The following is a 243,793-nucleotide window of genomic DNA, read 5'->3' as shown; positions in this document are numbered from 1 at the left end:
TACAAGGACGAGGCTCACATCTAATTTCGCACATTTTGACCCTACGAGGTGTTGGAATGACTAGATTCTACAAATGAGGCCAAAAGTGTGGGTTTTGGTTTTAAACTCACTCAGTTTAAGCAGTTCTCTCGGTCTCATCAGGCAAGATGAGGCCGAAGATAAAAAGGGACATGGCTGGGGCGAGAGGCACCGTGTAGGAAGTTATAGAGGAACCCCAAACCTGCCCAAGCGTTCCCCAACGGGCTACCGCTCACACAGCCCGCAAATGCCACAAACACAGCAGCCACGAGCTGCCGCTTTCCGCCGCAGCAACACCGGACGCCGGTCGCCCCGCCCCTTTGCGTTCATTGGACGTTCAGCCCCAGCACCCGACTGGCCGCTTCCCTCCTATTGGGCGCCGCGGGGAGTCGGGGCGGGGTGCGGAAGTGGGGGCCCGGAGACCGCCCTCCCCCGCGCCCCCCACCTCGAGAGCCGCCTCCGGGCCAGCGGGGCGGAGCTGGGGGCGGGTTTCCCGAGCAGGGGGCGGCCATGGCGGCTGCGCGGCGGCAAAGGCGGCTGCGAAGGGGGCGCGCGCCTGGCTTTGAATGAACGGGGCTGGGACTGAGCCGGCGGGGCGCGAGCTCGAGGAAGCGACCGGCGGCGGCGCGCGTGCGCGCGCCTTCCGTGCGCGCGCGGCTCGCGGCAGCTCGGAGCCTCCGCCGGGCGGGCGGGGAGGGGGAGGGGCAGGTGAGTGTGTGCGGCTCGCGCGTGCCCGCGAGGGGCTTCCTCCCCCCCACCCCCTTCCCCACCCCACCCCGGACCGTGCGGGAATGGTGGTGGGGGGTGGGGGTGTCGGCTACCCTCCCCCGGTCGGCCCCGGTCCCCGCCGCGTACTGCCCGCTCGCCTACCTTCCCGTCTGTCCCCCTCCGCCGGCTTCCCCCCCACCTCCCCGCGGCCGGCTGCCACTCCGGGGTACTGCTTCCGGGTCAGGGTGACTTCTGGGCCGAGGGAAGCCGCGCCGGCCGCGGGCCCGGGACGAGCAGCCCCAGCCACGCCGCGTTCACGCGTGGACCACCCGGCACGCAGACCCCACCCCCACCCCCCATCACCACCAGTGCCCTCGCGCGCGCCGCTGACCCCGGGAAGTTAGCCCGTCCTTCCTGCCCGCCTTCCCCAGGCCTCGCTCCTGCCCGGGCAGGATTTTGCAAGAAATCTCCCAAATGCCAGCCCACCTGGCACCCTTGGCCAGCAATTTCTAGCGTCTGGACCAAACGCTGTGCGCATGGCGTTGAATTGTGTAACCGGAAAACGCTCTTGGGGGTCCGGGGTGGGGAGTTGCTCATCTGTATAGTGGGTATGATTTATTTATTTATTTATTTTTTATTATGTCCCCCTCCCAACCGTTTCAGGGAGATTAGAGCACTCATTTTTATTTTTGTAGTTATGAAGCTCCTTGCTTTTGACTCAGACTCAACTCTAAGCGTCAGCGGTGCCTCGTTTTTGACGGCCAGACTCTTGAGTGGCCAGGGATGGTCTGGAATGTTCCGCTTTGCGAGTGACCCTCCCCAGGTTCCGCTTCTGTCTTCGCCTCCCCCTTCCCCATCACAGCCCCCCTTTTCCCTAAGGAGCTTTTGCTTTTGCAAATTCTAGTGAGTTCGGGTAAAATTGCCATTATTTTGGCGCCTTGTATTCCTTATTGTAATTTCCAGTTACGCACAGTCGGTGGATACCTATACTCGATCATACTTTTTTTTTTTTTTACCTATCTTGGTATTAAAAATTCTCAAAAATGACTGCGAAGTACAACCCTTGATACCTGGTCATTGTCGTTTGTATATCGACATAGATCTTTGTCTTGACTTGCTGGAGAAACTGTGATCTAATAACTGCTGAAAGGATCTCGCCAGCAATGTACATGGAAGGGTAAGGTGGAAAGATAATCTTACCTTAGCTGAACGGTTCTTTTTAGAAATTATACTTAAATTCCTTTCATGTGAATCTGTATAGCAACTGTCTTTCCTATTGGCTTCCTAAAACTATCCTCCCTAAAAGGTTAGGGTTCTTCATGGTTTTGAACCTTATTTTGTATCTCAGGTTACCTGCTTTATTTAATTCCTGTTAGAGATTAGATTATACTCGCATTTCTCCATTCGGAAAGCACTTTGGGGCAACCATGGTGCAAATTAGCCGAAAACGCATATTTATCAATAAGAGAGGTGATTTGGAAGGCTAAAAAAATCCCCGTTAACGAGGCCGAGTATAAGATTAAAGGATTTTTTCATTGGTGTATGGAGGCTCTGGCCTTTGGTCCAAAATGAGTGAATAGTCCACTGTGTGACATGGGAATAGTGAAATTCACTGTGTCCTTCGGATAGAACTTACGTTGTCTAGAACTGTGTTATGAACATATTGAGTATTCAGAAATGCTCATTTTCCTTCACTCAACAAATATTTGACTGCCTACCCTGTACTTGTGTTGACTCAAACCTAGAAACTGTGAAAGGAAACTGATGGTGGGATGTGTGGCTCCTTGGTTACTCTTACATTTTCCATAGCTTGTGTACCAGATGGTGACAGCTGACAGCGAAGGGCATTCTCTAGACTTGGTGAGAGTTACTCCTCAGGGTAACATTGCTACAAATCAGGTGTTAAAAACATAGCATATGTAGGTGATATAAATAGAATACATGTAACTCTTGAATTGGAACTTTAAGATAGATCAAAAAAATATATTCCTGCCTGCAAATCACTGTAACTGATGAAATCAAAGGTGTTGCATGATAGCTAATTGGATTGTCTTTATTTCAGTGCTACAGGTGAGAAGTTTTCTTTTGGTCATTAGAATGTCATCCAGAGTTACAAGGAGTGTTTAAGCCTGAAGAGAAAGTATAGTGCATTAGGCCTTTTTTCTTGCTTGCATCTAAGCCGGATTCCATCCTCGGTACCCCATATGGTTCCCAAGCCCTCCAAGGAGTATTCCCAGAGAGCAGAGTCAGAAGTAAGCTGGAGCACTGTCTTTGTGTGGCCCCCAAACAAACAGTCACTAGGAATGTTTATTGTTAGTGAGATAGTCTAAGCTCGTGAATTCATTAGACCGAGTTTTGAATCCAAGTCATTGGATGTGGTAATTGGGAAACATTTGCCTCAGGACTGTGAAATAATTGCATTTTCATAAGATGTTTTGTGGGATAGCAGATAATATTGATATCATGCTTCACATATCAGGCTATACCATGTGCAAATATGATCACTTATTCATCCCTCCATTTCACTTATCGCAAGAGCAAGTGCCTCATAAAATGAGCATATTCATAATTGCTAGGGAAAAATTTAATTCTACAAATCAGTAACAGCTCTACCTTCTATTTTTCTGTTAGGAAAAATCTTTGCTCTTGATTTCTGGTTGAAACCATTAGAGTTGACAAACTATGGAACAGGGACACACAATGATCTATGATAATATGTGTGGCAAGTGATGACCATGGAACTTATTCTCAATTATCTGTGCATGCATATTCTAAAGTGTACTGTGAGTTCGCAGAGTGTGGGGGTGCTGCGTGATGCATGCCTTCCGCCTTGCCTCCAGGCCTCCCCGGGGCTCCCCAGAAGAGCGACGGACGGGGAACCATAGCCTGATGGTGAAAACGGCCCGTTTAATGCAGAGCTGCTAGCATACTTATAGAACATCCAGGGGGGTTGAAGTATAGGACATAGATGTGATTGATCATTTACAGAGATTAAAACATTTGGCAGAGGCAGTTCTCTTGAGATTAATGCAAAACATTTGGCAGAGGTAAATCTCTTGGGGAGATTAACTGAGGAGAAGCTCTGTCTCCCAGGGACATCTACATTGCTTTTGTCTTTCCTTCTAGTTGTATCGTCGATTGCCTCGAGCAGGCCCCAGTAACTTCTCTTTCATCCTAGCCCTGAGATTATATTCACGGCTCTTTAGGAGAATGAGACCCATCATTGTTACTGGTATTTGGCATATTTGGTAGGCCACGGGGAGTTTGCCAGACTCTGCCCTGTGGGCAGGCTACATTCGATAGCCTGCAAGTTTGTCCAAAGTAGGAATGAGATAATAAGATGTCGCGCGGCCGCAAATGCGGCCGCGCGGTTCCGGGATCTGGATTTTATAGTCTCTGAGTCTTGGCCGCTGATGGGATTACACGGCGCCAGGGGGCCAGGTGGTGGGTGTGACCCCCGCCTACTGGAATTTGGAGGATCTGGGTGGAAGATGCTCCACTCCAATTCGAGTAGGCTTGGAGGTCTCGGCCCCGGAACCCGCGTGGCTTTGTCCCTCTGCCAGTACCTTCAGGTGTGCGGAGAGTGGTCTCAGCATGGTGGTGGCTGGTCCTGGAGGTCTCCGGCTGCCGTAGCCCTGGCCAGGGCGGGGAGGAAAGCTCAACCCGCTCCCCTCCAAGGGACTCCGGGAAGGAACACCGAAGCGCGGGGGCAGAGACTGCACTGCTCTCTTCCGGGATCTGGATTTTATAGTCTCTGAGTCTTGGCCGCTGATGGGATTACACGGCGCCAGGGGGCCAGGTGGTGGGTGTGACCCCCGCCTACTGGAATTTGGAGGATCTGGGTGGAAGATGCTCCACTCCAATTCGAGTAGGCTTGGAGGTCTCGGCCCCGGAACCCGCGTGGCTTTGTCCCTCTGCCAGTACCTTCAGGTGTGCGGAGAGTGGTCTCAGCATGGTGGTGGCTGGTCCTGGAGGTCTCCGGCTGCCGTAGCCCTGGCCAGGGCGGGGAGGAAAGCTCAACCCGCTCCCCTCCAAGGGACTCCGGGAAGGAACACCGAAGCGCGGGGGCAGAGACTGCACTGCTCTCTTCCGGGATCTGGATTTTATAGTCTCTGAGTCTTGGCCGCTGATGGGATTACACGGCGCCAGGGGGCCAGGTGGTGGGTGTGACCCCCGCCTACTGGAATTTGGAGGATCTGGGTGGAAGATGCTCGACTCCAATTCGAGTAGGCTTGGAGGTCTCGGCCCCGGAACCCGCGTGGCTTTGTCCCTCTGCCAGTACCTTCATGTGTGCGGAGAGTGGTCTCAGCATGGTGGTGGCTGGTCCTGGAGGTCTTTGGCTGCCGTAGTCCTGGTCGGGGCGGGGAGGAAAGCTCAACCCGCTCCCCTCCAAGGGACTCCGGGAAGGAACACCGAGGCGTGGGGGCAGAGACTGCACTCTTCTCGTCCGGGATCTGGATTTTATAGTCTCTAAAATGTGTAATCCCATCAGCGGCCAAGACTCAGAGACTATAAAATCCAGATCCCGGACGAGAAGAGTGCAGTCTCTGCCCCCGCGCCTCGGTGTTCCTTCCCGGAGTCCCTTGGAGGGGAGCGGGTTGAGCTTTCCTCCCCGCCCCGACCAGGACTACGGCAGCCGAAGACCTCCAGGACCAGCCACCACCATGCTGAGACCACTCTCCGCACACATGAAGGTACTGGCAGAGGGACAAAGCCACGCGGGTTCCGGGGCCGAGACCTCCAAGCCTACTCGAATTGGAGTCGAGCATCTTCCACCCAGATCCTCCAAATTCCAGTAGGCGGGGGTCACACCCACCACCTGGCCCCCTGGCGCCGTGTAATCCCATCAGCGGCCAAGACTCTAGTTGTATATGTTAAACAATTAAGTTTACTTCTTATCAATACTTGCAGTTGTTTGGATAAACACAGGAAGAGACAAAGATCCCCAAACTTAGTTCTTTGGGCTCTGAGAAAGCAATCAGGCTTTTACATAAATCCCAGACTAAGTTTCCTCAGGCCATGTCAGTTTGTCCTTCTCCTTGGGGGTCCTGTCTCTTAAGTCATAACAGCTTGCATCAAGACCATGGATTTATGCTTTCTAGACTGACCCATTTCAATGCCGGGTTAGTTTCGTCATTCGCCCCGAGGTCCCTCCCAGTCCCACGGCGGGACCTCCCTTTTGGCACTATAGCAATCAAAGCCTGAGTCAAGTAATTAGGGCCAGTGCCCAGGATTAGATTTATTTCATACTCAGTCAGCTCCCAGATATTAGGAGCATAGCATTAACAGTCTTTCTGCGTTTAACCAAAGAACATTGCTCTGTAGTCAAATGTAAAAAGGCCATCAGGGAAAATAGAAAAGTAGGTATAAGTACGTAGCACTTCAAATACAAAGCACTACAAATACAAGGTAATCAAGACTGACTTGGGGAACTAAGACAATAAGAGGTAAAACACAAAGGAAAGGCTAAAGATAAACTTTAAATTAGAGATGCTAACAAGAGCAACTCTCTGGGAGGAAGATAAGGGGCAATTCACTGATGAAGCCTAAAACACTTATGGTTAATATCCAACTGTGTACCTTGCCCTTTGTCAACTTCAGTCTTCAGTGTCTCCCCTTTAAAACATCCTCATCATGTATCTTCACAGTTCTGTCTTCTTTCCACCCAACTATTACCATGTCTCAAGTTCTAGTTTTCTCTTTTTGCATATAATGAAGATGTAGGCTAAATCATCACTTGTGAAAGTTTGCTTTCTCATGACTTTCCCATGCTTTAAAATGACGGATTTTTTTTTTTCGCCCCTATCTTAATTGTTCTGGTCTTTCTTCTCCCTAGACCTTACTATTGGGTCTTATTTTGCAATTGATAACTGGAGATGTCAGATAAGTTATATCTTGGGGGACAAGATATAATAAAAGCTTGTTCTAGGGAGATTGAAGTGGAAGCAGGGATGAATATGGGCAGTATTAGATGAAGAGGGCGTGGAGATAGCTCAAAGGGGTGGAGCTCATGCCTGATTTGTGAGAGGCCCTGGTCTGACACAGTTTAGATAAGCTGGGCTAGGCTGGGCTGGTGACCTCCTACAAATAACAGAAGAAGGAAATAAATGGGAAAGCCCTTTTTTGATCACTTGAATCTCGGCAAATAAGAGAAAAAGAGTCAAATCATATTGTTTGAAGCCTGGAAAAAAATCACTAACAGGTGATTTTGTTGTCAGAAATATTTGTTGTTTGTTTGAACAGTGGAATTCTCCGGGTTTTCTTGGTTCACTCCGCTTTGAGTTTCAAATCCTCATTGTAGGCCACTTCCGGGCATATGCAGAGGCATTCAGTAGCCACTCAGCGCAAGAGGCCATCTTGCCTCCACGTGGACAGAAGTACTGGGCATTGCTCACGCAACCTTTTGGATTCTGGCCGTATCTTAAGAGTCCACTTGCCCTTTGTACTCAGAGAAAGAGAAATGCTGTTTTACCTTCGGAAAAGAGACTGCTAGTAGTGGTTTGACAGAGCATCTAGGTATTACAGTGCTAGTTGTATTTCCTTTCTTAGGGGGTATTTATTATTATATTTGTTTTGTTATTATTTTGTTACTGGGGGAGCACACCTAGCAGTGCTCCCATTCCTCCTACCTTAGTGTTCAGGGAACCATCTGATGCTAGGAATCAAAACCTAGCCCTCCCTCAAGCAAAACTTGCTCTCAGCAGTTCAGTTATCTCTCCAGCCCTTTGATTTTGTTTTAAACTTCTGTAGCCCGATGCAAGATGCATCAAATATACTGCATAGTAGTCAAGTATACTAGCATTCCTACCTCTCTGAGGAGATAGAGATTTGAGTTTTCTTCTCTGATTCCATACCTACCTCCTTCCTCACAGCTGGCCACTATTTTTTTAACTATGTGATTTTCATCCCAATGTAATGTTTCATTAATTGAGGAAACTATCTTATTTTCTAGATTTCAGGAGGTCATTGCTCATACCGAGTCATTAAAAAACAGCATACTTCTCTGCCTTAATTCACATAAAATATGATTTTAAAGTAGCATGTTGTTGATACAAGAATGCCATGTATATCCAGGGAGATCTTAATCTTTCTAATAATTTTTGAATAATATTGCTAATGTAGGGGCACAGGGGAAAATATTCCCCCGTCCTTCTGGCCTTCTGGGTTCTTGGGCTAGTAGAGCAAACAAATAAACATGAGACAGTGGGAGAAAGGACCAAACTTAACTACATGTTTGTGGAGAATTCCCATGGCTGGAAATTTTAGAACTAATAGGACAAACTGAGGTTTCATATTTTGGATGGGATAGGATGGGGTCGGGCCCTGGGGTGACATGGGGAGGGCTCGCCTCTGTGGAACAAACCCTGCTTTCAGATGTTTGCTCCTACGGTATGATTTTTAAAATTAAGAAAAAAATAAGTTTTTCTGGAAATAACTCTCAACCCAAGTCATATGTGTGTGTGTCTACATATATATATATGTATGTATATATATATATATATATTTATTCATACTAATGATTTCTCTGAGACCAGGAGAGCCTCAAACCCAGATCATATTTTTTCTTTAAATAGTAATAGTTTCTCTGAGACCTGGAGGGCCTCATAAGCCCTTATCTCCAGAAGCCAAGGTGATGGGTGTTGGAACAAGCCTATATATTTTGGGGAAGGCTTATAATTCACTAATCTATGCCACTACAGAAAATTAACAACAAATCTGTATTTTATTATAAAATAGAATGGACATTTGTTTTCCTTTAGATTTGATTATGTGTTAATTATTAAATTTTGTCTCCTTTTGGGGTGGGGGTGAGTTCTAAGCAATGCTCAGGGCGCCATCCCTGGAGACAGCCTATGGCTTGGACCCTAGTGATAGGGTGCCATTTGGGTCTAGGGGTCTTGATGGATTCCAGGGCTTCACCTAGCAGTGCTGGGGACAGTGGTCATGGGATGCTGGACCTTGGGCCCCTGCATTTGCAATACTTTGTTAACCTCACCATTAAATTATCTCCCAGTTCTTCTTTTAAGAAGGCACACATGGAAAATCAACATAGTTTATAATTTTTGTTAAATATAATACAGATATAATATGTATTATATATAATATATATAGAGTACAGTGAGCAGGGCACTTTCCTAGTGTTATATCACCTGGATCGAATATCCGGCACCTTATGGGTCCCCCAAGCCCACTAGGGTGATCCCGGAGCCCAGAGCCAGGAGTAAGCCCTGAGCATAGCCCACTCCCTGTACCCCATTCCTTCCCCAAGGCAGGTGGGTTTCAATAGTAAGCTGGTTATTAATTGTGACTCTTCTTAGCTCATTGTCTCTCTGTGAGCAGAAAAGTTAGTGTAACTTTGTTGGTTGAAGAAGTAAAAGAGTTGGGTGAAATACTGGCATATTCATTAATCCTGACAAAGGAAACATGATTTTATTTATTTTTCAATTTATTTTTGGGGGGGTCAAAAATGGGGCATAGGGGTGGAGTATGGGGTCCACTTCTGGCTCTGCACTCAGGAATTACTCCTGTCTGTGCTCGGGGGGACCACATGGGATGCTGGGAATCGAACCTGGGTCGGTCGCATGCAAGGCTAAATGCCCTACCCGCTATACTATCACTCCAGCGGAAACATGATTTTAATAGCACTGTAGCACTGTTTTCTCGTTTTTCATCGATTTGCTCAAGTGGGCCCAGTAACATTTCCATTGATAATTCACTAGTAAAACCTTCTGGACCTGGAGGGTTACAACTGTAAATTCAATTTTTAAGAAGAGACTGAAATTTTCAGAGATATTTCCTTTGTTGTGCTTCAATCTTTTATTCTTTTTTTTTTTTTTTTTTGCTGGAGCCATAGCACAGCAGTAGGGTGTTTGCCTTGCACATAGTCAACATGGCCCACCCGAGTTCGATTCCTTCACCCCTTTCGGAGAGCCTGGCAAGCTACTGCGAGTATCTTGCCTGCACGGCAGAGCCTGGCAAGCCGCCCATGATGTATTCAATATGCCAAACACAGTTTTTTCTTTTAGTTCAAGAAATTTGTCTATTTCATCTCACTTGTGAAATATAGGAGTAAAGAAATGTTTTTTTCAATATAAATATCTGTAGTTTTGATATCACTCATGATATTACCATAATTCTGTTATTAGGTACATACATTATTTGGGTTATGTACTTTCCAAGGAAAATGAATGTGCGATAGAGGTAATAATGGTACTTTTTTAGACTATTTCAAAGAGTTGGGTATGGATATACGTTTGGTATAATACATCTATATTTTTTTTGTACATTTTTTGTAGGTTTTGATTCTTACCATGGCTATCACACAGTTTCGGCTATTTAAAGTTTGTACCTGCCTCGCAACAGTGTTCTCATTCCTAAGGAGGTTAATATGCAGGTAAAGAAATTTTCTGTTCAGATTGACCTTTTTATCTTCTTGCTGGTTTTGAATAACTTTCAGAGTCGGTGGGGGTTGGGGAGCGTGACAGAGTATCTGGTTGTAGTACTCATTCATTAATCTGTAATATTTTTAGGTAGTTTTTCTTATCACATGTAGAAAGCGGAGGCTCAGTTTTTTCAATGTTTATATCTTCTGTTAAAGTTGACACTATTTCAGTTTTAAGTAAACCAACTTTAATTACTGTGATCACAGGCCTTTTATATATGTTAATTGTATCATTGTGAGATTTTTAAGATAGCTAAGTAGCATACCCGGCAGTGCTAGGGGCTAATTCCTTGCTCTGTTCTGGGATCACTCGTGGTCGGCTCAAGGAATCATATGGGGTGCTGATAATCAAACCTGGGTAGGTCACCTACAAGGCAGGTGCTCTCCTTACCCGCTGTACTATCACCCCAGCCTCATGAATGTTATTTTGAATAAAGGCTTAGAGTTCCCAAGCTAGTAAGTGTTTTTCACACTCAAGTACTGTTGCAAGAAGCGCAGGTAGCCCAGGGCAGGTCAGTCATTCTCCCTTACCTGGAGACTTGAATCCTCTTGTCCTGTGCCTTGCCCTGGAGCTAGAGTTCCTGAACTTGGCTTTGGTTAGGCTTCTCCGGCTGGGCAAAACTTACGAGGCTGCCCTGGAACATTTCAAATTTTCACAATGCCTGTGATAGTCATCTATTGAATAAAATATTGCACAAACTCCATGCCCAGAATAGTTACCAGTTTTCGGTATCCAATCCTGCAGGATCACTTTCTGAGGATGTTCCTCACTATGGAAGGTCAGTTTAGCTACAGTTTTGGTAATCTCAGGAAAGCTAGGATTTGGGTTGTAGTTGACAGCAAGGACTGGACCACATTAATGTGGAACAGAAAAATAAGAGTGGCGGTATCCAGGCTCATTCCAAGGTTTGAGCAGCCCACACAATCTTATCAGGCACGCACATTTCCATTAGGAAGTCATCATGCTCCTTTAATACTGAACATGATATTTATTTATTTATTTATTGCCATTTTGGAAAAACAGGAGTGCTAGTGCTCAGAAACCACCAGGGCCACCCCTAGGAGTGCACAGGGGCCCAGGGCAGGCGGCACCAGGGACTGAATGCGGGGTTTTGCACACCCACCTCCACTTGAGCTCTTCCCTGCCCCAGATAGCTACTAAGTAGTGCAAACAGTGGAAGCTTTAAATTGTTTGGGTCTAACTCCATAGTGAATAGAACCATTAGGCCTTTCTTCCGGCCTAATGCTGCAGTGAAGGGGACTGCTGCCCCAGTGGAAGGTGGGTGAAGCAGGAAGTGCAGCAGCCAGCTCTCTCGTAACGGTTCTGCTCACAGTCTGCTGGCCAGAGTTTTCTCATACAGCCACGGAACTGCAAGTGGGTAGAGGGTAGAGTCTTTCTGGCCATTTTCTGAAAACCACATGGGTGAGGATTAAATGGAATTGAACATTTATAGTCTTTAAATTGACTGGGCTGGGGAGATAGTTCAAAGGTGTGTAGCTCATGCTCTGTGTACGTGGTGCCCAAGTTTGTTCCCCCCACATGAATCAAGCACCCGAGCAACCCCGAGTTTAGCCCTGGTGGCCCCGGAGCACTCTGGAGAGTCAGAGCCTTCCCCCGCAAAGGACCAGGGTAGTGCCATGATGGTGAGGAGATGAAATAGAGAGCCGGAGAAAGCGAGGTACATGTGGTCTGATAGCCTTGTACCCAGAAAACAGTAAACATTTACATTCTCGTAAACCAATTTTGCCTCAGCTGTGAACTTTTTATTTTTTTAAATGGGAAAACAATGGGAAATTTAAGTTATTGCTGGAACGTCCAGGAACAGGAAAGGATTTGGGAAGTCGGAAAAATAGTGAAGGGATACTTCAAGCTTCAGAGCTGAGGAAGGGTGGCCAGAAATTCCCTAGGTAAAGCTGGATCAAAATGGATACTGTTGTCTGTAAAAGAGAAAAAGGGTTGATGCCAGCATAAATTATAGGTTTACTCTTGACATCTGTACTTTTTGAAAATTCCTATGAAACATAGATTGCTTTAAGAATCAGAAATTCCATTTGATATATAAAAGTTGTGGTGATTTCTCCAGAGTGCTTTGAGGGTCCAGGGCCACCTCCGCCTGGCAGTTTGGTGATCCTGGGCCATCACTTCCCTAGTGGTGACTTGGGTCTGTTTTTGTTTTAGAAATAAATGGTTTGTTTTTTTGCTCTAGGTCTGGGAGAGGACGAAAATTAAGTGGCGATCAAATAACTTTACCAACGACAGTTGATTATTCATCAGTTCCTAAACAGGTAATTTGGGGCTTGTGTGGTGGAGAGGTGTTTGGGCCACACCTGGTGGTGCCCAGGGCTCACTCCTGGCTGTGCCCGGCTCACACCTGCTGGTACTCAGGAAATCATACACAGTACTGGCTATCAAATCGCTGTCAGCCACATCCGTGCAAGGTTCTTATCTGTGTAAACTCAAAAAGAGACCGCAGCAGCGGTCTGTCTCTCCCGCTGCCCGCGTTCGGTAGTCTCACGCAGCTTCTTCCACCCCGGGGAGGTTGATGGTGATGGGCAGGTGAAGGAAGGAAATGAGGGCCAGGCTGCTTGGTCTTAGTTGCAGTTTATTCCATTCCCATCTCCATTCTTCTCTGATTCTCCTCCTGATGTCGGTGGGCCCCACGGGTGACTTATGTGAAGCGGGGAGGAGAAAGACAGTCACTTTCTCCCCATCCACCTCTGCCACTTGGGACCCAGGGTTGCTGGGTTCTTGTCTCGCCTCGCAGAAAGGAATTTCAGGAGTAGACAAGCAGTGAAGTAAATAGATTTTATTTGGAGGATTTTTAGGTATGGAGGGAGGGAGAGAGAGTGAGAGAGTAAAGTTAGACACGAAAGCATGAAAGTACACATCTCAAGAGGGGAGATGCGGGCGACACATGTGCTCGGGCACCACATGTGCTCGGCCACGTGGGCACAAGCAGCACATGGGCTCGGGCAGCAAATGCGCGGGCTTCCTTTGTTCAAGGTGGCCTTTATAGGGTTCCTCCAACCTGCCCCCAGGTAAATGTCCCGTTGCTAAGGAGGTTGCCAGGGAGGATGGGAGTGGTGATGGTCTTCTTTGAAATTCCTTTCCTGGCCTTTTGTTCCTAGAGGAGCTTCTTTGGGTCTGTTGCTGGAGCCAGGTGAGGGTCTTATCAAGCCTTAGTTCCTGTTTTCCTATTTTTTGCAGGGCTGGCTTTTGTCATTGCCTCGGGAGGGGGCCCTCCCTGTCTACCTGCCTACATCACTCCTGCTACTTCATTCTCCTCCTCGATCCCCCCTCATTCTCCTTCTGGCTCTGGAATCTGGAACCCCTTTCTCCTTCTCCTTCTGGAGTCTGGATCCTGATCTCCCAGCCCACTCTTCCAGTCTAGTTGAATCCCAAAGCATGAGGCATTGGGGTAACAATTACACATAGGTGTGGTCACAGTCAATAGGGATAGAGTTCTTTCTCTTGGGGAAAGCTGCTTCTTGGACAGATTCTCATTTAGCAGATCAACCCACCCTAGAAAGGAATCCCCTGGGTGTGCTTCTCCTCTCCTTGTCCAACAAACATATAAGCATTCATAATATAAATCATTTTGTATGGATACAGTAAGAAATACCTTAAACTTATAGAATTGCTCTCCTAGGGCCATCTCAATCTCAGACTACAGTGCTCAGGCCAGATAGTCTTTCGTATCTCTAGCAGGGTCCTAGTCTCGTCGTTACTTTTGGATTATGACAGCGTTTGTCTATGATCAAGCTCTTATAGTTAAAAATTGTGGCACTTTGGCCTGGCCCATTTTGTTGCCAGGGTAGCTCACTGCTTGCCCTGGGTCCATTCAGTCCCTCTTCGGGACCCTGCTTTTGGGGTGCGAGGCACCAAGGGCAACTGAGGCTTAAGTCCAGAAAGCAGATGCCCAGGAGTGAATAATATTCAAAGCCAATTAAATTCTAAATTATAAAGCATAATATTAACGGTCTTCCTGTTTCTATACAAAAAGGACATTGCATTAAAGTAAACTATTCAAAAGACATAAGGAGAGGAGAAAGGCAATATTAACTTACAATACAATTTCAGTGTCCTAGAAGGATCTGACTTTACAAATGAACAGATACTGATTAGGGGAAAAGCTGATTAACTGGGTGGGGAGGAGAGGATAGGGAAGAGTTTACAGATAAACACAATGGAATGGAAGTGCCTCAGGAGCGCTGTGATAAACCTGAGTTCCTGTGGCAAGGGAGAAAGGACAAAGCAATGTCATCCTACATTATCTTGACCCCTACACTCATTCTCCAGCTCCATTAAACAAGTATTTTTCAAAGATTGAGGAAGTGTTCTAGAACCTTATTAAACTAAGTCACAGGCCATTAGCAGGCTACTGTGTAGCGAAATTATTTTGCTAGTGTTAGAAATTCTGTTACCCTGTATATTTTGGTTCTCATTTCTTTAATTCCTCATTTTTGTTTTCTGCTACTTAGCTAAGATACCTTGTTTTCCCCCCCCCACTGATTTCAAGGGTATATAGTACTTTTTTATTAGAACATTTAATAATTATTTTAAGCTCTTTCACAATTCCAGCATCTCTATCATCTTGCAGTTATCTACTTATTTTTTTCATGAGTTGAAAATTCTTTATTCTCTCCCTTTTTTTTTACTGTTCTTTTTTATTTGTTTGGTAGTCACTGCTAGAAGTGCTCAGGGCTTACTCTTTGGCTCTGTGCTCAGGGGTCAGTCCTGGTGGGGCTCAGGAGACCATTTGGGGTGCCTGAGATAGCTGTGTGCAAGGAGGTGCCCTCCCTGCTGTTCTATCTTTGATGAGATTGAATTCTTTGTTCTTTAATGAAAAATTTTGGGTCATTTCATGAGAATTATCTTTTGAAACTCTTACGATTTAAATCTTATTAATTGTGTGGATATTTGTTTTATTAGGCAGGCACCCTGGTTTATGTTAGAGATCACAAGTTTCAGTCCTTTTATGGACTACTCTGGCATCAGTTCAATCTTCAATAGATTTTCCCAGTTTTTGGTTTCTATTTTTTGGTGGATAGAACAGAATATCAGTCTCAGTATAAAGGTAATTTTTTCAGTTGGATTTAGTTTTAGTATGGGATAAAAGATATGTTTGTATTGATCAAAAAATGAAAACCACTATTTTAAAAAGCTACTATGTAAAGCTATTAAAATAAGTGGTTAATAAGATGTTAGTTAGGTTGCCCCTCCGTAGCTGACGGTCTTGGCTCATTATTAGACAGATGTTGAAGAATGGACTTCCTGGGATGAAGAAGCGCCTACAAGCGTGAAGATTGAAGGAGGGAATGGGAATGTGGCAGCCCAGCAGAATGCTTTGGAACAATTGGAACCTGACTATTTTAAGGACATGACCCCGACGATACGGAAAACTCAGAAAGTATGTTAATGATCTGTGTTTGGGGGTTTAGGAGGGAGTGGTTGGGGAGGGGCACCTGAGATGGGGGTGAAGGTAGGTGGAAGGTCTGGGGGAGGGTGTGGTGGTAGAGTGTCTTATACATGTAACCTGTCAGTGACAGTGTTGTCACTCAGAGAGCTTTAAGTGTGAAAAAACAAAGATTTGTGCTCTTGAATGGCTTTTCACAATCTGGCAGGATAGTTAATGCTTGTGAGAAAACTTACTTCAGTTTCAGCTTTCAAATTGAATATTGAAGATCACTTAAAAATGTAGGAGATTACTGGAAAAAAAAGAAGATAATAGCTTCTTTACCTTCCAGATTGTGCATGTATATTATATTATAAAATTCTTTTCTTTTCAAATCAGTGAATACAGAAGAGCTTAAAAAGATAAGCAGCCTGCTGGCAGACTTCTGCCCTCACCATCTGTAGAGTCAGTTCTACTCCCCCAAATCTCAGAACTTTTGCTATTTGGGCTTCCTCTAATGTTTTTCATCATATTTATATATAATATGCTTATATTGCTGTATTTACCAGTCATAGACATTGTCCATTCACTTCATACAAGATAAATGACGACTTAGTTTTAATTCATTCTGTCCCTCTTCCTACTCCTTCAGATGTTATATGTTACTGTTCTGTTTCAAGGAAAAAAAAAAACTGAAAGTTCCATTTCAATCAAGCATATAGTTTATAAGATGGGGACATTAGTTCACATTCCTCTAATAGCATTCTCTCTTCCATCTCCCAGTCAATTTCTGTGCTATAATATCTATGTATGTTTACATATTATTTTATTATTGCTAAAGTGATGTGTTTATAATGGTGTTGACATTTATATGTTTGTACTTCAAAGGTTAATAACATTTATATCTTGTAATCAGTTGTTTGGGTTAAGTTATGTAGATATCTCTGTTGAAGTGATTTGAGTCTTACGTTGTTCAAAGAGCTTACAAATAAATTTTATACTAGTTTTTAGTTCTTTCATAATTCTTTCTATTCTTAAAGTATATTGCTTCTCTCAGTAGGACCCAGCATCTTATAATAGCATCTTAATCAATTAATTAGAATGAAGCTATAAAACAGAGGATGTGGCTTAGTGGTAGAGTAAAATGCCTTATGAGTCCCAGGATTTGATCCCCAACACAGGGTAAGGCCAGGGCCCTTAGCCTAAAAGAGCTGCTAGCCTGAAATGTCATGCGTTTATAGCAGTTCACCATCTATATGTTTGAGAACTGGTCATAATTTTGTCCCGCTATGGTACATCTTACTTAGTATGATGACTAAAAGTGCCTAATAAATTTAAAGAAGAAATAAGAGGATTATATATACAAATGCTATTTTTCTTAGTATGTAAGTGATTTATGTGGCAGTTGCCTGAAAGTTTTGGTCTTTAACAGGTTATTGTAGCTTTTATATTATACATTTCACAGAATAGAGGTAGTGTATTGTTATTTCATAATACTTTGATTAGATAATTATATTGTCTGTTTATATAGTGATAGGTAAAATAGTCCCCCAATTCTGTTTCATCTTTCAGATCATTATTAAGAAGAGAGAACCATTAAATTTTGGCATCCCAGATGGTAGCACAGGTTTCTCCAGTAGATTAGCTGCTACACAAGATATGCCTTTTCTTCATCAATCTGTAAGTATGCCGATGGTACCTAGGGAAGGGCTTGTTTCTTTTCTGAAGAATAAAAAAAATGAACTTGTGTTTCTGTTGCCATTCAAAACATATTTGAGAGCATTTAATTGGTAGTTTGCCGAGTCCTCAAAGTATATCAGATCCTAAGATCAGATTGCCGTAGCAGAAATAAAATCTAGAGGTAAGAATGTTACTTTAAAATTTAATGACCTTAAGAGGCTGGAGAAATAGTATAGTGGGTAGGACGCTTGCCTTACACACAGCTGAACATACGTTTGATTTCTGGCCCTCCATTTGGTTTACCCAGCTCAGGAGTGATCCCTGAGTGCAGATAGAAGTAAGCCCGGAGCACAGCTGGGCGTGGCCCCAAAACAAACAAAAGTATAACCTTTGAAATACTGTATGACTGAAATCCAGTCATGAACAACTTTGCAATGGTCTGTCTCACAGTGATTCAATAAAAAAGTTAGAAAAGAAAAGTGACCTTTGAATATATATTCAATAAAATAGTAGGTTTAACTTTAAAGGAGTTTTTTTTTTAAGTGCATTCTGTAACTTGTTTCCCTAGTAGAGTGCATTAAAGTGTATTAGAGTATATTAAAGTGTGCTTTGAACTCTCCTTGGAGTTAGTATTGGGGTTAGGGCACAACTCTTGTGCCTGACCGAATTCAATCTCCAGGCCAGATGGTCCACTGAACATTACTGTGTGTAGCCCTGGAACACTTTAGCACCACCAGACTCCACAGGCCCCAGCAGCGGGCACTTATATCAAACTACTGTTCAAACTGTTCAGGTTAACCAGCAATTGCTAGGAGAAGTCCCAGAGCTATCTGAGCACTGCTTTGGGAGAGCCTCCCTCCAGAAAGTAGAATAAAGCAAATTTGACTTAAAATTGATTTGATTTTGACTTAAAATTGATTTGATTTAAATGTAATATTTTCAAAGACAAAAATAGTGTTTAATGACATAATGATGTATTATTACATAATGCTATATTAGTGATACATTTTGGGGTCAAAACAATAGTACAGGGTATTTGCATTGCATACAGCCAACCCAGGTTCGGTCCCTAACACCCCGTGTAGTACCACAAGCACTGCCAGGAGTACTTCTTGAATGCAGAGCTAGGAGTAATTCTTGAGCACCTCTAGATGTGACCTCAAAACACAGCTTATGTTTGAATCAAATCATATTACCAATATGGTGATATACTTTGGAATTTTACATCTACCTAGATCCTTTCTCAGACCTGAACTTAAGGATGTTTTGATTGATTATAATAGTGATTTTTTACTGTATAACAGCCCCACTCTTGAGTTCTTTATAACATTACTGCTATCTTTCCCAAAATAACTATTCCTTGATAGAGAGTTAGGGAGATAGAGGGAAGACATGTACAATTGAAACCACCATTACTAGTCTTAGTAATGACAGTCTAAATCAGCCCACATGCAAAGCAAATGGAATTAAACATTGCTTAATTTCGTTGGAAGGAAGAAGTGTTAAAGAACTTAAGACTTTAAACCACCACATCTGTTTATCTTGTTAAAAATTAAAGTTGTTTCTGAGGCCTCTTTCTGTTCTGTACTTAACATACGTTTTTAATTCACTGATCCATGGCTCTGCCTGTGAAACTCTGTTTGGTGCTAACAGTATAGTGAAAAGCAAAATAGGCAGTGTACGTATCTCAGAAGAATGCATTCTAATGAGAGAGGTACAGAGTTATAGCTTCATTCACAGGAAGGAGGCAGATTATCAATTCCAGCGTAGCCCTGAGTGGACTTTGTGTGGACCCCCAAAGCCTTTTTGTTTGTTTGTTTTGTTATTCCATTTTAAAAAATTTATGTTGAACAGATATAAATACTTTAGGATTTTTAGTTTTATTTTTAAAAGAATTTCAGAAGAAGATGAGCAGTGAAGTATAACAGGTTTTATTTGGAAGTTTTGAGGAATGGAGAAAGAGAGAGAGTAATGTACCCAAGACAGAACATAGGCTTCTCCAGAGTGCAGAAAGAGCCCCAGTACACATGCCAGTGTTAAAATATGGAAGCGAACATCTCAAGAGGGGAGATGCAGGTAGCACAAGCCTCAGGCAGCACATGGGCTTGGACAGCAGATACATGTAGAAATATTTTAGAATTTTTTTTTTAACAGTGTAGTTATTCATGTAAATGCTCAAGAGAAACTATACTCTGTTCACAGATTGGCCAGTTATTTTATGTTCATCATCATTTTTATACCCAATTAGACTTTCCATAATGAACTTTTTTTTTTTTTTAAGAAAACAAGAAAAATCTCCTCTGGTCTGGGGAGTGTGGAAGATAGTAGCCAGCCTGGTGATCATGTTCTCATAAGCTTTTTATTTCTCTCTCTCTGTTTTGTATTGCCTGATTTGTCACTTTTTGCCTGGAATCCAGATAATAAGTCTTCACTTAATCACTTAATCCCCGTTATTCATCGATTTATTCGAGCGGGTGCCAGTAACGTCTCCATTCATCACGGTTGCGTGCTAGCGTAGCCCAATGGTATCTGTTCGTTTTAGGAACATGTAGAGCCTCAAACCGATCATTTAGGGTCTTGACGAAGAAGTCTGACCATCTTATAGGTGGGCGTCCACGTGATCTTTTGATGTCTCGTGGAATCCAATCAGTAATGGCTCTAGTCCAGCGGTTGTCTGTAAACCTCATTACATGTCCAGCCCATCTGATTTTTGATGTCTTGGCAAATGAGACAGCGTCTCTGATTCTTGAGCGTTGACGAAGATCAGAACTCCGGATTCTATCTCTCATTTGAGTGAATCGTGATATTCCAAGCATAGTTCTTTCGATTCCTCTTTGAGAGACCCGAATAGTGTTCTCATCCTGTTTTCGTAGGGTCCAGGTCTCTGAGGCATATGTTAATGCAGGAAGAATAGTGGAATCAAAGAGATGTGCTCGTAGTTGGAGGTTCTTTGTCCTTTTAGTTATTTCTTCAATGCTCTTGAAGGCATTCCAAGCCGCTCTCTTCCTCCTGCGTAACTCAGGTGCCAGGTCATTCATCATGTTGATTTCTCGACCTAAGTATATATAACTGTTGCATTCGGAGATGGTGGTTCCGTTGAGAGCGAATGGAGCGTCAGGAACAAGGCTGTTTCTCATAAACATTGTCTTCGTAAGATTCAGCTGTAGTCCAACCTTTCCACACTCACGGTCAAAGTCCGCCAGCATTTGTGCTGCTTGGCTGATGTTTGGTGTTATTAGAACGATGTCATCAGCAAAGCGGAGGTGGTGTAGTTGCCGACCATCTATCTTCACTCCCATGTTTTCCCATTCTAGTCGTCGCATGATGTTCTCGAGGGTGGCACTGAAGAGTTTTGGTGAAATGGTATCACCCTGCCGAACCCCTCTCTTGATATGGATGATTACTTCTTTGTAGAATGGTGAGATCTTGGTAGTGAATCCGCAATAGAGCTCACGAAGGATCCTGATGTATTGAGTTTGTACGCCCTGATTGGCTAGGGCTTCCATGACCGCTTCCGTCTCAACAGAATCAAAGGCCTTCTTTAAATCAATGAACGTTAGACAGAGCGGCATCTTGAACTCCCGAGATACCTCAATGAGCTTGGTTATTGTGTGGATATGGTCGATGGTACTGAATCCTTTTCGGAATCCAGCTTGTTCACATGGTTGTCCTTCATCTAGTGTTCTGCTAATCCTATTCAGGATGACTCGAGTGAATAGTTTGTAGATGACAGACAATAGGCAGATTGGGCGATAGTTGCCAATGTCGTGGATGTCTCCTTTCTTGTATAGTAGTACAGTCTTGCTGGTTTTCCATTGGGATGGAACCTTGCATTCAGACAGGTAGCGTGTGAAGAGTCGAGCTAATGTATTGATGAGTACTGATGGTAAGTTCTTCAGGTGTTCAGGTCTGATCTTGTCTGGGCCAGGTGCTTTTTGTTTCTTTACCGACGAGATGGCATGTTGGATTTCGGAAGGGAGAACATTGGGAACGACATATCCATCATGTGGTATGTGGTATGTGGGCAAGTGGATGTGGCTATTAAAGAGATCTGAGTAGAATTCATGAATAATCTTCTCCATTGCCCTTCTGGAAGATGTGATAGATCCATCATGATGTCGGAGGGCAGTCATCTTGGTTTTGTAGTTGGTGAAGGACAGGCGGGCATTACGAATGTTTTTCCCAGCTTCTGCTGCATCTACCAGTACTGCTGCTCTCCTGTTTTTGAGGTCATCCTTGATGGCTTTTCTGCACTGTTTTGCCAGTTCGGACGTTTGCTTGTGGTTGCCTGAGGCACGTGCCACGCCACGTTGGCGAATAAGTTCAAGAGTGTTCGAAGAAAGACGGTTTTTTGTGGTTATCTCTCTCTTGGCATTCCTTGCACAATCATGGAGGTGCTGAATCATTCGATCGTATTCCTCATCAATGTTGTCAATGACGGCATCTTCCCATGTTGCTGCAACAGAGCCAAAGAGTTCCCAGTTGGTGGTTGTTCTGGGAGTCTTCTTCTTAAACCTTGCATTCTTTTCTCCTCGTTCTGTGAGGTAGAATTTTGCACGAAGAAGACGGTGGTCTGATCCCGTTTGGAATTTTGGGACAACAGCAACATCGGTTAGGCAAAACCGCCGATTGAATATGATGTGGTCTATTTCATTGTGGAACCGTCCATCGGGAGACTCCCATGTCCAACGTTTAGATTCAGCCTTTTGGAATTGTGAGTTACCATGGAAGGTTTTGGTTGACATGATGAACTCAGACAGTCTGTCACCTTGTTCGTTCCATTCCAGGCCATGGGTTCCGATGAGGAGTTCATCGACTGATCTTCTTGGTCCTATCTTGGCATTAAAATCACCAACAATGATCTTGTAGAAGGTGTGATCTTCTTTATAGAATTTCTCCAGCTCCATGTAGAATTTCTCAGTTTCTTTTTCACCATAACTGGATGTTGGTGCGTAGACAACAAAGATAGAAACTGCCGGTAGTGAGCCACATTTATTCAAGTGTAATCGTCCGATTCGGGTTGTTAGGCATTCAAATGAATCAATGCTTGTGACTAAGTTTGTGTTGACAAGGATACCGACACCACCGACGCCTCTTTTATCACATGTTCCAAGGAACAGTTCTTCTCCAGTGTCGAAAACAGCATGATGGGATTGATGTCTTCTCGTTTCGGTCAGACCAATGATGTCGTACTTGATCTTTCGTGCTTGTACCATAAGGTCTTCAATGGATGCAGCAGATGCCAGCGTACGAGCATTAAAAGTACAGACAATCATTTTTGTTTTTCTGCGTTTTGGCAGCCCATGTCTGCCTTGGTGTTTTATCAGCTTCTCCTTCCATATCCTTCTCGACTCTGCATAATCAGGGCTAGGGGAATGAGATCCATTTATTACTGGATTTGGCATATCAATTTGGTCTATTTGGCATAGATCACGGATAGCTTGCCAGGCTCTGCCGTGTGGGTTGGATATTTAAGGATATTTAAGGTATCCGGAAAATTATTAAATAAATAGTCACGCGGCCGCAAATGCGGCCGCGCGCTCCCGGGAGCTTGTTGTGATAATCTTTGGATCCTGGCCTTTGTTGGGGTTACACGGCAGTTGGAGGGTGTAACTGTTTAGCTACTGACAGGTCCAGTCCCAAACCGTGCAGGCTTAGAGATCTCAGTCCCGGGTCCCACACACCTGGGTTCCTCTGCCAGTTCGGTTATGTCTGAGGCTTATCCAAGTGTGTGGAGAGTGGCTCCAGTAAGGCCTTGGTTGGGGCCTGGAAGTCTTCAGCTGTTGGGCCCTGGCGAGGATAGTCAGACACAGGGTAGGAGATTCTGCCTTGTGCTCTCCCGGGAGCTTGTTGTGATAATCTTTGGATCCTGGCCTTTGTTGGGGTTACACGGCAGTTGGAGGGTGTAACTGTTTAGCTACTGAATAATAATAATAATAATAAGTCTTACTGAAGAAAATCCCTAAGTTACTCCTCTGCAGATTTTGCACTGTTCTAGAAAGTTCTGTTCTTCTAGTTCATCTTCTCAGCAAAGGGATCTACCATCAAACACCTGTTGGTCATTCTAGGATCATCTTTTCTCCCTTTCCTCCAGCCCTGCTCCTTATTTGCACTGAAGAAGAGAGAAACAGAAAGGAGAAATGGTCTGTCTGTTTCCATTCCAAATGAAAATAGATAAAAGTAAACAAATGTCCTATAAAACGAGTGTCCTTTACAGCGTGAAGTCGAATGAAAGCTGGACTTGCCCATGGCCTCCTGTGGCTAGAAAGGAAACCAGCCCCTTACGTGTAGACAGGCCAGGTGCCAATTCATCTGGGCCTAGTCTAGGCTGAGGGAAGGCAAGAAGACATGCTACATTTTTAAAGAGATTCTTCTTGATCATCAGGTGAATGAAGGATAGTACCGTACTTGCATAATTTTGCTTTCTGTCGTTGTAGCCTGAATTAGGTGACTTAGACACCTGGCAGGAAAATACCAATGCATGGGAAGAAGAAGAAGATGCGGCCTGGCAAGCAGAGGAAGTTTTGAGGTATTGGCATGCTCTTTACATTGCAATTGGAGTAGCAGAATTAGGCTGACTCACTTTGCCTTTAAGTCAGTGAAGCTTGTTCTGCCAAATGTTTTTTTTTCTTTTTTTTTTTTAACTCATTTGAGCTTTAGATTATATGAAATCTTGTACTATTATGCATGATAATAGTCTAAAACCTTGCAGAATTTTTTTTCTAGGTTGGAGAAGTTAATTTTTTAATTTGTGATATTATGATCTGCATACAAACAGACATCAACCCTTCTGTACCTAGGAAGGTCCAAAGAGTTTTTGTATAAAATATAACTATAAAATGTAACTGAATTGCTGATGCCATAAAAATAATGGAATCTGATTTTGTTGAGAGCTTGCTATAGACCTGTTCATTGGCCAGTAATTCTAGTTCTGAGTACTTTAAAAAAATATTTATTGAAGTCAGAATGATTTATAACATTGTAATTTCATAATTTCATATTCCTTTCATTCCATTCTAATGGAATATCTATACTGTGACATCATGATCACCACAAATGTCTAATTTCTATCCACTACGACATAATTGCCTCCCTTTACCTGTCTCACCTAATCCCTAATTCATACTGTCTGGTGCCCACCAGGATATTTTCTGATTTTCAGTCTTCTTTTGTTTTATTTGCTTATTTGGCTTACTTCTTTGTCCTGCCTGTATAAATGATACGTGTTCATATACAAGTGAAATCATATGATATTTGGCTTTCTCTGATTTATCTTTCTGTTTGACTTATTTCTTAGCATGATGCCCTCTATATAATCCATATTGTTGGAAATGTTAAGATTGCATCGTATTCCCATAGCTGAGTAGTGTTACATTGCATCGTTATCCATTGTGCACTGAGGTTGTTTCCACAGCTTCTCCTTTCTGTATCTTTATTCTGATGGTACCATTGAGAATGCAGCTATAATGAACCTGGGGCGCACTTATCCCTTTGAGATACTATTTCATATTACTCAACAAAATACCCTGAAATAGAGTAACTGGATAATATGGAATTTCTACTTTAAGTCATTTGAGGAATATCCTTACTGTTTTCCATAATGGCTGTGCCAATTTGTGTTTCTGCTCTCAGTGTGTGAGGGTTTTTTCCTTTCCTCCGTATCCTCACTAACGTGTATTCTTGTCCTTTGGTTAGGGGTGAGGGTGGTGAAATCAAACCCTGGAGACCTCATATTTACAAAATGTGTAGCTTCTGCCTCCCAGGCCTGTTTCTTATTTTTAATAATGTTATTGTGTAGTGTAAAAATTCTCACAGAAGGACCAGAGTGCTAGTACACGGGTTAGTCACTTTCCTTGCACACAGTAGATTGGCTTCGATCTTTGACACCGCATATGGCCCCCAAGTCCACCAGGAGTGACCCCTGAATCTAGAGCCAGGAGTAAGCCCTGAGCATTGTGGGTGTGGCCCCAAAACAAAAATCTCACAGAATATTGACTCAAGAAGTTAAAGCATTACTGAATCAAAAGAATTAATAGTTTTATTAATAACAAAGGAGTTACACCATGTTGCATTATATGCTTTATGCTACATTCCTTGTAAATCATCTACTATTAAAGGAGTAACGTCTCCATTGGAGACTTTGTTGTTACTGTGTCTGGCATATCGAATACTCTCGGTAGCTTGCCGGGCTCTCCGAGAGGGGCGGAGGAATCGAACTCGGGTCGGCCATGTTGGCCGCTTGTAAGGCGAACGCCCTACCCGCTGTGCTATCGCTCCAGCCCAGAACCGTCACTGCACATTCCTCTAGGTTAGAAATTATACCTTTGAGCAGGAGAGATAGTACAGGCATTAAGGTGCTTACATTTCGGGGCTGGGGTAATAGTACAGTGGTAGGGCGTTTGCCTTGCACGCGACCGACCTGGGTTCAATCTCCGGCATCCCATATGGTCCCCCAAGCACCGCCAGGAGTAATTCCTGAGTGCAAAGCCAGGAATAAGTCCTGAGCATTGCTGGGTGTGACCCAAAAAGCAAAAAAAGGGGGGGGGGGGGGGCTTACATTTCACCCAGCCAAACCATCAACTCTCGTTTGATTCTCAGCACCAGATATGATCCCCCAACCACCACCAGGAGTGACCCCTGAGTATCAATCCAGGAGTATGCCCTGAGCACCATCAGCCATGTGTGTCCCCAAAACAAAACAAAAAAAAAAGAAAAAGAAAAACACATACCTTAATTTTGTTTCCTCATGATCTAACGTTGTGCCCAGTACTGCACATTTGAATGAAAATAACATATATGGCTCTCTGTCTCAGTCTGTCTGTCTGTCTGCCTGCCAGTCTGTCTGTCTGTCTCTCCCCCCCCCCCCCCCCCAATGCTCATTCTACAGCAAAGAAAGCGCCATTCTGGAGCTTTTCAAGTTAATTTTCATTAGTTATTACATTCTAATGCACTTTATTCCTGCTACAGCTGCATGAAAAAAATAGTGGCTTGTAACTCATTAGTGATTTAAAACACATTTATTGATTTTATTTACATTACTTTTTTATTTAAATATGATACATTAAAACAAAACATTATGATACAGTAAAACAAAATTTGGTTGGAAGAGGTTGACCTTATGCTTGATTTTTTGAGCCAACTCGGTGCTCAGGGGTTGCTTCCGGATATTCTTGGAGAGCCAGCCCAGGGTTCTTCATTCAGACCATGTGCTCTAGCCCCTGAGCTACCCCGGGCCACAGCCACTTAAGTTCTTTATACTTTCAAAGATTGTTTCTGTTATCGGAATAGAAAGTGAATTCCCTTTCCTACCTCCATTAAAAAACAAAACAAAACAAAAAAAAACCTTAGTGTGTGTGTATGTGTGTGTGTGTGTGTGTTCCTTTCTCTTATCAATAAATAATAATTCCCTAAGCAGCCAGCAGAGGGTGCAGTTAAATAACTGCCAGTAACAGCTGACTTTCTGGTCTTACCTTCGTTTTTTTCAGCTTTTTTTTAAATTTTCTTTCAAGGGAGGGATCACAAATTTCAAAATGTGTGAGTGAAGTTGTCTGTTGTAAAATCTTTTACAGCTATTCCTATTTACCATTTGTCAGTTGAAAGGAATTTTATTTTTGGTAATATGGAGATCTCGACCCCGGAACCCGCATTCGCGGCCACGCGGTTCCGGGAGCTGGTTTTTATAGTCTCTGAGTCTTGGCCGCTAATGGGATTACACGGCGCCAGGGGGCCAGTTGGTGGGTGTGACCCCCGCCTACTGGAATTTGGAGGATCTGGGTGGAGGATGCTCGGCCCCAATCCGAGTAGGCTTGGAGATCTCGGCCCCGGAACCCGAGTGGATTTGTCCCTCTGCCAGTACCTTCATGTGTGCGGAGAGTGGTCTCAGCATGGTGGTGGCTGGTCCTGGAGGTCTTCGGCTGCCGGAGCCCTGATCGGGGCGGGGAGGAAAGCTCAACTCGCTCCCCTCCAAGGGGTCCCGGCGAGGACAGCCAGGCGCGGGGGCAGGAGACTGCACTGTTCTCTTCCGGGAGCTGGTTTTTATAGTCTCTGAGTCTTGGCCGCTGATGGGATTACATGGCGCCAGGGGGCCAGTTGGTGGGTGTGACCCCCGCCTACTGGAATTTGGAGGATCTGGGTGGAGGATGCTCAGCCCCAATCCGAGTAGGCTTGGAGATCTTGGACATCTTATTATGACATCTTATTCCTACTTTGGACAAACTTGCAGGCTATCGAATGTAGCCTGCCCACAGGGCAGAGTCTGGCAAACTCCCCATGGCATACCAAATATGCCAAATACCAGTAACAATGATGGGTCTCATTCTCCTAAAGAGCCTTGAATATAATCTCAGGGCTAGGATGAAGGAGGCGTTACTGGGCCTGCTCGAGGCAATCGACGAATAACAGGATGATTTGTTTGTGATTGTGAGTATGAGATCAGATCCAGAACTTGACATAAGTGAAGTATTCACTCTACCTCCAGGCCATATCCTTGGCCTGTAAGTATTTTAAAATTAGTAAATGGAAACTGTTCTATGGTATAGATCATCAGAAAAGTTAAGTCAGCCATTTTTTACTCTATTTTAAATAAAATTTAGATATAGAAGTCTGATTGTTTTAGAACTTTTGGGGGATTCTCATGTTTCTTAGTGTCATTAACCATAGGCATAAAAAGGTCAGACTATTCATTGGGGATCTTACAAGGAAGCTGGCAAGCCTCTGGACACTGGATGAGCTCAAAAGTTTTTAACATTAGTTGTGCAAAAACATCGCTGTGGCTTTTTCCATTCTGGTGAACTGGTGAAACCTGCATCTCTCTCTCTCTCTCTCTCTCTCTTTCTTTCTCTCTCTCTCTCTCTCTCTCTCTCTCTCCCCCTCCCCTCTCTCCCTCCCTTTGTCTCTCTCTGTCTCTGTTTCTTTCTCTCTTCCCCCCCCCCCCCGTCTCCCTTTTCCTCCATTCTTTCCTCCCCTCCCTCCCTCCCTCTATCTCTCTGTCTCTCTGTCTCTGTCTCTCTCTCTGTCTCTTGCTCCTCAAATCTCTTTAAATTTTTCAATAAAATTATTTTGGCTTAAAAATAAACAACCCTTTTTTACTCATTGTCCTGTTATCCTGAAAACAAACTAGCCCCCCCACCCCTCAAAAAATACCCCAAACTAAGCATTTTGCATGCCAGCGCATGCATGCCTATTAATTGATAATAAATGTGTTTTGCGCTGCGAGTTGCACAGAAAGAGAACTTTTGGGGAATCTTCCATTGGTTAGCTGTGTGACCAGAAGAACCCTTGAGAGCATTTCAGTCACGTTTTGTATCCGCTACTCCCACGTGGTTCCCAGTGCCTCTTTAAGGACTGGTCAGCGAGCGTTATTAAGGAAGAAGGTTCCGGTTCGTTAGTGATTTCAGGAAGGTATCTGGACAGGAAAAATAAATTTCTGTCTGCAGAAATGTCTCCGTTGCCTTTAGTAACAGGAACATTTGAAGTGCCTCCTTCAGTTCTTCAAAAGTTCTTTTCCTTTCTCCCCTTTGCTTCTGGCATTTAGACTCCATTATTCTTTATGCAGTATAGCTGTTTTACTTAAAAGTGAGCAAAGGTACTAAAAAAAGAAAAGGTCAATTTTCTTAACTTTCCATTGGAAACTTGTTAATGGCCAAAATACTGCCTAAAATATTTCCCTTTTTTTAAAAAAAAAAAAAGTTGAATGTTCATAATTTTGCCTACTCCCATGGATCAGTATGATTGAGAAGAGAACTATGTGTAAAAAATTTAAAAAGAGAATTATGTGTGCATCTTTGTGTACATGTGCAAGTCATCCCCACGGGGTCATCCTGTGTAACTGGCATGACTTAGTGTTGCCACCCTAGCCCAGCTGTGCCCTCCTGCCCGCTTCCTCTGCCCTGCATGCTGCCCACTCCCCTCCACAGCTGAAACCTTCCCATCTCAGACCAGCGGCTCTTCGCTTTACTGTCTCCCATTGCAGCCCCCTCACTCCTCACACAATTAGTCAATAAAGGCAGAAGCATTTACTGCTTCCAGGTCAGAAGTCAAGGACTAGTTGGGAGATGGCCTAAGTTTCCTTTTTATTTATTTATTTTAGTTTTGGCATTGTATTCTGTACAGCTCTAACTCTTCACATCCCCTAACTGGCTGCTTTTAGATGCTATAGTAACAGGAGAGTGCACCCTCACTATCAGGCTTTTGAGAATAGTACGGAAAGGTATGGTCCAAGAGAAATAGTGTTCTAGTGAAGAATCATGTGAAAAAGAGGAACCAAGAGATTTGGATTCATTCTTGTAGTTACCGATCTTGCGAATTTGGCAGGTTGCTTAGCCTTTGTACTTCGTTTTACTTACATTTAAAAGAGAGGTAATAGTAATAGCTTGTTTTGTAAGTGCCATATTGGAAAGCTGCTTTTGAATGTTCTTTCAAAGCATTGAGATGAACAAAGACTTTTAAGGCGATAGTAAAAAGGCACAGCTATTTCTGGAATTTATTTATTGTTTTTCCTGGGGGCATTTTCTAATACTAAATATATGAATGTGTTTCATTTTTAGGCAGCAGAAGATAGCAGACAGAGAAAAGAGAGCAGCAGAACAGCAAAGGAAGAAAATGGAAAAGGAAGCACAGAGGCTAATGAAGAAGGAACAAAACAAAATTGGTGTGAAACTTTCATAACAGATGCTCTTCCAACGTCATAGTGCCAGTAGGAGAAATCAGAGCTCCAACCCCAAGAAACATTTGTATGGATTTCAAAGTATTTTCAGAATCCAAGCACGCTGCTTGATTTTAATGCTGTTCATCGGGCCACCAGACCCTGTTTCTCTCAAAATACCTGGAACTCTTAGTGATAGAGACTCAAAAGAACAGACAAGACAGTGAGACTACAAGACAATATTTTCTTTAATGTATTCCAACATTAAGACAATTGTTAGCTCTAGAAAAATTATTACAAGTGTAATATGCCAGTACCTCTTCAAGCTAGTGTTTCTAGCCAAATCGGTGTAAATAATTTATGCTGGGAAGGAACTCCGCTGTCTATAATGCTTTTCTTCAGTGTGCATTATGATAAAATAAACAATTTTAAATATTTCTTTGTTTCCATGATTAACTGACCTAAGCCAAATCAACTTACAGGGCTTCCATTTCTGGAGTTTGTTGTCAGAAACCAGTGTTGGCATACATCCTCAGAATTGAAATGGTATTTCTGTTTGTTGTAGCATGAAGGAACTTGATGATTTGGGTTTTGAAGAAAATGACATTAAATGCAATAATTTTATTTATCAAACATTTTATATGTTGCTATTTTCTTTCAGCTGTTGTAATACATATTTATTTGTAATTTATATCGCATGTATAAACATTGAAAATCAACTGAATTGAAAAATTTGTTTTACATTATAACTTGTATTTTAAAAGCTAGTATTATTTTCTTTTGTTTGAGTTTAAATGTCATTTGATTTTTAAATGTCATGATATCAATAAGTACCTTCATTCTCCCCACCACTGAAATTGCCATTAATTTATACAGAATGGCTTCAGGTCTACTCTCTCAAAGCTTATACATAATTTTTGTATGATATATTTATATATATCTGGCATAATTCAGGTTTCCTATGTTGGCTAAGATAACATTATTGGCTTATTATAAAGCAAGATATTAGTGATAATTTTATTTTTGTGTGTTGGCTAGCTCCAAGATAGTTTTCAGGAAATAGAGATATACTGTGTTCTTAGGGGGAAATGTAGACTTAAACTCCCACTCATTTTTTCCATATTTAAAATACATAGAATCTGATTTTCTATGACTTTAGAACGTTAAGAGATTTTTACTTTCTTAAAAAGTTGTTGCCCAAAATGAGCATTTTCTGGGTTTTTTAAATGTTATTCTCTACAGATGAATTATTGCTAATACAGTTGAATTAGTGATATTTCATACCAAAATCACTAAGTAGTAAGAGTTTCTAAGTCCTGAGCCTAAGTTTCCTAGCAAAATGTGACTGTGGAATCAGTTGAAATTTAACTTTGATTAAAAAAAAAAAAGTCTTTCTTTATCCTTAAATCATACTTTCAGATATCATATTTTAGAAAGTGTTATCAGTAAACTTTCAGTTGACTGCCATTCTTAATGATCAGTGTACTATTTATTTTTAATTGTTATTTATTTTTAGTACTGTTTAGTTATGGAAATGCTACCTGATCTCTAAATTTTGGGTTCATAAATGGTACTCTCTGCTTAGTACAATAAATTTTATTGCCTTTCCCCAATAATTAACAAGTCCTAATGTCTACTTTGGTCATAATATATGTGTGTGAGATATTGGGTTTTGTTTGCTTTTTGCATTTTATTTACTTAGCAATAAAGACTGGCTAGAAACTGCAGTTTGTATGATGAATTAGGAAGAAAGATTTTCCTTGTGAGAATATACATGATAATGTGTTTTGTTTTTTAAAAATTCAGTAGATTGGGCTCAGAACAATATTATAGCAGGTAAGCCATTTGCCTTGAAGGACCCAGGTTCGATTCCTGGCACCCCATATGGTCCCCTAAGCATGCCATAAGTGATCCCTGATGCCAAGGCAGGAGTAAGTAAGTTGTCCCCCAAACAATAACAGCAAATTCAGTATGTATTAAACTGAGTACATTACGCCCCCCAAATCATGTAGTTAAATACTTCCTGCTAAAGGAAAGGGTCCTTTACTAAATAAATAATTTCTTAATTTTAACTAAGAATATCTTCTTAGTTAAAAACTGATACTTTAAAGTTAAACTGATACTTACTAGTCAGTATCAGTTCTAGTAAGTTAACTCATGGACCGGAGTACATGCATGCTTGCTTTCCACATCGGATCCCTAAGCACCCAGCTGGAATTAGTTCTTGATCATTCAGGTGTGAAAACCAATAAATGAATGAATAAGAGATAATAATTAAAAGGATACAGATTACAGAGGAGAACGTGGGGGGAGAGATTCACCGGGTTGCAGGGAATTGCATTGTGGTAGAGAAAGAGTCCTACTAGAGTGGTAGGTATGATGTCGTATTACACTACGCATTTCATTGCAGTCCTGAGAACTGCATACATACATACAGTCTTGAGAAGCAACTGCAAAAGACAATAAATATTTCCACATAAAATACTAAATACAGTAAGTCCACCTATACCATCATCAATACGTTCTTAGAAATTCACTTTAAGCAAAAGAACTATTTTATCAAAGGTTAACTGATACAAACGAGGTTGGTGTTTGTTTCCATGACATATTTCTGGTCATAAAAACATCAGACTTGTAGACCCCAACACTTGCAATATGTTACCATCATCTGTTCATTCATTTCCCAGTCATATCACAGTCTGTGTCTGAAACAGTGACCCAAGCAGAGCCAGGGTTTGCTTCCACAGCAGGGCCCCTTGCACACTCCCCACTTCACTCTGAATAGAACAAGTGAGACAAGTCAATGAACCTGACGCGTGCTTTCTGGGGTGGAGGAAATGGGAATGTTTGGAGAAAACCACACAGGCATAGAGAGAACAGGCCAGTTCCACAACCATGGGACAATGACCCCAGTCTGGAATCTATTTTTCTTTCTCACTAGTGTCATAATGGAATGACATTGAATGAAAAGATGTTATTTGATGAGCTGTTCTACATATGAGACACAAAATTGAAGTTTTTATAGAGTGCGGGGTGGAACAGGGTTAGGCCCACATCCCATTCATCTGGGTCCCTGCTTGATTCCAGCATCAGTTCTGAATATAGTTTAAAAATAATTTTACCGGGGCTGGAGCCATAGTACAGTGGGTAGGGTGTTTGCCTTGCACGTGGCCAACCCGGATTCGATTCCCAGCATCCCATATGGTCCCCTGAGCACTGGCAGGAGTAATTCCTGAGTGCAAAGCCAGGAGAACTCCTGTGCATCACCGGGTGTGACCCAAAAAGCAATAAATAAATAAAAATGATTTTACCCTACCCTATTAGTGAAAACAGCCCCTTCATATAATATCTGCTTGTGTTAACTTCTAGCTCATAGGACTAGTATGTTGGAAAAAACAAACAAAAAAATCAAGTCTCTACCATCCTAAACAAACGGAAGTTTGTTGGGATGGGTTTCCACCTTTCCTCGTCTACCTCTGCTGTGCTATTGCTTAAACTGCAGGGAATAACTAATGCCAGGGCAGCATCAAGAACTCAGGAGAGGTAAAGGATATAAAAGCCCCCACTGGGCTCCCCTGTGAATGCAACTGAAGGCAGGAATCGGAGCTTTGCTCTTAAAGGTGCCACACTTATCTGACACATCCCTCGCCCCCCATACCCAGGAATAATTTCACAATTTCACTTTCATTTTATCTCTGAAAATGTCATTTCTGGTCAAAGTAAATTTGAATGGCTTTGAAAAAAATTAAATTTTTGCTAGACTAGACCTATAATGGCCTGGAAGATGAAAGCTATTATCAACTGCAGTATAGCTCTGATTTACTGTGCAGTAAGGCCCTTCCTCCTCTTTCTTGTAATCAAAATAGCTCACAGTGTTCCCAATGGTTTGCCAGGCTCTTTGTACAGTAAACAATAGGTGCTGGCATTTTAAACTGACCTTTCCTTTCTCTGAACCAGCACATTTGTTCTGGCTTGTTGGTTGCAGAGAGAAAATGAAAATCTTTGCCAGACTTAATTTTTGCATCTCCCATGGAAGGCAGTGCCTGTAAGAATTAAAAAAAAAAAATGGCTAGTCATATGCTACCTTCCAGCACCAAGGAACAGCAAACATTGCACTTGAAACTGAAATAAAGCAAATAAAATTACTTATCTTTTTATCACATGAGATAGCCACAAAAAGACGCCTGTCATTGAAAACTCTCGAGCTCATTTGCCAATGTGGCTTGGCGCAAGCCTCAGGCAACCTCAAGTGAACATCCGAGCTTGCAAAGCAGTGCAAAGAAGCGATAAAGAAAGACCTCAAAGAGAGAAGAGCAGCAGTGCTGCCAGATGTGGCAGAAGCCGGGAAAAGCATTCGCAACCCCCACCTGTCCTTCATCTACTACAAGATCAAGATGACTGCCCTCCGATGTCCTGATGGATCTATCACATCTTCCAGAGGGGCAATGGAGATTATCTATAACTTCTATTCAGATCTCTTTGATAGCCACATCCACCTGCCCATATACCGAATTCCGCAGGATGGATATGTCGTTCCCAATGTTCTCCCTTCCGAAATCTGACTCGCCATTTCGTTGGTAAAGAAGCAAACAGCACCCAGCCCAGACAAGGTCAGACCCAAACACCTGAAGAACCTGCTGTCAGTACTCATCAATACACTGGCTCGGCTCTTTACATGCTACCTGTATGAATGCAAGGTGGAAAACCAGCAGTACTGTACTACTGTACAAGAAGGGAGACATTTACGACATTGGCAACTATCGCCTGATCTGCCTGTTGTCTGTTGTCAAAAAGCTGTTCACTTGAGTCATCCTAAATAGGATTGGCAGAACACTAGATGAAGGACAACCATGCGAGCAAGCCGGGTTCTGCAAAGGATTCAGCACGGTGGACCACATCCACACGATAACCAAGCTCATTGAGGTTTCTCGGGAGTTCAAGATGCCACTCTGTCTAACGTTCATTGACTTAAAGAAGGCCTTTGATTCTGTTGAGACTGAGGCAGTCATCGAAGCCCTAGCCAAACAGGATATTCAAACTCAATACATCAGGATCCTCCGTGAGCTCTATTATAGATTCACTACCAGTATCTCACCGTTCTACAAGGAAGTGATCATCCATGTCAAGAGAGGGGTTCGTCAGGGTGATAACATTTCACCAAAACTCTTCAGTACCACCCTCAAGAACATCATGTGATGACTGGAATGGGAAGGAATAGGAATGAAGATAGACGGTAGGCAACTACACCACCTCTGCTTCACTGATGACATTGTTCTAATAACGCCAAACATTAGCCAAGTGGTACAAATGCTGGCCGACTTCGACCGTGAGTGTGGATAGGTTAGACTACAGCTGAATCTTACAAAGACAATGTTTATGAGAAACGGTCTCATTCGTGATATTTCATTCACTCCTGATGGAATGAACATCTCTGAATGCAACAGTTATGTGTACCTAGGTCAAGAAGTCAACATGACAAATGATCTGGCACTTGAGTTGCACAAGAGGAAGAGAGTGGTTTGAATCACTTTCAAGAGTATCGAAGAAACAGCTAAGAGCACGAAGATCCTTCAGCTCCGGGCACACCTCTTCGATTCAACTGTTCTTCCTGCATTAACATATGCCTCAGAGATCTCGGCCCTACGAAAACAGGATGAGTCTCCCAAAGAGGAATCGAAAGAGCTGTGCTTGGAGTATGACGCTTCACTCAAGTGAGAGAAAGAATCCAGAGTTCCAACCTCCTTCGATGATCAAGAATCAGGAATATGGTCTCATTTGCCAAGGCATCAAAAATAAGATGGGCCGGACACGTAATGCAATTTGGAGATGACTGCTGGACTAGAGCCGTTACCGACTGGATTCCACAGGACTTCAAAAGATTGCATGGCTGCCCACCTACGAGTTGGTCAGACTTCTTTGTCAAGACCCTGAACGATCAGTTTGAGGCTCTTTGTGTTCCTGGAGCGAGCAGACACCATTGGGCTATACTAGCACGTGACAGGGACAAATGGAGATGTTACTGGTGCCCACTCAAGCAAATGGATGAGCAACAGGATGTCAAGTGATCAAGTAATCTTTTTGTCATCTGGAGGGATGGCAGTGTTTACAGATGTTGGTTCTCAGAGATCACCCCAGGATGTCATGAGGTACCATGTGGTGCTGGGGATCAACACTTGCCCTCCCACAGGCAGAGTGTGTGCTCCCGCCCTTCATTTTATTTGAGAGAATTATTATAACATTAGATTTGTGAGAGTAAATATCTATTCTTTTTTTTATTGAATCACCATGAGATACAGTAACAAAACTTTCATGTTTGAGTTTCAGTCATACAATGATCAAACACACATCCCTTCAGTGTCATTTTCCACCACAAATATTCAACCGCTCTAGCCCTTCCCACCCCTCCCCCACTTCTATGGCAGACAATTGCCCTCTTAATCTCTTTCTACTTATGGGCATTATGGCTTGCAATACGGATAATGAGAGGCCATCATGTTTGGTCCTTTATCTACTTTCAGTACACATTTCCTATCCTGAGTGATCCCTCCAACCTTCATTGACTTACTGATCCCTTCTCTATTCCAGCTGCCTTCTCCCCCAGCTCATAAGACAGGCTTTCAACATGGAGCTATCTTACTGGCCCTTGCCTCTACTGTCATTGGGTGTTAGTCTCATATTATGATTAAATATCTATTCTTAAGCACATTTTACTTCACCAACCACTATTAAAGTTTTTTTTTCAATCTTAGAAGCTTGAGTTTCATCTATTGTAAGCAGGTAAAGTACTTCCCTAGCATGTGGCCAACTAAGGTTTGGTCCCCAGCACCCCATATGGCCCCCAAAGCTCTGCCAGGGGTCAGCCCTGAGTGCAGTGCCATGAAAAAGCTCTGAGCATTTCTGGGTGTGGCTGAAAACATTTTTTCAGATGCCAATATATTAATATTATGTCTTTTTTTTTTTTTCACAAAAGAGGTTAGACCTGGTTTTATTTAGGAAGTCAATGGATTTGGCCATTGCTTTATTATATTAGTTAAGAATTGAAAATAAGGCTGTGATGTTTAAGCTGATAGTGGGCTAATTATTTATCCTGATCATGGTAATATCATCTAATGGGCCAAAATGGACCCCAAAATAAGGACTAAGATGATTTTGGCCAACATGCCACCAACTCCAGTACAGTTTTTTAATTTTCTATGCTTGGGTGTTTTCTTTTTTTTCTTTCTTTTTTTGTGCTTTATTCTCTCCATTGGATCCTGAAGACACTTAATGAGATGATGACAGTAACTAGACATGGGCACAATTTACAGGAAGGTTTCTGGGTACTGTCTGCTCAGCACAGGCATGAAAGCTGTGACCTTCGACCTCATCTGATTAAGAGGCACTTTAGTGAGGAAACTGGCTCTTTTTGCAAATGTGTAATGTGTTAATATAAATAAAAACTACATTTCATTATGCCTAGATTTTAGTATCTGATCTAAATAAACTGAAAATGTATAACTACAGCATTACATTCAAATACTTCTGTTTCTTGGGGGAAAAATGTCAAGCTAATTCTCATTTATTAAAGAAATTATTAGAAACTACCCCACCAAAGGTATTAACTTTGAAACATAATCTTCAATGAGTTCTTTACAAACTAGAGAAGAAGTTCTAAGAACTAAGTTCTTGTCTTGCCGTCTCCCTGCGCCCCCTGCCCCCCATACACACACATCCTTTGGTTTTTGGCCTGAATTTTGTAGCACTCTGGGCTTACTGCTGCCTCTGTGCTCAGGGATCCCTCCAGGTGGGGCTCAGAGAAAATATGAGGTTGAACCTATGTCAGCCACATGCAAGTCAAGCTCCCTACTTGCTATATTATCTCTCTGGCCCTCTAAAGGATAGGTTTTTAGTAGTGCATATCATACTCAAGTGAAATCATCGGATATGTCATTCGTCTTACTCATTGGCATGATCTCCTCCATTTGGTTGCATCCATGCCATTCTCAAAGGCAAGATTTTATCTTTATACAGTATTCCATTGTGTATGTGCAAAAATCCTCATTCTCCATTATCTGTGGTTCAACAGTTGGATGGTTTCCAGATCTCCACTATTGTAAATACTAATGCAGTAAGCATAAGCTTTCTCTTCTCTTCTCTCTCTCTCTCTCTCTCTCTCTGTCTTTCTGTCTCAGTCTCTCTGGTTTGGTACTGGGCATGGAATCCAGGGTCTTGTGTATTTTTTTTTGTCTTTTAAAAATCTCTTTATTAAGGGAGGGAGAATTGGTGAACTAGCTGCTTACATGAGAAGTACACCCACCCCTCAACCCCACCAAACCCACTTAGGGTGGGGGGTTGGGGGTTGGGGCACTTCCCAGTGAGTTGCTCAAGGCTCATTCCTGCTGTTGGGAGACAGAGCCTAAGCATTAGTCCTTGGAGCCATCTCCCCACCCTCAAAGGTCACTGGTGACATCTGCTAAGCAATTTTTTAAAATTTTTTTAATTTTATAAGTTAATTCACAATATTCGATTACATTTAATATTTGAACACCAATCCCACCACCATTATACCTTCTCACCACCAAATTTGGGATATTTCCATCCCAAACCCCAATCCCTGTCCCAAAGCAAACCTTAAGAATATATTTTGTATTGTCTGTTATGAAGAATTGCTGAACATGCTTACAAAAAAGTGTTCGTATAGAAAACAGAATGAAGATTGTTCTATTTTGGCAGGAGCCATTAAGACATTCTGTAGGATATCACTAACAAGTGCGAAGTGATCTCTTTGTCATGGAAACATTTTCTGCAACAGATAAACTTTTTATAAAACTTAAATGCTAAAGACTCCAATTCCTTGATATACTCTGCTAAGTAGAATTAAGACATTGTCTGAATTTTAAAATTATTTAGATGCACTTTATAACCATTTGTTATCATGGTGATCACTAGTAGGGGAAAAATGAAGATTTCTCACTCATCACACAAAATGCCAATCACTGACAAGGAGGAACTATCTACAGAGAAAAAGTTCATGTGGGAAGAAGTCTCCAACTGCACAGACAGCAGAGGCTGTAGCTCAACGAAACAAAGAGATAAGCAAGCAAAATACCCCAAAGCCTTGCTGAACATCGGGGTTTTGAAGAGGCATGAAGGTCTTGGCACCAGAAATCTAGAAGTTCCCCATGAAACCTTTTCCAGGTCAACTTGATAGATAAATTTATTGTGGGTGGCTGATATCCTTGCATTGGTCTGGGTCCTTGTTGGTATCAGCTTTGAATTCTTAGAACAAAGCGTAAACAGATTATACATCAGACCCATTGACTGCAGCGAGGGGACTCTGAGCTCAGTAAAGGTTGTTCAGGATAGGAAGAAAGTGTAGCTTTCATTAGGTTCAGGCAAAAGTTGTACTGGCAATGTCAAGTCCTAGGGGTTCCAAAAATTAATAAAATTTTGTTTGTTTGGGGGACACACCCAGTATAGTCAGGACTTACTCCTGGCTTGTGCTCGGGGATCAGTTATGGTGGGCTTGGTGGACCATATAGGGAGCAGGGAATTGAACCCAGTTCGACTGTGTGCAAGGCAATTCAGTGTACTATCGCTTTGGGCCCTGTCCCCCAGTAATTTTTTAACATTGTGATTGTGGAGAGTTAGTTATAGCAGAGATGTCTTCCAGTGGTTTAAAATAAATTCCTGCTATAAGATTTCTAGTCGTGTAAAAATGAGCTATTATTGTTGTCTAAAAAGAATCTTAAATAGCTGGAGCTTTAAATTTAATAGCTTTCAAGTTATGTGTCATAAAACATGAACTTCCACAATAGCAGTAAGATCGTTCTTGTTTTTAAGTTTATTTTTAGTAAGATGGTTCTTTGATATGACATTTAATCGTCTGAATTGACTGATATAAGTACTCAATTTTGAAGCAACTTGAAATTTAGACCATCCTCCATTAGAATCAATGTTCTACAAGTGAATATTCCAATGATTCTCAACATTCTCAACAGCTTAGCATTTCCTTTCTTCTCTCCTCTCTCCCCTTTCCCTCCCCTCTCTTCTTTCCTTCCTTCCTTCCTTCCTTCCTTCCTTCCTTCCTTCCTTCCTTCCTCCCTTCTCTCCTCTCTCACTCTCCTTCCTTCCTTCCCCCCTTCCTTCATTCCTCCCTTCTTTCTCCCTCTTCTTCCTTCTTCCTTCCTTCCTTCCTTCCTTCCTTCCTTCCTTCCTTCCTTTCTTTCTTTCTTTCTTTCTTTCTTTCTTTCTTTCTTTCTTTCTGTCTTCCTTCCTTTCTCTCTTTCTTTCCCTTCTTTTCCTTCCTTCCTCCCTCCCTCCCTCCCTTCCTTCCTTTCTTTCTTTCTTTCTTTCTTTCTTTCTTTCTTTCTTTCTTTCTTTCTTTTTCTCAGATTCAAAATTTTTTAACATTAAATAGTGGATTGCTCTAAATTATTATTTAAATTTTTTCCCCAGCACACTACTGCATTGTAAACATTCTGCCTGATAAGACAGGGAACTATGGAATTTTGTAAAAGTGCTCACTGAGCCAAATTGGAAGTCAGAAACTTCCTCCAAGTCCCAAAGTAAAACATCTTGAAAAGAAAAACATCCAACCCACCCAACCACTACTTGAAGCAGAATCATGAAAAATCCAAATCACAGACTTCCTTTTTCTCCTGCCACAAATGTCAGAAAGACTTGGCATCTGAGAGCGAAGCATTTTCCTCCCTTCTGAACAGCTCAACTTGGAAAGGTCAGTATATCCCTTTGGGAATAATCTTTTCTCATGAATTGGAATGTCTGCATACATAACTGTAGGACATGTTTAACATTTACTCTTTTGGGAGTGCAATTGATTCAATAGAGTGGAATGGTTGTTATTTTTCCATTTTAAAGCCTGTTTATACATCCCAGGCACTCAGGGTACTGAGAGCTACTTCGAGCATTTCTGTCTGGAATCAGATCATCCTGTCCACAAAACTAGCCAACGCCTTAAGCTTCCGAAAGGCAAACTATGTTTCATCTTTTATTTATTCCAAGGGACTCATTTGTGAGACTTTGTTGTGAGTAAAGGCACTAATTTTCCATGGGCTATACATACTCAAACCCTGGACAAGGAGGGAACTGAAATAGGAAGGGAAGCCAAGGGGTTGTTGGGGGTGAGGTGTTGTTATGTGTGCTCCAAGATCTCCTGGAGATCTCCTTTTTCCAACAGTGGTTCCAAGATCTCATGTTTGTTTTTGTGTGGATGATATATTTGCCCAGTGACAAATCAATTCAAGTTCCTAGAATCTTTTCGTATATGAAGAAAAAAAGAACACAGAGTTTTAATAAAGTCATGCTATTCATGATTAGCTGTCTCCAATTTGATAACAACACAAATAATTGTGGTTCATGAAGCTCTTCTTCACCAGAGCCCAAGCTTCCACTCCTCTTGAGCTGATGAAAAATAGCATGTGGTTATATTTGTTTCTGTAGCAACAAGTGGATCCCCCAAATGCCAAATGTTTTTTAAAGTGAAAATGGTGTAGTTTAGTGGCAACTAAAAATAAACACAAAGAGGGACTGCAAGAAAAGAAAAAGCATCTACATATTATTCTGGTTTAGACTACAGGAAGGGACTCGAGTCACCACGGCTCATTATTTTTGGGACACTTCCGATTATTCACCTCCAGAAATAGTTTGCCTTCCATTTCAGCCAAATCCCTCTTGGGGTCTTGTGTGCTGTGTCAGAGTTGGTATGTGTGGAAAAATGATCTCTCCGAGACAAACCACCTAACTCTACACAAACATACCCTCACGTTTCACATCCAATTCCAGTTCTCTTGGCTAGGGCTTTCCTCCTCCAATTAATCCTGTCTCTTAGACCTCAATGTTCTTTTCATGTACAAAAATATTCTCTATCTACTCTCAATATCGGTAATTAAAACACTTTTGTACTTCAAATCCCATTGTAAATACTACTTCAATACTACTTTATTGCTGTTTGCAATAAAATAAAAAAAATCACTCACATTAATTTTTCTTTTCTCTCTTCTACTCACTCATCACCCCACTATCCACTCCAATTTGGTTTCAATCTTATTTCTCTAAAGAAAATGATCTTGACGGTAATAAGACTTATGATTAAAGCTGGTACACTTGAATTTGTTCTCATATTATTTAGCCTCTTGGTAGGATTTCAACACAGTAAGATTCTCTATTCTTGAATTGCTCTCCTCTGGAGCTTTCTAATACTAAAGTAATTGACCTTCTTCTTTATTTTATTCCTGTATAATCTCATCTACCTCATCCGTTCAACACTTAGGTAATCACTGAAGAGCCCTAATTTGTGGTATAATTCTGACAGTTCTCAATAGTTCCACATTCCTCTTTGCAAAGACCCACTTGACCTTTCCACATAGATATTTTGTGAGTTCAAAAAGTGTGGGTGCATGCTACATGCGTTTGGTGTTCAGGGGCCACTTCCCCACCCTGGCTGGCTGCAATGGGTGCACGAAGGAGGAAACAGGGGTCTTTTGGGGTGTTAGAAACTAAGGGCAACAAAGGCTTAAGTCAAGTAAATGTGACAGATGCCCAGGAGTAAATATATTCAGAGTCAATCAACTCCCAAGTTACAAAAATCATAGCATCAACTGTCTTCCTGTGTCTATACAAAAAGGACATTGCTCTAAAGTAAGCTATGCAGGATATAAAGGAAAGAGAAACGCAATATTTCACTTGCATATACAAAATGCAATGTCCTTAGAAGAATTGGACTTTACAAGTCACAGGGTCTGATTTGGGAGTATAAGTGATTAACAGCTAGGGGAAGCAGAAAACAGAGGTTAAAGATAAACACAGAAGAATGGAAGTGGCTTGGAAGAACTGTGATGACTGTAATTCAATAAATCTAAGCTCCCTGCTGCAAGGGAGAAAGGACAAACCAATGTTATATATTGATTTTATATTAATTTTATTATATATTGGGCTGGAGCGATAGTACAGCTGGTAGGGCATTTGCCTTGCATGCGGCCAACCCAGCTGACCTGGGTTAAATTCCTCCATCCCTCTTGGAGAGGCTGGCAAGCTACCAAGAGTATCTCACTCCGCATGACAAAGCCTGGCAAGCTCCCCTGACATATTCTATATGCCAGAAAAAAAAAAAAACAGTAACACAAGTCTCACAATGGAGACGTTACTGGGCCCGCTCGAGCAAATCGATGAACAACAGGAGGACAGTGCTACAGTGCTATTACTATATATTAATTAATACATAAATATACAAAACATTCTACATATAATTAACATATTATCTTTTTATATAATTACTATATTAAAGCAATATATTAATATTGTTTAAATATTCAATGATATTTAATAACTCTAATTTATTTTCCCAGACTTTGTTCTCTTTAACTCATTCCATTCTCAGTAGGAAGCACAACAACATGGGCTGGAGTGACAGTGAAGTGGGTCAGGCACTTCCCTTGCATTGCTCACACCTCGGTTTGTGCTGTGACCCCTGAGAATAGAGCCAGGAGTGATCTGTGCACCTCAGTCCTGAGCACCTCCGGGGGTGAACCACCAAAAAACAGCAACAGCAACAACAACAACAAAACATCACAAACCTGGGTGCTTTAGCCATATAACCAGAAATTCATCCTTAATTTTAATTTTTTTTTTGCTTTTGTGTTTTGGGGGTCACATCTGATCATGCTCAGGAAAGACTCCTGGCTCTATGCTCAGGAATTACTACCAGCAGTGCTTGGGGGACCATATGAGATCCCAGGGACTGATCTTGATTTGGTTTAGTGTAAGGCAAACCAACACCCTACTTGCTGTGCTATCTCTCCAACCCCTTTATTTCTCCTACCTCCACACCTCCAATCTTCTGAAAAATAATATCATCTCTACCTTTAAAATCTATTTTTAATTATCTAACACAATAGCTGTATCCACTTCCACCTCCAAATTGTCAAAATCACACAAACTATTATGAATTATCCCTAAGTGACCTCACTTCTTCCATTTGTGCCTGCTGACAACTCATGCACTTAGAAGTCACAGTTTTCAAAAAAAGAAAACCAGATTTTTTTCAGTCCTTTAAAATTAAAAGTTCAAGCCAATTCTATGTAACCCCATTTATATGACTCATTGTAAACAGCATTTTGTTCACTTCACCTGCTTCCCCACTTGTCTTCCCTACCCACAGTCTACTCAATCCTGCTGCTAGAACTTGCTGACATCTTAAGTGCCACAGGACTTTCTCATATTTTTTTTTTGAGCTGTAAGGGGGAGACCCTCCAAAGTAGTACACAGAGGCCACAGGGGCCACTTCCAGTGATACTTATTTAACCATGTGATGGCGCAATGCTACAGCCAGTGAAGGTAGTGCTGCTCAGTCCTCGCAGTGCTCAGGAACCATGGAAACTCCCCTAAAGTGCCCAGGTATCTCCAGGGCTACCTCTGGAAGTGCTCTGGAAACCATGTGCTGGGAACTGAATAGGGGTCCACCCCTGTGCTAGCTTCCCAGCTTCTGGATTGTTCTTTTTTGCAATCTTTTTACCTCTTTTCCTACATCTTCATACAACTGGTTTTCTTTTTTTGTCCATTAGCACTGGTATTTCTTCAGAGATGTGATCATTAGTTTCACTCATGTCTCAATTAAAAGATCTTTTATCATAAAAAATGACTTGTTTGTTTCTTGGCATGTTGGGTGTCTTTCAAAGGCAGCCGAGTTCCTCGTTAGGGTAGAAACCTGTGTGTCCCCATCATGATTGATGCCAACTGTGTAAAACCCCTAGCTTAGCATAAATTCGGTTGTAAAAACCCAAATGCAGGATAAATGAATTCATTTAACATTGACTTTTATAAGTGCTCTTAGAAGACTTTTAGAAGTCCTCTGCTCTTCCAAGCTCTTGATTTACATCTGTGAACAAAATAGAACAAATTGAACAAAATAGAACAAACAAAATTTAAAATCCTTAACCTCAGAGAACTGATATTTTGTGGAGGAGATGGACAGTATCCAAGGCACATACATGGAAATAAAGTTTATTTCAGGGTGACAAGCGCTTTCTTTGGAAGGGGCCTCTAGTTGAGAATGAACTTGGGATATTCTCCAGGTTTTTATGTAAAGTGGAAAAGGCATTTATTTTGTACACACTTGATCATGGCTTAGCAGATGAACTATGAGATCTGGGGTAATCAACCTCTTTGAAGCTCAACTTCCTCGTCTGTAAAATAGAGATGTAACTAATTCACAAAGCTGGGAGGAGCAGACAATGAAGGAAACAGATAAAATATTATCTCATCCTTTCAAACCCACTCATCCTAGTATGCCAATGTAAGGAAGGCATCTGATACTGCATATTCTGCCTCTCTGCACCCCTAGAATGCTCGAAAATAAAGCCAATCTAACTTACATAAAACACTTAATGAACCCTTACTGTGTAAATATCCACACAGTGGATAATGAAGCCTTACTGTGTAAATATCCATAGAAAATTACATAAACAAGTATGTGAAATTTCAAAGCAAATAATCAATCTACCTTGATCCAATACGTTTTTAATAATTAGAGGAGGAAATCTTCACTTTCACTAAAATTAGTTTTTCTTTTTTTATATTCAAGCCAGTATCATTTTTTTTGACAGATCATGCTTGATAAAGGTGAAAAGATCTACTATCCATTTAAATTATATATCTCATGATATATCAAAGCAAAACCACAGAGACCATTATATAGGAGGATAAAACATTTATTTAAGTGGAAACACTAATCTTTCTTCTCATCATGCTGAAGTTGTGGTTACGAACAGTCTCCAATAAAACACTCTATAGCACTCTCTATAATAAGCAAAAAATAAGTTAATACATTGTAAACTTACGATTTCACCAAGGAACTGGTTTAAGAACAAACAAGCCATTGAAGACTTTGGAGCTACATTAAGTAAAAAACTTCAAACACTCAACCCTTATCAAATCCATGAAGAGACTAAAAGTGCTATTCAAAGATTTTTTTTTTTCAAACCCATTTCACAAGTACATCTGAATTTTTGGTTACAGTCCCCTGCTATGCGCAAGACCATCGGAATGCTGGAACCATCACACACGGGGAAACGGCACGAAGCAGAAGCAAGGACAAAGCATGCCAGCCTTACAGAAGCTGTCCCGAGAGTGCAAACTTGGCATTTTCTCTTCCTGTACCACGGAGGAGGAGAACAGGAACTTCGGACGACGCGGCAGGGTCCTATGCATGCTTTCTTTACACACGGGCAGGACGCCTGGAAGATTCCTCTGGTTCTAAACAGCAAACAGGCTTCAACTAAACATAGTGCAAATCCAACACGGGGGGAGCAAATCGACAGAACAGACACTGCCGCTGGGGGTGGGGGTGGGGGGGCTGGAGGTAGGGTGGGGGAGGGGTGAATGGGGTGCTGTTTCTCCACCTGGCACCACGCCACACGGGGACTGATTGGCACAGGGAAGCGACTGCTACCCTTCAGCTTTTGACGTGGCAGGCGGTGCGGCGGAGCGAGTGCAGGGCCAGCACGCAGCAGCCCCGGAGCAAGGCCCCGATGTTGTAGATGGGATCGACCCCTCCCCTCTGAGTACTGAAGGCCCACAGGACCGTGGGGACCGCGGGGGCAGCCACGGCCAGCAGATCCACCAAGAAGCTGCTGCTCCAGTACTGCCTGGCCACGTCCCCGGGACGCGACAGGGCGGGTGGGCTGGCGCCGTCCAACCTCTCCTTGGCGGGGCCTGCAAAATCCAGCTCCAAGCTCATGAGATGGTTCTCGGGAGCTTCCAGAGCTGCCTCGAGGAGGCCCGGGGTCTCCACGGGAGACAAGAGCCGGGCTGAGTCTGGGGTGTTCGTTGTCAGATCCAGCAGAAGTGCAGAGATGGGGTGTGGGGTGTCTGCGGGGCAGTCAGGCCCAAGCTCTCCCAGGGTGGCCGGGCGGGAGGGACCTGGGTTCTGGAATCGGAGCATGTGCTGGATAAAGTCTGAGATGGCCAGGCCGTAGGGCACCACGTCTGTCTGCACGGCTCGTTCCACCCCTGTGCGGACCTCCTGCGGCTCTCCCTCCCCAGGGAGGCCCTCCCGGCCCTTGGCCTCTGGGGTGGAGTGAAGTAAGTCCCCCTCGTGGGTCTCTCTCATCTCCTCAAACAAATCTGTGCCATCAGCCAAGCTGTCTCCCAGCAGCAGCTCGCTGTCGGCCGCTTCCTCGGCCACCGTCTCCTCCAGCGTCACCCCATCTGCCCTCTTGTCAAAAGGGGTGTTCAGGGCTAAGCTGGTCTCTGGGGAGTCACAGGGAAAGTCGAGACACAGTTCGTCCCTCAGGGAGCCGCTGTGCGCCATCTCCATGCTCTGAAGGAGAGACTCCAGCTTCTTGTTCTGGATGTTGATGTCCAGGAAGTACTTCTGAATGCCCTTGTCGTTGTCTGCCAGGCTGCTCCTCATGGACTCGATGACCTGCTTGAGCTGCTTGATCTCTTTCCTGGCTTCCTTGAGGGCCAGCTGGGCCTCCACCCGGTGGCACTCTTCCTCGATCCAGTCTTCCCTCATCCTGGCCAGCTGCGACTTCAGCTCCACAATCTCAGATTCCCTAGTAGGAAAGACACAGATTAGCACTGAGCCCGGCAACAAGCAACGTGAGTGCTCCAGAGTCCGCCTGGCACCTCTCTCCACCCCACAGAGTGAAACAGTCACAAGAGTATGAGAATCAGCATCATGGGGGGAGGTAGGGGACTCCCTGGGCAGTGCTGGCAGGGTTCTATAGCATTGTAGCATGGTCCTCCCTTTGTTCATCGATTTGCTGGAGTGGGCACCGGTAGAGTCTCCATTGTGAGACTTGTTGTTACTGCTTTTGGCATATCGAATACACCACAGGGAGCTTGCCAGGTTCTGCCATGCGGGCGGGATACTCTCGGTAGCTTGCCAGACTCTCTGAGAGGGACGGAGGAATCAAAACTGGGTCGGCCACATGCAAGACAAACCCCCTACCCACTGTGCAATCGCTCCAGCCCCTGGCAGAGTTCAGGGAATCATATATATGTGGCACTAGAAACTAATTCCAGTTAGCTGTGTGCAAGGTTGCAAGGTAAGTGCCTGAACCCCTGTGGTATCTCGCTGGACCCCGATGTTTTGCTTTTTTTTCTTTTGGGGTCACACCCGGTGATGCACAGGAGTTACTCCTGGTTCATGCACTCAGGAATTACTCCTGGAGGTGCTCAGGGGACCATATGGGATGCTGGGAATCAAACCTAGGTCGGCTACGTGCAAGGCAAACGCCCTACCCGCTGTGCTATTGCTCCAGCCCCTGTTTTCCTTTTTTTTTTTTTTTTTTAAGGCATCGTATAAGAACTTCATGAACCTTTTCTCAATCCAACAGTGTTTTTTTTTTTCAAGGTTTGCTGTCTTCCCCTATTGCCCTCTCTGGATTGGACAAATCATCCCAGGGATTCCTAAATACATAAACCAAAAGTTTTCAGAAAATAGGGTCTAACTGCACCCTGGCTTGGCAGGGCAGCTACCCTGGTTGGAATTCTGCTTTTTGTCCATCCCAAAACCTTCCTGTGGAAAACCATCCGGCAGAAAATCTGGCCTGCTCCAAGAAATCAAAGGTCTTTCCTCTCTGAGATAAGATCTCTCAAACAAGGGACTTTTCCCCGCCCTTCCCACCTTAACACTCAGCCAAGAATAATGAAGTGCTTCCTCTGGAACAGAAATAGCTGCAGGAATCACAATGCAGCCGCCGTCCTCTCAGACCCAGGGCTGGAGAGGCATGTACTGAACGACTCTGTGGGCCCTATGGGACTGTGCCTGCCACATACAAATAGACATACACCCAGCTCTTTAGATCTGAGTGGACACGCCCAGAAAATAAGCTGAGGTCCCGCCAACAGAGGGAGGTGGGCAGGACTGTTTCAGACCCCCAAGAACAGCCACAGAGGATTATAAAATGACTCTTTTGAGAAGTGGATTTAAGACACCTGACAAAATTAAATGAAATCTTTTTCTACTCTTCCATGGTTTGAGTGTGCGTTCCCCTTTCTGGACAAAGCAACTGCAGTTAAGCCTGGCTATGGAAGAAAGGGGCAGCGGTCACCTCTCATGAAGACGGCGCTCGGATTCCTTCAGCTTGGTCTTGAGGTGTCTCACCGTCACCTCCTTCTGCTGCAGAGGAGTCAAATACTGCTCAGGACTCGGGGGCTTGACCCCATGATTTTCACCACAGGACAGGTACCTTCCGGGCCGCCTGAAATAATCCAAGTAATGAAATAACTTTCTTTATATTCCAAAAAGTGAAGGCCCAGCTCACCCTTGAGGGTGAAGGTAGACAGAGAGAGGAAGAGGGAGGGAGAGAGAGAGAAAGAGAGAGAGAGAGAGAGAGAGAGAGAGAGAGAGAGAGAGTCAGAGACAGAGACAGAGACAGAGACAGAGTGAGAGAGAGGAGAGAGGCAGAGAGTGAGAGACAGAGTGAGAAAGAGGGAGAGGAGGGAGGGGTGAGAACTGTGGTGAAGAAAGATTCCATCTTAAAGTATATGTGTGTGTGTGTGTGTGTGCGCGCGCGCGTGTGCGCACGCGTGCGTGCGTGTGCAGGGGTGTGCAGACCAAAGGGATTTTCTATGGCTTAGAAATGATCTCATATAAAATAATGCCTAATTGTCTGCCGGGTGGCCCGATGGTCCCGAGGAACGCTGTTCTTCTCACACTATGGAGGACAATGGGGGCAGGAGGGAGGGACGGAAGGGAGCGAGATGACCTAACTTTTCACACAATGCGCCCCTGCTCTGAGAAAGCCCAATTGTCATGGGTTGAATTCCAATTGTTTCCAGAGCAGTCCCCAGCAGAAGCACACCATGACCAAATGGGCCTCTCTGGAAGGGAACAGGACCACTCTCCTCTCTCTCCAGCTTGCTTTGGAAAAGAGATACTGAGAGTTCCCCCAAAACTTCCCCAGCAGGCTCCCGGCTACAAGTAGTCCAGAGGGCACTGCTACCCAGAAGGAAGGGGGCTGAAGGAGGAGCTGGCAGCTGCTTCCCTGACTGGACCCGCCAAGCTGGACACTGTTTCTGCTCCCCACACCCCACCCCTCCAAGTTGGCCAGGGTTCATGAGGATGCACATTTCTTCCTCTGGACACCCTCCCTACCCCAGGGACCAATGCATTCCTTGCTTGATCTTCTGCTCTCATTGCAATGTCATCTCCTCAGAGAGACCCTCTGAGTCCTCAGTACTCACTTGCCTGCCCACCACCTCCCAGCTCTTTTCTACGAACATAAAAACAGGCACTTGCTGAATCATCTTACTGCGATTTTTGTCTTGAGATGCGCCACTGGGCTCTGGACACTAAACACTCAGGCCCTTTCTGCTTGCTGGTCAGTGTCCGGCCCTCTAAGATGGGTACCTGGAACAGCAAGACACTCAGTGATCACCTAGTGTCTGAAAGTGCGAGGAAGTATAAGGCAGTGACCCTCTTTTCCTACAGACTCAAGCCAATTGGCTTCCCTCTTGGGTTACTTTCTGCCCTGCGGAATCTTAGTAGAGACGACAACGTAGGGGCCTTCTTGAGCAGTCCCGGAAGTTGATCATCTGAGTGTGAGATAAGGAAAACCAAGTGTTCTCTAGCCAAGTAAGGTATGAGGTGTAAAGCTGCTGTATTGTTCTTTGTTTTTAGTATTTATTTTTATGCAGTACCGGATTTGAACCCGAGATCTCTACCAGTGAGCCAATCCTCTCCTTTCCGTATATGTTTGCTTTCATTCAGGATTTCTTTTGTGTGTGTGTGTATTGGTGTGTGTGTGTGTGTGTGTGTGTGTGTGTGTGTGTGTGGGAGGGTGGAGGTGATGAGGGTGATATGTCGGATCTTGAACCCAGGATCTTTCAGCAAATGCTCTACCACTCAGCTGTGTCACCTGTCCTGTTTGTTAGCTTTGAAAGAAAATTCTGCCAAGACAAGGCGTAAGGGTGTTTGGTAACGGGTGCTCACCGCATCACGGGGCTACAGTCACTTCCTTTGTAGGAACCGGAGTTACTGCTACTTGGAGAAGAAGGTGCGTAACTGGGATGCAGGTGGAGAGGATTCAGCTGGTTCCTGCAGAGCACGGAGAGAGGGTCCTTCTCCCGGGGGGATGGGGGGCTGTTCCCAGACTTGTGCGATGACACTCCATTACTCCGCCCATGGGGACCTCGGCTAGGAGAAAATGCAGGAAAAAATGTTCAAATTCCTTAGGATGACTGGGGCCCCGATGCTAATGTTTTACTCCTCTTCGGAGCTAGTTGCCATTAAGGAAATCTAATTTATAGAGCCTGAAGGCACTGAATCGTTTTTAGGACAAAACTGTCCTGATGAGCCGTCCTTGTGAGCACTTGGGACTTTGCCTCTTGTGTCATTAGCACAGGTAACCTCTCTCTCTTTGCCCTTCTCCCAGATAGTTTGCCATCACCAAGCTTGTTTTGAATGAAGTATCATTGACTGCTTAAGCCCCAGTCACATAAAAATACTGATTTGGTTTAGGTTCACGTTGAGGCTCTTTTGAAGATGTGGTTTTATTCCAGTGATACCTGTTTCAGCTTGAAAACGATTTGGTTTGGTTCCCACTGGGACAAGTAAAATGAGGTCAGTTTATTTGATGGAAATAGAAGAGAATGACAAAATGGCATGAACTGAGCCCACATCCATCTCTCATTTTAACTACCCAATTCCCGCACCTACCCTTGCTTTCTTTCCATTCCCAATGACTTAGCACAACATGCACCATTTAATTGCTAGGTTCTTATTATCACTCATCTCATTGCTCTCTCCTCTTGCTTTGTCACCCCCATCCCACCAAGAAGAGTCACCCATGCATGTCATTGTCTTTAAAACTACTCAATTCTGGTCCCCGCCTCCAGAATAAAGGCCAGGCTTTTTTTTTTTTTTAATTTGTCTTTTTGGTTTTGGTGTCACTCCCAGGGGTGATCAGAGCTTATTCCTGGATCTGTGCTCAGGGATCACTAATGGCAGGCCGGGGTTCCAGGGGTTGAACCTGGCTGACCATGTGCAAGACAAGCATACTATCATTGTACTATCACTCTGGGTCGGAAGCCAGACTCCAATACAGTTCCAGCATGCCTCTAATGGACTGCCCGTCCCTCCTCCTCCTTCCCTCTATCCCAGCTTCCAAACAACTTAGTTTCGAGATGATCCTTTCTCTCTCCGACATCATTTATGTTTGAACTTTTTTCTCTGCCTAGAATGCTCTGTTCTTATTCCCTATCCTCAGCCTCCAGATTGTGTTCTCCACGGAGAAGACATCTTTCTTCCTTAGTCTGGTGCAACTGTTGCTCCTTGCTGCTCTCTAATGCTCCGTGCAAAATTCCCTCCTGGAATATGTTGCTGCATTGCAGCTACTTATTTCTTTGCCTTCCCCATGGACCTTGGGCATCCTGGAGTTGTTGCTGTGCCTCAGGAACATCCTTAATCTTTCCTTCATGGTATACGCTCAGTACTCCTTAAATGAGTGCTAATGAATCAACTCAGTGAGAGTCCTGGAATGGCCATTTATGAGGAACTTAAGCAAATAATATATTTAACAGAGATAAAATATATATATATAATATAATATAACAGAAAGATATAATAATCTTTCCTGCCTTCCTCACAAAGTCAGTACGAAAAAAATCAAATCAAAGAATGCATGTAAGTACATTCAGTAAAGGGTGTGTGTGTGAGTGTGTTTGTGTGTGTGTGTGTGTGTTTACTGCCAGGAATCAAACCCATGTCTTCAGCTTGTTTGGAAGCACTTTACCACTTAGTCATATCCTTCACCCTATTCAGTAAGCTATAGGGGCAATTCAAATGTAGGGTATTATTACAGGGTAAAACTTGCTTGAATTTCCCTGTTAATCTAGTCCAGACATTTGACACTCGCTAAGTAAAATAAGCAAGCAGCTTGAGACTGTTAAATTACTTAAACAGGATAACAGGTATGTGTCAGGAATATGTCCTGTTGACATTACAAGAAAACAAAGGAGTACAAGGTACCTTTCATAGAGCAGAGCTGCATTTTGCCAGTTTTAATAATAGCTGTATCCAGCCCTGTGTACATGTGGATGTGTTCACATACTTGACTCCAAAACCATAGAGCTTTGCTTGACATCAAATACAGTATCAACAAGCTGTCAACTCAATAAGCCAGACATAAGGGAACATCACCAAATTCTTCAGTAAAGCAGTTCTTTCCTTTTGAAGCAATCCAAATGGACTATTTTCTCTTCGTGAGGGACACTTTATAGGGAACAGATGGGCTGATGGCTCTCTGACAAACCAGTGTTGGCAGCCCCGGGGTGGGGAGGAGCTCGGACCATCGGAAAGTTACGCACTCTGGTTAGGATTGGCTTCTCCATGCTTCACTTCTAAGTTTGGCACCAATGGGCCTATTTCTTCATGCAATTGGGAGATATAAGGAGGATTAACCACCCCACAAGTTAGGAGAGAAAGCAAAGTGCTAATTCCTGCTTTTGACCTGGAATTTCTAGTTGAATTAACCTCCTTGAGGTCTTCTCACAACCCTTGATGACTCCAGAAACTCCTGAATATAGCACACTTGTTCCTGCCATGCTATTAAGCAGATACAGTGATTCTCCCCCACCCAACTCTACTTCCATCATTCTATCTACTCTATTATGTGAAAGCAACTGAGTCAATCAGGTCACTGAAAGTCAAGTCCAAAGGGAACACAGGTTTCCTCAACTATTTGAAAATGAATCACTTCTAGGAGACTTTTTATAAGCAGATGTGGCCTAAGATTTATGTGTGATAATTGGAGTTTTGCCAGCGCTCCAAAATAACCTATCAAATCAAATGAGGCAACATAAAATAGAAAGGAATACATACACAGTCATCAGTGGTGGAAAATGTACACTGGTGAAGGGATACATATTGAAACACTATATGACTAAAACCCTATCGTGGACAACTTTCTGTTTATCTTCATTAAATTAAATGAAAAAAAAAACACACAAAAAACAGGCATACAGTCAAAGCAGGAATGACAGGAGAAAGACATAGGTTCTAGAGATGAGTGGTTGCGGAGAAACTGGAAAATTCCTCTCACTGTTTGGGGGTCAGGGCTTCATGAAGGCTGACATAAAATGAAGGCCCATGAGGCTGGAGCTATAGTACAGCAGGAAGGGCATCTGCCTTGCATGTAGCTGACCTGGGTTTGGTCCCTGGAATCCCATATGGTCCCCTGAGCACTGACAGGAGTAATTCCTGAGTGCAGAGCCAGGAATAACCCCTGAGCATCACCGGGTCTGACCCAAAAAGTCAGAAAAAAAAAACAACCCAAACAAACAAAACCAGCTAAGGCCCAAAGCACTTCCACTTTTGCCTTTTAATTTCTTTTAAGAGTAAAAAAAAGAAAGAAAAAAAGAACACTGTTGGAGTTTTCTTTCAGTGAGCAAAAACAGGTACAGCAGAGCTTCAAATAACATTAGTTTGTTCAACAATGTTTCATTATCATCTTGATGAGAAAAAAACAACCCCAGCAGGTACTGAAGGAAATTCCATTATTTGGGAACTTGCTTTCATGATATGTTGTTTCTATTAAGCTTCCAAGAATCTCTCCATGACAGTAGGTGAAGAGGCCAATTAAGCAAAGTGGATAACTCAAACTTTCAAGAAAAAATTTGGGAGTCCTTTACCTTTAATGGAAATAGAAAATGGTTTTCCTTCTATGGAAAATGGTGTGGATATTTCTCAAAAAAAATTGCAAATAGAACTTTCATATCATCCTCCACTTCCAGTGCTAAGCAACTATTTAGAGAATACAAAAAAAAAAGCACCAATTCACGGAGCTGGAGCAATAGCACAGCGGGTAGGGCATTTGCCTTGCATGTGGCTGACCCAGGTTTGATTCCCAGCATCCCATATGGTTTCCTGAGCACCGCCACGGGTAATTCCTGAGTGCAGAGCCAGGAGTAACCCCTGTGCATCACCGGTGTGACCCAAAAAGGAAAAAAAAAGCATCAGTTCAGGAAGGAAAACACACATTCATCGAGGCAATATATAGAAGAGCCAAGATACATAGGTTCTAGAGATGAGTTGTTGCAGAGAAAATGGAGAATTCCTCTCACTGTTTGGGGGTCAGGGCTTCATGAAGGTTGACATAAAACGAAGGCCCATGAGGCTGGAGCAATAGTACAGAGGGAAGAGCCCGACAACAGGTGTGTGAGTAAAGAAGATGCGGACAATACACACAGCAAAGTACTGCTCAGCAATAAGAAAAAATGAAATCTCACCCTTTGCTAAAACATGAATGAAGTTGAGAGTGTCAGGCTAAGCAAAGTAAATCAGAAAGGGAAAGACAAATACTGGATGAGCTCACTCATACATGGTTAATAAAGAAACAAAGCAAGGGAACAGTCAACCCCCAATGAAAACAGAACTTTAGCTCCAACAACAGAATGGAAGTCACAAAGTGGGTGGGGAGGACAGATGTGAATATGTTGGTGGTAGATGTGGCATGGTAACATTGTATTCTTGAAACATAAATATTTGTACTCTCATAAACCATCAATAAAATTTAAAAAGAGAGGGTAGGAGAGATATCTCAAAGGGCTGAGCACAGGCTTTGCATATGGAAGGCCTGGGTTTGAGCCTGGTATCACATTCTCCCTCTTTTGCCCGAGAATTGCCATGAACAACTCCCCAGTAAGGGTCTAGAGGAGCACATGAGCATCTCTGAGGGGGCAGGAGTGACACCCTCCACGAAGAAAAATAAAGCAAAGGATATCTGTATATTATTTTGAGTTAGAACACAGGTATTTAGGTACTGCCTATATTACATTTAAAAAACCACCACTGATTTCCTTTGTGTGATATATGCACAAAAATGCATGGTGACACACAACTTCAATTAGAAGAGGTTCTTACAAGAATTTGTCCTTTATAAAGAAGAAAGCAAGAACGTGTTATATTATCAAACAATTTTAAAGTGAAATCAAGATATCGCATATCCTTCAGACAGTATCAGATCATTTGTGATAGCCAACTTTTAAAACAGAAGTTGCTAGTGCTATAAAGAAAAATCTCACCTTAGTTCTTTGCATTTAGCTTAGTTCAAATGCTAACACAGAGGGGGCTGGAGCTATAGTACAGCGGGTAGAGCGTTTGCCTTGCACACGGCCGACCCGGGTTCAATTCCCAGCATCCCATATGGTCCCCTGAGCACCGCCAGGAGTAATTCCTGAGTGCATGAACCAGGAGTAACCCCTGTGCATCGCCAGGTGTGACCCAAAAAGCAAAAAATTAAAAATAAAATAAAACAAATGCTAACACAGATTATGAATGATGATGAATAAAGCATTTTGAGAGGAAAAGCCACAATTCCACATTGGTCATGGTTCTGAACTGGCAAACTCAATGCTACTCTGGTGGACTAAAGGAGTGTAGGCCAAAACAGGAGAATTTTGCTGGGCCCTTCTGCATCCCTGAACCCAGGAAACCGTTATGTGAGAGTGAAAGAGATACAAAGGAGGAACCCTCAAAGGGAATCCACAGGAATTTCTGTTTCTCAGATCCTGCCCTCTACTTCAGATAACAGTGCTGTGATACCTCCCCCCTTCATCACCACCATCATCATCATCATCATCATCATCATCATCATGGGTAACTCTATAGGCTGACCTGAGTCTTCCCCAAATTTATATGTTTATAGAAGCCCTAACTCCCAGCACCCAAGCAGGATTTGGAAAGGAAAGTTATAATAAGTGGCATTCCAATTAAAAGGAGGCCCTGGGTTTAGGCACTACTCTAATTTGACTAGTGGCTAAAGATGAAGACAATGGAGATGTTACTGGGCCCGTTCGAGCAAATCGATGATCAACGGGAGGGCCTTTACCTTACCTTACCTTAAAGATGAAGAAGGAAATGTGGACACAATTGGGCAGAGATAAAAATGATAAAGAAAAAAGGAACAAGATGGCTACTTCCAAATCAAGGAACCAGCCCTCAGGAAGAAGCCAATCACGCCCACACCTTGATGCTGGACTTCTCCAAAATTTGAGACTCCACAATTGTTGGAGCCAACTAGACTATAACATTTTATTACGGCAGTCCGCACAAGGCCTGTCAACACCATCATTACCCTCATGATAATCACAGCCATCCTTCCCACTACATCCACTCCCGCCCTCCACATCTATTATACTTTTACCTTTAGTGACTTCATCGGCTGTTTATTGACCTTCCTAAGTTCTGGGCCATGTACTCAACACATAATTCCTTGAACTCAGCAGGTAGAGATCTCCAGAATCGGAAATTGGGACAGATGATGAGGCTAACAAACAACGGAGGCTTGAGAAGGGACAGCGAAAGCTTAATACAGGATTAAGGTGTTTGTCTTGCATGCAGTCAACCTCCACCACAGGTGTAGGAGTGACTGCTGAGCACAAAGTCAGGACTAAGCCAGGAGAAGCTGGGTTCAAGACACCAATTATGAATAAGCCTAAGAAATCAAGGATTCAAGACTAGAACATTTTCTGCTACTCAATATCATTTACATTACTTTGGGATTTAATCATAAACACAAGTTTTATAAAAAAATGATATGTAATACATTTTGCTGCTTCTATAGGTCAGACCTTTTTCCTTTCTGCTTTTTTTTTTTTACCTGGAATCACAGGTAAGTGCTAGTTTCTTTAGCAGATTAGAGAAACCATTTACTCTCAGAGCGAGTCACCTCTGATTTATATTGAGAATGTTTATATTCATGGCCTTGATCTTAGTAGAGGTACTTTGTTGCCAAAATAGGTGACATTTGGGGATAAAGCAAAGGTGTTTTTTCACTGTGGACATCATTCCTGTTATGGTATGCTTTAAACTTTGTTTTGAACAATAAAACTGTGTCTCATTTCCTTGTATTAGCAAAGCCTCAGTTTCACCTTCTCCCAAGAAAAATGAAAAATACTTGCTCACTGACTCTTGAACACATAAGCTTTTAGAATTCTACTTAGTAGCTTTTTCTCTAGAAAAAAAAAAACCTTTGAATTCATGTTATTCAATTTCCTTCACAAATGTGGACACTGCCCATAGCCAAATGACTCTCCCAAAGCCAAAATGAAAAATCCTTGTCTCTTGGCCCTTGGCTCACACCATCCCCTTATTTGGGTCCCCACTAGAAGTGGGGCCTCACAGAGACCTCTTGGGACCAACAACCTGCCTGAAATATACTATCCAGTTCATCATCAAAGATATCCTTTCCCCGTGTATTCAAAAAAAAATCCTATAATTTGTATATATATGGTCTTCTCTTCTATGCCAAATCCAATTTCCTTGGAGTGGACTGCTCACCTGTCCAGCTGAATCAAGAAACGTTTATTGGGTGAGTAAATAAAGTCACTGGCAGAAGCAAAGAATCCCAAGGCTTGCAATCCACCCCATCCGGTTGCCCTTCTTTAACTTTTATGGTGCTGGAGATGAAAGCCATGGGCCTGGCCACAGAGCCACGCCCCCAGCTCTCATCCCAAAACTAACATCATCAGTGGTAAATACTGATGGATGCTTACAAGGCTCCAAGAACAAATGAAAAAATTCAATCCTTACACTAAGCCCAGGAGATGAGTTGGAGGCGAGCCCTATTTTATAGACAGGAAAATCTGAGGCACAGAGAAGTGATGTGCTCAGTGCCACACGGTGTGGCTCCAGAGTCCAGTGCTCAGGTGTGCTGCTCTGATGTCCCCACAGTGGGTGCCAACCACGTCTCTGGGCTTCCTCCTTTCACAGGAGGATATTGGGAGTGATGGGGGTTCACTAAGTCTCTCCTTTTTTTTTTTTTTTTTTTGTTTTGATTGTTTGTTTTGGGAACGCACTGGGCTGTGCTCTGGGGGATGAAACCTGGCAGTTGGTTGGGACTTAATGCAGTGCTGGGGATTGAACCCAGGTCACCGCATACCAGGCATGTGAGTTTCAAAACCTAAAAATGCATGCAGCTAGCTGAACGCAAGCGAAACCTGCTGAAACCGATTGAAGCTGAATAGAGACCAAGCTCGTGGCTCTGCAGAAACACCAAGCGCAGGCGAGGCCCCGGGGAAGGTGCATTGCTGTGCAGACTCGAGGGGAACCTACTTGCGTGGGAAGGATGCCCGCTTGCTCCCCGCCGCCGACATATGGACCTCCGGAGCAGAAATGCTGCCAGTGCTGCTGGAGGAGCTGAAATCCGCTTCACTACCTGGAAAACAGCAAGGGCGGAGAGAGAAGTGTGAGGAAACGGGCCAGTGCCCTGCCCCCAGCCCCGGGGCTCCCTCGAATACTGGCGCCCGGGCAAGGGGCAAGATGCCAATGTTTGCTGAGCTCCCTGCTCCCCGCCCCCCTCCCCCAGCAGATGCGAGAAAGGCAGCACAGCGAGACCGTTTCCTCAAGAACGCTTGGGGGGTTCCTGAAGGTGGGCTCTTCCCGCAGACCACCGACAGGGAACCCGGAGTCTAGGATAAGTGGGGGGAGACACGCACCGTCCTACCCCAGGGGTCAGCCACTACATCACCGGCGTCCTTGTATTTTGCTCCCCAAAACTCCCAGCAGCTTGAAATGCATGCTGGTCAGCCCAAGGAGTTTTTCCAAGAAAGTTTATCTTTGGGCTTTCAGAGTGAGCCACAGCCCAAACTGCCACTTTAGTGTGGGGATAATGACCCCGTTTAGGAGGGAGCCTGGATGGGGGAAAGGCTGGGCTGGGGGAAGGGCTGCAGCCTCTGCCCTCTGATTACTGTATGCCCTCTGATTATTTACTTCTCAGAGGCTAGCTACAGTGCTCCCACAGAAAACAGAACTTTAACCAAAGAGCTGGGGAATTGAGCCTTTCTAAACAGAAGACTAGGGATGGGGGATGGAAGGAGAGAAACCCAGGACATTGTTGATGGGAAACGTACTTTAGTGAAGGGATGGGTGTTGGAACACCCTATGACAGAAACCGGATCATGAACAATTTTGTAAGTGTGTGCCTAATAGTGATTTAATAGAGAGAGAGAGAGAGAGAGAGAGAGAGAGAGAGAGAGAGAGAGGAAGGAAGGAAGGAAGGAAGGAAGGAAGGAAGGAAGGAAGGAAGGAAGGAAGGAAGGAAGGAAGGAAGGAAAAAGGTTGACAGAAACACGGTGAATGACATAAAGTTAGAAAGCTATGTTTTGGAAGCAAGGTTTTCTGTGCCCCTCCCCCACTTAGATTCAAAGATCATAGTGCACTGAGAGTATAGACTGGAACTGGGTGTAGTTTTGGAACCACGCCCAAATTCATGTATAACATCAACAAAACCACGTAACTCTGGAATAGTCCTAATGGAAATATCTCATGGACTGCGGGGGAAATGAAAGCGGAACAGACCAAAGGAAAAAGATTAAAAATAATCCCAATGAGAAAAAACAAGTGAGAAGGAAAAAAGAGAGGATTAAGAAGCAAAGGTGAAATTCCACATGCTTTTGGAAACTCAGTTCTCAGAGACTATTTTATGTGCCTTCTCAACTCCTCCGATACAGTTTGTGACACTTTGGCTCTAGATCCCAGTTCACATTTCTGACTTGAAGATGTATCGCTCCTACCCAGCAATTTCCTAATAAGTTGTGAACAACAATGATCATAACAACTATTTATTGGGTGCCAATTCAGTTTGGGGCCGTAGAGGAATGCTTCCTATTTTTCAACTTGAAAAGGCTGTTAAGACAGACATTCATCTCATCACGCTGTTGAGGAAACCCAAACCAATGTGCCTAAATGCTGCATTTAGAACCAAACTGTCACTCTCTCTGTGACGCAGAGCTGTGTCATCAGAAAGGAGTGGGAGAGTCGGGTGCGAGGGGGCTCCGAATACATGATATATACAACCCTCCCCGAAATAGTCAAGATAAGTAATAGGCACAAGATGGCATCAGACTGACCCACTGGTGAACAGGTTTCGCTCACTGAAAGATTTCATTATTTTTACTGGGAGGAGCGTGAGGCAGTTACCGCAGGACAGAGAGAAAACTCCTGCCCCAGCTTCCAGGACTTCTCACAAAGTTCAGCCTCTTCTGGAAAAGAGATCAAGAATGACTTCTCAGCACTGAGCACATCAGGGAATCCCAATTCCCTACAGAACTCTGGCACCAGGAAGATGGAAGTTGATCAGAACCAAGATTAGCTACTCCTTCTGGTTTGGGGAGACTTTGTCTAACAATATAACAAGTTCTGAGAAGCTCTGTGAACTTAATGAGCGACCTCTGTAATATGCAGGCTGAACTGTAGTATTTTGAAATCTCAAGGATTGAAAATAGGTAGCATTATCCAGCTGCATTCTAGTCCTGATAGCCTAATTCAACCAGCCATGATCTGCTGATAAGCTATCACGATGGCCATTACATGATAAATGCAGATGATTAAAAAAATTGATCTGTTCTAGAGAGACAGTCTAGGGGTTAAGGTATTTGCCTTACATGTGGCTGACCTAGCATCACATATGGTGTGCTGAGCACACTGGGGGTTTACTCCTGAGCACTGAGATAGGAATAGTCTCTGAGCAATGTAGGGTGTGGCCCAAAAAGGGAATGAGAGGAAATGTGGGGACATCGGTAGAGAGAAGTAGTCACAGGGGATGGGATGAGGTGGAAACATGAAACCCCGTTGTCAACAACTTTGTAAATCATGGTGTGGAAGGTAAAGGTAAAGATAAAGGCCCTCCCGTTGATCATCGATTTGCTCGAGCGGGCCCAGTAACGTCTCTATTGGAGATTTTGTTGTTACTGTGTTTGGCATATCGAACACATCACGGGTGGCTTGCCAGGCTCTGCCGTGCGGGCGAGATACTAGCATGGTGTGGAAATAATAATTTATTATTATATTCTATATAAATAATAAATAATTCTGTGGTTGGTAAACTTCAGGTCTAAGGTGGGATTTTCTAATGTGAAATTATTACTCTAAAACACCTATTCGCCTTCCCCCCGACAGTGCCAGGCATTGTACCCAGGAACTCACACAAGCAAGGAAAATGCTCTGATGCTCAGTCATTTCCCTGGTTCCCCAAAATAATGATTTTCATGCCTTAAAAGATACCCCAAACCCACCAAGATCCCATCATTGTAATTTAACTGTCTGCTTAAAAAGTGAAATTCTAGAACAACTACAGAATCACTGTCACCTTGCAGGTGAATCCATGGTAGTTAGGAACTCTGCACTCAGGGGCAGTGTTGTTCTATACTTTATTACTACTAGAATTTAATACACCAACTCTGTCCCTGAGCAGGGCGGAGGGCCACTTTGTTCTGGACTTTTTTAACTCATCTTTTGCATATTAGCCCAGACACCCAGCAGTGGCCAGAGTTTGACTATTGCAAGGTAAAAAAAAAATTACATTTATTATTTAGGAGTGTGAGTTTGGGCCAAAGGGCTCAAAAAGACTCAGGTGTGCTCAGGGATGACTCCTGGGTCTGTGCTCAGGAATCATGTCTGTCAGGGTCAGAGGACAACATGCAGTGCAGGGGATCAAACGTAGATCAGCCGGATATAAGACAAGCTTTTATGTGCTGTACCAGATCTCTAACCCTTATTGTATTCCTTTTAAGGAAAACATGGAAAAGTCAATATTACTAACTCATCTGATAACCTCTCTGCTTTTCCTAAGCAGGAGAGTCAAGAAGAAATCTAGAGACGTGAATTCGCTCCCGGTATTACATATAGACACAGAAAGAAGAAAAAATCTTTATTTGTTTCCTTTAAGTGGTGTGTGCAACTGTGGTGTTATGATATTGTTATGTTCTGTGCTCTTTTAATGACTAAAATAATACTAAGAGAATACCTAAAACTCTTAATAGGAGGTAAGTTGGTGCAACTTCTATGGAAAATGGTATGGAGAATCCTTTCAAAAAGAAAAGGAAAGGAAACGTCCTATTACTCATGTCCCAAAAACTGATACCAGTTCTAAGCTTTTATCTGAAGTACGTAAAGACACAAATTTGGAAGGTGATTTGCACCCAATGTTTATAACAGCATTATTCCCAGTAGTAAAAACATGGACTCAATCTAAATGCCCAACAAAATAGGAACATATAAGGTAGCTGTGTTATAAAATCACAGTGGAGTATTAGTTTCCACTACAAAGGATGAAACTGTATCATTTGGAACAAAATGGATGGAGATTGAGGTGAAAATGCTGTGAAATAAAGACATGAGAGACAGTTACTAGATGGTTTCAATTCGTGTGTGAAATACAAACAACTAAAGCAAACAACTTTTTTTTTTTTAAAAAAAAGCCAAAACCAACTCTTGGACTTGGCAAAAGTCCCAGGGTCAGTATGAGAGAAAGGAGAGGAGAGGGCATGAAGGAATGACTAGGGGGTTGTTTTGGTGGTAAAACAGAGCTGAGATTTTGCAGTGGGAACAACTGCATCCACACAGAGGCCCAGCCCCTGAAACTCCATAATATTATGAGGCACTTAAAAAAGCGGGAATCAGATTCCTATTCAGAAAAAAAATAAAACTGATTTTGCTGATTTAAAAAAAAAGTCAAAAAATCTGGAGAGGGAGAGCACAGGTGTTTAGCCTCTGCACACAGCTGACCCTAGTTTGTTGCCTGAGTATCACCAGAAGTGATCCCTGAGCAAGGTGAGGAGTTAAGCCCCAAGAATTGCCACATGTTGTTCCAAACCTAAAAACTTCCTGCAAAAATAGGGAACAAAAGGGCGGGGGAAGCACCTAGACTAAAAACATCTGAAAGCAAATTCAAATCCCACCTCTGCTGCTTGCTAACTAGGCTTAATGAAGGATCGTAGGACATTTATTTCAGCAGTTATATTTTTAATCTGTTGAATGGATATGATAAAATAAGTGAATGTATTTGATAGATATAGGTATATTTGATAGATATTTGTAAGCCAGTGTAATAATATAGCAGATAGGGTGTCTGCCATAGAGGCAGGGGAAGGGGATTGATTGGAAGGAAACTGGGAACGTTGGTGCTAGGAAACATACACTGGCAGAGGGATAGGTGTTAGAACACTGTATGATTGACACCTAATCATGAACAGCTTTGTAACGGTCTATCTCACTATGATTCAATAAAAAGATCTTTAAAAAAAATAAACCACCAAATGTAAAACCAAACAATAAAAGAAGTAGTAGAATCAATCAATATTAGAAACCCAGAAGGTCTGACTGACGGGGGGGGGGGGGGGGGGGTACTTGGCCTTAATCATGTTTAACAGTCAATAGGTGTACTTGGGCATTCAAATTTATATCCTGGCCTGCTTATTTCCTTAGAATTCATTTCTAAAGCTAGAATTCAAAGCCCACGGATATGGCCAATTTGAAGACTTTTAACAAATTCCCACAGACATGTTTTTGGGCGCCATTAGCTAAAAGTCATGTTTTTGGTCAAAATTGTGGTTCCCCCATTTGCCTGTGTGTGAAATTCCAGCTGGGAAATCATGGCCTTGAGGGAACACTGTGACAGAGCATGGGGAACAATAGTTGGCTTGGGAACAGTGGGGGTTGAGGGAATTTTACAACATGCGCGTCACAGTATTCTCATCAATAGTGTTTTCATTTCTTACTAATATTGTCTTTGTCCAGATGCTGGGCATGGCGGAGGAGGATTCCAGGACTGAATGAAGAGGATGATCTTGGTGGCCTCTATGAAACCAAGCTATAGTAAATTGTGGTGATGGGGCATCCTACAGCAGAAAAGATTTTCCAACTCAGCAGCAGAGCTAGCTCTGTTCTCTGGTTTTCAGAATCTTGGATGATTTTGTGGGATGGAAATTGCTGTGTTCTCTTGAGAGGGGTTACCATGATTCATCACTTTAGGCTAATAAGAATTCTGTGCATGGAAAGCTAAGGCAAAGACTTGGAGAAGGAAAGAAAAATGGGAAGAAAAGAGTATGTGTAAATACTAGTAATGACTTCTTTTTTTTTAATAAAAAAATTCTGCTTGCAATCTGGTCTCTGAGGACATTATTATTTTTTTGCTTTGAAGATACCAAAAAGTCCTCGTGCATCAGAACATCACAGATGTCCGAGAACAGAGGGGTCCTGCAATCTACTAAGCTGTCTTAAGTCATTCTAAACCACCTCTTGATCCTTTGTCACCACAAAGCTATCAAATTAATTCAGGCTGGCCACCTAGATTGCCCCCTCAAATAGAAGCAGGAAATTAAAAGAGAAAAAAAAAAGAAACAAAAAATAGTCCTTCATCCCTGTAATCTCCTCAGCCTGCGCATGCCCTGGTCCCCAGTCCATCCCTCATACACAGATCTTTTATTTCGATGTCTCAAGGGAGAAGAAAATGACCATTTTCATTGAAGCCAGGCAGAGGGACTGAGATGCAGCTGGAGCTGTGGAAATGTTCATTAGAGAAGATTCTGGGTAAAGGAGCCCTGACTCAAGTCAATTCTACAGGACTGACTTAGCCACAGAACTTTGGAGGATCCAGCCAATGATTCAAGAAATGCTTTACAGCCTGAAGAGGTTTTTTGTCCATTTCAAAGCTATATTCCCCGTGCCCCTTACAAATAAATGATGTTGATTTCAGAGAGGGAATCTTTAATCAGGAGATCAATAAGTTGATTCTATAGAGAGCTCTGTATAAAGTGCATGTGTTTTTTTTTCTTATTTGCATTTCAGAACAGAAGAAGAAGTCTTCCTTGAATTTACAAACAACACCTGCATTTAGGTATTCCAGAAAAGTTATATCTTCATCCTGACTGTTGATCTATGAATCAAGAGTTGGTAAACAACCGTTTAAAAATAAAGACTAGTTCTGTAAAGGGTTTGGGGCAACAGACATGCCACCAGGATTTTGGAGAAAGTATGAATTAATGCAACAAGTACACACAAATAAACTATCCTGCTAGGAATTTCTCCTTCAGAGAAACCTCTGAAAAGAGGATGTGTCGGCCCATCAATAACGCCTACTGAAAGCATGTGCTACAGCAATCCGGAAGAACATTCTGAAAACAAAAAGCTGGTGACATGAACTTTTGTGAATAGAAGCGAAAGGTCTGGAAGTTCTGTTTCTAGATAAGAAAAAGCTAGATGGGGACCATGGAGCAAGTTCTGCTTTGCATGCAGGAGCACCAGATTTGATCCCTGGTAATGCATGGACTCCTGAGTACTAAGCTGGAAGTAACACCCCATCATTGCGGGGTATAGCTTAAAAATTAATGCCACTTACGCCACAAAATAGCAAACAACAGACGAAGACTAGTAGGTGTGGCTTGTCTGCGATTGTGTAAATTCGAATAAATCTTTAAAAGATCTGTAACCTATTAAATGGATGAAACATTTAAAGGCATCAAAGATCTATCCTTTAAGTGGTTCGTTTTAGGACTGGGAGAGAGAGGTTAGACTTTTCATTTTCTATCCTCCTGAGCCATCTGGATTTTCTAACCATGTGTATATTACTCTTACTATGAAAATATGAATCAGAAAACAGTGAGATTAGATGTGATTTTTTCCATTTTCTTTGGAAAAATCTAGTTTTGAAAAGAAATCATTTTATAATAAAAGTAATCATGCCCTAGACTGAGAGAAGAGGGTGGTTCTCATCCCTTGCCTTTTATCCCTACTTCTGTCCTAAGCTTCTCAGAGCTTTGAAACCCATTATTAACCCTCTTGCTGCCAATTGCCCAATTATTGCTTCTCAGGGATAAAAGTCAGCACTGAAAAGAGATGTCAGTGGGAAGGAGGCAAAACACGCATCTTTATTTCAGGTCCTTTTGAACTAATTCTTCTGTTACCTTATATCATTTCTGACTACAATGAGGGTATACTGACTTGAAAGCAATATGAGAGTTTCCTTCAGTCACTCCACAGAGGGAAACGCCTTAAACCACTGAGACCACACATTTCTATAATCATGATGTGCAAAAGGCTTCCCTGGCCACTTTTTAGGGGAGAGCATACTTCTATTTTAGCAGTGTGTGTGTGTGTGTGTGTGTGTGTGTGTGTGTGTGTGTGTGTGTTTGCGCACGCGCGTGCATGTATGTGAGAGAGAGTGAGACAGACAGTCAGACAGACATATGACACACACATACAATTACAGGATTAAAGATCCATACTCCCTATGAGTTCCTCCAAGTATCTCTGGAGTTGCTGCAGAGGTTAGGTAAAAGCCCACCTTCAGGGTGTTTGGAGGATCCTCCCAGGAGGGGAGATGCATGTTGAAAGTAGACTATGGACTGAACATGTTTGCCACTCAATGCCTCTTTTGCAGACCACAACACCCAAAAGGAGAGAAAGAACAAAAGGGAATGCCCTGCCACAGAGGCAGGGTGGGATGGGGGGATGGGGGTGGGAGGGATATTATCCATGGTGGTGGAAAATGGGCACTGGTGGAGGGTTGGGTATTTGATCATTGTATAATCGAAACCCAAGCACAAAAAATTGCAAATCTACAACTGTATCTCATGGTGTTTCACTAATAAAATTTTTTTTAAAAAGGCAATAAAAAGAAAAGAAAAAGAAGCCCGCCTTCAGAAACTCCAAGGGAAATGGCACCTAGGGTTACAACAGCTGAAGTCTTAGCAGAGACCAGTCCTCTGAGGCAGGTAGTTTGGAAATTCTAAGAATAAAAGGGAGGGAAAGAGCATGGGAAAGAGATCCCAGAGCACCTACAGAGTCAAGGACCCCTCCAGTCCACAGGCCATGCAACTGTGCTCAAGAAGAGTGGATGAGAGAAATGGTAGAATATGAAGTAGGAGGTGGCGGAGAATAAGTAGGAGAATAATTCTCACCAGGGCAAATGAAATGCTTTATTAATTTTCTGCAGGGTATGTCTCCTTCCTCTCTGATTCACCACCAGTGAAAATGAAAATAATGTATTGGCTGACCTTCGCAGAATATGGGAAAGGAGTAAAGGTGGAGCTTGGCTTCTGGAATGAGCACCCACTCTTCCTGGGACCCTTTTCTTCATTCATCATCAATAGGAACGGCCCTGCTAATTAGCAGAACAGCCAAGAGGAGAAGTCTGAGAAGAGACTGATCATTACAACCAGAGGTCAACCAGATAGGCATCTCAGGGTTCCTCCAAGCAGAGCCGCTGTCATATGCTACTTAGCATCAGCAGAGGGAGGCATCAGCCTGCAAATTTACACACCAACACACTTTCCGTTTTGAAGGTGCTATGCATAACACTTAGCTCCACTTCTCTCTGTTAGGTGCTCCTCACCACCAGTTATTAACCTAGCCTCATCTGAATTTCCTTAGGTGTTTACATCTACACACACATACATATGTACACATGGTGACTTACTCTTTACCTTATTATTTACCTAGCAACAATTTACTCAGCACCTGCCATGAGATTCAGACCTCACAACACTGCTGTCAGTAGGATCCAAATCATGGAAAGTGTGGGGCACGCTCATTAATATTGAGCTGACACTTAGAACTGGAAAGCATGAAGTTGGAATCTTATGATGCTTAAATAGCCACTGCAAGTGGCAGAATTCTGTGGTTGCACAGCAACAGAATGTGTTGCAATGAGGCGAGCTGCAAAAGACAAGAGAACCTGGCTCTTGCCCCAGGAACTGTGAGAGTCAGAACTTTCTTAGTAGGGAGTAGAAGGGAGAGAACAGAAGCAAAGAAAGAGAGGCCAGCAAGAGTTCATTCACTGGCACGCAGGGGAGAAGCCGGGGGAGTCTCTCAAAGCTCTCTCCTGACCTGCCAATATTTGCAGGGAAGGTACAGGTTGTTCAGAACTGAGCCCTTCCAGGGAGTTCATATGCACAAAGCTTGGCTTGGAAAGAAGTTTGACCTGCAATCTGAAGGGCCCTCAACCTGGGTATATTTATTTTTCTCGGGGTCACACCTAGTGGCATGTGGGGGCCAGATGGCTTGATTCAAAGCCTCCCACTCGCTGAGCATTTGTGCGCTCTCTCAAGTGAGCTGTTTCCCAGACTTAATCCCCTTGGAGAAAGGGTGAGCAGGGACCAGAATGATCGGAGTGGAGGTCGGGCGCCTGCCTGGCAAGTGCCCATCTGAATTCACTCCTTGGCAGCCTATGTGGTTCCCTGGTCCCTACCAGGAATATCCCTAAACCCAGAGCCAGGAGGGGCCTGAGTAATAGTACAGTGGGTAGCGCACTTGCCTGACACGGGTCTGACCCGGGTTAGATCTCCTGTACGCCACCCATATGGTCCCCCAAGTACTGCTGGGAGTAATCCCAAAGCACAGAGCCAGGAGTAAGCCCTGAGCAACCCCTTCCCTCTCACCCCCCCTCAGAAAAACAACAAAGCAACCAACCAAGCTTGGAGTGATAGTGCAGCGGGTAGGGTGTTTGTCTTGCACACGGCTGACCTGGGTTCGATTCCCAGCATACCATATGGTCCCCTGAGCACCTCCAGGAGTAATTTCTGAGTGCAAAGCCATGCAAAGCCAGGAGTAACCCCTGCGCATAGCTGGGTGTGATCCAAAAAAAAAAAAAAAGAACGAAAACCAACAACAACAACAACAACAACTATAGAGCCAGGAGTAAGCCCTGGCTTATTTATTTTGCCAGATGTGGCCACCCATATCCCAAATACATGAATAAATAAATATAAAAACTATCTTTCTGGAGGTGCCAGAAAGATAGTTCAAAGAGTTTTACTGTGCTTGCTCCACTGAGCACCCCCAAAGGCGCCCCCTGAAGACATGTCAGGAGTAGCCCGTAAGCAATGCCAAAATCAATCAACAAAAAAAGGAGAGCTCACCGTTCTGGAGTGAGGTATCAAATGCTCTTGGGCCGAAACGCTCCCTAAACTAGCAGACTCCCTTTTAAGCTGTCCCCTCAGCCGAGACCAGGCTCTGAGGTGGATCGTGTCCATGGCTGACTGACCCAGCGCTGGGCCCCTCTGCAGGGGGGTTCCGCCAACTGTCCTCCTGGTACCTGGCCTTCACAGAACAGCTTGCAAGGTCACTGCTGTGCTTTATCCTACAGGCATGGGAATCCCAAGAGCAAATGTGCCGTGCAGAATTTTCCAGACATGCACATGCCCCTATCTTTACTTGACAAATGTACTGAGCTGAGTTCTTACCCCCTTTTAAAAAAGAAGAACAACAACTAGTTGGAGAACTGTGGCTGCTTCTATTTCAGGAGAAGCATTTATCCAACGATTACCAAAATGGGGTGTCTGCTTTCCGTGTCTAGCGGGAAAACTTCTATCAGGGAGAAGCAGAAGCAGGAGTGTCATTGTGAGGATGAAGAACTTAAAAGGGAGGGGCTGGAGTGATAACACAATGGGTAGGGCGTTTGCCTTACACACGGGTTTGATCTTGGGCTGGGTTTTTTGTTTGTTTGTTTGCCTTTCACAAGGGTTCGACCCAGGTTTGATCCCCAGCATCCCATATGAACCCCTGAGCACTGCCAGGAGAAACCCCTGTGCATCGCTGGATGTAACCCAAAAAACAACAAAAAAAAGAATTTAAAGGAGAGGAAGGAGGGAGAAAGAAACAAGAAACAGGGGAGCAAGAAGATGGGGCCAACACTAAAGGTACCAGGGGAGGATGAGGACTGATTTCTAGGACCCAACCAAAAAGGGAGAAAGTGTTTGCAAAGGCAGCACTTGTGAGACCGGAATGCAGTATGGAAAATCAGCACTCACCTGCCACGTGGTGTTTCTGCATTTTCTCTGCAACCTAGACAGCTATTTTCTCAATGGCCCTTTGATTCATGATTATTTCATTTGTGGTGAGACTGAACTCAGGGATGCACGCACGCAAGGCATGAGTTTTGCGGCTGACACTTTGAAATGTGAGTGTCAGATACACAGAACTGGATTCTCCAAAAGCTTGGCTTCTGGGCCCACATCCATACGGGGCCTAGACAAGACTCTTTTATTTCTGAGTAGTTTGTCTGTGTGTGCAAATGCTGTTTACCTATTTTTAAAATGGTGCTAAACAAACCATAATGCCTAATATGGTAGAGAGAGAGAGAGAGAGAGAGAGAGAGAGAGAGAGAGAGAGAGAGAGAGAGAGAGGGAGAGAGAGAGGAGGTGGCTATCACAGAATCAGGTTGGGGTGGGAGGATGGGGGTGGGAGGAAACTGGGCGCACTAGTGCTGGGAAATGACACTGGTGGAGGGATGGGTGTTGGAACATTGTATGACTGAAACCTAATCATGAACAGCTTTGTAATGCTCTATCTCATGGTGATTCAATTAAACATAACATAAAATAAAATGATGATGAACGAAGACACCCTGAGCCATCTCAAAACTCAGACCACCAACTCTTCTTCCTATTAGCATCCTTCATCCTCTCCCCTTTTCCTTTCACCTTAGGTTTTACGAAGAATAATCACATTGACATGTATTCCTAAAAAGACATATCTTGTTTTCTATGTTGATTGTTTCAAATTCTCTTTTGTTTTTCATTTGGCAGGGGGACAACACCGGAGCCACTCAGGGATTACTCCTGGCTTTGCACTCAGGAATTACTCCTGGTGGTACACAGGGGACCAGAGGGGATACTGGGGATCAAACCCAGGTTGGCTGTGTGCAAAGTAAGTGACCAAAGTAAGTGCCCTACCTGCTGTACTATTGCTCCAGCTCTTTGTTTAACATCCTTAAAATATGTAAACAAGTAAGCATAATATATATTATTTATATTATATATAAATATATAAGTTAGTATAATGGGACCACTGTGATGGGGTAAGGTAAAGTAAGGGCCCTCCCGTTGATCATCGATTTGCTCGAGCGGGCCCAGTAATGTCTCCATTGGAGACTTTGTTGTTACTGTATCTGGCATATCGAATACATCACGGGGAGCTTGCCAGGTTCTGCCGTGCGGGCGAGATACTCTCGGTAGCTTGCCGGGCTCTCCGAGAGGGGCGGAGGAATCGAACTTGGGTCGGCCATGTTGGCTGCGTGTAAGGCAAATGCTCTACCGCTGTGCTAAGTTAGTATAATATATATATATATATACATATATATATATATCAGTTTGGAGTCATTTCTACTCAAAATGGTGTGGCCAAGTATTTCCAAAGAGATGCTGGCATTCATTTGATTTTTACATAATATTCCACTGTGTACTTTACAGCATTGTATATTTCTTAATTCTCCTAATGATAAGAAAATGGCTTGGATTTATCCCGGCTCTCATATAGCCATATTTTCTGTTCTGAGAAACATCTATTTGCATTTCCAGAGGCACATGTTTCCCCAAGGGAAAAATTCAGAGGGTCTCCACTTCGAGGTAATGATTCCAGACAGGGAGAAGTGCTGTGTATATAAGCTGTGTTCACAGTGACCCGGGCACACCTGTACCTCGCGCTAATAAGAAGAATCAAGACTTAAAAGTAAGTTGAGAATCACTTCTCTCCATCTCCCAATTTAAGGGTCCAACAAGCATGAGGTGACACTCTGAGAAGTAGATTGACCCTCAGTAGCTGGAGAGGATGAGGAATTCCCTGATGTGCTCATGGCCGAGGCTTAGAGCATTTCAGCACATCCTCACCTCTCCCTTGGTACTGAGACCATCCCCTGAACAAGAGAAGCTGACCTGATGGGACTGGATTCCACAGACCCAGGGGGCAAGACAGGAGAGAGATAACAGTCTCCTCATAGTTTCCTTGTGAGCATGGAGCCGATGCAGCCTAGCCTTTGGTTGAGTTCCGACTTCTAAGGCAGAACGTTGGGCTGGAGTCACTGAGCAGAAACAGGCCTGCTTTTCAGGCTGACTCTCTGCTTTTTGTGGGTCACGCCTGACAGTGTTCAGAGGCTGCTCACTCCCAGCTCCAGGCTTGGAAGTCACCTCCCAGTGGTGTTCAGGGGACCATGTGGTGCTGGGGATCAAACCTAAACCTACTGCAGACAAAGCATGCACATAGCCCCTACCGAGGCCCCTTCTCTGACTAAAGTCCAATGTTTTTGTGAAGGGCAAATATTTCTGCCCGAGTCTCTCTCAGAAACCAATGCCCTGCCTTAGGGAGGTTACATCCAAAGTAAAGAGTTCAGTCTTTATATTTCCATCTAAACGTTTACAGTTACAGCTGAAAAGGTGTTACTTCAAACATCTTTGTAGGCCAAATAGCTGAGTCCATGTTGCATGCCAGGAGATTAGGGAGTAGATTTTTAAGCCATCACTTTCTCATTTTTTGATAACTGGTTTCCAGAGGGTGGTCCCTCATCACCAACATCACTGTTTCCTGGGAAGGTGGGAGATATACATCCTCGTCCAAACCTTCTGTGGCTTGGATGGGGCCCATGAGTCCTTTTTAGGTTTGCTTTTTGGCTTTTCGGATCACACCTAGTGATGCTCAGGGGTTACTCCTGGCTCTGCACTCAGGAATAATCCTGGCAGTGCTCGGGAAACCATATGAAATGCCAGGGAATTGAACCCAGTTTGGCCATGTGCAATTGCTCCAGTTGCAGGACCCAGGAATCTTGGTGTTAAAACTCTTGAGGAACGTGAACATCCATGTTTGAGAGCCATGTTTCCAAGCCCCCCCACGACTCAGACCCCTCACAGAGCAGACTCTTGAAGATCTGTCTGAGGAGGAGCAGCTGTGTGATTCATAGCAGCTTAAAATAGAATTACACACATAATATACATTGAGTAAATCATTCTGACACTAAAAATGAGTCAGTTTCTTCATGTACTTGGCCTCATCCCTAGAGTTACTACCCAGCCTTCTTATAAGCAAAGATTCCGATTAAACAACTGTGGTTAAAAATCAGGTCTAGGGGGCCAGAGCAATAGCACAGCAAGTAGGGCATTTGCTTTGCATGTGGCCGACATGGGTTCGATTCCCTGTACCCTATATGGTCCGCAAGCACTGCCAGGAGTAATTCCTGAGTGCAGAGCCAGGAGTAACCTCTGAGCATTGCCAGGTGTGACAACCCTCCCCAAAAAAATCAGGTCTAGATTTAGAGTTCCAAAATCTAACCTTCCCTTTGATGACATGTGATTTCAAGTGATCACCTTACTTGTCTGCCTCAGTTTCTCCCCCACTAAAAGAATCAGAACACCGAGCATAGAGCACTGTTGAGTGGATCAAATGAGAAACTTGGGTTGACTCGAAATGTCTTAGTGGATGCTGATTACTCACCTGAAGTGACAGCCCCACCTGCCCAGGCCTGAGGGCAGGCCTGAGTTCCATCAAGGACTTTGTTCTGAGAATAGATGCAGATGGACATTGTAAATGCAGTGAGCTATCAATAGGTGGTTGCAGGGCACTAATGCGCTTTAGGAGGCATTGCCTCTCAATCTTCACATCAAGTGTGTGTGTCCACTTAATTCCCAGTTTACAGGTAAGAGGGAGAACAGGCAATCTGCTCAAAGCCCCGCTGAGCAGCGCTGAAAGCTGAGCCTTGAGGCCAGGCATTTTGTCTTAAGAAACACAATACTAAATGCATTGAAATATGCCTTCAAGACTAGGTGTATTAAATGTACAGATGCAAGGAATTTCAAACTTGGTGAAATTTTATTGTTCCCCCTCTGAGTGTTTTCTTCCTTACTTTCTTATTCTTTTTGTTTTTGAGAAGTGTTCATGCCCATTGGAGCTAGGGGCTATTCAAAGGTCTGTGCTTAGGAGTGACCTAGGCACTGTTCGAGGTACCATGTGTGGCACTGTAGCATTGAACTGGGGTAGGTGGGATTCAAGGCACGCCCTTAACCCCTGTGCTATCTTTCAGCTCTTGCTTGCTTGTTCTTGCAAAAGGCATGCTGAAATCTTAGAACATTTATCAAGTCTGCGGAAGGGGTCATAACAAGATTATACCACTTGGCACCTCTTATAGTGAGTAAACTATTAGTGAAAAATGATCAGACTAACAAGGAAACTGCTTAGCTAGCAAACTAACAATTGGGGCTAAGTCACTCACCCATCTTTAACAAAGAAAAACAGTATCAAATCTTCATTATTTGGGCTGGAGAGATGGTACAGCTGTAGGTCCTTTGCCTTGCACACAGCCAATCTGTGTTGGATCCCCTGTACCCCTTGGAGTCCCCTGGCAGGTCCAGGAGTGATCTCTGAGCACAGCAAAAATGTGACTGAAAATAACATCAGCAACAAAAGCTTCATTGCTAAATGAGAAGTTTACTTGAAAATTTACTTAAAACACTTCAAAGAAGCTTCATCATTTAAAATCGCCTCATAAGGGCGGGGGGAGGGGGCTGGAGTGGTAGCACAGTGGGTAGGGCGGTTGCTTTACAAGTGGCCAACATGGCCGATCCGAGTTCGATTCCTCCACCCCTCTCGGAGAGCCCGGCAAGCTACCGAGAGTATCTCGCCGGCACGGCAGAGCCTGGCAAGCTCCCCGTGACGTATTCAATATGCCAAACACAGTAACAACAAAGTTCCCAATGGAGACGTTACTGGGCCCGCTCGAGCAAATCAATGAACAATGGGAGGACAGTGACAGTGACATAAGTGGGGTAGGTGTCATAGCAGGGTCTAAGGACCATATGCCATAATGGGTTCCTGACACATTAGGTGTGTTGAGATTAGTTTTCTTTTTGGGAGGTGGGGAGAGTTGGGTCAACCCAGTTATGTTCAGGGCTTATTCTCAGCTCTCTGCTTAGGGACTCATCACTCTTGGTGGTGCTAAGGCATCATATGTGGTGCCAAGAATGAAATCTATGTTAGCCGTGTGCAAGGCAAACACCTTAATCCCTGTACTATCTCTCTGGCCCCTTAGTGAGATACTTCAAGTCTTTCCCCTTCAGTATTATATGTAGCTCAGAAGATTTTCAGTACACTGGCTTCTGTGGACCTCTACAAGAAACAGCCCATGCTTTAAAAATCTAGCTATATATTGCAGCCCTGCTCCAATCTGCTTAGTTCCTCTGTGATCAGTGAAGGCACCACCCTTGGTGATCATTACAGTCTCCTGCCCCCGCGCCTGGCTGTTCCTCGCCAGGGCCCCTTGGAGGGGAGCGGGTTGAGCTTTCCTCCCCGCCCTGATCAGGGCTGCGCCAGCCGAAGACCTCCAGGAATCAGCCACCATCATGCTGAGACCACTCTCCGCACACATGAAGGTACTGGCAGAGGGACAAAGCCACACGGGTTCTGGGCCGAGATCTCCAAGCCTACTCGGATTGGAGTCGAGCATCCTCCACCCAGATCCTCCAAATTCCAGTAGGCGGGGGTCTCACCCACCACCTGGCCCCCTGGCACCGTGTAATCCCATCAGCGGCCAAGACTCAGAGACTATAAAATTCAGCTCCCGGAAGAGAACAGTGCAGTCTCCTGCCCCCGCGCCTGGCTGTTCCTCGCCGGGACCCCTTGGAGGGGAGCAGGTTGAGCTTTCCTCCCTGCCCCGACCAGGGCTGCGCCAGCCGAAGACCTCCAGGACCAGCCACCACCATGCTGAGACCACTCTCCGCACACATGAAGGTACTGGCAGAGGGACAAAGCCACGCGGGTTCCGGGGCCGAGATCTCCAAGCCTACTCGGATTGGAGTCGAGCATCCTCCACCCAGATCCTCCAAATTCCAGTAGGCGGGGGTCACACCCACCACCTGGCCCCCTGGTGCTGTGTAATCCCATCAGCGGCCAAGACTCAGAGACTATAAAATCCAGCTCCGGGACGAGAACAGTGCAGTCTCCTGCCCCCCGCGCCTGGCTGTTCGCGGCCACGCAACATCTTATCAGGACATCTTTTTATGACATCTTATTATCTTATTCCTACTTTGGACAAACTTGCAGGCTATCGAATGTAGCCTGCCCACAGGGCAGAGTCTGGCAAACTCCCCGTGGTGTACCAAATATGCCAAATACCAGTAACAATGATGGGTCTCATTCTCCTAAAGAGCCTTGAATATAATCTCAGGGCTAGGATGAAAGAGACGTTACTGGGGCCTGCTCGAGGCAATCGACGAATAACAGGATGAATGAATGAATGAATGAATGAATGAAAAATATATTGCAGCCCTGCTCCAATCTGCTTAGTTCCTCTGTGATCAGTGAAGGCACCACCCTTGGTGATCATTACTACCACATCCACCTGGTTTTGCTGACACGGTCACATATTCCCACATGGCTCCAGAGCATCCATCTCATTAGATTACTCTCCTGGTGAACCCCTGAATGACATTCCTTGGTCTGCTCAATCAAGTTCAAACTCTGGAGCATAACTTACAAGCCCTTCAAACATCTCTTGAGCCAGAGCTGCAGAACACAGCCATCAGCACCGAGTAGGGCTGCTGCCTAGAGAGATTTCTCAGCCTTAAATATTCCCCCACTCTTGACTCCTCAGCAACGGCTCCGGGAAAGGGTCTCGACCACGGTAACCTTCTTCTTTTGGCTTTGGATCACCGACTGGGATCACCAACTAGAATAAAAAAGTCTCTCCCCTCACTTAACCAACTCTCCTTATAACTTCGGTTTTTCCATTTCATGCTAGGGAAAATAAACGAGAAGGAGAAGCACAAATACTGGACAACCTCACTCCTATGTGGTGAATAAAGACACAAAGCAAGAGAAGTGGGAGGAAGGCCTTAGATCCTGATGATAGATCTGAGACTACCAAGTGATGGTGAGGGAGCTGGGAGGGTTCAAAGGACGGCAGTGTGGGAAGAGCGATGAAAGGGGCATGGTATGATGACGAGCTATCCCTATATATATAAACACACTCTCATAAGCCAATGTCACCTGAAATAAACAAACAGCCACAACAACAAAAACCAAATTCTGGTTGTTTAGTCCAAATTTCATGTGCAAAAACTATGCAGCCTCGGGCTGAAGAGATAGTGTAGGGTGCAGAGAGCGTACGGGGCTTTCTTTGCACAAGGCTTTTTTCAGGTTCAATCCCCAGCAACTCATAAGTCCCCCAAGCCTGCCAGGAGTGATGCCTGAACACAGAGCCAGGGAAGCCCTGGGCACCGCTGGCCCCCAAACAGAAACAAGACAAAACTGTGCAGGCAGGAAGACTTTTGTCTTGTTTGTCATTACATCTCTATTGGCAGCACCTGTCTGGTACAGAGCACGGTCAAAAAAGTATTTAGTGGATGAGGAAAGAAAGGCCTGGGAAAAATAACTACAAAAACCCCTCTACTCAGGGAGTCATCACTCTTGGCAGTGCTCAAGCTCGTATGTGATGCCAAGAATGAAACCTAGGTTAGCTGTGTGCAAGGCAAGCACCTTAACCACTGTCCCATCTCTCTGGCTCCTTAGTTAGATGCCTCAAGTCTTTCCCCTTCATCTTCATTTTTATGTATAGCTCAGAAGATTTTCAGCACACTAGCATTCAAGGGTCTCTTGGATGAATTTTTGGAGGTAGAAGCAGTACCTCTAACTTGTGAGAAATCACAAAGGTGATGGGTTGGAGTAGAAAAAAACCGATATAGCAACTCCCATCCAAGAAAAATAACTTGTTCTGAATAACTTCCAATGGCTAAGTTTGGGGCAAAATTCCAGTAAAACTGCAGAAAACAAGAGAAGTCAGAGTCAGCGAGTCAGAAAGTTTTGCAGACTCTCACAGACATCACCTGACTGAAACTCAGGGCACACTGGATGAAAACTCAGGTTCATGTCATGAACAAGACTGCACGTGCCACTGGGTGGGAGCCAAGGAATGTTGACTAATAAATAAACTTGTTATTGACCTCAAGGGAAACCTCTGGTCAGGTGTCACCTGGTTGTGTCCTTGCTACTTAACATGCTTTATTAATGACACGAAGGAAACATGGAAGGAATGATGTTGCTGGCTGACTGGACACGTGAGGATGCAGTACCCAAAGAGATAACTTCAACCGGGATGGCAGAGCCAGAGACTAAAGTTGTTAGCTGCTGTGTATGACAAGGCTGCTGTGCATGACAAGGCCGCTGTCAAGAAGTCTCTGTCTAGTCCCATCTTTCTCTCTTTCGAAGGCATCCAGAGCATACATGAGGAAAATAGACTTTGAGGAGGTGGTGCTGAGGTTTCCTCTGAGTCACAAGGCTAGCCAATAGTGAAGCAAGCTGGTCTGACTCAAGGGATTTAGTCATTGCTTAACCTACTTAGTATCCCAAGACAAGAATTCACAAAAATATTAGACTTAGAACACAAGAGATCAGCATTCACTTCATCCTTAGCTACTGAAGTGGGGTGGGGTAGGGAGGGGGCCTGGACAACTATGGCCACAGTTCAAGGCTCCTATCAGGAGGATCTGAGCCATCCAGACAGACAACTAGAACAGGAGGCAGAAAAGGGGGAGGCAATGCAGTGAGGATACTCAGGGAAGACAGAGGAAGAAGGAATCCTTTCAGCTGGGTTGAGGAAAAGACTGCTCTAGAAGAGAAGGGAGTCGTTTGAGAACTTAGGAGAAATAGAAAGATTGCATTCATCTGGGGGATATAAAGTAACAAAGTATGAGATTAATACCCAAGAATAGCTGAGATCAGCACCAGGAGGATTACTCCATAACTTAGAGGCCAGCCGGGTATCCTAGAGGAAAGGGCTGTTCAGATAAAGAAGGGAGCACCAAATAAAGGATGTTTGGAGGATCCTCCCAGGAGGGGAGATGCATGTCGAAAGTAGACTATGGACTGAACATGTTTGCCACTCAATGCCTCTTTTGCAGACCACAATACCCAAACGGAGAGAGAGAACACAGGGGATTGCCCTGCCACAGAGGCAGGGGGGGATGGAGGGATGGGGGTGGGAGGGATATTATCCATGGTGGTGAAAAACGGGCACTGGTGGAGGGATGGGTATCTGATCATTGTATAATTGAAACCCAAGCACAAAAAAATTGTAAATCTACAACTGTAAAAAAATAAATAAATAAAAATTAAAAAAAAAAAGAAATTGAGCAAGTGTTGGAGACATAGAAAAGACCATGAAACATGAGGGAAGGAAAAGAAAAATTACTTTGATGTATTACACCACCAATACATTACTTTGAAGGAAAAGAATATTCCAGGCATATCTAGAATATTCCAATCCCAGTGTGGCTGGAGCACAGAGCTAGGATGAGTAAAGGCAGCTAAGAAAGATGGCTGTAGCCAGAATCTTGAAGAATGTACAAGATATAGTGAGGGCATTAACTCTGAGGCCGGAGGGCGGGAACATGAAGTGGTGCTATAGGAATATCATGGTTGTGACATTTGGGGGAAGGCCTGGAAGCTGGAAGGCAAGACAGGACTCCAGAGGGCCCAGGAAAGTTCTCTCACTGTGGAGATGCTTCCACCTCACTCTTAGGTTCATCAACTGAACAACAGGGTTCAAAATCTTTTAAAACTCCAGGTGACCAAAAGGATTTGAGACAGGTAAAGCATAAAGTATGTTACATATGAAGACACACTGTCCTGGGCCAGGGAGAGATCTCAGGGATGGAGCATGCATATTGCCTGCATGAGTTCAATCCCCAACATTACATGGTCTTCTGAGCACTGAGTCAAGAGTAACTTCTGAGAAGTGTTTTTGATGGTTCAGAAACAAGAAACAATAACAATAAAGAGAAAAGACTAATGTCATCATGTTATGTTGCACGCCTGTCAAATTATTTATTTTTTTGGGGGGTCACACCCAGCAATGCACAGGAATTACTCCTGGTGGTGCTTGGGGGACCATATGGGAGGCTGGGAATCGAACCTGTGTCGGCCACGTGCAAGGCAAATGCCCTACTCACTGTACTATGGCTCCAGCCCCCTGAATAAATAAAAAAAAAAAGACAACAACAACAACAAAAAAAAATTTGAATGGAAATGTGCACGGTTCTCATACACCCAAAGAGCAGAAAAAACAGCAACATCCAAACGAACAAAAGGAGTTAACCTCAGCCAAACAAAGGGAAATGCCTTTTATATTGCCCGAGGACAGAAAATTGAATAACCTAATCACAATGGATTGAGATGCTCCCAGATCAAGGCTAGATTTGCAGGGTGCAGTCAATCTCTAATGCAAATATTTTTTATTTGCAAGCACAAATGTCAATAAGAGGAAACATATTAGCTGGACAAGTTTTGGCTGAGCCTGGCTTCTGTACAAAGTGTTAGGACAAAATCAAAGGAGACATGAAAGGCCATGGAGGGTTAATGAGAATACAGAAACGTGTCCGTGTCCACTACAGTGGGAACCAGGAGGGCAGTGATGTCAGGTGCAAATGTTTGCAGGAAAAGGCCTGGATCAGGGGCTGGGCTCGGAGGACAGCAGATGGGAGACAGGTGCAGCTTCTCTGACACTCCCAGCCCAGAGTCACCTTTCCAAGGGCTACAGAGCCTGATTACAGCTCAGGGAGAAGGCCTCCCTTGTGGCCAGCACACCTGCAGGGGACATGAAGTGTTCTGTACTCCAGCAGGGCCTTTAGCAGCCAGCTTCTGCGTTTAACAGGAGTAAATGCACATTGAAAAAACCTGCCTCCAGACCTCGGAGAGGGGCAGGCGAGGACCCTCCCCACCCAAGGGACACAGCCCTGGCAGCTGAAAACCTCCAGAACCCCATGCTCATGGCCACTCCCCACACACAGGCCTCACCCACGGGTGAACCTATTCCTGGACGTCTCAGACTTTACACCACCAATACATCAAGAGCATATAGCATATAGCAACGTATAGCACACCATATTTGACGGGGTTTAAAGTAGAAGGCAACCAATCTTAGGAGGAAATACATTTATACAGATACACACATATATATGCATATATATGTAGATAGATAGATAGATAGATAGATAGATAGATAGATAGATAGATAGATAGCATAGCGGGTAGGGTGTTTCCCTTGCATGCAGCTGATGTGGGTTTGATTTCTCTGCCCCTCTCAGAGAGCCCAGCAAGCTACCGAGAGTATCCCGCCCACACGGCAGAGCCTGGTAAGCTCCCCGTGGTATATTTGATATGCCAAAAACAGTAACAACAAGTCTCACAATAGAGACGTTACTGGTGCCCACTAGAGCAAATGATGAACAATGGGAGGACAGTGCTACAGTATATATGCACACAAGGCTCAACCTTTAACAACATGTTACTAATCTCCTATAGAAGGGCTTAATGGCTCCTGGGTGAAATACAACAATCTCCACATACTTTCTTCTAAGTAACATTTTTTTGGATCATTTTTAGTGGACTATTAATAACAAGGAAATCAAAATAAATTATTTCTGTTCTGCTTTAGAGGCAGGGTTTGGGGTTCAGGTGAAAACATATGAAATATGGTGGTGGGAAAGTGTAAGGTGGTGGGATTGGTGTTCGATATTAAATGTAATCAAATATTGTGAACAACTTTATAAACATTTTTAAAAATTTGAAAACTGTGAAAAAAGCACATTGATGATCAGGCTGTGCTCTGCGCATAAATTGAGCTTTAACTCTCCACGGATTTATTTAATGGAACTTTCCCCAGGATTGCAACTCTATGAAATATCTGGCCAGATGTGCCCAGGCCAAGCCTCTGCTTGCCCAGTTATTCTGTACCTCCACCCTGAACCCACCTACGTTAACCCTGAAATTTTGGGGGACTCAATGTTCTCTAACCTTTCCTCTAAGCTCCATAGAGATCCCTGAAAAGCCAGAGGGGTTGAAAAGCAAAGCAGACCGCTGCAGAGCTATTAAGGCTACTCTCCACTGAAAAGCTGGAGAGGGCAGGGAACTAAAACAAAGAGGTTCACTTTGGAAACAGCCCAAACAGTGAAAGAGTAAGATGTTTGTGTCTACTTTCTATAGCCCACCTCCTCAAGCACCAGAGAGAAACAGAACAGGGCTCAAAGGAACATGCAGGGCCCAAAAGTACAGGGTTTATGGTTCTGCTCCTGCATGGTTCTTGCATACAACTGATCTCTCCTATGCACCTCAACCTGCTTAATCCCCATTGCCACATATGATCCCCAAGCCCCTTCAAAAGTGACCTGAGCAGAAGCTGGAGCAATAGAACAGCAGGTGGGGGGTTTGCCTTGCACGTGGCTGACAAGGGTTCGATTCCCAGCATCCCAGATAGTCTCCCCCGCACCACCAGGAGTAATTCCTGAGTGCAGAGCCAGGAGTAATCCCTGAGCACTGCTGGGTGTGACCCAAAAAGAAAAAAAAAATAGAGTGACCTGAGCCGAGAGCTGAGAGTAGGCCCTGAGTTCTGCCAGGTGTGTGCCCCAATCTCACCCCGTCCTCCCCAAGTTGAATCCACAGTATCTCTTTATATAGAGCATGCCCGAATATTTTCCAGGCTCCAGAACATATCCTCATTCACAAACATCTCTTGAGGACCTACTGACGTCTTTCTAAGAACTCTGCTAATTGTGGAAGGCAGGGAAGAAGCAAAAAAAAAGCTGACTCCAGAATTCCATTCTGCTTATGCTCTAACATAGCTTTAGGTTGGAAAATCATACTGAATTGGAAAAAAAAACCAATAAACCTTATATTCAATGTATAAATGGGGGAAGACAGGGAAAAGAAGCTGGGACAGCACATAAGGTAGTGGTTATTCTTCAATTGGAAGTAGAGTTATATGTGTTTGCTTTATTAATACACCATATAGTTCATATATACACAGTATTTATTTTTGCAATGTGTCATATTTTATATACCATATGTAAAAAGAAATAAGGGAAGCACCAACAATTAATATTGGAGTGGAAGGTTGGGCCCAACTCGATGCTGCTCAGAACTTACTTCTAGCTCTGTGCTCAGGGATCACTCCAGATGATGTTCAGAGGATCATATACATTTACATATATATACACCACAGATCATTTCATCCGTGCCTAGGATCAAACTGGGGTCCACTGCATGCAAGACAAATGTCTTATGCCCTATACTATCTCTCTGACCCTAGTAACAATTGATTTAAAATAAATGATCGTAAAATGATTAAGAGAGTTAGGGTAAACAGCTCAGTTGTAAAGTACATGTCTCACATGAATGAGGTTCATCCCCAACACCACAAGAAAACGACAGAGAGAAAAAGATAAAAGAAGGGAGACTGGAGCAACAGCAGAAGTATTACCATTATACTACCTTGCACATGGCTGACCAAAGTTTGATCCCTGACACCAAGCCCTGCCAGGGGTTATCCCTGAGCACAGAGCCAGGAGCAATGCCGCATGTGACCCCCTTCAAATAAAACAAAAACAAAGAGATAAAAGAAGACAGGAAAGAGGGAAGAGGCTATAACATGTGTCTTAGAGAGACTTATATATCTTAACAGAAGAAAGAGCCATCTAACAATGATAAAGCATAACAATATCACCAAAAATTAAAATATAAACTTTAAGGGAATATATTTTTGATAGCAATGGTTATAAAGTTAACCTCAGTGTTTCTGACCTTAAAAATCTGTTTTTAAATCTTTTCTAAGTGCTAATCCAGTACTTCCCCCGTGCAAGCCTTTTTCAAGCTCACCTCTGTGCACACATGTGACTCTCCTTTCCCAGAACGCATCCCACACACTTAGGCAGTTGCTGGTTGACTGTCACTCCAGTGTCTGGCTTATAATTAAAAAAATGAAAAGAACTGATGGAAACACCAGGAAGTATCTTTACTGGATTCCACTGTAAGATTACAGCTGAGATGGAAGAGAATGCTGAGTTCAAAAATTTATTCCAAATCAAGAATGACCTTTTTTTTTTTGCATGCGTGCATGCTTCTTTTTAAAATTTATTTATTTATCTTATTTTTAATTTATTTTTTTTAAATGGATCACCATGAGATAGAGTTACAGTCTTATAAGTCATCAGGGTTACGTTTCAGTCATACAGTGATCGAGTACCCATCTCTCTCCCAGTGCCCATTCTCCACCACCAATGTTCCCAGTAACCCTCCCACCACCCCTAGCTCTTCCCACCCCCTGCCTCTGTGGCAGGCACATTCCCTCTTACTCTCACTCTCCTTTTGGGTGTTATGGTTTGCAATTCAGGTACTAAGTGGCCATCATGTTTGGTTCGTAGTCTACTTTCAGCACACATCTCCCGAGAGAGACCTCCAATTAGCATTTACTTAGTGGTCCCTTCTCTATCCCAGCTGCCTTTTCCCCCAGCACATGAGACCAGCTTCCAAGCCATGGAGCAATCCTCATGGCTCTATCTCTACTATCCCTAGGTATTAGTTTCCTATTATGTTACTTTATATTCCACAAATGAGTGCAGTCATCTTATGCCTGTCCCTCTCTTTCTGACTCATTTCACTTAGCATGATACTCTTCATGTCCATACATTTATATGCAAATTTAACGATTCGTCTTTCCTAACAGCTGTATAGCATTCCATTGCATAGATATACCAAAGCTTCTTTAACCACTTGTCTGTTCTCGGGCACTGATGTTGTATCCAAATTCTGGCTATTGTAAATAGTGCTACAATAAACATATAAGTGCAGATGTCATTTCTACTGTACTTTTTTTTCTTGGCAGGGATCCTTTACTTCTTCCCCAACTAGGAGGGAAAAGAAACTGCCCACTCTTAGGTTCAGGTGCGACCTCTAACACTCAACAGCAGTTGAGACCACCCACAGTCACCACAAAAATCAAATTTCCTTGGCGAGGCTGGTATATCTTACCTATCTCAACCGCTGGGATAAGTACAAGAAGCTAAAAACTCAGAAAGATCCATTTTTCCCTTAGTAATGTTGCCGTCACACATGACTAGGAGCATCTTTCCCTCCAAAACACTCACAAATGAGAGAGGACATAGCAGAGTAATGCTGAGACTTCAAAGTCCTTCTTGGAAGTCAACAAAAGACTTTGACTCATCCAACTAATGACACAGCACCCAGTACCTAGCATACTGCAAACTGTGCCTTATCATAACCTTTGAGTGCCTGGAGGATGGAGGACAAGTCACAGTGGAAAGACAAGTGGGGCATTATTTTGGTCACAGACCAACAGAGGACATGTTAAAAAAATGCCTGAGTGTGAGTAAAGATTACTTAAAATTTAATTTTTTCCCTAAAACATTATATGGAAGACACTTCAAGACACTGCATCTGAAATCATATTGAGCAAAATATACCAAGCACATTCATTAACATACATTAGTCCCCACTTCCCAACATCAAAGACCTCATTTTAAACTACATCCAACTAACAATGTTCTCCTCTTTTTCCATCCTTGGGAATTGATACTGTTCTTGTGGCACACTTAACATTCTTTCCAAGGCAGACATATGAAAGGAAGACAATATACCAGCAAGAAGGAGAGGAAGAGAAAAAGGACATGAAAAAGAAGAGAGAGCTTCAAGATGTAATCTGGGTCAATTCTTCATGTGCCTGAAAATCAGCACCAGCAGGATCTGCACATATGGCACTGGTTTTTCTTTTTCTTGGCTCAGATGTCACAGAGGATTAGTGCAAATGGAAAAAGTCCCAGCATGCTGCCTATTTTTATACGGATTAATCAATCATAACCCATCTCATCCTCTTCGTATTATTCCCCAAACTTTCAACTTAATGAAATACTCTCTCTTCAAAACATGTCATTTACTGCACTCTGAATAAAATCCTTTTAGAAAGGAAAAACGAGCTTAAAATATAATCCATATATATTTTTTAAAAAGCACTGGTTGGATTTTGAACCCAGGATCTCATACCTACAAGTTAAGTGCTCTACCACTGAGTTACATCTCTAGGTCAGTTGTTATTCTTATTAGATTTTTCTGTAGTCTAGTGCCTACTACCATATAGGTAAAAGGTAAAGGTAAAGGCCCTCCCGTTGATCATCGATTTGCGCGAGTGGGCCCAGTAACGTCTCCATTGGAGACTTTGTTGTTACTGTGTTTGGCATATCGAATACATCACGGGGAGCTTGCCAGGCTCTGCTATGCGGGCGAGATACTCTCGGTAGCTTACCGGGCTCTCTGAGAGGGGTGGAAGAATCGAACTCGGGTCAGTCATGTTGGCTGCTTGCAAGGCAAACTCCCTACCGCTGTGCTATCGCTCCAGCCCCGGCAAGCTAACTACCATATGTATATGTATATATTATAGATCACATGTATCCATTGTGCCAGTGGCTATAAAATGAATTGGTGCACATCTTATGATCTATATTTAGATAGTCCAATTACCAAAACAAAAAGCCACACAATTTGAAGTGAAAAAATTATAACATCTTACATTTCGTTAGCTACAATTTTTTGGTCTATACACAACAATTCCTATGTAATTATGATTCCACAATTCCCATAAAAATTCCATAGCATAGATAGATTCTCAGTTAAGTACTGAATAGGAAGTTTGATAGGCGGTAATAGAACCAAACCTAAGCTTTACTCAGCCTCATCGTAAAATGATAGTGATGATGCCTATAATATTCATAACACAATAATAGATAATATTTGTGCAAGCCTTCTTCCTCTGGTTATAATTAGTGACTTTTCACAGTAACCTTGCATGCTTTTGGTACTAGTATCATTTCCACTTTACAGATAAGGAAGAGGGAGAGTTTCAGAAAAGATTCAGATATCTTGATGTTAAAGTGAAATCCTGTTAAGCTGGTTTTCACATGTGGACAGAATTCATCACATACACATTGAGAAAAAATTATTTAGGTTACTATTCTTCCTAAAAAACATTGGGGAGGAAGTCATTTGACATTATTTCTGGGTGTCCAAAATCATAATTTCTACATAATCACTACAAAGCTTAGGTATACCCTTAGATATCAGCTGCTCCACCCATGGATAAAAATTAAATTTATAAAGTAATTAAGCAATGATTTAAATGATCTAAAGTATCATGGCAATTGACCCCAGTGGCATTCAAAGCAAGAGGGGTCAACAGTTCATTCACATTCTTAAGGAGGATGTTTTTTTTTCACCCTTTGGGGGTAATTAAAATTCAGCCAAGACTAACAATTGGAAAAGAGCTTGCACCTTGCCTGAGTGGTCCTAAGTACAGAAAATAAAAGAAATATATAATCTGGCATTACTCATTCTTTGGCATGATTAAAAAGAAATCTCTCCTATGTCTATGTAGCCCATTCTTTGCCTTTTGTTAAGCCATTTCTCTACTGTGGAGAGTCTAAAATTCTTAATTGTATCTAATTTTAAAGTTATTCAACTAGAGCTTAGGTCACCATATGTGGAGTCTTTGTTTTGTTTCTACTAATTAATTTTAACACCACAGGCATTAATCATTTGCCCAGCAGATGAAAATCGCTTTAAGATGACTCATGTGTTTTACAACATTGCACACTACCCAGCCCTTATGCTGTTGGAATGTACAGCAAAGAGTAAGTTTAGATCAACTCAATTATCAAGAATTTTTTAAAAAGGCTTTCACATCTAAGTTCCATAGAATGAAGAATTCCTGGCTTTTAATTGGATGCCACGTTAGGAGAAGTTCTGGGGGTTCAGAGAGAAAGTGCTCCAGATCGTTTCAATGATGAACCGGCAGACAGGACCACAGAAGCGGGCTCTCTCTTGAGAATATATACAGCACGTCTGGGCCTACACAGAGGCCCACTGCAAACTATGCGCAGGGCCAATTAGCATTAATTGTGCTCTTCTAATCCCATTGCACACCACCAGTACAGCCAGCTTTGCATTTACAAAAGCAGCATGTCCTACTCAACGCCTAGAGCGTTAATAATGCTCAGAGTTATTCTAAAACACGAGCATCTGTGGTTCCTCTTTTTCTGTTCTGGCTTCGAGTGGCACAAACAGACTCGCAAATGGCAAGTTTGTGTGTGTGCCTGCGAGTATGTGTGTTTAAGTTCCGTTGTCGACTCGGCATTCAGACCGTCTGAAAGGCATAGTTGAGGATTTATTTTTAGACTGCATTTTTAGCCATCCACAACCAACTTTCCACACACATCCACATAGAGCACCCCCTCTGTGATCCAATATAATTATTTACTTAATGGGACTAATATTACTTACTTAGAAGGTAAGCTCCGTTGACTTTCATGGCAAACACCGCTCTGCAAACAGCCTCCCACCACAAGCTGGGGTGTGCCGTGTGCAGAAAAACGAGGTGTAGCACTCGGCTCTGGGTGGAGAACAGTCTCACAGTGGGGTATCCATGGAGACGGAGCCTGCTACATGTGCAGGGCAAGGAAGTTACTCTGCTGGGCACCATAGCAACAGGAGGCAGAAGGATGGCCAGCCTATCAGGGGAAAGCACAGAAGCTTCTCCCTGGCGACTGCAGCAATTCAAATCAAACCATCGCCCTCATGAATGGACACAAAGCGTTAAAGACACACCAAATCATCCAAGAGAAACAAATGCCTCCACAACAGCCCCGGCTAAGCTTGGGACAATATTGGAGCAAAAATGTGTTTGTCTTTCTAAATGACTCTATCCTACTGGGTAAAAAAGAAATGGCATCCAAACCTCATACATTCCCCAGGGCAATGCTTTGCCTGGCATGCTTTGAGGAAAGTGCTTGGTGGACTCCCTGAATCCCAGCTATTTAAATATGCAAGGCACTTCACAGTGGGGCCAGGAGAGAGAAGAGGAGAGAGCCATTGTTCCAAAGGAGTAAATGCAATCAAGGGCTCTGGGAGACAACTCTGGGGATATTCTGCCTAAACAGGAGTCTGCTGAGAGTAACCGCATTTATTATGCTTCCACAATGTCCTCCATTATATGAGAATAATCCTAACTGAAGAGGCATCTGTACTACAATAGCACCCGTGTGGAGAAGTTGGTGCATGGTGATTCAAATGCCTCAAAGTTGTACTATTTGTAAACACTCCTAGCTTCCCATTTTATAACAATGACGTAAATGAACATCAACAACAGCCATCACTAATTGAGTACATATTGCGTTCCAGGCAGACACCCTGTCAGTACAAACACAGCTTCTTAAAAATGCCAGCACTGATGTTTGCAAAGATACGGGTTGCACAGTATTTGCTATGATGCATGTACTCTGCAATAGCACTGTAGCACTGTCCTCCCGTTGTTCATCAATTTGCTCTAGCGGGCACCAGTAACGTCTCACAACAAATTGTGAGACTTGTTGTTACTGTTTTTGGCATATTGAATACCTCACGGGGAGCTTGCCAGGCTATGCCATGCAAGCGAGATACTCTCAGTAATTTTCTGGGCTCTCCAAGAGGGGCGGAAGAATCAAACTTGGGTTGACCGTATGCAAGGCAAACACCCTACCCACTGTGCTATCCCTCCAGCCCGTACTCTGCAATAGCCTAACCAAATTTATTACCCACACAGCAACCTGAAAAAGCCAAGCAGCAATTATGCCTTCTATACAGACAAAGATGAAAAAAAAGATTTTCTTCCATTATAAATGGTTCCACATTCTCTCTTTTTCCTACTCTCCTACATCACAGATGACCTGGGCCACCCTATTCAATGTCTATATAGAAGGTGACAGAGACCTTCCCCCCACAATTACCTCTAGGAAAATAAGGAATAACCTCCATTAGGGTCTTTACAAAGCCTAATAGCCTAGTTGCTTATTATGGAACACTCTCTCTCTTTCATAATTATCTTCTTTGAGCCCAAAATGCTATTTGAAAGAGACACGTGAATCTCAACTGACCTCAATCAGTATTAGAGGGGCTGCTTCCAGGGGTCAGCAGACCGATTCTTTCAAATGAAGGGGTGAAGAAACCCAGAAGCAGATTTTATGATTATTCCTGGGTCTGACTTCTCCAAGTCACCTCCCTCCCATCATTTTAAATAGGGACCAGACCTGCCCGCCTAAGGCCTCACGCACTCACGCATTCTATCGCTTGAGCTATCTTCCTGGCCCAACTTCTCCAGCCTTCGAAACTTTGTTTTATTATTGTGGAGGGTGACAAACCCAGGGCCTCATGGGTACATAGCTTTAAAACTAACTCAATAAACCAGGCCCTACAACAGTGAGCACCTTACCCAGTTGTTTTTCTTTTTTCCAGTTCTGTGACCTGAAACAATGCCATCAACACAGAGTAAATGCTTCATAAATATTTGTTTAAATGAATGAATTAGGGTGTGTGGCCTCCAGAGTGCAGCCCGGAACCTGAAAGACGCAAGGCAGGAGATTTTCAAGGTGGCAGGAGCCCCAAACTGACATCAGATCCAAATTACTGGGACACTCTGCAAGGTGCTAATATTCGAACATTGCAGGTTGGAAGGCCCTGGGGTGTGGCTTTCTGAGCAGGTATCAAATCTGCCTTCAGTTAATCTCTCCTATTATATCCCATAAGAACCACGAATTAACCTCTTATTTGGAACTCACTAACCAACCAAATTAGGCCAATAGTCCACTGGCCTAGTACTCCAATGAACATTCCCCGAAAACACAAAAGCAACCATGAGTGCAAGAAGCCAAACTTCAAAGGTCACAATGACAAAGCAATGCAGAAACTCACCAGGCTTACTGAGTGAAGACGTTAATTCAGATGACCCAACCAGTAAAAATGAGCTATATAACCTCTGATAAGGAATTTAGAATGTAGTTAAGGATGAATAAGGAGCTCAAAGAAACAATGGAACACTCTGCCAATAAAATAAAGGAGGATATGAGAACAGAGATGAAAATATAAACAAAAATACAAACAGAAATGACAGATCTGAAAAACCTGGCCTCAGCAGCAGAGTAACAGCTGCTGAGGAAAGAATCAGTGAGCTCCAAGATGAGGTGCAGAGAATCTCCGGAAGACAGAAAAATATGGAAAAGACCTTCAGAATAAACCAACAGAACAAGAGAACATTTGGATGAATTAATGAAGAACAACGTAAGACTGATTGGGGTACCAGGGGGGCAAGAAGAAAACCCTATGAAGAAGCACCTGTCAAAACCATCATTGCTGAAAGGTTCCCAGAGTTGAAGAGTGCATGCACTCAGATCTAGGAGACCTGAAAGGTACCAGCTAAGAAAAATTCAAATAAAAGTACTCCAAGATACATCCTAATCAGAACAATGAAAACCATAATAGAGACAGAATACAGAAAGCAGTTAAGATCAAAAAAAGAAATTCCTTACAAAGAAACACCCTTAAGACTTACATACTTATCAGATGAAACCCTCCAGGCCCGAAGACAGTGGTGGGATATGGTGAATAAATTCAATGAAATGAATGTGTCACAAGAATACTTTACCGAGCTAAACTCTCCATCATATTTGAAGGAACAAGAAACAGCTTCACAGATAAACAACTCAGGAACTTCATAGACTTAAAATTATTGTTACAAGAAGGACTAAACAGGCTACTTTAAGACAAGGCAAGCCCCTCAAAAATAATGAACTCCTGCAGAAAGATGGGACAAAACCCCATCACAATAATCTCTCTCAATGACAATGGGCTAAATGCACCAATGAAGAGATACAGAGTGACAGAATGGATTAGAAAATTGGACCCAAAATCCTGTTTTCTTGAAGAAACACATCTGACCAATCAGATTAAACACACATGCAAAGTGAAAGTCTTGAAAACAACTCTACAAGCAAACAACACCCTCAAAAAAGCCGAGGTGACCATACTATGATCAGACCACAAAGACTTCAGGTTAAAGAAGATTTTAAGAGACAGTGACGGTCATTTCTTAATGGTCAAGGGATCTGCACATCAGGAAGAACTCACAGTCCTAAGTGTATATGCATCTAATGAGGAGCAAGCAAAATACCTAAAACAACTGCTAATAGACTTGAAGAAAAACATTGATAGCAACACAATAATTGTAGCTGGAAATTTCAACACTGCTTTTTAACCTCTCAATTGATCAACCAGACTAAAGAACCTCATGGAAATACTTTATTTGAGGGAAGAAAGAGAAAGAAAGGGAAGAGAGAGGTTATATATGACTATATATATATATATATATATATATATATGTATGTGTGTGTGTGTGTGTGTGTGGTGTGTGTGTGTATAGCACTGTAGCACTGTCCTCCCATTGTTTATCAATTTGCTCAAGTGGGCTCAGTAACGTCTCCATTGTGAGACTTGCTGTTACTGTGTTTGGCATATCAAATACATCACAGTTAGCCTGCCGGGCTTTGCTGTGCGGGTGAGATACTCTCCATAGCTTGCCAGGCTCTCCGAGAGGGATGAAGCAATAGAACCTGGGTCAGCCAGGTCTGCCATGTGCAAGGAAAATGCCAAACTTTTTGTCCCCCAAAAGCTGAATACACATTCTTCTCCAGTGTAAGGTAAAGGTAAAGGTAAAGGCCCTCCCGTTGATCGTCGATTTGCTCGAGCGGGCCCAGTAACGTCTCCATTGGAGACTTTGTTGTTACTGTGTCTGGCATATCGAATACTCTCGGTAGCTTGCCGGGCTCTCCGAGAGGGGCAGAGGAATCGAACTCGGGTCGGCCATGTTGGCCGCTTGTAAGGCGGACGCCCTACCCGCTGTGCTATCGCTCCAGCCCAGTGTATATGGGACATTTTCCAAGATAGACCACATGCTGGGCCACAAAACATACCTCTCAAAATTAAGAGGATAGAAATTGTGTCAACTATATTTTCAGACTGTGATGCACTGAAAATATAAGTTAATCACACACAGAAATGGAAAATCAAATAAAACACTTGGAAATTAAACAGCTTAGTGATGAAAAATTAGTGGACTAGAGAGGAAATCTAGTAAATCAGAAGATTCCTGGAAACAAATGAGAATGAGGACATAAGCTACCAGAACTCATGGGACACAGCTAAAGCAGTGTTAAGAGGAAAGTTTATAGCCCCGTAAGTATTCAACAGGAAAGAATAAAGAGCCCACATAAATAACTTCACAGCTTAACTAGCATCTTCGAAAATGACCAACAAAAGGAGTCCAAACCAGGCAGGGGGTAGGAAATAATAAAACTTAGAGCAAAAGCCAACAAGCTGGGATCCCCCTCCCCCTTCCAAATCCCAAAGATTAATGATATCGAGAGCTGGTTTTCTGACAAAATAAAAATAAACAAGATTGAAATCACTAGTGAGACTCACAAGAAAGAGAATCCTAATAAACTGAATCAGAAACGAAAAGGGGGACATCACAACAGAAACCACAGAAATTCAAAAGATCACCTGAAAGTAGGTAAAGGAACAAATATGATAACCTCTCAGTATCTGTATTGCAAACCATAAGACTCGAAAGGAGCAAGCGAGCAAGAGAGAGAGGGTGGTTGAGGGAGGGAGAGAGATGGAAAGTCCGTGCCACAGAGAAGAGACAGGCTGGGGGGAGTGGCAGGAGAAAAACCGGAGACAGTGGTGGTGGGAAATGTACACTGGTGGAGCCAAGGGTGTAGGAACATACTATGACTGAAACCAGATCAAGAACAGCTTTATAAATGTGCTGCATAGTAATTCAATAAAAAGAAAGAAAAAGGGAAGGAAGGAAGGAAGGAAGGAAGGAAGGAAGGAAGGAAGGAAGGAAGGAAGGAAGGGAGGGAGGGAGGAAGGGAGGAAGGAAGGAAGGACAAGTCAATACGTGGCTAAGATTCAAATCTAGAATTAATAAAAAAAACTCTTGTACGTGTAAGTAGGGGTTCCATTCTCTATTCACCTTTTCTTGTGAGGGCTTCCCCCAGGATTCTGGGTGTACCAGAACCCTATCTGTCGCTATGGGACATGCAAGGCTTATTTTCAGCCACATGAACCAGAGTCCTGGCCTTCCTTTTCTCTTCTACACTGACACAGCCATCATCTTCCTGCCATGCTATCACCATTCCTGTCGATGCATCTTGGGACATAAGTCCACTACAACCAACTTCCTCAAGTCTTAACTCACCTAATCATGACCTTTATTCCATAACTTCCTGCTATGTTTGAGTTACAACCAGTGGCTGGTCTAAGTGGTGCAAGACTAACTCAGCGAATTACTCAACCGAGCATACCTTGCTGTCAATACCTAAGTATGTCAATAACCCAACAGCAGAGCATCATACCAATTACCCAAGGATGCTGCTGAAGGAGACACAGAGGTCAGGGCATTAGCCCTCTGGCTCCTGTGTTGCTGGCGAGCTGGGCTGTCTTCGAGTGCACAGTGCTTCCACACCAAGCCTGGGGGATCCCTCCCTTTGTATTCTGAAGAACTTGACCCTCCTCTTGCCCCTCCAGGATGGGAAATAGCTACAAGCCGTGCCATGTACTGTTTGCCGGAATGACACCACCCAGCAGTGTTGGGGAGACTGTGAGCAAGTCTGAGTTCATTTTGGGGGCCTAAGAATACAATGTGACCACTTGGGGTCACACCTCATGATGCTGGGGGGAGGGGGGCTCTAGAGTTATACCCACTGGCACTCAGACTTCTATGTTACAATGGAAATGGTTCTGGGGTCCTGTGTAGAGTAACTATATGCTCCTGATCATCCCTTTGCTGTCTCCCCACTCTTGTGCCAAGGTTTTTGCCAGACCTGATTAGATTCTCCCCTCCAAACCTTGCAAGCAAAGTCTCTTCAATTTGGGGGAGAGGATTTCTACTCAGAGCTGCTATCTGTATGATTTACAACTCTCGGCCCAGAAGATCATGCGCAAAAGAATTTTCCATTTTTTTTTAAATGCTGGCAGTCAAGACATGTATTTCACAGTGTGTGGTCTGTGGGAGGGACTGCACATTAAAGCACTTAGTATGCAATTGGCAGGCCTCCAAATTGGTGGCTAGAATATTGTCCCTGCAATAAACCGCAGTACATCTGGGATGTGGAAGGCAGTTACCTTCGGGAAGATGAGGATTAGAATTCACTAATTCTTGGAGAAAATCATTACAGGACCATTTGGCACCATTCCATTGACAGGGTCGGGCATCAAAAGCACAGATGGGAGAAAATCACAAGAGTAAATTCTGGTATAAAGATAAACACTCAAGTGCACGCTTCACACAGAAGCTCGACTTCACCTTTCTGGGCTCTGCTGGGGAGACTGAGAAAATACACAATAGCCCAGCCTAAATCCTTCCGTGCAGTCCCCTGGCAAGGTTACCGTGCAGTACTCTCCTGAGAATGCATGTTTCTTTCTAGTTTCTAAGCAAACTCTCTAGTTTAAGTTGAGAAAGTCTAATGGTCTTTGTTTGCCAGAGGGAGTCACAATATGCAGGGCATTCTATAAAACATCTTGACAAGCAGAGGAAGGACTAGCTTTATGATTAAGTGGAAAATGCTGAAGGCCTTAACATTCCTTGGACGTTCACATGCTCATGGTTTATTTCACTGCAGTGCAGCCAAACATCCTTATGTTTTCAACTCGGTCTTTCATTGAAGTTACACTAAGGTTGCTTGGTTTTATTATCTCCAACGACTGGAATAATCTCCATATGTATTTCATCAGCTAAATTATTAATGTTAGGAAGAAGTTCCAGGGGTTCTATAGACATAAAAGACAAATGATTCCTGTCTTTATTAACATATCTTTCTCCAATGTCGACATTCTCCAACTGCAATTTAAGTAGCTCCTTTCAAGGCAGACCTCATAACCAATGATGCTCAGAGTTAGGGGCAAGGCTAGAGAGATTGTTCTAAGGGTTTGAGAACATGACTGGGATACAGGAGAATCTGAGTTCAATTCCTGCCACTGCAAATCTCTCCCTCCCAGCACTTCTCAGTCAACCTTAGACCTGACTACGGAGCCTGACCAGTACTCACACAAGTCTCTGGTCTGCACAAGCAGCGTGTTTCACTGAGAGTAGCCTCACACTCCCTGAGCAGTGCTTGAGAACTCCTTTTCTCCCCAAAGTAAGGAGATTATCCTGCTTAAAATCCATTTACAGACCGTGTGACCTTGGATGTGTTACTTAACCGACCTGTGCTTTAGCTTCCCATCTGACACATGGGATAATGATATCCTTTGCTTGCCCTGATTTTGGGATAAAACAAGTAATATGTTCTAGGATAATAAATGTGTCCTGCTGGAGAGCTGGAGCGATAGCACAGTGGTAGGGCGTTTGCCTTGCACGCTGCCAACATGGCCGACCCGAGTTCGATTCCTCCGCCCCTCTCGGAGAGCCTGGCAAGGTGCCGAGAGTATCTCGCCCGCACGGCAGAGCCTGGCAAGTTCCCCGTGATGTATTCGATATGCCAAACACAGTAACAACAAAGTCTCCAATGGAGACGTTACTGGGGCCGCTCGAGCAAATCGATGATCAACGGGAGGGCTGGAGAGCTCGCTCACAGAGCTAGAGTTTATGCTTTGCATGCAAGAGGCTCAAGTTCAGTCCCTGGCCCCTCATTTGTCCCCTAATTACAGTAGGAGTGATGTCTGAGCAACAATCTTGAAGTAACTCAGAGCCAGACTGAGTGTGACGCAAGACAAGCAATAAATAATAGCTTGAAATTAAAAAAAAAAATTTAAACTCAGAGTGTCAGCCACAGCCCAGTCCCATCGCACATCCTTCCAGATGTTTTCAGAAGAATTTCAGTTCCTGAAATAGATGACAAGCAAAATAGATGACAAACTAAGTGAGGCTGTTCATGGCTGTTGGAAGACCTTTGACTGAAACAGTAAGTTATTAGAAAAATACTGCCTTGCAGGAATGCAGAAAGTTTCCGTATAACAAAAATCTTGTTCAGCATTAGAATGTTAAACTTTTCCATTCCACAAAACTATTTCTAAAATGCTTGTAACATTTCCCTGCCCTCAGACACGTCATCTTCTGCCAACTCTACCGGCACAATGACTCGATGTGTTCTGCAAACCTTCATACTGCACGAAGACCTCCCAAGCCTGGAGCATCTGAAGTGCATCAAAGATCACTCTGCTTCTGAGTGCTCCTTGTTCTTCACTCTGTCCCAGCTCCATTCCTGTCCAACTGTCCATCCCCACCCCACCAGTGTCTGCTTACAGCAAATACTCCTCCCATATCAAGTGAAGTGACAACTGGACATGCAAGAAGATATAACGTTAAATGAACTAAGGCAGAAGAACACAGGATAATTGCATTTAAAAGTGGTATTTAAAGTAAATGGATGAGGAAATGCAATGTTTAAAAGAGGTGGGGGGCCGCCTAACTCACCCTTGGCCCCAGAGTATAGGGAGGAGAAGGAAAGAAATTGATTGGAGAAATGAGGGGTGATGTGGGAGAAGAGACAGAGGAGAAGCAAGGGGTGGGGCTGGGGGCAAGGAGCAAGAGGATTCAGGTACATTACTGCTGTTGAAGAATGCTAAATAACCAAACCACAGAGCCACAGAGTCAACAATGTTGAAATCAGGGGCCGGAGCCTTAGTACAGGGGGTAGAGCGTTTGCCTTGCATGAGTCCAACCCGGGTTCAATCCCTGGCATCCCATATGGTCCCCCAAGCACCACCAGGAGTAACTCCTGAGAGCAGAGCTGGAGGAACCCTGAGCCTCTCCAGATGTAACTCAAAATAGCAAAATAATAATAATAATAATAAACAATACTGAAATCATGAAACCCAATCTTTAACAACCAAACTTAAAAATGAGCCTGTCAAGCTAGTCGACTGGGGTGGGGCGTAGGGTGTGAGGAGAGAGAACCTGGGAACACTGGTGGAGGGAAGTTGGTGGGGGGAGGTTGGTGTTAGGACATTGTATGTCCAAAACCCAATGATGAATAGCTTTGTAAATCACTGTGCTTTAACAAAGCAATATGCAAACAATATTATAAAATAGGTATTGTCACTGTTACTGTCCTTCTGTTTTTCATCGATTTGCTCGAGCGGGCCCAGTAACGTTTTCATTGTGAGACTTGTTGTTACTGTGTTTGTCATATCAGATATGTCATGGGGAGCTTGCCAGGCATTGCTGTGCGGGCGAGATACTCTCAGTAGCTTGCCGGGCTCTCTGAGAGGGTTGGAAGAATCGATCACGGCTCAACTGGGCCGGCCTCATGCAAGGCAAACGCCCTACCACTGTGCCATCACTCCAGCCCTAAAATAAGTAAAAATTTTAAAAAGGAATTGTTTCAAATAAAATTCGATATAGAACTTTGAAAGATGTATCCTATAAAGAAAGCGCATGACATTCACCATATCTACCTTAAGAGCTATAGAGAACCCACCATTAATATTCACTAGGAATTAGTTTTGCAACATGATGGGGAAATGTACAGATTCTGTTTACTCTTCACAAAGTCCCCTTTCACAGATGGTGAGTACAATATTTTACGAACTTCACAAGTAACTGAGAAGCACATAGTTATCAAATAGAAGTATGAAGATCTGAACCAAGTAAGATTCTGGAATCTGTACAGTGTCAGCTACAGCAGCCCCACCTCTCTCTTCCTACCATCACGGAATAGGAAAATTTGGGAACCCTAAATATCTGTAACATCTTCACATTCCTCTAGCACAGGAAGCTCAAGTCCTTTAGAAAGTCAGCTGCTACTAGGGAAGCTGTTTCTCGGTGCTTCCATGTCACCAAACTAACTTGCAAGTGAAAGTGATGTTTGTGATAAGCACAGGACACCTGTAGGTTAGAGGTTGCGCAAAACGAGGCCTTTGAGGATTGAGGGAGCCACTGCTGATTCATCACTAACCTAGTTGGTGCCTTCAGAGTTTTCTAGCAAATGCCTCTGGAGATGGGAAATAGCCTTTTTCCAGGAGCTGGCCTCTGTTATTGTTGTGAGGTTATTATAGTTCATCTAGCCGGCTCTCGATTTCAATCGCCTGGCAGGTGTCTGATGACAAGGGAATACCAACTTAGTAAACTTAGTAGAAGAGATCCGGTGACATCTTTCAAATGCAGATTTCAACATTTCACTTTCTGACTGTGCATTTCTTTTAAACTCTGGTGGCCTTGAGCATTTGTTCCTTCCCCACCTCTTTTAATCACAGGTTAGGGAGAAAGTTTGGTTTCCTTCCACATTTTTAATTGTTTAAATTGTGGTGCTGTTTCCCAGCTCCCCGAGAGAAAGGAATTTTTACATCTGTTTATAAAACAATGACACTAGGTTTTTTATTTTGATTTCTTTCTTTCAAATCAAGCCTTGCAGGAGGCCCAGGATTGTCACTTAAAGTCCTCAAGCTGTAATTCGATTAGGCTTTTCCGTCAGGATGAAAAAAAATCTCATTAGGAAAACTAACTGAACACAAAACAAGCTTCTAGAATGAAAGATCAAAAAAAAAATTTATTAACATTTCTATTAAATATTGTATTTCATTAAATTTTAATATTTTTTAAAAGGTTATTAATATTATAAACAGGCTGAGGGCATGACTGCAGGTAGAGGCCTGCATTAGATCCTGAGCAATGCTGGGGCGATCCCTGAGCATGGAGAAGATAGAGCTGAGTACAGAGCTGGGAGTAGCCCCTGAGCACTGCCAGAAGATGATGATGATAATGAAAATAGCAACAACACTAAACTCTGACGGAAATGTCTTCATTTTTAACATTTTTAACCTGCACTATTGGGTAGGTACATGGTACTGTATTCTGACAAGTCCTAAGCTCCTACAAGCAGGAATGACATTGATTTTGATGTGATCTTTTTGCCCTGTGCTAAACACAACTCCGTGTGTGTGTGTGTGTGTGTGTGTGTGTGTGTGTGTGTGTGTATTCTCAGTTCTCCTGTAAGTATCCTTGAACACCAGATTTGCAAAACTCTGGCTAGCAGGTTGTGGTGAACCAGTCCTGAATTGGCTGAACTGACTAGTGGCTAAAAGGAAAAGATGACATGGAAAGCATCCCTGCTCTACGGTTAGCAGAGTTCAGGGTTGAGGATGCAGTGAGAAGGGGCTATGAATTCTGGGCTGAGGATGCAGTGAGAAGGGGCTGTGGGATAGTACTAGAGGGCCACGGAGACACTGATGGGCAGGGTATGGCAGCACTGCAAGTACAAAATAACAAAGGGAACTGTCATTAACCATGCTAATGCAATACAAATAGCTGATTTGGGGCAGGGGGATGGCAAAAAAGAAAAGGTAAAAACACTAAGTCAAGGCTCAGGCAGACCTTGGGGTGTTCTCTGAATACAGGTGGGCAGATTCCCTACCCCTGAACCGCCCCCCACCCCTCTATGATGGGAAAACCCAGCAGCCCCCAGCTACACCCTCCATCCTGCTGGCAGAGAAAGAAGAAATGGCTCAGCTTCACAACTAATCTAGAGAAGAACATGGTGCCTCCAAATCTTCCCAGCTAAACCAGTCTGGGCTGACAATTCAGGAGTCCTCTCAGAATGGGATTGGGCAGATCCTTCTTTCTTCCCAGAGGAAGAGCAGCCGGAAGCCATACCTGACACCCCCTGACGTGGAAGTAGCCCAGCTTCACAACTGAACCTTCTCCAAGTGCCAAGTCACCAAATCCTTCCAGATTTATAGTTCCTGCACTGAGGCGGCTGTGAGACATCTCCAAATTTCCTAATACTATCAGTCCAGTAGGATGACAGCAAATCTGATGGGAAAATTGTGAAGACCTTCAGGCTCAATGAACAAAAACAACACAGAAGGCTCAACTAGCAGCAATCAGCCCAGTAAATTCTGACAATGACTTTATTGAGAGCACTGTGAGATGCAACAATGATCACAAATTCACTTTTATTGAGCTAAGTTTTGATAATTCCACTTGCCTTTGCAAACAATATGAAGCAAATTTGTGTGTGTCTGCAAGGGGGCAGGCTGGAGTGATGGGTGGGAAACTGGGGGCATTGGTGGAGGGAAAGTCACACTGGTGTTAGGGTTGGTGTTGGAGCATTAAATGTTTGAAATAACTGTATCCTGAACAACTTGGTAAATCACAGTATTACACTAATAAAAGAAAATTGGGGGAAAAAATAAAACATGATCCAACCAGACCATAGGGGTGGCTTTCCTTTGCTCTTTGATGGGTATTTGGAATTAAATGAGAAGAGTCAAAATGATAGAATGCTCACTGCCTCCAAGAAGTTCCAGAACACACCTGACCTGGAGGGAAGGAAGTCCTTTGTGCTCTGAGGGAATCGCTGTCCTGCAGGAGGGCAGCCTCACTCAGCAAACCTTCCATGCCCTTCGGGGCATCCTGTGACTTATCTGCCTTCTCCTTCTGCTTCTGACACTTCTGGGAGGAGCATTTCAATAACACCATTTAAAGGTGAATGGCATTTTTCAGAATCTGGAACAACAGACCTAAAATTAAATAGGCTCTGGTCTTTCAGCATTAGGGGTGGAGATTCTGAACATCTGCAGGGGCCCCTAATTGCTTGCTATTTTAATGCCTGGGCACTGGCAAATGAGTCGATTTGTTTGAAAGAAGTAGGGCAGGCATCAAGAGCCATCAAAGATCGGTCAGGGCTTAAGAGAGACTGTCACTTGGGGTTGGAGGAGGTGGAACCCATCAACAGTTTCTTCTTGGCTAACAAATGATGTCTCTCCAGTTTGCAGAAGCTCGGAGTCATCCGGGGGTCTCCCTTCCAGGATTTCCCCTCTTCATATTTATGAGGCTGACAAGGATACACTGCTGAGTGTGCAGAGGACTTGAGGTCACGCTGCAGAGTTTTCTAAGTACAAAGAGCTAAGTACACAGAACTGGGACCTATTTCACAGGAGAGAGACTTTTCAGTGATGGTGGAGGAATTTCAGGCAATCGAGAAACTAATTTTAGGGGGTCCCTTTCTTTTTTTTTTTGCTTTTTGGATCACACCCAGCAATGTACAGGGGTTACTCCTGGCTCTGCACTCAGAAATTACTATTGACAGTGTTCCAGGGACCATATGGGATGCTGGGAATCAAACCTGTGCTGGCCACATGCAAGGCAAATGCTCCATCCGCTGTGCTATCGCTCTAGTCTATGTGGGTTAAATACAAATAAATAAAAATATCACAAGATAAGACCTGATTTGGCCATATGAGTGCTCCTGAGCAATTACATAAGAAGCAACTGGAAAAAGTGGAATTTCAAGTGCTGCTTCTGGGTAAGGATCATGAAACTTGGGACCATAAATCCTAAAACATGAACTAGGAAACCTCAGAAACTGCTGTGGCTATGATGTGCATATGGGTTCATGGCTTTCATAACTCCCAAAGAAACTGTGCTTCAACCAACAGGAAATTCAACCATCTTTCTTTCCTTCTTTATTTTGGAAGGTATTTTTTTATTTTGAAGACCTAACATTTTTAGCTAGAAAAGTGACACCCATCTGCAAGATTAGCAACATGCTCAATGTGAGTTCTGCATATACACATTTTAAGTCTTAAGGCTAAGATATGATTATTCTTAGTATAATTACTTATTGGAAAAGAAATGAGAATCATGTGTGTGAATGAGTGCACTAGGAACGAAACCCAGGGTCTCCTATGTGCAAGCATGTGGTCTGCCCCTGAGCTGCATCCCCAGGCCAGTATTAGTAAATTAAACTCCCATTTCATTTTAGCTTATCTTTTCTGCATTACCCTGTCTTTTGTCATAGTATTTCCTGGAATTACTATCTCTGCAAAATGTATTTTTGAAAGAGGCAGGAGTGAGGATGTAACAAAGACAAAATAATTTCACCTTGCATTCGTATCTTTCAATGTCTTCACAATGAAATCTACATCTTCTTTGTAATCTAGGAAGCTGACACTCTTTCCTGTGCCATTTTTTTTTTTTTTGCTTTGATTAGATTCATTGTTTCAATAAAAGATTCCTGTGCCATTTAACCTCAATCCCAAAGCCAACCTCTGTGATGGTCACTTTATAGCAGCACTGTGTACTCTTATCACAAATCATTCTCTTTCTTCTTATAATATTTCCAAACAAAAAAACTATTAACAAACTCATCATGCCAAACACGTATCAGGAACTATTAGGAAGCAGGAGGATTTTATTTCCGTGGTTAATTTTGCTCCTACATTCTCTTTGGCTGACTAAAAGCAAGATGAAGTACAACAACCCATTAAGATATTCTGTTCACATCAATTATTCAGGAGGAAGAAAGTAGAGAGATGGGAGAGGAAACAGGACCAATTCTTAGCTCATTGGTTATAAGGCTGGCTAAGCTCTTTGTACAATGACATCATCGCCGAACAAAAATGAGAAGACAATATAAGCACTAAGGATTTATGAAAGCCTTTAATCTATTGTTTTAGGCTCAGGAAATTATATATTATAGCTATGAATATTAAGGAAAATTAAGTGATTTAGAGACTTTTCTCTATGCCAATGCTCAGGTCCTTTGCTTCACTATTACACTTGTAATTTTACCAAAACTCTGTTCAGGTACCATACGTATTTACCAACTCACAATATTTATTTATATATTAGAATTCTGAGAATTCATCCTTCTGATATTCATGATATTTGAGTCAATGTGACTCCAAATTATATTTTTTAAAAAATCTAAATATTTTTTATAATTATCGAGCACCTATGTACATGTAACATCATATTTGTACTTAAATGTTTTAAAGCAAATAAAAAACTAGGTTAACAAGCTCTCTATAAACTTAGATCAAGATCACCTGGTTGGTTTGTATTTCTTCATAATTTGCAGGTACTTCAATGGTACCATGTAATTTTTTAGTATAGGTTCTGATAGGATTATATAGTTTAAATGTCTGTTAGACTATCTAGTTTATATATCTCTTCATCTCTGTTTTTTAGAAAGGTCTGAATATTGGATACACAGAACACTGCACTTAATCATTAACAACAGAAAATGCTCTATGATCTGCTCCGACACCTTTAGAGAAAAAAGCTTGCTGGTTACTGGAAACAGTGTTCACTTTCCTGAGCCAGACTTCAGGTGCTTCGTTGCAAATCTGAAAAGTGTCCCATCACAAAGTTCTGATAAAGCCGTAAAGGGTGGTGCACTCACCTGGCTTTATAAGGCCTGACTTTGAGTCCTTCTTATGTCGAGTTGATTGAATACCTCCCTCACCAGCCATTGCAATGGTGCATTTCTTTCTGATAAAATCTTCATCATTTTCAGCGCAAAATCCAACAGCGATGCTTCCAGTATCAGGGGGCGTCTTCACAGGAGACACTGACTGGCTACTTGGACAGCCTGTGTCATCTGGAAGACAGAAAGCATGACATGTTGAAGAAGATGCACATGAGTTGGCTCTCAATGGTAAACAGTTTGACAATCTGTGTCAATCCACTCATAAGCTTCACATCTCACACTGAGTGATGTACGAAAATCATTTCTCAATGAAATGATATAATTCCAAGTTGCATGCATGGGCTCTCACACATGATCCTGCTTATTCCTCAAATTAACCCTGGAGCATACCCTCCTTTCATTTCCTGTTGCTTTTTCCCAAACATTTCCCATTGCTTTAGCTTATAGAAAATATCAGCTGTGAAAAGAACCCATTTTAATGTAAAGCCTTACAAAAAATTTGTATTAGAAATATTCTTGCAATGTTCAAGTTATCAAAGTCCATGCTCTAGGAATGAAGATTTTTTTTTTAGGAGTTAGTAATAAAAAGTTCACTACAGCAACACTGAATTAGTATGCATTGGTTAGTGTGTGTTGTTTATATCAGGGGAAAAAATAGCTGAGTATTATTAACTCCATCAGTTTTTTGTGAAGTGGACCATTGGTTGATAGCATTTGACAGAAATCTATCTGGTTTTAGGAGTTCAAGAAGCAGAATGAAGTGAACCTGTTTTATCATTCTATACATTCAACCCAAAATAAACCAACCAGATATTTTACTCTCTGGGCTACATTGATAAAAATTAAATGATGCCATACAAGAAACAACCACGACATTTTCAAACCACAGACTAATACCACAGTCATTATTACAAATTATATGCAGTAGTCACATACATATGAAGCATATATCTTAATATGTGCATATCAAAATAAGCACAAAATGAAAGGACCTGTGTAGATGTTTATTAAGTAAACAGGAAAGTCAAAATGCTCATGCTCACAAATTCTCTCCATATTTGTTAAGTCTTCATGATCATTGGTTAATTCATTTATATGCTAACTTAAAGATGTATGAAAAGAATTTTTTTGAGGGTTCACACCTGACAGTGTTCAGGGCTTATTCTTGGCTCTTTGGTTACAAATCACTCTGCACGGGCTCGGTGCTAGGGATTGAACCCAGGTTGGCCATGTGCAAGGGCAAAAACCCTACCCACTGTATTATTGCTTTTGCCCCTCATATGGCTTTATAGAAAATTTAAAATAAATTGATCACACTGTCACACTGTCCTCCTGTTGTTCATCGATTTGCTCGAGTGGGCCCAATAACATCTCCATTTTGAGACTTGTTGTTAATGTGTTTGGCATATTGAATATGTCACGGGTAGCTTGCCAGGCTTTGCCGTGCAGGTGAGATACTCTCAGTAGCTTGCCGGGCTCTCTGAGAGGGGTGGAGGAATCAAACCCAGCTCGGCCTGGCTGGCTGCATGCAAGGCAAATGCCCTACTGCTGTGCTATCACTTAAAAATAACTCCTCTGAATATCATGCCAAGTGAAATGAGTCAGAAAGAGAGGGATAGGCATAGAATAACTGCACTCATCTCTGGAATATAAAATGACATAATATGAGACTGACAACCAAGGACAGTAGACACAAGGGCCAGAAATGTTGCTCCATAGTTGGAAGCCTGCCTCATGAGCTGGGGAAGAAGGCAGCTGGAAAAAAGAAGGGATCACTAAGTCAATGGTGGTTGGAGGGATCGTTCAGGTTGGGAGATGTGTGCTGAAAGTAGATACAGGACCAAACGTGATAGCCTCTCAGTTTCTATATTGCAAACCATAATGCCCAAAACTAGAGAGAGAGTATCGGGGAAATTGTCTGCCATAGAGGCAGGGGCAATACTGGGAACATTGGTGGTGAAGAATGTGCACTCAGGGAGGGATGGGTGTTTGATCATTGTATGACTGAAACTGAAACATGAAAGTTTTATAACTGTATCTCACGGTGATTCAATTAAAAAAAAAGAAAAAAGAACTCCTCTATAAAATTCAGTTTTGGGGACTGGAGAGATAGCACAGCAGGCAGGGCATTTGCCTTGCATGCGGCCGACCTGGGTTTGATTCCCAGCATCCCATATGGTCCCCTGAGCACCGCTAGGAGTAACTCCTGAGTGCAGAGCCAGGAGTAACCCCTGTGGATCGCCAGGTGTGACCCAAAAAGCAAAAATAAATAAATAAATAAATAAAATAAATTCAGTTTTGTTTGATAGTCCTTTACCAGATATAAAGGATTTTTATCTCAATTACTTTAGTAACAAAAACAAAAACTTAAGTAACAAAAACAAAAACTGAGTGCATAACTTTATTATTATTATATTTTATGAATAGTAAAGGAAATAAAATAATTTGTTATTTTAAATTAAATTTTGAGAGGTTGAATAAAGAAAGTAAAACTATACCTAATAACTAGAATTCATCTAAAACAGAATTGTCATTGTTTCATTTTTGGCCTTTACTTATTTATTTTGAAATGTCATCGTTGAAGTAACAAAGTGAACTTGACAGAAGTAAATAACGTGTTCCTTTTGATGTGCCTTTAAAATCTGGGTGGTGGTGCAGGAGGGCAGTAAATTCATATGTGCAGAATCCCATTGGACCACTTAAGGAAGTTTTTAGTGACTATTCCTGCCTGGCATCTTCACTTCTTGCTTTATGCTTTGTTCTTCCTGACCTCCTAAAGAAACTTTGACCCCCAACTTACAGAGTGAAGAGAACCTTCACAGCTGACATTGTTCAAACCTTTCATCTTTCAGTTTCATCAACTTTCTCTTACGTTTGCATGTCTTAAGTTTCAACTCAGAGAAATACAAGCTCTTCTGTGGAGGTGCAAAGCTGATAATTACTCAGACAAGATTCCAAGGCTTTTACAAGGCTCAACAGGTCTGTGTTCTGCTCAGTTCGGCCTTGTTCTGATTTCAATCCCAGAGCAAATAAACCCAAATAAATGAAGGTCAAAATTATATACAGTCCTTACAACTATTTCTTTATGAGCCGATTCATAAATTACTCCTTCTGAAAGAGAGAGCATGAATAAATTAAAATCCATGCTTCATATTCTCTAGCCTGCATACTCTCTCCCCCCATTTATTTTCTGTGAAAACTCTCAGACTCAATAAGATCAGATAAAACCATTTCAGACTAGAGGTATAGCTCCGTGGTAGAGTTCTTGCATATACATGTATGAGGCCCAGGGTTAATCTCTAGCACTGCCAAGTTAAAGAATTTCCAATGTTGAGAAACTGTCAAAATTAAATTTTAAATAGAAATCAAAGGTCTTACTTGATTCTCTGATTAATTTGATGAAAATACATAAATAATATTTTTACACCCTAAGTTCAATACTAATAATGTCAAGATTGTGTTAACATTTAATCAGAAATCTGGTTAATAATTGAGAACCGTTTTTATTTATTTATTTATTTATTTTATTGCTGTGTTATTATTTTTTTGGGTGGGGGACTACACCTGGCTTTGCTCAGAACCTACTCATGGTAGGCTTCTGAGGTCATATATAAGGTGCTATCTGGGGTGCAAAGAAATTGAGCCCCTGGTACTACTGATCCACTTCCAGAAACAGAAAGTTCTTTAGGAGATTAGAGAGGGCAGTGGCATTTTTCAACTGGAGTATGTGCTTCTCTTGTCTTCAATATTTACAGCTAATATATTCAGGAGGCAGGGATTGAAAAGATTAATACCCAAATAAATCATTAGCTTTAGTTTCTTCGTGCAGCCTTTTAATTAATACAAAAACTAGTTTTCACTCTACATCTCCTGTCTAGTACTGTATGTACTTCATAGTGAGAGGGAAACAAGATGAATGTAAGTTGTAGTTGTTGGCTAAACAACATCAGGTCAGACAGAGAGTACAGTGGTAAAGGTACTTTCTTTGCATGCAGCCAACCCGGTTCTATGCCTGGAACTATAGGAGATCCCGCTCTCCCCAACCCCACCTCAAGCACCACCAGGATTGAACCCTGAACAAAGAGCCAGGAATAAGCCCTAAGCATCACTGAGTGTAATGCTCAACCATCTCCCCTCAAAAATACCCAAACCCTATAAAACTCAAACCAGTATGCATCAATCAAGTCTTGGCCATTAACTAAACTACTGATAGCTTTCATTAAAAAGCCAACAGAAGTTGGGTCAATGTGCAAGAAAAATGTACACTTCCTATAAATGGCAAGCCAGATCCATAGTCAACATCTGTGAACTTTCAGAAAAGCTTGAGAAATTTTCTTATTTTGCATATGGGACCAAAACTAATAGTTTGGTTGGTGAAAGTATGAAGCCTTTCATGCCCTCACTGCATTTCATTATGCACAGTAAGCCTCACACAATGGCAACAGAGTCTAGGTAGCAGAGGTTCTCTTGGGGATCCTAAGAGATTTTCCTCTGCGATAAACTCAAATGTTGGGAACCTCTCTTCCTCACCCTACGCCTCCCTTCTCTTCCTCCTTTTTTCTTTTCTTTACTTTTTTGCTTTTTGGATCATACCCGGTGATGCATAGGGATTACTCCTAACTCTGAACTCAAGAATTACTCCTGGCGGTGCTTGGGGGACCATATGGAATGTTGGGAATCGAACCCAGATCAGCCATGTGCAAGGCAAACACCCTACCCGCTGTGCTATCACTCTAACCTCTATTCTTCCTTTTTAAATTCATGGTCATAGCTGAAAGCTGACCACTGTTCAGAAGAAAATGATATTCCATTCTAAAGAATTATAACAATTGTTATCGTCTTCTTCTAGGGCCATAGGTCCACCCGAATGGTGACTAGGTTTCACCTGTGATTCTCAGTCATCTGGAACAATGGTTCAATGCAAGGATGTGATACCTCTTAGGCCCTGTTGTTCCGGGGATTATTTTGACCACACCCAATGATGCTGTGGGCCATTGATGGCAGTATGCAGCCAGGGATGCTTGGGGAACAATTTGGTGCCAGGAACTGAACCAGGTCAGGTGCATGCTACATATGCAACCTAATCGCATTACTCATAGTCCCCAAATATTCAAACAGTAAAGTCAAACTGAAGTTCTTTGTCTGTGCCTAATCTATGTGCCTCACTACGTATGGCTGAAACACTGACTGATGACAGTTATTTACAAAATGGATTCCAGTTAAATTCTTGGGAATGTACTTCCAGTTTCTTGCTTGTGTCTTGACAAAGAAAATTGTCCTATAGAGTTATACATACTATTTTTATAATTTTGCTTTTATTACTTATGTTAATATAAAGAAACTGTCAATGGTAAACATTTCTAAGGACACAGTGAGTTAACTCTGTGGGAAGTTAATATTATAAATTGTGACTGATCAAATAGCAAATTGGAGGGTGTTTTACATTGCTAGAATGTTTGAGGAAAGCAAGAACATTATGGGCTAGATTCGGTATATTAATAATTATGTCTTGGGATCAGGTAAACTTTGACTCACCTCCTTAGGAAAAGCATGGGGAAGACTAACAAGACTATTAACAGGGAGAACTTTTTCTCTTGAAACACACAGACATGCACACCCACGTTCACCCTCAACTCTTAATTGAGAACTTATTATTTATGATAAGTACAACTTCATTAAAAAAATTCATTTCCAACTGGACAATGGGCTAGAGAGATAACTCAAGGGGCTGAGAACATGCTTGTTAAACAGGAAGCCCACATTCAATCCTCAACACTGCATGGTCTCCTGAGTATTGCCAAGGGCAATTACCAAACCAGAAGTAATCCCCAAGTAATGCTGGGAGTGACCTCACCAAAAACAAAACAAAACAAAATCCCAAACATATAAACAAAAAATACTGGACAATAATGTTTCATCTTCCACTCACTGTTGGGAAAAAAAGGCAATTTCTCCATGGGATCAACAATTTTAAATTCCACCTACATGAGCCCAAAATGGCTCTTGGTGAAAAATAATACATCACCCTTGGGATTGGAGTATAGTATAGTGGGATGCTTATCTAGCGTGTGGTCAGCCTGGGTTTGATCCTAAGAACCCCAGATGGTTCCCTGTGCTCATCAGTAGTGATGCCTGAGTGCAGAAACAGGAGTAAACCCTGTCTACCACAGGGTGTGGCCCACAAACCCCAAATAAAATAAAAGTGATCCTTATCAAGGTGACATCTGATTGATTATGATCTACAAGAACAGAAGCAAACAGCACGTTTACCGTGATTTATATTAACATAGGTTCTTTGGTTGCTGCTTTGGTTCATTTGCTTGGAATCTGTTAACACACAGGATTAAAGAAAAGATACTCAGAGATTCTGGGACCTTCAGAACCTATCAAAAGGTTTATAAAACATAAACCCACTAATTACTTTCTAAATTGCGAACCATGAAAAAAATTAAGAGGCATAAAAAATTGGAGAAATGAAATATAGGTGTTAATACTATTGTTAACTAAACTACAATAAAATCAAAACTTTAAAAAATTACAAATAGACACAACCTTTAACCCAGAAGTTTGTCTCTGGAATTCCGGAGCATGTTTGGTTCTATTGATCAAAATGACAAATATAGGTACCCTTTCACACAACAGGTTTTTTTTCTTCCTGCTCACATATTTGCCAGTGAAAACAATTTTTATCCTAATTTTTATTAAACACTAATTTCCTTTTACTTTTCAATTTATCCTAAAGTTCTAACTTTAGGTTTCTTTTTAAAATTTTTTATTTTTTTTTTAACTTTTTGACTTTTCTTTTTAACTTCTAGGGTGGACAACATGTTGATTAAATTCAAAGCTAGAAGATATTTAGTCTATATCTTTTTGTACTGTGAATCACATCAATATACTACTCATAGAAAATAAGTCGATACAATTAAAGTGTGAAAAATGGGAGAAATTGGTATAAACTACAATGTGGATTTGAGATAAAGTAGTTAATCTCTGATCTAGCTTCTTTTTCTTTTTTGTTTTTGTTTTTTTGTTTTTTTGTTTTAGGGCCACACCTCGCTATACCCAGGGCTTGCTCCTGGCTCTGCACTCAGGGTTCACTCCTGCAGGGCTTGGGGGACCATATGGGGTGCCAGGGATTGAATCCAGGTCCACTCTGTCCAAGGCAAACACCCTAGCCACTGTACTATTGCTCTGCCTCCAATCTATCTTCTTTTTCTACTTACACTACAAGCTCTTTGAGAATATGGACTACGGTTAATAACTGTACAATGACTCTCTTTAGAGTTCTGGAAAGGGTGGGGGTATAAATGCCATTTAAAATAATTTGAATTTTATTTCTTTGAGGATCATACTCAGCAATGCTTGGGGACTCTGGAGCTTGTTCCTGATGGGGCTGGAGGAAACCACAGTGCTGGGGATTCACTGAGTCTCCTCCATGGAAAACATGTTCTTAGCCCTTTGAATTATCCTTCTGGCTTTGAATCTTATTTTAAATGCAAGTAACATGATAAATGAGTGGACATATTCTTTGGGGCTGGTAGCATTTTAACTTGATTTTCATTTGCAGTGCAGAAAAGTTCAAAGAAGAAAAAACTAAAAAAGATAAAACTTTCCTGGAATTCTACTAGCCAGAAAAAATAAAACCAACAGAATTTGACATATTTCTAAAGCATTTTTTATGAATATGGTTTGCTTTTGTTTCTTAAAAACAATTTTTCAAAATATTTTATAGGTAGTATTCATTACTATGGTACTAACAATTTGCACTGTAACTTGTTAGGCTAGAAAGAAAGAAATTTTAAAAGACTAAAATGAGTCAACTTAAAGGGTCTCTTAAAGTTGGGATAATCTGAGGATCAAAGGATAATTAATGCACTGACATAACTTTTAGATATGTTTTAAAAATAATATTTGGGCTGGGGGTGGTGGCTTAGGTGGTAAGTATATGCCTTGTATATGGCCCCCTGAGCACTACTTGGCCCAAGAACCACTGGATCTGGCCCCTATCGCAACACAAGGAAGTAATTTTGAAAGAGAATTCAAATAACTTGTTTAAAAAGAGAGTTCATAGTGACAACAGTCTCCCTCCATCTTGAAACAGCAGCCCAACCAACAACAACAAAAAAAGAAAAACCCTAAAGAAGATTTCCTGTCAACTCCAAAAGTTGTTACCTACTAAAAATCATTGGAAGGGACCCAGAAACAAATTCTTTATATTGAAATTAACAATGAAAGAAATTAGCATTATGTCCTCATTATAAAAACTGCTCCTATACAAATTAAATTTCAGTTTAACTCCATCATTCCCTCACTGATACTGAAAGCAGTCTGGTTATAAAAAGGACATAGAAGAACAGAAGTAGAAAATTGCTGTTTTGCAACCTCTGAAGGAACAATTGATTTATGCAATAAACAATGGATAAAATTCTTAGACAAAAGGCTGTTTTGAAATTTAGAAAGGAGAAATCAGGCCTCACCCATCTGTGCCCACTGCATATTCTTAGCATCACCAAGCATGAAACAACAGACATCATGTTCCTTCGGAAGGGATGTAAAATCACAACAATCCCATGAAATATTTGTCTCACACACACACACACACACACACACACACACACACACACACACACACACACACACAAATACACACGTCTTCGAGTCTAGTCTGACTTCAAAGCTCATTTCCACATTATGAAACAAATGGAGAAAGGATAGTAAGTTAAACCAAGGGCTGGCAAACGGCTGGCCAAATCCTAGTCACTGTCTGCTTTTGTAAATAAAATGTTACTGGAACACAGCCAGCCCCAATCCTTTGCATATTGCTACTATGGCTTTCAAGCTAGGAAGGCAGGGTTGAATCATCAGCATAGAGATCATTTGGTCAGCAAGGTTAAAAATATTCATGGATTCTTTATAGAAAAAATTCTTCGGCCTGTGGTTAAGTGATATCATGAGGAAGCAACCTAATGTTTTATTGATAATTGGGGCTATTTTAAAGAGCCAAGAAACTTTGTGAACTGCATTTGTAATGCAAATGGCACTGTGATGATGAAAGAAAATGCCAGCTTTTTTAAAAAATAAGAAATGCATGTGGGCATATGCAGGTACACATGAAATGACATGATGTCTGGAGATTTGCTTTAAACATTTTTCAGCACTGCACTGCGCTGTCCTCCTGTTGTTCATCAATTTGCTCGAGTGGGCCCAGTAATGTCTCCATGGTGAGACTTGTTGTTACTGTGTTTGGCATATCGAATACGCCACAGGGAGCTTGTCAGGCTTTGCCGAGTTAGAAAAATAAACAGAAAGGGAAGATAGAGCAAATCTGATAAAATCTTCCTACTTTTTAAGCTGGGTAAAGAGAACACACAGCAGCTTTTGCTGATTTTGAGTATGTTTGAAAAATTCAAAACTATTTTATTTCTCAAAAACTATTTTTTGAGAAAAAACTTAAATAATTTCTTTTGAGTTATTTGAAAGCAGAAACAATAACATGGTGTTAGAAAATGTTTATTCTTGGAGGTGGAGTTTAAAGTACTTGCCTTGCATGAAGATGTTCCTGGCTTGATCCCCAACATAGCACGGTCCCCAAACACCACCAGCACTGACTCTGAGTACTTCTGGGTATGGTCTAAACCACCCCCCCCCCCAACCCCAATCAGTTTTCTTAGTAAGGCAATAACAGCATGGTCAAAACCAGCAGAACCTGAGAAGTGGCCTACAGAATTGAGATATGCAAAGAGGAGGGACTGGTAGGCGGGGTCAATGGGTCACAGGTGGGGGGAAGCTAATACCCTGGGGGAGAGAGTGGTGTTAGCACACTGTGTGCAGAAAACCCTGTCATTACCAGTATTGTAAATCACAGTGCCTCAATAAAATTTGAAAGAAAAAAAAATCAGTTTCTTCTAAGGGGCTTTTAGTTTATTTCCAATTATTTCACTATCATCAATATTCCTTTAATAACATGCTGTACATATAGATCTTTAGTCTTTTTATCATATAACTTTAAAAGTGCGATTACTGAGCTTTCTAAAAACTTTAAGTCAATTTATATTTCTATTACTATTGTATGAGACAATCTTGCTTAATAACTTCCTTCCAGCAAGAAATACCATTGTGTCTGCATTTTTAACAAGTTAATAATGAAAAATATATATCCACTGTCATTTTTGCATGCATTTATTTATTAGTGGGGCTTAATGTTTTTCATATATTCACTGGATTTTTTTTATTCTACTTTGGGCTCTTCTTAAATTTTTCTATTGTGTTAAGAATTTCCTATTGAGCCATCAGAAATGCAGTTTTGTTTTCCTTCAATCTTGTAATAGTTTTTTGACATTCAGACCATTTTTTCCTATATTTAGCTGTTAACTCTCTTGATATTTTCTTTTGTGATTTCCCCTAAACATTTTATTCTTATTATTTTATTTTGGGGGATTTTGGACCACACCCAGCAATGTTCAGGGCATTCATTACTCGTGGCTTTGTACTCAGGGATCACACCTGACAGTGCTGTGGGGACTATACATGGTTTTGAGGGTCAAACCCAGGTTGACTACATAGAAAATGGAGTCTTAGCCACAATACTATTTCTCCATCTTCACTAAGACCCTGTGTTTAATGCTTGGAATGTCTTTCTTTCCTTAAAGAAAAGCTAAATATTTACCAATACTTTCCATGTTTTTGAACTTCCAATTTTCATTTTTCATTAAATCCTTTTGGATGCATTTTAAAATGTAGTGTAACATTAGATAAAATGTATCATTATTTCTTAAATGAGCAATCTATTATTATTTTGTGATGCAAATGAGTATGTATAAATTAAAGTGTGTATGTTAAGGTATATAGATACATGCACATTTTTAATGATAGAATTTTTCAAAGTGAGTGCATTTGCATATATTTCCATATTTTTTACTAACATGCCCAATAACCAGTGCCTTCAAATTCATTTGGTGGCAAATATGATGACCAAGACCCATTTTCAATCTTGCACCAATTACATTGAAGTTAAAAAAAAAAACCACTAAGTTGTAAAGATCACTGATGAAATTTTTTTTGGAAATCCAATAAACATCTCTTAAAACTTCTGGCTCACTTTTAAATTTGGATTTCAGAGCTCATTTGTAAAATGTTAAAACTAAGCAATTCCAGAAGACATCATTAAAAATAACATCAAGCAGAGAAAAAAGTGGTTTATGTGCCATAATGTCTGGAACCATTTGGCTATGGTTTGATGCTGTTCAATGTTCAGTTACATAATTTGAAGGAAAAAATATTGCTATTTTAAGCAACTATTACTTAAAGCAATGTGAAAATCAAATTGATTCGCATGAATGACGGGGAAATTTACAGATTACTAATTTATCCATTCAACAAATGTTTATTAAGAGAATCTACTAGGTACTAGATATGGTCACAGGTGGTGTTATCCTTAATGCCCTCCTTTCTCTTTCTCTCTTTCTCTACACATATGTCAGCAATTTTGATGACTTTGATAGAGACATAAAACATCACAGCTCAAAACTCATAGTCATCTGAACCCTGTGAACTTATCACAGACCAGTCAAATGATCAGAGAGAGAATTCAAGGATAAAGGTTAGAAAACAATACAGTGCTTAGTCATATGATTGGACATGTGTCAACCTGGGTTCCTTCCCTGACACTCCACACTCCCTGAGCATTTCTGGGTATGGCCCTGGAGACCTTTCACTATTGCCAGCATGGCTCAGGCAATCCCAGGCACCACAGGACTGGAGCAGTATCACCCTCTCAGACCCTTGCATGGACCCACAAACCCAGTTTGTTTAGAATCACCAGTGGTGCCCCCAGATGTCCTGAGCATCACTTTAGAGTCTTCCTCCTCCAGGGAAATAGAATACAGAGAAAAGAAGAAAAGTAACATTTATTAAGAAGCTGTCATGTGACAAACATACAAGTTTTTATCATATAATTTAATAATACCTTGTTGTCTAGGGAAAGAATTGAGAGTAAGGGGTTAAGAATTCATGATTCATGGGGCTGGAGTGATAGCACAGCAGGCAGGGCATTTGCCCTGCACATGGCTGACCTGGGTTCAATTCCCAGCATCCCATATGGTCCCTGAGTACCGCCAGGAGTAATTCCTGAGTGCAGAGCCAGGAGTAACCCCTGAGCATAGCTGGGTATGACACAAAAAGAAAAAAAAATCATGATTCAGGGAGGTAAGAGAGATCCTGGTTTGATCCTTGGCACTGCCTGTGGTCACCCTAAGCCTCGCCAGAAGTCATCCCTGAGCATGGACATAGCCCCAGGCATAGCTGGGTGTAGCCCAACCACCATGAAAAAAGAAAAAATATATTCCATGGTTGCACTGCTGCTGAATGACTCAGGATTGAAACTAGGGTTTGTCTGACTCTAAAACCTTATTTTTGCATAGCCACACACTAGCTCTTTGCTAATTTTTTTCTACGTAGGTTTGTTCCAACAGGAAACAGCAGTAATTCTGGGAACGTTCAAATTTAAAACAGACACACTGTGAGAAAGAAGCCAGCCCATACCAGGCAGACCACAAATATCAGAGGCAAGAAACCATTTCGAGTTAGTTGTCTCCAGTTTTCCAATAATCTTGCTTCAATACAAGTAGACATAGAAACTTGCCATTTAGACTATTCTGCATTCTAGGTTTTCAACAATAAGATCACAACTTCCATTCCATCACCTAATTTTAGCACCTATCAGGAGTGAGAATTCACAAGTCTACAAGGTTCTACGCTAATTTGGCTTCAATATTACATATGGAGACACTTAATTGCCAATGTAAAGTGAAAGAATCTCACCAGTCCCTCTTTTATCTATCCATTCATTCATCCATCATCCACCATCCATCCATCCATCCATCCATCCATCCATCCATCCTTTCTTTGCAAGAGTCATCAGTTACTTCTAAGTATAAGCTAGTCGTCTAGATATTAAAGATATAATAATCAAGACTTCCTACTCTCAAACTGTTCACATTTTAGTGGTAGAGAGTCATATTAAAAAATACACAGAGAAGATATTTTGATGGTTGAGAAGTTGGGTGTTTATCTGGATGAACTACATAGGTGGTGAGAAGGCACAGTGTTTGAAAGTCAGAAAGATCCTAGAAAGAGACCACAAAATGGAAAATAACCAATCACGGAAATGAACTTAGACAAGAGAACAACAGGGAGTTTGGTGCAATGAATAAAATGAAAGGTGGATGGTCAGAAAAGTGGGTGGACAGAGAAGGTTTGATGAGTTCGTTTGTTTTGTCTGCTATCAAGGACTGAACTAAGAGCCTCATACATGCAAGGCACACTCTCCACTCCTGAGTCAAATCTCTCACATCAATCAATCAATCAATCAATCAATTTCTTAGTGCTAAGGACCAAACCCAGCACTTACATGTACAAATCAAGTGGTCTACCAATGAGTTATGCCCCCAGTGCTGAATTCCAGGTGATATTTTTGCAGTGCTTGGATCAAACTCCAAGGTCTTTGTGTTTAATATTTAGCCTCATACCCAGCTCCCATGATGGATGAAGGACTATAGAAACTTGAGCACTGTAGAATTTAGGGTAGGAATCTGAAGGTTTAGTGCACCGGAAGAGAAGCATGCATTAAGCAGAATTTGATTTATGAACAGATTATTTTGATGCTAAAGCATTTCACGTATGAGTGCCCACTAAGTACAAGACAGATTCTTGTAATTAGAGATAGGCACTAAATTTTCTCTGCAGGAAGCAGAGAAAACTAGTACTAACATGATCAGACTGCAGCCAGTTCAAGGTAAAATCATGGTATGAATTCAAACGGTTAACTCCAGAGTCACCTTAACTGTCATGCAATAGGTCTTTAGGAATGAAAGGAGAGGAGCAAATAGCCCCATGTGGAGGCTGTTGTCATGGTAGAAAGCAGACATGACAGAGATTTGCACAGGGTAGAATTTGTAAGAATTCAGAAAAGTAATGCATTTAGAATCTGTCTTGGACAAATAATTAAAAGTCTTTATCAATGAGAATAAAAAATAAGATGAGATGAAGCATGTCTTTGAGAGTTTTTTGCTCAAGCAAGTCGGCAAAATGGTGATAATTTTTGCATTGGAGAAAAAATGGGGTTATTACAAGTGTACAGGAGTTAAGTGAAGGTTTAAGTTTGGGGAACGTTGCATATAAGATGCAAATTAATCAGGACACTGGTCTATGTGGCGGAGAGTTGGATATGTGAGCCGAAAGCTCCAGGGAGAGGTGGAGAAGCATCATCATCCTACAGGTGAGGGATTTAGGGATGTGACAAAGAGAGAGGAAGAGAAGCCACCAGAGCACAGATCACTGTGGGAACCAGGATAAAAGGGCAGAACCATAGGTGACAGAGGACAGGTGACAGGAGGCACCCTCAGAGGGGTGGGTCACCAGAGACCAAGGAAGAAAATCTTTCCTGAGAGGAGTTAGTTTGGTGGGGCTGAGTTTTTCTGAGGGCAGATGAAAGTATTGCTGATTTGCCAACATGGCCACGCACAGCGCTGGACCAGGGTGAACTCTAGAGTTCAGATTCTGGAATTTTCCTGAGAAGCTAAGACATCAATGTCACTTGCCAGAAGTGAGGGAATGAGAGGGAGTGGATTTACTTGAAGTTGTGTAGACACATGGAAATATGCTTGTCAAAGTCATTCCAGTGGAGGATGGGGAACCAACAGCTATAAAAACGCAATAGAGGGGTTGGAGTGATAGCACAGCAGGTAGGATGTTTGCCTTGCACGCGGCAGACCAGGGTTCGATTCCCAGCATCCCATATGGTCCCCTGAGCACCGCCAGGAGTCATTCCTGAGTGCATGAGCCAGGAGGAACTCCTGTGCATCGCCAGGTGTGACCCAAAAAGAAAAGAAAAAAAAAACGCAATAGAGAGGGAAGAGCTATTTCATGAACATTACCCTGGTCTCTTGGAGACAAAATAATCATTGCCCGTGGAAACATTCCCAAGGATTTTTGAGCTATTTTGGAGTCTGGACATACCCAGAAAAGTTATTCTGGGGCAAGCCTCGGTAGCAAAGGAGCATAGAGGTGACACAAGGCCTGTGGCCATAGCTCCACTGAGCCCCACATGCTCTGTGAATCAGAGCCTCGTACTGGTTTGCTACAGGGACCTAGTGACTTCATTCTGTGAGGAGATGCAGTGGAAATGATCTGGAGTGAATGATGGTATCTTGTTTAAAATACTGAATGCAGTGTCACTAAAAATCCCTCTAGGATTTGGGACTGGAGCGATAGCACAGCGGGTAGGGCGTTTGCCTTGCACGCAGCCAACATGGTCGACCTGAGTTCGATTCCTCTGCCCCTCTCAGAGAGCCCGGCAAGCTACCGAGAGTATTCGATATGCCAGACACAGTAACAACAAAGTCTCCAATGGAGACGTTACTGGGCCCACTCGAGAAAATCGATGAACAACGGGAGGACAGTGACAGAGACAGGATTTGGGGGAAGGGCTCGTTGTCTGGGGGAAGTCTGACAGTAGGAAAGCTTCCACGGCTGCAGAGTAAATAAGCCTGGTGAGGTTTTTTGCAGGTTAAGAAATCTCTAGGATAAGGAAAGGGCAGCTCAGACAGAGAAGGGAACACCAAATAAAGGGTGTTTGGAGGACCCTCCCAGGAGGGGAGATGCATGTCGAAAGTGGACTATGGACTGAACATGTTTGCCACTCAATGCCTCTTTTGCAGACCACAACACCCAAAAGGAGAGAGAGAACACAGGGGATTGCCCTGCCACAGAGGCAGGGGGGGATGGGGGGTGGGGGTGGGGGGGATATTATCCATGGTGGTGGAAAATGGGCACTGGTGGAGGGATGGGTATCTGATCATTGTATAATCAAACCCAAGCACAAAAAATTGTAAATCTACAACTGTACCTCATGGTGTTTCACTAATAAAAAAAAAAAAAGAAATCTCTAGGATAGGCAGGGTGCAGAGGAGACAAGCAATTAAGGCACATGACCTCCACAGATTCTGGTACCTGGTATGATTCCTGGCACCAGGTGGCCTGGTGAGCATTGTAGGGTGTGGTTCCAGAAGAAGGCGCTACCCCCACCCTGCCAGGGTGCCCCTGTGGTCCTGGCCCCACAGGGCTTGGGCAGCACCGTCTCCTCAGATCCTAGCACTGAAATGCCAGCCAAGTTGGTCAATCGTGGGGCCACTGAATGCTGCTTGGGGGCCCCTCCCCCTAAATAAGTATGCCCCTAAAACTCCTTTACTTTTTCTTTCCTGGGTTATATGCATTTATTTGCAGTCTCTAAGCAATGCCCTTTTAAAAGCTCAGTTTGAATTGCTACTACTATTATTATCAATTCAGCAGCCTTTGTCTTTTATTTATATGTTTGCTTGTTTCAATTTGGAAGAGTTTTATTTTGGGCCACACCCAGCTATGCTCAGGATTTACTCCCAGTTTTGTGCTTAAAGATCACTCCTGGTGTGTTTGGGGGACCATATATGATACTGGGCATCAAACAGGGGTCAGCCACGTACCAGGCAAGTGCCTAAGCCCCTATGTTATCTCTAGCCCCTCAGTTATTATTTTATTTCTTAGTGGGGACACACCTGGCTGTGTTGAACATTTACTCCTGGCTCTGTGTTCAGGGCTCACCCCTGGCACTACTTAGGGAACCATATAGGAGGGCAGGTATTGAACCTAATGCAAGGCAAATATCCTACTTGCTGTATTATCACCTCTCTGACACTCTCAGTTATTGCTTTGTTATTGTTGTTGTTTGTTTGTTTTTCCTTTTTGGGTCACACCTGGCGATGCTCAGGGGTTAATCCTGGCTCTGCACTCAGGAATTACTCCTGGAGGTATTTGGGGAACCATATGGGATGCTGGGAATTTAACCTGGGTCGGTCACATGCAAGTCACAAACACCCTTTCCACTGTGCTATAGCTCCAGCCCCTCAGTTATTTTTTTTTGAAGGGTGTTATTTAAAAAAAAAAAAATGAATCCTACGGAGATACACAGTTACAAAGTTGCTCATTATGGGGTTTCAGTTACATAATGTTCCAACACCCATCTCTTCCCCAGAGTACATTTCCCACCCCCTTTGTTCCCAGTTTTTCAAGGGTTTTTGGTGGAAGTGGATCAGAGGGGGGAAAGGGACTGAGAGGCAGGAGAACTGGAAGCATAAGGAGAAACTGAGCTTTTAAAAGGGCATTGCTTAGAGACTGCAAATAAACACATATAACCCAGGAGAGAAAAAGTAAAGGAGTTTTAGGGGCAGAGCACTTGCCTTGCATAGGTGAGTCCCTGAATTCAATCCCTGACACTGCAAAAATGAAAAGAAAATTAAAAGGGGAAAAGTGATCACCACTCTAAGTACATCTGAGTTCTCGTCAGCTTCCTCTAACCATGTAAATCTCTCCCCCTTGCTTCTATTTTCCCTCACACCAAGAATCTGAAAATGAGGGTGGTGAAGGTGAAAAAAGGAATAAAAATGGAAAAGTATGTGAAGAAGGAGAAAGCTTATTTATAGTTCCTGTACTTGCTACATCTGTTTCTTCCCTTTGTTTGGAAGAAAAGAATCATGCTGGCTAATAACTGCCGATTGCGGTATTTATCGATTGGAATGGAAATAAGAGAAAAGAAGAGACAGTTGCATCTATCATCGAGTTTCAGTGGTAAGGTAAGGTAAAGGGCCTCCCGTTGTTCATCGATTTACTCGAGCGGGCCCAGTAACGTCTCCATTGGAGACTTTGTTGTTACTGTGTTTGGCATATCGAATACATCACGGGTGGCTTGCCAGGCTCTGCCATGTGGGCAAGATACACTCGGTAGCTTGCGGGGCTCTCCGAGAGGGGTGGAGGAATCGAACTCGGGTCGGTCATGTTGGCTGCGTGCAAGGCAAACGCCCTACCGAGTTTCAGTGATGCTAATGAAATAAAGGTCTTGGACAAGAGAAATGACTTAAGGGACTGGGACACCTGCATGGCATACAGGAAGCGTGGCTTGGGTTCCCAGCACTGCAGGACTTCCTGAACACCACAGGGAGTACCACAGGAGCACACAGCCAGGAGCACTCCCTGAGCATCATTAGGTGTTTTCCCCAAACCAAAATAAGTACAATAAGCAAAGTTCTCCTTTGGAAAGCCTTACAGAGGCAATATTTTCCCACAGAATAAAATGGTTGATGAAAAGTCAGCTCTGGGACCAGAGAAACGGTCCAATCAAGGTGCTTGCCTTGCACTCAACTAATCCAGATTCAATCCCCAGTATCCCAAATGGTCTCCAAAGCACCACCAGGAGTGATCCCTGAGCACAGACACATATTCCCTCCACCACAATCTACCACCCCCACTTTCCCACCCTCCCCCAAAAGAGCTGTCATTAGCGAGGGTGAAGGAACTTCTATGGCAGAGAACATTTATTTCTTGAAGGCTGGCCACTCATCAGTATGTCTGTACCTTACTTAGTTACTCAGAGAGCATCTTGCCCTGACAGGTGCTCCACCAATATTGACTTAATAAATAGACATGCAGGCTCCTAGGTCAAAGTGTGCATGAGCTGACTGAGGCAAAAAGCAAAGCAAGAGAAATTCGACCCCATCCACTCTGACACACGCGCTTGAAGAGCTGTATTAATTTTGAGTGGCAAAACTAGGATTAGCATCCAAGAAAAATAAATCAACACTTGGGGTACTAGTGGTAGGAAATGTTCTGTGGTGGAGGGATGGGCGTTGAAACACTGTCTGACTGAAATGCAACCATGACCTTTGGAACTCTGTATCTCATTGGATTTATTGGAAAGACAAACTTTCAATAAGAGAAATTTAAAAAGAAAAAAAATCAGTCATGCAAGCAGCTGGGATTATGGGAAGCAGTAAGTGAGGGGGCCCAGGGCTCAAGAGTTCTGAGGGTCAGCTCAGGATCTCCTAGGAAACCTCTCACCCAGGCACCCAAACACAAGAGAGAACAAGGATAGAAGCAGCAGAGGGCCTGAACCAAGTCTCCAGAGGTGGGGGGCAGGGTACAGGCCATCTCTGGGCCCAGCTCAGGCACTGTCAGCAGGTCTGTAATGCAGATGGTCTCCTCTGGATCAGCAGGGAGAGATGAAGCTTCCTCAGAGCAACAAGCCCTGGAGGGCGGCTGTGCCAAGCTGCAGCCTGGGAAACGGTGAGGTGCCTTCACGCTAAATATTGTCTTGACTATAAACGGCGCTGCTGGCTTCTCCTGACTTATATGACTGGAAATAATGATCCAGAAGATTGGAGTCCTCCCTGCTCCCCAAATCTGCCCCATCCTGGCAGGACTCCCCCGGCTCTGCTTGTCAGCTTCCTTCAGAGCTTGGGGCCTGGCCCCATGCCCACTCTTTCTCACAAGGGTGGTGTGTGTGTGTGTGTGTGTGTGTGTGTGTGTGTGTGTGTGTGTAGGTGGGGGGTCAGGGTGCAGATACAGGTAAGAGATGTACATCCCTAGCATCACAAGGGGTAGTTTCTGGTTTTCTTAGCAAGACATTTATCTTTCTGCTGGCTACTAATGGCGTCGAGTCATGGTGGGAAGCCGGTACTGACTGCTCAGTGTTTCGAAGGTGGTCTCTTCAGATAGGAATGCTTCCTTCATCAAGTGAAAACTTCAAGTGAATATTGGGTGCCAGTTGACGTGTCATTTCAGCAACTATGGATTCCACTGCATTTAAACACTTGATGGATTCAATGAAAGGAAGCCCTCAGTTTGTCCCATTCTAAGGATGCCTGCCACCAAATTCTTATGAACATTTCTTAAGTAGCTGCTGGGGGCCAGAAACAGTGCAAGAAACTCTTCCAGTTCCTGTCTCTATGAGGTTCAGAATCAAAGGAGGAGGCATGTGATAACGAGGCCATGTAATGGTCGGAGAGCTAGTACAGGGGGTAAGGCACGTGCCTTCCACAGGTCTAGCCCTGGTTCCATTCCTGGCACCACCTGTGATTCCCCCAAGCACTCTTGGCAGCGATTCCTGAATAGCAAGTCACAGCACAGCCAGGTGTAGTCCAATTCCGGTCACCATCCCACCACACCCCCAAATATGGCCACATGGTACGGAGAGAGGAAACTTCAAGAGGCATCACTGAAATTTTCTGATCTCAAAAATTATGCTGCTGTTCTCACACCCAGCCTTTCTTTCCTTTGAACCCCTTAGTCTTATGGGGTCTGACCCCCAGTCTTGGGGCAGAGTTATTACTTCTCAACTCTTTGCATATCTTTCTCTGCTTCTTTTCTTGTCTGCTTTCCCTCAGCTTTAAATCTGACCATGTACCTGTCATCTGGTGACCCCCCATCTTTTCTCTAAAGGCAATGCTTGTCTTTATCCTATTTCCTTGTTGCTATCCACCTCGGGTCTTTTGTTTGTTTTTTAGAGTGGTCAGTGCTGTGTGTCTCTGCCCCATCACATCTCAGGCTCATGCAATCTGGGTCCAACACCATGTTTCTGCCCTAGATCACTGATAACCTCTTGAGTGGTCTTATGCCTTTCTTGGTTTCCTTTTTCTGCCTCTTCCAGATTTGTGGTGGAATTTGGTATTTCCCTTCCTTATCTCCATTGAGCCACCTGAACCATTCTGCCACTTTGTTCAGAGAACGCTCTTCCTTTGGCACGAGAGACTCTGGTGCTCCTGATTCTCTACCTCCCTCCCCAAACACTGGTTCTCCGGTGCCTCGTTTTATTTCTCTGTCCACTTGAGCTTTAGCAATGAGTCCAAGCCTCAGGCTTCTCTTCTTCTTCCATAGGATCCTCTGGGGGATTGCGCACCAATTCCCCTGACTGCAGCTGCGTGCAATGCCAGCTTCTCTCCAGGGCTCCAGACCTCATTTTTATCTCATAGGCAACAGATATTAATCCAAACGCATTAGTCTTACTCATTAGTCTCCCTAACCCTGGAACTCTGCTAATCTGTCAGAAATTCAGACACAATTTCTTCCTTCCCACTTGGTGATAAAGGCCCACAGATCACATTCTGAGGCTCACCCATATTCAACCAATCTTTAACTGAGATGGCTGCTCTGACCTGCAGCAAAACCAACTAGATTCTTCTCCATCCACTGTACAACACATAGAGGGGGGAAAAGTTATATATATATATATATATATATATATATATAAAAATAACTGTTCATTGTGCTTTCTTGTTGAAAACCTTTCATGAGCTCTGAAAAATCTATTGGGATTGCAAAGTGGCCATCTATGAGTCTTATCCAGCTGTTTCTAATAGCTGTACATCACCCAGAGTTCAAATGGAAGGAGTTGTAACCCTGAATTCCATTAGGAGAGGCACCTGGTCCATTTCTAGAGTTCCCTATTATCAACTATCTAGCTGGTTTCAGTCTACTGTACTAACTCCTGTAAGGATCCTTGATCTCATGGATCAAGTTCTTAGCACGGCAGACAAAGCTTTTCCTGATCTGGGCCTGCTCACCTTTCTAATCTCATTTCATGCTTTTAACTCAGGTCGGTGGATGCCAACCAGGCTCGTGTTTATCCAGTATACCACACTAATTAGTATTACATCTTCAAATCCTTGAGCTTATGGGATGTGAGAGGCCAATGTAGATAATAAATGGAGCAACATATTCAAGTGGCAGGAAATAAGCATGTGTGGCCTGGGCAGGGCTAAAAAGAAATGGTCTAGGGAGATACAAACCAAGATGAACAAAGGTAGTTGTGTCAGAATCACATTCAAAGCTTCGCTAATCTAGACATTTTGGTGCCAGGGTTAATGCAGGACATGAGGTGACTTTTCCAGCTGCTATGTTTTATTCAATATTTTGTAGCCTTAGCATATTTCCTGCCTTTAGCAGGATTTAGAAATGCTTACTGGATATTTTTGCAGAAGTTTGCAAAAAGCTGAATGTCAAGTTGCTCTCAGGCCAGCTTCTCTCATTGTTCTCTATTTCAATTTCTCCTTGGGGATCTAGGGCATACAGATCTTAAACCCAGTATTCCTACTTGAGGTAGGACACCCCCACCTCAAATATGATTATGAAGTAGGCAGGTAGGTAAAGAGCAAGGTAATGAATTTCAGGATGCCATAAAATCAAGATGTAATCTGAAAAACAAGTTACCCAGCAGCAGGTCCAAAAGCCAGCCTCGACCTCAACACCAGATGCCCCTGAGGAGACAATTCAGAAGGAACAAAGACCCACTACAACTCTAAATGAAGACCACTAGAGTCCAAAGTTCTCTTCCTTGACAATCCCTATCTGCAAAAAGTCTTGACTAACGCAGTACAGAAAAGGTCTATGGAATCACAAGGGAATACTATGCAGCTGCAAGGAATGATGAAATCATGCAATTTGCTACAAACTGGTTGGAACTGAAAGATATCATGTTGAGTGAAGTAAGTCAGAAGAAGAAAGACAAACACAGGGTAGTCTCATTTATCTGTGGAACATAGAATAACAGACGAGGAAAGGTATTGTAGTAAAGGGAGGGTACCTAGATCATCCTTCACCCCAATCTTTAGGAAGAAGGAAAGAGGAGAGAAATCAAGGTGGAAGGGGGGATGGAGAAGATAAAAGGAAGTAATGGCGAAGAGTTACCAGTCATACTGATGCTGTGGGGGAGTGCTATGGCTGTATGTCCAAAACACAGATTCAACCACACTGAAAACATGAGATCTAAGCTGAAGCCATGGAACTTTGTAAGGTCCCTGTCAAGTTGACAGGTGGGACAGGGTGGGGGTTGGGGTGAAAAGGGAATATGGGAACACTGGTGGAGGGAAAATGGAACTGGTGGTGGGATTGGTGTTGAAATATTTCATGCATAAGACTCATCTATCAATAACTTTGTAAACTACAGTTCTTTAATAAATGAATGAGAAAAAAATAATTAAAAAAATGGAATGAACACTCTACTTTGGAATCACCCAGAGCCCTGAGCACTGCACTCTGAGCTTGCCTGTACCCAACTCGGGGTGTATGCTTTACTTTCCAGGATTCTCCAAGATTCCTTTATCCTTCCAGAATTTCTTCACTATTTCATGATTTGTCTCTAAATTTCAGGTTTGAGATACATGAGAATCTGGTTAGAGTCAGGACTGCCTGTTCCCTTTCCTACAGAGATCACAGCCTTCTCTCAGCCTGAGAATGAAGGCTGTGAGCACCCGAGAAGGGAGGCCAGCCCCACATGCAGGAGAAGAAGTGGGTGCCTGAGGCAGGCTGGTTGCTGCTGCCTTAGCGAGACTGGCAGGACTCCAGTGCCCACTGCGAGAAGGTCCCTGTGTCTTTAGGTCAGTCCCAACCTATCCTGTCCTCACTTCACTGGCAACACAAGATAGGCAGGAGTGAGGTACCTCATCGTCCTCTTCTGTCTCCATGATACCCCTCTGCATGCATGGGGAATAGGCTAAACACAGAGAAAAGATTATGTAGGAAAATAACGGAAGGGAGTTTCCCTTCTTCGCTTTTCTACCACCTGAACATAAGTTAAACCCATTATAGAGATAGAAAGAATATTACTGCTAAGTTGAAATGGCAAATATAGAGGAGGTGTTATTTCTAGGAAAGGTGGAAGTCTTTTGCTCCCCCATGGCATGTAAACATTTACACAGCTTGGCTAGCACCACTTTTGCCATCGTTGATTTTTGGTAATCTAGTGATGTCACTTCACTTTATCTCTGATATCTCTCCTATGAAATTCTCAAACACAGGCACTCTGGAGCAGAGCAATCCACACTTCAGCAAACAGCAGAGTCCTCTGGGAACCAGTGGACTGAACACTGGGAGCCGGGCATTCCCACTGTGGGGTGAGAAGGGAGAAGGCTGAGGATGCTTGCTACATGCTAGAGACAACCCATAATTTGCAGCCCAGAAACGCTGTCCTAAAACTGAGTATTTCCCAACTTTCACATTTCCTAACTTGCTTCCAGGCATGGGACACTTCCCTCCTGATTATCTGTCTATAGTCCCAAAAGCTGTGCTCTTGTTTTGTTTTCACTTTAAATGATTAAGTGACAGAAATTGCTTTTGCCTTCCTAATTGCAGTTACGACTGCAATCATGCCCCAAGAAATATGGTCTCTATGTTGTTTATTTGTAATCTATTTGATTAGGTGCTTATACTGCAGCTATTGCAGTATAGGGCCTGGAATATATATTCTATAACTGTGCAGGGTTTTATGTTCATTAAAATGATGCTAAAGTCTTACGATCTTTTTTTTATTTGTTTTGTTTCTTCACAGCAGGTTGGCAGTCATTTAATTATCATGCAATTTTGTCTTGCAGCTCACTTGAAGCACATTGTCTCAATTCTGATTGTGTTCAAAGGCTTACTCCACCTAGATGTAGGTTTTCTCAACTGGACAGACAGCAGAATATTCTGCTTGCTAAAGCCAGATGAGTCAGACAGCCAATTTCCCTAACTGTTCTTCCCAACAACAGCAACTATGATTATCTTAGGTCACCCGCACTTAAAGAAGGCTATTTTCCCAGTCAGCCACTGTAAAAACCTAAGTACTTTCTGCAACCTCCTTACTCAACACTAAATTGCAAAGGCTCTCAGATTCTGACTGATGGATGTGGTCCTTGTTTTTGTCATTGATGATGTCATCAACTTATCTACATGTCTGTACTAGTTCATGAGAAATAGTGAAAACCCAGAGAAATCACTGGACTGCTGTAAAACCACCAGTGCTCTCCTATCTTCATCATTTGTTCTCCCTGCCATGTTTACAAGGCAACCAACCCACAGAGCACTAACTTAGAGCCCAACAATCCACCTGCTTCCCCGTTCTATGGGGCAATTACTGCAGGAACTAAGCTAAGAGAAATGCACATCATGCTAACTATGCCGGGTGGCTGCTGGACGGGATGACTTATGAACCAGGTCATCCCCACTTCTAATACTGACTGGAGTGATGATAAGATGTCACAATATTCAGTCAAGAAAAGGGACAAATGGGCAGAAGTCCAGACTCAGTGGACTACACTCAGGGAGCAGATCGCCTATGGGAGATTTTGATGGGAGGCTTCTATTAATATTTTTACTACTTCTTATGGATATTTTAAGAAACCCATGAAAGAAATGTAAGGGGAGGGCAGGTAGGGTGAATTTTTATCCAAACATCAGTTTAAAAAAAATTAAAAAAAGAAAGGATCTGAAAGTCAATGTTTTTGTTTCTATGAACCATATTCCCTAATGTATTCTTTTCAAGAATGCGTTCGTTAACATTTACTAAGAATGTACCACGTTTTTATGTTGCTAGGCACAGAAAATAGGGCTGGTCTCCAAAACAACACATGTTACTGGGAACAGTGAAGGTCACAGTGACCAAGGGGAAGATGAATTTCAAGGTGCAGACTCTTTTAAGAGAAAAGTAAAATCCAAGTGCAAAAACACATGTGCTTAGGAAAGGCACAGAGCACAGGCTCATCTTCAGAGAAATTCTGATAAGAAGCTATTAAAGGAGAGTTCTTTTGGGACATACCCCAAATGAATTGCAAAAGGTCACACATGAGTCTTTCTGCAATGATATAAATGCGACATACAAATTAGCATAGAGAAGATCAAGTCATTAAATGTTCCTTGTCAAGCCACCCAGGGGAAGAGAAGGAGGAGGAGCAATCTGGAAGAAGGAGAGATTATGCAAGAATGGACAGGTCATTTGGGTTGGAGTGCTAGTACAACAGGGTGCTTGCCTTACATGCAGCGGACCTGGGTTCCATCTCTGGTACCACATATAGTCCCCCAAGCCCTGCCAAGAGTGATTCTTTACTACAGAGCTAAGACTGAGCCCTGAGCATCACTGGGTTTGTCCCAAAAATATAAGAAGAGAATGAACAGTTCATACTGAAAAGTATTCCTGGTCTTTCAATTTCATAAATGAGCAAAATGAAAAAAAGAACATAAGGATGGGGATGGAGAATCTATTGTATAGGGCTATTACTTATTATGCCAGACCATGGCTACCAGTGTGACTTCTTGTTATAACACAATTGGAAATCCAGAAACTTAAAACAAAGGCTATTAATTAATATATTCATTTCTTTGTTTCTGTGACAGAGAACAAACTCAGGCCCCAAAACAAGCTAGGCAGATGTTTGATGGCAAAGCTGTATCCCTGACCCAAAAATATGTTATGTCCAGTAAAGTTAACTTTGTGAAAACTCACGGCTATCCTCCTTTTAAAAATAGAATATTTTAGAAAATGCAGTGCTCTCCACAAGCAATGCCTTTGATGTCTTTTTGGAGGAAACTCACTTAACTTGCGGTTCTGAAAATGTAATCTTCAAATTAAATTGCATGTGTTTGCATCTTCCTCAATAATTTCATGACCAGACTGAAAAAACTTCCTAACACTGTACCAACCTCCCAATCTCTTTTCCCATTAAAACAATGTTTCTAAAGAAGACCTACTAATACACAATGATCCACTGGTAGGTTTGAAGTTCTGGTGGCAACAGACAGCTCTCAATTAGTTTGTTTTCCATCAAGCAGACATTTGAAAACATCTGTCGGTCCCTTGGAGTCTGACTTAACTGGCATGATTAAGCAACCAACATAGATTCTGGCCTCAGTGTTAAAAGGGGGCTGGATTAAAACCAGTTATTTCCCCCTGCTGGTTGGACATGTTTTACATTCTCTCCCTCACTGCCTGCAGCTTTAATGCTCCCCATAGTACGAAACCCATTTATTTCCCATCCACTGACTGACCTCCCAACACATCATTAACACGCCTCCAAAGCCTCGATCCTGTCAGTTTTAGTGGGCACAGCACTCAAAGCTATCTTGGTGCTGATCAGGGCTCCAGGAGGAAGAGAGCAAAGAAGGCAAAGGCACCAATTCAGATCTTGGGGAACAGCCAGCAGAGGAAGATGGGACCCAGAAGGGGAGGGCGGCCCGTCTGAGGACCAGGTGCATGGCGGAAGATTGAAAGGTCAGTTTATAGACCATAATTAGATGCCGCTGCCACTCAATTCTTGGCTACTTAATGGCAGAAGGATCAATATCTGCTTTCGATTTTCATGTAGAGCATTATGGCCTTGGAGGGACAGTGGTCCCCTGGGAAAGAGGTTTGAGTCAGGGCATGGGGCTTGGAGAGAAAAATTTATGGCATAGATGACTAATTTTATGGGTTGGTCAAACACAGTGTCTAATTCATATTTGAAATTTTTGTTTCCTTTCGTCTGACCCACTTTTTCCTTTTTTTTTTTTGACATCACTACCCACCCTGGAGTTGGTCTCCAAAAAAAAAGTAACGTGTGGAGAATATCCTGTAAACATGGAATTGAGTCATGTAAACAAAGCTCTGTCAGTTTGAAATAAAATCCCCTGGGTTCACCCAGAGGGATCCCTGAGCTCCTGAGCAGGGTGAATGCAAACAGCATTACGCCGTGCAAATACCATCTCGGTTCTAGAACTTGTAACTGTGCTAAAGTGTCAGTTTCCTTCTGTTTTCTGCCTGGGATACTGCTTTCTAGCAAAATATCAGTGAATTTCTATTTTAAACAAGATTCTCATAATCCAAATGCTTGAAGTCCATTTTTAAATGTATATATTTTTTTCAGAACCAAGCAAAGAATATTGAGGAGAGGAAAAAAAAAAAAGAAAGAACAGGCAATAAAATATTTCTAATATACAACTGATGCATGGTTTAAAATGATTTTTTTGAAAGTATTTAGGAAATGCAAAGGTAAACTTCAAAGAACTTTGGAAAAGTGTCATTTACCAATACTAAATACAATGGAATATTACATCCGGTTGTCAGGGCAATTAATCACATCATTTTTTTTCTTTTTAAAGGATGGTAAAGGTAAACGTAAAGGCCCTCCCGTTGATCATCGATTTGCTCGAGCGGGCCCAGTAACGTCTCCATTGGAGACTTTGTTGTTACTGTGTTTGGCATATCGAATACTCTCGGTAGCTTGCCAGGCTCTCCGAGAGGGGCGGAGGAATCGAACTCGGGTCGGCCATGTTGGCCGCTTGTAAGGCGAACGCCCTACCTGCTGTGCTATCGCTCCATGTGCGATAGGATAGGATAGGATAGGATAGGATAGGATAGGATAGGATAGGATAGGATGATAGGATGGACATGTGCTAATTTGAGGCACCAAAGCAGTAGAGAAGGGCTCCAGTGTGTATTGCGGATATAACTAAGTTTCAGGTGCTCTGTAGAGTTGGGCCATTTCTTAGGTCGAATTACCTAGATCTGGAAGCTGTGAAATTCATTCTTGCAATAACTGTCAGCATGGCAATTGGAACATGGCAAGGTGGTGTTGGAGCTTCAGGCTCTCTGGGCTTCACATGCTGGGCTTTTGAGGTGAAGACACCGCCCCCCTCTGAATCAGACCCTGCCAAGGTCATCCACACCCACTTCTCACCTCTCATCCACACCTATCTGACCTTCTAGGACCCCAATTTCAGAGCACAGGATTCTTCCATCCTCTGCTGCAATCAGGCCTACAGCTCTGATACAAAGCCCTAAAACCTTCTTGGGTTTCCAATAATTGCAACATTTTGACTCACCTGTTCCTTCTTGTACATGCGCTGATCTTCAAATTACACTTCCCCAAATCAGTTCTTCCAATTTACCCTCCCAGACATTCTTTACTAGCCATAGGACAGCCACTCCTTTGAATTTTACCGGAATGCCCAATATTCCTCAAAGAATGTGAGGCCTTTCTAAACAAGGGACTTCAATGCAGCTTAGAAGATTAAAACAAGGGATAAAGGTGGTGGCTCCAGGAACTTAGGAGAGAAGTGTGGGTTTACCAAAGGCACTCACAATCCTAAGGAAAATTCCTTTAACCTGGCCAGAAATGATATACACAGTTCCCTGTAGCGGCATTTATTAAGCATCTCTAAAAGCCAGGAACTCTGCCAGGGGTACATTTAGGTACATCGTCTCATTTATCCTCAAAGAAACTCATGAGTAAGTTTTAAATCTCACTTTATAGATTAAAAAAAAAAAACCTGAGGCATAAGTGATGTGTGTCCAAGTCTCTCGCAGCTTGGAGATAAATGGTGATGAGGTTAGGGATTTCAGCTCTTGTCTGGAAGATCACAGAGCCAAGACCCTTCTCTATATCCCAGTCAGGCCATGCTGGGATAGAACCCACGATACTGACCTTAGACATGTTACTTTATTCGCAGGGAACTCAGAAGTACAAAGGCAGCTAGTGTACAATATAAGCTAACTCGCTGACCAGATTTTATGACGAGCATGTTTATTCAGTCACGCACACACACAAAACCCAAGAAGTTAGAGTTCCCTGATAAATGATAAACTAGTCTAACCTATAAAAATGACTATAAAATTCCATTAGGTAGAAGCACATGAAATTACTTTATCCGTCAGTCAAAAGAGTTCAACAGGATGAACCTCACACAACTCATTGTAATGATGGAAGTTGAGGTGTAGGTTCTGCGGGGTGTCACCTCGTTCCCTTCACAAAGCCCCTGAGGTACCAGCTTCCCATGTCTATCGTACCTGAACAGAAACTGTTGCTGCTGATGGTCCTCGCCGAGCGCCCAGAGCTGGGGTTGAACTCTTTGCTCTCTTCCTCAGAGAAGGGAGACTCAGAGGTTGGGGACACTTTCTGCTGTTGCAGGGGCAGGTGGGGTCGAAGAATCAGACGGGGAATTCGGCTTCTGGAGATCTCCTTCTCCTGATGCTGCCCCCTCTGCTCCTTCTCAGAAGTGAACAGTGAAAAGAAAACAACAAGAGTCTGGCTGGCCCCTCTACACCCGTCACTCCTTCAGGGCCCAGTTTCCAAGAAAGCACTTTCCTGAATATTGAATCTTCACAAAACAGTCTTTATTTCACTTCTGCCTGTCTATGTGTCTGTCTGTCGGTCTGTCTGTCTGTCTGTCTGTCTGTCTCTCTCTCTCTCTCTCTCACACACACACACACACGTGTGTATTTGTCAGGAAGGCCATCCAAACACTCCCGTTTCATTCCTAACCTAGTTTGCTTCCCACTTGTCTATCCTATTCAAGCTCTCCCAAGTGCTCTATTTCTCACAGCACGCCCAGATTCACTCCTTCGTTTCCTTTAGACTTGCATTTTGTACTCTCCCAATTAGCTGTGACTATCTGGCCTCAGTTTCCCCATTTCCTTACAAAGCAAACCCCTATACCTGAAGAACTCTCTCCTGCTAGATCAGGGAGCCTTATCTCTCTAACCCCTCTTTTTCCTGCCAGGATCTTAATTATTCATTAATATTCTGGTTTACAAGGCTCATTGCCAACACAAAAGCAAACTACAACCCAATGGCTGGTCAGATGGCTCTACCTTTTATCTCGGGGTTAGCTTTTGTTTTCCAACCTGGACATCCCTCTAAGAGATATTTCTCCTGCCTTTAAAACACAGCGTTATAAACAGAGGACCATGCCTTTTTTTTTTCTTTTTCAACACGTGAAAGTCATATTTTGGCATTTTTTTCCCCAACTGCTTTTCAAGCATATCTCGCTTGATCTTCTGTCAGCCCACTGTGAGAACATTCATCTAACGTTCTTATTTACAGATGAGGAAACCGTGGCTAAACGAGGTGAAGCGGCTTCGCCAGCACTGAGCAGTCTAGAAGCAGAATGGACCAGATGGAGTCTGGTGCTTTTCGGGTTAGCAGCACTCCGCCTTCTTACAGCATGGATTGCTAGGAGGAGCCCTGCCAGAACCCCCACCTCCGTCCCCAGTCTCTGCACTGGAAGGACCTTTGCTTGGGCAACAAACACGGTTTCGAAACTCGCCCTCCCGCTCCAGCTCTAGTCCACGCAGCTTACCGGGACGGGTCTCAGCCAAAGCCAACAGCCCGGGCGGGGCCAGCGCGGCGCGGGGGCTGGCAGGGGAAGCCCCGGCCCGCGGCGGGAACTCCTGGGGTGCAGCCAGCCGTCACCCCATTCCAGCGGCCACGGCCGCACCCAGCCTGGAGGGCTCTGCTCCGCACACAGCGCCCGCGGGAATCAGGCACACTGCAGCCCCCCGGCCAAGCTGGGTCACCCCCCGCGCGCACACTGCGGACCCCGGGCAAAACCGGGTCACCCCCACGCGCACACTGCAGATCTCCAGCAAAGCTGGGTCACTCCAGTGCTCACACTGCAGACACCCCCCCCAGGCAAAGCTAGGTCACCCCAGTGCTCACACTGCAGACCCCCGCCCCGGAAAAGCTGGGTCACCTCAATGCTCACACGGCAGACTTTCCCCCCCGAAAGCTGGGTCACCCCAGTGCTCACACTGCAGACCCCCGCGGCAAAGCTGAGTCACCCCCGCGCGCTCACTGCAGACCACCCCCCACCCTCCACCCCGGGCAAAGCTGGGTCACCCCCGTGCGCATTGCTCAGTCTCCAAATACTTGCACTCCTATTACACACACACACACACACACACACACACACACACACGCACGCACACACACACACACACCACGTCACTGGAGAGCTAACCCTCCCAACATCAGGTCGAGAGGGTGAAGGCCCTGACAGTCTTTTTTCCCCCTTGTCAATCCCCCGAATTTCCCCCATCGGCCTCCCCCGACTCTCTAGTTCTCATCACCCTGGGCAGGACCGCTCTGCCCCGGCCGCCAGGTCCCCGCCACCTCCTCATTCCTGGGAACCCGATTCCAAACGCGCTCCGATCCTCCCAGACCTCACCCGCCGCGCCTGGCCCCGCAGTGCCCACCTCCCGCGTCCCCCCACCCCCGCCACACGACGTGTCCCCCTTACCTTGCTGTCTCGGAGGGGCCCCATCGCGTCGCCTCCCGGCCGCTCCTGGCGCCGCCGCCGCCGCTGCTGCTGCTGCTGCTGCTGCTGTTGCTGCCGCCGTCCGGGAGGAGGAGGCACCTGCGGGCGCGGGAGCGCGGAGGCGCGGCTCGGGACGGCCACTGCGGAGCCGGGTGCCACCGCCCGGCCCCGCCCCGGCCCGACACGTGGTGCGGCCCCCGGGGCCTCCCTCACCTGCCCGCCCCCGGCCGCCCGCGGGCCCCGAGCATCCCCCAGCGACCCCGGATGGGGTACCCGGGGTGGGGCGGGAAGGGGGTGCGCCAGGAAAAGCCCGCTCCGGAACGGAGACGCGCAAAGTTGGCCCCTGGCCTGCCCTCCCGGCCGCCGCGGTCTCCAACGTCCACCTACCGCGCCCCGCGAGGACCTGGCCCGGGTGTCCATGCAGCGGGCCCCCGGCCAACCCAGCGCTGCAGAACCGCCAGCAGCCGCCTCGCGGGCTCCCCGCATCTGGGCGGCGGCGGCTGCGATGCTCCCCGGGCGGGCGGGGCACTGCAGCAGGAGGGCCTAGGTGGGCAGCGCTGCTGCAGGACACGCCGCCGGGCCCGGGGAAGGCAGCCCCGGGCAGGGCCACGGGCGGGGAGGGAGTGGCTCTTAGAAGTAGGCGGCCAGGTAGGGAGGCCCCGCTGGCAGATCTCGGGAAGTCGGGGGAAATGAGGATTTCATCTGCTGAGGGGGTGCTCCTGCCTCCAGCCCCAGGCTCCGGATTTAAGGGAGAGGACCCGACTCTGGACGGTCCTCGGGAGACAATTCTGCAGCAACCGAGACCACCCACCTGATTCCAAATCCGTGACATGTCCTAGCCGAGCTCTTCTCTGCACACTCCCGCACCCTCTCCCGGTTAAGGCCGCGGGGCGTGGGAAAAGTGTAGGATGCTCCTCTAGGCAACCTGGCTCTCTCTCTCTGTCTCTGTCTCTCTCTGTCTCTCTGTCTCTGTCCCTGTCTCTGTCTCTCTCTCTCTCTCTCTCTCTCTCCTCCTTTTCTCGCTCTCACTCCTTCACTCGCTTTTGCTCTCTCTAGCTCTGTCTCTCTTGCTCGGTCTCTCCTCCCTCTCTTCTCTCTCTCCTCTTCCAACCTCCTCCCTCGCTCTCCCCATTTGCTCTCCCTCTCTTCTCTCATCTCTCTCTCTCTCTCTCTCTCTCTCTCTCTCTCTCTCTCTCTCTCTCACACACACACACACACGCCCTCATCCCAGTTCCTTAATAAAACTTTTCTACTTCACCGTCCTCTCCTGAAATTTCCTTAAGACACGTAGAGAATTCTGGTGGTGGGTGGGGCTGCTTTTGTCTTTCCTGAAGGGTATGGCCTCCTCTTAGCCTGAGGTCTTCCCTGGGGAGTAGGGGTCCGGTCCCAAATGGGGAGGGGGCATCTTAGTAGCTGCTATAGTGAAACTGGCAGGATTTGAAGGTCCACCCTGTTTTGACCTCTACTGCATCCAATTCACAGGCAACAACTTGGCGAGCGAGGCAGGAGTGAGGTGGCACTCTCTCTCTCTGGGCCGCATCCTCTTGCTCTATGGTGTCTCCCCAACCCTCCTCCCCAACCTGAATGCAAACTTGGGTCTAGGGTGACACTCCAATCCTTGTCGGTCAATGAGCCTTTTTGCCCAAAATACTTGACCTCACTGAACTTCAAATTTATTCTCCCAAAATGGAGGGAAGTGGTAATAATACTTACCTCAGGGTAGCTGAGGGGATTGTAGGAAACAAGTTCTCACCTCCTACAAAGTAAGAAGGCCACATGCTCAGCTGACCGAACAGATCTTCCTAAAGGGTAGTTTACACACGCCAGGTCCTCCATTTAGTATTCACTGAGGCCTCTTACACAATGGGCATCAAAAGCGTTTTGGGGAGACATATTTGTTCAAAAAAGTTAAAAAAAACCACAAAGGCTTGGGAGCCTTTAGAGTAGGGATTATGGTTTTGATGTTTTATGATCAATAAGTTTAACTCTTCAGAGAAAATTCGGACTCCACGTGTAAAAATGACTTGTCTCACTCATAATTTAGAAATATTCTAAGCAGTAGCAAAGATGGGAAATCAAACACCCACCAGTGTTCCACATGGGATGATTGGACTTCTTGAAATCTCTACTTGGACCTTTAAAGTACCAATTTGCTGTCCAAAGAATATTTTTTTCTGAGTCTTCAGCTTTGAGATCTAGTAAAGTACAATATGGGGCACTGTAAGTCTGGAGGCACATTAGCAAAGATCAATTTGCCTTCTTCCTGTACCTCCCAAGATGTTCTATTGCCTATATCTTCAATGCTTTTTCAATCTTCAGAGTTCTCTTATGCGGGAGGATTCCTTATTTGGATGGAAGGGTGGGATTAATTTGTACTTTCTATATCCACAACTGCCTCGGATAGGAACTTTAGGAAAGTGATAGTCTAGAATGATTCATGAAGCCTTTTCCAAAATGATGGGCCCAAGGACATGTACTACAAGATATGAATGAACTAGAAAGGTCAAAGAATGTTTCTGAGTTATCTGTTAAAAAGAGAGAATTTAGTCCGGAGGTCAAATGACAGATGCACCCTCTGCAGACTCCTTCCTCATCCTCCCTCACGCAACCTCCACAAACAGAACGCCTAAGTAATTCGCAATCTCCCTTAGAACAAATGTCTCAACTCGAATCATTTCTGTTCTCTGCTCATCTCCATTATTTTCATTCAGAGTACTAACCACGAACATCTCAGATTATTGTCAGAGGAATCTAACTAAGGATGGCACACTTCTAAACTGTTTTTTTTTTCTTTCTGGGAAACTATAGGATTCTTTTTTTCCACAAAGTTTCTAAATGGCCCCAAATCATGTCACACTTCTCCATTAAAACTCCCATAGTTTCCTCCAAAAATATTCAGAATATTCATAATCCTTTAGGTGGCCTTTCACAATCTGTTGATATCTTGGATGTTAAATCTTGTTCCTCTTCTTCCTTTACTCCCTTCATCTCCATGGTCCTTGCTGCTCTGCCTCCCCGCCCCCCCTCCCCCAATTTATACCCAGGAGAATTTGCAGTTCTCTGGGGGGTATCATGCTATTGTTTGCCTCTAGTTTGATCTCCTTATTTAGAGTATTTCTTGCACCCCAGGGTATCCATCTTCCTCAAGTCCTAAAGATTCATTACATTTCATTCAGAGATAGCTTATTACAGGACACCCACAAAAAGGGGACATTCATTTTACATATTTCCTAGACAAACATATTCAATTAACCCATAAAAGCTATTATGACAGTGGAGGAATTTTGACTGCTCTTGCACAGTAGGGTTCAACAGATCACAGCCAAAGAAATGGATGGAGGAATGAATGAATCCCATAAATCCCGGAAAGGGCCCTTCCGGGCAGGATAAGGAACACAGATAAAACTTATATTTGCACAGTGACTCAAATCAAATTGCCTCTGATCTGTCTTTGCATGTGACGATGAGGTGTGTGCCTAAAAAATCCAACATGTGGAAAGGAAAGCTTTGACTACAGAAGTGAGAGGCTGTGCATTCGCCTCACTATCACCATAGCAACCCTGCCGAGGGAAAGGCTGATGATTTCATGTCTCTAAGCTCTGTACTTTTGAAACCCGAGCCTGTTTTCTGCTATTCTATAAGGCAAGTTTTACAAATGATAATATTCATGCTGCCGTTAATTTCATTCAAGTGCTTCTCATGTCATTAAGAGAAATGTCTTATGAGGTGGATTGGATTATACCATCAACTGTCTGTAATCTAATAGAGCATATTACATTCATCTTTCATCTGCTGCAAAACATCATGTATCATTTTTAGTTTCTCCTTAAATACTTGTTTTCTGGCTTGGTCTTGTGATTTTGTGGCGTTTCCCTTACACATTCGTGTCTTGCTGCTTGTTTATTATTATTTTATAAAAATAAATATCTAATGCTGGAAAAGGCTTGAACCTTTAAATATTATCAATACTATCCCTTCCCAGGCCTCAGAAGGGATGGGAGAGACAGAGCAATATAGGCTGGGAATTTGTTTGGAAATGTGTTGACAGAACCATGCCACTAAATCTAGGATTGGATGATTTGATTCTTTGCTTATGGAGGATTTATCAGTAGATGCATCCTAAGCTTTCCTCGGCACCAAACTCTATTTTCAAAGCTCTTGCATGTAGATCAGAGTCTCCAGAAAACCCTGCGAGGAGGATGTGGCTGATCTCGAAATCAGCTCAGTGAGAAACGACAGGTTTTTGTTGAGCTCACTCCCCTCCCCACCCTTCCCTGAGACAGCAAAGTTCACAGAAAAAGATGCCACACAGAGCCAAAGGCTGCATCAAACACCCCAGCCCCGTGGCAGTCCCCCCCCCCCCCCCACCTCTCCTCTTGCTGTCTGCTCACCTGCCCGCGCTGGCTTTTCCTCGGCCTCAGGACTGACAAAGCCCCATCTCCTAATCCTATCAGCAGGGCGAGCCGGCGCTGCCTCTGTCTCAGTGACCCGATGTTGGGTGATCTGCACAGCAACAAGGAGCAGCTGACGTGTTTTACCACACGTCATGAAGAAAAGAAACTGCATTCTGGGGCATCCTGGGAGTTTTTTTGTGTGGTGGGGTGGAGACCCATGTTTTCCTTCCCAGGGAGAGAGCTGCCTGCTTTCCCGTAAGAGCGTTGTGACCGGCCCTCCTCGTACCGTACGTGTGTTCTTGTTACTATCTGGTTAAGAGATTTTGCTGTTGTGAAACGCTAATGAGAGAATTCCGCAAGACCACTCTCTGAGAAGGGGGGCCCAGGGGTACCTGTGGGCAGAGAGAGGAGTGCAGGAACCCCAGGCCAGGCCGGTTTGCACAGAAATTGGGTTCACGGTGTGTCAATGATCTCTTCTTGGTGAATGAGTTTTCAGCCAGAGGCCTCTCTCAGGTGGAGGACAGGAAGGCAGGAAATGTCCAGGACAGGGCATGGAGTTTGGGGATGCAGGATGGAGAGGATCTAGGCTCCTTTTTGCTTGATGGGAAGTGGGGGTGGGGACAGGTGTGAGGTAATCCTTCAGAAATGCTTCTGCTATTTGTGAGCGGCCCATTTGTGAGATGAGGGGCAATATTAGGCAAAGGTCAGTCTAGGGACCTTGTTCAACAAATCGGGCCACAGGGTGGGATGAGCAGATGGGTCATTATTGGACAAGTGGGTCTGAGTGGCTGCATTAAGAGGTGCTGGAAAGAAGGAATGTACAGGTTGCCATCCTGCTTAGACAAACCGAATCTTAACATTTACCTATTGATTGACTTCCGGTGACTTGGGTAAGAGGGTGATGTGTCTGTCTCAGACTTACAGGAAGAACAATGAAAGTTGTCTGGGAGGTAGGCAATGGAAGGCCTAGATCCAGAGGCCGAGTTTGGCAGCCGGAAGAAAGGCATCTTACTTTCTTTCCCACAGGGTAAGGAGAGGACAGGTGAAGGCCACTAGAACCAGTGGGATGGTCATTGGAATAGCTGACTGAGACTCTTCTAAGAAGTGCCAAAGGGAGGGCAGTTACCCCAGGTTAGAGGTTCCAAGCAATTCATTTAGCACGCACAGCTGTCACGTTTTAGAAAATCAATTTACAATCTGGATTCTCCAAGAGCAGATTTGGGCCCAGATTTGAGTTCTGTGCAGATAAAGGGGCCTGCTCCAATTTACATCACATATTTCCATGATTCTTGGACTCATTTATCCTCCAGAATTTTTAGTAAACATTTTTGGAAATAAAATTAAAATTTTTTTGATTTGATTTTTGCTAAAAAAAAAATGGGTGTTGGGGAGAGAAAAGAGGATCTGGGATTGTGTGTTGAAAGGAAGGCTGTTTTGCTGGAAGGGGCAGAGCACCCCTAGAGGTCAACCTCTGTAACTACTGCTACAGAGGCATAGGGAAGCAGGAAGCACCTGACCAATCCTAGAGCTGGGAGTGGACTGGGGGTGGGGAGGGGTGTTAGAGAAATCACCTGCAAAGTTGCAGAGCTGAGATGAGTTATGGTTGCTACTTAATTTCCATCTCCAGGACATCCATTTTCCCTTATGGTCCTCAAATGTGGTGACCAAGAGTAAATTTAGCTCTTGCTAAGTAAATTTCAATCCACTGAGGGAAAATATGTAAGAAACAAATCCAGGATTTTCAAATCTGGTCCATGTTGCTTCATCTGTCCCTGTGTTTTCTCTAGCTAGTCCTAGAATTATTTTTTTTAAATAGTTGTAATATGTTCATTTTAAAGGGACTAAAATCACAGCATCACCAGTTTGAAAAAATTTACTTCTGGTCTTACTGTCCAGATATCTATATTATTTCTGTTGGTGTTTTTGTGTATTTGCTTTCAGATGTGTACCAAGCATAAAAAAATAGCACAGCAAAATTGAGAATGAAATACTAAGTGCCATATGGTGTTGGGAGAAGCTCCTCATGCCACTATGACATGGTTGTTTGTGGATGGCCAAGGTATACTCACATGCCCAGTATCTCCTGCTATGTTATTCACTTGTTTGTCCTCTGCATAGCCCTCATCCCAGCTGAGAGGGATCCGTCCTCACTGCTGTAGCTGCAGGATTTTAGGCTACTGAAAGTGCTGGTAGTGGAGAAATAGCAAACACAGGGCTGGAGAAATGACCAGGTCAGCGTCTGTTAGAAAAACATGATGTCTGTCAAAAACCTCAGCTTGGCCTGGAGAGATAATAGGGAATTAAGAAACTTGCCCTTCCCCAGTCAGACCTCTGGTTATATGGTCTCCTGAGGACTGCTGGGTGTGGGAGCCCCCTCCCCCACAAAAAAAAATAGAAGTTCAGCTTTTCACAATGGGATGGTGATTCCAGGAAGAGCAAGAAGGTGAAAAGAAATTCCCAAAGTGTTAAGAGATCTGGGATGAAAAACATGTACTTTAATAATGCACAAGGATGATCAAATTTCAAAGGCCTGGAGTTGAGATCTTTGCCTCTTTCTGTGTGATTTAGGCAAGTCGTTGAACTTCTCGAGGAACTGGCCTGAGGTTAAAAAAAATGGAAGGGGAAGAGGGAAGGAGGAATGTCAGGTTAAACCAGGTAATGTCTTTGGGCAAATTAACGTCCCTGATTCTCATTTCCTCACCTATAAAATGAACCTAATAACACTACTCAGTTCATAATACTGTTGTAAGGATTAGACTAGAATGCCTGTAAAGTCTACCTATTTATGTCTGGGATCAACCACACTAGCCAAGGAGGCTTGCTTGCTTTACATTCTCTTGCATGCAGTGTGTGTGTGTGTGTGTGTGTGTGTGTGTGTGTGTGTGTGTTGTTTGTGGGCCATACTCAGCAATGCTCAGGACTTGCTCCTAGATCCGTGTGCAGGGATCAATCATGGTGCTGCTCGGGGGATCGTGCTGGGGATTGTGCCAGGATTGGCCGAATGCAGGTCAGGTATCTTACTGCCTTTACTATCTTTCTGAACCCACCTCATAAGATTTTTATTTTAACTCTTAATAAAGGGAAATACAATAAAAGTTCTCCCCAGATGACCTGTGATTTAAAGAAACAGAATGGCTCTTCAGAAAAGACATTGAGGGAACTCTTTTAATCAAGGATAGATTAAAAAAGTAGCAGGCATGAGAAATGGTCACACAGCCATGTGTGGTCATTCATTCATGGGCCCACCAATAGTAACTTCATTCTTAGTCTCAGTCAGGCACTGGCTCAGGCAGTACTTCCAGAGTATGCGGAGGTACTTCCTATATTTTCTATCCTCTAGTACCTCACAATCTAATAGAGATGGGTGCATGTTCCCTGTTATCCTGTTCGTTGTGTTAGTACTCTGACTGGAATGTCCTGAAGGCGAGCCAGCATCTGAGTGAGACTGGAATCAGAAGCTTCCAGGGGAGTTCTGAGGTGAATTTTGAAGGCTGAATAGGTCCATTATAACTGACTCTGAATTCTTTCTCTTCATATTCCTGCCCTCTTCTGCACTTTCTTCCCTCACACCACTCCCTGTCTCTGTCCTCAACATACTGTCCCTAATGGATTGATGACGAAAGCAGCTTTGGGTTTCCCCTTGAATATTTGTATCTGGATTGAAACCTTCTGGAAGAAAGGAATTTTGTTCCAATATCGGGATCCATTAGCATAACACCAAACCCAGCACTTGGGGTCCCATCAGTTAGTTAATAAGCAGTTTTGACCCGTTCAGGAGCACCATGTCCTACTGCCACCTACTGGTTCAGTAATGAATTAATTTTTCTCACCAATAAAGCCTGGTTTTTAACCCCATCACAGAGAATTTAATAGTAGCCTTATCCAAACTTTCAGCACTTTCATAAAACTTTCTAGGCTGAAACTTTACATGTTACTGAATAGAATGAAGAGAATCAGAATTCAATGTTTGTGGGAAAATGAGAAAGTTGTAGGTTGTTACATAATGTTACATATAAACTTCTTTCTGGGACCAGAAAGGGAGTTTGTTTTGTGTCTAACCTGGGTTCCATTCCAGGACCACTTATGGTTCTCCAACCCCCTCCAGGAGAGATCTTTGAGTTCAGAGGTAGGAGCACAAATGGGTGTAAACCGTCCCCTTCAATCAATAAAAACAAAAACAAAAAGAGCAAACTTCTTTTTATCTGCTGAGTGAGCCTCTTTTCAGACGAATTAGAGAACAGCTCAAAGCTTCTATTATGATTTGTAAAGCGTATATCAATTTCTACTTCATACTCTGAAGATTAAGTTCTACAACTCTTACAATAAACCCAACATAGTCTCTTGCACAAACTGAGGTTTCTGGTTTCTTGATACTCTCTTCTCTCCTTTTTTCTTTCTTCAACTCACAATGACTCCGGTGAGGGTAGGTAATGTGATTCCAGTTTAGTGAGCCACTCAGATAAGACCTCCAGCACAAGAACACTCAAGTAAGATTCAGAGATTTCCCATGTTCCCCCTCACCAAACCCTGCCTTTTTTTTTAATCTGTGGATTCAATCCATTCCTTGTCTAATTAATTAGGTATAATTATACTCTACTTCTAAAGGTGCAAAGAAGAACAGGTACTTCTAAGTAAATCACTATCTCACAGATCTGACTCTCACTCCTTTCCCTGCCATCCACTGAAGTGCCCTCCACGCATCTGTTTGATTTGCATCCAAGTTCTTCTGAGAGTCTCTGGCGAGGTCAACACCAAGATTTCTGGACCCACTTGCATAACATCAATAGCGCTGCATCTCCTGGGGCCCGCAGTCAGCACTGTCCATTAACTGTGTGAGGCTCAGCTCTTCCTGGAAATCTATCTATACTCTTATTTCTTATTCTCCACAGGGTTTTTTTTTGGGGGGGGGAACTTTTCTGTACCTCAAGCCTTCTAATTTTATCCCTCAAACTAAGCTGGAGTCCTTAGATCATGATTGACAGGCAAAATAGAAGTTATTAAAAAATACACGTTATCCTGGGTCCTGGGTCCTCTTACCTACACACTTACCTGCACCTCTGATTCCCACCCCTTCATTCTTTCATTTCTGGGCTTTTTGAACAGAAGCTGTCCCTCTTCTGTATAAGAGTAGCTCTTTTACCTGGCCTCCAGGATGCTTTCTTGCCTCTTAAGGGAAGTTATTCTTTCATATAGGCCTTCAAATGCTTTAGATTACTACTTCTTCTCTGTAAAATGGAATCACCACAGTTCTCACACCATACAGCTACTAAGAGCATGTGAGGATGAAAACTTGGCCCTCAGACAGATTCATTACTCATTAAGAGCTAGTCTTATAATTAGCTATTACTCTTTTTTTCCTTGATAACTTTAATCTACTTTGTTATCAGGCACTTCATATCAGCACTGAAACATACTTGGATCTTCCCCATGAAGTTAATGACTCTCTTATGTTCTTAGTTCTAGTGTTACCCACTTGTTCATGCCCATTTGTCATCAAATTTCCAAAAGTCTCTCATATTCTACAATCTCCCTACCCCTCTGCCTATCACTCCTCTCAAGGACTTGTACCCACCATTCCTTCAAGCTGTTTTGCCCAAAGTCACAAATTAACTCTGGTAGAAAGAATATCCTGCATAGATAATGAGGCTCTGGGTTCGATTTCCAGCAAAGCAGTCATAAAATTAACTCCATGAGACCTGACCTAATTTAATCTTGACCACTTAACCTGTGGCATAAACATCCCCATGTGTTTGAAAACTGCTTTTAAGGATGCTTTTCTCAGCATCCTTTCAGGCCACTTCTTAAACATTATTCTTTCTCAGCTCCGAGTCCTGACCCTCTTATGTTTTTCTCCTTTCCTGTAGAATATCTTTCCCTCCAATTGATTCAGCTAGTCTTGCTGGCAGATTGTCTGATGATTCTACAAATCCACAACTCTCCCAGTTCTCTGGATTATCTCACACTTTACACACCACAGGGTCAATTTGCTCGCTATATTTCAAGTCAAATTCATCAGATTTTCGCTGAAAGCCGATCATCCTCTGTGTTCACCAACTTAATCAACTCTGTCATGCAGTGGGCCCTGGGACCTGGGTGGCATTTTTAGTTTGTCTCTCTCTTTCACTTTTTTACAATTAGAGCCTGAATTCTATCGATCTACTTCCTAATTATCTATAAAATATTTTCATTTTTCTATCAACCTCCTGCCAAGATTTCTGACCTGGTTTATATTCTTGTTCCTTTCAGTAAGTTATATCTATTTATTTTTTTGGTGTGCAGAATTTGGGCCACATCCAGTGGTGCTCCAGGATTTCTTTTGACTCTGTGCTCAGAGGTCACTCCTAGTAGTCTTTGGGGGCCTGTTTGTGGTGCTGGGAATCAAACTGGGATCAACCGCATTCAAGACAAGCTCCTTAACTTCTATACTATCTCTCTGGTTCTCAACATACTTTAAATTTGTTTAGTTTTGTTTTGCTTGGGCTTTTTGGGTCACACCCAGCGATGCTCAGAGGTTACTCCTGACTCTGCATTCAGGAATCACACCTGGCAGTGCTCAGAGGACCATATGGGATGCCAGGGATTGAACCTGGGTTAGCTGTGAGCAAGGCAAACACCCTACCAGCTGTGCTATGATTGCTCCAGCACATTTTTAAAGCATGAGCCAGAATCATCTCTTGAAAATGCCAACTGATACTCCCCAGCAGATTTTATTTCGGCTGAAACCCTCCAGTGCTTACCCTCAAAATACACTGATATATGGATTTCAAGGCCCCTCATGACCTGATTCTTGTCTTCCACATTTGGCTAAGCATTCCTTTCAACCTCTCAGACCTTGTTTTCCCATCATCATTCAATTCCAATGGCCCTCTAAAGGTGTCCATTGGAAAATCTGGCATCTAAGATTCAGAATTTATTCCTGTCTTGAGTGTGGATAAGGAAAATAATTTCTGGCTTTGAAAAGAGTTTTCTGCTGAAACTACAGAGGTATATAGGATTATATAAAAAATTTATATAAAGAAAGTAACTAAAGTAAAAGTAAATGCCCTCCCGTTGATCATCGATTTGCTCGAGTGGGCCCAGTAACGTCTCCATTGGAGACTTTGTTGTTACTGTGTCTGGCATATCGAATACGTCACGGGGAGCTTGCCAGGCTCTCCCGTGGGGGCGAGATACTCTCGGTAGCTTGCCAGGCTCTCCGAGAGGGGCGGAGGAATCGAACTCGGATCGGCCATGTTGGCTGCGTGCAAGGCAAATGCCCTACCCGCTGTGCTGGAGCGATAGCACAGCGGTAGGGCATTTGCCTTGCACTCAGCCAACATGGCCGACCCGAGTTCGATTCCTCCGCCCCTCTCGAAGAGTCCGGCAAGCTACCGAGAGTATCTCGCCCGCACGGCAGAGGGCAGAGCCTGGCAAGCTCCCCGTGACGTATTCGATATGCCAAACACAGTAACAACAAAGTCTCCAATGGAGATGTTACTGGGCCCGCTCGAGCAAATCGATGATCAACGGGAGGGCCTTTACCTTTATATAAAGAATAATAATAAAAATAAATAATAAGTATGGAAGTTATCAACTTTCAGAACTGCAGCTTGGGGCTCAGTGATTTGTCCACTTCTGTGAAGTGTGGGAGAGTTGGGGGCTGGGCTCAGGGTCCCACTCTAGGGTGAACTGAGTGCAGAGACCCCCACTGAATGCTGTGTATGCAGGGTGGAAGGTAATACCCCCGAACTTTACAGTTAACAGTGGGCCCCTTATGAAGCCACGACCCAGGACTAGTAAGGAGTTTCCCTGGTGGATAGGCCCAGTGGTGTTGGGGATCAATAAGAACAGTTGCCCTCTTTGTATAGCTATGAGTCAAACTTGGGGCCTTCTGCTTGCAAAGCAAGTTCTTTCCCACTGAGCCCCAGACCCCAGCCTGGATGATTCCTTCATTTTTTTTTCTTTAAATAATGTAGGAGTGCTGCTATTTGTTCAGTCATTGATTCAACTGATTGAATTGGGCATGAACTCCACATTACTTTTTTATTTTATTGTATCACGTGAGATAGAGTTACAAAGCTTTTATCTTTGAGATTCAGCCTTACAATGATGGAACACCCATCCCTCCACCAGTGCACATTCTCCACCACCAATGCCCCAAGTATCCCCCTCCCCCCACCACATCCCAGTCCTCACCCTGCCTCTATGACAGACAGTTTCCCTCATAGTCTCTCTCTAATTTGGGGCATTATGTTTTGCTCAAATTTTCCCACCACCATTTAAGCCTATCTGCCAGGGGCAGATGCTAGATAATATATTTTCCATAGCTCATTTAGAATATCACGAGAGCTTGTGTGGCCACGATTGTAAATGTAAATTTCTGGATTGTAAATGGTTGTGTTCCGAAGACATCTCTGTATGGCACTAATCCATTTTGGGATTCAATTGGGAGACCCCGGCCCAGGGCTATTGGTGTGTCAAGATGGCACCCGGAGGCAAATTGTGGGTGTGACGGCCAGTCTTCTGGGTGGGCAGGGACCCAGGGAAGGACAGCCCAGGTCCTCTGCCACCATGCAACCTAGAGATTTAGTTCTGGAACCCACATACCTGGGCCTTGCTTGTGGAAGCTCTTGGTCATGGGATTCCATCTGGAGTAAGCAAGGAGACTGTACCTGCTCCATCTGGGGTGCCCAGGTGATACTGGCTCGGTATGAGGCCTGGAGAGATCTATGGCACTGTTGTGTCTTCTGGGACTTGCTGCTGTGTTTCTGGGCCACGGCTGTTGGTGTGCTAAGATCCACATTACAAAATTTTCAGCAGATTATATCTTGGTGAGGTCCATCCTGAGACGGTGGAGTCAGGCTTGGGATATGGCAGCAATTTTAAATTGTGGAAGCAAGTGGCTGCTGGGGACTCTGCTTGGGCATGCACTGACCAACCCGTCCCCTCCAATTTTACTCTGGTCTTTTCAGTCATGTGTGGATCCGAGCTTAATTGCAGCTGTTGATCTCTTTTGAGATTTATTTAGGGGTCTCTGAGGCAAGGCCAATGGTAGAACTTACAGGGTAGCACTCCCGAGCCCCGCGCCAGAGCCAGGGGGAGTTGCCCTCGTGTAAGCTGCTCCAGGGTGAGTTGGGGTTGGAGCGATAGCACAGTGGTAGGGCGTTTGCCTTGCACGCAGCCAACATGGCTGACCCGAGTTCGATTCCTCCGCCCCTCTTGGAGAGCCCGGCAAGCTACCGAGAGTATCTCGCCCGCACGGCAGAGCCTGGCAAGCTTCCTGTGAGGTATTCGATATGCCAGACACAGTAACAACAAAGTCTCCAATGGAGACGTTACTGGGCCTGCTTGAGCAAATCGATGATCAACGGGAAGGCCTATGGAAGTTATATTTGCTTTTATACTAGTACCATGGGATGAAGCGCAGATCAAAAGAATTTTTTAGTAATCAAGTGAAATAATAATTTCCAAATTGATCTTTCTGCTAAAGAAGACACATTTATTTGATCCTATTGATAATGTGATATTAATCTTAGTTTTATTATTTTAATGGACTCACTTCTTCTTTTGCATAGGAAGGCAAATAATTCTTTTTGAAAAGATATTCCCATCATGCTCTGTAATGGTTTCCCTCCTGTTTTCTCCTTTTGTTTATTTGACTTTATCTCTTAAAGAAGAGAATTACTCTAGCTAAGGGTTAATTTCTAAAAGTGAATTTATATTTTAAATATTCATAGGACTGCATCACTGATTATTGTGCCAAAAACTCAGAAATATAAAAAGCTTTCAAGTGAATATATAATTTTTAGTAGATATATATTTGAACTTTAGAAAGACTTATAATAAATTATTGGACAAGAGAAATCAGAAAAACCACCAAAAAAATTCTTCTTATGTGCACTTGAGAGTCTCCGATTTCCTAATGCTTGAGATACTATATGTGGAAGTGCCAGATTGTTAAAATCAATGTGTTTGTATTTCCCATACAAGACACTTATAATAGTTGCACAAAGTTATTGTTTTTTTCTGCCTACAATACTGTTTCTTGTACAGAGTTTTATTTTTTTTAAAAACCATCTTTTAAGGAAAGGACTATGTACTGTTACAAATAGGAAATAAGTAATTAGAATAGAATTAAGGATCTTCTATTTTTCATTTTTAACTTTTAATTCTAAACAATGAATATTTGAAAATATTGCTCTAAAGTATGAATATTATTCATTGCTAAACATGATGGAGATAAAACAAATAATAATTAGGCAGTGGTGATAATTCTCACTTAAGGATCATAGAGATAAATATTTACTTCTGTCAGGACTGTCCATGAATTTCGAAGTTTTCACAAATAAGTGATTTTATTGATTTTTTTTATAATAAGGTCCATAGCCAGTGGTGATTTTGGAGGGCTTGCAGTGCTTAAGGTTGAACTTTGCTCCATCAAATATTAAGTCATGCAATATCCTTTGGGATAATTTTTAAATAGTAAAAATAAAATCTGACCATTGTAATTCCTCTAGGATAATGGCATGATGCAATGTAACACTTAGATTTCTAGCTTTAAACTATATTTAAGATAAACCTACCAACTATAGAAATAACCAGAAAATATTCTATTTATTAATAAAGAACACATATTGTGTTTTTTCTTTATAATTAAGCAATTTAGTCAAGTGAAAATCTAGCATGCCTTTCTTCGCCTTGGTGGAACCTCTTGGATTCTTTTTCCATAGCATGCTACAGGTTTGACCAATATTAAAACCACAATGCAGGAGGCTGAAGAGACAGTTCAGTGGGTAGAGTGCTTGCTTTGCATCCAGCCAACTCGGGTTTGATGCCCAGCACCCTATATGGTTCTCTGAATCCACTAGAAAAGAGTATGGAGCCAGTAGTAAGTCCTGAGCACCACAGTGAGTGAACAAGCAAACAAAACATAATGCACACAGAGAGTTGTTTAATTGAAGAGGTATAATCAATTCTTGATTTTATTTTGCCATACTAGTTCTATTTTTGTTTTGTTTTATTTGGGGACCACACCCAGCAATATACAGAGTTAACTCTTGGCTCTGTATTCAGGGAGTATTCCTGGTGATGCTCAGGGGACCATATAAGATGTCAGGAATGGAACCCAGGTCTGCTGAGTGCAAGGCAAGTACCTTTGTACTATCGTTCCAGCCTCTACCAGCTCTATTATTAAGCTATGCTACAGGCCAGCTGCTGTTCCATAATTTACAAATACAGCCAGAGATAGTGATTCACCATATTGGAGCAGAAAATTCTGAGTTTTTTTGTTTGTTTTAATGACATTTTCTGATTCTCTTTCAAAACTGAGGTTTTCTACACATCTTCTGCCAAATGATAATTGGTTTTGGTAATCCTCAATAAGGAAAAATAGAGAGGAAGTCTGTAGTTCTTTTTGGTGCTGAACCTCCTGGAGAATGCACATTAGCTATTCCAGTCCTTTCGTCAGCTTTCTATTCCTGTAAACTGACTTCATCTTCTCCCACTGTTACCACTGAAACTGGAGCAACTGCAGAATACAAATCATATGATAAATATTTGGGAATCTGTCTTTGTAGTTTTTCAGCCCCACTGCCAAACTTCTTGCCTAGAGAGCTGCATAAAGCTTTTTAATCTAAAACCTTTGAGCAATCCCATTCTCTAGCCAACTGGGAAACCATCCACATGGTATCACTGTAGCAGCCTTTCAGGGGGAAGAACAAACATTTCACGTACTTTGCCTGCCTCTTCTTTTTAGGGCATGCTCATTAGTGGTTATATATTCATATCCAATATTTATAAACACAGGGATGCCTCTTCCTTATGACTCCTCCCCCATGTAATGCACATGCATTTGAGTTCCATGTGTACAATTCTGGTTCTTGTTTTGGAGGAAGGGTGCACCCAGCAGTGCTCAGGGGCTAATCAGATCTAAGCTCCCCGTAACTCTTGGTGGTGCTCAGGGGACAGGTAGTACCACTGATCTGACTTTTGTTCCCACATACAACTCAAGCACTCGGGCCTTTGAACTTTCTTTCTGGTCTTGATTGTATTATGCACTTTTTGGATCACCATTGGCTATTCACTACTTAAGGTCTGAACCTATTGAAAGGCAACCTCTGTGTTCTTTCTGCCTTCGCTATTAAATCACTCTCTGTACCTTTAAGAGCCTTTTTTTGATCTTACCCTCAAGAAGTGATGTGGCATAAGGACAAAGATTCCGCTTTGGAAGACCCCGACTAGGCAGAGTGCAGATCTTAGATCTTCAAGGTGAATATAAAAGACGTAGGACAATTTTTTTTCTTTTTTTATTAGTGAAACACCATGAGGTACAGTTATAGGCTTACAAATTTTGTGCTTGGGTTTCAGTTATACAATGATCAAGTGCCCATCCCTCCACCAGTGCCCGTCATCCATCACCACGGGTCCCAGCATCCCCCCACCCCCCATCCCCCCTGTCCCATCCTGCCTCTGTGGCAGGGTATTCCCCCTTGTTCTCTCTCTCTTCTTTTGGGTACTGTGTTTTGCAAGAGAGGCTTTGAGTGGCAATCATGTTTGGTCTATAGACTACTTTTAGCATGCTTCTCCCACCCTGGGAGGGTCCTCACAACACCCTTCATTTGGTGCTCTCTTCTCTATCTGAGCTTCTTTTCACCTAGAACGTGTGGCTGGCCTTCCATTCATGGAGCAAAATTCCTGGTGCTAATCTCAGCCATTCCTGGATGTTAATCTCCCTTTTTGTTGCTTTATGTTCCCCAGATGAATGCAATCTTTCTGTGTCTATCCCGCTCTTTCTGACTCATTTCGCTTAACATGATACTTTCCATGTAGTACCACTTGTATGTAAATTTCATAACTTCATCTTTTCTAACAGCCACATAGTACTCCATTTTGTAAATGTACCAAAGTTTCTTTAACCAGTCATCTGTTCTTGGGCACTCAGGTTTTTTCCAGATTCTGACTATTGTAAAGAGTGCTGCAATGAACAAACAATTGCAGATGTCACTTCGACTATACCTTTTTGCCTCTCTGGGATATATTCCCAGGAGTGCTATAGCTGGGTCAAATGGCAGATCAAATTCTAATTTTTTGAGAGTCGTCCATACTGTATTCCAAAAGGGTTGGACCAGCCGGCATTCCCACCAGCAGTGAAGGAGGGTCCCTTTCTCGCCACATCCGCGCCAGCACCGGTTGCTTTTGTTCTTGTGGATGTGGGCCAGTCTCTGTGGTGTGAAATGATATCTCATTGTGGTTTTGATCTGCGTCTCTCTGATGATTAGTGATGTAGAGCATTTTCTCATGTGCCTTTTTGCCATTCGAATTTCTTCTTTGTGAAAGTTTCTGTTCATTTCCTCACCCCATTTTTTGATGGGGTTGGGTGATTTCTTCTTGTGGAGTTTAACCAGTACCTTGTATATCCTTGATATCAACCCCTTGTCGGATGTGTACTTGGTGAATATCTTTTCCCATTCTGTAGGCTGTCTTTGTATTTTGGTCACTGTTTCTTTTGAGGTGCAGAAGCTTCTTAGTTTAAGATAGTCCCATTTGTCTATCTCTGTTTTCACTTGCTCGGCCAGTGGCGTGACATCTTTGAAGATACCATTAGCTTCAATATCATGGAGAGTTTTGCCGACTTTGTCTTCAATAAACATTATGGATTCTGGTCTGATGTTGAGGTCATAAATCCATTTTGATCTTACTTTTGTGCATGGTGTTAGGCAGAGATCTGAGCCCACTTTTTTGCATGTAGCCATCCAATTTTGCCAGCACAGTTTATTGAAGAGGCTTTCCCTGCTCCATTTCACTTTTCTTGCCCCCTTATCAAAAATTAGATGATTATATGTTTGGGAGGAAATGTCAGTATATTCAACTCTTGTTACATTGGTCTGCAGCTCCGCCTTTGTTCCAGTACCATGCTGTTTTAATTCTAATTACTCATTTATATGGCTGGGATTATGTGATACTTTTCCCATGGTCATGTTTTTATTTTTTTTTGTTCTGGGGCCATCCTCAGTAGTGTTTTGGGGGCTATTTCTGGCTCTGGTTTTGGCATCACTCCCAGTGGTGCTCAGAGGATCATATGGTGCCTGGAATTGAACCTGGATACCCTGCATGCATAAAAAGCCTAGATTTGAATCATGTAACTAACTCTCTGGTCCCTGCTCACGCTTTTAAGTATTCTAATTCTCAAAATACACAAAGGAGGGCTTTGTCTGCCTGTCTTGATGCTATCACCAGAACATTCCAGCTACCTGTTCCAGTTCTGTTAAATGGTCTTGCCTAAAAATCTACTAAGAGAGGGTGAAGCAATAGCACAGGAGGTAGAGCATTTGCCTTGCATGCGGCTGACCCGGGTTTGATTCCCAGCATCCCATTTGGTCCCCTGTGCCCCGCCAAAAGAATTCCTGAGTGTATGATCCAGGAGTAACCCCATGCATCGCCAGGTGTGACCCCAAAAGAAAGAAAAAGAAACATTTTAAAAAAATAAAAAAATAAAAGTCTACTAAGGTTTATGATTCACAAAGACAAATGGGTATTGTTGGATGTGAGTTGTTAAAGGGAATTGTGGCAAAATTTTCACAATGTCAGTGTTTTAAATAGTTTCTAACTTTCTCAAGGGTAACTAAATAAGGTACTGCAATTAAGAAGGACATTTCTTGCTTGAGCAAGTTGGAAACATCTCTCTACATTCAGAAGGTAGAACTAATGCTTATTAGCTCTATACTAATTATAGATATTTTATAGGTGTATCCATTATGCTAATATACTGGTTATTTATATACACCCCAAGCTGAGATCATGTAAAGAATTGGAATAGTCAAATCCTCTGTATGCATTTGCTTGGCCTCTTTCAAACTCAATAATTTAGAACTTAGCAAAGCAGTCTCACAAATGCAGAAATATACATTTGAAGGTCTGTAGCATTTATATTTTCAGACCCATTCAAAAGAACAGGGACAGTAGTTACCAGGAGATCATGTCTGACCGCCTTTCCAGTGATGTGGACAGCCTTCTAGCTATCCTCAGACAAGTAGTCTCGCCCCAGCACCACCCTGTGAAGGATTTCTAGTTTGCCAATGTGAGGTAATTAGTCAAGGAACTTTTCAGTTTGGCTATTGCATCAGAAATAACAAGTCACTTGATTACCTTCCGCTGGAGCACCTGTAAACATGCTATCCATGATTGCCCCTTGGAAACTGTGCAGTGAAACAGGGGTAAGGATTTCCCAAAGCTCTTTGTTGCATTTCTCTGCCTGACTGTTTACCAACACTGTCCTTTTCCAAGGAAAAGCAAGCTATGTCATCAGCAAAAGCAGCACGATATTTGATAGAGGCTCAAAATAAATACTTCATTGTAGCCAGAGAACAATCATGATGTCCCCCTAACTCATTCCCAGATCCACAGGAGCTAGTCTGCCGTTTAATAGACCTGCTGTTGTTCTCTCTCATTTGTTTGTCATTTATTTTTTTCCCCTCTCCAAAAATCTTAAAGCTCTTATATGCTTTTTCTGTAAATAAGTGTACTCAAATGAACTGTCAGAATAAGAAGGGAGAAATATAATATCTACAACTATTAATTTTTGAAATAGAAATGGCTTTTTTAGTAAAACTGTTTTTCAAGGGAGTGACAGAAATTATACTGACAAGATTGTAAAGTATATTTGTCTTGTAAAACTAGAAATGCTGCATAGAAAAGCGAAAAAATGATTCTATTTTACCCTGAATACAAATAAATCAAGCATCCAAATGATTTAATAGCAATGATGATATCACTCTAAAATATACCAAATTCTAAGCCATCTCCTGCATGGGATTTTGTTGCTTTATTTACTTTGCTAAGAAACATTTAGGATGTTTCTTAGTAAATATATACTTAGTAAACACATAGTTCCAATTGATTTAAAATCTCAAGAAAAATCAGAATTCAGAGTCATCTTTTTTTGTTTGTTTACAAGCCAAAAGCAAAAGTCCTCTTTTTATTGATAAATGTTGGTCTACAGTTATTTATAATCTTTTTCTCATTTTTCCCATTTAAAGTTACAATGAATGGCATTCATCAGCATGCTGAAGAGGTTAGAACTTAAACATAATTTAACAAATATTTTCCTTACATATTGAAAAAATGGGCTTATCAACAACTTTTATGACTGTGTACTTGGCTATGTCACTAACAACTCTTAGCTCAAATGATTCAGTTGTGGTTCCCATTTATCTAGCAGGCAAGCAATATAAGTCAACATTTGAAAATGTAAGTAAAGATGCAACAGTTAAGTAAAATTTATAGTGGCTCTTATTGAGAGGGAAAATACGATATTTATAAATTTTATATTTCTTAAAAAGTTAAGTTAGATTTTATATCTTTTAAAGAAGCAAAATTTTAATAGTTATATAGTGGTTCAAATAAAGAGAGGAAAAAAAGCCACAAGAGTAAAGGAGTTACTTCTCAGTGTATTTGCTAGTCTTGTGAAACGTGGGCTATGTTACAAAAAAGGATTAGGAAATGCAGTATACTGGTGACTCTTAAAAGATTTCCCATTGTAAAGGCCCCAAAGAAATCTGGTAGCAAAGACACCTATTGATTGACTGTAATTCAGTATTTCCCTAATTCATGAAACCATGAAGTTTTTTATTCTTCTTTAGAAAATGAAATTCTGGCATCTTGCCTGCTCCCCACAGAGTTAGAAGCAGCAGACATGGAGAAAGAGCAGAAAAGATTAAGTGCTAAGGAGTTCAGAAGTTAGAAAGAACAACTCACTGCAGTTGGATAAAACCGCTGTGAAGAAGGTAGAGTTTGAGTGAGATCTTGCAGCCTTTAGTGGGAGATACTCAGGCTAAAGGAACACTGTGTGGGGATGGGTATCAGACAGAACGGCCAGACCCTCCAGGACAGCTCCTGCAGGGCAGAAAAGGGATGCCGAGGCCTTAGCATTATAGAAATAATCCTGCATGATGAAATGATTAGCAAATTGTATTTGTATATGCCTCCCCGGTTACAGTAATTTCTTACTTCCCCATCTTTACAGATCTACGACTTTTATCCGTCAGTTGGCCCTTGTGTTTGAAGTATTTTCTTTTCAGTTTTTGAAATGTAATTTTTGATTTTGGACTAGACTGCAAATAATCAAATAAAATATTATGATAGATTAAAATGTAAAAGCTTCATTTCTTTGAGGCCAGAGAGTTAAAGCACTAAGATGCTTGCTTTGCATGGCGATGACCCCACTTTGACCCCCACGTACTGCTACATCGGGTCCCCCAAGCACCACTAGGGGTCACTCCTGAGCATAGAGCGAGAAATATTCCCTGAACACCATGGTAGGGACCCACTCCCTCCCCAAAGCTTCATATTCCCCCAAATGAGCTAATTAACATGAAAAAATGATCTTCTGTTCTCTTTTAACTATTAATAAGGTAGGAAAAAGTGAATCTGGAAGCATTAAGCAGAAATATTCACAAATACATGCCAGCTGATCTATAATCATATCTATGCTCTGTGAAAATATTTGTCCAGTTAAATATTTTTTTTAACTATTTCTCATGCTGATGGCTGGTGCAGACTCTTCAGGCTTCATCATCTTTCTAAATATGTACTCACAGAGTTGAAGATCTCATTCCCTGAAGGCAATCTCTCAATACTTCCAAATGCTGCTACTTAAAAACACAAAGCAGTTTTGTTCACACTTCCCATTTGTGACTCTCCTCGAGCCATTTTGGGGTGGAAAAAAAACTAGAACCCTTCTGTTAGTTTTTTGTTTTCGACTCATTTCCTTTCTGAAGAGCTTGTGAATTTTTTTTTTTTTTGCTAAGTTTCCAAAACACATCTAATAACTGTCAGAAATGGATTGAAGATGGAACAGACTTTCAACAGCAGTTCTGGGAAATCTGCTGACTTCACCGTGGAAGATGTGTGCTAGTGTTCACCCTCGAGATGAGATGGGAAGTCTCTAAGTGACTAGGAGAGGAAATAGGCAGCAAAGCCAAGTTCACAGCTTTCTCCAGGGGCCCCTACAGATCACAGCAGCAACATATTCAATTCTGTCTTCCGGGAACAAATATATATATATATATATATATATACATATATATATACATATATATTATTATTAGTGAACAATCTTTCGCACGGAGGAAGTACCTCCAGTCTCTCCTCTCTAAAGGTTCGTTTCTACCTCCAGCCCCCAAGCAGGGGGTGGGTGCTCATCGTGTTTGGGATTCACACTCAGTAGTGCTCAGGGCTACTGCCATCTTTGTGTTTGGGGGTTTGCTGCAGGTGGTATTCAGGGGAACCCCATGGCACTGGGGATCAAATCTATCTGGCTCTCTTGCATCCCAAGTACGTACTCAGTCCATTGAACTCATTCCTCAGCATCCAATCAGGTCTTGATAAATAAAATGTCACCAGAGAATGCAAAATGCCCCAAGAGAACACAATTTTTCCTCCTGGAGAACCACTGCTCACTCCAATGTCTTAAGATTATATATTTAGGGGCTGGAGCTATTGTACAGTGGATACAATATGATATTTGCATTTGCCTTGCATGCGGCTGACCTGGGTTCGACCCCCAGCATCCCATATGGTCCCCCAGCACGCCAGAAGTAATTCCTGAGTGCAGAGCCAGGAGTAACACCTGTGCATTGCCGGGTGTGACCCAAAAAGAAAAGAAAAGATTATATATTTAAAAAATACCCTTAAGCCCCTAAGCTCTAGTTTTAGAGTACAAATCCAATCATATTACTCTCTATTTTCTTGAGAGTTGCGGAGTTTGGACAAGGGACTTCATTCTCAGGATAATCTCTTAAACTCCGTCTTCTCCATCTCAGTGATCTAGTTTTAATTTGCCCTCATGTAAAAAGTGAAATACTCCATTTCTTTTTTCACTGGCGTAGCATATGATAATGTGACTTTCATTGTTAACGAATGGTTACATATGAGAGTAAAAAGAGGTGGTGGCTTGAACATATTTAGAAATTCTTCAAGGATGTCTATAGACCTGTTCTCTTAAAAAAAAAAAGATACTAAAACATCTCTACTATCAATTTAGCTTCGAACCGCAAAGAAGATGCAGTAGTTAGCATTTTAAGGGATATTAAAGTTTTACCTCACCATAGGAAAGAAGTATGAATAAAACACTTCAAACCATGTCTTATATTTCTCTTTCTTGTTCTTTTAAGACATCTTTGAAATGAAGCATCTTAAATTTAACACAACCTATACCTTTTTCAGAGATGGAATTCAGAGTATTTAAAATTGGTAAAAATATCTCATAGGCAAACAGATATAATACTGAGGACAAGGAACACAGGGGGTCTGCCCTGGGGGTCTGCAATTTTCCAATTTATGCAAAGTATTTGTTCTCTACTCCAGGAAAGGAAGAAAAGATGGGAGAGAGAAAGGGAGGGAGGGATAGAGGGAGGAGAGGATGGAAAGAAAGAAAAAGTAAGCACTGGAAACAGGAAAGGAGGTTTAAATGTCTTTTGTACTAGTTAGAGGTATTTCCAATAGCTAAGGCTTATTTGGTAGCACTGTATCATTGTCCTCCTGTTGCTCATCGATTTGCTCGAGTGGGCGCCAGTAACGTCTCCATTGTGAGACCTGTTACGTTTTTGGCATGTTGAATATGCCACGGGGAGCTTGCCAGGCTCTGCTAAGCTTGCAGTCTATATTTCATTAACCCCTACTGGTTGTTTGAGGTGAGCATTAGGACTTACAGCTGATCATTAAGGAATCTCAAAGTATCACTGTATCACTGTCATCCTGTGGGTCATCGGTTGCCTTGAGCAGGCCTCAGTAACGTCTCCTTCATCCTAGCCCTGAGATTTTAAAAAGTGCCACATCTGAGGCTCTTTCAGGGTCAGGAGAATGAGACCCATCATTGTTACTGTTTTTTGGCATATTGAATACGCCACGGGGAGTTTGCCAGATTCTGCCGTCGGGGCAGGATACTTTTGGTAGCCTGCCAGGTTCTCCAGAGTAAGACCTAGATAATAAGATGTCTCATGGCTGGGACCGTGCAAGCTTCCGGGAGCAGGGTCTCTGGGTCTTGGCCATTGATGGGATTACACGGTGCCGGGCAATTGGTGGATGTAACGCCTACATACTGGAAGATGGGAATCTGGGTGGAGGAGGCCCCAGTCCCAATCTGAGAGGCTTGGAGATCTAAGCCCCGGGTCCCGCACACCTGGGTTCCTCTACCGGTTCCTTCATGCGTGAGGCTAGTCCGAATGTGTGAAGAGTGGTCTTAAGCATGGCTGTGGCTGGAACCAGAGGTCTTCAGCTGCCGGGGCTCTGCTTGGGGTGGGGAGGGAAACTCAACCCACCCTTCTCCATGGGGCCCGGGTGAGGACAGCCAGGCGTGGAGGCAGGAGACTCTCAAAGTAAATCTCAAGGAATCTCAAAGTAAATTGTCCAAATCTCTGTATCTGTAGAAATGACATTCAAATTCCTACCTTTTTATGCCAAGGCTCAAGTTCTTTCTGGGCATTTTACTGCTTCCCGGGTAACTGTTAATGAGAACTGGCTTGATACCATGAGGTTAGTGATTCAAGGAAGCTAATGGATTTTTTGGCAAAAGAGTGGAGTCTTGTCATATTCTCATTCAAATTAATCAAATTCAGCTCTTCCATTTGAAAGAGAGAGAAAGGGGGGAGGGAGAGAGAGAAGCAAAGGGTAAGAGGAAATGGGAGGTGGGGAGGCGATTAATAAAGTGGGTATTTTCCTTCTTAGGCTTGGAGTTGAAATGAAATTGGAGAGATGAAGATGTGAATGTGGCATTTATTTCGTTCTCACATCTGAATTGCACATCTTTCTATGTTAGGGGAGACAAATATTTTTATACCACAGTTTTAATTACAAACTCAGTTCCTTTGGCATTCAACTAATGAAAAGCAACCAGAGCCAATGCTAGAAGGAAATGACCTACAGTGTGAATTAATCAGGAACTTAAGAAATTTCAGAGATAATTTGAACTATCGTCTTTCTAATATTATTATACTTGCAGATTTTCTCTAAAATTTTTTATCAGGATATTGTGTAAAAGATTCCAACACCTTTGTACACACGTAAATGTACAAAAATGAGTTTAGAGGGGTCTGTCTTTTACAATTTGCCAACAGGAAAAATGAAACCACAAAATATATTCTTCATAGTATTATTTAAAATAGTACCCTGCTCTCTTGGGCTAATACTGCAAAGATGAACAGCACATTTTAGAGGTTCTTGAGATAATGAGATTCAGATGAAGGCAGCGTAACACTAAATGGTGAGTCTTATTTTATTTTCAAATTGATAGTCTTTCAAAAGAGTCACAATGAAAACTATTATGCTGAGAACTCAGGATCACTAATTCAGAACTTGAAAATTCCTCTTAATTTTTATTAGGTATGTTTTGTGAAAATCTTTCATTTGTATTTTTAATTAAATTCTAGTAGGTTTAACTACATGTGTGAAATTCATCCACATATCAAATATTTGAGTGCTTTATAGGAAAACACTGAAAACAGCAAAAATTTACTAAGCAGTGGGAATGAAGGTCTATTTTCCTGACACATTTAATTACTCCATGAAAAACAACTCCTGTATGAGATAAACAATGTTTCTTGACTCTGGCATATATAAAATCTGATTGGGCAAATAACATTTCTTCGGTACGAATTTTTTGGATTTGGGCCATACCTGGTTGTATCCAGGGATTACACCTGGCTCTCACTCAGGGATTGCTCTTGGAGGGGTTCTAGAAACCATTTGGGGTTCTGGGGATGGAATCCTGGTCAGTAGTGTGCAAGGCAAGTACATGGTCTACCCACTGTATTACCTCTCTGACCCCTGTGTAGTGCTATTGTATTAAGCACAGCCATGTATTGCAAACATGTTAAACAGTATTTTAATTTTTAATTTAATAGCACATCAATTTTTACTCAAATATTGTATGTTTCAATTTCTGGAGTGTAATTTAGAATTTTAACCAATGAAAAGTTTTGTGGTTTGATTATTTTTTTAAAAAACAAAGTACCCATTGACTTCTATTTTCCAATTTTTCTAATTTTTAAAATATTTCTTCTACTCCCAAACCATTTAAGAAATTTCAAAAGAGCCTTAGTTGTTATTCATAATAAAGAGGTACAAATCAGTGGTTTCATAGTACAAATCAGTGGTTTTATAGCTTCCATATGAAGGAAACAAATCAGTTAACTTAAATAAGTATTCATGCCTTCATTACAATGGTCTTTATGTAAGCACTGTAGACTGAGCCTGCCTCCTATCTGTAAATATGAAAAATCCATGAAAAAATCCACAGTGAAATCCTTTCAGTCCTTCAATAGCTCATGAATGTTCATCAGAGTTACATCCATTTTAAATATAAGTGCAGAGGTTTAGTGGGTTTGGGGCAATTGAAGGAAAGATTAGCACCAGTAACATATTTATGAACAAAAATTCCATGAGTAAATGTATTTCCATAATGTAGGAATTAGCTTCTGCTTTTGGCTAGTACCATCATATGTATGTAAACAACTGGTACACCAATAAAAAGTTCAAAAACTGAACACTATAGGTGACATTATACCCAAAGAAATTAAAAAAGAACTTTCTTATTATCAAAAAGAAAACTCTAGAAAATTCAAATTCATTCATACACACACACAAACACACATACACACATAGTCTTTAGTTTTACAAATCACAAATCATTTACACGTTTACTAGCTCACTTAATTTGTGAATGCCTGTTGAATCTGTTATTTTCCTATAACACTATTTACGAATGATTTTATTGCTTTTGGAATACTACTGAATGAAAAATATAAACAGTGTTTCATAGATATCATCAATGTTTATTTTATTTATTTATTTTTTTTTAAATTTAACGAGCGTGAACGCAGTCCCCCACTACCACAAATTATGCAGTCGAGTTTCCCACATTTGGGGAAATCGCAGGGGTCAGCACATCCGGAGTGCAATGGATAAGCCTCGCCCTGGGAAAACCACCTTCGTGATCATGGTGTCTCCCCTGCCAGGTAAGTATTATCATCAATGTTTAAATATACGATCTTTAAGTACAAAATGAAAGAATACATACATCATTTCTGTTGTTATATAAATTTTAGCAAATATTCCTGATTTTTTCTCTTTCTTCTTTGATGTTGTAAAGGGCTGGAGCGATAGCACAGCGGGTAGGGCGTTCGCCTTACAAGCGGCCAACATGGCCAACCCGAGTTCGATTCCTCTGCCCCTCTCGGAGAGCCCGGCAAGCTACTGAGAGTATTCGATATGCCAGACACAGTAACAACAAAGTCTCCAATGGAGGCGTTACTGGGCCCGCTCGAGCAAATCGACGATCAACGGGAGGGCCTTTACCTTTTACCTTTACCTTTGATGTTGTAGAAATATAATCTATTTGTTTTTTCTCTATTTTTCTAAGAAATGAGAGTGAGAGTGGGAGACATGTTTATTTATGTAGGTAGCACTGTAGCACTGTCCTCCTGTTCATCGATTTGCCCGAGCGGGCACCAGTAACATCTCCATTGTGAGACTTGTTGTTACTGTTTTTGGCATATCGAATATGCCCCGGGGAACTTGCCAGGTTCTGCTGTGCGGGTGGGATACTCTTGGTAGCTTTTTTGGCTCTCTGAGAGGGGTGGAGGAATCGAACCCGGGTCAGCCACCTGCACGGCAAACGCCCTACCCGCTGTGTTATGTAGGTATCAAAAGGAAATTTTAATATAGAATTTCTTCTTTTTTACGCTTAAGAGATGAAAGAATCTACTGGTTCTTCTTAAAGGACTTATTGAATAATTCTTAAATTATGGATCTTATAGATGAAGCCATTGGCTTTTGAAATTTATAGCAAAAGAATCGGGTATGGAATTGTGACTTGAAGTATGTTATGTTGATTTCTCCCCTTCCCTTAAGCTTTCATTTTACGACAGAATTTACTAGAAATTATATCCAGGAATTATAGCCCTTTTTATGGTAAAGTCATATTCAGTTCAAGACATATTTTATTCCCATTTTCTCGAGTTCCCTCCTTATTATGGGTATGACATAGTGTTTTCTTTAAAAGATGGTGAGTGCATATTTCATAAGCTTCTTATTCATTATTCATACTATTAGAGTGGGGAGGAATTGCACACATGGAACATTCTCTCAGATGTCGTCCTTGAGTAGCATTTTGAATCTACACCTCAAAGGGTCCTTTTCAGGCAGGTCTGTGGTGGAGGGCGGATGGAGGCTACTGATGGTCTTCCTCAGATATGTTTTTAGAGTAATGCATTCGTGGGTTCCAAGAGTCACTGAAGTTTAATTTCTGGTTACCTGAAAGAGGCCAATAATGTTCTGCCATAAAGTAATTTTGTTGTTGTTGTTGTTGTTTGGATCACCCCCAAAAGTGTCAGTGCTTACTCCTGGCTCAGTGCTTTCTCCTGGCAGTGCTTGAAGGACTGTATGTGATCCTTAGGATTGAACCCGGGTTAGCCACATGCAAGGAAAGCATGGAACCTTTGATGCTATCTCTCTGGTTCCAACTGCCCAAAAAGAATTTAAAAAGTCAATATAGAACTTGAAAACTTTCACCCTAATATTGTTCTATATGTTTCAGAAGTAATTCCGGATGTCTGTAAATAAAACAATGCCTAGTTTAATTTTATGGGGATGTGTGTCCTTTATTTGCTTCTATATTCATACCTCTTGCAAGAACAAACAACTGATTTAGTTCATGAGTTAATTAATTTACATTGAAAGGCTGTGGGTACTTTGTAAGTGTTTAATTATAAAAATATGATAGCAAATTCCACCTCTTTTGAATTTAAAAAAATCTTTAATTCGTAAGCTATTTTTGAAGAACTCATTTGTGATGTCAAAATGACTTAACAGATTGTGTGCTAAAATGTACTATGGAATTTAAAAATAAAAGAAAGCCCTGGTATTAAATCTGGTATTAAAATATGATTATAATTTTTCCTGACTAATTTATGTAATTTTAGTTTTAACCGAAACATTTAATAGGAAAGTAAGCACAAAAGGACTTTGGAAGTAACCTCTTTCCATACCTCACTTCTGTTTTAGTCTGAGGTATGTTCACAGTTAATATTATCTCAACAGGAAAAAATGTACTGACATTAATAAGTTTAACTTGTCATGTAATTGGTAGTCATTATTAGAAAAAATAGCAAATACACATAATTTTAAATCTCTGTGTTTAATAACCTGCATTTAAATAACTTAGAATAGCAGTCATCTAATTCCAATTTCTCAATACAGGACCAAGATTTTTTTTTCTGCATGAAATAAAAATTGTGAGAATTCAAGTAAAATAGAAAAGGCAGAAGCAATTTCTGTATTGAGATTTATAGCCTGATATCCAGGAGCTGAAGGATTAAAAGTGGCTTAAATATTTTCTTAATAAATTGAGCTGTGTACATGGCACCCAAGAGGGAATGGGATTTTCATGTAATTAAGAACCTGTCAGTCTGGTATTTTGTGGATTGCTTTGGCAGGAGACAGCGTAGCCACCATTTAAATTGGTTAAAGATCTCTGAGTATATGTTGTGGGAAAATCTGTTTGTGTCTATATTTCTGTCTTTCTATTTCTCATTGTCTTTCAGTTAAGGAAGGTGAGGGCAGGAGCTAAAGATTTGTACTCAATTGGTTAAAGGAGATTTGTATATAGACCTATTAAAATTTGAGCAGAAAGCCTTTTGAAAAACTGGTGTGAATAAATGAGTGGGGGAAGAGAGATAGCCCAGGGGTCAGGCATGCATGTTTTGGTTTGGTTTGGTTTGGTTTGATTTGGTTTGATGTTTGGGTCACATCCAGCAGTGATCAGGGTTTACTCCTGGTTCTGTGTTCAGGGCTCACTGCCAGCACGGTTCTGGGGACCATATGTGGTGCCAGGTATTGAACCCAGGTCATCTGCATGTAAGGAAAGTGTCGGAAGTACCTCTCTAGCCCTGGCATGAGTGTTTGATCTCTCTGGTCCCGTTGGATGAATGTCACTGGGAGTGTTCCAGAACCAATCAGTCAATCAATCAATCAATCAAAATGCTTCATTCACAAAAGTTACACTTGCATATAGAAACACAAATAAATAACTGGAATGGTTTCAATTAAAAAATGAGAGAAAACAAATAATTATAAATGCTTTCTGCAGTCACCATTACCAAAATAAGGACTTTTATTTGACCATTTTCTCTTTTCCTATTTTAATATGGGGCTGGAGTGATAGCACAGTGGTAGGGCATTTGCCTTGAACACAGCCAGCCTGGCCCAGCCGGGTTCGATTCCTCCTCCCCTCTTGGAGAGCCCGCCAAGCTACTGAGAGTACCCGTGAGGTACTCGATATGCCAAACACAGTAACAAGAAGTCTCAAAATGGAGACGTTACTGGGCCCGCTCGAGCAAAATCGATCAACAATGGTAGGACAGTGTTTGACAGTTTTTAATATGAGGAAAATTAATAATCTTTGGAATGCTTGCATGACTTCTTAATTTAACTTCCTTTAATTATTTAAAAATATATTAGAAAGAAATGCTCATCATACTCCAGAGTTTTGAATTATTTTAAATACAATATATGGTGTAATCCACACAATATATGGTATAATCTATGGCTCATGATATTTTGTCATGTCTAATGCCTGAAGGTTAACTTTAGATATTTCAATCTTAAAATTAAGAAGCTGAAGAAGGAATGGGTAAACTATCTAGAACATTTTAACATACATTATCTAACAGACTCAGAAAAGGGCTAACTTTCAGGGTGTAGTCTAGCCATTGTTATAAATGAGGAAAAATGGTTGGGCAGTTCAACTATGCAGACTCAGATAGATCTCAATGACAGGATAAGTGAGTTAAGTGTGATAGTAACTCACACTGTGTTTGCAACAGCTACATACAGATAGAAAAAGTGAAATTGAACAGTCTTTAAATTTTTAAGTTTTCCACATCTGATTCCTGGTACATCAGCATTTAAAGAAAGACCTCTTGCTTTGCAATCTCAGAGCTAAATAGTTCACACTACTATGAGCTGTATTTCCCATGACTTTGATTAGCCTTGATTGTTGGATTGATTAGATAGTATCTCATTCCTCAAAAGTAGACAAACCACTCTAGCATCCAAAACTGCTGTTTGAGTAGAGGGAAATAGTCATTTCAAAGGACCTTAAAAATTTTGCAGGAAGATAATTGCCTGTGGTTCATCATGTGCTTTTTAGTCAATCTTTTGGTGGTGCTGGGGATTGAACCCAGGGCTTCATACAGGCAAGGTGGGCACTCCACTATTAATCCATATCCCTGGCCCATACCTGTATTTTATTGTGCAGCTGAGGTTGAAAACCTTGCTCTTAGTTCCCACCTCCAATGAGGCCACTTTTCTTTTGCAATTGCTTTGCTCTGTACTCAAGTGACCACAAATTAGATGAGATGGGTGTACCCAGAAGGCGAGAGAGGTTGGAGTTAACTCTCTATGTTGTTAGCAAAGAGAAACAGATAATAAGTCACTCTCACTTTTATTAATCTTTCTGAACTCCCTATTTTCCCCTTTTCTCCATTCCACATTCTCTTTTGCTGAGGTGCAGACTGAATAGGCATATACTTAATGCCAACCAAGGTGGGGGTCATAGAAAGACAACTGTATGTATATAAACCCAGTTTCACCTGCAAGTCTCCATCACGTTGTAAGAGAGGATAGTTCACAGCGATTCAATTTTTTTTTTTAAAAAAATACACTGTTCAATTCATACTAGGTATTTTTGAAAATCTGAAAACTGGCCAGTTTAGCAATAACTAATGAAGCACTTCTAACAGCAGCTGTGACATTTTATTCTAATCAGTGACAGCTCCTAACCAAGAAAGCTTGCTTAAATGTTTTCTCACAGGTTATGAAAGCATTCAGTTTGTACAACCCTGAGAAAAAGATCAGATCACAGTAAAATTAACTCAGTCAAATTGCTTATAGATCAAGAGCATCTTGATCTTCTCAGTTACATTTTAAAACAAAGGCTGTAGTACAGAATTGTCAAGTTTGTTTCACTGGATAAAAACTCACTTAACTGTTGTCAACTGAAGAGTTGGCTGCTTGCCACTATCATTCAAAGTTATTTCCATGTCAATCAGATCAGAGAAATGCAGGAAGTGATTTGTGTTCTTTTTTTTTAACAAATAGAATGCAAGATGCATTCTATCCAATTAGGGTTAATTTTTATAATATGTGATTTATAAATTTCTTTGCAAGAATTGTAAATCAGGCAGCAAAATTTTTGGCTGCTTTAAAATGTTCCCTTGGAAACCAAATTTTTCTCCAGATTCCTTCCAACTCCAAAAAATAAAGAGTTCTTTTCAAATATCAACAACGTTTTATAAATATGTGATTTTACAAATTCCTTCACTTTGGAATTTCTTTGGGCCATAGTAATATCAATCAATAGATTTAGGACAGATCTCTGATAACAATATAACCTTCTTGCAAAAATAATATTCTTCCTTCAGTACCAAACTTTCCTAGAGGGAAGAAGTAACCAAAACTCACTAGTTTAGGCAGATAGATTCTCTTAGGCTTCTGATTTGGAACAAAAGATTGGAGATTAAATGAAAGGAGAATCAAATGCCTGTGTCTACCCTAGAAAGACAGACTGGAGAAACCTGCTCTGGTTTCTATAGTGTTCACGGGAACCTCCCTTTGTTCTAAGTGGAATGCTAATTCTAAAGCCAAAGTTTACATTCCTGCTCACTCATGGAACACTTATGCTGTCTGACAAAACAAATGTTCAGCTTCTATATCCTGGGGGGAAGAATTAAGTCCCAAAGATGATCCTCCTCTTGGTACTATTTAAACAAGTCATAGGACAGATACAGAAATCGGAATAGGGAGAAATTTGGGGTTACAGTAATGTTAGCGCATGTGTAGACTAGATTGGAGGAACTAAGAAAAAAGTTTTCACTTCTTGTAAATGTCCAATTTGGACCTCGGATGTGTATTTATTTATTTATTTATTTATTATGTCTTTCTTCTCCCTGGTGTTCAAAAGTTTTATTGGCAGATGAAAGCCTGTATTGTAGAAAGAGAGAGAAATTCCTTGGGGGCAGTGAAACATAGCTCATAATGAGATGAAAGATGCCAGGGAAATGTTGAGGTCACAAGAAAAAAAACCCACCAATGTAATTTATTCATGAGTTAACAAGATGTGTTCGAAAGTATAGGAGAAGGAGCTGGGGAGATAGTACTGGAATTTGATCCTGGCACCACATGATCCCCTGAGCACAGCTGGATGTAGTCTTGGATGCCTCTGATTATTTCTGGGTGTGGCCTGGAAGCCATTGAGCATCACTGGTGTGGCCCTAGTCACCCCTGGCACCACTTTGGCCTCAACACTGAACTGCTAGTCTTTGCTTTGTTTGTGTATAGCTAGGAGGGTCCTTGAGCCAATGCTTGAGACCTTTCTCTCTCCCCCCACCTCCCACAGACGGATGTATAACAAGTTCAGTCATTTTAAATGATGATTTTCATTATAGTGGAGAATGTAAAGCAGAGGATTGATATCAAGTCTTTTTTTAGTAAAAAGAATTTTAAAATGTCTTATGTACTCTCATCACTGCTGTACAAAGGGCCAAGTTCATTTTTCTGTCTGTATGTGCAAATTTTGGATAACAGAACACATAGTTCAATAATTGGACTCAAAAATATTTCAGATCAAGCAACCAAGCTATTCCACATCCAGTCTTTCTAGATATTTATGGATATATTGAGAGAACACATCAATAATACAGCAGTCATTTCATCTAATATGTAACTTCATCATCATTTTAGTAAGGGAAATTAGCTTGTCTTTGCCTTTTCCAATGTGAAAAATGAGTGTTTAGTTACTTTTAGCACTGCTGATTTTTGTTTGCCTTTTATTTTAGTTTCTTAACTGGATATCAGAATGCAAATTTGTGAATGGTTAGAATTTTATATGCTTAATACAACTACTCTATCAAATCCTGTTCTTTTTGATAGTTCTCCCCTGCAATTCTCACTAAGCAGTAGTCAGGGCTTACTCCTGGAACTCAGCAATCACTCCTTGTAGGCTCAGGAGATCATATTGGATGCCAGTAACTGAACCCAGGTCAGCTGTGTGCAGGCACGTGCCTTAACGCTGAGAAAAGTTAAATTACAATTATAGGTAGTAGCAAGATGATAGGTACTGGATTGGATCAGGAATGTGATTCAGTGGCAGAGAACGTAGTTTTTATATATGAAGCCCTCTGTTGTCTAACAACTGAAAATATATATTCTATATTTGATGGGTTTTATTTAAAATATATGGCTTAAGTGATAGATACCAGATTGGGAAATAGTATAAGGAAATGAACTAATGGGTTTTTTTAAAAAAAAAAAATGAGACCTTATTTGTTAGGGGAGGTTGGGAGGCCTCATCCAGAGCCAGGTGTAAACCCTAAGCACTGCTGGGTGTAGCACCCAAACCAATCTTCTCTCCCAAACCCAATATATATATATATGTATATATATATACAAATATATATTTATTATTCGGAGAGCCCGGCAAGCTACCGAGAGTATTCGATATGCCAGACACAGTAACAACAAAGTCTCCAATGGAGACGTTACTGGGCCCGCTCGAGCAAATCGACGATCAACGGGAGGGCCTTTACCTTTTTTTTACCTTTATATATTTATTATACCAGCCTCCATGTTGTGCATTACTCAAATCCACAAACTTGTCAAGCATAAAAATTTTCTTGCTGTGTTAACTATAAAGTTGAACCATACACTCAAATATAAGTCACTTTTGAATTGCTGAAAGTCATAATGAGTAAATAACAATCTTGTTTTATTTTTCCACTATCGGGCCCTGTAGAGGGGGACAAGAAAGAGGCAGTTTCAGCACCATGGACAAAGCACCAAACCACTCAGCTCTTGGGAGCATCAGAAATATTTCCTCTAGCTTAAAATGTAAAAATGACTCCATAGTGGCCACCTTCAATCTTGCTAAGTTTAAGGACCACATGAATACTAAAGAATGTTTCACTGGATAAAATAAAGTTTACAATTTCAAAACCCTTCTATCTCATGGAAAAACATAATGATCTTTTTAAGACATACATCACTAAGGTGATGACATTTAAGTGCCATTAGGTTTAATAGTTCCACTCACTGAGACTATAATACCATACCTTTTAAAGTTAATTTAATGCACATTAGTGGTATAAAATTATGATCTGAGTTTCCCTGGGCACAGGATAAACCAAAAAATGAAGGGAGAGGACAGGTTAATATTATCTTCACCCATTGTTCATTTATACTGCAAAAGATGTCAGTTCTGCCCTTGGGAAAGAAGTAGCTACTATCAGCAAGTTGAACTTAAATTGATTTTTGTGATCTTTAACTCAGATAACTGAGGATGGGTTACCAAAGGATCATCATTTTCATCTGGAAGTGAAAATATATATGCACTTCTAAGATTAAATTCTTGTTTTATTTTACATTTTCTTGAATATTAAAATCAAAAGTCATTAAGTATTATTATTACTTTTGTTTTGGAGACATGTTCACAGTGCTTATGGACTACCCTGGGTTGTATACTGAGGTCACTTCCAAGCACTGGTGGTGCCTTGGGGGACCAAACTGTGATTGGTTGCTTGTAATTATCCAAATTAGTACAAGAAAAATAATTACTATTAATCACTATTTTTCCACACCAGAAAAAAATAGAAAAATAATTACTATTAATCACTATTTTCCAACTGGGAGCTCTCTGGCACTATTGCAGAAACATGGGCAGATGCCGACGTTGACAACATTGACGAGGAGTAGGATCGACTGGTTCAGCACCTCCATGATTGTACAAGGAATGCCGAGAGAGAGATAGCCACAAAAAGATGACTGTCTTCGAAAACTCTCAAGCTCATTCACCAACGTGGCTTGGTGCAAGTTTCAGGCAACCGCAAGCGAATGTCTGAGCCGCAAAGCAGTGCAGAGAAGCAATAAAGGAAGACCTCAAAGAGAGAAGAGCAGCAGTGCCGGCAGATGCAGCAGATGCTGGGAAAAGCATTCACAATGCCCGCCTATCCTTCGCCAACTACAAGACCAAGATGACTGCCCTCTGATGTCCTGATGGATGTATCACATCTTCCAGAAGGGCAATGGAGAAGATCATTCATGACTTCTATTCGGATCTCTTTGATAGCCACGTCCACCTGCCCAAATACCAAATTCCGCAGGGTGGATATGTCATTCCCAAAGTTCTCCCTTTAGAAATCTGACATGCCATTTCATCGGTAAAGAAGTGAACAGCATCTGGCCCAGACAAGGTCAGACCCGAACATCTGAAGAACCTGCTGTCAGTACTCATCAATACACTGGCTTGGCTCTTCACACGCTGCCTGTCTGAATGCAAGGTTCTGTCCCAATGGAAAACCAGCAGGACTGTACTACTGTACAAGAAGGGAGATATCCACAACATTGGCAACTATCACCCGATCTGCCTGTTGTCTGTTGTCTACAAGCTGTACACTCGAGTCATCGTGAATAGGATTGGCAGAGCACTAGATGAAGGAGAACCATGCAAGCAAGCCGGTTTCCGAATAGGATCTAGCACAATCGATCATATCCACACAATGACCAAGCTCATTGAGGTTTCTCGGGAGTTCCAGATGCCACACTGCCTAATGTTCATTGATTTAAAGAAGGCCTTTGATTCTGTTGAGACTGGAGCCATCATTGAGGCCCTAGCCAATCAGGGTATTCAAAGTCAATACATCAGAATCCTCCGTGAGCTGTATTGTGGATTCACTACCAGGATCTCACCATTCTACAGGGAAGTGATCATTGACGTCAAGAGAGGGGTTCGGCAAGGTGATACCATTTCACCGAAACTCTTCAGTGCCACCCTTGAGAATGTCATGAGACAACGGGAATGGAAAGAAATGGGAGAGAAGATAGATGGTCAGCAACTACACCACCTCTGCTTCGCTGATGAACCGTTCTTATAACATCAAACATCAGCCAAGCAGCACAAATGCTGGCCAACTTCGACCATGAGTGTGGAAAGATTGAACTACAGCTGAATCTAACAAAGACAATGTTTATGAGAAATGGTCTCGTTCCTGACATTCCATTCACTCTCAACAGGACAAACATCTCCGAATGCAACAGTTATGTGTACCTAGGTCTAGAAGTCAACATGATGAATGACCTGGCACCTGAGTTGTGCAGGAGGAAGATAGTGGCTTGAAATGCCTTCAAGAATGTCAAAGAAATAGCTAAGAGGACAAAGAACCTCGGCTCCAGGCACATCTCTTTGATTCCACTGTTCTCCCTGTATTAACGTATACCTCAGAGACCTGGGACCTACGAAAACAGCGAGAGAATGCTATTTGGGTCTCCCAAAGAGGAACCGATAGAGCTAGGAGTATCACGCTTCACTCAAATGAGAGAAAGAATCCAGAGTTCTGACCTTCATCGATGGTCAAGAATCAGGGACACTGTCTTGTTTGCCAAAGCGTCGAAAATCAGATGGGCTGGACACATAATGAGATTTGCAGACAATCGCTGGACTAGAGCCATTACCGACTGGATTTCACGGGACATCAAAAGATTACATGGCCACCCACCTACGAGATGGTCAGACTTCTTCATCAAGATCCTGAATGATTGGTTCGAGGCTCTTCGTGTTCCTAGAATAAACAGATGCCATTAGGCTACATTAGGATGTGATAGGGATGAATGGAGACGTTATTGGCACCAACTCAAGCAAATCAAAGAGTGATGGGATGTCAAGTGAAGTAAACAATCACTATTTCATAAGCTTCATAAATATTATATAATACACAAATATTTATACTACACACTATTATATAATGTGTTTATAATAAACAAAAACTGCACTGTACTGTAGCACTGTCCTCCTGTTGTTCATCAATTTGCTCGAGCGGGTTCAGTAACTTCTCCATTGTGAGACTTGTTGTTACTGTGTTTGGATGTGAAAAACTGAGATATATATGTCTCTGTTTCCAGGAATATTTAATATAGCTACACTTTTGTTCATAGTATCAGTATGATACTATAAAGTATGAGTAAGATCATCATATTTCAAATTTTTGCCTAGAAGTCTAATTTTGAACTATGAGTTGCAATGATATTAAGAGTCATAGAGACTAGGGCACTAGGTAAAAGTGGTGAAACATTTGCTTTGCAGGCACAAGGTCACATTACCAAACCATATGTCTTACACTGCTGAGTCAGCATAATCAGGAGTGGCCCTGGGCCCTTGACTATCACTGGGAAGATCTCTCCTTAAAAAAGAATAGTCACTTTATTTTTTTGAAGATGAAGAAAAGTAAAAGAAAATAACTACCCAGTACTCTTGTAGTTCATTTAGTATCAATGGGTGACAAACAGACTTTAGTACTTAACTCTCCTGCTTCTCTATCAAATAAAATGTTGTCCAAACTAAAAATGATAGAATAAAACTTAGAGAAAAAGTTTGGGCCACGGAGTGCTTTTAGCTTCTTGAAAAGCATTCAGTTCCTCTGACATGCCTTGGATTTTACAATCCCACATTTTACACACAATTACATTTTCCAAGATTAAGAGAGTTGAAAAAATTCAAAAGGAAGATGACTCCTAGTGTTAAGAGGGGGTGCCAAATGATGTGAAGCATGTAATATTTATTTTCATAAATTAGAGAGAAGGAAGTATTTAAATCATGGAATTTAATTGAAGCATTAGATAACAAACTGGGACAAGTTATTAAAAAGATAGTCTCTGAGCACTTAGAATAAAAATAAGTGATACTGAGAGATTAATTTTTTTCTTCCTGATGTGTTAAGACTAGCAGATATGAGAAATGTCTAGGAAAGATATTGCAAAGCCAGAAGCTTACTTAGATGAGAAAATTAACACAAATGAGCTAATGACCCAACTGTACTATCAGACAGAATGGTGATGATCACAGTGATTAAAAATTATTTTAAATTGCCATATTTAATTTATGAATATAGCCCCAATTTGAAAAACAAAACCAAGATACATCCATAGGCTGACTAGGGTCCCTAAAGTACCCTAGTCAGCCAAATCATCTAGAACCCAGTGAGGCATCTGGCAAAGATTTCATATCATATAATTATTAAGGTTTTCTAGTTGGATCACAGAAGAGAATTTACAATTAGGTGAGCTCAAATATAATATCACTCTGAGGGTAATAGGTCCTTTCCAGCAATGATACTCTTCTTATCCTAGAAGTACTCATATGCTCACACTTCTGCAACTCATAAAACAATGGAAAATAATTTGTAGCTTAATTTTAATTTAATTAGTATGTTTTTACCGGTGTGAACACACCCAAAACTTCATATTATATATATATATATACATATTAACCTTCATTATTTACTCATTCATTTGAAGATATTTTTTAAAAAATTTTTTTCTTTTTCTTTTTTTTTTCTTAAATTTTTATTAGTGAAACACCATGAGGTACAGTTGTAGACTTACAAATTTTTGTGCTTGGGTTTCAGTTATACAATGATCGAATACCCATCCCTCCACCATGCCCATTCTCCACCACCACCAGTCCCAGTATCCCTCCCACCCCCCATCCCTCCATCCCACCCTACCTCTGTGGAAGGGCATTCCTTTTCATTATCTCTCTCCTGTTGAGTGCTGTGGTTTGCAAAAGAGACACTGAGTAGCAATCTTGTTCGGTGTATAGTCTACTCTCATCACGCATTTCCCATCCTGTGAGGAACCTCCCAACACCCTTTATTTGATGCTCCCTTCTCTATCTGAGCTGCCTTTCCCCCTAGCGTGTGCGGCTATCCTCAAAGACATGGAGTAATCCTTCTGGTACTTATCTCAGCTATTCTTGGGTGTTAGTCTCCTATTTTGTTACTTTATATTCCCCAGATGAATGCAATATTTCTCTGTCCCTTTCTTTCTGACTCATTTCGCTTAGCATAATACTTTCCATGCAGTACCACTTGTGTATGAATTTCATGACTTCATCTTTTCTAACAGCTGCATAGTACTCCATTGTGTAGATGTACCGAAGTTTCTTTAACCAGTCATCTGTTCTCGGGCACTCAGCTTTTTTCCAGATTCTAGCTATTGTAAAGAGTGCTGCAATGAACAAACAAGTGCAGATATCACTTCGACTGTACTTTTTTGCCTCTCTGGGATATATTCTCAGGAGTGGTATTGCTGGGTCAAATGGGAGCTCCATGTCTAATTTTTTGAGGATTGTCCATACTGTTTTCCAAAAGGGCTGAACCAGTCGACATTCCCACCAGCAGTGAAGGAGGGTCCATTTCTCGCCACATATGCGCCAACACCAGTTGCTTTTGGTCTTTTGGATGAGGGCCAGGTCTCTGTGGTGTGAGATGATATCTCATTGTTGTTTTGATCTGTATCTCCATGATGATTAATGATGTAAGAGCATTTTGTCATGTGCCTTTTAGCCATTTGGATTTCTTCTTTGAGAAAGTTTCTGTTCATTTCGTCGCCCCATTTTTAGATGGGATTGGTTGATTTCTTCTTGTGGAGTTCAACTAGTATTTTGTATATCCTTATATCAACCCCTTGTTTGATGTGTACTCGGAGAATATCCTTTCCCATTCTGTAGACTGTCTTTGTATTTTGGTCACTGTTTCTTTTGAGGTGCAGAAGCTTCTTAGTTTAAGATAGTCCCATTTGTCTACCTCTGTTTTCACTTGCTTGGTCAGTGGCGTGACATCTTTGAAGATACCATTACCTTCAATGTCACGGAGGGTTTTGCCAACTTTGTCTTCAATGTACCTTATGGATTCTGGTCTGATGTTGAGGTCTTTAATCCATTTTGATCTTACTTTTGTAATTGGTGTTAGGGACAGACCTGAGCCCACTTTTTTCATGTAGCTGTCCAGTTTTGCCAGCACAATTTGTTAAAGAGGCTTTCCTTGCTCCACTTCACATTTCTTGCACCCTTATCGAAGATTAGATGATCATATGCTTGGGAGGAGATGTCAGTATATTCGACCCTGTTCCATTGGTCTGCAGCTCCGCCTTTGTTCCAGTACCATGCTGTTTTAATTATTACTGCTTTGTTTGAAGTTAGAGAGGTTGATTCCTTCCCATTTTCTTTTTTGTATTTTTATTAGTGAGACACCATGAGGTACAGTTGTAGACTTACAAATTTTTGTGCTTGGGCTTCAATTATACAATGATCAAATACCCATCCCTCCACCAGTGCCCATTTCTCACCACCACAGATCCCAGTATCCCTCCCACCCCCCCATCCCACCCTGCCTCTGTGGCAGGGCCCTCCCTTTTGTTCTCTCTCTCCTATTGGGTGTTGTGGTTTGCAAAAGAGGCAATGGGTGGCAATCCTGTTTGGTCTATAGTCTACTTTCAGCATGCTTCTCCCATCCTGGGAGGATCCTCCCAACACCTTTATTTGGTGTTCCCTTTCTATCTGAGCTCCCTTTTCCCCTAGCATGTGTGGCTGGCCTCCAAGCCATGGAGTAAAATTCCTGGTACTAATCTCAGCCATTCTTGGGTGTTAGTCTCCTATTTTGTTACTTTATTTTCCCCAGATGAATTAACTAAAAACCTACTCTTGTCAAGAACTGTTCTTTTTTAAAAATTTTATTGAATATCCGTGAGATAGTTACAAGCTTTTATGTTTGGGTTACAATCACACAATGATCAAACACCCATCCCTCCACTAGTGCACATTTCTCATCACCAATATCCCCAGTAGAGCCCCCCCCTTTCCCACCCTCCCCCTGCCTCCATCACAGACAATATTCCTCATACTCTCTCTACTTTTGGGCATTATGGTTTTCAATAGACACTGAGAGGTTATCACGTTTGGTCCTTTATCTACTTTCTGCACACAATTCCCATCCCGACCAGTTCCTCAAGCAATCATTTTCTTATTAATCCCTTCTCTATTCCAGCTGCCTTCTCTCCTTTGCCCATGAGGCAGGCTTCCAGCTATGGAGCCATCTTCTTGTCCTGGGTATCTACTATCCTTAGGTCAAGCACTGTTCTCTTCATGGGGACTATAATAAGGACAAAAATCTCTCTGCTTGTATGGTGCATATAGTCTCTATTTGTCCCAATTTGAACATTAAGTTACATGGACTCTCTATGAATGCACTGCTTTTTGCGCTAATTTCATTTTGTAATTTTTCCTACGCATTCAGCATAGAACTCACTTTGGGCAAAAAGCACATGATATGGTGATAAATAAATGTTGCTGGCAAAAACATTACTTCATTTAAATTTCTTTCTAAAATGTTTCTCTTTCTGGGGCAAAATGTTCAAGGAGATTAGCTACAGTCAGCCTGGGGGATATGGTTGCATGCTCCATGTACCCACATGCTGGAAATTTTGGTGACACAGCAGCTCAAATGCCCTACCTTATTTTTGACCAGCCTTTCACGTACTTAAGTCAGTTAGGAAAAGGATGAAATCATTGGTCACCTAGAATTGGATCCAATTTAAATCTCATCGTGTTGCCGCCAATATGATGATTCTAAATCAAGGCAGCAATAATAGGGGCACTTGATCATTGTATAACTGTAACCCAAGCACAGAATTTGTGGGCCTATAACTGTGCCTCATGGTTTTTCACTAATAAAAAAAGAAAAAAAAATAAAATAAAATTAAAAAAAAAGAAAATAAAAAATGAACCACCTCAAAAAAAAAATAAAATAAAAAAATAAAACAAAAGAACTGAGGTTCCTGAAGAGGGTAAAAAAAAAAAAAACAATAGACTATCTTCTCCATGCCAATAGCTTTGCTAATAAACAATGTGGCCAGACCTGAAAAAAAAATAAAAAAAATAAAATTTCCAATAGTATCCAGGAAATTTTTGCTTAAGAAAAACATCAAGGGCAGTAAGCCCATGTTAGAGATTTATGCAATAGTCTTGGTGAGAATAGCAAGTTTGGATAGTGGTTGAAAGATGGAAAAGTGGGGACTAGTTCAAGAAGTCCTAATAAGTTTGACTATGGGTAATTGACTCACAAATACAACTTATTTTAAGCCAGAAATTTGTCTTTAATAAGCATACTTTTATGAAAATTTCATGCTCAACTCAATATAAAATTATTGTGAAATCAACTGAAACCTCTTTGTGCACAAAATTAAAATAGAAAAATAGAGGAAAGAGGCTATCACTTAACCATTTAATCTGTTTCGTGGTTGGCACATAGAAAAAACAATAAAAATTCCAGGAATGTGATTCATTAAGCAAGTTAATGCATTTTTGTTTTACTTTTATGCTTAAGGTATTTAAATCTGTTATTAAGGATATGTAGATAACTTGTATTTTTAAAAAGAGTTTAAGACTTTCTGCCCATCAAGAAAATGTCAACTCCCAATATCAGTAAATTGTTCTAATGCACATATAGATGAAGAGTAGTATTTGTTCTGAGCACTTGGAAATTTATTAAATGTGTAAACAGAAAAAATCTTTGTCATAAGGGTTTAGTCAAGAAATCACTGACAAGTTGTTTTCCTTAAGCTTTGTTAACCAGTGAGATGTAAATGTCACCAGTACTCAATTCGAGGTACACATTTTATTTTCCTGTAACTTCTTTTTTGAGCTCTGTTTATAACTTTTGGCTTATATAAATATGTATTAGAATTTTCTGTCTTAAAAGCAAACATTGATCATTAGCAAATAATATCATTTCCAAGTTACAACTTAACATTTTTCTGGAGTACTTATCCTTGGTCAATTTATATCATAATAAAATCTTGGTCAAGGTGGTAAAAAAAATAGTGAAATCTAATAATAGATTTATGCATTAGTCTATTCTAACTGTATCTTGGTCTATTGTTGTTGTTGTTGTTGTTTGGATTTTGGATCACACCCGGGAGTACTCAGGGATTATTTCTCGTTCTGTGCTCCAGTATATCTCCTGGAGAGGCTGGGTGGATATGTAGTGCCAGGGACTAAACCTGGGTCAGCTGCATGCCAGGAAAATACCTTACCCACTGTACTATCACTCTGTCCCTGCCACAAATTTATTCTAAATCTAGCCTATTTCTTGCTCTTCTTTTTCTTGAGGGTGAGAAAAGGGATGGGTCAAATCTGGCAGTGTTCAGAGGCTACTACTCGATCTGTGCTTTGGGGTAACCTCTAGAGAAACTTGGGGATCTATAGACAGTAACAAGCATTGAATCTGGGCAGGCCACTTGTAAGGCTAGTCACTTAATCTCTGTGCCATCTCTATATTTCATATGCTTTTCTGTACATATTGGTGATAGGGTTTAAAATTATTATTTCAAAGTACCATGTGAGATCAGACACATAATTCAGTAGATTGAGTGAAGATTTTATGTGCAGGAGGTCTGAATTCCATCTGTGACACTATACTGTGTCCTGAGCACAGAGACACGTATAGCTCCTGAGCATTGCTGGGTCTGGCCTGAAATCCAAAAAGGAAAAAAAAAACCTACCATTGGGTGCATTCCTCTCTGGAATTACAGGCACCCTACCTCTGGGGCAGAATCTATACTTTATAGAATTTACCTGGTGGTTACTCTGTGGTCTTTATTTTATTTCTTTGTCACTTTCTTCAGACAATCCTGCCTTCTCCTTAGAATTAATATTCTTCCTCTCTACAACCTCTACTTTATTGCCTCAATAAAATTATTTTACTTTACAAACAAAATTCACCATGAACTCTTAAGATTTTACAAATAATGTGGGCTTAAAAAAAAGGAAGCCAGACATAGCTGGGAACTGAGGTTGATTTGATCTCTCTTAGAAAATAATGTATCGTTCCTAGGAAAAGGAGGGGTAGCAGTTAGATGATTGATGGGACCAGAGAGCAAGTAGAGTAGGCAAGGGGTTTTCCTGGCATGTGGCTTACCTGAGTTTGAACCTCAGAATCCCATAAGGCCCCTGAGCACTTCCAGGAGAAATTCCCGAGAGCAAAGTCAAGAGTAACCTCTGTGCATCACTAGGTGTGTTCCCTCAACAAAACAAGTAATCAAATGGTTACTAGAATGTGGGGTGACCAATTTTCTTTTCCATTAAAGCTCTGATCATGAGCTTCTTTGTGCACTAGGTTTACCTTCCCCCTCACAGCCCGGAGCACCCCTGCAAACCTTGCCATTGTATAGGGTTCCCCAGATGACACTTGTGTTGCTTCCCTCATGCAAGGGGTGGCACTTTGGGTACATGGGATGACTTCAGATGATTTCCCAATAAGTTTCTCTACATTAATTTCACATGTATTTAAAGATTTATGAGTAACATATAAAATCTATATTTCAAGGGCCGGGGCTGAAGCACATGTTTCACCAGTTGGGAGCCCAAATTTTGAGCCTTGGAATCAAAAGGCTACCTGAGTACCCAAGCAGGTGTGTCCATCCTGCACCCCTAACCAAACCAAACAATAGCCAAACTACACCAACAGCCACCTGGAATTTTCTTGGTGGATGGCTAAGTGAAATGGTGTGCTCATTTAAATGATAATAAAAGTAAGCAGTAACACAATTTGCATGTGGTGCGAACTGTGAAGTGCTCTAGAATGATTAGAGCTCCGAAAATAATGCCTTCTCCCAGAGAAAAGCATGCTTCTGTGGTCGGAAGTGTATCTCCAAGAATATTACTATTACTATTGTTTTTTGTTTTGTTTTGGGACCACATCTGGCGTTGCTCAGGGCTTATACCTGGCTCTGCACTCAAGGATCACTCCTGGAAGCGTTATGGGGATATAGGGTACTGGGGATGGAACCAGCTTGGCTGCAAGCAAGACAAGTGCCTTATATGCTATTGACTCTCCAGCTCCCCAACAATCTTTCTTTGCTTTGACAGATCTGCTAAGGGGACCCGAGAAATATTACAGGGATATGGTGCTCGCCTTGCACATATCTGACTCTAGTTAGATCCCCAACACCCAATATGGTTCCCAGAACCTTCCAGGAGTGCAGAACCAGGAGTAAGCACTGAACACAGCTAGGGATGTGGCCCAAAACCAACCAAACAATTAAAAAAAAAATCAAAGCAAAGCAAGGCTTGAACTCACTTTTGCCTGGAGCAGCGTTTCTTACCTGGGGGCCATATGGGAATATAGGCCCCTAGGGCATCCCAAAGGGGCCACTGATGAAAATTGCATCCATAGGCGTCCACAGAATGAGACTAGGGCCCAACCAGTAGGAAGGAGTAAGTCCAGAAGAAAATAAGGTTGGGTGGGGGTGGGGTAAAGTTGGAAAAAGGTTGAGAAACACTGTTTACAGCACTAGAATTTAATGATTGAATATTGAGTAATATTGAGTAGGGATTGAGTCTGGGTCAGCAAACTCCCCACTGTGTGGGCCAGGCACTGTATTTCTATAGCACAGTCCCCCTGTTGTTCATCGAGTGGGCACCAGTAACGTCTCACAAAGATGTTTCTCTCCAAAACTGTGAGACTTGTTGTTACTGTCTTTTGGCATATCGAATACCTCATGGGTAGCTTACCAGGCTTTGCTGTGCAGGCGAGACACTTTAGGCAGCCTGCCGGGCTCTCCGAGAGGGGCGGAGGAATCAAACCCCAGGAATCTGCGTGCAAAGCAAACGCCTTACTTGCTGTGCTATCGCTCCAGCCCTTGTGTCTACACTAGTTTTGAAAATCTTGAATGCGTCTTCTTTGAAGAGGAAGGTGGGGTGCTGGGAGATAGGGGAGTCTTGTCCACAGGGTCCTGGTTTTGTTCTAAGCCTCTGGGACTGGAGCTATAGAAAGACCGGGTAGGAAGGTTGCCTTGCTCGCACCTGGCTGGGCTTTGATCCATATGGTCCCCAGGAGTGACCCTAAGCGCAGAGCCAGTAGACCCTGAGCACTCCCGGGTGTGCTTCCAGAATTGCAACCCCACCCCCACCCCAATGAAATTTGGCCCAATTCTGAGAGAGGAAAATTCGTTGTGGAAAATCAGTTTGGTTTTGCAAAGAGTTGGAGAACCTGCAAAGAACTAGTCGTGGAGCCGCCTGCTTTCATCCCAGTAACAGCACCCTGGACTTGGAGAACAAGAGACAGCAATTTGCCCCAGTGACTCTTCCCGTGCACTTAAAGGTCCCGGAGCGCTTTCTTTGCAATATACTCGGCTTAAATAAACCCAAACCTGTGATGCCCTTTTGAGCTCACTAACGGGGCTCTTCCACGGGATTCTGGTGATAAACGCCAGCAACAAGAACAGAACACGGAGCCCCATTCCTCAACTCAAATAATCGGATGCAAAACTGGAAAAGTTTCCTCAGGAGTTTGGAGCATGCTGGCTTTGGCAAGAGATCTATGCAGATTTGGCGAGACCAGCTACACTTTTCTGATCCATCAAGGCACCACTCCTCACCCAAATCCCGTGCACACCCCGGGGAAAGGAGATTCCCAAACGACCACACGGTCCAACTTGCTGCAGAGAAGCGTACAGACCGACCAGATCAACCAAATCAGCAAACAGACGCCGTTCTCCAGGTCATCTCTCTGGAGCGCCTGCTGGGGACCTCATTTCCCTTCTCCAGTGCATTCCTCGCTACCCGGTCATCCCAGAATAGGAAGGGGGCGGTGCCAGGGTCCTAAGCGCCCGTCTCGGCCCTCATCGGAGCACCTGGGAGGAGTCGCCGGGCCTTGCAGTTCCCGCGGGCACTGCTGCTGAGCCCGCAGCGATGCCGCCGCCCTACCCGTTTCCAGTGGACGGGCCTGGTGGCGCAGGCGAAAGGGGCATCGGCGGGGTCCGGAGCGGCCAGCCGGGCCCAGCCACCTCCTCCCTCTTGGGCCCGTGTCCGACACGTGGTGACTTCTCCGCCGGCGCCCCCGCAGGGGATGCCAACCCAGTGGGGAGCTGGTCAGGGAACCCCGCGGGCCGCGGAGAGGGGGTGCCAAGGGAACCAGGGTACCAGGGAACCCCGCGTGCGAGCGGAGAGGGGATACCAGGGGGCGTCGGGGTCTTGCTCCCGGAGCTCGGGACCCGATCTGCAGCCCGGGTCCCGGTCGCCAGGGCCCGGCTGGTTTGTGCTGCAGACTCCGCTTCCCTGGGGCTCTGGGGCGCAGGGCCCGCAGTGGGGCCCGGGCCGGAGTCTATTGCGGGGGTCTTCACTTACCCCAAGGAATTGTGGGTGTAAATCACGGAAAACCACAGCACGGAACCAGGACCGTCTGTCCGCGAGAAATTCCCTTATAGTCTGTCTGGGGAGTCCCCCGCAACTTAAGGAATCACCGACTGCAGACGTGGGGCGAGAACTTAACCCGCAGCCACGCACTCCTTTGTGTAAACCAGGGTTCTTCCGTGAAATCTCCGAATCCTGGGGAGCAATGTGCCCATTCACTGGATAATTCTCAGAGGAGGAAGGACAAAGTGTTAAAAGGAAAAGGTAACAATATTGCCCGTGTTATCTTAAGTAGCAAGTAAGTTGGAGGTGTCATTTGCATTGATTTTGGGTCTGGCTGCAGGCAACCTCTAGAAAAGAGAGGACCTTTTAACCTCATGCAAAGGCAAAATGACTTCGTAAGCCCACGACTTGCTTTTTGGGGGAAAGGTAGATCTTTGGAGAGATTTGGGGGAAAGGACTTTATTTCCTCAGATCCCCAAGGGACTGTCACAGGAGCGCCCAGCTTTGCTAAAGCACCTCAAGGTGGGAGCTGGTGGCACCTTTTAATCCCACTCTAGCTCAGGGTCGAAGAGCAGCCACCAGGCTTGGGAAAAAGGCTCTTTCTGGCCGTTTCTTGATAAACGTGATTGCAATTTATCATTATTTTCACTGAATAGGGAGTTCTTGGGGCACAAGACTTAATCTAGGGTCTTTTATGGGGACCCAGCTGGACTGGGGAGGGGAAGAAGATGTTTGGTACCTGAACTTGGTTCTGTGGTTAATATGCTTGTGCCCTAGGATTCCTGGATTTGCTGGGACCCTTCCTCCCTTTCCTGTTCCTCTTCTCATCACAGTTATAAGAATTTAGCTCTCAGCTGAAAGTCTGAGCCATATATTTATGTGTGTGGGAATATGGCAGTAAACTCATCTTTGGAGACCCACCAGCACCACATCATATAATGTGGCCTGTGTTAAATGCACGAAACATTTTACTCTATTGCAGCAGCTTATTTTACCCCTCATGCTTATCTCTGATGCTAAGGTTCAGTCTCACTGATGATTTCTTATCATTGTGTTTCCTGAGTCTTGGCACCTCTCCCTCCATGAAAATAGTAGATTCATGATAGACACCTCATCATAACAAAAAGTACCCTCCCCCCCCCCCCCCCCCCCCCCCCCCCCCCCCGCCTTAGGCCAAATCTTGACATTACTGGCCTTAAGGCATATCTTGCCCCTCTTCCACCCTTTAACTTCCATTCAAAGTCCAATTGGTGAGTTTAGGCCTCCATGGACCTTTAACTGAGTTGAATCTACTCATTTGGCTTCTTATCAAAACTGCTGTCTGGAGAAGCATTTCCTTCTCCAACTTGATTTATGGTCCTCTTGGGACTGCATCCAAATAATTTGGATTTCTCACTTCTCTCTATGATGCAGGGTTCCAGACTCTAAAAAATGAAAGTGCATGTAGGGTTTCTTAGAAGTATGAGATTATTGGGTTAATGAAATCCAGTGTCACTCTCTCACTCTCAGTCTTTTCTTCTTCTTCTTCTTCTTCTTCTTCTTCTTCTTCTTCTTCTTCTTCTTCTTCTTTCTTCTTCTCTTCTTTTTCCTCCTCCTCCTTCTCTTCCTCCTCCTCCTCCTCCTCCTCCTCCTCCTCTTCTTCTTCTTCTTCTTCTTCTTCTTCTTCTTCTTCTTCTTCTTCTTCTTCTTCTTCTTCTTCTTTTTCCTCCTCCTCCTTCTCTTCCTCCTCCTCCTCCTCTTCTTCTTCTTCTTCTTCTTCTTCTTCTTCTTCTTCTTCTTCTTCTTCTTCTTCTTCTTTTTCCTCCTCCTCCTTCTCTTCCTCCTCCTCCTCCTCCTCCTCCTCCTCCTCCTCCTCTTCTCTTCTTCTTCTTCTTCTTCTTCTTCTTCTTCTTCTTCTTCTTCTTCTTCTTCCTCTTCTTCTTCTTCTTCTTCTCTTCTTCTTTCTTCCTCTTCTTCTTCTTCTTCTTCTTCTTCTCTTCCTCTTCCTCTTCTTCTTCTTCTTCTTCTTCTTCTTCTTCTTCTTCTTCTTCTTCTTCTTCTTCTTCTTCTTCTTCTTCTTTTTCCTCCTCCTCCTTCTCTTCCTCCTCCTTCTCTTCCCTCTTCCTCCTCCTCCTCCTCCTCCTCCTCCTCCTCCTCTTCTTCTTCTTCTTCTTCTTCTTCTTCTTCTTCTTCTTCTTCTTCTTCTTCTTCTTCTTCTTCTTCTTCTTCTTCTTCTTCTCTATTTAGCTCAAAGCACCTCAGCTCTGACACTGTGTACTCAGAGCCAGCCCCTTTCCCAGAAGGGGACTCCATCTCCCCCAGAGATTTTTTTTTATACTCAGGGGTTACTCCTGGCTTGGTACTCAGGAATTACTCCTGAAAGTTCTCAGGGGACCATGTGAGATACAAGGGATCAAACCCAGTTTTTCTGGGTGTAAGGCAAACAACCTACCTGCTGGACCATCGCTCTGGCCCCTACTGCCTTCTTTGATACAGGGATTCTCACTGACTTGGATGGAAATGCTGTTAGGTTTTTATTCTGATGATTCAGAACATGCGGCATGCATGTGTGCTAACATTGCACGCACTTGCATATGTGTTTGCAAAGAGAAGAGAGAGAGGGTCAGTATGGGAGTAGTACTGTACAAAAGAAGGAATGGTGATTTGGTGCTGATATGGAACTGCTGAGTGGGAAGTATCTGGTGAACTAGAGGATGGGAGGAGAAAGGGGGAAAACCCAATTATTAGAAATGGGTTTGTATTGTAGTCAGCACATGACAAGAGACACTGGTTCACAGGAGCTTAGACTTCTATTCATTGTCAAAATTCATCCTCCATAATGCAACTTCTGTAAGAATGTAGTAAATATCTCCAGAGGACTATCGTAACAGAAGGCATAAATTAAAAACTTTTCTGGAACTGTTGCAAAATTGCTTTTAATTATAGAAGCTATTGTAGAATCCATTTCAGAAGAAATGCTTAAACCAGGAGATTTTAAGATTATTAAGACTGGTATGACTTTTAAAGATGATATTATCCATGGGGCCATACTGTGTAAGGTGCTGGTATTGCACATGGCCATCCTGAGTTCCATCCCTGACACCCCATTTGGTCACCTAAGTCCTGCTTGGAGTGATCACTGAAAACAGAGCAAGGGATATGCCCTGAGTATTAACTGGTGTACCCTGCAAAAATGATCTAATTCAGCCTTTGAGATGTTACCTTCTTAGTTCTTGTATTCTCTGTTTCTTATGACCAGCACCTCATTCTTAGATGGCTAAAGTTTTTAATTTCTTAGAATGCTTATGCTTATTCTTCAGGAATACTAAAAGAAACTTTTCTCCTCTATCATCTTGCTTCTTTCTAGATAGTAGATTTGACTTAGATTGGAAAAAATTTTCTTTTGATTTCTCTAGACTTGAGAAGAATGTTAAATAATCAACTAATACATGAGAGTGCTCAAATGGTGCCCAGAAACTGTGTGATTTGTGAGAAACTCAAAGTTAAAGGAAAACAAATTTCGTTTATGTAAATGCCACGAAGATGCCAGTTTTTCCTTTGTAGGGCTAAAAATGTAATTGTCTTGTGCAAAGGATAATTACAGTTTTCACTGCTTGTAATAATACATTCAGAACTATTGCCTATCTGTAATTAAATATTAAACATTTACCCTGTACTGTATATTAGAACTGATTTCCCTTTTTCTCTTTCCATTTATCTTAGCAATTTTGTCAAAATGTGATTGAGTGATGAGTTACTCTTCCAAGTTACTAGGATTGTAAGTGAGGAGCTTATCTTTGCTGAGTGAATACTATTTATAATAGGCACCAAGTTCTATTGTGTAGCTTAGTAACTACATTTTTCTCAGAAGTAGTAATTCTTGGGCTGGAGAGAGGGTGCATTCAACTGATCCAGGTTCTATTTTTGGCATTACATATGGTACCCTGAGTACTACCAGGAGTGATGATCCCTGAATACAACTCGAGGAGCAAACCTCAAGCCCAGCTGGGTATGGTCCAAAACCAGTGAACCAATTAACCAACACCAAACAAACCAACAAACAAGACAACAAAAATAGAGGAATTGAGGAAGAGGACAAAAAGTAGGTGAAAGAAAAAGGTGAAAGAAAAAAGAGGAGAAGCAAAAAGAGGAGAGGAGGAGGAATTAGAGGAGAAAGAGAAAGAGGAGGAGGAGGGGGGGGAGAAGGAGGAGGAGGAGCAGGAATTTTTAATAAACTTTGCTAATGAAGACAAAGCTGTGCACAAATTTTTTATAGCCTCAAAAACAGGAAACAGTGGAGTAGATATTCAACTCTAAATATTTCTGATTGTTCTAAATTCCAGTACAGTGCATGGAATTTTGTAGATATTACCCAAGACATTATGGAAAACTTAAGTCAAACGTGAAAAATATTGAAGGGGGACAGAAAATAGACTCACTCATCTTTATACTCAGGTGTTCTGTACCTTTCTCTTTTGTTATAGAAAAACGACTGTGCTAGAAACTAAAATCTTTAAAATGATGGGGAAACTGCATTGGATTCCATTAAAGCACATGTAGCATTTGTTAAAACATATTTTTGAAAAACATTATTTATTAAAATTCCTTGGTCTACAACATAAATATGAAACTGATGTATTAGCCATGTCAAAATCTTTAATTTAATTTATCACAGATTGATACAAGATGCATGGTGAATTTAGCAACTCCTTCACCTTCTCTGAGCCTGAAGTTCTTCACCTATAAAGCAGATTAAGTATAAGTCTCCGGGAGTGCAAGGTGTCAAAGGCAGTAACTGCAATGGATGTTTGTAGGTTTTAAGAACTATACTTATACTCAATTGCATCTATCGATAAGAAGACTGTTAGGGAAAACACATAGTGAGTTGTGGAATGGAGCATTTTATGATTCAATTAAGTGATCAGAGTTAAAATCTTTTAGTATAAATTAATAGTTTTTCTTTTCCTTTTAAAATTCCTCCCTTTTTTATGGGGCTGGGGATAGAACTCTGGGTCTCATACACACACAGCATCTGTTCAGCACTTCCTCATTTCCACCTTTCATTCATTCAAGTGAAACCAAATGCCCAGAGAAAATTACTCATTGTCATATCAAATCTTTGACAATATTTTAGAAAATTAAAAATATATGAAAGTGGAATGATAGGGTAAATAAATCAGTCAAGTTTTACTGTACAAACCAGGCATAGTGTTAGATGCTGGGACTATAATGGTGAACACAGCACATCACATTCCTGCCACACAATCTGATATCCTAGAAGAGAGAGTCTGGAGAGAAGTTGTGTGAATTAGCCAGATCTTTTCAAACACTGAGAAGTGTTTAATTTACTTATTGAATTTTGTTGTTGTTGTTGTTGTTGTTGTTGTTGTTTAAGGGCCACACCTGGCAGTGGTGCTCAGAGTTTATTGGCTTATTACTTGGCTCTGTGCTTAGGGTTTCTCTTGGCAGTGCTTGGAGGACCCTATGGGATGTTCAGCATCGGCTGCATGAAAGGCAAACGCCGTATGTTCTGTTCTGTCTCTCCAGCACCTGAGAAACATTTGAAAGATGTTCAAGTGGGCAGTGTGATGGGGGACAGGGTTTTGGTCTGAACTTTCAATCGGAGGATAGGAGGACACTTATTTCATTGTGAAGTCTGTGATTATGTGCTGATTGGGCTGAGGAGGGGAGGGAGGACCATTTCTACTGTGGAAGATGCCAAAGAATCATCAGACATCCAAAACGGAGCTCAAGTCTGGAGTTCAGGAGAGAGATGCAGGGCTGCAGTCTCCGGACACAGACAGCTTTCAAGCTGTGGGATTCAAAAAAGGATTAAGAAGTCCACAATTTGCTCTTCAATGCCAAGGGCTTTGTTTTGTTTGGGGCTGGTTCCTTTGTGCTTCTAGGTGCTTCAAACAAGTCTCAGCTTCTGCCCTGAAACAAGCCATTAGAAACCGCTCAGCCACAGGCTGGCAGCTGGTCTCCATAGCAACAGTGTCTTGTGAGGGCACAGAAAATCTTTCCTCATTTGGAGGCCCCACTCACATCAGCCTCTTGAAAATGAGGGTGTTCGCAACTGCTCTGTTATTCCTTTTATTAGGGTCCAGACATGTGCTTCAAATCCATTTCAGTGACTGTTGGGAGGAGAGGGGCTCCCGGCTCCCCTGCAGAAATGGGCTTGGATGAGAAAATTAGATGTCCAGATCAACCCACTGTCTCACTGACCTCAGGTGATAAGGACTTCATCTGTCCAATTTTAAGATATACATGTGACTCTGTCACTCAGTTTAGGCTTTCTTTTGAAAATGGTCATCAGAGCTTTTGTTTTCTGCTTTTTGAAATTTCGTAGGCTGCTGAAATTTTTCTCTTGATTGTTACTTTTATAAAAATCTCAATTTAATCCTCTGGTAACAGCTGCTCTCATGTGCCCAAAGAGGTTGTTCTCAAATAATTGTTTTTTAGTTAGAGAAAGAAATAAATAAAGATGAATATGATTGCTTTGTGGTAGAGCATTTTTTCATCATTCAGTTCATGTGGTGAAGCCTCTGATCAGGTGACCCTCTGCTGGGCCCAAATCCCCAGTTTCCACAGAGACTCAGGGCTCTGTCTCAATGAATCAGCCCACAGTGATTCAGTGCTCTATCTGTAACAAATAATTTCGATTTGTCCAGTAGACCCGAACTGGATTTTCCTAGTGGTTCTGTTTTATTTAATTTATTTATCTTTGAATTGTTTTTTAATCACATGGTCGCAAGAGTATAAACATTTATAGTTTTTTGGGGGAGGAGGGTGGGGCATATTCAGCAGTGCTCAGGACTTACTCCTATCTCTGCACTCAAAAATCATTCCTGGCACACTCAGGGTACTATATAGGGTGCCAGGGTTTGAACCTGAGTTGGCCACATGCAAGGTAAGTGACTTACCTGCTGTACTATCACTCTGGTCCCAACATTTACAGTTACTAAGTTAATGATCTTTCACTTTTTTTTCAAGCCTGTTATAGAAAATTAAAGATTGTTAAAAAGCATCAAGACCAGAACTCTGACTCGAAGATAAGTGCTTCTAATATTTTTGTAAACGGAACTATACAGAATTGATTTTATTCTCAAATAATACATTTTTTTCTGATCAAACAGTTGTTTATTATAAATAATTATGCATTATGAATATGTAAATTCACAAAGCAGAAAAATTTAAAAAATGTACTTAGTATTCCATTCTTGGAAGTAATTACTATTACCTACTATTACCAGTGTTGTTTTGATATTTTCTACAAATATATATGTATTTATGACACAAATATTTTACTAATGTGGCAATTACTAATGCTTCAGAGATCCAGTGACATAATATCCATGAAGATGCTCTAAAAATTTCATTCAAGTGCTTTGTGAGTGTTAAGTTATTATTGTTATCCTTTAAAGTCATTCTCACCAAGAACTTTTCCACCTATCTCAGTTCTTAGGAATGCTAATAACTGCCATTTACCAATGGTAAGCTTGGGGCAAGTGTGCATTTAAGAAATCTGTGAGCATGTGAGTTCCTTAAGAAATGAGGATGGTAAATAAGTTGTCACAGTTTCAACATTTCACCTAGCACCCTAGGCTGACTTCACTAATGGATTTATTCTGGTCCTCCTGTGCTTATAAGAGCTAGCCCTTGGCGCAAAGGTCATCTCAAAAGCTTTTTCAACAGAGTGCCAGAGGCAGCCCCTGGAATTGATTTGAATAGAACATATTTGCCACTGCTAATGTAAGGCAAATCTCTATATAATTATGTGTATATTAGATTTCAGACATGTATATATTTCGTAAAGATATGAGATTAAATTGTACTTGTAGGTTGTGTGGATATTTGAGTTGTGTATATATTAAATATATATTAATAGCTGTAGGCACTATGTGTGAGTTATACTGAGATCAGTGTTCACTGTGTGTATATAAAATTAAGAAACTCAAGAAGGTATTTAGATTAGCTATGCTTTTATATTATAAATTCATAGTAAGATATCTGAAAGAAGTTGAAAGAGTAATATGAAGATTATTTAGGTCTCTCAGCTGTCAACAAGTTTTAGAGTGAGCTCATGGGGGCCTGGTTCCAGAACAAGGATTGCTATTTTATTGTCAGGGAGGTCCTGGATGGAGTCTGATTTTTAGTACAGAATAGAGCTTGAAAGGTTTGATCACTTAGTTTTATAACGAACTGAATGTGATCATTAAATGAGATCTTTTGTTTTGTTTTGTTTTGGGGCCACACCTGACTGTACTCAGGATTTACTCCTGGCTCTGTGGTCAAGGATCATTCCTAGCTAAGCTTGGGGAACCATAAAGGATCAGGGATTGAGTCTGGGTCAGCCACATGCAATGCAAGTACCCTACCCACGGTGCTATTGCTCTTGCCCCCTTAAATGGAATCTTAATTTAACTAACATATGATGGAAATACCTATAGTCTTTTGGATGCTATTTCATCAAGTTGCCTTAGCATGTTATCCAAGTTCTTTATTTGTTAGCTCAATTCTCCCCTACAAAATAAATAAATAAATAAATAAATAAATGGATCTACTTAGAAAGAACCTACCAATATGCTTGTCAGGTTTAGATGCTAGCTGCAGATGTTGATATTGATATCTAATCTCTCTAGAGGTTTCCTTTATATGTTCCCATAGCCTTTAATTCTCACTATCAAAATACATGTTACATTATGCTGTATCTCTGACTAAATTACAAAATCCTACAGAGCAAAACTGATTAATATATCTATTAGTTAAGCAAATAGATGCTTAACTAAATAATAACAAAATTGTTTAGCTAAATAACAAAAACAAAAATAAAAAATAACAATTTTTTTCATTTTGAAGGTTAGAGAATAAATCTTCTAGAATCTGTGAATCACATTCATTCTATTTCAACTATTCAAGTCACCACTGTAGTGAAAAATTAGCCAAGCAGCCATTGACATGAAAAGGAATGCTTGTGACTGTCCTAAACTTTATAACAATGCTTGACATATGACATTTAATAGACTCTGACTACTAGTTGTAGTGGTGTGTCAATTTTAATTAGCAAATAGAAACCTATTGAAATGCAGTATTTGTTTTCATAGAGAGTATATTCTAGTGGAGAGTAAAATAATCACAGTTTAGTATGTAAAGTCCTATGATGGATCATAGGCAGTGTGTTCTGAAGCCTGAAGAACATGTATTCTAATAAAACTGAAGGAGAGGATTAGAAAAGACTTCCCAGAAGAGATCTATGCAAATTCCATTTTGAAGAATAGAAATTGTAATAAGTTCTCAATGTCTCTGATAACTTCTGAGAAAACTGTAACTTTATTTTTTTTTGAAAACTGTAACTTTAAATCAACCAAAACAGGTCTTTTAACAGTGTTATCTTATTTAGTGTAGGTCAGGATTCATTTTTTTTTCAACATTACAACTAAATACTGTTTAATGAAACAATATCATTTGAGATCTGAGGAATCTGCAGAAGGGGATGGGGAGAAAGAATGTTCTTGGTGCAGCTGAGAAAAATAGCCCATTAGCTGTCGTGAAAGTCCGTGACAGATTACTACAACAAGGAATTAATTATAGGAATTTTAGCTATTAAAGATGGTGCCGTGGTTTGCTTCCTCCACCTGTACTTTAACTTTTCTGCCTTATTTCCTCTAAGATAAAATTCATTTCTCATCCTATCCCCCTTATTCTCTCTCTTCCTTACTGGTTAGTGGATAACCATGTGGTGTGTTTATATATTTAAAGACAGTATATCCACTATAACTTTTGCCACCACCTTCATGATCAGTTATACCACCACCCCATCACCACCTCCTTCATAACTTCCACCATCACCTCTGTTTTAACTATCACCATCACCACCTCTGTCATCCCTATGCTACCATGGAGATCTGTCTTAACTATGTCCATTACTGTGTCCATCATCAACTCCATCACCTCAGTCTCAGTTACCACCATCACCAATGCCATTATTATTCAGTTATACCACTATCTCCACTGCCACCAGCATTCTCACCACCACCGTTTCTACTCCCATCACCTTCATCACCTCTACAGCACCATTACTGCCACATCCTTTATTCAGTCCCTTTCACTATGAAACATGTTATTTGCCTCCACTTCCCCATTTTCTACCATCACCTTTGGTTTATTCTCAAAGAATTCTTAGTCCTCCATCCATGTCAGTAATGTCTCACAGACAACCTTCTTGAGTTGCTCATCTATGTGTCACAAAAAAGTGTGGAGACTCACCACATGCATTTGATGACCATGAACTGCCTCCCCTCTCTAGCCTGCCACCACTGCCAACAGATGCATGAAGGAGGGAATAGGGCAGCTAAGCTGGTTAGTGATTGGTGATCAATCATCGTTTATTCCAATGTCCATGCTGACCTTCATTCCATTCTTCGGCCCCTCTTTACCCCATGCTAGTCTCCCCATGCCCAGTATCATTGCCTTAGTCAAGAGCCCGACCTCCAAGGTGGGGAGTAGCAACTACACCCAGGTTAGATAGCACAATCATATGTAAAGCCCTTCCTTTCAGGGAAGCTCTTATATAAGACAAAGGAGATCCACTTAAGGGCAGAATTTCATCAGATTGTTGGATTCTAAACCTAAGTGTTTTAGGCTTCACCAGTGAGTTCCCTCTTTTCCTCCTCCCAGCAAAGTTTCCAGTGCTCTTGCGAGCATCCCTAATCCCCTGAGTTTATCTTTAACCTTTACTTTGTGTTTTACATCTCATTGTCACAGTTCCTCAAGTCAATCTTCTTATAAGCTAAAACTTTCTGGTAATTCTGGATTTTGCATTTGTAAGTGAATTACTTGCTTTTCTATTTCCCCTAGAGCCTTTCCATATTTTACTATAGAGCAGTGCTCTTAAACACAGAAAGACCATTAATGCTATGATCCTGATATTTGGGAGTTGGTTGATTCTGAAATATATCTATGCTTGTGCATCTGTCATAATTACTTGACTCAGGCTCCAGTTGCTGTAGTTCCTAACACCTGCTGTGGGACTGGGGTGGACCCGGGGTAAGTGGTGAAGCTGTCCAAGCATTGAAATGGGACAAGTATAAATGCATGGTCTTGATGCAAGCTCTTATGGCTAAAGAGAAAGGACCCCCATAGGGGAGGACAAACTGAACTGACCTGAGAACTTAGTCTGGGATTTATGGTAAAACCCTTGCTTGCTCTCAGAACCCAGTGAACTAACTTTTAGGATCTTTATCCCTACTGCGTTTATCCAAATGAATGCAGTAGTAATAAGAATTAGAATTAATTGTATGACTAATTCTTTGACTTAATTGTTTGATATATATATATATATATATATATATATATATATATATATATATAACTAGAGGGAAAGAGAGAAGCAATATTGATATCCCATGGAAACAGAGCATCTCCTTGAGTTTTCTCTCCCAGATAATTGTCTCTACTGAAATGTTTTACCTCTGTAAATCACACAGACATGCAGTGCTACACCTCTGACCCCTTCAACTGTTCTACAAGTATGCTAGCAGCTCTGCTTTAAATCCATTTTCACCATAAAGCTGTGGTCCCTATCTCTCTGCTGGGGAGGTCTGGGGAGGATGGGAGGTGGCCCTTGGGCACTGAACACACGTGCATCATCGCAGCACCCGCACATTATTTTGTGAACTAACAGGTTGTATTTCCCCTTTCCTTAGTTCATATCCAGGTAAACAGTCATATTAAATTCATCTCTTAATAACAATAGTCATTTTGTATGGACATAGCAGCACTGCACTGTAGCACTGTCATCCTGTTCATCGATTTGCTTGAGTGGGCACCAGTAATGTCTCCATTGTGAGACATGTTGTTACTGTTTTTGGCATATCGAATACGCCATAGGGAGCTTGCCAGGCTCTGCCATGCGGATGGACACAATAAGAGATATATTAAGCTTAAAGGGATCATAGACTACAATTCTTAGGCCAGATTAGTCCTCCTAACCCCGGCAGGGTCCTTATACAGCTGTTTCTCTTTGGATCATGACAGAATTTGTCCATGACCATGCTCTTAACTTATTGTTAAGTTTTATGGGCTTGGCCTGTCTCATTTTGATGCCAGGGTAGCTCACAGCTTTCCCTGGTTAATCCAAGTCCCTTCAGAGGGACCCTCTTTTGTGGGTGCTAGGAACTAAGGACAACTGAGGTTTAAGTTGAGTAAATATGACAGATGCCCAGGTGTAGATATTATTCAGGGCCAATTAACTCCCAAGTTACAAAAGCATAACAGTAATTGTCTTCCTATGTCTATACAAAAAGGACATTGCTCTAAAGTAAACTATGGAAAGGACATAAGAGAAAGAAAAAGCAATATTTCACTTATAAATACAAAATCCAGAGACCTTTGAAAGACCTGACCTTACAAATCACAGGGTCTGATTTGGGGATATAGATGAGTACCAGACAGGGGAAGCAGAGCACAAAGGAGAAGTTAAAGATAAACACAGAGGAATGAGAGTTCATTGGGAATACCGTGATGGGTGTAATTCAACAAACCTAAACTCCTTGCTGCAGAGGAGAAAGGACAGACCAGTGTTAAATCCAAAATGTTTAGAACTATAATCAAACACTTGTCTTTGCTTTTGCTTCTATGTCAGTTTCATTTGCTGTTTAGCCAACTACAACTTGATTTTTGTTCTCATCACTCCATTGAAATAGTCACCACTTAACCACGTTATTATCTTGCCACAGTCAGTGGAAAATTTGATCTACTTAACTTACCTGGCTGTTTAGTTTCATTTGATCCTGTTTTTTACTTACCTCTTCAAATATTTTCTTTCTATGGGTTTTATAAATACTAAAACCATCAGTTGACTAATAATTTTCTGTCACCCATCTTTTCAGTCTTTTCTATAGATTTAATATCACTCGGTTACCTCTTTAAGTATGGACTTCTTCCTTGTTGAGTATGTATGTTATAAATACTAAGCATCCATTATCCAAAAGTAGCCATGACACTTCCTGTCTCTCATACTCAGATTTTCACATCCACGGAGAATAAGACAATTGAATGTGGGCGTGTAAGAAGACCTGTGAATAAAGAAGACCTGTGAATAAAGCAGCCTGTTCTTATTGCACCTGAGGGCAATGAGAATGAAACTTATGAATACTTACTGGTCAGGACAGAGTTCAGTTGAGCTAACCCATCTTAAATTTCTGCAGTCTTGAAATTACCTGGTGGTAATTTCTTCCCAACAACCTAAGAATAAAAAATTTGAGGGTGTACATGTAACTAGAAAAGAGAAATTTATCCTTAAAAAGTTTCCTTACAGTCTTCACTAGTTCCCTAAACTAACTTCATACTGTTAAATCATTGAGAAAGTATGGTGTCTTGAAACAGTCATTTCTCATTATTTTGTAATCAAAGGGCATTCCTTTTGTATAATGTTTGTCTGTGTGTTTGTTTTAGTGAAGCAAAATAGTTTTTATTGAATGAAACTTACTGCTATGTGAGGGGAGAGAATGAGAGGAAGTATGTGTTGAAGAGAGAACACGCATTTCTTCATAGTTGAAAATGCAAGCAAACAAAGGTACGTAGAGGCAAGCAAGGGAGATCTGTGTTCAAGGAAAAATATGGTCTTGAAGAGCAAGTTCTTGCAGAGCGTTCTGTCTTTATTCTACCCATTCTTTATTTTCCAAGATCTTTTTAAAAACATTTTAAAAAGAAAATTTTATTTTTTTTATTTTAGTGAATCACCATGAGATACAGTTACAGACTTACAAATTTTCATTGTTTGATTGTTTCAATCAAATAATGTTCAAGTACCCATTCCTCCACCAGTTCCCTTTCTCTACCACCAATATTTCCAGTGTCCCTCCCACCAACCCCACTTCACCTCTCCCCCTTCCTTTGTGACAGACACACTCCCTCTTATTCTCTCTCTCCTTTTGCGTATTATGGTTTGCAATCTAGGCACTAAGCAGTCATCATGTTTGGTCTATATCTACTTTCAGCATGCATCTACCATCACGAGCAATCCCTCCAACCATCATTTACTTAGTGATCTTTTCTCCCTCCCACCTGCCTTTTCCCCCAGCACATAAGATTGGCTCCCAAACTGTGGATTTTCCAAGATATTGAAGATTTAAGTATATATTTTTAAAACTTCACATGTAATATTGAGACAATAGTGTAAGTGGAGAGAAGTGAACAGACTGGTGGCTGGAGTGATAGTACCATGAATAGGGCATCTGCTTTGCACATGGTTGACCAAGGTTCAATCCCTGGCATCCCATATGGTACACCAAGCACTGTGAGGAATAATTCGTGAGTGCAAATTTAGGAGTAACCCTTGAGACCTCAAGATGTGGGCAAAAATAAAAAACAAAAACAAACAAACAAAAAGAGAAGTGGACGGACAGTCTAAAGGAAGCTAAGGTATTAGAATGCTGTATGCTTGAAATCCTATCATTAATGGTATTGTAAATCATGGTGCTTCCAACAAAAATATTTATATATAATTTAGACTTGTCTAGAGTTCTAGATACAATCTTTATAGATTCTCATGAGATAATTTTTAATAACAAATTCTGGAATATGCAAAATGAATTTACATAAACATTTTGAGTTCTGTTTGCCTTCTATCCCTGCAAAGGGGTTCCCCTGTAATTTCAGGATTTGGTCTAAGCCAGTTCATTTTAACCATCTTTATTTTAATTGCACGGTTCAATTCATATGTGTTATTTGGTTTTCTATTCCATATTGCATTTTACATTACAGAGTCTTAGATATGTTGCTTTGCATTATTTAAAGCCAGAGAAAATTATATCTTGGACAACATCCAAAAATTTTAACATTATCTTTCATTAGAGGTTCCCTGTGTGTCTCTCTGTTCTCCAATTTCCATTCTTTCTAATCTCACCACATATGTTATGGCCATATTGAATTCTCCTAAATCCTCAAATAGGCCACATGCTCTTTCACCATCTTATCCTTGCATGAGCCTTTCATTTATAGTAGGTTATATTCTCCCTAACTCCCCTGAATTCTTTGAAGCTTCTTATTGGAAAAAAATTATCAAATACCCTAATCTTAACTAAATCATAGGATTTCATGCATGTATTGTAATATTTCTGTCTTGGGAGTTCTGTTTTCGTCCTGATATACATAACATCTCACACAGGGATTGGCAGTGGGAAACTAATACTTGGTATTTGGCTAAATGAATGAGTGAATAAAATTACTTTCCATGCTTCATTTTTCTTTTACAATCACATTACTGACACATTTTCAGTTATTTTTCACCATAAGTTAGATATAAAATTATCTTTTAGTAATATTTAAGGCAAATTTTGTTTCTTGGTGATTTTACATCTTGATAATTGTCTATAATTATCTGCAAAGCTTCTGTGCTGCTTCTGCTCCCATGAACTTCACCTCCCCCATTTTTATGCATTTATTTGCTTCCATCTACGGGTTTTGATTGGTTCTTGCTGCAGCAGGAACTAAAGAAGAAGAAGCTTCCTTCCAGGAAGTGAAGATTTCCTGAAAGTCGAGCTTACTTGCTGCTCCTAACTGGTTTGTGTTCTTCTGCTCATCTTACTTACAGATCACCTTGTTGCAGCTGAACTTCCTGCTGACTATCTGCCTGGCCTTTGAGTTTTCAGACTCTTTTTTTTTTTGCTTTTTGGGTCACACCCGGCAATGCTCAGGGGTTACTCCTGGCTCATGCACTGAGGAATCACTCCTTGCGGTGCTCAGGGTACCATATGGGATGCTGGGAATCGAATCTGTGTCGGCCATGTTGGCTGTGTGCAAGGCAAACGCCCTACCTGCTGTTCTATTGCTCCAGCCCAGAGTTTTCAGACTCTTGCATTCATATATGCCCTTTTGTTTCTTACGCACTGCTCTTTGCTCTGGCCTTCCAGGCAGCCATTGATCCCTCCCTCCTCTTTTTTTCCCCCTTGGCTTCTGATTGACTTTACAATATTGACCTTTGATTCATGTCTTTGTTAGAACACAGATTAATCAGTATAGTGGTTGCTGTTTCATCATTTCACCTACTTTGCTTCTTTTGAATATGCCTTAACTTTTCTGGTCTTAGATATGTGCATTATTACTTTGAGCTATAGGCCTGGATAGGCCATTCTTTCCTCTTTCGAACAATGATGCTTTTTTTCATTTCCTCAAATTGTAATTACTGAAGTTGAGTCATAGAGGTTTATTAAAGTCAAATCTTTTGTTACTTATGATACATGAATAGAATATGTCCTCAAGGGAGCTGGAAGTAGTATTGTGTTGATCAAACAGGTGCTCATAACTTTGGCTATGCCCTGGATTTACTTATGGAAGCTAAAGTCTATGCAGGTGTCTATTCCCTGCCCCCATCATCCCAGAGCCAGTGAATCAGAATCTGGGCGTGGGCATATATTTTTAAGTTTCATGATTCATTTTGTTAAATGTTAAATGTTAAATAAGGTGAGACTGAACAGTAGTGCTGTGCTAATGATTACCCTAAACTAGATGTGCATTAGCTATAAGTATCTCAATTGTTAAGGACTCATAAAAACCAACATTTATTCATTGCTCACTATAATCTTTCTCAATTAACCTTCCCATCAACGTGGAGCTAGGTATTATATCTATTAGGAGATGACTGAACATAGTTGAGAGTGATTAAGTTAATAGTCTCAGGTAAAGCAGGGCAGATGGTATATTGACTTCATACTTCTTCCTGATATACTTAACTACAGCATATATCTCTGCACATCATCCATTTCCAAAGACTGTGGCAGGATTCTTGTCCATTCAGGCTTTCACCCATTACTCTTAAGTACAGTATGTGGGGCATCATGTTTACTCCTAATGGGCCTTAAAAATCATCCACTTTAGTTTAGAAATAGCGCAGAAATTAAGGCACTTGCCTGCATATTTCCAACTTGGGTTTGATCCCCAGCTTCACACAAAGTCCTTCAAATGCCTCCAGGAGTTACCTACCCCTGAGCACAGAATCAGGACTAAGTCCTATGTACTGCTTAGTGTGGCCTAACCACCTCCCCCCTCAAAAAATATAGAAGGGATACTGCAAAGTTTAAAGCTTGAGAGTTTAAAGCCTCCTTGGCCCTGATGAGTGGGTCTCCAGTTACACAACTGCAATGTGTGATGAGCATTGTCTGACGCATGGCAATTGGAACATCACACAATGAATGTAAGTGAATGATTCAGATACAGCAGATCACTCCAAAGGGAATTTATTTGCTGCCACTCTATTTCATAGTATAGAACTGTATGTAGAAAGTTACTTAGATTAAGAATAGCTCACACATAAGTAAAATCAGTGAAGTGCTGCCTTGGAACAAATAGAAAGTAACACCCAAATGTCAAATAGAACCTACTGAACTGTGAATCTGCAGAATTCCAAGGGTTATCTGAAATTAGTCTTCTGTAATATATTTATATGCTTTTAAAGTGCTACGTGCAGTACTATATAACTAGTGTGAATGATTGCACATATTCTTTGAAATTAGCTTATGAGTCATTTATTCCTTTGTAAAGCTCACGCTTTATTAAATTGGAACATTAAACTTTGCATGGAAACCCTTATTTCATCTTCTTCACTGTCAAGCTTTATAACTTCTGGTGTATTTCTCTCAGACTGATGTTTTATTTGCAATTTCTCGGGCTTCAGGAAATACATTTCAAATCGTACTCAGTCCCTCTGAGGTGTTCCCATATAAAACAATTATTTGAATGAAATGTATAGTTATATTAAATTCCTATTACTTTAGGGATTATTTTTATCTATTTTTAAGGGGATTTCATGGACATTTTGTCTGTACAAGGAGCACCATACAGTGATGGTACCCAGGATCAGGTTACTTCATCCTTTCTTTCTCAGAACTGATTGGTACCAATCACTGTAGACTGAAATCCACTACCCTTTACTCCTCTAGTGCAAAAATCAGGCCACAAGTTCTCTTATTTTCCCCCAGAATATTTAATCATATTTTCCTTCATGGTATTATGTGTTTAAAGAAGAAATTAAACATGATGTTAGAAACTTAAATTTTCTTGGACCAGAGCAATAGTACTAGCATGCAGGATGCTGGCCTGGCATGTGGCCAACCTAGGTTCAATACCTGGCACCTCATATGGTCGCCCAAGCCCACCAGGAAGGAGCTCTGACCTCCAACCAGGCATAAGCCCTGAGAACCTCTCCTGTGGTACCTCTCCCCCTGCCCACCATGCAAAGGGAAAGAAACAAGACTCTGAATTTTCCAAGGTGTTAAAAGTGAGAAGATGTCGGCACTGTCAGAGGCAGGTCTGTCAGGAGCCTATGAGTGCAGTAGGTCTGCTTTTCAAGCGATTTGTCATCAGGAGTTTAGTTCTGAAAGTTCGGGAGGCCAGGAAGCACATCTTATTGCCTGATATTGCTGGCGTCACGCCAATCTTTCTATGCTACAAGACAAAGGAGACGGACAAATTTTGGTGGCTAAATGAAAAAATTGGGATGTGAGAAAGAATTGAATAACATTAACAGCTTGGAAATAGTACAATTCTGTCCTTGGGCTGGGAAAATAGCTCGGAGGGCAATGCATGCAACCTTTTTATGCTGAGTTCAGATTTCTGCCAGTGTCACTGAATGGTCTCCCAAGCACCACTGGGAGGGCAATGCATGCAACCTTTTTATGCTGAGTTCAGATTTCTGCCAGTGTCACTGAATGGTCTCCCAAGCACCACTGGGAGGGCAATGCATGCAATCTTTTTATGCTGAGTTCAGATTTCTGCCAGTGTCACTGAATGGTCTCCCAAGCACCACTGGGAGCAGCCTCTGAGAAGGGATCTTAGCAAAGTCTCCTATTACCCCTGGGTGTGTGCCCCGCCCCCAAGACCCCAAATACCATCTTAATGAATAGGGATTCCTATTATTTTTACTGTGAGAGAGTGGGGGGTGTTTGTTGTCAGTGGGAGGGGGTGCACAGTCAGCAGTGCTCAGGTCTCAGTCCGGCTCTGTGGTCATGGATAATTCCTGAGGGAGCTAGAGGGGTGCATATGGAGTGCTGAAGACTGAACTCTGGTTGGTTCTGTGCAAGTCAAACACCTGCTCTACTATTATTCTGGCCCCATGTGAGAATAATTTTGTTTTCTTTAGGGACCACAGCCAGAGATGCTCAGGGCTTATTCCTGACACTATGCTCAGAGATCACTCCTGGTGGGCCCAGAGGCCATATATGGTGTCAGAATTCCCAGGTTGGCCACTGTGAAAGGCAAAGGCTGTACCTGCGATGCTATCACTCTAACTCTGTCAGACTAATTTTTTAAAATTTTTATTTTTATAAAGTTGTTCACAATAATTGATTATGTTCAATATTTCAACACCAATCTCTTACCACCACCATTTTTGTGAAATTTCACACCACCATTCAGCCTGCTCTAAAGGCAGATCCTAAATTTTCTGTTGCATGTTATGAATAATACACTAAAAATGATCCAAAAAGATATCCTTAGAGGAAAATGTGTGAAGATTATTGTATCTCACCTTGGAGCCATTAAGCCCTTGTGTAAGAGATTTTTAACATATTTTACAGGTTGAGCCTTGTGTGCTAATAATTTTTCTTGATCCATTATCAATCGCATTCTACTTTACATTCCATCAAATAAAGTATGAGATGTCATGCGGCTGCAAATGCAAGCACTCCAGGAATTTTAAAATTTTGAATAGGGTGCTTGAGCTGGAGTTAAAATTTTAACTGGATGGTGACTTTGGGGTCAGGAGGCATCTGCAACTTGTTGCTCTCTTCTGAGATTTACTTGCAAGTTAGACTAATTTTTTAAAAAAAGGTTTTTAAAGCATGACTACATACAGAAAAGTCTAGGCTTACCTCATGAGCAAAGAGGAGAAGGCAGGTGGAATAGAGAAGGGATCACTAAGAAAATGATGGCTTGAGGAACCAGTCGGGATGGGAGATGTGTGCAGAAAGTAGATAAAGAACCAAACATGATAACCTATCAGTGTCTGTATTGCAAACCATAATGCCCCAAAGTACAGAGAGAGTATGGGGAATATTGTCTGCCATGGAGGCAGGGGGAGGGTGGAAAAGGGGGTATACTGGGGATATTGGTGGTCGGGAATGTGCACCGGTAGAAGGACGGGTATTTGATCATTGTGTGATTGTAACCCAAACATGAAAGCTTGTAACTATCTCATGGATATTCAACAAAATTTAAAAAAAAGGAAAGAAAACACAATGAAAAAAACAAAAAAGAAAAAAAAGCCCAGACTTAATAGTGTGGTTTCAGTTTTTCACTGTTGTAGTAGTACAATAGTATTCTATATACAGGTATGAAAATATTTCCATTGGATACATAACTACAAGGAGAATTGCTGTAGGATTGAAATATATTCAACTTTAGCTGATGGTGCAAGTAATCTTCCAAAGAATTGATATGTAGTTGTTCCCACATCAGCAGCAAATAAGAGTTCCAAGTGCAGGACCAGGAATATGGCTTAGTGTGTGCCTTGTGTGTATAAAGCCCTGAGTTTGATCCTTGGCAAAGAGGAGGAGTTACTTTCAACCTAGAAAAAAAAAAACAAATTTAAAGGTAGCTTTCGTTTTAGTTGTAGCCAGTCCAGTGGGCTGGTTACAATTAAACATCATCCAGTGGTTGATGGTCTCTAGTGTTCAAGTTGTATTTGGGTGGTGATCAAAGAAAATGATAATGTAAGAAAATAATTGGTGAACTGAACACGATGGTGGATATGTGACCAAGTTGGGGTGTGAGCATGTTAGTGGAGAATATGGTGTTGGAACAATGTGTGCATGAACCCCTATCATGAATGGTATTGTCAATTATAAATCATGGTGACAAAAAAAATTGTGTGCTGGAGGGGGAGGTGGAGTATCTGGCAGTGCCCAGGGCTTACTCCTGCCTCTATCAAGAAACCATATGGTGTATTGGATATTAAACCTTGACCGACCACGTGCAAGGCAAATGCCCTACCCATGGTATTATCACTCTGGCTCCGAATAAAAATTTTGTGAAAATTGACCACTCAGATATTTTCTTTTATGAAGTGCTTGGGGGTTTTGTATGCTTTTTAAGCTACGATTTTTTTCTCTTTTAAAAAAAGTGCTATGAACTCCTCCTATATTCTGGATATGGCTTATATGTGCCATAAAGGCATTGCAAAGAGCTTTGGCCTGAATAGTTGATAAGTACTTTTTATTAAAATAAATTGGTTTATAGCACATAGGTTTGGGGACTGAAGCTTTTGAAATCATCATCTGTGTATCTCACCTTAGGTTCACCCCTGAAATTTCTTGGTCGGTCATCAACACAGTTTATCCTAGTTCTATGCTTTTCTTCCCTTCTAGAAAACACTATTTTATTTGGATTGTCTAAAAGTCAGTTTGTGTTGAGATCATTCATTTGTTTTAAACCATTTTTATAGTCCCCCCCAGTGCTCTTATTTATTATAAAATAATGAAAGGACAATAATGAACATCCTTATGTTTTTAAGGAGGATCAAATGATTTTATATTTTAGTGGAAGATGTGTATAATTCAAAACCATGAGGATAGATTGCTTTGACGAGTCAAATGAGTAGAAATTAAAAGGCTGCAGATTGTGTCTCATGATTATGAACCTGGGAAGAGAATAGTCCAATAATGTAAGGACTACTTCGAGCCCATTAAGTAGGGTAATCACATGGATTTTGAATTTCCATTTGGATGGAAATTTCCCCAGTGGGTCAGGTTAGGTGATCTCCAACAGAGCCTTAAATTCTCTCTTTTTTTTTCCCCAATGGAAGACACTTGACATAGTGTAAACACAGTTGTACTGAAATGAAGTCTTTCCAACACCTTTTCTCTTGATATTCTTGCCCTGGATTCAAGGGTACACATTAACTTTAGGGTTTTACAAGCCGTTTCTTGAGGAAGTCTACAGCAAATGGTTACTTCCCTGTTATTGATTTAGCACAGAGGTTCTTCTCTCTTCAGAATTTATTTTTGGGTTGTATTTTTAGGGCCCTCCTTCAGCTAAGATTCAAGATGTTCTGTGAAATGGAAATGTAGCTGAGTGGAAAGTGAGATTGACAGTGAGAATACTCAGTCTGCCATTTGGAAGGGATAATTTGTACAACATTAAATATAAAAAGCTCAGCCTGACGGTTTGCATTATAACCAGTGGGGTGTCTTGTCAACCAACATGCTGGAAAACAGGTTTATACAACTCACTCCTTTCGGTAATTATTGCCTTTAAGTGAGAGCACCCAAGCATATTAAATAAGACTTAGTTCATAATTGTCAGATATTAGTATAATGGAAGCAGCTAAAAGGATTTGAGACATTTAGGCCTATTTGGCCTTCTGTTGTAGAGGCTGCAAGTGGCATAGTGCAACATTGCTTCGCCTGAAAGTAGAGACAGGACAATGTGAATGGTTGGATGCCTAGCTTTAGTTATTAAGGTTTCCTGACCCATTTGTCACTGCCAACCCCCATCCCCCCCACCACAGCCTGTTTTTTACCACACCCCTGGTGTCTGTAGGCTGGGACAGGTCCATCTATATATATAAATCTCTCTAAGAAGTTACTGAACCCAGAGTTTGCTGAATCTGGAGCTTGATTCACAGGCTGAAATTTATTTTTGGAAACATTTTGACTTGCTCTCTTAATTCACATTTCCAACTGTTCTTTGAAATTCATTAGTGACATAAAATTTTTTCTTTTGATTAGGAAGTAAATGATATTCTGATTTCTAATATGTCATCTGAGCTCTTTAGCCATTGTACAGGTACCCGGTCTAAACATTTTGGTTTTAAAAAAAAAGCAGAGATTTTAGTTTATCTTTTTCACTTAAGTCTCTCATACAGAGTGTATGTATCTCAGACAGGGAAACACACATGAATTCTGGTAGTAATTCAATCAGGATGTCAAAAATGGGCCTTTTTACACTTTTTGCAGGGTGTAAATTGTTTCCACTTTTAGCAGACTTGGCATATTCTATAAAGAGTTAGGATCTCTTGGAAGAGTTATTTTCAGTTGATGTTAGGGACATGGAGGGAGAGGCCAGGGGACTCTGATTTTGCTAGACAGATAATCCAAAACAATCTGTTAGTAAAGAGGCTGGGGTGGGGGTGGGGTGACTATAAGTCTGCATAGCAACCCCAGGCCCTGATTCTTGTACTTCCATAAAGAAAATTTTATAGAGATCATGAAATAGTAAAACAAGCACTTATTTAAGAAGGTAAAAGGAAGTTAGCACCCAGCTGGGGATAAAGTAAAGTGGTAAGGAAAAGAGAAAGTAATAAAGACACTCTCCTAAGTGCAGAAATTAGGGACCCCAAGGAGTAAGACCAAACTCTGTTTAACCATTTTTTATGGTTTCAGACTTCCCCATTCTCTCTCACTTTTCTCCACAAATAGCTGGGAAATACCCCAAATCTGAGGTTCTAACCGTATGTGGCTGCTTCCATGGGTTTTCATGGTATTAACTGTCATGGCACTGGTGGACATGATTTTGATGTGTTCAAGTGTCCTTGAGTACAAGTTCGCCTGCAGGCAACTGGAATGACCACCCTTGCCTCCTCTGGTTGGAACAAAGGAAGAGACCATGCAGGGGAACTTAAATTCCATGGGTGGAATTTCCACTTCGCCTTCAAATTTGACCTTGACATCTCTTTTTTTCGTGTTGTTTGTTTTTTTGTTTTTGGGTCACATCCGGTGATCAGGAATTACTCCTGGCAGTGCTCGGAGACCAAACGAGATGCTGGGAATTGAACCTGGGTCAGCCTCGTGCAAGGCAAACGCCCTACCCGCTGTACTGTAGCTCCAGCCCTGACCTTGACATCTCTCAACTGGACATTCATTTAAACACGCAGATACCTTGATACCCTGCGTCGCCTCACCCTGACTAATTCACTCATGAGCTTGCCCATACCATTAGCTGCTTACCTTTAGAACAGCAACTCTTATTAAACTTAGATTACCTTTGGGGAGATCAGAACCCACCCATAGATATTCCTTCCACAGTTTTTCTTTCTTATAGTTGGGACTGGAACTCTTTGAGTCAATTATGTATTTTTAGTTCACAGTCAGGCACAGACTCACTCATGGACTAAAGCCACGTTTTTCCATTAATTTTTTTCAGCCTGTTTATTATCAATTCACAAATACATTCTTGTGGAAACATTTCAAATGACAAGAAATTTTATTCAGATATAAAGTCTCCCTATAGATTGGGGTAAGGTATCGTATAGTAGATAAGGTGTCTTGCATGCAGCCAAGCTGGGTTTGATCCTTGGCATCCCAAATAGTCCCCAAGCACAGCCAGGAGTGACCCCCTGAGTGTAAAGCCAGGAGTAAGTCCTGAGCACTATCGAATGTGACCCCCACCAAAAAAGATAAAGAGTTTTCTGCCACATATTCCCTCTCATCCCAGTTCCAGTTGCATGCATCCAAAAAGTAGTCATCAAGAATGGAGCATCTTTTTCTGATCTTTTCAATATCTCTATAATCATATGTATAATTAAATAATTTTTAACGTATTAAAGAAAGATGAGGGCACACATATTGTTTTTCTTTTGCTTTTGCATTAAAAATTTAAATACATTGTGTTGAAATCAGAAAGCATTAAACCTTGGGAATGGGTTCATGATAAGCCCAAATTGGGAAAAACCTTCTTCCACATCCCCCAACAGTGCCTTTTCCTTTCTCCCCCACTGTCCTGATGGTCTCTCTTTCCAGCTGCCCCGAGAGGAAAACCATGCCATCCAGAGAAACAATTTAGATAAAAACATACATACAATTTCTGAACCAATTCAGGGAGTATGTGGCAAGACCAACAAAGATTTCAATTATGAACTAAACCCTCTGCAGTAGATAGGCTGGTTTGGCAGCAAATGAAAGTTTCTTATAACCTCAGAAATGGAACTGGGATAATTGCTGAGAAAAAATGGGTCCATCTGACCTATTATCCCTTATTTCCACCCTATTCTAGCAGCTTCCCTAAACATCCCTTTATGGCCACTTGACAATGGAGCAGAAGGTAAGTGCTCTTCTCTGCAACAGTTGAGCTTGATTGCTTACAATCTTCCTTCCCCCCAGGGGCTCTTGTCCCTTACAGCCCCTCTACCCTTGATTAGGAGAAATGGCCCCCTGCCCATCCTGTCAAAACTCCCAGGCTTCACAGTGTATAGGGGAGAAATCTCATTTTGGAGACAAGCATTTTTCTGTGAACTCTATTAAGCAACAAAGCAGCCAGGCTTTCACCGGGGTCACATTTCCAGGCTATAATCACCAACTTCTTGGGTGCAATAGAAGGCCCCAACCGGAGACCATGCTCCCCATGTTCATCAATGTGATTATTTCAACAGAACAGCTTTCTCGAGGGAGTAGGAGATGCTTTCTGCACATTTTAATGAGCCTGTCATCTGGCCTCAATTCTTTCCCTTACTCTTTGTTTCTTTTTTGATTCTTCTCTCTTACATTACGAACCACATGTATTTGGAAGGTCAAGAAGACCGAGCTATTCATTCTAGATGAAAATCTATTGTCTAACCTTCTTAAATTGAGCAGTTATTGCTTTTTCTTGGGTTTAATCAAGTTAAAAATATACATCTCGGGTGTTGAGACAAAAATTTAATTTTCAGTACATTTCTTGACAAAGAATAATCTTACTTTTAATGAAGAATCGAAACTGCATCCAGTACATAAGAGCATTATAATAGATATTCCTATGAAATGAAGGATTTTTGGGTTCAATCTGATTATCTGGGAAATTCAAGATTCCACAGTTTGGATTTTATGATAATTTATTAAAAGAAACAAAATCATTTATATACTGACACAGTGGTTCTCATTCTATTTTTATAGGTAGTTGAAAGCAAGCATTGAAATAGGCATTCATAAAAATTTAATTTTTATTTTTAAGAACAAAAGGAATAGGTAAAGACATGGTCAGAATATTTTACTTCATTTCTGTCACTCATACAATTCTAGGTGCACTAAATTTTTATGTAATATTCAATATGTTTAATAATTTTTTTCATACCGAGAGTTGATTTTATAACTAAACTCACCCTGGGATTTACTCTAAAAGTAGAGTTGACTATGGTTGGTTTTATAAATAAGTTTACCTTGAGATTTGCTAGGTGAGGACTGTGTTAGAGTGTATTTTAATGAATCTCAGCTACCCATTGAGGATATATTTTTTTCTTAAGGTAGCTTTTGTTAATAATGATGTCTGTGACTAATGCTCCCTGTAGCTTTACCTATTTAAATTAATCTGGCTCTTTATCTTTTGTAAACATATGTATGATGTGCTTCAATCAGATTTTCTGAAAACAAAGGGATGTATTCTCCATCTTTTCCCAGGAGATTTACAAATGATATGCATTGAACTAATCCAATTGGACTAATATGATTATTTGTGTGTGTTTGTGGATGCAAGCCAGCAGCGACTGCTCAATAATATATGAGAAAGGAGAGATAACTGTTCTCTCAGCTTCTTTGCATCTGTGGGGGAGGAAGTATCTATGCATGAGGACTTGTGATCTGTGACTCCAAGCCTTTTCTTTAGAAATTGTGTTCTTCCTTCCCCTGGAGAGGTGGAGAGGTTAGCTCATCTTTACTCATTTTTCTCTAGAAGCTTCTTATCACAGACTTAGACTCTTAATGGGCCACCAGATGGCTGAACCAAGACTGCACACTCAGACAGCTGAGGGGCTGTAAGACCTATTTGAGCTTTGGGTTCATGCAGCCACCTCTCAAGCATATATTTGATGTGTGTTTCTGTCTCTCTGGGCTGCTATTAACAAACAACTTTGACCAAATAACTTATATACCACAAATGTATTTTCCAGAGTCTAGAGGCTGGAAAGTCAAATATCCCAAGGTGCTAGAGCAATTGTACATGGGAAGGTACCACATGAAGTGCCAGGAATCAAACCAAGGTCAACCACATACAAGGCGAGTGTCTTACCCGCAGCAGACTCTTCCCATACTTTTATACACTTATTATTCCTTTCTCTTTATTATGTGTATGACCGGTTCTCATTAATTTTTCATGAAGTAGAAATAATTTTAAATAATATTTCTAAAATTTCTATCTTATTGGTGTATGAAGCATATGAACCTTCTCTGGGTTGGTAGTGCCTGCGTTGTAATTATTTTTTCTTTGACTCTGCCATTGGCTATCATTCTGATTTATCCTTTGTCATTCCATAATTTTTTAATGTAATTTTGATGTCATCTTCTGCCCCTTTCCTTTATATCTCTAGGACGTTATCTAAATAATTTTTATTCCAAGATATCCTTGCATTTCCCCTGGGCTCCCAGCTGTCCCAGATCTATCGTTTTGCTACACAAACTTGTTTATCTACAAGAGGGAGTGCACTTGGACTTTAGCACTGTCTTTAAAGATACCCTTTCTTGCTGCCTTTCTCATTCTGAGTCCCCACTTGCCCCAACTGCCATATTAACTCACTAGCCTCTCATACACCATGAGTGCAGCTCACATTAGAGATTTTTGTGCTCACTCCCATTTTTCCAGAATGTCCTTTCTCTTACCTCATCCTCAGAGGCAATTCCTACTTTACCATTCCAGGCTGAAGCACAACTGAGTATTTCTTTCTTTATGCCTTCATACAGTAGCCATCCCACTTGGAACTGCTTTCTCAGGCGAGCTCAAAGTACCAATAAGTACCAATAATATTATTTATAGCATATCTTCCTGTAGATTTATTCTTGATTTACCTAAGATAATTTTAAAAAGTTTATATTTTCCTAAAGATGGAGATGCAGTGTTACTTCAGTAGCTATGATATGGTTACAAAAATAAATCATCAGTACTACAAAAATACTACGGTGGTCCATGTAAAATCTTGTGCATCGGGGGAAAGGCATACACTGTCCTCTGGACACCACTGCCCATTATACTGTTTAGCAGGCTTTCCAGAAATCAGCTATTAGATAAATTGTCTGGAGAAGAGTTGGACTCTGCCATACTACAAATTCTATTTCATTAAAAATATGATATTTCTGGTAAATGTGTTCATACAAATCTCTCAATACTTACATTTTGTTGTCATAGTAAAGAGTTTAATCCTAACTTTGTGTCTATGAAATAACTCTTGGCTCACTTTCTTTTGAGTTCTAAAAAAGTGTAATGGGAAACATAGCCTTCCTATTAAATATAGATCAAAGGAAGCGAGATCTCTGGGCTATAAAAGTGGGATGTTGTACCACAGGATAGAGATGTTATTAGGAAAACTATCAGGCTGAATTAATTAGATTGTATGGTAGGATGAATATGAACCTAGAATAAAACATTGCCATATTTATATTTGTATCTAGCACTATTGACTGCAGGGCTGAACTTAAACTTATTTCACCATACAGCCCTCAACATTCACTAAAATCTTAAAACAAACCACTATTTATCTTAAAATTTTAATATACAGTTCATAGTTCTTTCATCATTCTGTTTCTCTTTTTATCTCTGAGTACTGATTTGTACATTGAATAGAAATGCAGTAGAAATCCCACATTTAATGCTCTTATTGTTTGATTTGTTAAGAACAAAACAACATAGGAACTGAATATTTCATAATTTGAAAGCTAGAAACAAAGAAAATTATTATTTAAAACTTTTCACATTTGTTACACTTCTCATCCCAGAATTACAAAATACTAGTTCTTACTAAATGCATAAAAGTACTGCCAATCCTAGAAATTTCAGAGAGTAAGTAGTAGAATAAAAATAGAACTTTGTGACCAGTAATGAAGGGGTGTTTATTTCCTACATTACTCCGAAATGTATAATTTCAGTTGTTCCTTTTCAAATTACAATCGGATACAAAAACCACTTTTCATTGAGAAAGGATGTTATTAAGTTTTCCTTAAAAAAAAAGCAGCTGTGTGCAGGCAGTTTTCAAAAATGGACCCCAAGATGAATGCAATAGCTTATTAACATGATTCTATATTTTAATGAGAAGAAGTCATACTGTTTCCTTATCCTTTGTGCTAGTTTATTATCATTCACTATTTGCGGTTATAGCCTATAAGAATGATATGTAGCTTAGAAAAAATATGAAATTTACTTCTGAGTTCATGAAGTTTGGGACTAACTATTTCTTCTTTTGTTTTATCCTGTCTCTAACTTGAGTTTCTCTATACTTGAGTTGAAGGTGGGGCGCACTTGTCAATAAGATTCCTCATTCCATTAGTGAAAACCATCTGACATTACCAGTAGTTGGTCAATAGTTTTGTTGAGTTTCACAAGCTTGATCTTCTAAGGATCAGTGGGGTGACTTCAGGGTGCCATGATCCAGTCATTCCAATTGTACATAACTCTACTTTTTCTACCAAGGAAAGGGTTATATAAGCACCAGAAGGACCATTAATTTTCAGGGACCATTAATTTTCTAAATGCTTGGGAAAGAAAAAACTCCTGAAATGTCATATTTTTAATATACTTATGTATTTATGTTTATGGTCTGAGAGCAGCTGCTGCACTTCATATAGACCCTAAATATTTTTCATGGTAATATTGATAGATATTTTATCTATGTATATGTTTCAGCACATAAAATTCATCAATTTAACCATCTAGTTGCATAACTCAGTGAATTAAACTTTAAATGAATTCCCAAAGATGTTTAACAATCAACATCAGTTTCATCCAAAACATCATCGCCCAAGAAAAATTCTTTTTCCATTAAACAGTAATTCCCATACTCCTCTCTCCAGCCTCTATTTCTCTACTCTTCTTTCTGTCTCTCTGAATTTACCTATCCTGAGTATCTCATGCAATTGTAGTCATATAATAATTATGCCTGGATTATTTTGATAAGTGTATTATTTTAAAAGTGCATATATGTAATACTTTCTATCAAAATCACATTCATTTTTATGACTAACAATATATTCTGTATACACATTTTTAAAAATCCATCAATTTATTGATGGATACTTGACTTGTTTCTACCTTTTAATTATTCTAAATAATGTTAGTGTGAACATTGTTGTTGCATTGCTGGGTTGACCTCTTTTCATTAGATTAAAAATCTAAGATTGAGGGCTGGTGAGATAATGTCTTATACTCTGTTGACCTGGTTTGATCTTGGGCACCACATTTGATCCCCTGAGCACCACAAGAAGAGATTCCTGAGCAGAAAGACAAGTGTAAGCCCTGAGCACAGATGGGTGTAGTCCCTTACTCCCTCAAATTAAGATTGTATTTTAAAAATAATTTTTGCCATTAACACTAGTTTGTGTTGCAGAACTATTCAGTTGATTGTTTTTATTCCCTAAAAGTTTGCTGTATGTAATTCCTCTCATATCCACCTGGGTATTTGTGATCACACAGTTTTCAAGTTCTCTCACATCCTTATCTTGTGAAACACTTGGAAACAAATTATATCCAAGAAAAGTTACATTTTTTATGATTTCCCTTGAGTATAAACCCTGTTCCTTTTCAATATTCATGATACATGATTTTTTCACTTCATGAGAAGAATATTTAGATACTATTTTCATAAAATTTTAAGAATTTATTTTGCAAACTATAAATTTGCATCTATCACCAGTGAACAGAGATGGAAAATAAGGATGTGTCATTCCCCTTGTGGAAATGATTATTCTGAACACGGCCCTAATTTGCTAACCCTGAAAAAGTCGGTTCTGTTTATAAAGACCTTGACATATCTACAGAATTGAGAATTTTAAGTAAATATCATGAGCTAGTGTTTGTTGGTCCCTGGGGTAATTGCTTAATACAAGTTCTTCCAGAGCTCTTTATCCTCAGGAATCATATTAAAGCGATGACATTACCAAGGTGTTGGAGGATGGGAGAGGAAAAAAATTAAATATGGATTTATAGTGAGTGTTCAGATGAGGAATTCATTTTCATAGAGCTATTTTGTCATTTCTCCTATCCTCATCCTTTTGTCCATCAGGGAGGCAAGACAGAGGCAGTGGGGCTATTCCTTTGAGACTCTTAGTTAATTATCCCAAATAATGTGATAGATGCTACCAGTTAATAGGAATGGAAATCAAGTAATCTCAGGAACTGCACCCCCCACCCCCGCCCCCCTGGCTTTTACTCCCTGCTGTCAGTTTGGCTCTGGATTAGCTTTGGTTCTGTAGATCTGTCCCTAGTCTATAGAACAATGGAAACACTTTCAAAGGTTTGGAAGATCTTTGTACTTACATGATTGAAGTCTGTCTGCATCTCTACCAAGTGCTTCTCTGGATGCCAATTGAGTTGTTTAAGAATAATGAGCAATATAAAATATTTTGGTTCAGGGCCCCCTGATTTGAAAATTTGACTAATTTTGACCTGACTTTGTCCTATGCCACTTTTACCTAAGTTACGCCACTTATCATTCTGAAACTTAGGGCCAGGAATACATAAGGGCCTGTTGCATATGCTATGCATGTAGTATTTCACTAAACCTTGAGCACAAGGGGTTTGCTTCCACCAAAAAAAATTCTGAACCTCACTTTCTTTATCAGCGATCCATTTCTAGTAACATCTTATGTTACTTTTATGAGAATTAAAGAGAATAGGTTTTGCATTCTCCTGGCATTAAATGGATGCTTTGTTCTCATCACAATGGGGAATGCTTTATAGACACAGTATCTCTAGTTGGAAAAAGTGTCAGGTGAGTGGCTGTGCTTGGAGTTATTATCTAGGGAGTTTGCTCCAAGAATTTCTTCATTGCTTTAAATTTCACTCTGTTTCCACCCTGGTTTCATTTTCCGAGATAGGAATCTGGTAACCATCTAAAAGAAATATTGGTCATATATTTTCTTTCTTAAAAACATTTTTAACATTCAAGATATATATATATTTAATTTATTTTTTAAAAAGATAATTCATAGAACTCTGTAAGAAAAACAACAAAAATGAGAAGAGTTGAACAGATGCATCCTCAAAGAAGACTTAGAGATAACCAATAAGCACATGAAAATATGTTCATCATCACTGATTATCAGGGAAATGAAAAATCAAAACATTAAGATATAACTCACCCAGTGAGAATGATTGTACATTTTCGTTCCTGAACTGTGTGAGTATTATCTCTCCACTGGAATGGTTATGCTTATGCTCCTAGCCAGATTGAACTTCTCACAACACTTAGTCTTTTCTCAAGTAACTCCGATCTCTTTGTTCAATACAGTCAAATATCTAAAGATTTATACACGCCCCATACATTCTCAGATCCTCCTCTTTCTTTTCTAGAATAGTCTCTGATATCTTGACTCCAATGTCAAGACTTGCCAAGACTTAAATATCACTTGTTCTAGAGCCTTCCTTGATACTTTTTAATGTCAACTAAAATATTGCTCCATAGAGGAAAGGAAGAAAAATTTACTTTTTTTTTTTTGCATTTTTTTTATTAGTGAAACATCATGAGGTACAGTTGTAGATTTACAAATCTTTGTGCTTGGGTTTCGATTACACAATGATCAGATACCCATCCCTCCACCAGTGCCCATTTTCCACCACCATGGATAATATCCCCCCCACCCCCATCCCCCCATCCCCCCTGCCTCTGTGGCAGGGCAATCCCCTGTGTTCTCTCTCTCCGTTTGGGTGTTGTGGTCTGCAAAAGAGGCATTGAGTGGCAAACATGTTCAGTCCATAGTCTACTTTCGACATGCATCTCCCCTCCTGGGAGGATCCTCCAAACACCCTTTATTTGGTGTTCCCTTCTCTATCTGAGCTGCCCTTTCCTCTAGAATGCCCGACTGGCCACTAAGCTATGGAGTAATCCTCCTGGTGCTGATCTCAGCTATTCTTGGGTATTAATCTCATATTTTGTTACTTTATATCCCCCAGATGAATGCAATCTTTCTATGTCTATCCCTCTCTTTCTGACTCATTTCGTTTAGCATGATACTTTCCATGTTGTACCACTTGTATGTAAATTTCATGACTTCATCTTTTCTAACAGCTACGTAGTACTCCATTGTGTAGATGTACCAAAGTTTCTTTAACCAGTCATCTGTTCTTGGGAATTCAGGTTTCTTCCAGTTTCTGACTATTGTAAAGAGTGCTGCAATGAACAAACAAGTGCAGATGTCACTTCGACTATACATTTTTGCCTCTCTGGGATATATTCCCAGGAGTGGTATTGCTGGGTCAAATGAGAGCTCAATTTCTAATTTTTTGAGAATCGTCCATACTGTTTTCCAGAAGGGCTGAATCAGTGGACATTCCCACCAACAGTGAAGGAGTGTCCCTTTTTCGCCACATCCGTGTCAGCATCGGTTGCTTTTGTTCTTTTGGATGTGGGCCAGTCTCTGAGGTGTGAGATGGTATCTCATTGTGGTTTTGATCTGCATCTCCCTCCCTGATGATTAATGATGTAGAGCATTTTCTCATGTGCTTTTTTGCCATTCGGATCTCTTCTTTGAGAAAGTTTCTGTTCATTTCATTGCCCCATTTTTGGATGGGGTTGGATGTTTTCTTCTTGTGGAGTTTAACCAGTATTTTGTATATCCTGGATATCAACCCCTTGTCAGATGTGTATTCGGCGAATATCCTTTCCCATTCTGTAGACTGTCTTTGTATTTTGGTCACTGTTTCTTTGGAGGTGCAGAAGCTTCTTAGTTTAAGATAGTCCCATTTATCTATCTCTGTTTTCACTTGCTCAGTCAGTGGCATGGCATCTTTGAAGATACCATTAGCTTCAATGTCATGGAGGGTTTTGCCAACTTTGTCTTCAATGTACCTTATGGTTTCTGGTCTGATGTTGAGGTCTTTAATCCATTTTGATCTTACTTTTGTACATGGTGTTAGGCAGAGTTCTGAGCCCAGAAAAGTTTACTTTTTAAGAGTTTAAGTTTAAGGTTTTCTGGAAGATGTGGGGAGGGAGGGAGGGAAGAAGGAAGGGAGAGAAAGAGAGAGAAAGTTCTGATTAACAGCTTCTACATGTTTTATCTGAGGCAGGAACCATTCTAGGTGTGAGTACATGAGAACTGAGAGAGAACAATTGTTCAAGATTTTTGATTGGGTGGACATTTCACCTTGGTCTTTATAGTTACTGTATTTAGTCTGGTCTCTCCAGATAGTCACAGCAAAGGGACCAAAAGGTAGTTTGATTAGGACTGCAGAACCTTTTTTCATAGTCTGATAGAATGAGTTTCTTCAGTAATTAAGACTCCTACCAAGAATAAAAGTCCTGGTCCAAATGGGTTCACTGATGGATTATAATAGACTTTCAAAGAAAATTTACTACCTTTACTCTGCAGATTTTTCAAAACTTGGAAGAAACAGGAGTTCTTCCTAACAGCTTCTATGAAGTCAATATTATACTAATATCCAAAGCAGATAGAAATAATACTAAAAAAATTGAGACCAATTTCCCCAACTAATTTCAATGCAAAAATCCTCAATAAAATTTTAGTAAACTGAATATGATAGCATATCAAAAAGACCATACACCACCAGCAAGTAAGATTTAGTCATCTCAGTGATACAAGGATGGTCCGTTATAAGCAAATCAACTAATGTAATATACCACATTAATAATGGGAAAGACGAAAACATATGATCATATTAATTGATGAATAGAAAGCTTACAACAAGATCTAGTGTTTATTCATGATAAAAGTTCTCAAAAATATAATTAGAAGAAAACTTTCTCAAGTAGTAATAACCATCTCTAATAAGCTCATAGTATCAATCTCAATGGTGGAAAACTGAATTATTCTTTCTCAGATCAGGTAAAAGGCAAAGATATTCAGTGTCTCCACTATTATTTAACATAATATCAGAAATCTAGCAATAGTAATCATGCAAGAAAAAGAAATCAAATTGTTCCAAATTGAAAAAGAAGTCAAAATCACTATTTGTAGATGACATACTGTTATACATTGAAGATCCTAGAAGTCCAATAAAAAGATCCTAGAAACAAAGTTGTAGCAAAGTGATTGACTAAAATGTCAATACATAAAAGCATCTCAACACATTAAAACCTGTCACATTCCTATATCAAAATAATGAATTCTAAGAGAAAGGATTAGAGTACACTTTCAAAATAGTGTAAAAATATCATGTTAATAAGAATGAACTTAATAAAAGGTATGTGAGACTGATATCATGAGAAATATAAGTCCTTATCAAAGGAGCAAAAGAAAACTTTTGGAAATGAAAAGATAAAAAATATTATGTTCATGGATTAAAAGAATAAATATTGTCAAAATGACCTTCCCAACTAAGTTATTAAGTCATTATATACATTCAGCACAATCCTCATCCAACTTCTGATAACATTATTCAAGGATTTATAATAATCAATGATAAAGTTTTTATAAATCATAAAACAACCCAAATAGCCAAAGCCATGCTGAATAATAAGAAACTGAAAATATTTAATTACCTAAATTGAAGCTATCATTAAGTTAAAATAATCAAAACTATATGTAATTAATAAGAATAGACTGAAAAATGAGTTAGAATCCAGACCCAAAGACAAATTTCCTGGTCTGTGGTCAACCAATTTTTAATAAAGAAGCTTAGTACATGAAATGGAATAATGATAACCTCTTCAGCAAACGGTGCTGGAAAAACTGGATAACCACTTGTAAAAAGTGAAACTGGAACCATATCTCACACCTTACACAAGAATAAATTGAAAGTGAATTAAAGATCTTCATATCAAACCATAAATCATAAAATACACTGAGGAAAATATAGGCAGAACACTCTGAGATTTGGGTCTCAGAGCTGTTTTTAGGGATTTACTTTCATTAGCAAAGGTGAAAGAATCAAAAATATACAATGGGATTGCATAAAACTAAAAGGCTTTTGCATGGACAAAAAAAAAAACATCGGCTAAAACTTAAAGACACTCAATTGATTAGGATAAAACATTTTTTCTCTACATAGAGATAAAAGTTAATATCCAAGACATATGAAGCGGTCACAGAAATCGCCACCACCACCACCACCAATAACAACCAGAAAAATGGGGAAAGGAAATTAATAGACAATTCTTGAAAGAAGATAGATGGATGTTCAGTAGGCATATAGAAAAATGTCAATGATCACTTTTGATCAAGGATCAAGGTGACAATAAAATATCATCTCATATCAGTGAGCATGACACATATCCAAAAAATTGGAAACAATCTGTATTTGCAGGGATACGATGAAAAGGAACTTTTAACTGTGGGTGGTGGCATTAATGTCTAATTCAACTCCTGTGGAAAATGATATGGATATTTCTCATAAAAGTAAAGAGCTGCCATAGGATCCAGTAACTTCTTGATGTCTAGCCCCACAACACAAACACATTCGTCAGAAGGATGTCTTATCCACCATTATTCATTGCAGTATGTAGCACAATAGTACTTAGGACATTGCACAAAGTATACTTGGTACAATACTAATTCCTATTGAAATTTTAATTGATTCCAGGTGGCTGGTGTGATAGCACAGTGGGTAGGGTGTTTGCCTTGCATGCGGGCAACCTGGGTTCAATTTCTTTGTCCCTCTCAGAGAGCCGGGCAAACTACTGAGAGTATCCCACCCACACGGAAGAGCCTTGCAAGCTCCCTGTGGCATATTTGATATGCCAAAAACAGTAGCAATAGGTCTCACAGTGGAGACGTTACTGGTGCCCGCTTGAGCAAATCGATGAACAATGGGAGGACAGTGCTACAGTGCTACAGTGGTACAGTGCTACAAGATATGGAATCACCCAGATGTCCAACAACAGAATAGTGTATAATGAAGGTGTGGTATATATGCAGGACTGAATACTATACAGCTGAAAATAGTGATGAAATCAGGCAATTCACTACAACTTTGATGGAACTGGGGGATACCATAAGTTCAAATGCGGCAATCTTTCCGGAGATAAGTCAGAAGAGAAGGAAAAATATCAGAGGATCTCACTATCTGTAGAATATGGACTAGCCAGAGAGGGCAGTGCAATATGCCCAAGGGGAGGGTCAAACCCATCACTCTAAATTAGAGAAATGAAAAGGACAGAGAAATTGAGGGTGGTGGGAAGAAAGAGAAGCAGGGGTTGTGGCCTTGGGTATATATTTGGTGTATAAATGTAGTATATGTGTATATCTATATCACAGAACCAACAACTCCATTAGCATGAGGCCAAACTACAATAATAAAATTTAAAATTGTGCCTACTACTAATTAAAAGGAAGCAGGCACAAGAGTGAAGCTTGTGGGAGGGAACCCAGAGACATTGATGGAAAGAAGTTGATAGTGGTGGTGGGATTGTTGTTTGAGCATTTTATGCCTGCCTGAAAATCTATTTGAACAACTTTTAAATTGCAGTGCCTAAATAAAAATTAAATAAATAAAACACATATTTTGGAGAAAAAAGATGTTTCTACTCTTTATCACTGAGTTCAAAAACCTCTGCACAATTCATCTCTTCTGTATCCAATTTTATTCCAACCACATAAGTAAATGTCATTGGCTGATGTGAAAATAAAGCTAGTCAAAACATGAGCTCTCTTTCATTTTCTGTATGAAAATTTGAAGCATAATTTCTGGCCTTTAGTAGTTGTCAACTATTATTTACTGAATCAGTGGATAAATTCTTGGCAACCTCATAAAAGTAATGTGTCTTCCCATGATTCATGCCCTAAACTTTTTCTTCTTTATGTGGCACCAGAGTCAAAAATCTAGTTATCTTTATTAATGACATCAGTGGGCTCACTCCCCCAGGATAAGTTCAAATGCGGCAATCTTTCAGGAGATAAATTGAATTCAAGCTTTTCCCTCTCCTCCCTCTCAAAAATCCAGCAAAATGATGTTAGACAATCGCATATGGAGACTTGGAGTACAGATATTAGCATACCCAAATCTTAACCAACTTCTTGGAGACTACAAAAGATATTTCTAGTTAAATCAGATAGAAGAAACTCAAGGCTATGTCTATGTAAGTTTAGATTCATTTTTCTTTTCAACAAGTCCATCAGATTGAGTAGTCAAGAGGCAGGACAAAAATTAGATAACTGACCTAGAACACAAAGAAGTGATGAACGGTAGCTCCCAGTTGATTTATTCTGCCCTTTTCAGCTATTACTTCACATGTGCTATGTCACAATTCACTCCCAGATTGGAACCAACATAGTAACCACCAAAGACATAGAATGCTCTTGTGAGGAAGAATAAGTCCTCTTGAGATGGGTTCCGTACTCCAGGTTAAAATCTTTCTTCTTTCATGGAGTTGGAGTGATAGCACAGTGGGTAGGGCATTTGCCTTCCCGGGTTCCCAGCATCCAGTGTGGTCCCCAGAGCACCACCAGGAGTAATTCCTGAGTGCATGAACCAGGAGTAACTCCTGTGCATCGCCGGGTGTCACCCAAAAAGCAAACAAATTCCTTCTCTCGACATTTGGTGAGAAAAGTGGGGGCCAGTCTGGCTTCCTGCTCCTACATGTGCATTCCAACTAAGCCTGCACACCAACCTCAATGTCACAGGATTTGCATCTTTTCTTTTATCAGCAGGACCCATGCCTCAGTTAACCGTCATCCACAATTATAACCAGATCCACCATCTGGTTGAGAAGTTCCAGTAGAGGCCTAGAGAAGCATCAAGAGGGAAAACTGGAAAAATGATCTCTAAGGAAATGATGTCTAAGTCATAGAGAGGAATGTTTTAATTCATTTTGATTTTAAGAAAGGTGAAGTCTACATAACAAGGACAGATGGTTACGAAAGGAGTGGGAGAGAAAAAAGAGTGCATAGAAATGAAACAAAATGATAGAGGGACTAGAATTACTATTTGAGCAACCTCCCAGAATATAGAAGAGAAAGAAAAAGATACTTAGAAGATAGATGAGAAAATAAACCAACCAAAAGCACTGAAACAGGGTCAGGGAAGGAAAACAGACTGTTTACCCAGGACTGTGTTAAAGGAAGGAAAAGAAAGAGGGTGGGGTGGGAAAGATGGTGGGGTGGGCGGTGATTATAGAGAAATGTTCTGCCTTTGTTTTACTCTTCCCTTTCCTTTTCTTTATTGTAATGATGCTATTGTTGCAGTGCCCTGATGATTGTACCCATGGTGACTTGTGGACCGGCACCTTTGGATGTTCTTAACTAAATATATGCAACCTACTTTATAAGGCAGGAAACTAATATTTTCTCTACTAAAGGATGATGAAGACAGATGGTCTCTTCTCTAGTGGAGTATAAATTAGTCATCTACAGGATTTAGCCTGGAATACCATAAAACATTGTCTCAAGAAAAAGTTCAATGTATACGATAGATTCATAAACAGGAAAATGACTAAAGGCATGATTCTTGATGGTCAGGAGCGGTGAGTGGAAAGGACCAGTGTGACTGGCGCTTTCTTTCACATCTTTTTATAAAGAATCATTCAATCAAGTATTTCAAAAGGCTTGATTGAGAACAGGGATAAATGTATGCACATGATTTAAGGTTCATGGTCTCTACCACGAGGAGGAAGTTTAGAATCACAAGTGATCATTTTTGACCTTTTATAGGGTGGGGACCAGGGCATGTGAGGGAAGATTCCTTTTCATCTGGAGTTTCCAGAATAACTTCAATATATATGCATTACTCTTAGAAGGAAAAATAAAGATATGAAACTATACAAATGCCTTTTCAGGATTGGTGAGTCCTTATATTATTGCGTCCCTACTTAAAAAAAAAACAAAACAAAACAGGGGACCACGCTCAGGAATGTTTTTGGACTTTAGACTCATGTGATCTACTTGAGCCACATATAACAGAACCCGTGAATTCTTAACTATTTTTTAAAAAAATTTTATTGATTCACTGTGAAATATAGTTACAAGCGTTCATGTTTGAGTTACAATCACACAATGATCAAACACCCATCCCTCCACCAGTGCACATTCCCCACCACCAATATCCCCAGTATACCCCCACCTTTCCCACCCTCCCACTGCCTCCATGGCAGACAATATTCCCCATACTCTCTCTCTGCTTTTGAAAATTATGGTTTGCAATGCAGATAATGAGTTATCATGTTTGGTCCTTTATCTACTTTTGGCACCTCTCCCATCCCAACCGATTCCTCCAACCATCATTTTTTTTTTTGTTATTAGTGAAACACCATGAGGTACAGTTACAGACTTATACATTTTTGTGCTTGGGTTTCAGTTATACATTGATCAAGTATCCATCCCTCCACCAGTGCCCATACTCCACCACCACAGGTCCCAGCATCCCTCCCACCCCCCCATGTGCCCCCCGCCCCACCCTGCCTCTGTGGCAGGGCATTCCCCGTTGTTCTCTCTCTCTTCTTTTGAGTCCTGTGTTTTGCAAGAGAGGCATTGAGTGGCAATCATGTTTGGTCTATAGTCTACTTTCAGCATGCTTCTCCCACCCTGGGAGGATCCTAACAACACCCTTTATTTGGTGCTCTCTTCTCTATCTGAGCTTCCTTTTCCCCTAGCACATGTGGCTGGCCTCCAAGTAATGGAGCAAAATTCCTGGTACTAATCTCAGCCACTCCTGGGTGTTAGTCTCACATTTTGTTGCTTTATGTTCCGCAGATGAATGCAATCTTTCTGTGTCTATCCTGCTCTTTCCGATTCATTTTGCTTAACATGATACTTTTCATGTAGTACCACTTGTATGTAAATTTCATATCTTCATCTTTTCTAATAGCTACATAGTACTCCATTGTGTAAATGTACCAAAGTTTCTTTAACCAGTCACCTGTTCTCGGGCACTCAGTTTTTTTCCAGATTCTAGCTATTGTAAAGAGTGCTGCAATGAACAAACAATTGCAGATGTCACTTTGACTATACCTTTTTGCCTCTCTGGGATATATTCCCAGAAGTGCTATTGCTGGGTCAAATGGGAGATCAAATTCTAATTTTCTGAGAATCGTCCATACTGTTTTCCAAAAGGGTTGGACCAGCCGGCATTCCCACCAGCAGTGAAGGAGGGTCTCTTTCTCGCCACATCCGCGCCAGCATTGGTTGCTTTTGTTCTTGTGGATGTGGGCCAGTCTCTGTGGTGTGAAATAATATCTCATTGTTGTTTTGATCTGCATCTCTCTGATGATTAGTGATGTAGACCATTTTCTCATGTGCCTTTTTGCCATTCGAATTTCTTCTTTGAGAAAGTTTTTGTTCATTTCCTCGCTCCATTTTTTGATGGGGTTGGGTGATTTCTTCTTGTGAAGTTCAACCAGTACCTTATATATCCTTGATATCAACCCCTTGTCGGATGTGTATTTGGTGAATATCCTTTCCCGGAAGAGAAGAGTGCAGTCTCCTGCCCCCGCAACTGACTTTCCTCGCTGCCAGGGCCCCTTGGAGGGGAGCGGGTTGAGCTTTCCTCCCCGCCCCGACCAGGGCTCCGGCAGCCAAAGACCTCCAGGACCAGCCACCACCATGTTGAGACCACTCTCCGCACACATGAAGGTACTGGCAGAGGGACAAAGTCACGCGGGTTCCGGGGCCGAGATCTCCAAGCCTACTCGGATTTGGGCCGAGCATCCTCCACCCAGATCCTCCAAATTCCAGTAGGCGGGGGTCACACCCACCAACTGGCCCCCTGGCGCCGTGTAATCCCATCAGCGGTCAAGACTCAGAGACTATAAAAACCAGCTCCCAGAACCGCGCGGCGGCATTCGCGGCTGCATGACATCCTATTATGACATCTTATTATCTCATTCCTACTTTGGACAAACTGGCAGGCTACCGAATGTAGCCTGCCCACAGGGCAGACTCTGGCAAACGCCCCGTGGCGTACCCAATATGCCAAATACCAGTAACAATGATGGGTCTCATTCTCCTAAAGAGCCTTGAATATAATCTCCGGGCTAGGATGAAGGAGACGTTACTGGGGCCTGCTCGAGGCATTCGACAATTAACAGGATGATTTGTGATTTGTGATTTGTGATCCTTTCCCATTCTGTAAGCCGTCTTTGTATTTTGGTCACTGTTTCTTTTGAGGTGCAGAATCTTCTTAGTTTAAGATAGTCCCTTTTGTCTATCTCTGTTTTCACTTGCTTGGCCAGTGGCGTGACATCTTTGAAGATACCATTAGCTTCAATATCATGGAGAGTTTTGCCAACTTTGTTTTCAATAAACATTATGGATTCTGGTCTGATGTTGAGGTCATAAATCCATTTCAATCTTACTTTTGTGCATGGCGTTAGGCAGAGATCTGAGCCCACTTTTTTGCATGTAGCCGTCCAGATTTGCCAGCACAATTTATTAAAGAGACTTTCCCTGCTCCATTCACTTTTCTTGCCCCCTTATTGAAGATTAGATGATCATATGCTTGGGAGGAGATGTCAGTATATTCAACTCTGTTTCATTGGTCTGCAGCTTTGCCTTTGTTTCAGTACCATGCTGTTTTAATTATTACTGCTTAGTAGTAGAGCTTGAAGTTAGGTAGGTTGATTCCCCCATTTTCTTTTTCCCAAGAATTGCTTTAGCTATTCGTGGGGGCTTATTGTTCCATATAAATTTCAGGAGTGTTTGCTCCATTTCTTTGAAGAATGTCATGGGTATCTTTATAGGGATCACATTGAATTTGTACAGTGCTTTGGGAAGTATTGCCATTTTGACAATGTTGATTCTCCCCATCCATGAACAGGGGATATTTTTCCATTTCCTCGTGTCCTCTTTCGTTTCCTGAAGTAGCGTTTTGTAGTTTTCTTTGTACAGGTCCTTTACTTCCTTAGTTAAGCTGATTCCCAGGTGCTTGATTTTCTGGGGCACAATTGTGAATGGGATTGTTTTCTTCATGTCACTTTCTTCTCTTTCACTATTTGCATATAGGAAAGCCATGGATTTTTGGGTATTAATTTTATAGCCTGCCACTTTACTATACATGCCTATTGTTTCTAGGAGTTTCTTGGTAGAGGTTGTAGGGTTCTCTAAGTATAATATCATATCATCTGCGGATAGTGAAAGCTTAATTTCTTCTTTCCCTATCTGGATGCCCCTAATATCTCTTTCTTGTCTAATCGCTATTGCAAGAACTTCCAGTACTATATTGAACAGCAGTGGAGAGAGTGGGCATCCTTGTCTCGTCCCTGACCTTAGGGGGAAGGCTCTCAGTTTTTCCCCATTGAGGATGATGTTTGCTGTAGGTTTGTGGTAGATTGCTTTAACTATATTGAAGAAAGTCCCCTCTAGCCCCATTTTGGCAAGTGTTATGTTATTTTATACTGCACAAATGAATGCAGTCCTTCTATGTCTGTCCCTCTCTTTTTGACTCATTTCACATAGCATGATACTCTCCATGTCTATCCACTTATAAGCAAATTTCATGACTTCATCTCTCCTAACAGCTGCATAGTATTCCATTGTGTAGATGTACCAAAGTTTCTTTAACCAGTCATCTGTTCTTGGACATTTGGGTTGTTTACAGATTTTTGGCTATTGTGAACAGTGCTGCAATAAACATATAAATACAGATGCCATTTTTACTCTGCTTTTTTGTTACCCTCGGCATATATTCCCAGAAGTGGTATTGTGGGGCCATATGGAAGCTCAATTTCTAGTTTTTGTCCATATTCTTTTCCAGAAAGGGTGAACATTCCCAACAACAGTGAAAGAGTGTCCCTTTTTCCCCACATCCATGTCAGCACTGGTTTCTTTTGTTCTTTTGAATGTGTGCCAGTCTCTGTGGTGTGAGATAATATCTCATTGTTGTTTTGATTTGCATCTCCCTGATGGCTAGCAATGTGAAGCATTTTTTCATGTGCCTTTTGGTCATTTGCATTTTTTTTGAGGAAGCTTCTGTTTATTTCTTCTCCCCATTTTTTTATGGGGTTGGAGGTTTTTTCTTATATAATTCTACTAATGCCTTGTATATCCTGGATATTAATCCTTTATTAGATAGGTATTGGGTAAATATTCCTTCCCATTCGGTGGGGTCTCCCTGTATTTTGGTCACTGTTTCTTTTGAAGTGCAGAAGCTTCTTGGTTTGATGTAGTCCCATTTGTTTGTTTGTTTCCACTTGCTTGGTCAGTGGTGTTTCATCCTTAAAGATGCTTTTAGCTTCAATGTCATGGAGGTTTCTGCCTACATTTTCCTCTATGTACCTTATGGATTCATGTCTGAGATTGAGGTCTTTAATCCACTTTGATTTGACCTTTGTGCCTAGCACTAGACAGAGGTCAGAGTTCATTTTTTGTAGGTAGCTGTCTAGTTTTCCCAGCACCACTTGTTGAAGAGACTTTCTTTGTTCCACTTCACATTTCTTGTTCTTTTGTCAAAGATTAAGTGGTCATATGGGGAAAAGAAGATGGGTGGCATCACCTTCCCCAACTTCAAACTGTAATACAAAGCAGTAGTAAGTAAAACAGCATGGTATTGGGCTAAAAACAAACCGGAGACCAATGGAACAGTGTTGAATGTTCTGTCTCAGACTCCTGAATTCTTAATTCTTATTTTCAACTTTGTCTCTGCTGCTCCTCTCACTGCTCTTTACACATAAATCCTACAGAAAACTTGGTTGAATGAGTGACTTTGTTTTATTAAGTCTTTCCCAAACTCTTCCCTTGCCTCAATGTTTCCTACTAGGGTGTTAAAACAAACAAACAAACAAACAAACAAACAAACCACACTCTCACGTTTTGGGAAGTCTTTTCTTACTGAGTTGGGAGGAGTGAGGAAATTCAGTTTTTAGGCTAGAATTTCTACCAGAGAACCAAGGACAATAGCATGAAGGAACTCTGGATTTTATTTAAAACCTAATCAAATTTTTACATTACTTGCAATTTCAGCTATAAATATGCTTTTCTCCTTTCATTTTTTCTCAAAAACATTATGCTCTAAACCAAGTTTTATTTGAACATGATTATTTCTCAGAAACATGAGAATATTTGTTTGCATAAAGCTTGGTTTATAACATAATTAGAAATGGTAAGAACAATGGATTTATACTTAGCATTGTGCTGGGATAAGATGATCAACATTGGTTTGATGAAGGGGTGCTAAGCATCTTTGAAAAATATACTCAACACCATCATGCACAGTGCAATACTAGGACTCATAGCTCATTCCTCCCAAGAGATACTGCTGTAAAGGAAACTGCTGAGGTACATCCTTCCAGTCTTCTCTTTGATATTCTGTAACATATAAATGTTGACTATTTTATTTTTAATAAATATAGTTATATTTGGTTAACTGAAAATCTTCAATGAGTTACTGATAGCCAGTATCTATGAAACTTTACATAGTACCCCAACATACTGGTAGGTATAATTTACTTTCTCTCTTACTGTTTTAGATCTTTATTTGTTTTGATTTAGGGATCATACCTGATGGTACTCGGGAGTTACTTCTGGCTCTGTGTTCTGGGGTCACTCCTGGTGGTGTTCCAGGGACCACCAACAGTATCAGGGATCAAATGGGGGCCAGCTGTATGCAAGGAAAGCACATTATCCTCTGTCCTATCTCCCCAACCCTTAAATCTCTTTTTAAATTAAAACTAGGCAGTTAAGAATTTGGTTCGACTATTTGTGCAACCATAATTTAGTAGTGGATTTTAAAAAATTAGCACAGTCTTTCCATTACACCAAAATGGAAAACTTGGCACCAAGCCAGGCTTGATTGAAACCAGTTCCTCTCCATCTTAAAACTCAGCAGCTGAAGCTCACAGGCTTCCATCATGCTGCAGTACAAAAGTTGTCTCTGGTCACTGTACTTGATCTCAAGGCTTCTTGAGAACTGTCTCAATCCTTCCCACAAGAACATTGCTGCCTTTCAAGGTGACTGTAGTGCTTATCTTGGTATCGGGGTCACTTCAGTTGTCAGTTGTCAGCTTCAGGGTGACCTGTTTTGATTCTGTTGAGACAAAGGACTCTTAAAATTTAGGACTCTGTTTTGCTTTCTTTGCACACTTGACTTCAGTGACTTACCCCATTGGTTCTATTTGCTCACATGAAGTCCTAAGGCTGTCATGCCAGAACTGGTCATGGTCATTCCAGGATCCCTCTGTCTTCCCACTGCAGTGTCCTTTGTATGTGTCTTTCTTCCTCATGCTGCACAGTGGCTGCTCTCCTACAGCCACTGCATCTGTATCCTAAACTAAGAGATGGGGGACACAAGAAGTCTATTTTAAAGACAAATGGCTGCCAATTCAAAAGAGTTATCTCAGATGCATCTCTGGGTAACCTCTGTATTTCATTTTCCAGAACAGGGTCATTAACATGAGACAAGGGAAATTGAGAGTGTTTTCCAGGATTTTTTGTAATAAAACTGTGGGTTTGGTTAATGGAAAAAGTTTAATTCTTCTGAATTGAAACTGAGTAGAAACTAGTACTCTCTATTGTACTTGGTAATTCGCTTGGAAATATCTGAGGAAGGACTAACTGTGCAGAACACTAAGCACTGATTGTTATTGGCATCAAAATGTACAATATAAATGACACTGTGACAATAATATTGGAAATGAGTTACATATGCTTTCACTTTTTTAGAAAAAAGTTAAAAAAATTTAAAAAAATTTTATTAGTGAAACACCATGAGGTACAGTTGTAGACTTACAAATTTTTGTGCTTGGGTTTCAGTTATACAATGATCAAATACCCATCCCTCCACCAGTGCCCATTCTCCACCACCACTGATCCCAGTATCCCTCCCATCCCCCATGTCCCCCATGCCCCCCATCCCACCCTACCTCTGTGGCAGGGCATTCCCTTTTGTTATCTCTCTCCTTTTGAGTGCTGTGGTTTGCAAAAGAGACATTGAGTGGCAATCATGTTCGGTCTATAGTCTACTCTCATCACGTATCTCCCATTTTTGTCCTGATTAATATACAAAGCACAGCGGTAGGGCAACTGCCTTGCGTGCGGCCAGCCTTGCCGAGCCAGGTTTGATTCCTCTGTCTCTCTTGGAGAGCCTGGTAAGCTACCGAGAGTATTTCGCCTGCACGGCAAAGCCTGGCAAGCTACCCGTGATGTATTTGATATGCCAAACACAGTAACAATGAGTCTCACAATGGAGACGTTACCTGGCCCGCTCGAGCAAATCAAAGAACAACAGGAGGACAGTGACAGTGAATATTCAGTTATTTCTATATACCAGAATAAATGAACTTTCATGTCCTTTGTTTTCTCACCTAATATAAACATTGTAAAACTGTTCCCCAATCTTCTAGATATTCATTAAAAAGTGATTCTTTGCATTACAGCTTCTCAATTTGATGTTTTAATTCATTAATACCTATAATATTACACATTTAAATTATTTCCACTTTAAAAGTATTAAAGTGTTATAAGGTTCGATTTTTAAATGCTGTTTTTCATTTCTTTTATGGTTTCTAAGTATGGAAACTGATCAGGTCAGCTGTAGGTTGAAGAACTTAGCATTGTCTGTTTCTCATGAAAGGAATCAAGTTTGAGAAGAGTTTTCACCCATCCAAACTCATGCATTCATTGCATCTTGACGTTTGCACATTGAGAGAAAAAAAGAGAATGAAGTCTAGGTCTGAATCAAGCCTGCCCTCATGTGGTAAATCTTAAAATTTCAGGATATACTGTTGTGCTTATTTTTATAGTGCAGTCACATAATGCTGAACTCATTAGCTACTGATCTTCTCTGATAACATACACAGATCTCAGCTGGAGCAATAGTACAATGGGTAGGGCACTTTCCTTGCATGCAGCTGACCCCGGGTTCGATCCTGGACACCTGAGCTAACTAGGAATGATCCCCGAGTTCAGCGCCAGGAGGAAGCCCTGAGTGCAGCTGGGGGTGGTGTGGATCAAAGCCAAAATCCAAGAATAATAATACATATCTTCATACAGATTGTACACATTCAATGAACAGGAATGGTTTTTTGGCTTAAAGTCCACAACATTAACAATGAAATCACCTTAAAACAGACCTAAATTAAAGCAGATTTAGTTAATTGTGTAATGGACAGTATTGCCAGGGCAGGAAAGCAAGCTCCTGAGGTCATGGCCCTTTAATGAAGAGGGATAAGGATATGTTTTTGGACTCTGAGATGTTCTGTCTGTCTTTGGATCTAGGGAAACAATACGCATTGTTTAGCCTGATTACATTATCCTACAAATGAAGTGAATGAAGAATCTCAGAGTCCCACCAACATCCTCCAGTCCTGGCTCTTTCTACCCAACCCCATGACCTTCGCATTAGATTTCATCTTTAAAACTCATAGAGGCAGGGTGGGATGGGGGGATGGGGGTGGGAGGGATGCTGGGACCCGTGGTGGTGGAGGATGGGCGCTGGTGGAGGGATGGGTACTTGATCATTGTATAACTGAAACCCAAGCACAAAAATTCTTAAGTCTATAACTACCTCATGGTGTTTCACTAATTAAAAAAATAAAAAAAAATTGAAAGCAAAAAAAAAAAAACAACCTCATAGGCCAGTTCTCATGTTCTGTTACCTTTGGCCTTCAGTTATTTTCTTACTGTAATTCTTTAGCTTACCATGGCAGGAAGACAGGGCAGTGGGATGGGGATGGTTGGGGGGACAACATTGCGGTCATGGTGGAGGGAAGTGGACACTTCAGTGGATGGTTTGGTGTGGGAAGACCACATGCTTGAAACCCTCTCATTGATTGTATTATTACTCAAAGTGGCTGAGGTAACATTAAAGAAATTAAACAGTAATAAAATGAAAAGAAATTGGGAGCATAAGGAGTGTTTTGAAAGAGGTTCAGTATGCCTGCAAGTAAACAGAACGATTTGGTGCTAGAATACTGAGGCAGTGTGCTCTGAATGAAATAATTGAGTTAGATACTTCCTTAGCACCTGTCTGAGCAAACCCTGATGTGTACTCTAAGGAAAGGATTGTCTTGGTTTCTGTCAAGCAGAGGAGGAAGTGTCCAAGGAGGGACAATAACCGGCTAAGAGTCACAATGGCCATGAGTTGGATTGCTAAGGGTGGGGAAGGCCGTTAGAGAGCCCTGTACAGGATGTGCTCTGACCCTGATACTTGTAAGGAAGTGAGAGCATCCCACACAGAAGCCATAGATGCTGGAATTACGTTTCCTAGAAGACGGTTTTTGCACTCTTGGAAATGAAATACATTTGGGTAGATCGTGAGGCAAGGGGAGAAAAGAGAATCAAAACTGGCTGGAAGGAGCCCTGATGAAGAATGAATATATATAGCAATGGAGAAGAATTTTAGAATTTCAGAAATGCTGTTGAGTGTCTGAGTGGTTAAGTATACAAATCTGAAATAGATGGTTATTGGAGAATGACATCAGAAAGGCAACCCTTCTTTGTATCTCTTCAGTAACAATTTGGCACACACCTCTGACAAAAGTGCCTTCATGGGAGTTTTTGGTGCTGGTGGGAGGTTTATAAGACTATGGTGGTATCCAAGAATGAGGGGGGGTGACTTTGAGAACACAAGTCTGTGCCCAAAAGGTTGACTTGTCCCATGGTGCAGGCTCGAGACATGGTTCGAACTCTATATTCCTAAGGATTCTGCTCCATTCTACTTTGACTTTAGTTCTGTCACCTGCACTTTGCATGAAGGTACTCAGAGTCAGAGGAGTCTCACCGACTTGCATACATGGTAATAGGTATACAGTCCTCAAAGCCAGTTGTGACCCTAAAGTGACTGCTGAACCACTGCAGCCCCTCTTCATATTGGTCTGGGAGCCCCTTAAAGATTATAGGTTATATGGTTACCTGGTCAAGAGAACCCTTGTAAAAGTTTAAGAATCTATGAAGGTGATTCAGGTTACATTTAGGGCAAAATAATCTGAGATTCATCATATTGGAGAAGGTAAGAGGCATTGCTGGGAATTACTTATTCATTCATTCTGAAAAATGGGCAGAATTCAACAAGTAAAGAGTCCTTCCGGGCCTGTGACTTATACAGGAGAAAGTGTGAGGAAGTGTGATATATCTTACTTAGTTGTGTTTAATGCTTTGTAGCAATCAGTAGTCTCTCTTGCACCATCCTGAAGACTGAGTCAGGAGCTGCATGACTGGGTGGTGGAAAGTGGTAAGCAGCTAAGAGAAATGCTGTCAGAGCTTGGAACATGTACAAAGGAATCAGGTCTTAGCACCACTCCATGCACTTTTTCAGGAGACCGCCCACAAGCTTCTGGGATGCTAGCCTGCAGTTTCCTCCCCAACTGGCCCATTAGCACTCCCAAGGCACCACAAGACTTGTTCACCCTTGACAGTGATGCTGAGAGATTTTGCAGATGGCTACAGAGTGTGTGCAGAATTTGGCCCAAAACAATGGTCCTGGGAGAGATCAATCATATACTTAAAACTTCAGTACCAATCTTCAAACAAGAGATTGCCGACACTCAGCCTGGTACTGTATTCATTTAATGTTTTAAGTAGCATTGTGATGATGACAAAGCAAAAATCTACAATAGATCACAAAAATCAATGCTTTATCACTGTGCAAATTGATCACTTCACAAAAGGAAGAAGACAAGAAGAGAAGGAAAAAGAGCAAAAGGGAACCAGCAAACCGGGACAAAATTCTCCAGTAAAAAATCCAAAACTTTTGTCTGAGAAAGTATATCAATCTAAACTGGATTTAGAGATTCTTTAACATTTAAAATATAAGTAACAATTTAATGAATGAAAATAAATATCTTAGAGAAATTATAAGGAAAGAAAAAAGAAATTGCATAGAAAAAGTTGAGAGGAATTATGGTTAGTAAATAATTGGTGTTAAACTGGTTTTTGATAAATGATCTAGAAAGAAAGTGCAAAAAATAGAAATAAAAGCATTGGAATGTATTGAGGAAGAATTTGAAGAAATATATATATATGCTAATAAAGTTATAATAAGCAACTAAAAATATATCTAAATTTTCCTATAAGTAATAGACTATTGACAGCATTGTCAAGAAATTTTGTGAACTTTCAGGCTATGCAGAGATCAAAATACATGAAGGACAAGGTGATTTATAATATTGCCAGTTGTGCTATACAGATTGGAAATACTAACCTGACATTATCCAGAAATACTAGAATCTAATTTAGCGGCTAAAGGAAAGAAAAGATTATTGTGTAAAACTGCTTGAATTTTAAGGTTTTTCATAGATGCTTTCCCATTCTTGCTAAACAAGCATATAGGTTATGTCTAATTTGGGCATATGATAATTGTAAAAAAAGAAAAAATGTAGAATAACACTGTAGCACTGTCCTCCTGTTGTTCATTGATTTGCTTGAGCGGGTCTAGTAATGTCTCCATTGTGAGACTTGTTACTGTTTTTGGCATATTGAATATGTCATGGGTGGGCTGGAGCGATAGCACAGCGGGTAGGGCGTTCGCCTTACAAGCGGCCAACATGGCCGACCCGAGTTCGATTCCTCCGCCCCTCTCGGAGAGCCCGGCAAGCTACCGAGAGTATTCAATATGCCAGACACAGTAACAACAAAGTCTCCAATGGAGACGTTACTGGGCCCGCTCGAGCTTGCCAGGCTTTTCTGTGCAGGTGAGATACTCTCGGTAGCTTGCCGGGCTCTCTGAGAGGGGCGGAGGAATCGAACCCGGGTTGGCCAGGTTGGGTGTGTGCTAGGCAAACACCCTACCTGCTGTGCTATCGCTCCAGCCACCCCCCCAAATGTAGAATAGCTGAATTAATTAGAAAAATATATTTGCTACCTATGATGTTAGGTTCAAGGACAGGCACACACTCAAAGTGAAGAAATGGGGAAAATATTCCATGGAAACTGAAAAGAGAACAGAGATAGATAAAGTTATATCAGATAAAACTAACTTTTATTCAACAGACATATCAAGACATATATAATCAACTCCCCAACAGAAAGTAATAATCACAAATAGATATATGCACCCAGTATTAGACTAACAACTCTATTTAATAAAAATAAATATGAAGGGAGAAAGGGGAGAGTTCTGTTAACTTTTTTTTCAATGTATTTTATGGACTCTAGTCTAATTTCTGCATCTTTAATACACTTTTATTTTACTTTTGTGAAGGGTGTGAGGTACGGTTTTAATTCCATTTTCTTACACGTGCGTATCAAGAAAAAACTAGAAAATTTCAGAACCATTAATTTATGGTTAATTAATTTGCTTCTGAACATGGAGTGAGTTGAATAAATCATCATAAAGAATTTATAAATGATCAGAAGAAATACACAAAAGTCAAAATATAGCACACTAACAGTTATGGAATCCAAGACAGCAGTTTTAAGAGTTTATTGTGCTAAAAGTCTGAAAAGATGTCAGATAAATAACTTTATACCTCAAGAAGCTAAAAAAAAGAAGTCCAAAGTGAGTAGAAAAAAGAAAAAAGTGAAAATCAGAAACAAATTTAAGAAGAATAGAAAATCAATTAATTAACCAACTGGAATTTCCCCCCTTAACTTCAGGGTTGTTTCAATATTCACAAAGTAATTAATGAGACATACCATGTTACAACAATGAAGGGGTAAAGTCATTTGATCATCTCAATTGATGCAAGACAAGCATTTGACAAAATGAGATCCTTTTTTCGGACAGAAAGTATACATGTTTGGTATGAAAAGAAAGTTTCTCAACTCACCAAGGTTAAATATTTGAAAAGGCTCATAACTAAGATCAAACTCAATGATGAGGTGCTGCAATCTTTTTCTCTAAGATAAGGAAGAAGATAAAGTTGTCTTCTCAGAGTAATATACTGTAGTTTAAAGGTTTAGTAATATACCGTGGTTTAAAGGTAAAGTCAAATGGAAATAGGAGCTTTAATATTCCCCTGTTCTCAAAATATTGGAAGCAAAGGGTTTAAGGATAAAAATAGGGTGCTGTCAGGCTCAGTCCTGGGGCTCAAAGGAGAGGGAGAAGTTCACATCTTTATTGAAATTTCCAGATCCCTTCCCCTTTCCTGCAGAGGGCTGCACTATCTATTGCTTTGTATCTTCCCTCTTATCTGCAAAGTTCCAGGGAGGAAGCAGAGTCTTCCAGGCACCTGTGTTCCTCCACCACAGGAGCTTTAGAGGATGGAAGCAATGATTTGGGGAAGAACAAGTGGTATCCAAAGATTGGGAGCAAAACTTCCTCTGAGGAAGGATGGAGTTGTTTGTAGTCGTGGGGAATTTAGTCAGGCAGAAGAATAAGCTTGGTTCATGAGGTGTGCTTAGAAAAGTCTAGAAATAGGCAGTTTGTGTATTCTGAGTGCCTGCTATGCAGTACTGTCTGCATATGGTACTGTAGTGCTTGTCTTTGTGTATGTCCAGTAGTAGCACTATCTATGTGTACGTCTGTGTATTCCTGTCTTCATGTAATACTATCTGTATGTATGTTTATGTGTAGTACTGTTTTTGTATAATACTGTCTATGTGTATGTCTATGGCTAGTACTGCCTATGTGTAGCACTCTCTATGTGTAGTAATCTCTATGTGTAGTACTGTCTATGTGCAGTACTGCCTATTTGCAGTAGGTCTATGTGTAGTAAGTACTATATGTAGTACTGTCTATGTGTATGCCTCTGTGTAGTACTATGTATATACCTACATGTAGTACTATGTGATACACTGTTCACATGTAGTACTGTTCATGTATAGTACTTTCAACCTATAGTATTATGTGTATATCTACAGGTAGTACTGTGTGTAGTACTGTCTCCATGTAGTACTATGTGTATGTCGCCATGTAGTACTGCTAGTTCTTTGCACCTGTTCTCTCATTCTCTCCTGTCCCTCAGTGAGCTGCGCACTGTGATGATCCCCTTTGTATAGATGAATTCAGTGAGGCCCAGGAAAAATTAGTAAGTGCTTCTCACATCACACTGCTGGTCCTCGGTAGAGGTATGAATTCCCCACTCACTCATATCCTCGAGCCCCTCAGGCTAGGAAGATGTGGCCGGGGTGGGGGGGAGGGGGAGAAGGGGTTGTGAGCCTTCCTAATACCAGCACAGGAGAGATGCCTGACCATGTCTGGGGCTACAGTACAATCTGTTCAGTGCTGGGGCACAGTGGGGCACAGACACTGGAGTATCTCACTCCCTTAGTGGAGGAAGGCTCTCTGGAGTGCAAGGAAGATGAAGTGCCACATCAGCATTGGCATTTTGGTCATTTCCAGGGTAGATTATTTAATTTTGCTGCCTACACTGAAAAAACTCAGCTTCAGCACATCTAATTGCTTTTGTTCTCTGAAGAGACTCACCTCTGAATAACAACGATGGAACACAGCATGTGAATAATAAAGTGCGAAGGTTCATTTGCCTGTTGTTTTATTCCATCGCTCTTCTGCTTAGATGGAGGTGGAGGCATTTCAGATTAATTGCAATAGAGCACGTTGCATAATGCAGGCCAGCAGGGCCTTCCTCCCGGGGAAACACTTGCAAAAGTAGATTTTAAATAATGTCCTCAAGGAGTTTACCTACAGATTTTTTAAAAGGGCATTGAAATATGTTCTTTGGGAAAGCTTTGTAAAAACTATTAATATCGTTCAGTAGTACCCACAGAAATTGCTTCCACCGATGGTTTAGCATTAGCTACATAAATGGTGTTCACAGGTCTATGACCACACCAGCTGCAACTAAAATCTGAACCTCACGCAGAAAATCTGGTGCATGATGTTCAGGGCTGATGGAGGCTCCTTTGAAGATGGCATTTAATTGTGATTGAGAACATGGCTCACCACCACTGATTTCATTCCAGGAATTCTCTGTAATGACTTTCCTTTTTCACTCAGATATTTTAGAACTCTTCCCAGGCTTCATTACTGCTACCAAGATGCGGGAAGGAAAGGAAAACTCATCCCTAAAAGCTAACCACTTTGATCTCCTGTATTTGCATTCCTGCTTATGAAAAATGACAGTCCCACCTTTGCGAGAAATAGCCGGGAAAGAGGTTCAATCTACTTTCACCAGGGGAAGAAACACCAATAGTTAAAAATGCTTTTTTGGGCTCGTTTCATGGCTTCACCTCTACTAATTCAGCACTTGACGCTGCGAAGAAGGATGTTTCAGAAGGAAAAGCCCCGTTGTCTCACTATTTCCTAGGGATTTCTGTCACTTACACTGTTCAAATGGACCCGTCCTCACTCCTCATTTTTCCTTCATGTGTTTCCTCCTCTGTTGGTATTCCTGCTGGAGCTGTTCCTTAACTCCCGGGAGTGGAGGGTGAATTTGAAGGGGGAGGGGGATTATGCCACCCTCTTGAGAAATCCTCCAGGGGAGAGGGCTTCAATGGGGAAGAGATGGGGAAGAACAGCTCAGAAAGGGGCGCCGTCTCCCCATAATTTGTCATCACTGTAGTTCGGTTAACAGCAGCTGCTGAATCATTGCTCCTCTAGATTATGAGCAGTTCGAGCTTGACTTTGGAGCTTATGTTAATTGAGTTTCCTATTGCCCCTGCTTTAGGGGCAATGTTTCGCCCACCTTTCAACCATGAAGAGCTTCCCAGGACCACCCAATTCTCTGTGCTTGTTTGAAACTTCTTCTTCTTCTTCTTCTTCTTCTTCTTCTTCTTCTTCTTCTTCTTCTTCTTCTTCTTCTTCTTCTTCTTCTTCTTCTTCTTCTTCGTCTTCTTCTTCTTCTTCTTCTTCTTCTTCTTCTTCTTCTTCTTCTTTTCTTCTTCTTTTCTTCTTCTTCTTCTCTTCTTCTTCTTCTTCTTCTTCTTCTTCTTCTTCTTCTTTTCTTCTTCTTCTCTTCTTCTTCTTCTTCTTCTTCTTCTTCTTCTTTTCTTCTTCTTCTTCTCTTCTTCTTCTTCTTCTTCTTCTTCTTCTTCTTCTCTTCTTCTTCTTCTTCTTCTTCTTCTTCTTCTTCTTCTTCTTCTTCTTCTTCTTCTTCTTCTTCTTCTTCTTCTTCTTCTTCTTCTTCTTCTTCTTCTTCTTCTTCTTCTTCTTCTTCTTCTTTTTTCTTTTTGGGCCACACCCAGCGATGCTCAGGGGTTATTCCTGGTTCTGCACTCAGGAATTACTCCTGGTGGTGCTTGAGGGACTTATGTAGAATGCCGGGTTTTGAAACTGGGTCAGCCATGTACAAGGCAAAAGCCCTATCCACTGCATTATCTCTCTGGCCCCAGCACGAAACTTCCTCTTGCTACACTCTTCCCTGCATTGCTCCCCTTTTCCAGTTGCCCCACACTTTAAGCATTTGCTCTTTCCCTATATTAACTTGGTTTGTTTTCAATAAAAGTGTTACTGGTCATCAGCCTGTGACCCATTCTTCTGTCCATCAGCTGGGGGGATGACTGTTGGTCCCTAATGCACCAGGGAACTTCGTCACCCCTCAACGGTGGCAACACTCCTCTGATTCCCAGGCCAAGATTTAGGTTGCAGGAATGGGAAAAATCGTTTCAGGTGGCACTTGGATTAGCTAAGTGTCTTCTTTCCAGAGTCTGACTTTTTTTTCCCTTTCCCCCTCCACATCCTCTCTTTTATTTTACAGATTGCTAATACCTCCCTTGAAAACATTCATTCCCAGAGCAGGAAGTGCCTGCAGGAGAGAAGGCCAACAGTTCTTCAAACTCCCCAGCAGGTTAGAATCCTATTTTTCAATCTCTTTCTTACTGTTCCTTCTTGCAGTCCCACCCCCGCCCCACCTCTACTTGGCCCAGTAGGCTTTGCTGTGTCCCAACTCCTGCCCCCCGCCCTGTTTAAAAGACTTTCACTTGTGGCCCTTCGTGGTTTTCCTCGGCTATGCACAAATAGCCCCATGTAATCCTTCCTCCAGTTCCCTCAGTCTTTCTTTTCCATATTTTTTATTTTTATTTATTTATCTTTGTTTGGGGGCCACACCCGGTGATGCTCAAGGCTTACTTCTGGTTTTGTGCTCAGGATTTACTCCTGGCAATGCTTGGGGGACCATATGGGATGCCAGGGATCAAATTCAGGTTGTAGGCATGCAAAGCAAATGCCCTACCAACTGTACTATCACTTCAGCCCCTCCCCTTTACATCTTTTAAAGGAAATCCTTCCTCTTCAAAGCTTTATTTCTCTTTTTCTGGGTTTGGATATTTTTTTGGTCAGCAGTAGGAGCTTGGACAGGACTTTCTAGGGTGAGTTTTCCTCATGCATGGCATGAGGACCGTTTGCTACTTGGAAATGGGGTCTTCAGTGAGGCCTTATTGGTGAACTCAGTGAACAATGAAGTCTCTTGAGCAGCATGCTTGCAAACTGTTTCTACTCTCTTGCAGATAGATTTGGACTTCTTCCCATGTTGGGTTCCTCAACCTAATGTCTCCATTAGGTATGTGTGATTTTGAGGGGGCGCTCCCGGAAGTTCTCAGAGGCTACTCTGTTTCATGGACCACAGTCAAAGGTCATATATGGTGCCACAATTCCATCCAGGGTCACAAATACAGTTGCCAACAGGAAAACACCTTACTTACTTTTTATCTAGCCTCCTTCTAATCTCTCTATTTTAAAAAAACCAGGCTGAAGAGATAGTACAGAGGTTAAGGCACTTGTCTTGCTTCCACCTGATCCCAGTTCCACCCCCTACACCATATACATACCCTAAGCACTGCCAGGAGCGATCCCTGAGCGTAGAGCTAGGATTAAACCCTGAGCAGTGCTTGGTGTGGTGCAATGACAATAAAAACCCAAAGAAAACTTTTAATTGAAGTGTCAGTAGTTTGCAACACTGTGCAAGTTTCTGATTTACAGATTCTGTGTTCAGTATGTGTGGATACATATTGTGCTCCCTCCTTTCTCTGGTACCCATCAATCTGTGCTCAGAATCTCAGACTTTGTCGTTTCTTTAAATTCCACAAGAAGTGAAATTCTAAGGCAACTGTCTTACTGCCAGACTTTTCCCAATTATAATCCCCTCTAGGTGTTGCCACAAATGGCCCAATTTCATACTTCTCTTTTACATGTGTATAAATAACATTTCAGTGAGTATCTATGCCACATCTTCCTTACACATTTAGCCACTCATGGACTCTTAGATGGTTTCCATGCCTTGGCTAATAATGCTGTGAATATGGGGGCGATACTTTCAAATTACTAGTTTCATATTTTTGAATAAACACTCCAAAATGAAATAGTTGGATCCTATGGCATTGTATATTATTTGGAGGCGGGGGTGGGTGGGCAGGTGTGGTAGTTGAGCTAAACCTGGTGATGCTAGCGACTTACTCTCAGCTCTGTGCTCAGGTGACCAGGTGTGGTGCTGGGGATTGAGCTGAGTGAGCTGTGTATGAGACAAGTGCCTTACCCCCACATCTATTGCCCCAGCCTCCCTTTGGCATTTTTATTTTTAGTCTTTTAAGGACTCCCAGTACTGTTTCCCATAGTGTCTGCATCATCTTTCATTTCCTCCAACATTGTTTGAGGCCCCCCTTCTCTCCACAGTTTCACCAACATGTATTTTTGGGGTAATATTCACTCATAACTAAATGTTTGTTCCTGCATTCCAGTGAGTCAACCTTCCTTATTCCTTTCTTATCCCTTACCTTCCCTTTCTTTTATTTTCCCACTCATTTCCTTTCCTTTCTTCTCCTTCAGTCTCCATTCCCTTCCCTTCCATTCCGTTCCCTTCCCTTCCCTTCCCTTCCTTTCCCTTCCCTTCCCTTCCCTTCCCTTCCCATTCCTTTTTTAATTCTCTTATTTTCTTTCCTGGGGAAAGCTATAATCATCGGCAATCAAGGTGATTCCTAGTTCAGTGCTTGGAAACCCATGTGGTGTCAGGGATCAAACCCAGGCCTCTTGCATGGGAAGCATGTATACCAGCCTATTGAGCATCTCTCTGGCCACCAAAGCCAACCTTCTTTCTGCCTTCCTGGGAAGTCTTTCTACTCAGCTGAAGGCTATCTTCAGAAAGAATAAAACTTAATTTTTCCAAGTCCAAATAATATTTGGTTTTGAAGATCTAGTCATCACACTGCTCCTTATTGCATGCATATATATATGTATACATATATATATTTAAATTTTTCATCTTTTGGGGAGGGGAACTCTTAGCAGTGTTCAGGACTACCCCCTGCCCCCATGGACTGGACTGCTTGGGCCTGGCATTGCTGGGGGATACCAGGACTACACCAAGTGATGCTTGGGTGTCCAACTCAGAACCCTGTGCACGAAAGGAATGCATTCCTTGAAACTGAGCTATCTCCCCAGCACTTCTGTTCTGTCAGGCCCAGCTCTATCATTCTGTCTTGTGTAAACACAATAAGACAGCAGCAGTCTATCTCTCCCCGCCACCCGCTTTCGGTAGTCTCATGCTGGTTCCCCCACCCCAAGGAGGTTGATGGCGATGGGCAGGCAAAGGAAGGAAATAAGGGCCAGGCTGGTTGGCCTTAGTTGCAGCTTGTTCCAATCCTCTCTCCATTCACTCCTGTCTCTCTCCTCGGCCTTTCTCTCCCCCATGCTACTTCATTCTCCTCCTTCATACCCCTTCATTCTCCTGCTGGTTCTGTAATCTCAATCTGGATCCCCTTTCTCCTTCTCCTTCTGGAGTCTGGATCCTGATCCCCCGACCCACTCTTACAGTCTCATTATATCCCCCAGCATGAGGGGTTGGGGTAACAATTACACATAATA

At 41.8% G+C, this 243,793-nt stretch overlaps 2 protein-coding genes and 1 non-coding gene across 6 annotated transcripts; 1 reads left to right on the top strand and 2 right to left on the bottom strand.

Moving 5' to 3' along the window:
- Positions 1-502: 502 nt before the first annotated feature.
- Positions 503-31,609, top strand: EBAG9 (estrogen receptor binding site associated antigen 9). 2 transcript variants are annotated; one of them, XM_056135550.1, is made up of 7 exons: positions 503-726; positions 10,023-10,120; positions 12,376-12,454; positions 15,421-15,579; positions 17,137-17,244; positions 23,682-23,773; positions 29,790-31,609. In XM_056135550.1, the coding sequence occupies exons 2-7, from the start codon at positions 10,038-10,040 to the stop codon at positions 29,908-29,910; spliced, it is 642 nt and encodes a 213-aa protein (XP_055991525.1). In that variant the 5' UTR covers positions 503-726; positions 10,023-10,037; the 3' UTR covers positions 29,911-31,609. The 2 variants fall into 2 exon arrangements, with proteins under 2 accessions (XP_055991525.1, XP_055991596.1); XM_056135621.1 differs by lacking the exon at positions 503-726 and adding an exon at positions 1,806-1,903.
- A 13,963-nt stretch (positions 31,610-45,572) lies between these two features.
- Positions 45,573-140,489, bottom strand: SYBU (syntabulin). Of its 3 annotated transcripts, none has more exons than XM_056110092.1 (8): positions 140,368-140,489; positions 135,959-136,075; positions 133,728-133,929; positions 104,267-104,464; positions 58,950-59,052; positions 50,829-51,032; positions 48,946-49,095; positions 45,573-47,442 (listed from the first exon to the last, which is right to left on the bottom strand). In XM_056110092.1, the coding sequence occupies exons 2-8, from the start codon at positions 135,980-135,982 to the stop codon at positions 46,338-46,340; spliced, it is 1,986 nt and encodes a 661-aa protein (XP_055966067.1). In that variant the 5' UTR covers positions 135,983-136,075; positions 140,368-140,489; the 3' UTR covers positions 45,573-46,337. The 3 variants fall into 3 exon arrangements, with proteins under 3 accessions (XP_055966067.1, XP_055966065.1, XP_055966066.1); XM_056110090.1 differs by lacking the exon at positions 140,368-140,489 and adding an exon at positions 136,364-136,505; XM_056110091.1 differs by lacking the exon at positions 140,368-140,489 and adding an exon at positions 136,364-136,504 and having other exon boundaries at positions 133,728-133,926.
- Positions 140,490-163,204: 22,715 nt separating this feature from the next.
- On the bottom strand, positions 163,205-163,366 carry LOC130023360 (U1 spliceosomal RNA). The gene has a single exon (XR_008792459.1). It is a non-coding gene; the product is annotated as a U1 spliceosomal RNA (small nuclear RNA).
- Between the last annotated feature and the right edge of the window lie 80,427 nt (positions 163,367-243,793).

The sequence above is a fragment of the Sorex fumeus genome, unplaced genomic scaffold (genome assembly GCF_029834395.1).
Source record: "Sorex fumeus unplaced genomic scaffold, SorFum_2.1 ptg000002l, whole genome shotgun sequence".
In the NCBI taxonomy this organism is placed as follows: domain Eukaryota; kingdom Metazoa; phylum Chordata; class Mammalia; order Eulipotyphla; family Soricidae; genus Sorex; species Sorex fumeus.
Note: the sequence above shows the minus strand (reverse complement) of the source record. Positions and strands in the feature narration are given on the sequence as shown.

Coding starts and splice junctions, on each gene's coding strand:
- EBAG9 (XM_056135550.1), top strand. CDS start 10,038: ATGGCTATCACACAGTTTCGGCTATTTAAAGTTTGTACCTGCCTCGCA. Junction 10,121..12,375: donor CTAAGGAGGTTAATATGCAG/GTAAAGAAATTT, acceptor TTTTTGCTCTAG/GTCTGGGAGAGGACGAAAAT. Junction 15,580..17,136: donor CGATACGGAAAACTCAGAAA/GTATGTTAATGA, acceptor TTCATCTTTCAG/ATCATTATTAAGAAGAGAGA.
- SYBU (XM_056110090.1), bottom strand. CDS start 136,462: ATGCGGGGAGCCCGCGAGGCGGCTGCTGGCGGTTCTGCAGCGCTGGGT. Junction 51,033..58,949: donor CGGGCATCCTTCCCACGCAA/GTAGGTTCCCCT, acceptor ATTTTCTCCTAG/CCGAGGTCCCCATGGGCGGA. Junction 47,443..48,945: donor GAGCGCCGTCTTCATGAGAG/GTGACCGCTGCC, acceptor CTTTCCTACTAG/GGAATCTGAGATTGTGGAGC.